Raw genomic sequence first — 288,358 nt, 5'->3', positions numbered from 1 at the left:
CCGATCTACATCGGATTTACCGTATTGGACATTAGCAAAATGATCATGTACGAATTCCACTATGACTACATGGTCGAAAGGTACATAATATAAATCTTCTAATGATCGATAACGACAGTCTGATGTTCTCGTGAACATCCCAATAGCTCACGCCCATGACTATTGTTAATTTTTTCATCGTACGGATATATATTGCCTTTCTTTTATTTTGTGAAAAAATTATTTAAAAAAAATTATGTATGTAACAATACACAATTAAGTGAAAAAAATGTATGTATTTAATATAAAATAAAGTTATTTATAGTTAAAAAAAAGGTTGTATAGTATTTCGTTTAAAAAAAATAAAATCACTTGTACGTACAATAAATTATTTTAACTGAAAAAAAATACGTATGTAATAGAAACTAAATTATTTTCATTAAATTTTCGTATTACTTTTTTAAAAACCTCTAACATAAATCTGTAATTATTTACATTACTCTGATGCATCATCGTCGAATGCGGTAGTAGTCCATCGCCTCTCCTCTACATATCATGGTGTAAATCTGTAGGTAGGTTAATGATTTACAATTGTTATTGATACGGCCAGTAAGATGACGGGGATATAAGAGTAGTGAGGTGGGTAAACAAAAAAAATCCTTTTTTTTCTTCCTGTCACTAACCAAACACAATGAGTACAATAAATAAATATCCTATTCTCACACACGAAATAGGGTCAGTACAAAAATGAACGTCAAGGCGTCAGTAGCTAGAGAGCTCTATGGTCAGGCGCGTCGAAACTGCCCCACATGACGCGTTGAATTGAAAGATTTTCAGACCTATATCAAGCTGACTATGTCGAGATGTTACCGTATGCTAAATCCAACAAAGGTTATCGTTACATACTGACGATAATAAATTGTTTTTCTAAACTGGCGATTGGGGTGGCAGTGAAAAACAAAACCGGTACGGAAATCGCCAAGGTCCTTAAACCTATATTGGATAAACATCCGTTGCGACATTTTCAAACCGATTCGGGCAAAGAGTTTTACAATTCGCCGGTGAAAACGTTATTGACTTCGTAAATATAAATCACTATTCTACACATTCGGATAAAAAAGCTTCGATCGTCGAACCCTTTACCCGAACTCTGAAAACAATGATGTGGAAAAAATTTACCGAACAGGGTACGTACAGGTGGTTGGATTTACTTCCGAAATTGATCGTTAAATATAACGGTACCCGCCATCGCACTTTCGGTATGAAAATAAAGATGTAAATAAGAGAAACGAATCCGTCGTTTTAAGACGACTCAGCACGGTACTGTATCGAAAGCCTACATTACCGAAATTTAAAGTCGGCGATCGAGTACGAATAGGCAAATTAAAAACCTTTCGCCAAAGGATACTTGCCGAATTGGACAAATGAAATATTTACCGTTCATAAAGTACACACCGAAACTCGCCCCTGTACCTATACGCTGATTAATATTAAGGGTGAGGTGGTGAGTGCTAAATTTTACGGTGAAGAGCTCACTAAACTTAACGTTAAAAGTAACGTGTATTTAGTCGAGAAAGTCTTACGAAGAAAAAACGATAAATTATTTGTAAAGTGGCAAGGGTTCGACGGAAAACAAAACAGTTGGATAAATGAGGCGGATTTGATACGGTGAACTGGTCAGTCACAAACATGAGGTTGGAACGTCAACAAGTCGGTAATATTACGCTACAAATGTTTGACGAATATACAGGAACGGGGTGTGGTGAGGGAAAAGACCGTCGTCATGGTCCTATTCTACCGAATACAATTAGATCTATTATCTGTGGACCGTTTAATTGCGGAAAAACAAATGTTTTATTCAACTTGTTGTTTTCACCCGAAGGTTTAAGGTTCAAAAATATTTACGTGTTTTTTAAATCGCTGTACCAACCAAAATATAAATTTCTAGAACAAGTGATGACTGGTATACCGGAAATCGGTTATTTTGCCTACTCTGAAAACGATCATGTGATGGCGCCCGACGAAGCGGAACCGAATTCGATAATGATTTTTGACGATGTAGCCTGTGAAAAGTAAAATAATATTCGTACTGCAATATAAGTACTGCAATGGGACGTCACAACAACATCGATAGCTTTTATCTCACACAGACATATTCCAACGCCGGCAAGCACTTCTATGGGACAACGCCAACCTTCTTCTGGTATTCAAACAGGATGATCTCAATTTACGTCACATCGATCAAGATCACGTAAATACCGATATGAAATTCGATCGGTTTAAAAGTCTGTGCGGTGTAGTCTGGAAGAAACGAAACGGATTTTGGGTTGTTGATAAGGAGAGATACATAAACACAGGACGGTATCGAGTAAGCTTCTATGTGTTTGTAAAAGAGATCAGTTGATAAACAGTGAAGATGGCAAGATTGTTTAAACCGTCTATTTTGATCAGGGTGTGACGCAATATTACCGCGAATTGTGCAATACCAATGAACGTTTCGGTTAATCGATGTTATACGTTTCTTACACAGTACCAAAAAAAGCAACTTGAAGTGTTCTTTAGATCGGTCAAACTAGGATGGTGATGTGATCGACCGTTTTCCGATCATTCGTAACCATGATGTCGAACAAGAATGAGGTCGATTCGTTGTCGTCTGCGAAGTTAGTAATGGAAATTGATAGAATACGAGATTCGATTAAAAGAAAACATCGCGCTATTACGCAAGGAATAACGGAATCGGAGATAGTTATGGAAAAGCGTTTTAAATCTAAATCTATTGACAAAACGCTTCGCGATCTTAATAAGACGTTTAAACAAAAATACGATGATATTAAAAAAGAACCAATGGAGGAGGAGGAGGCGATGGATATAAAGGAAGAGAGTAGGGTATCTTCACCAACGGTTATGAGAAGACTGTTTAGCACTCCAAAAAAAGAGATTGTCAAACCTGTAGACCCGCGGTCATCGAAATCACCGGATTTTCGTGCAAATCCTTACTTGAATTACTTGAATTTCTTGGAGATTTGAGACATCTAGAGCACTGAATTCAGTGTTCGGTGAGAGATGCAGGTTGCAGATATGCAATTTGAAGGGGATAGAGACCTTTACTGCAATAGCTGGAATGACAGTGGTTAGTTGAATTCTTGTAGTCGACACCCCATTCTTCATGAAGATAGCCACTCCACCACTCTCCCTACTGTCTACTAGGCAGTCGCATCTCTCACAGAAGTATCCTCTGAGTGTAACTGGGTCATGTTGTAGAAGGTGAGTTTCTTGGAAACACATGATTAGTGGATCATGTGCGTGCGCCAGTACTCAATATCTTCAATGCGGGACCGAATACCTCGAACATTCCACTGAATAATGTTCATAAGTGTAAAAACAAATAAATAAAATAATTAAATTTCAGAAATTATATAAAAATTAGCTTAGTACGTGATTCGGTTTTTTTTGTTGTATTTTTTATTTTAAAGAACTCTGATACCCTAGAGTCGGGTGGTTCTTCAACCATATACTTAAGTATATGAGGTGATGGTGGAGGAGATTTATTTGAATGGGATGCTGCAGTTGACATCCCAGAGGAGATAGTTATGTGGGTTCCCTTTACGGGGAGCTTATTAGGTGGCTTACTGCCAGCTGTGATAGTCGCTACTCGTGCCGGTACGACCTTGGGAACAGGAATTTTCGTATGTATCACACTGTTGGATTCACTAACTGCGACGGAGGACTTTTTATTCATTTTTGTCAGCTCTGAGATAGTAGCTGTAAGTGAAGCTACTTGATCAGAAAGCATCTGAACAAGTTTTTTTAGCTCATTGCAGGATCCGTACTGCTGATTATTAACATTTGTAGGAATTTGTTTAGATGTAGCGGTGGCAAAAGATACATCTGGTTTAACCAGGTTCCGTGAATTGTTTATCTTTTTATATTCTCTACGTGCAGCCGGGAAAGATAGTTTTTGCTCCGTACAGAGTTTGAGACTGCCTTTTCTTCTTTAAAAGTTGGGCAATCTCGGGAGCGGGCTGTATGTGGACTACTGCAGTTTGCACATTTTTCACTTTCTTCGCAGTTAGTTTCGTTGTGACCTTCTTTACCACATCGAGCACAGATCTCAGTTTTCGTGCAAGATGTTGTTGTGTGACCAAAACCTTGGCATCTGAAACATCGCCGTGGGTTGGGTATGAATGGTCGTACCCGAACCGAGAGGTAACCCACTTTAATCTTCTCTGATGGAACAGGGAGATTGAATCTTAGTATAAGAGACGGTGTCGGTTCTTCTGTTCCGTTCTGGAGTTTCATTATACGTTTCACGTCAACAACCTGTTGGTGGTAAAGCTCATCAACTATTTCAGAGATATCTATATCTAAGAGGTCTCGACAAAAATTACACCCCGGCTCGTATTTAACGTTTTGTGGCTTTCTGCACTTATATTTATACCACCCATATTACGGAGATGTAAGATAGATCGACTCTGTTCATCGTTGAATGCTTCAATCAGAATCGATCCGTCACGTAATTTCCTGATATTCTTCGGGGAGCCACTTGCACCTGGTATGGTTTTGTTTATTAAGAAAGGTGAAACCTTTTGAAGGGAGCCACCTTCCTGACTATTTATGATAACAACGAATCTAATATTTTTAGAATTCGATTCTAATAAGTTGTGGTTCTCTTCAGTAGGACTTTTATCCTCGTCAGACAAAGCTGACCGAAGTCTCTTCACAAGCCTGGATTTGGTGGTTTTTTCAGATGGACCACCAACCATCATTGTGTTTATTATTGGAACTGAAATTTTGGTCCCACGAGTACCGGCGAAAAATGGACCACTTCAGCAGAGCGCACGCGTACTGGAGCTAGAGCTAAATACAACTGGGTTTGCCCTGGTGCCCAGAGGACATCGTTCGAGACTCACTACGTAGAGCCATTCACCCATTGGCACGATTTGTTCCCACCTTGGGTTACGGTTGCGTTTCGTAAGATGTCGCAACACCACCGAGTGTAAATGTAAAAAATATCAGTGTAGGTTGTTGTTGTGTAATTGTGTAAATGTATATGTTGTAATTTATGTAGTGTCTTGGTGTAGTATATGTGTATAATGTAAAGTGTTCTGCAGCTCATTGTATAGTGGGAAGAAAAGCTGTAGAGGCTAGGCCCGTTGGGACGCCAACCCCCAAAGTTTTAAAGAATAAGACTCCCCGTCGGGCAATGATGATGTTACTACGTTAACATAATGATGATGGATTTGTAGAAGAAAAGGTGGAGGGGGTTACCCCCACCACGTCTACAATGATATAAAAAGGGGACTAAAAAAGTTATCTTTGACCTCGCATTCGCAGTTGAGCAACGGCCATGGAAGGAGTTATCGAATATCACGGCAACCCAGGTGAGTTTATAGTTAAGGTTGCTTTGTGGATCACATAGAATCATTCGCAAGAAAAAAAATAAAAACAAAAAGAAATAGGAAAAAACAATATAAAAATTAGTTCGAGTGTTTTATAGTAGGCCTATAGGGGAGAGATTTCACTCATTTAAATAATAATCTCAACGCGCCGCGGTTGCTACCTCCAGGGTGGTGTGGAAATGCAACTAGTAAATAGGTAAAGTTTCATGATGGATGTTGATATCCGCTTCGGTGTGGTTAGTTCGTAATTTCTTCTATCGTCGTATAAAGACGTTGCGACATCTGATTAAAATTGTAAACGCGGCGTTCGATAACCTTTGTTGGATTTAGCATACAGTAACATCTCGACAAGCTTCGTAGAATTACAGGATGTGCCGTTTCCGGTTACTTACGCTATTAAAAGTGCTGAGACAATACGTAGTCGTTTCTTAGATTAAACGATTAACACTGTTCAAGGTTACTCGTAAACTGACACGTGGCTTCAACGTCGGTTTGGATGTGGCACTTTAGACGGTTGTATTCCTGTGTATGTGTGTGTGTGTGACGTCAAGGTCAAACTAGTCATGTTCGTGTATGGAAGTTTTCCTGTTCATACATGTTCGAGATCACCGGATGCGTAGGCAATGTAGAAGGGGATACAAGGCCTTGTATCTGTGTTGCGAATGCGCGACTGCTTTGAATACGACGTTGTGATTGTTCGGAAGGGTATCAGTCTGTACACACACACACGCACACGCGCGCGCGCGCGCAGCTGGTACTGCGTTACTAATTCTAATGGTGGTCGCTAGGAGGGCTAGTGTCGCAGCCACAAGCTCAACCTTAGGTCATGTTCGTCAGCTGTTCTTCAGTCGCGCGCGTCACTCTTCGCACTGTCAACAACTCAGTGTCGCTACGTCACCGCACGAAAGCAAACACACATGCAGCCGCGGCCGTTGTCTCCTGATGCACGACCCACGTCCGGGTGCTGGAGTAGCTGGTGATGCCTCTCAGTTCAACGGTCACGACGACCAGGATCATCCTCAAGGTACGTCCATACTTACCTAATGGTGGTGGCAGCAGTAACGGTCTTTGTGATGCTTAGGTGCGTTCGCTTTCAATCGGACCTGGTATGTATTTATACCTCTAATTATTTTTCCGCTCTATAAAATTTAAAGAAATAATTTTTTTTCGTGCATATAAATTTGTAAGATAATTCTATTAAATATATATAAATTAAATTTTCATACAATCATTTAAATAAACTTATTAATACTGCATTAACTCACATTTGTGTGGATGTAGGTGCGTGTGTGTGTGTGTGTGTGTGTGTGTGTGTACAGCCTGATGTGACATTAAAATTCACAGCTTACATAGAACATTTTTCACTGATTACATCAGGGAGCCACTGCAGCCGATTGGTTTAAGGCGTCAGTCAGTCGCGTCCCGTCATGACCGGGTTGGTGTCCTAGCCGGCCAAGTTTTTTCCACTTCAAATATTATTTATTTATTTAATTCAAACCGATCGCTACACAACAGCTGTTCAACAGCGGTACCAAACGTTGAATTAATTATTATAAATAATATTCAAAGCGAATATATTACTCAAGTTGGTATCCCTGCGGAATTTCAAATATCCCGCTAAAGGAAAAGGGAAATTCTCGCAGGGAAAAAGGGAAATTCCAATATGGCGGTGACGGGCTACTAGCGCCAATGACGTCACAATCCAAGATGACAGACCACCACCATCTTGAATTTCTTGACGTCATTCCAAGATGGCGGACTAGTTGCCTTATTTCCACACTACTGTGTGCTATGGGAAAAGGGAATTTCCCAACAGGGAAAAAGGAAATTCCAAGATGGCGTACGGCGCCATATTTTAATCCAATGTAGCGGACTGTCCGCCGTCTTGAATTTTGGCTCGTACCCCTATTTCCGTACTACTCATATGATTGACACATTTGTGTCGTGATAGCATAACCGCATTTCCTTTTTTCCGTAACAAAGACATACAATTTTTTTTCTATGTGTGTGTATTTTGGTTTTAAGCCACGAAAAGCCCTTTTATTACCAGTGCGTTTCACCAGAATTTGTTTCTTTTTACGCCAGTTTAGAATGCATCTTTCATCTATGTCAAATTTTCTTCCTGCCGCTCGATTTCCAATTTTTTCAGCCTCTTCTATAACCCGCAGTTTTTCACTTACTGTAAAAGATCGTAGACGCTGTCCTTTTGTACTCATTTTAATGTCGTAATTAAAATAAATCACCGAATTAAACTTTACAAGATAAACAGATATAACGCACATAATCGTCCACATATACAAACAGTACAATGACTATGGCGAATAGACAAGACGACGATGGGTAACTGATACTGTAACCGTAGTGTCATTAGAAGCGGATGCAGCCTATACAGAATGAATCAGTTTTATAAAAATACCGTAACTTCGTTCCTATCGATAATATGAACAGGATGGTAATAATTAAGGATGAATTCTGTATAAGCGGCATCCGGTATTGATGAACGAAGGCCTATTTATGTGACAATATTTATGTGACTGAATTTAGGTTCTTCTAAGAAAAGTTTAATTTACATACATTATCCTGGCCAAAGGTTATGTTTCAAGTAAGCCGGGTTATTTTTTCTCTCCAATTCCAAGAAAAAAAGGTGCGGGGGGTACTCGAATAAATACGGTAGTTTCCTATCATATATCTAAAAATCATGTCATAGTACAGCTTAGTGAAATTTTAATCAATGACTGATTTAATGCATGTTCACAAATTATAAATACAGACTCGCTAAACTTATCTTTCACTCAACATACTACATGTTTTGTTGAACTTGGAGCTAAACTAATTAAGAATAGAAACAGTAATTTTATATAACATAAATATCTTCCCATAATCCATACTTCCCGAAAGTTGTGCTCAAAATTTGAGAATTTTGCACTAATTTAAGTTTGGTTTTCAATTTTGAATTTAGAGATTATTTATGTTAAGTTTCATAACTGTAATGGTTTTAGGACCCAGTGTGAATCACAAGCTACTTTTAAGAGAAGATAGTTATTTTCAAGAATAACATCTCATATAATATGTAAGTGAAGTAATTTCCTTCTGCCTTGGTCAATGAGCTCAGTACTATTGCATATCAGCATGCTAAGCCGACCAAAATACAGGTGTTATTCAAGTCTATGAGTGATACTAGCCACTCTCCTCACTACAAGGATTGGTTCTGTAACAAAAGTAGTTTTTCAGAGAAAAACTAATTGATGTATTATTTATTATCTTAGTAGTTTTATTCCTGTAAGAAATAAAAATCATAAGACCACAATAATAATACCATAAGATGAAGAGGAAAAAATGATGTAAAGCAACAAATTAATGTATACTATTCTCAATAATGGAATTATAGATCATATAAACCAAAATTATCTATTTTTTCCTTATTACAAATAACACATTTTTAATCTTAAAAAAATCTTAAGATTTTTAATCTTAATTACAAATTATTTCTGTCTAAAAGTACTAGAGAATCTAGGAAGTGGTTTTAAGGTCCACGATTTGGTAAAGAGAAAATTCACCTCCCCATGCTACAGAGAAGGGAACAATTGTTTTATTAATAACTGCTAGTGTGTTCAAGCGGCTAACGAATGAAGGGACTGAGTTACTCCTGATGTAACTCTACTGCTCTGAGAGTAGTAAACTGCCCCCCAATAGCAAAGGAACTTCTTCAGGAAGTCAACAGTATTAGAATACAGAAGCCAAAGCAAAACCATTATATTAAAGATCTTAGTAGTAATAAATTACACTATCCATATACTATGATGCTAGGAAGCTAGCTTCCTACATTAAATGTTCTGGAATTAAAGTAGTTTTTCATTTGGATCTCTGGGAGAAGCAACAAAAGAAGTTATTGGACTGATTGCATTTAGAACTTGGAATGTCAAGACTTTGTTACAGAGTAAAAAGTTAGAGAAGCTTTAGAGGGAAATGAAAATATATAAAATGGCTATATAAGGACTGAGTGAAGTAAGGTTGGAATGACAGGGTAAAATGAAAAATGTAGAAATTATTCTGGAAGAAAGAAAGGAGAAACTGGAGTGGTAATTATGAGGAATGAAATAGCACAACAGGTGGAGAAAGTGTGATATAAATATTATCGATTAATATTGTTAAAGATTGTGATGTTACCAAAAAAATTTAGTTATAATTCAAGTATGTATGCTAACATTAAATTATGAAGACGAATATATTGAAGAGATGCATGAGTATTGAAGAATAAAATGAGAAAAGGACTGCTGCAAGGTTCTAATGGAAGACTAGAAGGCGAAGATGGAAGTGTGGTAAGAAAATTTAGCTTTGAGGTAAGAAATGGAAGGGAAAACAGTTTAGTAGAATTTTGTCAAGATAACTAACTATTTATAACCAATTCTTGGTTCAAAAACCTTTAAAGGAGGAAATATCTGTGGATATCCCTTGGAAATGTGCTATCAGATAGACCATATCTTAATAGTTGAAAGATATAGAAATGCTTCTAAGAAAGTCAGTGGATTACCAAATGCAGATATCAGTAGCAATCGTGTGCTACTTATGATGGAAATGAGAATAATTTGAGAATGAGAATAAAGAAAGCAAAGAAAACGAAGGTTAAGTTAAGAAATAGAACTTAGAAAAGTTGAAGAAATTGGATGAGGAAACAGTGGGGAAAACTTAGCCAAGGCAAATAAAGAAAACAAAAAGGAAAATGAGAAAAAGTATGAGAAGATGGAAGTAATATATGAAGAACCTGTATATCATAAGCAACCTAAGGAACTAAACATAGAAAAAAGGAGTGGGAGGTAGCTGAAAAGGATAAAAAACCATTGATATTAAACTTGAACTACAAAAAGCAATTAAAGAGATGAAGAATAAAAAATCGACTGTAGTAGATGAAGTTTCCATCGATATTTTTAAATTCTTAAATGAAGGAGTGAAGAAGAAGTAGTTGAACTGAGTAAAAGTATATACAGTAGGGAAGAATGGCCTGAAGAATTTGTAAAAATGGAAATGAAACCAATTCTGAAAAAAATTGTTATCAGAAAATCTTCAGAATATTGAATAATAAATTTAATAGTTCATGCTGCTAAAATAGAGTTCTTTTTTTTTTTTTAAGGGCGAAAAACGGTTGAACGTTATCATCGCCCGGAAAATAAATAAATAGATAAATAAATAAATAAATAAAAATAATTTTAGGTTTTTAGATAAAATTAAAACTTAAAACTACTATCACAGGAACAAAATCCGGAATGGGTGTAAAAGGCCCATTCTCGGATAACAAAAACACTAATATGTAACTTAAAACTCTGGTAAAAACTATCACATTAAAAATAAATAAAACTTAAAGCTATGTTAAAAACTATCACATTAAAAATAAATAAAACTTAAAACTATGTTAAAATGTATCACATTAAAAATAAATAAAACTTAAAACTAAAAAAGGAGATAAAACTTAAAACTAATATCACAAAAATCTTACAACTAATATCACAGACGAATTTAAAAAACGAACAAAAAAAACAAAAAAAATCCGATAGGGAGTGTAAAAGGCTCCCTACTCGGATAACAAAAACAATACATAGGACAATACATACAATTATGAAAGAATACATACTTATTAAATTTTTTGCATTAACCCTATACTACGTAAAAATATAAACATCCTGTTTAAAACCTCCTTATCATCACGCAAGATACCACGGATGTTACTAGGAATTTTAAATTTACGACGCAATGCCGCATAACATATGCAGTCCACGAGTATGTGGCGCACAGTCACGCGGCAGTTGCATCTTGTGCATAGAGGTGGTTGTCCTCTTGTAAACAGGTACTCGTGTGTGACTCTCGTGTGTCCTATCCGCAATCGACAGAGAACTACTTCCTCACGCCGAAGTTTTCTGTATGAGGAGTTCCATGGTAACACAGAATCTTTAATCTGACGGAGTTTATTATCAACAGTAGCTGTCCAATCACCTTGCCACCTTGTTCTTAATAATTGTTGTACATAGTTAATGAAATCAGAAGTAGCGACTCGGGTGGTGAAAGGAGGCTGGGTACATGCTTCTTTGGCAGCGGAATCTGCATGTTCATTACCTGGAATCCCTACGTGGCTAGGGACCCAGCAAAAACTTAATTCTGTGTTGCGATTATTCAACTCAGCGATTGCGTTGTAAATTTCAATGACGATAGGATGTTTGGAATAAAAGTTCTTTAAGGCTTGGAGAGCACTACACGAGTCACTGCAAATAAGAATTTTTCTATATTTAGGGTTAATGATGTTTAGAGCCTTATTTATAGCATATAGTTCAGCGGTAAACACACTCGTAATACTGGGGAGACCAAACATATAAGTTCTCTCATTAACAACAAATGCACACCCAACTGTATCATTTTGTTTCGATCCATCAGTGTATACAACCGCGTCTGGTTGCATCTTGGAGAGAACACACTGAAACATTTGCTGAAAGACAATAGATGGTGTTGATTGTTTATTGCATGTGGTAAGGTCAAAATTAAAATTTATAAGGTTTATTCTCCACGGAGGATATGAGCAAGGATATATAGGAAAGAATGACGGTTTGTCAACATTTATATGCTGCAGCAGACGCCAGGTACGGATACCTACCGGTGCAGTACGACGTGGATGGTTCTCATACTTTCCTAGATTAGGATTTCTAAAGACAGACTCAAGAGCCGGGTGATTTGGTTGTCCTCTGAGACGAGCAAAATACGATAATAAAAGCTGGTCTCGCCTATCCCAAAGTGATGGTTCACCACAGTCTACCAGTAAGCTTGCAATAGGACTAGATCTAAACGCGCCTGTGGCAAGCCGAAGGAAAGCATGATGTACACTATCCAGCATTTTAAGCACGGTTTGACGAGCTGATGAGTAGGCCACACAACCGTAATCTAAACGGGAGCGAACAAAGGAATAGTAAAAACGTATCATACATGATCTATCGGCTCCCCAGTTAGTGTTAGTAAGGACTCGCATCATATCTAGAATTTTGGAACATTTTGTTTTCAATTCTTTTAAGTGTTTGACCCAAGTAAGACGGCTATCAAAAATTAAACCTAAAAACTTAACGTAAGTAGAGATAGTAATAGTCTCACCGTTCAGAAAAATTTGCGGAATAGGAGGGTTTCGTAGCCGAGAAAAAACTACACATTTTGTTTTTTCGGGTGAAAATGTGAAACCAGTAATCCTGGACCAAGCTTCAAGGTGATGTATAGTATTCTGCAGTAGTCTCTCTGCTGTAGGTGCCGAACGGCTTGCAATGTAGATAGCAAAGTCGTCAGCAAATAGAGAGCATGAGACAGGAGCCTGAACACATTTGGTAATATCATTTATGGCTACAGAAAATAAGGTGGCACTTAATACACTACCTTGGGGCACTCCATTCTCTAAGATGACACTATCTGAGAGCGAATCATCCACACGAACACGAGCCGTTCGGTGATTTAAGAATCCCCGGATAAAAGCAAGCATATTGCCCTTGATTCCCCATTTTTTGAGAGTGTTAAGAATACCACGTCGCCAGGCTGTGTCATACGCCTTTTTTATATCAAAGAAGATAGCGACGAGGTGTTGCCGATTGAGGAAAGCGTTTTGTATGGCTGTTTCTAGTGACACTAAATGGTCAATGGAAGATCGTCCTTGTCGAAAACCACACTGTTCTGGAGATAGAAAGCCATGTTTCTCCAAGTACCATGTAAGTCTGCGGTTTACCATTCTCTCCATTATTTTACACAAAACGCTTGTTAATGAAATAGGGCGATAGCTTGAGGGGTTCGTCTGGTCTTTACCAGGTTTTGGTACTGGTTTAATAAATGCTTCTGACCAGCCGGGTGGGAAGACTTGTTCGGAGAATAAACCGTTGAAAATATTCAAAAGTTGTTGTAGTGCCGAATTAGGAAGGTGTGAAAGCATGGAAAGGCGAATGTTGTCCGGTCCAGGGGAAGTGTCCCGTGAATTTTTAAGTGCATGTAACAATTCTTTAAATACGAATGGAGTGTTTAATTCACCAACCGAATCACCAATGTTTAACGACAACACCTCCATTTGTATTTTGTACCGTTGAAAATCGTAATTATATGATGAGGTGAGAGACACCGAGCGGAAAGATTTTGCCAGACTATTTGCCACTTCCGATGATGATGAAAGGAGTTCTCCTTCATCAATAAGACCAAGAATAGATTGTTTTGGTGATCCGAAGATTGCACGAATTTTCTTCCATACAGTAGACGTGGAGGTAGTGCGTGAGATAGTGCTCACGTATTTCGTCCATGAATTCCTCTTAGCGTCCAAGAATACTCGACGGCACACCGCTCTAGCCTTGCGGTATAAATTTAGATGTTCCGTTGTAGGCCTACGATTAAATTTACGTAGTGCCTGCCGTCGATTCTTAATAGCATTTTTGCATTCATCGTTCCACCATGGGACGAAAGGACGTCTAGGATTACCCGATGTTTGTGGGATATATCTGTTGGCATTCTTAAGTATCATGGACGTAAAAGAAGAATATTGGTCGAGGATGTTCGCTCCATCGTCATACTGAGATTGGAATGCTTTACAGTATCCGTTCCAATCTGCCTTTTCAACAATCCATCTCCGTGGCCTTCTTTTAATCTCGCAGTCTACACCGAAACTAATAATAATTGGTCTATGATCACTGCCGTGAAAGTCATCACAAATCGACCAATTAAAATGAGGGAGTACATTCGGTGAGCATATGGAAAGATCCAGGTTAGATACAGTACCAGTTGATAAGGACATGAATGTATGTGATCCATTATTCAGTAGGCAAAGGTCAAAATCTTGTCTCAATTTATTTATCGTATTTCCTCGAGTGGAGCAGAAGGTTGAGCCCCAGGAAATATGATGGGCATTAAAGTCTCCTACTATTAACGATGGAGATGGTATTTGTGTGAGGAGATTTGAGACATCTAAAGCACTGAACTCAGTGTTCGGTGAGAGATACAGATTGCAGATATGCAATTTGAAGGGAATAGAGACCTTTACTGCAATAGCAGGAATGACAGTGGTTAGTTGAATTCTTTTAGCTGACACCCCATTCTTCATGAAAATCGCTACTCCACCACTCTCCCTACTGTCTACCAGGCAGTCGTATCTCTCGCAGAAGTATCCTCTAAGTGTAATTCGGTCATGTTGTAGAAGGTGAGTTTCTTGGAAACACATGATTACTGGATCATGTGTGTGCGCTAGTACTCTGATATCTTCAATGCGGGACCGAATACCTCTAACATTCCACTGAATAATGTTCATAAGTGTAAAAAAATAAATTTCAGAAACTATATAAATATTAGTTGTACGTGATTCGGTTTTTCTTTTTTGTATTTTTTATTTTAAAGAACTCCGATGCCCTAGGGTCGGGTGGTTCTTCAATCATATCCTCCAGTATATGAGGTGATGGTGGAGGAGATTTATTTGACTGGGATGCTGTAGTTGACATCCCAGAAGAGATAGTTATGTGGGTTCCCTTTATGGGGAGCTTATTAGGTGGCTTACTGCCAGCTGTGATAGTCGCTATTCGTGGCGGTACGGCTTTGGGAATAGGAACTTTCGTATGTATCCTACTGTTTGATTCACTAGCTGCGACGGAGGACTTTTTATTCATTTTTGTCAGCTCTGAGATAGTGGCTGTGAGTGAAGCTACTTTATCAGATAGCATCTGAACAAGTTTTTTAAGCTCATTGCAGGATCCACACTGCTGATTATTAGCATTTATAGGAATTTGTTTAGTTGTAGCGGTGGCAAAAGATACGTCTGGTTTAACCAGGTTCCGTGAGTTGTTTATCTTTTTATATTCTCTACGTGCAGCCGGAAAAGATAGTTTTTGCTCCGTACAGATTTTGAGAATTGCCTTTTCTTCTTTAAAAGTTGGGCAATCTCGGGAGCGGGCTGTGTGTGGACCACTGCAGTTTGCGCATTTTTCACTTTCTTCGCAGTTAGTGTCATTGTGACCTTCTTTAGAACATCGAGCACAGATCTCTGTTTTTGTACAAGATGTTGTGGTATGACCAAAACCTTGGCATCTAAAACATCGCCGTGGGTTGGGTATGAATGGTCGTACCCGAACCGAGAGGTAACCCACTTTAATCTTCTCTGGTGGAACAGGGAGATTGAATGTTAATATAAGAGACGGTGTCGGTTCTTCTGTTCCGTTCTGCCGTTTCATTATACGTTTTACTTCAACAACATCTTGGTGGCAAAGCTCATCAGCTATTTCAGAGATATCTATATCTAGAAGGTCTCTACAAAAGATTACACCCCGGCTCGTATTTAATGTTTTGTGGCATTCTGCACTTATATTTATGCCACCCATATTACGGAGCCGTAAGATAGATCGACTCTGATCATCGTTGAATGTTTCAACCAGAATCGATCCGTCACGTAATTTCCTGATATTCTTAGGGGAGCCACTTACACCTGTTATGGTTTTGTTAATTAAGAAAGGTGAAACCTTTTGAAGGGTGCCACCTTCCTGACTATTTCTGAGTACAATGAATCTGATATTTTTATATTTTGATTTTAAGAAATTCTGTTCAGTAGGACTTTTATCCTCGTCAGACGAAGCTGATCGAGGTCTCTTCGCAAGACTTAAATTGGTGGTTTTTTCAGATGGACCACCAACCATCATAGTATTTATTATTGGAACTGAAATTTTGGTCCCACGAGTACCGGCGAAAAATGGACCACTCCAGCAGAGCGCACGCGTACTGGAGCTAGAGCTAAATACAACTGGGTTCGCCCTGGTGCCCAGAGGACATCGTTCGAGACTCACTACATAGAGCCATTCACCCATCGGCACGATTTGTTCCCACCTTGGGTTACGGTTGCGTTTCGTAAGATGTCGCAACACCACCGAGTGTAAATGGAAGAAATATCAGTGTAGGTTGTTGTTGTGTAATTGTGTATGTGTGTATGTTGTAATTTATGTAGTGTTCTTGGTGTAGTATATGTGTAAAATGTAAAGTGTTCCGCAGCTCATTGTATAGTGGGAAGAAAAGCTGCGGAGGCTAGGCCCGTGGGGACGCCAACCCCCAAAGTCTTAAAGAATAAGACTCCCCGTCGGGCAAAATAGAGTTCTAAACTGGAGGGTGGTAAGAATAATGAAAGAGAATGCAGGGGAGGAACAGTTTGGCTTCAGGAAAGGGAAAGGAACCAGAGATGCGATTGGGCTACTAAGGATGGTTGGAGAGAGTTATTTAGTGACAAGAAAAGGAAAGAGCCTGTGTTCAGATTTAGTGAAGGCATTTGATATGACGGGGGAAAATGATGGAACTTCTTAAGAGAAAAATGTAGAATGGAAAGAGAGAATGTTAATTAAGGAATATACTTGAGAAAAACAGCAGTATTAAAATTTATAAGAATATGACTGATTTACTAAGTCTAGGTTGAGTTGATACGCAAGGATGCGTCCTTTCACCGACAATATTCAAGATTTATTCTGATATGATAAAAAATTTATAAGAAGAAAGAGAAGAAGGAATAAGTGTAGGGGAACAAAAAAATAAGATGCATATGTTTTATGATACAGTAATTCTAGCTGATGGCATACATGTGCTTTAGAGATTAACAACCCTGGAGAAACAACGAAAGAGAATGAAGTGAAAATAAATATAAGAAAAATTACAGTAATGGAAGTAAACAACAAAGTGGATTTAGCAGTAAGATCAAATGAAGGAAGAATAGAAAAAGTAAACAGATATTTGAATATATTGATAACAGGAATGGAAAATTGGAATGGAAATAAAAGGAAATATAGCTAAGGCAAAGGAAGCCTTCAGGAAGAAGAGGTAATTACTATCTAGTGTGGACTTTGGAATTAAGAAAAAGGTTAGCAAAATGCTATGTTTTGGAGTCTCTTATTATATGGAAGTGAAGCATGGATGATAGGGAAGAGGGAAAGGAATTAGATAGAAGCTTTTGCGATGTGAATACGGAGAAGGATGGAGAAAGTAGGATGGGCAGAAAAAGTGAAGAATGGGAAAATAATGAACAGGATTATTTGGTTTTAGGTTTGCTTGGTATTTCTCTCGCCACCACCCCGTTCGGTTGCCTTTAAGCATAAGAACATTATGTGTTTGTTTGACTGGACCACCCTGCAGACGCACAACTCATCAGCTGCCAGGTGGAACCGAAACAAATATTGGTTTAAATTTACATGGTTGGAGAGCACTTGGACTCCTGTTGCCCTTAAAAACGAAGGAGAGGCATACCATCCCCCCCAGATCCTGTATAAATCTATACAAGGACCTTCCCTTAGTCGTACCATTCTTGCTGCCATGCTTCCATTGTGAGGCTGTAAAGCCTCCTCCGCAGACGGGAGATGGGAAACTGTTCAAAATTTAGAACTGGTGCATTGAGATCACCGTTTCGCTCTGGTACAGGTCCGGCTTGAAACCACATCCCAAATACCTCGGGCTCCCTGCTGCTTCGCAATTTCCACATGGTCACCTGAATTTTCACCACTAAATTGATTGGGAGAGCCTTTCCCAATACAGTGGTAGCCTCGTAGGAGGTTGTTTTAAAATCATTAGTGCATACAATTAAGGCTCTGCGCTGGGCACTCCTTAAATTTTGAATAAGTGCTCGATTTCTTTCCAACTTATGTGCTCAAACGGACGCCATGTAAGAGATCATACTTTTGAAGACACCTTGGTACATCATGTACAAATGACGGCCCGACAGTCTGTAATCCCCTTCTTTACACTGAAGACGTACTTCTTTCCTATATGAACAGGATTAAATAAGAAACAGCACTTATGCGCAAAGTACACAAAAGAAAATCGGTTAGGATGTGTGGTTGGAGGAAGTGGAATCTCGACAACTGCACTGGAAGGAGAAAGGAAGTAAAGAAAAAGAAGTATGATGTTAATAGATGAAGTGAAGATTGGAAACTACTATGGAATGAAGGAGAAGGCTTGGGACAGAAATGAGTAGAGACAGCGATAGCGTAAGGCGACTCTATTGTCAGGCAGGACACCTATTAGAGAGAGGTGAAATTTTGATGTAATCAAACAAACAGACATGAAGAATATTTTGTAAAAACACAATAAAATGTTATGGTAAGTTCTTATTAGTCCTCTGTGTAATACACAAGCATTTAAATTAAAAGGAAGTTTATTTCAGTTTGGTCAAGTAGGGACCAGGGAATCAAGTAGGGATAGGGAATCTTGGAGAGCTGCATCAAACCAGTCAAATGACTGAAGACAAAAAAAAAAAGGTCAAGTAAATTCTTTACTCTCATTCTTCTTAAAATTAGATGCATTCTTATGGTATCACTGAAGAAATAAATATTACGTTTATTTCAGGGTTTGGCATGCTGATTTGCAATCATACATTTGGCTCAGTAAAGAAGACAATGGGAAACCAGTTCAGTCCTTACTTTCTCTGGTAAACCTGACATGAGGGGCTTGTTATTCTTAAGAATGGTTACAACATTTTTGGAACTAATGCGTCATGTGAGGTTGAATATGACTCACACGTTAATACATACGCCAATTTCATCCATACATACATTCACTCTTGATGTTAGAGTTTGAATTACCAAGCTAGGTTATAAAGCACATTGTCAAATAACTTTTTAAATATCTACAATTTAAGTAGAACTAAACTTTTTTACTATCTTTTCTTCTAATTTCTATAATCAGTGAAATAAAAATTATAATTTACTTGTTAAACAGTTATTAATGTTTTATTTTTTGTGAATGTATTCTAGATCATGATTCCGGAAGCTCCTCGTGCAGTAGGAATGATATGTTTATTGATGCCCTTTATTTGGGAGGATACTTTAGAAACAGCTCACTATGCTTCAGCCTACTATATTTGGAAAAATATATATCCACAGTTAGAACTGCAATTATTCGGTAAATCTAAACATTAATTTAAAATTCTAAAATGGGTATTATGTTTGTTATTTAAAAAAAGTAACATAACTTTTATTCAAATTAACTGAATACATCATAAATCACACATAAATATATATATATCTGTATAAATAAATTCAAATATGTATAATTCAACTTAATCCATCCAAGTATAGATATAAGACAATTCTTATATCCTTATTTGTATATTTATAATTTTTCACAAAAGTACTTTCGTGAAAAAACTGCATCATCAGTTGTGATATTTATAAAATTACTTATTAAACGATTAAAATTGTGATCATATACAAGAGTACATGCAGTCGTGTAATAAAATATATTAAAAAACCAAAATAAAAACAAAGATTTAAATATGTATGAGGCCAACCAAATACTGCAGTACTGATTTAAATTATGAAATAATGTATATAATAATAGTGTATATAATAATAGTGTATATAATAATAATGTATATAATAATAGTGTCAGTAAATGTCTATGAAAGTGCTGCTATCTATTGCAGCTTTTATGAGTGTGTCTCCTTCAAAATCTGTATATATTAATATATACAATATTTTTCCAAAATATCTAGATTATTATTTATGTTCCCTTTTTTAATTTCTAAATTATTATTAACATGAGTAATGGAATGTTTATTGTTTATAAGGTGATCCACAACATTAGAGAAACCCAGTTTTTTATTTTTATAATGCTTAACTATTTATTGGTTTTGCTATATAAATATCCTCACAATCATTACACCTTATCTTATATATTATTAGATATATAAGAAAAATGTAATATATTTTATTACATGACTTTCTATACTCTTGCATATTATCACTATTTTAATCGTTTAATATGTACTTTTATAAATATCACGTGACTGATTGATGATGCAGGTTTTTGCAAAAGTAGTTTTGTGAAAAATTATAAATATACAAATAAGGTAGCGTTGTCTTATATCTGTACTTGGGTGGATTAAGTTGAATTATATATATTTGAATATATATTATTAGTACAGACGTGATACGAGTCTTGAAAGGATTGATTTTAGAAAAAAATATATATATATGTACATACAAGAGGTTAACTCTAAAGTAAGGACTGTTTCATTGTAAAAAATTTATTCTGAAAACTTTAGAAATATTTTTTATTTCACTTAAACTACTCTATATAATCGCCACATGAATTAAGACATTTATAGTAGCGATCACCAGCTTCACTATACCCTCGTTGTATTCTTCTGCCTCCAGTCCATTTAGCCACTGATGAACAGTATTTTTAAGTTCATCGGCACCCGCGAATTGCTTACCGCTCAAAAATTCTTTCAGTTTCCCAACCAAATGATAATCAGAAGGAGCTAAGTCCGGATTATATGGTGGTTGATCGTAAATTTCCCATTCAAATGTCAGTAAATCACGTGTCGGACCCGCAACATGAGAACGTGCATTATCGTGCAGCAGGACGACGCCGTCGGTCAGCCGCCCACATCGTCGTTATTTTTAACGGCGCGCTGTAACTTACGTAGAGTTTCGCAGTAGGCTTCTGCTTTTATAGTCGTTCCACGTGGCATGAAATCGATCAGCAGTATGCCAAACCGATCCCAAAAGACTGTGGCCATCAGTTTGCGTCCAGATGGCTGTGACTTGACCTTTGTTGGTCTGGTTGCTGATTGAGGGTGACGCCATTCACTTGACTGCCGTTTTCTCTCTCGCGTTTAATACGAAATTCAATTTCATCGCCGGTAACAATTAAATTAAGGAACTCATCATCTTTTTCTGTGTAGGGTATCAAAAATTCCAAAGCAGATCCCATTCGGATTTTTTGTAACGTTCTGTTAAGGCGTGCGGCATCCAACGTGCACAAACCTTTCTGAAGCCTAAATGGTCATGAACAATTCGACAATGAAAGTTCTTAGCGACGATCTTTTCTGGCCGCATCATCGACGCGTTTCAACAAGTCCTCGGTGATTATCGAGGGCCTGCCCGAACGTTCTTCATCATGCACATTAATTCTATTATCTCCAAACCTCTCATACGATATTCGGCCGTTTCTTTCATTCAGTACATTATCACCGTACACAGCAACCAACTGCCTATGAATTTCACATATGACTCCACGTATTTCACAGTCGGCGGCAACATCGATTTTCCTGTTCATTTTATAACGTAATAAACATGTGATCAAAAATACTTCAACGCGACAACTTACAAACAACAATACGGTGTATACATTACTACGTTGGTCATAAAATATACAGGTTCGCCAACGTTAAGGAGAGAAATTTCCCAAACTAAAATAAAGAAATTTTCTTTGCTTTAGAGATGTCTCTTGTATATTAGTAAAATATTTTTTTTCTTTATTATTGTCTACATCTCCCTCTGTATTAATTATATTAAATAAAAATTAAAGTAAAATTAAACTATCCACCATAGTACAGAATCCAGTAATGTTTCTTACCTTCTCTCGTTACTTCTTATTTGTAATCAAAAGCGCTTTCAAGGGTTACCCTCAACGTCAGTTCATCATAAAATTAAACAACTTTAAATTACACATTAAAAAATCAAGAAATTATCAACAAGTAAAATAACTATTAATGGGAGATCAAATCATCCTTGGTCACACAAAATTAATATATTTTCAAATATGTTAAATACAGCTATGGTGGATACCTGAATTTTATTTTTATTTAATATAATTTAATTTAATATATATATCACATGTAAATATAAATATTTTATTAAGTTGTTAATTTTAGTTGCTAAGATTTGCTGATTAAGTTACCATTATTTTTTATGTATTTTATGAAGGTTAAAAAAATGTATTATTATTTTTCATTTAACAGTGTAAATTTACAAGAAGAAAACATGTTATGTTTTTGATTATTTATGACTTACACATATATGTCATTTAGTATCCCATAGAACAGTGTTTCTCAACCTGGGGATTGCAGTGATATGAAAGGGGAGTAACAAAATTAGCCTACAACTATACATATAAACAATAATGAAATCACTTTATGAGAAAAAAATTGTATATTATAACATTTATAATATACAAGAACACATGTAAAGAGAATAAATTAATGAGATTGTTGTGTTTGTTTTTCATTTAAAAGTTTCTCGATATGTGGATCTATGTTTGAAATACACCAAAACAAATTGTTTTCTAGTGATAAAAGACAATTCCTATATTTAGTTTTTAATGCAACCATAGATGAAAAACCCTTTTCAGAGAGGCAAGACATGGTGAAAGGAATTAATATTTTCAATGGATCTGTGACCAAATTTCTGAATTCACATCGATGAGCAAACCAAAAATTATCTAAATCTTAGTGAAATATAGTTGTAAAATTTTATTGGCAGATATTTTGATGCGCTGGTTGTGAACGATTGGTAACTTAGCTGCTGCAAATATATTTTCACTAAATGGATTCAGTACCCATCTCTTTGAGAAATCATTCTATTATCTGGGAAATACTCCCCCAACTGAATTTTTTGCTCATACAAATGTATCTTCATGCTATCCAAACTGTTATGAATAATACTATCTTCTTCATCCAGATTTTTCTCAATATAATCAAAAGTGAGTGTAAACATATCAAAATTTTTGCTTTGAGATAAATAATCCAGATATCAAGCTTCTCAATGAAAGCGTGAAATTTGTCTGTCATTAATAAAATGTTTTTATCACGTCCTTGTAAATTCACATTCAAGTCATTTAAATGTGAAAATAGATCAGCTAAGTTAGCCAACAGCAACATATCTCATTGTTCTGTAAAATAATGAGAATGGTGTTTGTTTAACCTGAAAAAATATTATTAATTAATCTTGCAATTCCAATAACCAGGTTAATACTTTTCCCTACGATAACCAGCTGACTTTTGTATGTAAAGAAGAGATTTTTTTTCTTTTCGCCCATTTCATCGCATAGTTTAGCAAACAGCCTATTCTGTAATGGTGGACTTTTAATAAAACTAACCATTTTTACAGCTTTACAAAGAATTTGTTTGAAATTTTCCAGCATATTTTTTGTGGTAAGAGCATGATTTTGAAGGAAGCACTGCATCTGTACCTCCTTGGTATAAGATGGTTTTTTAATTTCTTTTTAGAAATTCACTTTTCTTTCCTGTTATTGCCTTTACACAATCACTACATACTGCAATACATTTTCTCCAATCTATGTTGTAGTTTTTAGTAGCTTCATAAAAAATATCAAAAAGATATTCTCCTGTTGCATGACCAGGCATTGATTTGCAAAACAACGTAGTTTCTTTGATTGATCTGCCCCTATTGCATTCATATCTCAAAACGTAAGAACTGAGAAATGTTCGCCACATCTGTTTATTCATCAGACTGAATACTAAAAAATTCACTTGAACTCACTTGCTGAATTATCTGATTGTGAACAACTGGCAGCCATGTCATCGATTCTTCATGATACTGTGTTACTAGAAAGTGGAATTTTTTTGCTTCTTCTACACCTACTAAAACACTGACCACATCATTTGCAGCTGGCCATCTGAAGTTTTTTGCGATTGTATGGGATTTGGACATCTTAGTTACTCTTAATGCTAAGAGATAAGCTTCAAGTCATACTGATAAAAATATGGGTTGATTTAAAAATAGAAGCGATGATTTCTTCGGAGAGGACTTGAAAGCAAACAACTTACTGTGGCTTTCCATCCAATGAGTTAAAACCGTAATTTAAATAACTGTCATTGTACAATTTTGTTTTTTTACCAATCTATTCGCTGGATGTAAATGGCTCATTATGTTTTTTCACAAATTTATTCATTTTTCATAAGACTCTAATTGAAAAAATAAAACACAGTTGCACCATTTGACCACACACTAAAAAACCAAAATGTTAATTATTATTATTTTCAATGAAATTACGCTTTTAAAAACTTAAATAAAGGCATCAGATGTACTCTTCACATACGAAAGTAAACTGATTCTGTAAACTCTTACGCCTCTTTTATACTCATTGAGAACACTGTATATTCAAATGTCTCAAGTGTGTTTGAACATGCCGGTTTCACAGAGAATATTATGCAAGCAGGACAAATTGCAAGAGCATGTGTACAAGAAGGTGGAACCTGTGAATTGCTCATGTTTGTACTTCATACATTCATGGTTCATAATTATCACTATCAATGCAGCGATATCATTGGGTTGTGGTTGCATGGTGGGGGGGGGGGGGTCGCAAAATATTCACTATATATTTTTTTTACTTTTTGGAGGTCTGGAGCTAAAAAGGTTGAGAATCACTGCCGTAGAATATTACTTAATAAGAAATTATTTTAAACTTATTTTCCATTTTGATGATTACATTATAAAATGATTATGTAATGAAAAATATATTCTATAAGTATCATGTTAACATTTTATTATATTGTTAATATAATTTTTTACAATTCATTTTTTTTTTTTTTTCATTAAGTTCTATTACTTAACTCTTTGTAGTTTTATATGTTTTTTTGTTACAAACACTGTAATTAATTATGCTTTTTTGTATTCTTTTTATACATTTTTTAATTAATCTTTTACACTCCTTACAGTTTTGTATTTAGTTTTATTTAATTTGTATTGTTTAAAAAATAATAAATTAATTCCATTTAATAGTTTGAAAGTTTGTTTGTTTGTTAATAAATTAAATTTTTAATTATTATTTACTTCTAATCAATTTGTTTTGTATCTCAATTTCCTAAATATAATATTTTTAAATATAATAAATAAGATTAAAAAAAAAAAACTATAAAATAAAAATATACTTGTGCCTTTTATATACAGATATCATATTTAGTAACTTATCATAAATGTCTTATATGTTCATTTTAGTGTGTGCATAAAAATAAATTAATAATATTGGGAATTAATAAAACAAAGCATGAAGAATATTAATATCTGAGTTTTAGGATGAAATGAAAATGTAAATATTCTGAAAAAAAACATTGCAATATCATATTGAAATGAAATTACATTTATTCTCAACTTATTTGATAAGAAATTTATTCAGTTAAATTTCTTCTTTTTTTATTGGTAATTTAATCCAGAATGAATATTGGCCTCTTCAAAATTGGCCACTTCATAACCTGTCTCTATTCTGAATTAATATCTTTCAGTTGTAAACATCTTTGCAAGTACATCTCTATCCAATCGAGCTGTAAATTTACATGATTAATTGTAAGAAGTTAAAGCACTCTGTATTTCAATTATTATACTTGTAAATTCTAAAACTCTGTACGCTATTTTATATCTTGAATCCAAAAATTGTATTTGACTTTCCACTACTTTTAGTGTAAAGCTGTCTCTATCCAGGTAATTTTGCACTGGTTCTGTAAAGGTTTATTTTTCACAGGGTTTGCTTGTTGGCTTTGCCTGACCCTACTAGGAGGATCAGGGTCCTTCCCCTAGCCGATGGAAAAAATTTCAGGCACCAAACACTCACTCTATCCTTAAAGTGATAGGATTTGTTATTCATAATAAAAGACTGCCATCATGCATTTGTTGCTATTCATATGTAGCGAGTATCTTGCATCAATGCTTACTCCAAGGCCTTCTCTTCTTCATAACCACAGGAGGAAACTATTATCTGCATTATATTGTACATAAATTATGCTTCTGAAATACTAACAAGTAATAAATTTACTTTAACATATCAAAATGGGTAATTGGATGTTAATGACTTAATCAGTACACAATATTTTATTATTATTTTTTTTTGTCATCGGGCATTGATTGCCAAGATCATTAGCCCTTGTCAATTCTCAAAACAAAAAGTACGAATAAACGATAGCAATCACTGAAAAGCATGAAGTAGCTAAAGAAAAAATGAAAAGTACACACACGTTGATAAAAGTTTACACACCTGAATGGGGGCGCAAAAAAAAAAGTAAAAATAAAACAAAGAAAAGGAAAATCTAACTATCCGTTAGATACAGAGTATATGACACAGAGTATATGTCGAAGACATGCCTTCGAAAATTAAATTCAAATGCAATAGAAGACTCCGGCTGTATAAAGAAAAATCAGCAAGTCTTTAATAGCAAATTCCTCATTTCTCAAAATTCTCTTTATTCCTCTTTCTATTTCGAATTGACAACGCAGACCGCGATGTACGATGCAATCCTCCAATAAGTGCTTGACTGTCAACGGTTGCTGACATCCCTCACAAACTGGTTAATTGCCGCCAGTCAACATATAAATAGACATTAGGTTCGTATGCCCTATTCGCAACCGTGTTATAACAACCTGCTCTCTACTTTTGATCGGAAGTAGAGTGGTCCACTTCCGAGGAGAGTCTTTCACGGCGTTAAGTTTTACGGTTAACCCACTCCAAACTCTGTGCCATTCACGTCTGACACAGGCAGACACGTGACACTTAATATAGTGGAATGAATATCCTTAAATATTTCCTTTAATTGCGAAGTGAAAATTGCAGGACGTCAAATCTTGTATGTATAGAAGCTGTGATACAGGTTAAAATTTTAACCCGGAGGTCCCGGGTTCGAATCCCGGTCAGGCATGGCATTTTTCACACACGCTACAAATCATTCATCTCTCATCCTCTGTACAGTAATGCTTAACTACGGCCCGGAGGTTAAAAAAAGGTTTAAAATTTTAACTTCACAATTGTCTATTTGGTTGCACGCGATATCTTTTTTTTTTTTTTTCTCTCAGCTCCCCTGGGCCGGACCGACTTGTTGGTATTACGCCGCCCAGGGGAGTGTCTTTAAACTCAAATAGGCCTCCCCACCTACCGGCTATATACCGGCAAGGCAGGTCGGCCTACCCGTTAGCTCTTTTTGAGAGTTCTTTATCAATATTGCCCCCTTGGGGACCCAAAAGGGCAATACTAATACACCACATTATTACACCATGCCAGACCCAGTTCGCCGCGATGCGGTACCGGGTCCCTTCAGTATTCAGTGTGCTGTTGCCTGACTGTTACCCGTGGAGTCCTTGGTGGCTCATCAGTGCCAACACACCGCAGCATGCTGGACCTCACCAGCAAGGCTGTCCACCCAGTCCTATTCTAGCCAACACCTTGTCTTCTCTCATCGGAGTATTTCTGTAGAACAACTTGTCTAACAAAACTAGCAAAATTATTCCAGTTTGACTCGCTTCTTAGCATGTAGTCTATTGTTGTCTCTGGAGTTATACCTGTGAGTGCCTTACTATGTCTAAGTGTGTCCCACCTATTGCACTCAAAAAAGGTGTGCTCAGCATCATCTATCTCGTTGCAGTAGTTGCAAATTGGCTCTTCTCTCTTGCCTATTTTGTGCAGGTAGTTATTGAAGGAACCATGTCCTGTAAAAAACTGCGATAGGTGATGATCAGCCTCACCAAATCTTCTCGACAATCATGGCTTGATGTTGGGGATGAGGGTTCTCGTCCATCGACCCACAGCTTCCTGCGACCATCTTTCCTGCCAGATATTATAAACGGCATCCCTGACCTCTTGTTCTGGCTTGCCTTGTGCCCTCTCCACCCTCTTTTTTGCGATTAGGTCAATAGGAGGTGTACCCGATAACACGCACAGGGCGGCATAGGACACTGTCCTGTATGCGGACACAACACCTGGGAGCACACACCTGTGCGTCCTCGCCAGTCTCTCTTTGTTGCGCCTGATGGCGATAGAGCGCCACCAGGCCGGAACGGCATACATAAGCGAAGACACGACGGTGGTCGCTAGTAAACGGCGCTTTGAGGCCCGAGGGGCATTCTGCGATGACATAATGATGTTTAGACTTTTTATCATCCTTTCTGCCTTGTTGCATACATTGACTATGTGCTCGGTGTATCTACCGTTTTTCTGAAGGATAACTCCTAAGTACTTGATGTTATTCGCTTCTTCTATAGCATGACCGTTGATGGAAATATTGAACGGTTCTAGCACTCTTCTACCCGTAAAGGCAATACACCGGCATTTTTCCGTAGACAATTGCAGACCCCTGGACCTCAACCACTCCTGTATAGTGTCGATGGCCGCATACACCCTCTCCCGCACCTCCAAGACCGTCCTTCCCTCTACGAGGACTGCAAGGTCATCTGCATAAGCCAGGAGCTGGACGCCGACAGGAAACTCCTTCTGAAGGAGTTCATCTATAATCACCAGCCACAACAACGGCCCCAGAACAGAGCCCTGCGGAACTCCACCGTGCATTTGAAAATGTACTGTTTCTTCCTGTGCTTCCACCAGACATCCTCTGTTGGACAAGTAACATTCAATTTGCCTACGCAGGTACGGGCTGAGGCCCCTACCCGCAATTGCGTCATTAATATGACCCCAACCAATAGCCCCGAACGCGTTTTTTATGTCTAGTGATAGCATCAGTGGAATTCTCCTGGTTCGCCAAGTGCCTCTCTTCACCTCGTCGGCCCATCCCGAAATTCGGCAGATAGCCTGCACGGTGGATCGCCCCCGCATAAACCCGTACTGGTTAGGAATGATTCCGGCTCCCTCTTCTAGTTCTTTGATGATGCGGCGAGCCAGCATCTTTTCTACTAGCTTCCCCATCATGTTAAGGAGGCTCAGGGGTCTATAGGTTATATCTTCCTCCGAAGAGGTGCCTTTAGGTAGGAATACCACTCTGGCCTCCTTCCAGCAGTCGGGGAAGTCTCCGTTCTCCATGCCATGGCTGGCAATCTCGAGCATCTCCCAGGGAGCCTTCTGAACCAGCCCCTTGATCACTGCCGCTGGTATCTTGTCCGGGCCAGGGCTCTTTTTGGTTGCCAAACTCCTCGCCGCAAGTTGTAGCTCTTCGATGGTGAATCTTCTATTGTCGCAAGGTATGGATCTCACGATATCAGGCACTGTATGCGGGAACAACCTGGCTACCTCCCTTGCAACACTGTTCTTATTGAGGATAGGCATACGTCTCCCGAACTTTTTGGTCACAATACGATATGCCTGGCTCCAGGGATTGCTGTCAAGCTCTTCGCAGAGCCTGATCCAGCAATCCTTTTTACGTCTGTTAATAGCCTTATTGAGCGTTCTTCTTGCCTCGAGGTATCTATTGGCTATTTCCTGGTACCCTTCTCTGTTATTTCTAAGAATACGTTGTTTCCTTCTCCTAAGGGACTGGAGTTCTTGTCTCATTGCTTCAATTTCAGCAGTCCACCAATATACGGAGCGCGTCCTTGTATTGTTAGCTGCCATTCTGTCCATTTCCTGCTTTATTATATTAGATAAAGCCTCAGGTGATTGTTGCTGTCTATCAGACAATCTACTTGCAGTCCTGTTGACGATTTGCTCTATTTGTGCTGATGAGAATCTCGGTGGGGGGAGTGCACTTCACGCCTGAAATCAACGTCTTTCAGATCTAAGATAGAGGCGCGCTGATCGCTCGCTATATCTTCTGAGAGAACCATCCACTGGTACTGATTCCTCCTCCACCTACAGTCCAGGATGGTGAGGTCAAGCACCGACCGATGACCTCTCGCTACGTACGTGGGCGTATCGTCATTAATGCAGATGCAGCCGGCAGTTTCCAGGAGATCGGCAAGGATCTGTCCCCTCCTGTTGGTGTGTCGACTGCCAGCCGCCACCATTTTGCTGTTAAAATCACCCAACACTACGATCCTCTTGGTTGAATTGGTAATCACACCTTGTAAAGTGTCGATGAAGTTAGTAAAGTCCGCGATCGCAATGTTGGGCGAAATGTACACACCCACGAATAGAGTTGTTTCGGTCTCAACAGACACCACGCCACTACCTCTTAACTTGAAATTCCATTGTATACTATGACTTACGTCCATAATGGCAACATCTCCCGACATATCAACAGTCCATCCAAGTTTAGCAGCTTCATATTTATTGGGTTCGGTGACCACAAGGAGGTCTACGTTCTTGTCTGCAACAACACGACTAATTAAATCGTGAGCGAGAATACTCCTATTGGCATTCGCTAACATAGTCCTAATCATGCAATTTTTTCTTACATTGCCATGCTCCAGTCCTATGTTCACCGCTCTTACAATCGAGGCATTGCTTAGGTTCAAGACAATCCGCTATCTTGTGACCTCTGCTACCGCAGTTGAAGCACAAATCGAGCCTATCTGGGCCCTTACATTCGTGCCTTCTATGGCCCGTGCCCCAACAACGGTAGCACCTGTCTTCATCTTCCCGGATGTACGCCCGGCAACTAATCCATCCGATTCTTATTCTTTCCTCGACCAGTTTGCATGCCGCTCTGTAAGAGGTCATGACCGTAATATTTTGTCTCGCCAAAACCTTTCCTCATGGATGTTATCTTGACTTCCTCGCTAGAACCCACGCGATTTATAATGGCAGCCATAACCTCTTGCTCTGTTGTGTCATGCTCGACATCTCGGATGTGCACAACAGTTCTCCTTCCAGCTCTGCTTTTTATATCAACGTGAAGGTCGGCAGCCTTGTCCCTCAGGATAGATGTAAATTGTTCCGCTTTCTCTGCACCCTATATCCTAACGTGGAGCTCCTCGTTACGGCCCTTTCGCAATGAGATGACGTTATTTGCCTCCTCGCTGGTGACAGCATCCTTTATGGCCGGAGGAGCTCCGCGTACGTTTTTCCTTCCGCCTTAACAATCACTGTTCGGCTTTGCTCCGCCGGTGGAGTAGCCTTCTTTATCGGGATTTGATTATTACCGATGTGCCTGGTCCCACCATCCCCTTGGAGAGTTAACACATATACAGGTGTTTCCCTTGCTCTGAAGATATAGGATATGATCTTCAAAATTTCCCATACTGCCCGAAGGCAGTATGTACGCTGAATTTGGTGACTGTATAGCTATTTTTTTGAACGCCTTCAATAAACAAGAAAGGGTTTCCTTTTCCGGGGCTCCCGAGTCATAATGTATCTTAAATTTCTTCTTCTTTTCTTCAACGGTTTGGTCTCCTATTAGAGTTATTTCGTCTTTTATGATGTCACCAGCTGCGAGTTTGTTACCCATATCCTGCTCACCTACTCTCCTTAAATCTCTAAGAGTACAAGTGTCTTTGACTTCAGGTGGAAGGTCAGTAACCAACTTTAGCTTGCCCCTAAGTGAGTTAGGCCACCTTTTAGGGAGAGCTCAATGAGTTCTTCATCACTCAAATCGCTGGTCAAAATATACTCCATGTAATCGTCACCCGCAATAGGGTCCGTTTGGGTAGCTTGGGAAGTCTTTGTGTCTGGAGAGGACAGCTCGGAAAGCGCATTCAGTCCCTCGTATACTCGCCTTAGATCCTGTTCATGGGTCGCAATGTACTTATTCAAACCTGGGCCTAAAGCTGTGATACAGGTTAAAATTTTAACCCGGAGGTCCCGGGTTCGAATCCCGGTCAGGCATGGCATTTTTCACAAAGCTGTGATACAGGTTAAAATTTTAACCCGGAGGTCCCGGGTTCGAATCCCGGTCAGGCATGGCATTTTTCACACACGCTACAAATCATTCATCTCATCCTCTGTACAGTAATGCTTAACTGCGGCCCCGGAGGTTAAAAAAAGGTTAAAATTTTAACTTCACAAGAGTCTATTTGGTTGCACGCGATATCTGTGGCCGATCATTATCACTTTGAAAAATTATCGGCACTGTATTGTACAAACACGACATGCAGAACTTCTAAGGCATTTTAGCACGAGTTTTTGAAGCACCGTAAGGAAGTGTTTCCACGTCCTCATTGGTGCTTCTCATCAGTCGTCACAGAAACTGGTCGATCACTGCCAAGTTTATAGAAATTTTTCGCTTTACCGGCTTATAATGCACAAAATTTTGTTACCTATCTACTTACAATTCTTCGATCATCATCAGTTTCATCACCATAAAAAACGGTGAACGTCACTAGCATTTTCTTTTTCCGCTGTTGAAAATTTAATCATTGCACGTTGTTTTTGATACGTTGTCAGTGTGCGTACTTGACTCCATAAAAATGGTGAATCCAGAAAATGAGAAGGTGTAGCTCATCTAGTTTTGGAATGTAACATCTAGTAAGTGAATGAAACTACAATATGGCGTGTTACCTGTCGTTTTGTGCGAAATATTGTTCTTTCGTTACTGTTCAGTGTGCTTTATACTACAGCTGCCACTAATAAAATAAGAAAAAATTAAATTTTTACAAGCTTTTTGCATAGCTAAAAATTAAAAAAGAAATATTGATCTAAACCGTTAACAGTTTTATTAAAATTAAGAAAAATTATGCCTGATCGTACCAAAACAAAATATAAAAAAATAAAATTGCATTTACCTACTTTTTATGTTAAACGATATTATTACCGAATATAAGTAAATTATAATATCTTTTCTCTACTCTTAATGTATCATTTTTATATTCCCTGCAGTGTTAAAAGAGTAATAAAGCATAATTTATGAATTACTCGTATATTATCCACTCTGTAAAAAAAGCGTTTTAGTTTAAATTAAATGATTTTCAATAAGGAGTATACATCTGGTAATATAATACCTTAGAAAATGAGTTATATATTAAAAAAAGGTAACCGATATCTAAATAAATAGTCTATTTACGTTTCTAAGCTTAGGTACGTCAAACAGCTAGGTAAGGGTTTACCTGAAATCTCTGCAAAGGGTCTAATGTAGGTAAATAAACCTTTCAAAACTCATCAGAAGTATATAAGAGTAATTTATTTTTTTTAAAGTAATCATTTTGTCATAAAGTGGTACCAGTTTAATACAAACAAGTAAATATAAACACAAGAAAAAACTATACTTACAGCCCGGCATACCAAAAGTCAGTAACTTGTTCTGCCTAGCGAGAGGTGTTATCCAAACCTGATCGAAAAAAATTATTAACATCTGGAATAAAAAAAGTTAGATTAAATAGTAAAATTTGTGAACATAGCCCATACAGTTCAAAGATTTATGAAAATTTTAATGAATTTTATTTATAAAAAATATAAATGTATAATTTACAGGAAAAATAATAATTATAAAACCCTGCAAACGGTTTATAGTAAATATTTTTCTTAAATCCCTTAATTGTTTTGTCTTCATAAGGATAAAAATGTATTGATATCTCACTAGTTTTAGAATATTGCGGCTTGATTTTCTTTACTTCCACATATCATAAATATTTTACGAACTGAAAACAACACTTCTTTTTCTGTATTTAAAATCTGTTTTTTTTTTTTTTTTAAGTGTTAATCTATTCTATTTTACCAAATGTCTTGAGAACTACAAATACCATGTAACTTTCAACCTTCCATTTAAAATTAATCTGTAACCAAAATAGTCTCATTTGTACCAATGCCTTCTCTCTGGAACCTAATTTTTTTTTTTTTGGGGGCGAAAAACGCTTTCGTGTTATCATCGCTCGGAATAAAAGCTTTCATAAGGAATTACAATGAGCGTAATATAATCAAATAAAAGTATATAAAATTCAACTAAAAATAAAACTATACAAACTCCGAGAGGGGGTGTAAAAGGGCCCCTTCTAAGATAACAGAATGACTAAGAACTATAACTAATTTAAAAAACGTATAACTAAACTAAAAGCTATAACTAACAAAAAAATATACCTAATGTAAAACTAAAATATTAAAAATGAAATAAAACTTAAAACTAATATCACAAAGGATTTATAACTAATATCACAGTCAGAATTTTAAAATAGGATAAAATTTATTTTAAAAAAATAAAACAAAAAACACAATATAATATTAATAGAAATATAGTTTTTCACAATATCCGAGAGGGCAGTAAAGGGCCCCTTTTCGGATAAGAGAATAAAAAAACAAACACGGAAAAATAAAAATAAAAAATAAAACAGACACTATACGCTTTACGAAAAACAAAATTATACACTACATTATCAAATTTTAGATATAAGAACAGCACGATACAAAAATAGAAATATCCGGTCTAAAACTTCGTTGTCATTGCCCAAAAAATGACGGATATTTCTGGGCATTTTAAATTTACTACGCAAAGCCGCATAACGAATGCAATCTACAAGAATGTGGTGCACAGTCATGCGGCAATTGCATCGTACGGATAGTGGTGCGTGACCTGCTGACATCAGGTACTCGTGTGTGACTCTAGTATGGCCTAATCACAATCGACAGAGGACCACTTCCTCGCGACGGAGTTTTCTGCATAAGGAGTCCCAAGACAATACAGAATCTTTAATGTGCCGGAGTTTGTTATCAACGGTGGCCGTCCAATAATCTTGCCACTTTGCTCGAAGAGACTGTTTTACGTAATTAATAAAATTCGAAGTAGCAACACGAGTGGTGAAGGGAGGTTGACTACAAGCCTCTTTAGCAGCGGAATCCGCACTTTCGTTACCTGGAATTCCCACGTGGTTAGGATCCCAACAGAAAGTCACTTCCGTGTTGCGATGATTCAACTCAGCGATTGCATTATAGATTTCCGTGACCAACGGATGTCTGTAAAAAGGAGTAAAAATCTTGTAAAGCTTGGAGTGCATTACACGAGTCGCTACAAATAAGGATATGATGGTATTTTGGGTTAACGATATTCAATGCCTTATTAATAGCGTACAGTTCAACAGTAAATATACCCGTAATATTAGACAGACCAAACATGTAGATTCTGCTATTAAGAGTAAATGCTCTTCCAACAGTATCATTCTGTTTTGAGCCATCTGTGTATACTATTGCGTCTGGATTTATTTTGGAGAGAATATGGTAAAACTTTGCTGAAAAACAATAGGTGGTGTTGTTTGTTTGTTATATGTGGTAAGATCAAAAATAAAATTTATTGGAAAAATAGAAGGTATGTTCACGTTTAAATGAGGTAATAACCGCCGATTGCGTACACCCATAGGCGCAGTATTACGTGGATGGTCTTCGCATCTCTGTAAACTAGGATTTGCAACAACTGCGGTAAAAGCCGGGTGATTCGGTTGCCCTTTAATACGGGCAAAGTAAGATGCTAGAAGTTGGTCATGTCTATCCCAAAGAATGGTTCACCGCACTCCACAAGTATGCTAGTGGCAGGGCTTGATCTAAAAGCACCTGTAGCATGACGGAGAAAAGCATGGTGTACAGCATCTAACATCTTCAGCGCGTTATTACGCGCTGAAGAGTAGGGGATACAACCATAATCTAAGCGGGAATGAACTAAGGAATAATAGAATCGCAACATACAAAACCTGTCAGCTCCCCAGTTGGTGTTGCTAAGAACTCGCAGCATATCTAGCAGTTTGGAACATTTCGTTTTTAATTGTTTGATGTGATTGACCCATGTAAGACGGTTGTCAAAAAGCAAACCTAAAAACTTAATACCAAGAGACATAACAATTTCCTCTTCATTCAGAAAGATTTGTGGTATAAAAGGGTCCTGCAATCGATAAAAGACTGCACATTTTGTTTTTTCAGATGAAAAGGTGAAACCGGTAACCTTAGACCAAGCTTCAAGACGAGTGCTTTTAAATTGTGAATTATAAAAATGCCACTATTTTTATAAGCATTCATTATAAATATAATAGTGATTTTGATATGTAATGAAATACATAATTCATGAAGAATTGATGATTATGTGTGGCAGTTTGTTACATTTGATACGCTGCTAGAGATGTTATAAAGAGATCTGTGTTTACATACTAATGGGGCCAGCCCAAAGCCACAGCAAACAAGCAACTTTTTGGGTGGCATGTTGATTCTGAATATGGGTTTCCATCACCATTTAATGTATGTAATATTTTATCTGAAATGTGTCTAAATAAATGACTCTGGTAACACGTAAAATAACTGTTGCAAAAATAGCCAAATAAAAGAACAAACATATTATTATCTTTATATATTATCTTTTCAAAACAATCATGCATAGGTAATTATATATTGGTCAATATAATTTTTGTCAAAAATAGATTTATAAATTATGAGTACATTATTACGAATCATAATAAATCAACCCATAAATTCACCAGATTATTAGTAGATAACATTTCAAATAATTTTAGGAAATAAACAACGATAATCATATTGACTAAGTTTTGTTATTAAAACAAGCTGCAACCAAAGTATACAGTAATGACACTTCTGTCAGAATTGATCAGTGTAGTGCTGTGCGGATTTTCCACGTTGCTACAGAACTATCACTACTGTATATAATAGTGTAGCCTTAAAATTTAGCAGTGTAGACATGCTTTTAATTGCCAAAGTGTGTTTTATGTTACACATATTGTACACTTGAATATCTTCAACACTAATTAAATATTTGTTATATACACTGTTGGTGAGTTTTTTGTGACAGTACAAAATTTATGTTCAAAAATTACAAACATTTCTGGAGCTGCTTATAAGAATCAATGAGATAATATAAAAATAATTAGGTTCTCTTGATATAATTAGTAAATATAAATGATTTCTATACAACATGAATGATGATTTCTAATAAATATAAAAAGAAATAAACAAGAGGTAGACCAAGACACAACAAAAACAAATTCTGAATGTAATGAGTCACAAATCAGCACAAAAAAATTCTGCGAAAGAGATTTTGATGGACTATAATTTTGAAGAAAAAAATAAATTTGCAAGTAAAATATAAAACATAGTCAGATCCAGGAAAATGGCAGTAATGATGACACTGGTCAACATGATTTTTGTCTCACGAGTACCAATAGGTGTACTTAATGCAGGTTTTATCCTGTTTTCAAATACATATTTGGAATTTCTTCATCACCCACAGTTTTTTCATTATTTTAATTTTTTTAAGTATTATAAAATGTTTTTTCGTCCATTAGTCCAATGTCAAGTAAAAGTTCCTAGAGCACTGTAAATATGATGGAACCAAATGAGCTGACTCAAAAGGTAACGTTGCTACTGCTGTGCAGGTTCAGACATGTATAGACATGTACAAATGTGAGCTAGTGTAGCACATGATCATCAGAATGATGCCAATTGTGAGATAGTAGTGAACCAGTAAACACGTCATTGTATGCTTTGTGAGTCTGAATTATTGTGTATTACATATTTACAACTTTGTTTCTTTTAATTAGTCGTAAGTTACAACATTCCTAGAGTTTGTTTAAATCATCTTAACAATTTTTGTTATGTATGTGGTGGTGAAGTGATGCTCAAGTCTCAAAGGTGAAACCTTACCCCATTAGTTAAAAAGTGTTATGAACTTTATTTTGGGTGTAAAGTTAGAGACCAAACAGGGCCTGGGTCCCACATATTTGTTATTTATTGTGTTCTAGGTTTCTCACTGCATGAAAAAATGCCACACACTGCATGCAATTTGCTATCCCTATGATTTGGAGGGAACCCAATGATCACTCTTCTGACTGTTATTTCTGCTTAACGAACAATAAAGGGATTACGTCAAAATCAAAACATACAGTGGTGTATTCTAACTTGTAATCTGCAATGAGACCAGACAAAGAATTGTCCAAGCCAAAGCCTCCAGAACATGTGACATTAGATGAAAAAGCTCAGAGTCTGATGAAAATAAGGAAGAAAAAGAAATAGATTCTGGTGATACAACTTTTGAACAAAGCAGTTCATCTGAGCCTCATTTACTGACTGAAGAAAATCTTAATGATCTCATACAAGATTTAAATGTTATTTAATGTTACTACATTAAATAAGTAGTTAATAATAAATATAAGTAGTTTAATGATTTATGTTAAAGCATTTAGAGAAAATAAAATTGTTTCTTTATGGCATTTTGTACAATAGAAAAACAATAATTTTCACAATAAGCTAACTTCATATTTTGACTTTAAAAAGAGTTCAAATATAAAATGATTTAAAACCATTTAATTTCAACACTATATGAATTTGTATCAACTGCTACTTATGCTTATGTACAAGTTACCAAAGTTGATTTTTATTAGAAAAATAACCTGCTTCTTTTTGTTTTGCGGTAATGCATTAAGCAAATCTTATAAACAGAAAATTATCAACCAAAATTCATTAAAAAAAAAGTAATTTTTTGGACTAAAATTAAACTTGTAGCTAAACGTTTTTGTTACACAATTATGTATTATTCAATAGTATATGAGAATGACATTGGTGTTTAAAGATTTTCTCTGTCATTAAAATATTTATCATCTATTAAATATGTCTTCATCTTTTGATTGCGACACAGCCACCAGATTATTTTACAGACTTTAAACAGCACTTCTTTTCTGTATTTCAATTATATTTCCTTTAAGGTATTACTCCAATTTACATTATGAAATGTTTTCTTGAGATCTATAAACATCATTGTGACTTGTAAAATTAATTTGAAATCAAAATGGCCTCATTTATACCCTTTTCTTTTCTTTTTCCTAGCTGCAATAATAAGCCCTCATTGAGAGCTTTTCAATTATATTTCATAAATGGTACTTTTATTTTCATTGGTTCCAGAGTTATAGCTAAATAAAATTTGAATTAATGAAATATTTGGATCTTACAAGGGGAAGGTACATTGGTTAAAATCCGACTTCATTTATTTTTTTTTTTTAATTTAAAAGTATTAATTTATTAATAATTATTTAACTCTAATTGTAAATATATATATATATATATAATATATATTAATAATTCAATAACAATAAAAGAAAAATGAAAAAAAAAAATCATAAATTATTAGTGAAATATAATTTTATCTACTTTTCAGATTTAATTCAAAATTTTTTACAGAGGTTAATGATTGTTAATAAATTAATATATTTAAATTAAAAAAAAAACTTAAAAAAGATATGTGTATGAAGTCAAATTCAAATCCAACATGTTCTCATTTACACTACATAACTACTTGAGCAACGTGAAACAAAATTAATAAATAGACTAATATTAAATGCTGATACGGACATCACAAAAAAATCTGATGCAATACACAACTGCACTGTGGTGGACACCAACCACAATGCAGTTATGTAACTGTCCAGTTTATTATAGAATTTTCTTTTCTTTTTCTGTTTAGCCTCCAGAACCATTGTAAGGTATCACTTCAGAAGATGTGAGGCTGATATGTATGAATTTAAATGAAGTGTAGTCTTGTACAATCTCAGGTCGACCGTTCCTGAGATGTGTAGTTAATTGAAAACCAACTACCAAAGAACATCGGTATCCACGATCTAGTATTCAAGAATACTTTATTAAAAGAACTATCCACTTTATTAAAGAATTGGAGGATCGTGTCTCACTTTCAAATGAAATAAGTTTAAATGAAGTGCAGCAAAAAATGTGTATATTTAATTTAATAGGCGCACAAGGAAGTCATGTAGTGTCCACATTAGATTTTTTGAAAAATGAATTTATTTAATTTTGATTAATCAACCAAATATTGAAGAGTTATGCGAAGGAAATGAATTAGAAAATAGTGTTATAGAGGAAGAAGAGGAAGTTGAGGAGGATGAAATGGGAGAAACAATACTGACATTTGAATTTAAGAGAGCATTAAAAGATTTAAATGGCAGAAAGGCTCCTGGAATAGATGGAATACCTGTAGAATTACTGTGCAGTGCAGGTGAGGAAGCGATTGATAGATTATTCAAACTGGTGTGTAATATTTATGAAAAAGGGGAATTTCCGTCAGACTTCAAAAAAAGTGTTATAGTCATGATACCAAAGAAAGCAGGGGCAGATAAATGTGAAGAATACAGAACAATTAGTTTAACTAGTCATGCATCAAAAATCTTAACTAGAATTCTATACAGAAGAATTGAGAGAAGAGTGGAAGAAGTGTTAGGAGAAGACCAATTTGGTTTCAGGAAAAGTATAGGGACAAGGGAAGCAATTATAGACGTCAGATTAATAGTAGAAGGAAGATTAAAGAAAAACAAACCGACATACTTGGTGTTTATAGACCTAGAAAAGGCATTCAATAACGTAGACTGGAATAAAATGTTCAGCATTTTAAAAAAATTAGGGTTCAAATACAGAGATAGAAGAACAATTGCTAACAAGTACAGGAACCAAACAGCAACAGTAATAATTGAAGAACATAAGAAAGAAGCCATAATAAGAAAGGGAGTCCGACAAGGATGTTCCCTATCTCCGTTACTTTTTAATCTTTACATGGAACTAGCAGTTAATGATGTTAAAGAACAATTTAGATTCGGAGTAACAGTACAAGATAGAAAGATAAAGATGCTACGATTTGCTGATGATATAGTAATTCTAGCCGAGAGTAAAAAGGATTTAGAAGAAACAATGAAACGGCATAGATGAAGTCCTACGCAAGAACTATCGCATGAAAATAAACAAGAACAAAACAAAAGTAATGAAATGTAGTAGAAATAACAAAGGTGGACCACTGAATGTGAAAATAGGAGGAGAAAAGATTACGGAGGTAGAAGAATTTTGTTATTTGGGAAGTAGAATTACTAAAGATGGACGAAGCAGGAGCGATATAAAATGCCGAATATCACAAGCGAAACGAGCCTTCAGTAAGAAATATAATTTGTTTACACCAAAAATTAATTTAAATGTCAGGAAAAGATTTTTGAAAGTATACGTTTGGAGTGTCGCTTTATATGGAAGTGAAACTTGGACGATCGGAGTATCTGAGAAGAAAAGATTAGAAGCTTTTGAAATGCGGTGCTATAGGAGAATGTTAAAAATCAGATGGGTGGATTGACAAATGAAGAGGTATTGCGGCAAATAGAAGAAGAAAGAAGCATTTGGAAAAAAATATAGTTAAAAGAAGAGACAGACTTATAGGCCACATACTAAGGCATCCTGGAATAGTCGCTTTAATATTGGAAGGACAGGTAGAAGGAAAAAAATTGTGTAGGCAGGCCACGTTTGGAATATGTAAAACAAATTGTTAGGGATGTAGGATGTAGAGGGTATATTGAAATGAAACGACTAGCACTGGAATCTTGGAGAGCTGCATCAAACCAGTCAAATGACTGAAGACAAAAAAAAAAATCAACCAAAAATAAAAATATATATATATATATATATCCCAACTAAATACACCATACAAATAAAATCGTTATTTTCTTCTTTTTCTTTTAACAATAAAATGTTAATTTTCTAATCCAAATTTAAAAAAAAGTAATTTTGTAATTATTAAGTTTTTTCAAGTAAGTTTTTTTTAGACATCTTTTAGCTTAAACAGGATCTGACACCTATATTTTCCCTCTTCCTTTCCTCTGTTGCCTTGTCTAATAATGGAGATGCACACTTCCCCCTTTGTGTAGGTTCTGTATCATTTCACACTGGAAGGATATTCTGGTCCACTGTTAGATTCTTCCTTCTTATTAGCACTTTTTGGCTGTTGCAAATAATTCTTGTCATTCATAGATTTGGTGATGAATGATTTACAACATTTTTTACCTTTCATATATCCTGTCAAAATGTGCTAATTAGGAACATACTTGTTCATAGAACAAGTAAATTAAAATTTTAAAAATCTATAAATATTGATATGTTTGATTAAGATTTTTATTATTAAATTACTAAATATGTATTTTTTCTATTATTTTCTGTAAAATTACGCTCTAAATGCCTGCAATCAGAGTATAAAGTTTCAAATTCAGTACTTCTGCAGGTTTTATTGTTTTAATAAAGTTTAATTCTGATTAAACAAATTTCAATTTGAATTTATTTTGGAGACAATCTAATTTTAACACAATTTTCCCGATACAGGTATATTCATTTACTTTCTTTTTTTTTTGTAAATTTTAAGGTCTCTTATTGGAGGGAAAACCCCAACAATTTTCTGTTTTTAATGGACATAAAAATTAAAATTAAACAAATTTTTATAAATTCTGATGAGTATTATTTAATGGAATACATTAATTGTTGTAACTGATTCATACTAAATTCTCAAATGAGGCTTTGTTAACAATGTTCAATGTTTTTTATTTTTTGTAAATCATTAATGCATTTCCTTTTTTTACATAAAATTTCTTGTAAATTTTTTTTACAAGTAATTCATTTACTAAATATCTTTCTTTACTACTGTTATTAAAAAGTTATTATTTGCCTTATAATAAATGTTTCTGTATGATTTACCAATTCTGGGAAAGTTATTCCAAATAGTAGTTTGTAATGGCTGGCTCAACTTATTATCATTGATAACCAAAATAATAAAATAGTAATAATGTTAAATATGCTAATTTAACTTGATTAAGTTGTGATGCCAAGGAGTCAATTAAACAGTGGGTTAAAGACTGGTTCAGTTTCATTTAAAAGATCTATAGAGAAGAAAACTGTTTATAGTATTGTCATTATTTGAAAATAGTATGGGGCAGTCACTGAAGCAGAGTGGCCTGGGCGTTGATGAGGCTTTGTATCTCCCTGAAGGAGATGGAAAGAAGATGTAAAAATAGAGATTTTTTATTTTTCACTTTAATATTCAGTGCTTATATCATTAACTTAACATTTTTGAAAAACTTGTTGGGTATTACTGCCCAAATGTGTTTTGTTTAAATGAATATTGGCTTAGTGAATAGGAGATTCAGATATGTGTTCTATAATTATGTATGATCTTAGTAGAATACAAGATCGTACAGTTGTTCTATTTATAGAATTACTATTTTAGTATGTGACTAAGTTCCATAAAAAATTGTGGAAGAAAGTGCTGTTCTGTTGGTAAATTTTAGTCTGATTATAGTTTCCCTTTATTGTTCTTCAATGAATGTATATGAATGATATGTATATTTAATGAATATACAGTGAATGATATTTATATCTTATTGGACAAGCTTGATGTGAGCTTGGTTTTGATAATTAGAATAAAAGATAATATTTTATTTTGTATTGACCTGAATGAGAAAATGAACAAGTATATTTCATTCAGGGAAATATGTGCAATCTTTAAATCATGTAATTTGTTTTTGGTTAGTCTACAGAATTTTCCGCAAATTTAATTAGCATCTAGCTAACTTTATTGAAGTACATAAAGCAGTTCAGGATCTCTATAACTAACTCTCAACACTCAAATATTTAAGACTTTATATTTGCTGCTCAAATAACATATTAAAAGTGTTTTTGTAACACTTTTAAAACTTTTAAAACAGCTAAAGTTGTATCTATAAAAGGAAACCTAATTAAGTCATGAATTTATTGGCCAATCAGCCTCGTTCCCATTTTTTCAAAAATCTTTGAAAGCCTAATGTTTTAAAAGATTCTTGTTTTCTTTGACAATAATGATTACTTACTAGTAATCAGTTTTACTTTTTTCCAAGAAATTAAACAGCAAAATCTATGGAATATTTAATTGTTGAAGTCTTTGAAAATAAAAATATTCAGATGTATAAATCTAATGTGATTTGACAAAGACTTTTTTTGTTGTGACTCATGGCTTGATTTTGTGTAACTTGATTGTAGTAACTCTAGTAATAATACCTTGCAGCTTTTCCGATAATATTTATTGCAAAGGAAGCAACTAGTTTGTGTGAATGGGATCAATGTATGGCTGAAAGAGGTTACTTACGGTGTTTCTCAGAAGTTCATTCTCGAACCTTTTCTTTTTCTTCTAATGATAAATGGTCTGACTTTGCTTCTGTCTGAAAACTTTATTGTACAACGATGATAGTACTATCAAGTAGTATCAAATCTGCTGCTTGATGTGAAGCAGCAGACAGAGATTTCTCTGTCTGCTAATTTTGAGGATCTTGGAAAGGATTTGTTAGCTACATTTCTTGGGGCTGAGTTGTGTTGTTTAAATGGCTTATTGACTACAGCAGTGATTCCCAAACTGTGTACCATAGTGCCCTGGGGAGCCATGGCTTCTTCACAGAGGCGCCGTGAAATATTGTAAAAGCTTCATAATTAATTGAACCAAGACATTTATAATTATTAATTTAATGTTAATAAAGTAAAAAAATAATGAAGATACACAAGTTTTATTTATTTTTATCTTTTACTTACGAGTAGTCTTACTTTTACTTAGGGTAGAGCACCATGGAAAAGTTTAATTGAAAAAGAGCGCTGCGACTTGGAAAAGTTTGGAAACCACTGGACTAGAGTAAGACCCAGTAGATAGCATATGGTTTGAAGGAAATAGAGAATGATGCTATCTCATAGGGTTTCTCTTTGAACTAATGCATAACTGGACAGCTCATAAACAACATACGAGTATATTCTCAGGTAAACACTCTTGGTTTTTTTTTTGGTGAGGAAATTAAATATGTGCATGGGAATTGAACCTCTTCATGCTGCCTTCTTTTTTGGTATATTTCAGTATCATTTAACTTATGTGACCTGTCCATATGGAGGGACCTGTTCATGTTCAGTGCATTTTACAGTGTCAGAAAAAGGGCTGAATAGATTATTCCTGGCACATATCATGCCACTATTTGTTAGGCTGAGTTTATGATCATAATATTTATATTACAATCATATATATTTATTATAGTCTGAAGTACATTAAGTTATATAAGCAACTATTACCCAAGGGAGCAAATGCATAGGCACCTTACAAGAGACAGGCAGGTTGTTCTTTGTACATGGCTAGAAAACTTTAAAAATGTTGGTACAGTAATGATACTGTTTTCTTTAATAGGCTTCGAACAGAAGTTAGAGCAGTGTCAAACAAAGTTTTTGATAAGCATGTGAATGGTTGTTAATAAATCCTTTTTTCAATAAATGAATTTCTGGAAGGAGGTATTAACATAATATTTTACATTTATCAATTAAAAAATTCTTAATTATGTGTTTTTGTGGATTTAATTAGCATTTTATTTTTAAAAGACTCCTCTTCATGTTTGCCTGTGCTGTGCTAATGTAGGTATCATGTGATGGTTATAAGATGCGACAGTTATTTTCACTAATTATAATCTTTTCTATTGTAAACTAGTTTTAGTATCATTGGTGTAGTCCATGTAATATCTGTATTTACTTAATTAATACATTTCTATTGTTACTATTATTATACATTAAATTCTTTAACTTAATTTTATCTTTGTTGTAAATTTTTGTTCATGTTTTAAATATATTTTTTTATATTCCTAGGTTTTTAATATTATTTATTTATTGTTACTACTACTTACGACCTTGTTAATTTATTTTGGGCCTGGATAAGTTGTACATTTTTATTTGGTAAACAAATCAATAAATTTACAAACCTTTGTGTTTCCTTATTGACAATTCTTTGACTTAGCCTGCATTTCCCAACAATTTCTATTGTTTTCCTTCTACTTATATTTTATGGCAGTCATTCATATTTTTCCAGCTCTCCACCTAATTTTAATCTGCTTAACAGGTTGGCATGTAAGTTTCATTATTCTTACTGGCTCAGGCCTTGAATGTAATCCCAAGAATAATATTTCACTTTCTGAACTGGTTGAATAATATTCTCTGTCAAATTTCTTGTTGATTATTTCCCTATATCTCTAATTTTACTTCAAAATTTTATAACAATTATTTTGAATTTGTTGATAAAAACTTCTGTTTATCTCCTTACATCTGTAATTTCTATTAGGTATTACACTCTAACTTATTCATTTCTTTCTTAAATTGTTTAGCACGTGGTTTCTTTTTAAATTTCTAACATCCCATGACCAACTAGAAAACTGTATAATTTCTGTACTTTCTTATATCCTCTTCTTGATAAGTTTGCACTCGAGATATAACTATGGGACTATTTTATCCAGAAGGACACCATCATATTTAATTATAAAACAGGTGGAATAAGGAAAATATGATTATAGCCTATACAATTACAATTTTCTAATTCTTTCAGCTACATACTTCTTAAAATTAAACAGAAACTAGCTTTAAATTTTTGTTATTTAAGCTTTATCAATTATGAAGGTTATCTGAAAACTTTTGAGCCTAACATAGAAAGACGTATTATTTCTGTTAAATGTAATTTTATTTTTCAACAAAGTCTCCTTTTAAGTTGATACACTTTTTTCAGCAATACTCTAACCTCTTTAACCCTTCCAAATAGTAGCTGCTATCTTGCTCCCCAAAATAGGCATTTATGAATGTGATAACCTCCTTGTCTGACAAAAATCTCTTTCCTCCAAACAAAACTTTAAGGTTAGGAAATAAGAAAAAGTTGCTTGGGGTCAGATCTGGTGAGTAGTCAACCAATTCAAAGTGCAATTCATGAATTTTAGCCATGGTGACTGTCGAAGTGTGAGCAGGCACATTGTCCTGATGGAAAAGCACTTTGTTCTTCTTCAAATGTGGTTGTTTTTTTTGCAATTTCTAGCTTCAACTTGTCAAGTAATGATGCGTAATACTGTCCCACTATTGTTTTATTTTTTTTTGAAGATAATCAATAAATAAAATTCCCAAAAAACAGTCGCCATCACCTTCCTGGCCGATGGAACCATCTTCGCCTTTTTCAGAGCAAGTTCACCCTTTGCAGTCCAATGTTTTGACTGTTGTTTGTCTCAAGAGTGTGGTGGTGGATCCGTGTTTCATGTACAGTTATGAATCAATGCAAAAAATCTGACTCGTTTATCTTAAACTGCTCCAGCAGGGCCTTGGAAATGTTCATTCGAATGCGGTTTTGGTTCAGTGAGAAAATGCGGCACCCAGTGCGTGGATAGCTTACGAATATCCAATTCTTCAGTTAATATATGACAAGCATGTCCTTTTGATATGCCTACAGCCTTTGATACCTCTCTAACTTTAATTCGTCAGTCATCCAGTGTCTTGGTGAACCTTTTCAATGATATTGATGTGGTTGCAGTTTTTGGCTGTCCCAAACGCTCATCATCAACCATGCTGGTACAACTATGTTTAAATTCAGCTGCCCATCTTTTTACGGTGGCAAATGATGGAACAGAGACCCCGTAAAGAGTGTCTTAGTTTTAATTTGTGTAGGCATATTGACTTTCAAATGCAAGTATTTAGGTATGATACGATATTCAATTTTTTCCATTTTCACAAAAACACTAACAATGACTTACTCAAATGATTATCAAACAACTGAGCGTCCAAAATGGCTGATATTTTAGTGAGTACCTTTCAATGAATGCTCGAGTACATTCCCTAATTTTTGTTGACGAGTAATTTATCTGAGGCTCAAAACCTTTCAGACAACCCTCATATTATTAACTTCAACAATTATTATATGGTTTAGCTGCCTTTTTCAGAAACCATTTTTTATCTTGCCTCTAAAAAGGTATACACCTATTATATCACTTACCATTATAATGGAGTATGTAGTCCCACTACACCCATCTCTCCCTCACCAGTAATAAAGTTTCATGATTCTTGAAAATTGTGTATTTTATCAGTTTTATTGTTAATACAGCATGTCTGCTGTTAAGAAATAAGAGATGATTCCCAACATAATTGTTAAAATAAAGTTTTTTTTGTTTGGCTGATTTTGTTATTGTCATCAATAACCTAAGTAGTGAATTTATATTTAAATTTTCAATGCAAAAACGAGGTTTGAAGGCTGGAAATTTAAATTTTATTTAAGGAAATATTTTTAAGAGTATGATGTAGTGTGTTTGCATTTGTTAATGATGTCTGTAACAACAGTTTGGTATTTGTTTGCTGAATCATGTTTAAATCTTTGCTATTCAGTTTGTTAAAATAATTTATCAACAAATAACTGAAACTATTGCAATAATTATAATGATTACTTTTTAATTAAATGTATTCACATTTTAAAGCAATTTCCTAGATAGTGCAATAAAATTTAATGAAAAATTTATTAAATTTATCTGGTTTCTATCTTTAAAAACAATTACAATAATTAATAAATCTTTAGATTTCTTTTATGATATGGTTTATGTTGTATTTATCATTACATTCAAACAAAAGATTTATTATTCAAATTAAAGAAATTAATTCTCAGTAAATAAGTTACAGAATTAGAATGTTTAATAAACAAAGCCTTAAAAAAAAGTAGAGCATATATTTGTAATATATACATACCTTGCACATTAAATGTTAAAAATTCTATACACTTTTTTGTCAGTTTTTATAATTCATTCTGTTTGATTATAAACATGTAATATAATACATTCTGTTCTATCTTTTAACTTTTAACAAAATAAGTTAAAATTTGACACTTTAATCAAACTGTTGTTTATGATCATTGAATTACATATAGTGTTGATGAATAGTAAATAAATTAGTGATTCTCCTGAACACTTAGTTTAAATTTATGATGTGAAAATGAGTAAAAAAATATTAGTTTACTTATTCATTGAAGGTTACTGCAGGTACTTAAAATGGTTGTAGTTATGATAGATGAATTTTGTAAAAATGTGAAGAATGCTTAAGTCTGATTGTTGAGAATTAATGGTAAGCTACTCTTGGCAATACTATGGCGGGAATTAGGTGGGCAGTGTTGTAACACTAAAATGCAACGCAGAATTACCTTAAAATTATTTCTGAAAGACACTAAATATAATTATAAATTTAGGAAAATTTCTGACTCACCTATAGTCAGTGATTCATATATGATGTGGCTGTGTGGCTGACTGCTACTCCATGTAGTATGGAAAAAAAAAACAAAATATTTTGAAAACTGGTAATAATTTGGAAACTTGATAAGAATATTTGGAAACTGATAAGAAGGTATGCACATAACAAACAATAGGTAAAACGAACGAAATATTTCAGAATAATTTAATTTGGTGATATTAAATATCTAATTTACTAAATGCTTGATTCAATTAGCATTTTTTCAAACTTTCACCTTTACTTTCCTTCTAAACTGTAAATTTGCGGTAGTTCATTTTTACCGGTGATTCCTATTTAAAATTACCTCTGCTTTCTTAAATTTGTTCTATTTTTTCTGAATTCGATTAGCTTGTCAAATTTTTATTATTTTGGTTAAAATTTCACTAATGGATAATCTGTTAATTATTATTCTTTAAAAGAAATTTTAAAAAGATTAGAAGTTGTTGATACTTTCATTATTGCTTAAACGATAGTTTTATTTACATTTTGTAACCTCCATGAATTACCCAAAGAGTTAAAAGCTTGATACAATATGGTGGACGCAAGGTAGTTGTACGAGGACAAAGAAGATGCGTTGATTGTGTACATTGTTTTATTTCACCTTAAAAATTGATTACTAATACAAAATGATTTGCTAAGGTACTGTTCCTAAAGTGTTTCATTTAGATAACTTTATCTTTCCTTTTTTATTTTATTTTAACTTATTTATTCGGAATTGGCCCGCTCCTAAAATTTTGGCTATTGCATTTTTTAACTGTTTGATTTTTGTTTTTTTTTTTTAATTAATAACTTCAATAGTAATAACTGGACGGAATTATTTGTGTTGTTAAAGTTTTAAGACAGTTGTTATTGATTTATAGTTACTATTTGTTTCTTAGTTTTAACTTTACTTTTGGCTCCAAACTTCATTGGTTATGATTCTTATATTTTTTCACGTATCACTGATTAAATAGACGGTTATTTTAGAATGTTGTGGTTCTGTGTATTAGATAATATTTTTGTAATTATAAGTAAAAATATATTACTTGAACATTCATTGTGCGGTTTTTTTTTGCAGTAAACACAGAGTGATAAAGTGCATTTAGATTCTATTAATGTTGTATAGTGACATAGATTTATCTGAGCGGCCTGTTTGTTTGTGATGAACTTCAAATTCTGTACATTTGAGCTGTGATTTTTGTATTTACATCAGCATTCTATTTTGTAGTGATCTAGTTTGAACACCTTCAAGTCTTTTATTGCAGTCAAAGTTCTTGTTTTCATTTATTATTTCATTGAAGAACCAGCTATTACCGATCTTGTAAGGGGAATTTAATTTATAGTTGGGAGTTGATTGCGTTACAGTGCATGCTTACTTTTGGATCTCATTAATGTTTTTGGTATTTTTTACTTTGTTGTTTACGTAAGGATTGTATTATAGACTTAATGCTTTACTTGTAAAATATTCAGGTATTTTGTAATTAGTTTTTCCTTGGCATACATTAAACTTTTTAATAGATTTTAGTATACATTAAGATTTATGGGTTTTAAATTTTGTGCTGTAACTTCATTTTATGGTTAAGCTAACATTTTATTTTGTTTGTTTTGGTTTGTAACATCAGTAACATCAGTTACTTTCAAGATTGCTCTTGGAACTGAAATTACTGTGTTAGGTGTTCTGTCACATATATCCTGACCAACAGCATTAAAATTTGTTGTATCCTTAAATTAACTAAAACATTTTGTCTTGTTTTAAGTAGTGCTTATTTTTAATATTCATACACATTTTATTTGACTGTCAAAAACCACATTGCCAAATTCATTGTTAACAATTATAATAAAAGATTTTATTAAATTAATTTAGCTTCTTTTAATTTTATTATAATCTTTACTTTTATAAAGTAAAATAGTAAGTTCTTGTGTAATAAACTGTGATTTTGCTTTATTGACTTTTAAAAACTTCTAGCTAAGGTTATGTAATATGATAAATATTTTGTATTTATCATATTACATGTAATATGATAAAATTATTATTTATCTTAAACATGTAATAAATCTAAAAATTATGATTTTTTAAATATTTGAGATCTTCTAATGTTACTGTGGTTTTGGTTTTTCTAAGGATTTTATTTTAACGTACATCATTTAGTAAGTGTGTCTTAATAAAAATACATTTGAGTCTCTTTGTTGAGGAGATTACACTTTTATTTTTCTGCATTCTGGTTTATTTCAAATGAATTATTAAACTAACAGTATGATTTAAAAATTGTAAATTTAGGAAAACACACATTTACCAATCCCAATTTAACAGTGCTAATTACAGGATCCCATTAAATAGTGAAGCTGTGAATTGTACAATTTGTTGCAAGTAACTATCCATGCAACCAGCTAAACCAGTTCAGGACTTTAGTATAAAATCAGTCTCTTTAAACATACAACCCACATTCAAGATTTTAAAAATAAAACATATGTTTATTCACATGTGCACTGCCTTAGGAAAGTTTTCAGATTATCAGTATAATGTACAGTAATATATGTATATTTACATGTACTTTTATTTTATTCAGTGCCTAGTAGTAGTAGTACTAGTAAGGGCTGTTAATTTTCTTGCAATTTATTAAAAACTTTAACAATGCAAATCATTTAATTCTTTTTTGTTAACTTGAGATTCTGTTAAGTGGGTTCTACTTTAATGAAATTAGAATTATAGATGAATAATCACCTAACTGTCTTGGCTTTTCCAAAATCTAGTAATAATCTTTAAATTTTTGAACATTGACCATATTTATGTACACAATTACCAATATGATTACGTATTAACATGCACTTAAGTGTGGGTTATATTTTCACAGAATTTACAAATTGCCTGTAAAATATCACATAATTTTTTAATTATGCTAAATTTTTAGTTTCATTTCTAATTATCCATAAGATTTTATTAGTTATTATTTATCAGCGTTGTTGTGGTTTATTTGGTTTAGTTAAGCATTTATTTTCTTCTGTAGAAAAATATTAGTAGAGTAAGAACTGATAGCTGCTCTCATTGTAAATTTTGTTTAATTTTAATAAGTTATTAATGCTGTGTTGATAAATTGCTGTAATTGTTTTTCAGATTATTTAAAATTATGTTGATATTGTATTATAATTTTATTGATCTTGCTGCATGTCATCATTCTTCCTGCTTCATTACTGTTTTCAATACCACTCTTAGGTTTAATCCAATTCCATTCTGATTGTTGAAAACAGATTGTATCTGTTAAAAAGTATAATTCAAATATAAAATAAAATAAAATTGTAGCTATTTTAAAAATTTTAAATTAACTAAAGCAAACATGAATAAAGTGAAATATTCTTATCAATATTCAAATAACATTTTAACTTGGGATAAAATGGCCTGTGATGTTCTTGATTAGAATAATTATTTTTAGTAAGTCATGATTTCTTACTTAATCATGAGAACAGTGGATTGTTAATATTCAAAATCACACTAATATATAAATCAAAAGTTTGTATGTTTGTTGTTGAATTACACAAAAACTACTGCACCAATTTTGTTGAATTTTTTTTGTAGAAAAACATATAAGCATATAAACATATAAGTAGTATCCAGAGCTGCTGAGACTGATGATCCATTAAATGAATGTCAAAGGGCTCAAGCTACATGTCAAGTACATGGATAGCCAGAAATAGAAAATATACATAGAAGAAACATAATCTTTTTTCTTCTGTCTCATTTTTATTTTAAAAAGTAGTAACAGAACTAATCAATTTTCATATTTGTTCTCCCACTGTCAACAACTTGACAAGTAGAAATTCATAAGATATGTACCAGCTGATAGAACAAACTATTTACTGCTACAATTGATATATTTTGTAGCTATTTTTCATTAAAATAACTGAATGTACAGATTTCTATTTAAAAAACAAAAATGACAGAGATAGACAGATAACACAGCATCTTTAGGCCTGTTTTTCTTATACTGGTATTAGGATTATACTTCTGAAATATTGAACAACCCTTTTTTTTATACAACCTGTTTTCTCCAATTTCAGTTCAATTTTCTTGTGAACCACCAGGGAAAGTTTACTGTGGGCTCTAAACAATTCATTAAACTCAGTGTATTTGGTAAACAGGAATGCTTGTAAATAATATATTTATATTTATATACTATATTAATATTTCATGAAGTTTCCGTCATACATTATAGGTATAATTTATCATATTAAGGTTATCAAGATGATGAAAAATGAAAAACGTTCATATAAACGCAGAGAATGCTTTGTTTTTAAATTATGGTTGGCAAAAGATTTTATCCAGATTTCTGCTCTAAGGTCTATATTCAAAACTATGCAAATTTTTGAGCAAAATTTGTTGATTTATATGTACTTTTACATTGGAAATTTACAAATGGGTCCCAGAATGTATATACAGTAGTTTCTGAGAAAAGTTTCCCAAAAGACCAAAAAATTGCTGTTGGAAAAGCTTTTTTAGGTTTGATGTAATTTTACTTAGTTAAATGTTAATAACTTAATAAAATTTTAAAATTTTATCTACAAATTTTAAATTTGTAGATAATTTAATTTTGAGAAAATTGAAATAATGTAAGTTAAAACCAAATAAATTTATTTTTAACCCATTTTTATTTGAAAAAAATGAAATCACGGTATTGTGATTTGTAATTAGCCTAAAAATGCTTATTTTCATATATTTTCAAAAAATATATGAAATGCATCAATTTTTATGATTCTTTTTTATTTTATATAGTAAGTTTGTATGATGGTTGTGTAGTAAGTCTCTTCTAGATAACACTAGGAGGAAATGTTTTTTTAATGAAAAATTGAATGGTCATGTTTAGAATTTGAAGGACATATTTAACATTCCTTAGTACTGAATTGTGTAATGATATATGGAATGATGTCATGATTTTCTCCGTCTTTTATTTTTTTGAAGAAAATTAGTTAAGAGAAAAGATGAAAAGTAATATATATATATTTCTGTATTCCAGAGATACCTTAGCATGTGCTGTCTTTTTTTATCTTTTCTCTACATACTTTTCATCCTTTTATTAAGATAACATTTTTTAAAATGTTTTAGTGTCCCTTTTTTTTTTAGTTGTTGTCATTTATTAAATTAAGGTATCAAAATATTAGCATTAGAAAAAAAATTAAATATTTAGATTGTTTAAATTTAATGTGTTAATAGTTTCACTATTAACAGTGTTTATTTTTGAATTAACATTTTTTTGTTGTTTGTTTCAGATAGATCAGTCTTGTACTCTGAACTTTTTTAACAGTAACTGTATCGACTCACTCCATGTTTGTCTGGGTAAACAGAGAAAATCAGAACTGGCTCGAGAAAACAGCCAGTACCTTCAGTCCTACCGAAAAATGGCCAATACCATATCGAATATGAAAATGACTAATCCATTAAAAGGCCTTGTGAGTAAGAGGCGAAATCGATATACAAAAGATGGATTCAATTTAGATCTCACCTGTATCCTTAAAATATGCTTGATCTGTATTTCTGTATTACATTTAGTTATTAAACAAACTATATATATGTAGTTTATTTTTTTTGAAAGTTCTGATAATTAATATATTGACCATTGTGGTAATAAAATTTAATATTAAATAAAATATAAACTACCAGAATACAATAAATATGATAAATCCTAAATTAAATAAGACAGCAGAATTGGCATATTTGTCCATAAAATATTTCAAAATTCTCAAAAAAACAGTTTCAACAAACTAACAAATTATAAATAAATATGTTTTAATATAATTACAGAATCTAACAGTTGAAGATGCAGGATTCCATGAAAATCAGTTCTTGGAATTAGTAAGGTAATTTTAAGTAATCTATTTACTGTGTTTTGATGGTTTATATTTCATTTAATATTTTATATATATATCAGTATTATGTTTTGTGTATGTAATTTATTAGTTAATTTTTGCAAATCTTTTTGTAAATAATATTTTATGATGAAAATTTTTCATACTGATCGATGGTAGAAATAAAGGGAATCTTGCGTTTATGTAGATATAGGAATCAAACAATAATGTCTTTATAGATTTCGTTGGACAGCCGATTGGCTGATCTGAGTGGATATATACATACTCTCATTGGAAAAGTACTAGCCAAGCCAACCAGTAGAATGTGCCAGTTAAGACCTTAAAATGGTGTAATATATACTGCAGTTTTTTCTTATGATTTAAAAAATTGTCTCTTTATTTAAACATTTTTTTCAAATATTGCCACTAATAAAAATTGATTAAAAAAGATGGTTAAGTTTCTGCTATGTAAAATAGAGTAAAAAAAATCCAATAGCAATTTTATCTACTTTTCGACCTTTGGGACCCATTTTCATGCATAATCAGTTTATCAAAAAACTTTAACCATTTTTTCTGCTAAAAGCTAATATTTTTTGAAACCTAAATAATATTTTACTCGCTTTTGGCAAATCAACAGATTATCTTAAAAATCAACTGATTGCTCTTACAAATAACAGATAATTGCTCTTACAAATCAACAGATTATCTTAAATTTAAGACCTTTTAATGAAAAATTAATAACAGATAAAGTGGCAAAAACAGGTAAGATGACGCCTATTAATAATGTATTAGTTTGAATATATATATTTTGTGGAAAATGCTAATAACTTTAAACTGTTACTTTGCAATTGTCCTATATCAGCATAGCCATGTGAGATAAACGAAATAATACTTGTAGATTGATATTCTTGTTGTGAGCAATGAACCATGTCCTGAGTAAGGGAATGATTTTTAAGATGGACATTTACAGATAATGGAAGTGCCAAAATAAGCTGTCGTGTAAAGGCAGCAGCAATTGATAGAATTTTGGATAGCATTGAAGTATTTATAAAATTCCATATGAGTTGATAAAGAGCCTGTGGAGTGCATTTGAGCCATCTCCTGAAAAATCTTCTTTTTTATGTTGGTTGTAGTTATAAAATGCCTTAGTATTACAATGTAAATGGAGAATTGCAACTCTGTATGTGAAAGCTGAGATCGTATAACTTTATTATAATGAATTTTACTTTTTCTTATAGTAGGAGGGATACTGTGAAAAATAGATTGGTGTAGAAAAACTAAAAAAAAGGGCAGTATTAATGTACTAACCCTAAGGGAAAAGTAGAGGAATCTGTCTGTTACATGTTAAAGAAGGACTTAACTATTTGGTTGGCAGAGTGAAATGGTAAGGGAAAAGACAGAAAAACTTAAGAAAGGGCTTAGTACTTTTTTTTTATTGTTGAAGAGACAAGGATTGGTATTTTTATAATGTGGAAAGATGTGAGGCTCTATGTTGAAGCAGAAATAAGCTGTTCAATATTATGTTCTCATAAAAGTGAAAAATAAATGGAGGGATTTCATACAAGTATATGTTCCACAATGTAGGAACCAGAAGATTAGATAAGTAATTAGAGAATGAAATTACAGATAAACCAATAATAATAATAATAATGCTTAAATTGAAAAGATAAATCAGGAGTCAAGTTTACTAATAATTGGTTTCCACATTATAGAAATAAAGAAAATGATATATAAGTGTAAAAGAAATTACTTATACATTGGTAACATCTTGTTTAGGAGAATTCGAGGAAATTACTTGATGTAGATTGCAAAAGGAGAACAAAAACAGTCATTGTGATTGAAAAACAAATAGAAAGAGTTGATGGATAACACTATTTCTGAAAAAGAATGTGGAAGGAAAATAAAAGTATGGAAATTAAAATATAGGAAAGTAAAGGATAAAAAACTATAAAATTATATTTATTATAAATTTATTTATTATAGTGGGGGTTTGTCTTAATAATTTCCCATGTCCTTAAAATGTATGAAAGTATATTGGGAAAAAATATGAAAGTGGAATATAAGTTAGAAGAAAAAAAAAAGGGCTCCAGAAAAGAAGTCCACACTTGATCCAGGTTTTGCTGTGACAGCTGATTAAGAAGAATCAGGAAAATGAGAAAGACCAGATTATATAATCTGTTTAAATATAAAGAAAAACTATGATAATGACACTCAAAAGATAGTATGCACAGCATTAAGAAGGAAAGAGGTGTTTCAGAAATTGTAGTCATAATTAAAGGAATGTACAAAAATTGTGGAAACAGTAAGGACCTTGGACAGGGACTGAAAATTTTGTAGTGGAACTGCACTAAGCTGAGGTAGTGAACTCTCACTTTTGTTAATATCATTGTTATAAATCAGATTCATAAGAAAGTGAAGAAGAAAACAAACAGAGTAGAACAGAAAGAAAAACTAGATGATAGTTATTTGTTGTTAACATTATTATCTTGGGGAAAAAGGAGGTTGTAACCCAAAATGACCTTGCTGCTTTAGTCGAAAAAATTAGCAAATGGGAGATGCAAATAAATATTGAGGAAAATAAAACACTTAGTATTGACATGGGATAGTTGAAATGGAAGATGCAGTCTAAAAACATTTTAGGTGTTAAATACTGAAGAACGGAAGATCAAGTAAGGAGGATTTTATTCCTGTTTGTGGGAAGGTTAACAAGGTTGGAAGGATAAATAAATATGTAGTGCAAACAAACAATATTCATGAATTAATAAATCCTGTTCTATATGGTCTTGGGTGACTACATTGAAAGAAGTTCGTTAAATTTAGACTACGGAGGTAAAGTTTTTGAGAAGCACAGTAATGAAGTTACAAGAAGGATCTTGTAAGAAATTCTGCAATAAAAGAAGACTTAGGATGTGGAGCACTATAGGAGAGAATTCAACAGGTAAAGATGAGTTGAGTGATTACAAAGAATGGGAGAGTAACAAAAGACATTTTTACTTTAAATAAATTATGAAGACAACGTAGAGGAAGATCAAATAATTATTAGTATGGTCAAATTATGTAAAGAAAGATTTAAAAAAAGAGAGAGAGATGAAAAAAGTTTTTGAGGGAGTATGATGACAAGACAGATTTAACCTAATTCTATGATCTTTAAACTGACCTCAGTCATAATTTTAGGGGGAAAGGAGGATGATGATATACAGTTTTAGAGAAAATTATTATGTACTAGGAAAGTGATTTCAATAACTTTATGCCAAGGTAGCTAAATTGAAAAAAATAAATCTTGCTATCTCTGAAGTTGGGTAGTTTTAGAAAAGGAAGTTAATAGTGAGGAAAACCTTCCTTTCTGTGTTTGAATAAAATTATTAAAAAACTTCAACAAAGTATTTAGGTTTGCAGTGAAGCATATTTAGTTATTTTAAGTAGTAAAATACAACATCCAAATTAAAATTAATATTGTAAACCAAATTTCATTCTACTAGTAAAAAAAATAAAAAGGTTAAAATTTGTTATTACACACACATTTGTGATGATTGTGTTTTCTGCTCAAAAATTTCTTGAATTTCAGAAGAAATGAGTGTGCTCCAGAGATAACTGGAATGTATAATGATCTAGTACTTTCTATTCAAGCTTTTGGTAATGTTCTGCCAATTTTTTTTTTTTTAATATCGTCACAAACTTTAAGCTTATACATGGGGTATAGAAATGGAATTTTGTAGCATATGAAAAATACCATGCCTGACCGGGATTCGAGCCTGGGACCTCTATATGAAAAGCTGAGACACTACTACTCCACCATGGAGATCGGCAGATGTATTATTGTTGAACACATCCTCTTATTCAAGTAACCAAGTGCATTTCTGCACATTTTGCCTTATCTAATCATTTTTATACATTTGTGGTAGATGTTGATAGATGTTGAATTTTAGCGCTATATTTTCTACAATGAAAATATTAATTGTTGATTGAACTCTACACTCACCTGAGATGACGGTCAATACAGTTAATGAAATGTTTCTGAAAAATGTCTGATGTACTGAAAAGCTTGGAGCTAATTGATAATGTCACAGACAAGACGTTCCTGACCAGGTTGCATTCAAAAGTGTCAGCTTATGCCTTTCATATATGCAAATGATGGTTACTTTAAAAATGACTTTCATTAACTTAAAGAAAAGATATTTCATAAATGATGCATAATGTGGCAGTTTGACATGATACAGTCCCAGTGAAAAGTAATTTCAGCTGCAGTTGAAAATTTGAGGAATCATGTGGTTATTATTCCCCTAGCGTGTACCACCTTGAATTGACAAGGGTTGAAATGGTGTGTGAACGTGTCCGATATTGTGACAGTTGATCAAATATCTTAGATTGAAAATTTGCACGGGCAAAAATGTATTAAATTCATATTGCTTTGCCTGAAGTTGTGATGAACAGACAGACTGTAGTTCAGTTCCCCTTGGGGAATCCTCTTTTGTAAAGTTTGTGCAAAGGCTAGACTTTGCTAGACTGAAAACATCAACAGATAAACTTCAACAAGTTTAAACTTGTATAAGTTCAAAAGTTTAAACTTTTATTAGATCATAAAGTTATGTGCCATCAAGTAATATGTAAGGAAATATCACAGTGGGGTTCCAGCAACAATAGTAATCTGAATTTTGAAAAGTGATTTGCAGGAAAGAAAAAATTCAGCCTGATCTCTCACTGCTAGATTGCTAAACGAAGAGCAGAATCATGTATACATTATAACTATTAAATCAAAGTTTGTTGTTGAGGATTATGCATTCGTGTTTCAAATTGGGTGTTAATAAAGACACTGAACTGCAGGCTAAAATCTTGCTCACAATTGTAGAAAAACATCATCTTCCCTGTAACCCAAAATATTTCATCGAGTATAAGCAGTTAATGATTCTTGCTTATGATTACATGTGTGACAGCTGTATTATCATTACTTAATGCAAAAATTGCCCAAAAACTGATTGATTTTGTTTGGGAATTTGTGATCAAGTTTCTAATAAAGTTTGACTTAGAAGTTTTACCTTATGGACCTTAAGTCCATACATGAGTTCACCCGACTTTTACTGATTTCCAGAATTCTAAATTAAAAGATTGCATGTGTGGACAGTATTTTTCCTTTGTGGAGCAATTACCCACCATATCTGAGGATTGAACAAAAGTAGTTAAAAGTACCTTAAGGAATAATAATTGTTTAAAAATATTATGGACGAATAGAAAAACTAAGGATTGCAACATGCAGTTATTTTACCTGATATAAAAATTACATGTAAATGGAAAAAGTGCATTTCTGAATGAACCTTGTATGCTATATGTCGTTACTATCTTGGATTACATTTTTAATTTTTATATTACTAAAAGTTAAGTAATTTACAGAATGTGGTCTGATACTGTTAGATTTCTCTCTGTGCTGAAATTTTGCTAATATTGTTTTCTTTACAACAGTCTATTGAGCATGATTGTATTTGTATTATTGCATGAAAACACATTAACTGAAAAAAGTGTTTCACTTGTATTCATATGAGATTTAGTTGTGGCAATGAAAACTAGTGAAACACAAATTTCCTGCTTTGAACGTACCACAACATGATATCTCTATTTATTGATTAAAGTTATCTACTTCACAAACTGTGTAATATTAAATTCACTTTTTTATACTGAAAATAAAGTAAATATAAATTGTCATAATTTATTTTATGTTTTTTGCTGTTTTATAATGATTTGAAAATCATGTATAAAGGATTTGAAAATTATATTTTGGAATATTTCAGTGAGAAGTGTATTCATTACTTTATATATTCTGTTTGAATTTTTATTTCATTCTTGGCACTTTTTAAACTCAAAATATTAAAAGTGTAAAAGGTTGTTAGAAAAGGGATCCACGTAAAAAAATCCACTTAATTCTTTCTAGTGTCTCAGAAATACTGGAAAATGTGGGCATGAAAATAAAATAATTTTTTATTTCATGAGATGGGTAAAATAATAATTAGAGAATAATTTTTACTTTAATTTTAGAAATAATATTTAAAAGAAATTAAATATTTGAGATAAAATAAGTTACTGATATATTAATGAAATGTAATTTTTTTCTGAGAAAGATTTACTTCCATTGCGTAATTTTCTAGCTTCACTTTCTCTTCCTCTCCCTCATCCCCCTCTCTCAGTAAATATGTTAATACCTGTGAACTTTCAATTTGTTCACCAAAGAAACTTGGCCGTTTAGTGAATATCAGTCACTATTGTCAAATAAAATGGATGTGAGTGGTACATCAGGTGTTTTACTGTGATCTCTGCTGTGTGAAATTATTAATAATACTTTAATAATAATTATTTAAAAAAAATCTATCCAAAACTTCAAACTGTACATACTTAGAAAATCTGTACTATTGAAAAATTGAGTGTGTGTATGCGTGTGCATAACGCTAATACAAAATTGAACAAAACAAATTTATGTTTAATAAAGGACCAAAAATGACCTGATGACATCAATTGGCACTTTGTACCAAACTTGATAGTTTTTGAAATACAAGGGATATCAGGGTATCACGCGAGAACCAACTGACCGATTACTTTCAAATTTTCAGGATACATTTGTGTTATCCCAGCTAAGGTTTTAAGCCATAGATTGAGCCTCTAGCTCCCTTTTGAGGAGTGTGAGGTGTTATCAGAGCTTCTGTATCAAGAATGAGGGAAATGTTTTCAAGCTTGAATTGTCATTTATCAGTATTATTTCTCGCAACCATGAGGATAACGACCTCAGTGGGGTCCAGGGGAGTGAGTGAACCCTGACTAGTTAGTATGTATTCAATAAAATGTTTGATAAAAAAGTAATGAAATTATTAAAGTTTATAAGTACATTTTTTCATCTCTTTAAGTAGAACATATTTGTTGTTATTTTTTCTTTGTTAAATTAAAATTATATAACTATTTATCTGTATTTTTGAATACTATTATATGAGTTTTACTGAACTATCATAAATAATAGTTTATTAAAAGTTGACAGTTTATAAAAATTACTATTTACTGTATGAATCATGTAGAATCAAGTAGAAAACATAATAAAAGCAATTTAAGTAAATTAAAATAAATATTGTTCCATAATTCGAGAGAAGAATAAAAGGTATAAAGTTTACATTTTTATAACATTATTTTTAGGTTGGTACTTAGAAACTAACCCCTGAAAGAAACTACGGAGTAAGTAATACTGGCAAGCTATAACAAAATTATAAAGGAGGAGAAAGTTGAATCCGTTCTGTCAAGGATGTTGAGTCCTTTAAAAGGAGAAAGTTTACTCCTTGTAAAAAGCACTTTTATTATTTATTTCTTTAGACTCAGAAAAGATTTAAGCTTACTACAGTTAGGCATTCTTGTTCCGTGTTGACTGCATATAAGATAGTGCTAGTAATTGAAATCCAGTGATCAAAACAATCATAAAACTATGCTAAAGATATTAATGCTGCATTAGTGTCATAAAAAAAAAAAAATGTGAAGGAAGTTTATTTTTTGTACAGAACATTTAAATTACAATGGGATGCCATTTTTTAAATGTCCAACCACCCAGACTGCTTATATCCACAGTAGCAATTAAAAAAATTAATACACTTGAAAGAATGTGAAATATTGTTCGAATAAAGCTTTGCTTCTACAGGAAATTTATTTTTATTGATTATTGTCTTTACTAGGTTGTTTAGTTGACTTTTTTGCAATTTGTATTGCTCAAAACAAATGTAAATTTATGCATGTTTTAAACTAATTATAAAATTAGCTTCTGAGCAGATTAATGGAGACACATTGATTGGTCACGCATGAACTATAATGTAACTGTATCCTGGTCCACCACAAGAAAATGTTCATGAAGGTTTGTTATTACTACAGAGTAGTTAGAGCATAAAAAAGAATGCAATTCTACATAGATTCTTTGTTTAAAACAATTACATGATCTTGCAGCACAAAAAAGAAAGTAGAGATGATAGAAATCTTTTTAAAGAAAAAATAGTGTTTTTAAAGGTGTTAAGATTTTTTAAGAAATTATTCATTTTTATAAAACAATAACTTAACTCAATTTCTATTCAGAATTTTTTTTGTAAGTTTTTTAAATTATATTTTTTTATTAAATAGTAGGATGGTAGTAAATTCATGTTTCCCACAGGCAGGAAAAGTCAATAAAAATCAGGAAATATAAACTTAGGAAAAATTGCAAAACATGTCAGAGAATTGGATTTTTGTTACTGAATTAAGATTATGTTATGAAGTATTTTTAAGTAATGCCAAAATATATTTGATATACTTTCCTGATGTGACACTTCCCAGAAAGTTGCAATGTGCTGGATGATGCAACCATGTGGTTCAAGCAGCATGTCCTGTTTTTACTTACATTCCCTAATTCTTTGATGTTAAAGGAGGAATATTCCAAATTGCAGTTAATTTTTTCACTAGTGAAATTTTTACAATAAGTTTCCATTGAAAAATTTAAAGGTTGTTAACTATTTTCTTGGAATTTTCTCAAACCACCATGAATTTTTTTGTATATTTGATAATTAATTCCAGCTTGCAGCTACTAAATGCTCTTATGTCATTAATCACAGCCTTACACTGTACTTTGATGACATTCTGCAGATATATTAGAATAATTCTGACAAAATATTTTTCAGGAAATATTAATAATGTTTGTTTTCTGTACAAAATAAGTCACCGTGATTTTAGTTTTCCTTTAAGCTGTGATATATATATATTCATTGTTAAATTGAAGTCTATATCTATATTTCTTAGCATTTTTATTCAAATCAAGTTATTAAATAATGTTTTTTGTTTACTTTGCAAAATAATATAGCCTAGTTTTTGTGAAAAAGTTTTAGCCATTTTAGGTGTGAGCCAATTATTTAAAAAAAATTGCTTTAGTTAGTTTATTTTTAATTAGTTTTTATTTCTTATCTGTGTTATTTTTAATTACCATGATGTTCATTTTTACGTAAAAAAATTATTAAATATTGTTTTTTTTATTGTATTTTGCAATGTAATGTTGTTTATTTTGTACTTTGCAGTGTAATTTACTGAAACAATTTATCACAAAAAATAGGGTAATATTAAATGTATGTTGTAAAAACAAAGTAATAAAAAAACTTTAAAAATCTATGTAATAAATAATAAAAAAAGGTGTGAGTTGGACAACTACGGGGATGGTGGAGGCTGAAAAAAAAATATATATTTTGCAAGTAAATGGCAATAGCATAACATTATGAGAGTCAGGAAATTGGCCAGGTAAAATCTGTAAAAATTAGGAAAAACCAATCTTAAAATTCAGTGGGAACCCTGAAACTTTTATTTCTTTCAGATAATTTTTGTAAATTCTGATTCTTTTATTGGCAAATTTCTTCTGATTTTTTTTTAAACATATTACTGTATTTGTGTTACTATATGGTATATATTTATGTTCTGAGTATCTTTTTAATTTTATTGAAATAAGTTTATTTTTTTATTTTATTTGATTAAGTGCGATGTCCATTAAACATTAGAATGTTATGTATCCAGTATGTATGATAAACTCGTTTTAATTTTCCAATTATTCAGATTTCTGATAATCAAGATTTGAATTGCTAAGGTCGATTTGGATAGTTAGTGTTAATCTGAAATTTACGTCATACAATGATTTGTATTTATTACTGAGAAATTTTAATGTAGCCTGCATCACAAAATGTACACAGTAAGTCAGTGATGCTCTTTATTGTTTTCTCTATTAGTTCTTATTACATTTTTATATTCCTTAAAAAAAATATGTATTAATGTAAGTATAAAAGGTTTTCTTTAACTTCAGTGGTAGATATACAGGACAACCTAATTGCTATGGGTTTTCCTGCAGAAAAATTAGAAGGAGTGTACAGAAATCATATAGATGACGTTGTTAAGTTCCTTGAATCAAAACACAGAGATCATTACAAAATATATAATCTGTAAGTATTTTTTGTTGAATATTAGTATTTCTTCAATTATGTCCAATATTCTTTGATTTATGTACCAAATTGTTTTTAGTCTAATCCTCTTACTATATTAAAATTAGTGAATTTCTTTATCAATGTTTTTCTGATTTATATGTATAAATATATATCTTTTCAAGACCCATATCACTGTTACTAATAATTATTGTATATAATTATAATTATAATTATTGTATATAATTCAACTTGATCCAACCAAGTACAGAATTAAATAAAATAACATGACACATACCTTTTTATTTTATAATGTCTGCAATAGTATTTTCGTGGGAATCCATATCATCAATTGTAATTATTCTTTATAAAATGTTTATTACCAAATTACATATTAAATTCAAAATGATACTTAAAATATGTAATATATAAAATTTAAAAATTAAAAAGTTAAAAATTTATAATTTTTAAAAATAAATATAAAAAATGTTAAAAATTAATGTTAAATTAAAATTATTGAAATTTAAAGTTGCATATATAATATGACATTATTTATGATTAAATAAAACTAAATAGGATAAAAAAAATGTACTACTTGTTTGGCCAGTCAATACTATAGCACGGTATGAATAATTAACATATTTATGTATTATAATTATCTTTATCTGAAAATGTGCTGCCATCTGTTTCTGCCCTTATAAGTGTCTCATCCTCATATTCTGCAAGTTGCTCAAGTTGAATCTCTTCTGGGCACACCTCTGCAGTTAGGCCTTCTGGGTGAGTTGCTCTGGCAGGTGGCGTCTCAGAATGGGATTATTAGGTGTCTAAAATTGATTACCTCTTATGTAAAAATTTTTTTTTTTTGAATGATGAAAATTGATATAACGAAAGTTAAATTAAAAATTTAACTCTAGAAATTGATACTAATGAATCGGGATTTTTCGCTACTGAGTGGTACATTCCAGTGCTTACTGTTTGGTTACAGTTCATTATTTTATGAAGAAAAACAATCACATAAATAAATAAAAAATATGTAAAAAGATGTTTTGAAACATTACTCTTTACATTAAATGTACTAAAAGGTAAAAAAAAGTTTTAGGATGCTATCTCAGAATGGATTTGACAACAAGCTTTGATGGTGATGTATAAGATTATGTTAAAGTCATAGCTTCAAATTAAACATTTTCATTTTTTTGCCAATTTTTTCTTATGTGTTTGCACCTCAATCTTTAGGCCATTTATCATGCATAAGAAAAAATTGGCAAAAACATGAAATTTTTGATTTGAAACTATGATTTCACATAATCTTGGATATCACCATCAAAGCTTGTTGTCAAATCCATTTTGAGATACCGCCCTAAAATTACTTTTTACACTTTAGTGCGTTTAATTTAAGGGTGGTGTTTTAAACATTTTTTTTACATATTTTTTACTTTTTAGTGAATTAATTATAAGAGTGGTTTTTAAAAAGTTTTTTAATATATATTTTTTATTCTACTTTTTAGTCTTTATGGAATGGAATGCAAAGTTGGCGGGAGTTTATTTCTCCCTACAAATCGCAGAACCTGGACAGAGTCCCTTTACTTAGTCTTTATAAGTTTATAGTTTACAGCTGCGCAAGTACTCAGATTTGAGCATATTTAGTGAAAGATCAGATCGGTACATTTTACTGTGGGTGAGTGCAGTCAAAACATAGAGCTAAACAATTTAATTTCTGGATAACCAAGATCCGGTCGATCAAGAGTGTACCTGATGCGTTAAACAGTTAGCGCTCAACCTGAAGCACTCAAATACATACACTGTTTGAATCATTAAAATCGGATGAGCGGTTTCTGAGATATTAGGGTGGCACCCCATCGCACCTCCTCCACAATTTACAATGGCACCCTGGGGGCACTTGAAAATATTATCATCCGACAGGTACTACTGGATGAGAAATCGTCAGTGGGGGTCAAAAAATCAAATCATCCTTTGTCTCACAAAATTAACATGTATACAAACGTGGTTAATAGAGCGATCATTTACACATAAAATAATACAAATAAATTAAACATAGAAATAAATAATATAAAACAAATTGCTATTCATAATGGATATAGTGTGACTTATTAATTGTTAATATACATAAAAACGAAATTTAAAAAATTAATTGTAAAACAACCTTACAGCCAATGAATAATATACAAAAAATTGGTAAGGGTGTATTTAAAATATTCATACTGATAGCATTGTTGAGAATATAACTAAAGCTTATGATAATAATAAATTTAAACCTGCACTTAAAACAAATAACCATACAATAAAATATTTAAAAAAAACAATAACCACAACTGATTCATATAATTTATACAATTTATGTGGGATTTATTAAATAAAATGTAATGATTGTGATCTCATATATGTAGGTAAAACTAATAGATCTTTTAAAGCCAGATTTCTTGAACATTTTAGACACTCATACAGTACTGTAGTATTGGCAGGCCAAACAAGTTGTTTATTTTTTTTTAATCTTATTTAATTTAATTTTATCATAATTGACGTCATATTTTTGTATATGTAATTTTTAATTTCAATAAAGATTAATTTTTAACATTGTTTATATTATTTAAAAATTAAAATTTGAAAATTTTTAATCTTAATTTAATTTTAAATCTTATTTATTAAATTTTATATATTATATATTTTAATTATCATTTTGAGTTTAATATGTAATTTGGTAATAATTATTGTATAAAGTATAATTACAACTGATAATGTGGATTGCCATGAAAGTACTATTTTAGACATTGTGAAAAAAGAATGTGAGTGTCATTTTACTTTATTTAATTCTGTACGTGGGTGGATCAAGTTGAGTTATATTCAATATATATATATATAAATTTAAATAAAACACACAATCATCTTTACCATGATTAACCTTTGTACTTGTCTTGTATGTTGGTTGTGTATGCAAAAATAACCTTATGTGTCTTTACCCCATGTGTGAAACTGTCACAGGGAAAAATTTCCCTGTTCATATTTTCTCAATTATTTGTTATTGTAGTTAAAAGATTACAGATTACATTGAAGTAATAAATTGAATTTAGTATTTCTTGAATGATTTTGTAAGAATTATAGTTAATTACTTTATGATCTTTTGCATCATATTCTGAAAAAAATATGTTGAAAATTATTCTAAAGTAATTGATATTCATATTAAACATAGTATTAAATTTAAGTGGTCTTATTTTTCCGTATAGTAAAGGGGCAAAAAGTGATGAAAACTTTATGAGGAAGAAATTCTGTATCCTATTGGCTTGCTGTTAAAATCAAAATATTTTAAGTTACAGTGTATTATTTTTAGATAAATAGTCTGTCACAACTAGTTGACAGTGTTATAGTAGATCAAATGCCAGTTTAGACTTCTTAAAAAGTCATGGAGTTCGTTAGAACTTCGCCGGTAAGAGGTGGCGAAGTCAGTGAAGTACGTTTACAGTTCTAAACATGACCTAACCAAACAGTGAAATGAAAGTGAAAATAAAAATAAGTGTGAAAACATATTTCAGTTAAATTAGATTAATACTAAAGAATACTTTCAAAGAATACCTCAAATTTTGCTAGACAATGTTTTTTCCATTTGATGAACTGCAGGACTCGAATATATCATTTTATTCATTTTTTTTTAATGTACTTTTACAAATTGCACTGCTAGATAGCAGTACTTGATAGAATTATATAGCTTACAAAAACTTGATAATGTACTTGAAATAATAAAATATAAAAGAAAATATACTACAGCTTGTTTTAATAGTAAATGAAAGTACTGAAGATGAAACAGTTTTTTTAATTCCCATCACTTCTTTAAAAAAAATAAATGTATTAGTTTACAGGAGGAGATTATACTAGTTTTATTAAAAATGGAATAAATTTGATTGGTAAAATTAAATTTAACAATAAAAATCGAGGCTTACACTTACAAAGTAATAAGTGCAATATTACATCACGGATTTTCAATTCGTAAAGGTCATTGTACTAGTTTTATTAAAAAAGGAAAAATATGGTGTGAAGTGAATGATGACTATCAACAAAAAAAATTGGCTGTGAAATTATATTTGTTCTTAGGCAATAAATTCTAATGATTAATCCATAAAATAACAATCGGTAATTCATAAAAAAAATTAAAGAATACTCTAACAAAATGCAGTGATCCAAAATAATTACATTGAAATTGTAAACCATATGGTAAGAGTCTTGCAGATATTCTTCCACTTAAAAAACAAAAATTTCTGTAATATAAGTAAAACTTTTTTAACAAATGATACTGATATCAAAAAAGGTAAGACACTATTTCTATTATCAAAATCTTTTATTAATTTAGAATTTTCTTTAAAAAAAAAAATACATGTTAAATATATGTAATGGACAATAGATATACAATAATAGATAATAAACAATGTTCCATATAATATGGAACATACAACAAGTGTTCCATATAATATGAAAAAAAAAAAAAAAAATTGTTACAAAACTCTTATCGGCCCAATTTCATTTATATGTAATACATATCACATTTACAGAAATAATACAATTCTTATGATTACTCTTTGTTTAATAAGTGAAATCAGGTAAATTGAAGAATAATTGAAATCGAAGTATTTAAATCACTCAAGCTTTTATAAATTGTAAAAATAATTGGGAAGACCTCATGATTGTGTACTGAAAGTTTTCTTAGTTTTGATTGTAAATATGAAATTCAATGATTACATCAGTTTCTTACGTGACAGTTTTATTTTTTAGCTTTGTCATTTGTCAGTCTTGGGATATACTACTTTGTCAGTGTTGATTAAAATTGAAGAACCTTTAGAAGCAATTATCATGTTGAAAGATTTTTTCAGTTACGTATTCATTTTTGTGCTTCTTGGTGTTAATTTTATTCTAGAAGGACGTTGGACCTTTTCTCCATTATATTCTGTGTTTTTAACAAAGATTAAAAACACAGAATGAAAATGATTTATTCCATAAATAAAACCTTAATATAGAAGATAAATATTGGATGAAATTAAGTTACATAAGTTTTCTATCATACAAGTAGTTACAGTAAATTTACCTGTTGCTTGTGTTATGTTAAATTGTCCCAACTGATGGAGTTCTACATGTAATTATGTAACAGACTGAACTTTCTACATTGTATTATTTAGTTATTCTCTGAAGTACTTGTGAGATTTGAGGTTATAAGCGTTAATGTTGAATTATTTAATTTTACATATTAATGTAGGATATTTCTACAAAGCATATTTGATTCTCAATACCCTTTATTTTAACTGAATTTTTATTGTTTTATTGCTGGTGGTTCACTAGAACAGTAAGATATTAAACAGTATTACATACAAGGCAAGCTTCAGTCAATTTATGTCTAGTTAGCAGTACCTTCTTTTTTTACAGAGAGCATGTAAAAACTTTGGCAGGATGTTGAATGCATTTTGTTGAAACTGTTTGGTCTAGAGTATTGCATCAGCTATTATGGTCATTAGCTACTTCTAAATGCGTTATCCTACTGGAGGAAGTGTGCACCTAGTATTATTTGACTTAAGAGATTTACGGTCATTGTTTTTATTACACATTACTTTAGTTATTATTTAATATCCTTTAGTGTTTGTGGTTGCTACTGTCTAAAGAGATGTTATTTGGAACAATGAGATTTTAAGGTATGCAGTTTCGTGTGAAGCTAGAAACAAAACAATATTTCCTTAAATTGCTTTTTAATTGTTTAAAACAAATTATTATGCACATGTATATGTACATTTGTTTTGCAGCTGCTCTGAACGCTCATATGATGTTAATAAATTCCGACAGAGAGTTGCTAATTATCCTTTTGATGATCATAACCCACCCAAAATAGAGGTTATTAGGCCGTTCTGTGATGATGTACATAAATGGTTAACAGAAGATCATCGGAATGTTGCGGCTGTTCATTGTAAAGCTGGGAAGGTAAATAGATATTGGTTTTGTACATCATTCATTATTATATTTTACTATTAATAAAAATTCACTTGAAGAAAATTTAAATGTTGAATGTGTTATGCTATGTTAAATATAATTTCCTTGCAATCACCAAAATCTATAAAATCATAATTTTGCTTAATTAATCTATTAATCTATAAAAAAATATTCAATGATTTCACCCTAATTGTAGATTAATTTGAATTAAAAAAGATCCAGAGAAGGCTTTCTTCTAGGTCATTTTGAACAGTTATTTTTCTTAGATTCACCTTTTATCAAACATTCATTATGATAGGTATGTGATGCTGTGAATATCAGATCTGAATGATTAAGGAATTGTGTATATGTATTAAGAGGATCTGGAAGCTCAGCCAAAGGATGGGCTTTTATATAGCCTTTCAGCTTGGAAACACAGCAGTCCCGTTGATATGCAAGGCTGTTATGCAAGGTCTGTCCTATCAAATCTTGTGAATACTAAGGGTCCAGTAATTCTACAGGACTACATCCTTATCACAGATCTAATGTGAATCTAACTGAATTCCATGGAAGAAGGAATCAATGATAAGTAAAAGGGAATATGTAGTTTAGAGCAGTGTTTCTCAGACCATTTTTTAGTGGGGATCAACATTTTTATGAGTCAGAACTGTACTGTTTACTACCTTACTCTTGTTTACTTCAAAAGCAAATTTATCTTTTTTTTTAGCTTAATACCAGTGTATTTTATATTTTAAAATAGAATTAATTAAAATTCAATTACTTGTATGTTAATGTTAAGTTATTTAGTTATTAGAAGAAAATTCATATTTGTTTTTTAATAATTAAGTTTACAGAGGTGGCCAAATTTATAGACTAAAGTTAAATTTTCTTTAAAATTATTTTATATAGAAAGATATATGCATTTTAAAACTTTGTGTGCATTTCCGTATTTTTAAAAAAAAAATTTCTAGTCTGATATGCATTTTCTTAGATTAATGCCCATCCTTTTGCTGTCATCGATCTCCTTATAACACACTTCAATCAGTTGCTGTATCAGCTCTACCTTGGTAGTAATCTTCTTTTTCAGTGTGGGCTGTAAGTTTTCAATGGAGTTCACGTTGTATTACCTAGCCAGGGAAGTACTTTTATGTGTTTCTCTCTCAAAGATTTTGTGAGTTTCTTTGCTTTGTGGCATGGAGCTCGATTATGTATAAAAACAAAACCCCTGCCCTCCAAACCACTTGTGTTTGCCTGAGGCATAAGTTCATATTTCAAGATTTGTATGTACTGTTCTTGCTGTAGGGTACCCTCAACAACTAGAACTTCCCTGGATCATTCACTGACCTGACTTCCCATGCCATAATTGAATTAGGATGTGTTACTGTTTGCTGCACACAGTTTTCTCTCAATTCTTCTCCTATCTTCATTGTACATATTGGCCGATTTCTTTGCTAACAGTGAAAAGAGATTAGTCACTAAACATTACCTGAAATTAAAAAAAGAAAAATGTGTACAAACAGAATAGTTAAGATCTCATATTGTAGTATGAGATCCTTACCAAACACAGAGCACTTTCAAATTTGTCATAACAATTAACAACTTAACCTCATCCATAAATTTTATTGATTAAGAACTTCAATATTGAGGAAAAACAAAAGGTTGCAGGTTTGGGGGTTTGGAAAAAACGTTTGTATTTTTCCAATACAAAGTTGTAGATCATGCAAAAATCTACAACTTTTATAGAAGTCACTTTTTAACATAACCTCAGAATTTTCAAGAAAATGCGAAAAAAAATTTTTTCGTTTTTTATTTTTCATTTCTGTAAAAATAATTTAATTTTGACAGAAGTTGGTGAAAGTATACCTTTCTGTGTCTTAAATAACCACAAATATTTTTGACTCAACTTTTGCCGGAAATCGTAGTAATACCATTTTTCAACCCTCCCCATCAACTCTCCAACACCCCCACTTATGCATTTGTTTTTTTATGTTTATTATAACCCTCTTTACCATTTCCACTTATAAAAGTCCAGGTAACAATTTTTTCCCTCTAAATGAGTTATTTTGATCGGTGTAATATATGAGTTGATCTCAGTACTTTGGTTTTATTTGAGTTAGTGATGAAAATTCTTTCTCACACAGATATGTAGAAGCAAACTGATTTATAATTCTTTATAATACCATTGTACCGTTCACTATATTTTCTTTTCACTGGTGATGATGTCTAGAAATTAACCATACCTACCACTTGGAATCTCATTTTTAGTTTGTCATATGAGAGTCAGTTAACTGTTCTCTTTCATTCAGTGAAAGTTTGTTATTTTTAATATTGTTATGAAACAGATTATGAATCCATGAAAGTTCATCATATCTATTTGGAAAATAAGTTTCAAATTGTGACCTCAGAGTTTCGAGATATGAACTTGTGTCATTGTTTAATTGTTTTTCAATAATGAAACCATTTTCAACTAAAAAAAGACCACGGCTGGAAATATGAAAAATTCTTCCGTTTTACATAACTGACTCACAAACCAAGTTTCCTCTCAAACTCCTTTATTTTCTCATGGGCATTGAGAACAGTCAAATTACATTGTTGAGAGAAATTTAATTTTAGGTTTGGGAATACATTTGAAAAAAGTGGTAATGTACTCGACCACATGTCATCGGCAAGAATTAATATAACATCTTTAATTTCAATTACAAATAACTAGACTTTTGTCAATTCAAATAACCTTGTCGGTACCTTACACCATGAAATCCAGAGAACTTCAGAGTATAGAAGAAACCTTTATTGCTTGCTACCCGTGTTACCATAAAGTAATTAAAATATTCTGCTATTCAGAGGTCTTACCTTAATAAAGTTGCTTAATGCTATCTCTCAACACTGTTTTAAATTTAGATGACATACCATTCGCTGTCTAGGCTTCTCTGTGAATGAAATAATGGATCCAGGTAACATCAGGAGCACCTCTGATTTTATCTTTAATGCCACTATGCCTAATGGTGAGCGCACAAGCTTCACCTGAACAAAAACCTACACATACTTTCCAGTCAGTTTCATTCTCTTGCATGTACTTATTAAGCGCTTCAAAAATCTATTTTTCAGTTGTACAAGTTGGTAAAGTCTTTGAAAATAACATATCTTCATGAATGTCATTGTAAAACTCGTCACATTAAAATCAATTGTGCATCATTTGAAACATCTGTTGTCTCAGCTGTCTTAAATGAATAAAATAGAGCTTTTATTATTCCGCTAATAACATCGGATTCTACGTTATTAGCCATGTCATTGATTTGGTCTGCAACTGTATCGTTTAAGAGTGGTATTAAATAATTTTTTGCTGAATATTGTTTTAACTTTTTGCAACTAGAAATATTAAAGTCTTGCTTATAGAATGAGGTGATCCACTCTTTGCGATATGAAGACTCATAATACAGGAAGTTTCTAAGGCCTTTTTAATTGCTGAACTTACGTTAGAAACAATTTTCATTTTTCTTCATAATTTTTTCAACACATTTAACAGATATTGAAAAAATTTGACAGGTTTACTCTTCATCTCTCAAGAAATAAATATTAAAAATTAAAAAACACGACTGTAAGAGCCAATTTCGCAGGTTTCATACAGTCGTTAAAAAGGTCTTTGTTACAAATAATATACTGAGGTTTTGGTTCATTCTCATTGCCCCACCAAGTAAATCCAAGTTCTAAATAACTCGTGTCGTATTTCATAAAGTATTAGTACTAGGAGAAAAAGTGAAGGATGACTGCTTTGTGTAATTTCTAAACACGGAGATTTTCAACTGTAGTATGCGCAGTTTGCTTGAATTTGTTTTCTTCTGTCTTTTTTGAAGGACTATGAGGGCAGCCCACTTATGGTTCACAAACCATAATTAGAGAAATGCTGGTTTAGAGGAAAGAATAGAGTTCATGGATAGATCCATGAATTGCTTTAAGCAACTCAGTATTCTTCACATACTGAAGACCTACCCAAGAACAGCCTCAAGAAAAACCCTTGGCCAGGCCCAGAATTAGGAAGTTTTTAGGTGAACTATAAACAGTTTACAATAACAGAGCACAATATAGTTTATTCTCTTTTGAGAAAATAGAAGAATCATATTGTGCAATCCATATAAAAAAAATATTGTTAATAAAAATCTGCTTTCTGTATACTGCTCTGTTTTATTCTTTTAATGTTTTCCTGTTTCACAATCAGAGAAACTGGGTTCTGCTATTATGTAAATTTGATATACATGCCAATATTTATATAGTGAGTCTTAATGACTTCATCTCTTTTGGCTTTAGAAAGATAAGGTGGAATAGCTTAATATATATGATGTTGACTTTGTACTGAGTTATGAGGTAATTATATTTAGTTTAGGTTCAGTTTTCTTTACATCTGGCACCGTTGGTATTATACAATTTATATAAAAATAAAGTGTCCAGTATCCACTTAACAACAATTGTTGGTAAGTGGATACTTTATTTTTATATAAACTATATTTAGCTTTTAATGTTATATATATTTTTTTTTTTAAATGCAAGTGTTATAGTGTGAGTTATGTTTTTATAACAGTATGACCATTTTCAGGGCCGCACTGGTGTAATGGTTTGCTGTTACATGCTTCATAGCAGGCAATTTGCAACTGCAGCTGAAGCTTTAAATTTTTATGGCCAGAAAAGAACAACTGACCGCAAGGTAAGGTTTATTTTCTCATTAGTTGTCTACATATAAGGATTCCAATTTACTTCAACAGCAGTCTTGATCAGTTCCTTCTCAATCTATGTTTCAATGTATACATATGGTGTGTTCATATTTACATACGTAAGTAAATGATAATTATGTATGGTATGTAAATGATATCATTTAAGATTTTATAACCAAAGTCTAAATGCTGTGAATGTTTTGAAATATAGGTTGATGAGACTGCTAATCATTGATTATGACTGCTAGTTGGAATAAATAAGAGTTATGATAAAAAATAATAATTTTTAATACTGTATGTTCTGTCCTTTTGACTGAGCTCTTCTTTTTCACACTATTGCAGCACTATGTATAATGTTTGATAGAATTGTGTACGATTTCTCTTAATTTTTTTTTATTATGGCGTACATTTTGAATTCTTACTACAAGGTTGTGTAGTAAAAAATAGTACTATGTAGCAGTTTTTCATTATATACGCTTGGCAATCTGATAAAGAGAGCACGAATTTGTGCTATCAGTACTTGGATTTTGCACCACGATAAACTCTAGCTCACTCTTAATTATTAATTTGTGATTACCTAGCCAAAAATAACACCATACTGATGTTGCAGCCTTCATATTCTCCAGATATGGCATCCTGCAACCTTTTCTTGTTCCCATTGATTAAGAAAACATTTAAAGGACCACGATTTGCAACAATAATTGAAATAAAGAGAAAATCACTTGGTGAACTTAAAGCTACATCAAAAATTGCTTTCCACAAATGTTTCAAACATTAAAAGGAATGCTAGTACAAGTGTGTCGCATCTCTCTCTAGAGGACTGCTTTGAAGGGGTTAATATCAGTATAGAACAACTAAATTCTCTTTGATAAAGATTAAAATTTTTGTTATTTTTTGATTTCTCTTTGTATAAATATTTATTTATTTACGCATATATAAAGAAGATATATGCTGAGTAATCTGTCAATTCAGTTCTGGTGAATCCAGACATTGCCCTTCGGATTTTGAGACCTGATTTGGGTTTCCATCGAAAATTAGGAAAACATCTTTCAGAAAATGTTTAATGAAACATTGGGGGGCCCTCCAGATTAATGCGAAAAATATGTATAAGAATAATACATGCCTGTTTATGCTTTTAAAGGGTCATGAGCACTGTCCATTCATGCAACTTGATAAAGAGAGATAAGTGAGAGAAGAGTGAAAGGGAGAGGTTGAGAGAGAGATAAAAATACACCTGTCTGAATTGATAGATTATTCCATTACCCATCCACTTGTTTCACTACCAATTCTGTTGGAAATATAGGAACTCTTGCATATGAATATTAAAATAAATTGTTTTTGTTCAAGTGAAGTATAGTCATTCCTCAAGAAAGAAAATGTAATTTATTAAATGTTAGATAGTTCAAAGACCTTTAGGTTTTGAGAACACATGTACATGTGATACGAGGTCTGTAAATAAAGAAATGATACTGGTTCAGAAAAACATTTTGTTTATAATCCAATTATATGTGGGCTCTATCACCTTTGAAATAGCTCTCTTGGGAAGCCATGCAATGCTTCTAACAGTTTTCCCACTCTTCATAGCAGTGTTGAAACTCAGAAACTGGAGTACCCTTCAGATGGTTAGGTACATTTTTTTAATGATTTCTACTGTACCAAAATGGTGTCCTTTGAGGTGTTTTTTTAAAGTTGGGAAAAGAAAAAAGTCAACGGGACTCAAGTCAGGTGAATAAAGTGGTTGAGGAACTACAGGAATATTTTTCTTTGGCAAACACTAATTAATTGAGAGTGCACTGTGACAATGTGTATTGTCATGGTGCAGCATCCACTTGTCTTTATTGGTTGGTCTCACGCAGGCAACTCTTTTCTGCAATCTTTCAAGAATTTCTCTGTAAACATATTGATTTACAGTCTTATCGTGTAGGCAAAAACTCCTTTTGGACAATGCCATTACTATTGAAGAAACAAATTAGCATGATTTTGATGTGCTCATTCTTGATTTTTGGGACGTGGTGAGTTTGAAGTGTGGCACTCCTTGCCCTGGAATTTTGTTTCTAGGTCGTACTCAAATATCCAAGATTCATCACCAGTAATAATATCTTTTAGAAAACCAGGATCAGTTTCAGTTCGCCCTAGAAGATAGCGGCACACTTCCAGCCTGTTGTTTTTCTGTTCAACAGTGAGGTTTTTTGGGACCAATTTTGCACAACCTTTTTTCATATCAAGTTTGTTTGTCAAACTCTGATGAACTGTGTTATGGTTCAAATTCAAATGTTCTGCAATCATTCTGACAGTTAAACACCAGTTGTAGTGTATCAAGTCTCTGATTCACGTAACATTGTCATCACTTTTTGACGTTAACGATCTTCCAGAGCATAGATCATCCGCAACTGATTCCCAGCCATTTGAAAATGCTTTAAACCACCTAAAAACTTGGGCCCGTGACCGTGTCATCTCCTTATACCCTTTTCAGTCTTGAAAAAGTTTCAGTAGCATTCTCACAGAGTTTAACACAAAACTTGATTGCACAACGTTGCTCATAATTAGTATTACTCATTTTTGTAATGCACAACAAAAACTCATTTCATGAAAATTTTGTTTATGTTTCGTATGGCACCAATAGATTAAAAATATTACTAATTATCAGCTGTTCATATAACCATAAGTTTACTATTAACTTTACAGCTTTGCACATTGGTCGCCAAAAAAAAACTAGTCTCATATTATTTACAGACCTCGTATGTTAGTAACTTTCCTTTTTTTTTTTTTTTTTTTTTTTTTTCAAGTAGCAACTATCTGCTGTTCTATATAATGTGTACCTTCTAAATGTTTAGTTTAACATTAATTATTTTTCTTTTTGAAAAAACTTTGCACAGGGAGTAACAATTCCAAGTCAGAGGCGTTATGTTGAGTACTATGCATCCATTATTCAAGATAAACTTGAATATCGACCGATCACTCTTCTCATTCAAGAAATAAGACTTGAACCACTTCCTACATTATTTAACGGGGGACAAGGAAGTAAGTGTTTTGTTCAGCCTATTCCTAAAATAATCTTAATTATAAAATATGCGTACATTAAAAATAAATAATACTATTCAAAATGTTTTAAGTTACTGTTTTCTTAATAGTAGAATTATAGAATGAAATTGATCTAAGTCCCATACTGCATAATAACCAAGGATCAACAAATTATATGTTTTACAAATGTATGTGAAGTTGTTTTAACAAGTTTTGGAATTAAAAATATATTTTGACCACAGGGTAAATTTTAAGCCATTAAACAGTCAGTAATCTTTTAAATACTGTTATTAACCATTTAAATAATTTTTAATAATGTTGATTTTAATATATTTTATATCTTGAATGTATTATATTTTTTATATAAGCACATAAATTCATTGTATCCAAGAATTATCTGAACAACATTGATATTGAGTAAATAATTTATTTTTTAAGATAGAAAAATGGGTTGTATGAATGTAGAAAAATTAAAACTGAAATTGTTTTTCCCTGTAATCAAAAAAATTTAATGTTTGCATCGTTAGTAATTCTCAAAATATCCAATCGGTAATCAATTTCATGCCATTTTTGTTGTAACATATCCACATTTACGAGTTCAAATTCATTAGCAATCCTCTCCTTAAGGTCATCAATATTCACTATATAAGTTTTGTATAAATCATCCTTGATGAAACCAAACCCCATAGGAAAAAATCACATGGAGTTATATTCGGTGATTGAGGTGGCCAAGTAGTCAGTCGACCAATCCAGCTATTTGGGAATGTGTTGTTGAGGGATTTACATATTAATAAAACCCAATGTGGCGGCATTCCCATCTTATTAGAATATGATTTTGGGTTGTAACTCTTCGAGGGTAAACAAACCCTTCTAACACGTCCAAATAGATTTTCATATTAACTGCTGTTTCGGCAAAGAAAAAAGGTCCAATCATACAATCTTGATGAAGCAGTCCTAACCAAAAGTTAATTTTTTGGCTATCTCTAATATGGTGAAGTGTAAAATGTGGGTTCTGTAATCCTGTATTTCATATGAACGCGTGAATGTTCACTTTTCCAGGTGTGTCAAATGTATCCTCGTCTGAGAACACAACTTTTTTAAGGTAACAGTTATCATTTTCAATTCTTTCAATCATTTCCACAGAAAATTCCTTTCCGGCAGTGTGATCTTGTGGTGTAATGTGATGCAATATTTGTAATTTATAAAAATGCAATTTTAATTGTTTCTTTAAAATGTGTATAGTAGATTGTGAAGATTTAACTCGCATGCTGCACTCCGAGTTAACTTCCCAGGACTGATGCATGATCGATCTCCATTTGTTCATCCAGTGTTCTAGGCCTCTCTGCACCTTTCTTGTGTTCAACACTTCCAGTTTCCTTAAATTTATCAAACCGAAAACTAATATTTGTTCCTGAGGGTGGCTCAAGTTTTACCAAGTTCTAAAATTGCATCAAACTTGTGTTTCTGATTTTGTTTAATAAAATAAATCACTGTACACATTGTACTTAACATCTTTGGATTCATGGTGATTGACGAATATGCAATTGCAGTGCTACCTAGTATTTGCCAAGGGAAACTTTACTAGTTAGCCGTTAAAGAGACCCTAACCATTTATTAATAGGACTATTACTTTTTTTCTAATATGACATCAAAGTTGTTAGATAATTCTTGTACACCTGGTATTAGACTAATATATTTCAAAGTTTTTGACTATTTAACTATTTGACTTCTGAGATTTAAAGGGTATTGCATATGGCTTAACATGTTCATTGAAAATTCTGATGTTGGGTGTTTTTGAAATATGGCTTTCAAACATCAAATTGTTTTTAAGTTTTTTTTTTCTGACTATCAGTACATGATAGGCCTTTAACTTTTTCAGTTTCTAATATCATGTCCTTTTTTCCATCTCTTTTTAGCAAATAAAGTGAATTCGTTGTTAAATTTTCACAGTAAATTGTTAAAAAAAATTTCAAAATATCATTAATAAAAAGAAATAAATGTATTCCCTTTTATTTTAAAGAAGTAATCATCTAATTAATAAATCCTACAGAGGTAACTAAGTATGGATCCATTCATCTGTTACAGTTTTACCAAGATCTGTCTTGAGAGATATTTTTTGATGCCAACTTTGTTAATCTACTTATCCTTTATTTAGCTGATAGAATCTTTCCATTGATCTTTATATTTACTGATGTTTCCTGGTTACAGTTATATTTCTACCTTCTAACTAATGTCCTCATTTCTTAACCTCTCAATTCTAGAGCATCTTTTGGCTGCATGCAAAAACATCATTTCAATTGTTTCTGTCATATGAAGTGATGTTTCTTTTTCTTTTTTAATTCTTATGGGTATAGAGAGAGAATCATGCATCAGTTTATTATTCAGTTAATCAACTTATTATAATTTGTATGAAGTTCCACTTACCAAAAATTTAAAAATATATTTCCAAGTACTTTTGAAGTTGCTACTCCATCATCTGGGATTTCTTATGAGATGTTAATTCAAATTTATATGTCATATGTATAATTATATTTAAATTAAAATTGTTATGTTCATATTAGTCAGTCGTTAAGAAATAAAAAAATATCAGTGATAGACAAAAAAAATATGTTTAATGTTTCTCTAATTGTGGTATCATTTCTTGAATTGCTTTTTTGTATACATTACAGATCTGTAAATACAATTTTTATATTCCCTTAGTTTTAAATAAATTATGCTTCCAAAAAAATTAAGGGAAAATTTAGTTGAAATTTGTAAATTTTTCATCGCCATACCTGTGTTAGGATGATTTTGCTGATCCTTTTCTTTTATAAATAGCCTCAGGCCATTCTCAATTAATGTACAACAGTAATCAGCTAGCATGTTAGTATTCCATTTTTTCCTTTATAGCAGCTTTCCATCACTGAAATGTCTTGGTGGAAACGTTCACAATGTTCATCACTTATGTATCCGAGGTTGTCCGGGAAAAAATCCAGATGTGAATGGAAGGAATGCATTTTCAAAGACATATTACATTTGATAGCTCTGTAGGAAGTAAGAAGTTGATTAACAATATCGTGGTAATTGTCGGATTTTTGATTGCCGAGAAAATCTTTTGCAAATGTCTTTAAATGAAGCCCAAGCTGCACACTCTCTACATTATTTAACATTGAGTTAAATACATTTTTGAACAAATCTTTTATTTGAGGACCAACAAATATTCCTTTTTTAATTTTCCCTTTACTTTTATTCAGAAATTTCTGCCCGATGTACAAAAATCCGAGTCCAAGGACTAAAAATACCATTTTTGGTTCAATAAAGTGCTCATGAATAATATTTTTCCCATTTGGAGTTAAGTTGTCTCATTTCTTCCACTCTATGGTAACATAATGTTTATCCCTAGCTTGGCTGTCCCATTCACAAAGAAAACACATGTACTTAGTGTAGCCTAACTGCATACCTAACAAAATAGCTATAACTTTCAAATCACCACATATGTTCCAGCTATGCTTTTTATAATTTGTTTTTTCAAGAATGTCTTTCATCACATCGTAGGTCTCTTTCAAATTAATGCTATAAGTGACTGGTATCAAGGACATTTGTTACCGATGTGTAGTAGAACCACTTTTAAACTATACTTGGACGAATCTATGAAAAGGTGCCCGTCCTCAGGTTTATGAACTTGTCCTAAGTGCAACTTAAGCTCATCAATATTTGTGCAATAATCCAAATTATTTTCATCAAAAAAATACTGAGAAGTTCTTTTTGTCGGCTTCGAGAGTCCAAAATTTTTGTATTTTTTTTAAGTAAATTCCAAACTTGCAGTTTTGATCCTAACAGTTCAGCTCGATTTTTTGATAAATTTAAATCCCTAACTAAGTTATTTAATTCACCTTGTGATATAAGATTTGACTTATTGTAAGATAATTCAAAATCAAAATCATGGTTATATTCTTCGTTGTTGGGATGAAGAAGAGACCCACCTTGTGACATACCAATTGCCACACCATCCCCTCTGTTCTGAGCCCTGAGGGGCCTTACTCGAGGTCGTCTTTAGACCATCTAACTGATAACATCTCACAGTCATTAGCCAGTCTCAGTCGGGATGCCACTGACGTAAATGCTTCGGCAGACATTTGCATCAGTAAAATACATATCAAGTTTTACCTTCACGTAGGTTGCAAACGGATATATTCACATCCAGCCTAACATGATTCCCTCAAACTAACTGACCGAAAATGTGGAAGTGCGAACCCTGCGCTTAAGTCAAGATTTGACAGTACGTTCATGACTGTGAATGCCTCAGAAAATGAACGAGTTTAAAGTTAAATCAGTGCTACACTCATATCAATCAAAATGATGTTTTATGCATTATAGAGATTCAGACCTTGTTTTTTTTTAACCACACTTGGTTAACCGGTAACTGCCTGAAAGATGTTGCCTTGGTTGACCTAATGTCACACCCATCAGCATTGTCCACCTATCGGGGTCCCTCTTGGCTCATTGAGGTATTACGACTTCCTCTTCTGGATGCCGTAGTACCCCTCCCCAAGTAAGACCTGCACCCAAATAAGTCAACCAATTTAGGTCACTTAACAAGGGGAACATAACCTCATTCCAGTCTGCGCAGGAGCTGGGGACAAATCTCGTACCCCCACCTGGTCCCATCTTGGAGTCTTGCAAGGCATTTCCAAATCACAACCAGGACTGCCACCAGCGGAATAAAGCCATGCCTCTGGTTGCACGGGTTACCATTCTTCAGCAATGTGGCCGTCCTGACTAGCGGGAGCCCCAAATCGAATCACAAACAACACCAATATAACTGTGGCATTATGATAATGTGCCTTCCTCTAACCAATCCAATGCCTAGGCCGAAACCCTTGCCACCTGGGATCCTACCATGATCAAGTACCTCGATTAAACTCCCTCTATAGACCTACACATTGCAAGGGCGCGAAGAAAACCAGCCACTATGGACCACTCCTTACGGATCATGCAGTTAATACGGAGATCCAGAAAGGAATGTATTCTCTCAAGTTCCCTAACAGCTTGTGAACGTTCAACCTCGTATCAGGGACAGATGTAGAGGACTTGATTTACTGTATCAGTCCCAAAATCTGGGCATTGACTTGAATCCACCAAACAAAACCTAGCCAAACTTGCTCGACAGGCACCATGCCCAGAGAGAAACTGTGTGATATACTGATTGGGGGAGACCCATTCAATTGCACCGAAATCAGACACTATAGGAAATATACCATGTGTGTAGCGTCTGGGGGGGGATTTGTCCCACCTGACCTGCCAAGATGCAAGGCCCTGGTCTTCAATCTCCTGCGCTTTCGTTCTGATGTCAATAGGTTATTTACTTTGGAAATGTAGTGTTTCTTATGCACATTAGCCAAGATATCTATTGGTTCGACTCCGGCTATAACACAGACTGCCTCCTGCAAGACTGTTCTATAACAGCCAGCAAGAGGAGTCGCTGGGCCTGCAGCAAATTGTCCACGCAATACCTAAAAGCCATGCGGTGAGCCCAGACAGGCGCAGCATACAGCATAATAGCTTCACTGACACCTTTGTAAAGGATAGGCATTCCATGTTACGCATGGTATGGCAATTCAACCCACAATCAGGATGAATGACTCCACGGATTCCATAAAAAGCATCAGTGGCCTTTTCTACTACATACTTTATATGTTCCTTGAATCAAAAATTGTCATCAAGGATAACACCCAATTATTTTTGAGCTGTAAAGTACCGAATGGGGAGGCCAGCCATCTGAACCTAGATTTGTTGGGAAGCAGCCAATCGGCTCTTAAGCAACATCATTGTTGCTTTTCCTTGTCGGAAACCTGAAAATCATCTTATGTTAGAGACTCCACAGTCAGAGTGTCTCACAAGCATGAGCAGCTCGGAATTGTACCTCGTTACGTGAATCCCCTTCAAACAGTTGCAGGGCATCGTCAGCATAAGCGATGACACAACAACCATATTCCAACCTTAAATGCAACATTGAATCGAATTCTATGATCCAAAGAAGGGGACTCAGAACACTGCCCTGAGGGCATCCTTTAGTTAAGGTCTTATGAACCTCCGAGCTGCCATCACACAGGGAAATGGTCCGATGGCTGAAATAACTTGAGAGCACTTCTAATTCATTTCATGTACACTTACACTTCTGCATAACAGGGCAGAGGGCCACCATAAGTTATTAAATGCCTCGGATATGTCCAGAAAAATTACTATTACATATTTGTATGAACTAGAGGAAGCTATATCCATTACCTTTATTGCGGCATCCTCAGTGTTCTTGCCCAGTCGGAAACCATACTGGTTGACCATTAGCAAATGACTCTTGGCCAATCTAACATTAATATGCAGATACAGGACTTTCTCAAAAACTTTGGCAATGACAGGCAAGAGCGTTAGTAGATGGTAAGAACTAATAGTAGGATCTTTATCACCACCTTTGAACAGCAACACCAAGTCTCTTCCAACATGCTGGTAGGTGGCTGGCGAAGTGCAACCTATTATATATTTTAGTTAGAGGACCAAGGACTACTGGAATCGCTCGGATGAGGAGCTCCACTGTGATACAATCATATCCAGGGGCCTTGTGCCGTGCCATACTATAGATCACCTGGTGCACCTCCGCCTCGGTGATCTCAGAAGATTGTAGTTCGGTCCCAAAAATCAGACTTCCCATCTGAAATGCTGGTGGTATGAAGCACCATAGTGTCATCCGGGAGCAAATCATTCAACAAAATATTAAGGACACCGTCCTTATCAATTACCATACCTTGGGTTGACAAAGCTAACAAGAGGACATCTTTCATGTGCTTGTGCCCAAGGGCTCTATACATAACGCCCCAGGGGTCTCTATTCCCTTGCTCCTGAATGATAGAGCCCCAGGAATTTGCTTGGAGGACCTAATGCTATGAAAGTATCTAGACCTCCTTCTGCCGTAATCCGCAGTTAGGGCCACATGCCAATCAGGATCACCTTCTTGTTGCCTAGTCCTGAGTTGATTCATAGACTGCTTCATTGCTATCAAATTCTTAGACCACCAAACCAGATATATGTTTCCAGCCAGTGCCTCTAGGAATGGTGGCTTCAGCTGCCGCCACCACCGCAGAAGTGACATTTTCTGCCAGGACATCTAATGGCAGGCAATCCAGGTCTCAAGAAAAAATCTCCAGTCTGGACTCCAACAAGGAGGAGAATTTCGGCCAGTTGGCTTTTGTATGCAGGAAGTGTAAACAGGAAAGTGTTCCTCATGGCCATCGAGCCAGCTCATCCGCTATTTCAAAAAGTATCAACTGATGATCGCTAGAACAGTTGTCCATCACAGAATAGTCAAGGACCCTGCCAGGAATGTCCCTACCAATGTTGATGTCAATATCTGTGCCTGAAAAGGCCCTTCGTCCGTTAACCATACTGATGTAAGTGACCAACAGGTCTGCAACAATAAAGACCTCAAAACTGTGCTGCGCAATAAAATACCAATTAAGCCACCGCCATGAACAGTGATTCCACTGTGCTAGAAAAGTGACTTCGCATTAACATAGGCACCAATTAGTATTGGACCATTACCCACAATACAAAGGATCGTATCCTTTCTCTCTAGATGTTTCTCAGTGGGATCCCTGTATTGGAAATATGAAGTAAAAACTGTATGGTTTTGTCCGTGAATGGCAAGTCTGACCACAACATGATGTGCCTCAGAAACCTGCCATATAAAGACACTATCAAGCAACTTCCTGCACAGAATAGTTGACATACAGGTATGCCCTATACAAAACTTTTTCCAGCTCTGAAAGCCTGGCAGATCACCTCTAATTGCATATGGATGCTGCAGAAGGACAACATCGAGGCTCTGTCTCTCTACAACCTCACCTAACTCAGCCTGGATTACATAAGCATCCTGGGCATTTAGTTGACCGAACCTAACCATCTAAGGAATTAAAATACAGAGTAACAAAATTAATTCATTCCTAAATTCAGTGCTTAATACAAACAAGATAGCTGAGTTTTCAGCTACATGTTTTGACCTGCTCAGATATGATTAATCTTGTCCATGAAGGCTTACTCTTCAGTATTAGATGTCATAATATGATATGATTTAATTCTTTGTATAGTATTTTTTATTTATAGCTTACAAATTAAGTTAATAAAGTTAATAAAAAATGAGCTAACAAAATTCAATATAGGAGCTTAAAATGCTAGCTATACGTTGAAAAATGAAAAAAATCTTTAATTAAAATTAAGAATTTTTCAAAAATGGTGGGTGATAAAAGATTCTGAGTTCATATTCGTTTTCAGCATCAAAAAAACAGATTAAATTCATGTCTCGCATGTTAGTAAACAAAAAGTTTGTTTATCAGTGTAATTTATATGTCAATAAGACTGTAATGTCATGTTCGTAAGATGTTTATGACTATTGTCTTACATGACGTTGCAATCTTATTGACTTATAAATTATTTTTTTATTTCTTGACAACCTACTATTATGAACATAACAATTTTAATTTAAATATAATTAATAAATAATTATTATTAAATAATAATTATAATATAATAAATAATTAATGTATGACATGAATTTTGAATTACATCTTATAAGCAATCCCTGATGATAGAATAACAACTCCGAAAGTACTTAGAAATATATTTTAAAATTGTTGGAAAGTGAGACTTTAATTTATACAATTGTATTAATACCAACTATGCCATATTCTTAGAAAATTAAATTTATTACAGTTTATTTTTCTCAATATTTATGCTCATATCCCTACCATTTATTATAAAATTTTAAGGAAACTAAGTTACTTTTTAATCATATGATATAGTCTTACTGACTTGGAATGACACTGGATTTAGAATCAGTTGAAAATCTTAATTGAACAAATTATTTACTTTGTAAATACTTGAAATATATTACTTAATAATGTAAAATATATTTTATTTGATAATTATTGTATTATATTTTTTTTTAAAGAGAAATTGCAAAAATATTCCCAAATGGTTATTTTAGGTGATTTTGACTGGCCTTACATATATTAAAACATTTTGTGAAAGCATTCACTTGTAAATTTGGATGTTAAAAAAACTGTGTTCAATTTTTGTTGAAATTCAATTTTTAACAATATAATTTATATCATTGTATCATTGGAATCATAACAATTGCTGTTATGATATGGTTTCTTTTTGTTTATTTAGATTTTGCTTTAAAATGATGTCTAAAACCCTTTTTCATTTTATTATCACACAAAGTTGTAAAGTAGGCCTCATACATACAAATAAATGAATATTTATTTATTGCACCAGAATACAATTCTTTGGCAGGAAATTAGACCTGTCTACAAAAAAATATCTGAGGTAAAAATTAAATTCAAATTAAGAAATACATAAATACAGAGAAGAATTTAATGGAACAATATTAAATCTAAAACTATTCATAATCAAAACCATTTATACCTTAAATATACTTATGATAAAGGAATTGATAAATTTCACCTGCTAATAAATATTAAAGTACATAATTATTTATTATTACTGGCTTTGACATTTTATATTTTGATATATATATATAAATAAATTGACAATTATCATTTTAGACTTATATATATTCAGTATTTGAAAAGAAAAATTGGTTGCATAGACATAAGAGTTATTGATTGTTCTTAGTTAACATTAACAAAATTTACCAGATCTACACATTATTACATTTAATCCTGGATTATTCAGAATGTTCAACTTAAAAGATTTCTAATCACTTAATCTATAAATAATAGTTTATTGGCAAACACTTACATAATAATTTACTGGTGTTGAAAATGATATCCATCCACTTATACACTTGCCAACATATTTGCCCATGTTCTTGGCTACTCTTGTTAGCTGTTTCTAGTCATTTTTCTGTATGGCATTGGTATTGTTTGTCTTTAAATTCCTACAGGGTGTTTGGATCGCTCCTATGCAAAATTTCTTTTAAGTAACCCTTTAGGAAGAAGCTGGTGTAGTCAGATCAGGGGATCTTGGTGGCCACAATCCTTTAGGAATGATTATTCCATTGAAAAAGCCTTGTAGCATCTCCGTAGTAGAGCGATGTTTATGGCAAGTGGCCATAAACCAGCAGACATGTTCATTTCTTGGTAGATGGGAGCATCCACAGTTTTTTCAAAAAGCAAGGGTGCTATTGTTATTTATTGTTTTGAAACCTTGCACTTTACACCAATTTATTTTTTGTGTAAAGATTAAAAAACAACGTTCAGGTTTCAGTACTTCAGGTCCAGTAATTCTGACTACTAACATATTCACCAAGGTAAACCACACTTCTAAGTTCTTCTACCCTTGACAGTAGAGAACCCTTTTAGCATAATCAGCATTAGTTAGCTCACAGACAATCTGCATTCGATACAGATAACATTTCAGCTTTCCTCAGTGAAGTGTGGGGTGAACCGAATGAAATGTTCTTTACCGGCTTAATCTCCATAAAAATTTATGAGAAGATCTTGTAACTGCTGCTTTAATGTCCTGTATGACCTGTGTTGTTAAAACTGACCTATGTCAGGCCCATTTCTGGTCTAACACCCAATCTGCCTCAAGAAATTATTTAACTAACTTCTGATTAACACTTTTTCACTTGTGCTTTCTTTTCAAATTTCTTTCTGAATTTTCACCAACACGCAATATGAGATTTTTTCCTGTAAATAAGTTTCCTCTTTAACAGTTAACCACTTTTTAATAAACAACAGCATATGATTACACAACCTTGTTCAAAAGCCAATCCTCAACACAGACTGACAGTACTTAAATAAGCAGGCACTAACAGCCTCCCCATTACAGCTCCAGCTATACCAACATTTTCCACATTTTACCCATCTTGCACCAGTATATTTATTTTAACAAAAATATGTAATTTTGTATTAATCATTGAATGATGCGGCCTTTTTTAAGTTGAATACCTTGTACTAGTCAAGAGTATGAGCATCAGTTACTACGTTTACTTATTGGCTGTGTGTTGACCATTGCAACTGGGTCAGTCCATTTGAAGTGACCCAAGGGTGGTTGCTTGACCAATTCAAAGAAAATTGAAACTTACCCACTTGTTTCTTATATGTCTCAGGACCATAAAACATTTTTTTTTAATTTTTTATTTAAGCAGTTTATTTGTGGCGGCCATTTTTGTTATGGTACGCACACCTGTTTTTGTGATTGTAAGGGTTTACAGAAAAATTCCTAACTAAAAAACTATTGGTCCTGGAAGGTTGAAATAAAAAACAATTTATTCATATTTTTCAAGGTAAAAGATTGGTCTAGTGGCTTATTTACCTATTTCTCTTCTTTCTATGAGAAAATTATCAATAAAGTTGAACATAAAAAATTGTGAAATTTCATTTTTGGTAATGTTTTCAAGAGGCAGGGATGGCATTCACAGTTTGAATTATTTTTTTATGTGTAAGTATATGTTAGTAGTTTTACCATAAATAATATTAATGGTGATATACTTACTCCTAAATTTTTATGAATTTTTGAAAACTAATTTTTAAAAAAAATAAAATTTTTGGCTTCATATAACTCTGGCGAGGCTGGTGATAAAAATCTCAAATTTGCACAACTTGCAGTGTTTTTGTAGATATTATTGGCAAATAAAAATGTTTCTTGTGTACTGTACTAATAAAAACATAATCTTTCAAAAATCTTGAAAAACCTTGTTAAAAGCAATACCATTTTGACTCTCTAAATAAGTGCTCCAAGGAGGTTTCTTGTCTTCTTGGCACTTTAATACTTTTATACTTATTACTATAGTTGAAATTGACTTGTTTGAACCATTCAACTGCAGTGCTCATGTTATAACTGGTGCTTGAAGTCATTTCCAGTCGTCAGGAAAATTTATGGTACAACATTCTCATTTATGCTTGTTGCATCATTTGGCTTTACATTTACAGACTGGTTAGTCTGACATTAGTCAGTGACATGTTCACATCTTTACAGTGTCTCAAATTTCATCCTGTGTTTGGAAGTGTTTATTAAATAGTTTTACTTAATAATTTTGCAAATTTTAAAATCGGTTAAATTTTTACATTATTTTTAAATAATTTCACATAAAACAATGGAAGAACAATGTTCCATAGGAACTTATGTGAATGAAGAATGTCATAAACAGTGTATAGTACATTGCCAAAAGAACTCATTAAAATTTGTAAATTTAGTGATGAAAACCAACAACTTATTTTTTTACGTGCTAATTCAGATGTCACTAGTATTTGTAAATATCATGAAAAAATGTTTTTTTTTTAAAATTCAGTCGCCTGTATGGACAGTTCTGTTGTGACCCTTTAGATTTCATAAAAAAAACAGTTAAGAAAAACTTAAGAACTCTTAAGCTCTGTGCTCTTATAGAACACATTTTTCCAAATTTAAATTTGGTTCCTGGAAAGTCTCTTTGTGTTAACAGTTTCAAAAGTATTTTTTCAAAAATGTAAAATTTTTCAGAAGTGGTAGATAGTAGCCTTGAAAATGACAATGTGCACGCTCATTTTTTTCACTCAGCTGGACTATATACATCATTTCAAAAGTCTCAACAAGACGAAGTTTGGGTACCAATCTTCAAAGTCCTGATAAAGTTGACACCACTTGAATTAACTACAGTGACTGGTCATTCTCACACAATTTCAAGAGAATTATTATAAGAGATATCACAGCTGTTGGCTAACCACACTAAATAATAAACTTTCATTGCTACAAAAACAGGCTATTTGTTTGAAGAATAATTAAAATTTTGCTGCAGTCTATTTTTTCTTTCATAGTGTACACAAAAATAAAAATGATTCTTGAAAAATGATGTAGGCTACTCATTGAAATCTCAATGTTTGGGCAAATTTTACAAGAATTTTTGAATCAAAATTGTATTAGGTTACTTGTATTGATTAAATTATCATTAAATTATGAGCTATCATTAATAATTAAGAAAAAGCTATTTTAAAAATATTGAAAACGTCAACTTCAACAACATAAGGGCTAAATATAAAAAAGTGCAAAGAAGACAAGAAACCCTCTTGGAACACTTATTTAGTGAGTCAAAATGGTATTGCTTTTCAGGTTTTTCATGATTTTTGAGAGGTTATATCTTTTTTATTAGTGCAATACTTAAGAAACTTTTTTATTTGCCATAAACATATACAAAAACACTGCTAGTTGTGCTAATTTGAGATTTTTTTACCAGCCCTGTCAGAGTTATTTAAAGCCAAAATTTGAATTAAAAAAAAATTAGTTTTCGAAAATTCATAAAACTTTAGGAGTAAGCATATCCATTTTATGCTACACCATTAATATTATTTGTGATAAAACTACTAACATATACCTACGTATAAAAAAATAATTCAAATTGTTTGTGCCATCCCTGGCTGTTGAAAAAATTACCAAAAGTGAAATTTCACAATTTTTCATGTTTAACTTTATTGTTTATTTTCTCATAGGAAGAAGAGAGATAGGTAAATAAACCACTGGACCAATCTGTTACCTTGAAAAATATGAAAAATTGCTGTTTGTTTCATCCTTCCAGGACCAATAGTTTTTTAGTTAAGATTTTTTCTGTAAACTCTTACAGTCACAAAAATAGGTGTGCGCACTGTAACAAAAGTGGCCGCTGCAGGTAAACTGCTTAAAGAAAAAAATAAAAATAAATAAAAATAGTTTTAAGGTCCTGAAACATGTAGGAAACAAGTGGGTAAGTTTCAATTTTTTTTAAATTGGTCAAGCAACTCAACCGGCTTATGTGTTTTTGGGATACTTCAAATGGATTAACCCGATTGTTAATTTTAATTACTTCTTATTTATATATTTATGTATTTTATACTTCTTTTTTTTTGAGATACTCCATTAAAAAAAGAGAAAATTTTATGTCATAAAGCATAATAATAATGTTCTAAACTTTACTGAAACTTTTAGTTTATAATGAAATATAGAAAATATTGAAATACTCTAATGTTAAAAATAATATTTGGAATTAAAAGTAATATTTGTAAATTTACTGAGTGTAAGAAACAAGTGGGACCAACTTCTTCACTTGTAGGATAAATTTTTATCAAAATAGTGTGAGGTAATTTATAGTAACTAAATAATTTATTTTATGAACATTACACTCAGGTTGGATATCTCTGAGATTGATCACCTACTTTGTCAAATTGCTGGTAATGTTGCTATTCTTTTCCTAATAGGAAAACCAAAGTGAGAGGTGGATTCGATTTGTGCAAAAGAATCTTCAGCTGCTTTGTAATTCATAAGGAGTTGTGCCTAGTGTATGGACCTACAGTAATAAGTGAAGGAAAGGTTAGACAATGGTGTCGAGACTTTAAAAATGGCCACACAAATGTGCATGATGAAGAGCAGACGGCAGGCCCAGTATTCAGACCGACGAAATCATTGAACAAGTGAACCGAAAATTGTGATGTGGCCGGCGATTGATTCTCTGGTTGATACCAAACTGTGACGTTGCGATCCAAAATCGATGATGTGGGAAACTGTCATCCAGCGTAATCCTCCTTCACGACAACGCGCGTCCTCACACCACTGCCTTAACCAAGAAGAAGATTCAAGATTTTTGTTGGAACTTTTTGACCACCCTCCATATAGTCCCGACCTTGCATCTAGCAACTACTTCCTCTTCTTTCATTTGAATAAGTGGCTTGGTGGACAACGGTTTGAAAACGACGAGGAACTCAAGACTGCCATCTTCAACTGGTTTAATTCCCAGGTGGTGAACTTCTATGCAGAGGGGAAAGAAACTGGTACAGCGTTACGAAAAGTGCTTAGAACTGATGGCGATTATGTGGAAAAGTGAAGTAGATATGTAGTAAACTAAAACTATAAGTAAAAATCTTTTCTCACAAGTTAATTTTTTTTAATTACCAAATGACCCTTATTTTTTAAATATGCCTTGCATGTATGCAAGAGATCATATTTTAAGTCTTACTGGTAATAAGAAAAAAAATTTCCATATAAAATATAACATAGTTTTAGAATTGTAATTGTAAGGAACAATTCTAATTGTGCAAATACTGTGCCTGCTGTTCAAGAATGCCCAATTATTTTTAAATCCTCAATTTTTAAACAAAAAAAGAACTTTTGTTTTACATTGAATTTGTTGTTAGTAAAACTTTTGTAGAATAATTCATTGTACTGATTCAGCATTTTTTACTTTTAATAGATATGCAGTATGTTGTGTTGGAAGGCCAGAATAAAGTACATTCATCTACATTGTTGGAGGTGAAGAAAGGTGTACCAAATTTGTGCATTCATCTAGAACAGTGTATCCCTGTACAAGGTGATGTTAAATTAGAATTTTTCACGAAACCAAAAATGATGAGGAAGGTAAGAATAAGAAAAGTGTTAGTAGGTTATTCAAATAAGTTTTCTGTTGTTGCATAATGTAACAAACTGATTCTTTATTTTCTAACTTTGAAAGTTGTGTTGAATTGGCTGGAATTTTTAAGAAAAGTTTTTTTTGTAAGAGATTATTACTAGTTTAAATTTGAACGGGTGTTATACAGTAAAATTCAGAAAGAAAAGGAAATAATTTAGGAAAATGATTCTAGAGCTTGAAATAGGGGAAAAAGTCGTTCCTGCAAACTTATGTTTAAAATCACTTTGCTTTGGGTTACAGCTAGGGGAAAACTGTGCCTGGATTTTAGTTCTCCCAGTGAAATGTCATATTAAAATTTTTAAGGTGTTACATAAGGGGAAACTTGATAGTTTTTTTATTTTTGGAGTTGAAAAAACAAATAAAACAGGTCCTACAAAGAACTGTATCACCCATAGTTTTTATGATATCAAACATAAAGCAAAGAAATTGGCGAAGAAAAACACATATCTTGAGGAACAATGACTGATAGATGCTTAAATTTTATTATTATAACTTTCAGAGAATTTAATTTTGAGATAATTGAAATTATAAATTTTATTATTTAATCTTGTAGAAAATCTAATTTTGGGATAATTGAAATTAATTTTGAGTAAATTATTTGCGTGTTTTAGTACAATACACTTAGACTTTAAAAAAATTAAAATAGTTATTTCTTTAAGAAAAAATGCTGTGGTTAATGCTATAATAATTTACAATAAATGTTCAAAAATTACACTGCTGATATTGATGCGCTTTCACTAACTCCTCTCAACTTGTTTCCTTATATTTTATGTTACTAAGCTAATATCTTCATGTTCCTTGATGAGGGCAGCAGCATTGAGAATGTGAGCAATCAGTTCATCATGTGTGTCTACGTTTTGCCTGTATACCTTTCATTTTATCCATAAACTGTAATCTAAGGGAATAAGGTCTGGTGATCTAGGTGGCCAATTTATTGGCCCTCTTCGTCCAATCCATTTACCAGTAAATTTTTATTTAAGAATTGTCTTACTTTATTTGTGAAATGTGTTGATATCCATCAAGTCGATTCTGTTGACTCATTTCTATTCATTCTGCTAATAAGAATAAATTTTCAAGCACTTAAGAAATTCATTGTTTAAAAATTCTAGATAATTTCTCCTCAAGATACAATGTTCTAGAATGAAAGGGCCTATTAATTACACCTGTTTTTAATTTTTACAACTTTTTTTTAATTTCATATTTTTTTTATTAAGTTTTGTTTTTAGTAGTCAATTTTGTTTTGTTTTTCATTTGTTTTATTACTTCAGTTTTCTCAGAATTTGATTCTGTATAAGTATTGATATAAAATATATGCATTTTAGTCATCATTTAACAAATTTATTGTACTTCAAACCTAAAAAAAGGTGTTTTTCATCACCAGATTTGCCCATTTTACATTGGGTATCATGGAAATCAGAGAGATTCAGTTCTGCAACCTGTTTTATTCAATTTCTCAGGTCAAAAAACTTTAGAAACTGTCAAGTTTACCCCTTCTGTAACTCCGTAAAGATTTCAGTATGACCTCATTTCCTGGCAAAATCTTTTGCTTGTCATAACTCGATAATAAAATGTTTTTGGACATGTTTATTGGGACATTTTTTCTTATTTCAAGCTTCAGAATCAGTTGCCAAATTATTTCCCTTTCCTCCTGAATCATTATATATTGAATTTGCATGTTGTCACAATCTGTATAAAGCTAATTGAAACTGAAAGTTTTGTCAACATATATGACAATTATTTCTTCAACAGTTGGTTAACCTTTTGTTCAGTGTGGTTGATCATTTTGCCTTCCATCATAATATGTATCTCAAGTTGTATGGGTATACACGTAATATCAATAAAAATATTATATATATCTACATACCAAATATATGTATGTATATATATTTGGTTGTATTAAAATTTCTATTACAATACTATTAAAATCAGTTGGCAGTTGAAAGTCAGCCTTTTCCTCATCTCACCAAAGCTTCTGATTCTGGTTATTCCCCTCACCAATTCGGCTACTCTTTATTATAAATAGCTCTTAATTAAGATTTATTGCTTTTTCTTGCAATTGAAAATAAATAATAATTTTAATAAATAATAAATATTTTTCTTGCAATTGGTTGCTTCATAAAAATAAATATTCTTCATAATCTGGTTGCTAATAATAAATAAATAATCAAAAACTGTTTTATTTAGAGAGTAGTGCAATTCCTACATTTTTAAGCCATAAACTTTACGACAAGATGTGATAAGCATTTCTGTGATGCAATAGATATTTTTAATGTGATAAGAATCTCCAATTTAACTTAAATAACTTGCTATAGTTGAAGTAAAATAAATGTTATGTTTATTTTTAGTAGTAAAAATAATAAAAATGATGTTATTTTTTTTGTTTCTTTGTTGGGTTTTACAACAATTTTTGCAGAAACTACTCCAAATTATAGTTTTTTTTTTTAATTTTTAATTAAGATTTCATATAAAACCAGTAATTATACTCAGTAATGTGTGTCTATACAATTTTAAGGCAATATTATTTGACTTAAAGCAGATATTTGGATAAAATCTTTTGTTATTTGTAACTCAAAAACAAAGAATTTTCAGAGCTATGTGATTTTTTTTCATTATTTTGATAGGAAAAATATGGCTTTAAAGTGTGATGGAAACTTCCTGAACACTCTGTGTGTGTATATATATGTTCTCATAAGTGCCACATCTTAGCACCATTTAGTAAGACATTGTTTTAGATATTTCACTTAACAGTTGTTTAAGCCATCCTTTAAAATCAGATTTGTTTAATTTTCTTTTATATGATGAAATTTATTATTTTTTTACTTACAGATAAACAGCAAATAAATTCTAACTTTAATGCTTTACATATTCTACTTTGTTTTATTATTTTATAAATTTATTATTCCATTTTTATTATTTTGGTTAAGTTTATTTTAATTCTTATGTATCTACTTTGTTAAATTTAATTCTTTTATTTCTGCTGTTAATATAAATTTTTATTCAGTTTTGACTTAGAAAGTCTTTTATCTCTTAAATCTAAACATTAATATATCAGTAACAAACATGTACATGTTTATTTATTTTGGGATGCAATTAATTTAAAAATACGTGCATGTAATCGTGACTAATCTCTTTGGAATATAAAATATAAAATTTTTATTAATTAGAGCAATAATGGTAAATTGTATTTAAAAGTGTGGTAAGTTACTTATTCATATTAACTACACACTATATGTATGTCATAAAAACCACTTTCCTACTTTAATTATAATGGAGAGAATATGCATTGCAATTCATGGCATCAGAAATGGTTGAGGGGAATGTCAGTATGGAAGGAGTACCTATGTATGACCTTCATCTGTCAGTTCTTTTCAAATTGGTTGTTGGTAGTGTTTCCATTGATTGAAAAATTAAAAAATATTTTGTCTTTCTTTCTGATGGTGGATTTGTTATTTGAAAAGGTTGTGAAAAAATCATTTATAATGATTTACAAGGAATTGTTTATAATATTCTTAATTGTCTTCAGATATAAATGCTATTGCATTCTTAGTATTGCTATTTTTAAGTAATGACAACTATAGAATTTCTTTGAAAATACTTATTACCTATAAAATAAAGATAAAGATGAATTAAAATTTAATTTATTTTATAATATGAATTTAAAGCTGATGTAGAAGTTATAGACACTCTTTGATCTCTTGATACTTTTCACTGAAGCATTGATACTTTTTATAAACTTAGCAGTTTATGCATTAAATCAAAATAATTAATTCTCCCTATTAATCATAGTAATTATGAAATTCTTTCAATGCTAATATTTTTAATTAATAGGAAACTAATTATTAAATATTGTTACAAAACCTTTTAATCATGAATAATTATCTTAAAACATGATAAAATATTATTTGTGTAACAGAATTTAATTTTCTAAAAAAATAAATTTAAAATGATATGATAAATGCTTGGGAATATATTGAACAAAATGTAATCAGTTGAAGTTAGCTAATATTTTATTTTTGGGAAACTTATACTTTACAGTTACAAATCGCTTTGCTTCGATTATCACATTTTTTTTCTCTGCTTAGGCACATGAGGGTTATTCAGTAAGTAAAATATCAAAGGCCAAAATATTGAACTATATATGAATATTATAAAGTGCTTTGAGAACCATAAGTAGGCATTTATTTATTTTTTATCAAAAACAGCTATTCAACCGGTATTACAGACATATCGTTATCATTCGGTAACATTGGCAAGTCTTCTTGAAAGATACATTTTCAAGAACTTCGTTCAGTGATAATATTTCTGGTTTCAGAGTGTAAAATGGTCAGAAATTTACTGCTGCATGTTGAAGCGATGTCGTACTAATTGCATTATTTGTGCAGATTTTTACTAGTGGGTTGGTCAGTTTAAAGAGGCTGAACAAGTGTTTCTGATAAGCATTGTGTAGGACATCCATTTGAGGTTGTAACTTCTCTGGAATTTTTACATTGATGAACTTATTGGTGGAGATAGGCGAGTTCCATTGAAGAAATTGCTGAAAAGTATAATGTAAGTGTTGGCACAGTTTATTCCATTATTCATAAAATGAATTACCATTAAACTTGCTCATGGGTTTCATGACTGCTTATAGTCAGGCACAAAGAAATCAAAACATCAGATATGAAAGAAACCAGAATTATCACTGGAAAACCAGGAAAATACCTGGTGGAAACCAGGCAGCAAAATACGCATCGTGGTTCTTTAGTTGATGAGAATTCAAGACCCAGCCATCAGTGTACATTGATGCTCAAGATTTGTTTATAGTAAGACCCACTTTTATGTACATTATTTGTCCTTTTTTGTTAGAATGACAAATGAAAGAAGATTGTATTTGTTTATCTGAAAATTTATCACTTACATGCTTAAAATGAAAGTAACACCTACATTACTGAAAAAAATGAGATAAAACTTCTAGGGAGGATTGGTTATTCAAGAATCCTTTTCCACATACTGCAACAGCTTTTAAATACTTTTCAGTTATAGTATCATTAATTCAATTTTTTGTTTGAGTTGTTGAAAGATTTTAAGTGGTTTTGCCATATTCCATGTTTATGTATTACCCATCAGAGTTGTTTTTTTAGTACATTGGAATTATTTTAGTCAAATTAGAGAAAAATAATGTAAAACAAAAAAGATCATATATCAACAAACTTCTTTGCTATTTGTTAAAAAAAAAATACTATCAGAATGCTGAGATAAGCTTGTACTTATTTTAGGGGATTATTTAAAAAAAAATTATATACTTTTATGATGATTGAATAAATTGTTGAAAACTGTTCTCAAAATAACTTTTTTTTATTATTGAACAGCCTTGTAATTTTTTTTAAAATGAATGTTAGAAATTTCATTTCAGGATATATATTTTAAATAAATTACCAATTACTGTCAAAAATGTTATTAAGTAGGTTATTTTATGTATATGTTACTTATACTTAAAACATTTAAGTGTATTATATAAACATTTAATTTAAGGAATACAAAACATAAATTTAGAATCAAATGTAAGGCTTTTTGAGTCATCAGAGATTTGTCCAAATTGATGCTTTTCTCTATTCCTTTTTGTTAATCTTTTTGCTAATCCTTTCCATGTTAATATTTTAACATTAACAATCATTATTATTTTAATAATTAATCCTACATTCTCATGTTCAAGTATCTTTCTTATAAATTTCAGCCTTTTTCTTCCTTTACATTTTTAACCCCATACATCATCCTTTTATTACCAAATTAATTAACTTCTGCGCTTTAATAATTCCCATAAACAATCCTAGTAACTTATTTATAAAATTTTATCATTAATTTCTATCCTCTCCTATGTTCTGTTGATTTCTACCTTATTTCATTCATCCTTTTTAATTTTATTTCCTTGATAGCAAAGTTCTATAACTTCTTCCACTTACTTTATCTAATCTTTTTAACAAAATTCTGCCACTTCTGTTATATTTTGTTCCCTTATCATAATATGTAATTCTTCATCCTTTCTGTTACATTTTATTGTTACTTATTAAAGTTTAGAAAACTCAGTCAACATGCAAGGTGGGGATGGATTGCTTGATTGGTGACTGACATCTTAACAAAGTCCTCTTATAGTACTCTTTCCCCTACTTTTTTCCTGTTTAGCCTCCGGGAATCACCGTCAGGTATTACTTCAGAGGATGAATGAGGATGATATGCATGAGTGTATAAGTGAAGTGTAGTCAGTCTTGTACAGTCTCAGGTTGATCATTTCTGAGATGTGTGGTTAATTGAAACCCAACCACCTAAGAACATCAGTATCCATGATCTAGTATTCAAATCTGTATGAAAGTAACTGCCTTTACTAGGATTTGAATGTTGAAACTCTCGACTTCAAAATCATCTGATTTGCAAAGATGCGTTCACCGCTAGACCAACCTGGTGGGTTCTATCCCCTACACTATGCATGGCTAACAGCACTTCAGACTATTACTTTATATATGCACGATACCTGCATAAGGTTCTTTGAATTGCTAACCTTTTAATGAGCAATTCCTTTGTTTTAGACATATTTATTTTTAAACCTAATTTCCGTCATAGTAAGAAAACGGTTAACTTAGAGTTTCTTCTATCTGTATTTTTATTTTACCAGAAGAATATGATCATTGACAAATAATTTTTATTTTTTCTCCTTACATGCTTGTGCCACTCAGATTTGTCTCTCATTCCTGTTTTGCTTATTTTTTGTAATCCATGTTGAAAAAGCAGTGGGGATGGCTATATCAATATTAGATATAGTATGGTGGTTCTCATCTGCTTCAGCCTTCTTGTGTGGTACCAGTTACTTTTTGTTGTAATTATATGGGTATTTTTCCAGCCCCATTAACTTCGGATGCTAATCTATTTATCCTGTAAGTCCTGCTTCTTTTGAAGTATATATATTAGTTAAGTTTATTAAAGTAATACTGTTGAGAAAATAATAGGGAACAGCATCAAATTTTGATCAAAAGAATTTTAATTTTTATGTTTCCAGAAGAGGTATTCCATTTTAATTCAACAAATTTTCAAAAATTTTATTGCATCATTATTTTTGATATATGATAATTACCCACCTTGTAGTGGCCAAAAAATATATTTTTATATTTTTAAAAATGTTTTTCCTTGAGTAATAGACTATTTTCTAACTTGCCAACAAGTAAAAACAGCCATTTTTGTCACTTTCCTTAAGCTGTAGCATTTTTATTTTACATCATACAGAGGTCAAAAAGGGCTGTTTAGAAAGAGTAAAGATGGAACTTCATCTTAGTGTACTCAAAATTCATTTTGTTATATAATAAATCTTGTAATGTTTAGTGAAGTTATGTTTACAAATTGTTGTTTTTTCAAATTTTGGGCCCAAAATAAATAATGAAGGGGTTAAGGTAACAATCCTGTTTTTTGCCTTTTATATCTTAGGTATTGTTAGTACTTATAAAAAAAAAAATTGACCCATTGTTGAAAAAAAAATGGTCACCAAATCGGAAGATTTTGAAAATGTTTCATTTTTGGGGCCCAAAAACCACATGTGGTATAGGTGGCAAAAATCTGAATTGTTTGTAGTAGTAAATACATTTTATATACTTTAAAACCATATAACATATATTTTGTTACTCAGAGGGGTTGACGAGTAATGAAGCCATCAAAACCGCCAAAAGCACTGTTCCTTCTAACCATGAACAATGTATCCAAAAAATTCACTGCATGTATTTTTTCAGATAATAATGTAGGCTTACTATACAAAATATTTTGATTTGTCTAGATATTCTTTGATATTTGATTTGTCTAGATATATATTTATATTTGATATTCTAGATAGTTTGTTACTTAAAGTATGACTCATACACACAAACTCATGTTTAAACACGAAAGTGAATAGACATGAATGTTTGTGTAATCCTGAATGTAAACATTATTCAAGGCTCAGCTACTGTTATTATTTTAGTGTGATATGTTGTATTGTTGCTAATGTTAATACTATGGTTGAGTATGTACACTTGTTTATAAAGTAATTTTATTTGCAATGAACTTCTCTTTTAAGTGATACTTTTATTTTTAATTTTATTAATTAGAGAAATTTTTATTTCAGCTGTAGAGAAACTGGGATTAGATGAAATGAGGTGTAATTGGTACTTTTATAATTTATACTAACTGTATTGTTATTGTAAGAACCCTTGCATTTTATAAAAACAGATTATGGAGTGTTCAATTGGCATTCACATTGAAACAGTATGTCACAAATTGACTTAGAATAGATCTTCAGTATTCCACGATATTTTAGAGTTTACTGAACAGCAGATAATCTTTATTCTACAAAATAAACAGATTACAAATGAAGATAAAATTATTTAGAATTATAAATTCTTAATACATAAGCTTAGTAGACATACAACCAAACAATATAAAATAGAAGTAAAATTATAAAAGTAAACAATTATTACATAATCTATTGGAACTAGAGGTACCCCCTATAGTAATAACTGTGTTGGAGGTTACCATCCATTATCTTTCAATGAGTAAAATAATAAACTAACCATTTATTGAATATTGGTCAGGTGTGGATTTCCAAGTGGATTTAAAAAATAATTACATGATACAAGTCTTGCAGTACTAAAATTTCAGCTAGTGACAAGAGAACCATAAATACAATATAAGAATACAGTGATAAAATTGAAAAATGAAATTAATCCAAGATAAAATTGAAAGAAAAATAATAACAAAAATAAAGATAATAAAAATATGAAACTTTTAAAATAACATTGATATATTTAAGAAGTGGATATACTGAAAAAAAAATTATTTACTAGGTTTTATGAAAAAACCGAGTATAAAACCTAGTATTTAAATAAATATTTTCATATAGTGGGAAAAGTTGCTCTAATCCATTTAGCTATCACACTAAACCGGTTAAGAAATCTCTTTGAGAAATATCTTTGACACTTTCAAGAAGCAATCCAAATTTAAAATTAATTCCAGGCAGAGCACTGTGTACAAAATACTTAAACAGAATACAAAAACCACAAGATGATAAAGAAAGTGAACTGGAATGTCAAGATATATTTCAGCCTCAGTGTTATAGTCTAGTCAGTGAATAAAGCTTGTTCAGCACTTGTCATTTCCCTTGTTACGGTTTAAAAATTATCGAGTAGCACAAAAGAACCAATTTAAAAAATAAAGTTACAAAAATAGCCGAGTCATAAACGATTTCTTTGATTTAAATGTTTCTACAGAAGAAACCAGTTTAGTACCACAAAATTATGCTGATTTAGGTAGGAAATATGAAGAATTAATCATTACAATAAAGGATAAAATGAAAACAGTTACATGAATGCAGGAAAAAATTAATATTTTAAGTTTATTACGAAACAGCTGGAGCATTCAGAAAATTCAAATGAGTTTAGTGTTACTCAGTATTTAAACCGTCATTCCAAACAATTAGTTAAAACAAGTGGAATTTTGCCACAAATTGTGAAAAAGAAACCCAGTCACGTAATTGATGAAAATGTTATTAAATGTGTCTAAGATCTTTACCAGAATGATGAGCACAGCTGAATGATGGCAGGCAAGAAGGATTGTGTCTCTGTAAGACAAGCTGACAGAAAGAAAATTAATATTCAAAAACGGCTTATCTTATGTAACTTTTTCTTTCTTTTTCCTTTTTAGCCTCCGGTAACTACCGTTTAGATAATTCTTCAGAGGATGAATGAGGATGATATGTATGAGTGTAAATGAAGTGTAGTCTTGTACATTCTCAGTTCGACCATTCCTGAGATGTGTGGTTAATTGAAACCCAACCACCAAAGAACACCGGTATCCACGATCTAGTATTCAAATCCGTGTAAAAATAACTGGCTTTACTAGGACTTAAACGCTGTAACTCTCGACTTCCAAATCAGCTGATTTGGGAAGATTCGTTAACCACTAGACCAACCCGGTGGTCTTATCTTATGTAACTTAAAAGAATTATACTCAACCTTCAAAGAAAAACATAATTTAAAAGTTTGTTTTTGCAAAATTTGCTGATTTAATACCTAAATTTTGTGTTTTAGCTGGTGGGTCAGGTACTCACTCTGTTTGTGTGTGTCACCTATCAGAATGTAAAACTCTTGTTATCTGCTCTAAAAATGTCCAGGCACTAATGAAGTGCTCAGATTACTGCAAGAGAGCTGGGATGATTTTGATTCTGAAATTATCTTCAAGCAGTGGGTTTCTGTTGACCCTTGTGAACTAATTATTCAAATTCGTTCATTTCAAGAGTACGTAGATAAACTTGCTGAAAATTTAAATAATTTTAAAAGGTATCATGTTGCAAAGAAACAAGCTAATTTCCTCAACATTAAAAAGGGAAACTTGTTGGAGGATGAATGTATTGTAATGGGAAGCTTCTCTCAAAATTTTCCTTTTGTGATACAGAATGAAGTCCAGTCCAGTCATATTGCTGGTTAAAAACTTATACTACAGTACATCCATTTCTCATATATTTAAAAAATAAGGAAAATTACAAAGCCAAAGCTACTGTGTGATTAGTGAGTACTTGAAGCACAATACTACATCATTCTTCTGCTTGCAAAAGCAAGTTATAAATAAAGTAAAAACACTGTTACCACAAGTTAAACAAAATTCTTTTTTTTTGCTGATAGTTCCTCAGCCCAGTATAGAAACAAAAAATTTCATTAATTTGTGCTACCATCAGGAAGATTTTGAAATCGCAGCTGAATGACATTTTTTTGCCTCATACCATGGAAAAGGACCATGTGATGGTATTGGTAGAACTGTAAAAAGGACTGTGACTAAAGCAAGCTTTCAAAGAACATTCAACAATCAAATTGTTATACCTTTTGAAATTACAATTATTGCAAAGAAAATATTAAAAATATAACATTTATTTTCTGCTCTAATAAAAATGTTCAAGAGACTGAAGGATACCTCAGTTATCGTTATCAGGCAATCACAACAGTCCCAGAAATAAGAACCTTTCACAGTTATGTTCCAAGTCAGAAATGTATTCTGAAAGTCTGGGTGACCTCTGAATCAGAAACATTTACGTTAGTACTGTTACACAAGGACATCAGTGTTTCTGATTGCCTTATAGGTTTACCAAAGCCGAAATGTACAAGTTATGTCTGCTGCGTATACGATGGCAAGTGGTGGTTAGGCGAAATCATTGAAGTCAAAGTACATGAAAATGAAAAGGAATATTGAATACACTTTTTCCATCCGCAGGGTCCTGGTACTTCATTCAAGAAATCTTTGAGGCATAATCAAACATGGGTTCAACTGAAAATATTTTAAAGATTCTCACACCTTCAGAGCTTTTTCTATCAACTACTTGAAGAGGACACAACATTACATCAAAGATGAATGAGGACTTATATAAGTTTTACCCAATAAAAAAATGGCAGGAGCACTAAGTTATGTTAGTTTAGTTTGTTTTCAAAAGTGCAAGATTTATAACTTCCATTAGCACAAGCAAAATAAGGTAAAAGTGAATTGAACAATTTATTAATGTATTTGAATTGTTTATCATTTTGTAATTATTATTTATCATTCTGTAATTGAATGTTTCTTAATTACCAATTTATTCATTGTAATGAGTTTAGTTGTAATCTTTATAATCTGGAAAAAATACATAGCAGTATTTTTGGATACGTTGTTTATGGTTAGAAAAAACAGTTTTGTTGGTTTTATTACTTGCCAACTCCTTTGAGTAATAAAATAAATTTTATATGGTTTTAAAGAATAAAAAGTGCTTATTGCTTAGGTAGTAAACATTTCAGATTTTTGCCACCTGTCCCACATGTGGTTTTTGGGGCCCAAAAATGAGTCATTTTTGAAAACGATTTGGCAGCCATTTTTTTTAAATGAAGGACACTATAACAGTCCAATTTTTTTTATAGGTATTAATAGTACTTAGGAGTTAAAAGATAAATAACAGGCCCATTATTCTAAGCCCTTCATTATTTATTTTGGGCCCAAAATTTGAAAAAAAAAAAAAAACAACACTTTGGAAATGTAACTTAAGTAAACATTACAAGATTTGGTATTGTAACAAAATGAATTTTAGTACACTAAGATGAAGTTCCATCTTTACTCTTTCCAAAAAGCTCTCTGACCGTCTGTACAATGTAAAATAAGAATACTACAGCTCATGGAAAAAGTGATGGAAATTGCTGTTTTTACCTGTTGGCGAGTTAGAAAATAGTCTATTACTTAAGAGAAATTTTTTTTAAAAATATTAAAAATATTTTTTGGCCACTACAAGGTGGGTAGTTATATATCAAAATCAAAAATAATGATGCGCTGATCATTTGTTGAATTAAAATGGAATATCCTGGAATTAAAGATTTTTATCTCTTTATAACAAAGAATATTACAATATTCCCTCATGGTTTATGGGGGAATGGCTAAAAAAAAAATTCCCCCAAAAATAAAAATTGACCAAACAATCCTAACAAAAACTGCCTTGGTTTTGCCGACAACTTGGCACTGCTAGCAAACGACATCAACAAAGCTAAAACACAAATATTAGAACTTAAAAAACATTGCAAATAAAACTGGCCTCAAAATATAATTTGAGAAGATGGAAATTATGCTCCAAAAATCAACACAATTAAAAGAAGTAAACATAAACGGTAATAAAATAATTAGAAACCCAATTTAAATATCTCTGAGAAATAATATCAAACAATCTGAATGCAAAAACCTCAATACAAACAAGAACAAACAAACAAGCTAAAGTACAAAAATTAACCTGGTATACCTCCAATAAAAAATGTCTGTCCATTAACGCAAAATAAGAGTACAACACATTTATAAAATCAGAAGCTGCAAATACAGCAGAAACATTCATACACCTGAATGAACAATCAAATACCAACAGACTTAAGAAAATCGAAAGAAGAATTGGAAGAACCTGCATCAACAAAAAGTAGCAGAAAGATGGGCAATGGTGGATCGTGCTCGACAAAGTCATGTACAAAGAGTTATAACCGATCATTGATACCATGCATAAGAGAAGACTAGGATTCTTTGGGGAGCGTCATGAAGATGCAAGATTTGAGCCTACTGGTACAGTACAATCTCAACTTGAAAAACACCAAGACAGGATGCAGATGGATCAGAGAAGTAAGAGAGAATCTGAAGGAAATTGGCCTTACACTAAAGGACACAACGGACAACATAAAGTTAAATGAAAAAATCAAGGACAAAAGCACAAAAGAAAGAAACTCACGATACCAAAATTTTTAACACCAGAAAGGGCACAGAGATCCGAACATATAAAAAAGTACTGGGAGGATCGCAAGGCCAGTCCCTTTGAAGAGACCACAGATAATGACACAGAGGCCACTCCCACAGTCCCTTTGAAGAGTCTTGGATAATGGACTGACTAAAGTGAACCTATGCAGTCATAAAAGATGAAAATAAAAGAAAAGACTATTGTTTTTAAAGATCATTGTTAATGAAGAAACTCTTCTATGGTTATGCATGTTTTACACCATTGTCTTATTTTAATACATAAATATTAAAAATAATGCAGTCTATGTAATACAATTATAATTATAGAAGTTAACAATGTCAGTGAAGTATTATTAAATTAAAACTCTTGTGTAATTTCTGTTGTATGAGAATGAAGAAAAAACATTTTTAGCAGGAAAGTGTGAAATATAAAAATTGTGTATTTCTTGTTCTCATAAACAACAGAATCTAATTACACCATTAATTTACACTTATCCTGGATGCCAGCATATGCTAATAAAACTGTCCAGATTCCTTGTATTACATTATTTCTATGATTTTTGTTATATTAATTTGTTAATGTATACAGTTTAAATTTATTGTTGTACAGTGTAAATCAGGTATTACAAAAAGTGTACTTTTCCGGCATATCATTTATTTTAATTGAATTCCTTTTATTCAAGAGTGAAATTAGGTTTACTATTATGCAGGGCTGCTTGAGTGAATGCAGGATGCTCCAATTAGACTGATGCTGGTATTTAAATGTGCCCCATGAATTGCTATCATTAGCATCCACAGTTCTTGGAGTAATGATCAGTAGATGAATTTTAAAGTTGAATCCATCAACTTATCCTAAAAATGCTCATTTGTTTTGTATATGCTCTTTACAAATGATTAATCCATGTATGGATCTGGATGCTATCATCTAGCTGAAATTTGAAGTGACCTAAGTGACAAAAGAATTGTGTATTGTTTTTACATACATGGAAATGGATTTGCAAGGATTATTTTGTACACTATTCTTACTGTTGTTTCTTCAAGGTGTTACAGTTTAAGGTTACATTATACAATGGTAAAAGGTTTTTTTTTGTTTATTAATTTTGTGCATTTTTACTTTCAAAATCATAAGAAAAAATACTTCATCAGAAATGTTATTTTTCATTTTTATTTTCTTTGTGACACAAAAAGATTTAAAGATTGCTGACATGAAATGTACAGATGTACCTTTACTACAAGTAATGTTATTCTGAAGGTCAAGCATCATTCTGCTGATTATGTTTACCAACATCTATTTTACTTACAGATTAATATTACAATCATGAATTTGAATACGGAAAACATAGCAAATGCTTTACAGGTTCTTCTTTGAACTATTTGGGTACCGAGTAATACTGCTGCTTCCAGTTGCCAAACGTTAAAACAATTCATACTTATGTGGACATTTAATTTGTTGCTCTCTCCTTTCAATTGTCATTTGTATTTTTGGAAAATGAAAAATTCTACATGGTCATGATGAAAATGTGAGAAATAGCTCTTATGGCTTCTAACTGTCGGTTTAAAAATTATGTTTTGTGAGAGATATGATGTTAATACAAGTCCAAAATATTAACATCGTTTTTAGGGGCTTTTGGTGCTATAGATAAAATATCTTGTTTTGAGCAGAAATTCATTTAAACTGGTAGTTTTACAGTGTTTAAATCTATAAAAAAAAATGAAGTTACAAAAATACATAGAAATAATGTAATTGTTGGAAGGAAATAATTTGTAGTTGAACACAGAAACTGGTTTCAACATTGGGTAAAATCCTTTTTCTGATTCAGTTAATGTGATCAAGCAGCATTTATATTCACATTATTATAGAATGAGATGTAAAAGTCTAAATGAATATTTTTATTATTGTTATATCTAAACTATTGTTACATTCATTAAAACTACTAAAAAATGAAGTTGGGATACATAATTTTGATAATTTTACAGAAAAGCTGATAATATATTCTGGCACTAGAAGTATTAATGATAAACTTAATAATGTACTAATCAATTAAGGTAATAATGAAGAATGCTAACAAAGGTAGCAATGAAGTAATGCTGTAATGATTTCTGAAAACATTTGAAGCCATGTCCAATTTTTACAAAATCATTATTTGCAAATCTAAATGACATATTTCATACCTAATTTTATTTAATATATACATTCTTCTGTATTTGCACCCTAATTTTTGCAATACTCATTGAAAAACTTTCATATTAATAAATTGTGTCTTGTTATTATTTATGTAATTAATAGTCTAATTTTAATTTATACATATTGCTGAACTTTTTTCTTCTTTTTTATTATGAGTACGATAAAATTTATTATTGATCCATTTGTTTCTATTGTGAGAAAGTTATGTACTTAGATTACTATTGATGTAATTATCTTGTTGGAAAATTATTTTGTGGTCGTTAAGAGTATTAAATCTATTTATTTATTTATTTTTAAAATTTTTGTATTGTTTATTAGTATAATTATGTTTATATAAATTAATATTAATAATATAATATAAAATACAAGTATATCTAGTATGAAATTATATTTATAGTGTATAAATAAATATAATTATGTAAAATTAATAGTAATTTAAATTCATTCTATAATTATTTATATTTCTAATTTAAATTTAAAATGAAAATCTAGGCTATAAAGATAGGCTTGCATTCTTTCTCCTTGGGATTGATTAATAATTGGAATGAAACTGGTACATCAAAACTATATTTTTTTATATCCGTTTATTTACATGTTTATATCTGTTTTTTGATTAATGCCTTTATGATTAACGGCATTGGTATTTTTCATTTTCATCACTATTTATGGAGAGAAAAAAGGAAGTTTTTTTAATTGGAAAATTATTTTCTGTATTTGGCAAATTAAATTGTGTCCTATTTTCTTTACAGGAGAAATTATTCCATTTTTGGTTTAACACATTTTTCATTAGAGAAGAAGTACCTGATACGATGGAAAATGGTACCTGTTCCAGTGTACCTGAGAGAGCCAGCCGAGCACTTAGTTATGATGAGCAGGCCCTCAACTACACACACCCACCCTTAAGTAAACCTAGGTACAATAATTTACCTGTATACATTTTCTAACTTAGTATTAAGTTAAATAATACTATTTAAAAATTTTCCTACATCTCAGTTTGTTGATCGTTACAGAAAATGTACTAATTTTTATAATTAATACTATAAAATTGAAAACCCTGTTTGTACTTGAACAGACTAAGGAAAAGGATGTTAATCACTTTCCATCTTAAAGTTTTCATTTTTTTTTTCATCAATTAAAAAAGTATTAAAAATGTTAAAATTCAATTGATCAAAGTTTTCCTACTGTTTAACTACATATAAAGCCGGTTTCAATGTAAAGATGTTTGGAAAGCAAGTATTATTTGTTGCCTTTAAAAATATATTTCATCCGCCTATCAAAGTATTTATTTACTTGGCTTACACCAGAGGCATATGTTATATAGGGCACTGGCTTTTTATTGTATTGTCATACAATGAATCAACTGGTGATCTACAAGAACATTTGGATAACATTTTTTCTGAAATCTGATATTTAGATTCTAAATGGATTATACATACCACGTAAAATATATTTAAATTATAATTACATTGTAATTAATTAATTTTTTAACATATTGTCCTTTGTCCACATTTGGGGAAACAATATTTTGTATTAACAAAATTACCTTCGATACAAGTGTATTTTCTTGCCGATTTAGTCCCTCAGTTGCCCGGCATGAAACTGCGCAAGTTTTGTCTAACTTCAGTAATCTCAAGAACATTAATCATAGAATTTCCTGGAATATTAGTCATAGTTTTTACTAGAGAAGCTAGTCTCTGTAAGAGTAATAATTGTTTGGAGGTACAACAAAATTGTTATTAATTGACAGTAAACTAAAAAGGTGCAATTTATTTAATGAACTGATGCCATCTTATTTATGTAAGGCTGACAAAAATGATTATTAATTTATAATTAGTTCAACTCTGTGATTGTTATTTTTTTGTTTTACAGGACAGGGTCTCTTGTCACTTTAGAAAACAATTCTAAGCCATTAATATTAAGGATAGGGAAGTGGGACCTGGATGATGCCCATAAAGACAAAGCAAATAAATTGTATAGTCCTGATTTCAAGGTATTGTATTTATTTAAAATTTCTGTCAATATTTTTTATATATGTTATAAGGTTGATAAAACTTAGAAAATTTCCTTTAGTTTTGTTGGATATGTATACAGTCATGTTCAAACATATATATTTACATGTACATGAGGATTAGGTATTTTTACTGCTCTTTACTAACACCTGATGTACTGTACAATTTTAGTTTTTCAGACTTACTGAGCTCTGAAGCTTTTCCGAAGCAACCGAAGTGCTACAAATTTTTTTCTTTTAATGGAAAATATGGTTCATCCCCACTTACTCCTTTTTACACTTTCATTATCTTTTAATCCAAATTAGTATTTGCTGACAAAAAAAAAGATTTCTAGTAGTTTTTATAAGTTAGAAATAAGAAAGTAACATGAAAAAGTGAAATAATATTAATTCTCTTTGAGAAAAGTATTTTCATGTATACTTTTGAATAAAATACAATGGAACTAACCAACTGTGATAAATTATTATGAAAAATAATAAATTATTTTCATGATCGGTAATGATCATGCACAGTCTCATAAAGTTACATAAGAATAAATCTAAAGCTGTACTAATAGGTAAAATTGCCATCTGTTAATTTAAAAACAATGCTCTAATATATTGTAAAGGAAGTGAGAATGGTGATTTGTACTTTATCAGTTTGATACTTCATCAGTTTGATACTTCATCAAATAACCAATTAATAATCATCAAATAGTATCAATTTGATTTTGAGTTATCAATTTGACACTTGATCAGATAATTGTTTTTAAGTGAATGGTTACAAGAAACATTTTTTGTTTAATTCTAGTAATGAGTGTTGAAAATTTTGTTCATAGTTAAAATTGCAGAAAATCCAAAATTGCCTAGAAACAAGACAAATAGTAAGAACATAGGACTTATCTAAACATTTCAATTTTTTACTTATCACCTGAATACTGCCATTCTGACCTGTTTAAGTGATTAGCCTGATTTTTTTTTATCACTCATCCTTTTTTCTTATCCTTTATCAATTCTCCATTATTGATTCTGTTTCTGCAACCCTGACTACACTTGATTTGCTGCGCTGAGGATGTTGTGACCTAAAGAGTCAGCACATCCTTGGGTTTTGGCATGGGGGCTGTTTGTGCACCAACTCGAGGATTGTTTTCTGTCCAGTGATCGTGCAGTAAGCCTAATGGCTGATGTAGCTATTGCTTGAAGGGGTCTCTTTGTCTTTCCTCTCAATAACAAGTACAGATTGGGATGGCCAGTTACTTTTTCCTTTATAAGCATTCATTGTCATCTACTGGTTGGTGTATTAGCTTGAAAAAATGTGTAAGTCAAGTAACATTACGAAAAAATTTGATAATGACGAAAGATTGTCTATATAATAAAGTTTATTACTTTATAGTACTGAAGTAACTAACTCACAACATAATCTTTCATTTACATATTGCTGCAATTGCTGTTTAATGCTATTACTAGTATGAGAAGATACTACTAATGCTATTACATAAGAGAAGAAATGTCATTATAAAACACTAAACCATTTTCTTCAGAAAAATAGTCTTTAAATTCAGAATGACGATTACGATAAGTACATCTTTGTATTCTTTTGAAGAAGATTCCATCCTTTTAATCAGGAAGCAAGCATTTCAGACTGTTTTTTGGATAACTTTAAATCTTGTATGAGATTGTTAAGGTTTTATTCAGGCAGTAAATGGGGCTCAGATGAACTGCTTTGTTCTAAAGTTGTATCACCAGAATCTGTTGCTTTTTGTTCCATATTTCCATCAAATGAGCTCTCTTTCTCTTCATCTAATGTTACATGTTCTGGAGGTTTTGATATGGCAGATATCGCAGTGGAACTGGTCTCATTGCAGATTGCATGTTAGGGTACACCACTGTATGTTTTGATTTTGACATATGTTATCCCTTTATGTTTGTTAAGCAGAAATAACAGAGTGATCTTTGGGTTCCCTTCAAATCATGGGGATAGCAAATGGTATGTGGCGTGTGCCATTTTTCCACGCAGTGAGAAGCGTAGAACATGATAAACAAAAAATATGTGGGCCCTGGCCCTTTTTTGGTTCCTGACTTTATACCCAAAATAAAGTTAATAACACTTATTTACTAATGGAATAAGGTTTCACCTTTGGGACTTCAGCTTCACTTTATCACATGCTTAACAAAAATTGTTATGATGATTTAAACAAACTCCAGACATTTTGTAACTAATGACTGATTAAAAGAAATAAAGTTGTAAATATGTAATGCATAATAATTCAGGCACACAAAGCACTCACAATGACATGTTTACTGGTTCACTACCATCTCACAACTGGGATCATTCTGATGAATGTGTGCTACACAAGATCATGTTTGTATATGTCTATACATGTCTAAACCTGCACAACAGTAGTTATGCTGCTCTGTGAGTTAGCTCATTTGGTTCAATCATATTTATAATGCTGTAGGAGCTTTTACTTGACAGTGGACAAATGAACAAGAAAATGTTTTAAAATGTTTAAAAAAATTAAAATAAAACAACTGTGGGTGATGAAGAAATTCCGAATACATATTTGAAAACAGGATACAAAACTGTGTTAAGTACTGCACCTATTGGTACTTATGAGACAAAGATCATGATTATCAATCCACTTATTTAGACGATCTAAGGTTATGTTCAGTTTTACTGATTATAGAAACTGATTAATTTACTTTGACTTCGACCTGATATTTTACCATTTTACTTCTAAAGCAGTTCCTTATTTTATTTTTAATTTAGTTGTACTCAGTATTTGATATAATATTTAATTGCTTTCATCCAATTAAGATTCTTTAGCAGACAAGATTTTAATTTGTAAATATTTCTAGTTTGTTTGTATAGTATTATTTTGATTATTAACTCTTTACCCTCAAATTATGAAATCAAGTAGTGCCATTGGGTCTCCAGTTTTTTGATCACTTATTTCCTGTCAGCTATTAATTAAATTATAGCTTGTTATATCAAAAAAAAATTATTATTTTTTTTACAAAAACCTTCATTTAATAAAAAAATAGGACTTACATGTCAATTACAATAATTTTTTTCAGGATGATTTTCTTGAAACAATTGTCTGGGTGTAAATCTCGGTTTCTGGAATGATAGGAGTAGGTCTACTATGGGGTTCAACTATTTCATAACTACCTTCAGTTTCATCATAATTGCCCAAAATAGCATTTTCTTGTCACTTTCTTCAAAATTATAATCAGGATCTTCATCACTATTATCATTTTCAATATCAGGATCAATTTTTGAATCTCTGTGCGTAGTTTAAAAATGAGCTGTCTCATTTTTAAACTAACAAAGGACAAAGGCGTGCTATCTGTGAATTTCATTGTCGAGTTGTTCTTGACGAAGGAGTGGTACTGATAAATTATGACAGTTTTTTTACAATTATTACAGTATTCGACAAAAGAGTGCAAAGGGTTAAGCTCACTTTTCATCATTTTGTTGAAACCTGTATGTATGCATTTATCTATCCATTTACCTAATAAAAATTTTTAAGAAAAATCAGACAGAAATTTAAGTTGTTTTCCGACTTATTTATAAAGAAAAAACTGCCTTTTTTAAGATTATGCAAAAAAAATTTATTTGCTTTTTAGGAATTTATACATAGTTTGTGAAAGTATTGGGCAGCCAAATCCAAAATAATAATGTCCCCTCTAAATCTAAAACACATTTCTGCCATTTTCTTTTCATAAAGTGATAGTTGAACTCGTCCAGCCTAGCTTTGAATGTTAACTTCTCTGCGAGAAGGTAAAATACCAGTTGCTTATACCACCTGAACAGGTTTTATTACACTGCATCATAAAAAGTTAATTCTGATTAATAAATTGGTAGTTTATAGTTTTCAGTACTGAATTTCTTTGAACACTTCAATTTTAAATTAATTTCTGCTAAAAAAAATAGCTTCCAATTTTTTTCTATTTCTTGTAGAATAATTGCCATCCTTAAAATATATAAATCTTTCATTTTTATTTGTAGGTGAGTCTGATATTACGAAGGGGTCCTCAAGACTTATGTTCATGGCCCATCAAAAGTTCTGTACCTCAAACACCCTCAGAATCATCTGAAGCAGATTCTACTGAAGGATCAACAGGTGAAGATGATGATGAGGAAGAAGGCTGGGATTCAGGTAAATTTATTGACTGCTGTAATATATTTTGCTATGCAAAAATACTGCATGGACGTTTTATTAAAATGAAATAATCTCATAAACTGTCACAAGTACTGTAGTTTATACAAATGGTTTATTTGAACAAAATTTTTTTCATTTCTATTTCTACCATTGTTTTTTCACTAGTTATTGAATTGTGTACTAGTAGATTTGTTTTTAAGTATGCTATTTTTTTGTGCAGAACATGTACCTAAGTGTAATGTTTAGTGAACTACATGATTTTGTATGCATTTGTAGATTACATGTTAAATATATTTATATTTTGGTATAAAAATTGATGTGAAATGTTATTCATTGTTTTTAATTGTTGTGTATTGATTCATATTTTAATAAATGAAGTTTGTAATATTGGAGAGTTTTTTGAATGGTCAGTTATTGCTGAACTTGAGTTTCCGAATTTCAACCTAAACATAAGTTATCTATTTCTGTCATTTTGTTAGTCTTATAAAATTAAAAACATTAATTTCTATTCACATAACTTTAGGGTTTACTGAAATTACTAATACTTTCATACTCAGCTTTGTAGGCTGAATTTTTCAGCAGTTTGTAAACCATGGTTAAGTAATAGGAATAGCAGTGACAATAATAAGTGATAGTTATATTAGTACAATTGACAGAATTAAAAAAAAATGTAATGTTGAATCCTAAATTTTCAAATAGGACCTCTAAAGTTTCAAATGTTTCATGTACAAAAATTACCAACTTAAAAAGTGTGAAATCTTTGATGTTCTATAGTATAACATAGGCACAACAGAAACATTGTAAAGCATGTGTTTTTTGTCCTATATTATTTACATATACAATGCCAGGAAATAAAAACAGTAGCAAAATCTACTATTTTTAGAGGATAGAGAAATTTCAAATAGCTTCTGTAAGTTTCAGAAAGTTTGTTATGTTCCAAGGTCAGCACCTTACACTATGAAGTTTCCTGTAATACTACTTTATTTAAAAGAAGATTTAAACACATTTTTAGATTTAATTTAAAGAAGATTTACTTTATTTTAAAGAGCTTTGACTCAAATCATCATGGAATATGAAAGACTATGGGTATAGGGTAGAGCTGAGTTGTTTAAAGCGAATGTTAGAGCTGTTTATTTTTTATTGAACTGCTAAGTTTTAAACTGCACCTATGGATTAAGATCCATTTTTGCAACATGCTAAGACTGATAGTCATAGCAGGCATTAAGAAATAACGTATTAAATTCATATTTTTTACTTTCATTATAATACCTATATCATTTTTAAAAAAATAATTGTTTGGGGTCAAGTAACCATCCTAGTTACATGGCTGTGCATAACAATTATGTAACAGTGAAATAGCTTTGTACATTTATTGTAATACTTTTTATACTAATTTCAAGAATACATTCTTTTACGTACTTTTAATAAAAACTGAAACAGTTTATATCTTTTGTGATTAATAATTATTTTTTAGTTAAACTCACCCCTATTAAAACTTACAGTTGTTCCTCATTGGAATTAGTAAAATCTAAAAAAAAAATTGACAAATATAACATAAAACAAAACAGTATTTGTACTTAGGTAAAGTTGTGTTGTGGTATAGTGGTTGAAATTTATTACTGATGGTAACAGCAGGAGCATTTCACAATTCTCTCTCTAAAAAGTTCAACTTCTTCATTGGATCTTTCATCTTATGTTTTATTTAAATATTATTTATACGGAATTTCTCGGTTCTTGCTTTATTATTGCATTTATTTAGAATTTCCTAATTTTCCTCTAGAGTTCTGAATTGACCCTTATAATTTAAGTTTTGAATAATTTGAATAACTACTACATTTACTTATTTATAATTTGAACAGCCACATATTTTTTAAAAATTAACAGTGGTTATATTAAAATTTATTTAAATAAATTTTTGTACAATAGTTTGTATAAAATGTATTGATATTTAGCATAATATAAATTTATTCTTTAATAACTATTGTTGACCTAAAGAACATTTTCAAATCATGAATGTACATGATAATTTGAATATTTATAATTTCTTTCTGGAACTGTTGAGTCTTTGCAAACTAGTGAATATTATAGTTTTTACTGCTAATTCATGCTGATATTATAGTTTTTACTACTGCTAATTCATGCTGATATGAGAAAATATTTTCAAATGCTGGTGTAATGATAAAAGCTGAAAATTTTACATTCCATCACCTTAATTACTATAATTTTGAAACTCTCCAATGCAGGAAAAGTTGTTCAGTATTTTTTTCCGCAGTTTTTCTTTTATGAAAAAAGCCAAGAAGCCAAAATTACATCTGCTTGAAGATAAGAAATGTATTGTCTCTCACATCACTCCTCATAACATGAAAATTGATCAGAATGTCGTTAAACTATTTTTTTATGGTAAAAAGTCATATGGAGCTTATAATCAGTCAGTGCAGAGATTTAAAAGTGAGATAGTGCACAAAATCTTCTTTTTTTTGATAGGTTGCAAAGGAAATGTTTACTGTTACATAAATAATGAATGTCAGTACAATTATCAGCTAAAATACAACTTCATGTATTTAGTCAACTTCATCACAAAGTGTTCAATGACTGGATTTTTTCACTACATGAAAAAATACAACATTTAAGAATGCTTTATACATTTTCATGATCTGTGGTATCAGAAGATTATTTTTTTTAGAACATTGATTTACAATATATCTTCGATATAATTAATCAGTAAACATTCTGGATGATTCATAAAAACTATGGAATGAAAGAATTTGATAGCTTTTGTAATATTTTCTAACATAGTGCAAAAAAGTAAAAAAAAATAGATTCTTATATTTCCCTCTGAATTTGTTTCTGCAAAGAAGAATCCTTGAAATAAGCTTTCTAATAATACCAATAATAATACGCTTATTTCTAATAAAAGCTACGTTTAAAATGTATGGGGTTGTGATTGATGTAGTCTCAATAGGAACTATTTTACCTGTCGGTTTGTATTGACTAGAATTTCTATGACTTGCTAGTTTATAAAAATCTGCTGTTTTTACAGTCAGGTATCCTGATAACTCTGATCGGAGGCAGCCTTCCCTATGTTGATCATTCCTCTTATTTTTTCCCCCTTTTCCTTGTCTTTTATTACTTTCACCCTCTGGTTGATTGTCTTGGGATCAGTTCAGCTGGTATCTTCCTTCCACTTAAGTGATTACCTTCCATCAACTGCAAAGTAGCAGCTTTTTATTAGGATTCGGCCTTCTGTGCCCAATGTTCTGTTCAAGCATGCTGTTTGCTATCTGGGAGTTGCACAAAAAGCCAGACTAGTGGCTGAGGTGCCCAGAAAACTGGCTATCCAAAACTGGTGATGAATTGCAGTGAATATGTTTGGGTTATGCTCAGAAAAATGTAAAACTCATCGGTGAAGAAATTATAAAAGAAGAATGATGGGATATTTCTTCAGAGAAAATTAAAAATTGGACCCGTTTGCTAAGAAGAATGTGAATTATTATTATGGTAAGAGGAAGTTATAATCATTATTAAGTTTCTTAATATTGGACTTGAACTTTAATGCATCACAAAGGAAATGTGAATGCAGTGTTTGATGTTTCATCCTTTAAACTGTTTTATATTTTTCTGTTTTTAGTTAATAAAAAAAAAATCTGTTATTTTTTTGTTAAAGTTTTTGTTTATTTATTAAATTTTAATTGCTAAATTATTAAATAAATGGAAATAACTTTTATATTACTAAAAAAAAGATTTATAAAAACCAGTGAAGCTGTTTTTTTCTTGATCCTAAAAAAAACTTCATTGTTAATATAATATTATCCTGGAGTTTACATCTACATTATGGCAAGTATGTACATAAAATTTTCTAGCATTATATAATAAAAATAGATTTACTGCTGTTGTTTCTGATGATGTCTCTTCTCAGACTGCTTAGCTGTCAGCAGTCAACCAGTTTTTAAGTTTGATATGGTTTAATTGCACATTGTCTGAAAAGGTTAATCAGATTGGAGTGTAGTTTGGTAGGATTAATTTTTATTTCGTCTTTTATCATTTTGTTTACTTTTTGTGTATTTATTTAAACAAATTTAAATGTTATAGAGAAAACTACAAAAAATATTTTTGCAATTCTAATTATGCAGAAACTATAACAAATCATTCATTAAATGTGTGGTTAAAATCATACATTTAATTATTATTTTTATTTGATTAAAATAACATATTATTAGGATAATTTAACATTGAAGATCTTTATGTAGTTATAGAGTGTACTTTGAATCTGTGCCAAATAGCTTTTTGTTAGCATAGATGTGTTTATTTTCTTTCTCTCATACTGCAGTCATCTCATTATTTGCTTTTATTGGCTTTTGGATTTTCTTTGGCATTGAAGAATTCTTTTTTACTTGTATTCTGTACTTATGCTAATTATTTCTCTTCTTATTACTAATTAAGTCCCAAAAATCCTTAAATGCAAATTATAGTGCATTTTATATCTATTGAATGATTTAAAGAACAAATCATAGTCTGGAAACATCTAATAATAGAGATTGTTTTTCAATAATTCTTCTGAAAAATATAAATGGTGAATTCTAAAAAACTGTTAATAATAAATGGCATTCAGCACTCTGCAGTTTGGTTTAAAATATTCTGATAACTTGTACTTGTCTATGCTTGTTTAACATTTGTTTGCCTAACAGTATTTAATTTTAGTACATAGTAAATATTTACTATGGATTTTGTTAGTAATATCAGTAATATAGTTTGGACAGGAAGTCATAGGATTGTTGATGGTCCCTTTTTCCATAATTTCTGTGATAAAGTACAATGCAGGTTTAAAAAAAATAAAGCAAGTAGGTCTTTAAAAAAAAAAAGAGAACAAAAAATCTGTTACCTTTACTTATGTATACACACTTTTATTTTATTTTTTTGTGTTATTAGTCATTACTTTCTAACCATTTCTCGAACATAACAATTAGAATAAGCTTTTATCACTCTGTACATAAAAATCTGTTGCCTGAGATTTCAGCCGGTTAAACACTGCTATTCTTCTCCTCTTCACTGTCCTTGAAACCGTTGAGAGCCAAGCCACCTTTTTAATTGAAGGAAGACATTTTAGTCACTAGTTGTGAAATGTAGGCTGAAAGTGGGTTAATCAAAAAGTTCCAATTTATATTGGTTAATCTTTTGACACTGTAGATAGCAGCAGTATGTGGGGTATGCATTATTGAAAATGAGTATAGTTCTGATTGACAACATCCTATGTCCTTTAATCTGAATTGCATGCCTTAATTTTGAAATTGATTTACACCTCTGCTGTGATTGTTGTTCCCAACCCTATGAAATCCTTTAGTAGGACACTTTTATACCAGAAAACAGTCACCATGATCTTCCAAGCCTTGAATTGTGTTACCTTTGTTGAACTTGTTTGTCACTGTATTGCTTTTTAACTTGTCATTGATCATATGTTAAAAGGTCAGTTTTAAACTTAAAATTTTTCTCTTGCATATTGGAGCCAAATCAAATTTAACCTGACTGTCTATGTAACCCATTGTCTATGTTTACTGATTTTGTTATAATTACTATCAGAGTGACTTAATGCTTCTTACTTTATTTGTTATTAGCTGTAAATAACTGATAAAGTATCACTTTCTTTTTTATTCCTTCAGAAAATTTATTTTGGTTATACAGAAATTTTCCTCAGTTTTTTACTTTTAAATGTCTTTTTAAATTTCTAATAAGTGTATAAAGATTTCTTTACAATAAAAGTTAAAATCAGTGGAGGTATGAAATTTGGGAAATGAATTATGATCTGCACTGAATGAAAAATAAATTTTAGGGCTATAAACTAGAAGGAATAATTTTCCTTGCTGCTGCTGGGTATTGTTTAAATTTCAGTGTGATCTTCATAATGACTACTCCTTTTACTTAAAACCATTTTGCTTATTGCAGTATACTTTTTTATTAAGTCATTTTTTATGTACATACCTCAGATCATTATCTATAGTAATAAAAATATTTTGTCCTATCAAAAGTTTTAACTTTGAATTTTTCTATGCATTTACAAAGTTTATTTCACAATGAATGAGAAAGTATAATTTGGTATTTATTTTTTTGAAATGTTATTTATGTAATTGTAATTAAATGTGAATTTTAGTCAATTAAAAAATTTCCATTTCATTTCAAAGCCATTAAGAGTCTTTTTAGTCGTAAGAATGGCTGAATGAAAGAGAACTTTTAATTATTAATTTAGGTATTCAACAAGAGTGCCTGTTGTCAATCACTGTTGACTACTGTTATGTAATTTATAATGTTGATAAACTGATTCATCTGTAAAGTACCTCTGGTTAGGAAGAGACGTGAATATTATTTATATACGAGGGTCCGATCGGTCACGAAATTAAAACCACAGTGAAAATAAAAAATTTTTTATTTGTAACAAGTATTTACATAGTTACACTATTTCTGTACATAGTCACCACTCCGATTTAAACATTCGTCATAGTGTGGTACCAACTTTCCAATACTCTCGTCATAGAATGGAGCTGCCTGTGTTTTCAGCCATGTTTCTACACTGGTCTGCAGCTCGATGTCTGTGCCAAAATGTTGTCCTCCTAGCCAGCATTTCATGTGAACAAAGAGGTGTAAATTGGATGGAGCCAAGTCCGGGCTGTCTGGTGGGTGATCAAACACTTCCCAACGAAAACCCTGCAGGAGCTTCTTTGTTACAGCTGCAGTGTTTGGCCAAGCATCGTCATGGAGAAAGACAATGCCTGATGACAACATTCCTCTCTGCTTATTCTGAATTGCCCTTTGTAGACGTTGAAGAGTCACGCAGTATGAGGCTGCAGTGATGGTGGTGCCACGTTCCATGAATTCCACCAAGAGAACTCCATTCCGGTCCCAGGACACAGTAGCCATATACTTTCTGTTAGAGAAGGTTCGCTTGAACTTCTTTGGTGTACTGGGAGAATGAGAATGCATCCACTGTTTGGATGCATTGTTCTTTTGTTTCTTCAGTTTCAAAATGGACCCATGTCTCATTCCCTGTGACAATTTTGTTCAAAAAATCTTCTCCTTCATTGTGGTAGCGCTGGAGAAACGTTAGAGAGGCGTCCATTCTCATTGTTTTGTGACGGTCGGACAGCATCTTGGCAACCCATCTCGCACACAGTTTGCGGTACTGAAGTCTCTCACTCACAATGGTGCAGAGAGCTGACCTTGAAATTTCAAATGAATCACTCAATACAGAAATTGTGAACAGACGATTTTCTCGAATTGCCTCATCCGCTTGCTCAACGAGATCATCGGTTGACACTCTTTTCCTTCCCTGACCGCCTGCATCATGAACATCTGTACGTCCTGCTTTAAAGTTCCTGCACCATTGTCGCTCTTTGCTGTCACTCATTGAAGTTTCACCATACACACTTATTCGTCAATGAATTTCAGCTGCATTACACCCCTCAGCCTGAAGAAATCGAATTACCGCACGCACTTCACACTTGGCGGGAGATGCTTCTGTTGTAGACATGTTTACGTGCTAGCTGCATGTTCAGAACTAAACGAAGTGACGTGGCGTGATTGAAGGCCATACTAGAGATGCTGCACAAAGGTTCATCCGATTTTTGCATGGGTTTTTATTTTGCGACTGATCGGACCTTGAAAAAAATAACCCTCGTAGATTGCTTAGTTTTGAAGAAAATATTGTCATATCAAGTTAAAATGAGGACAGTTCATAGTTCAGTTTATTTAAGTTTAATTAATTGGTTTAAGAAGTTAACATTGCTAGTTGTAAAAAGGGTAGGGGCTAACATTGTTAGTTGTTGTAAGAAAGCTTAGTTGGGCTTTTAAAAGGGAAACTATTCTTTAAAGATTATAAATTGCAGTTGGTTGTTAACTTATCAAGCAAATGAACTTTTTAAATACTTAGTTTGCTGTCTTTCTATCAGTTTGGATAAAGATATATGAAAGATTATTACTTTAGTGCAGTTAATGTAGCAGAAATACAGAATCTCATCTATACAATAAAGCTTTTAAGAAAGGTAAAATTATATAAAACAGTGACTTTGCTAACTCTTTCAGGTAGTGAGTGAGTCGTGACAGAACTAAATATGAGGGCTGCCCACAAGCTTATATAGAGTTGTAAATGAGGATGGTAGTATGCAATTGGACATTTTCTCTTTTTATGATAGAATTGCACTTTTTAGAGAAAGTTGGGTAGATAGTTTGAGAGTAACTTAGAGACAGGAGGCCCAGCAGGTTATTTTTTTTTTTGTTCATGCCGAAGTTATGACAAGGAAAAGAACTTTTGAGGAAGTGTTGGAAGAATGGAACTATATATGATGTAAGTAAAATATCAATGACTTTTTTTGAAAGTTATAGATTCAACAAAAAAGCTTTGTGATCAGGCATAATTGTTAAACATAAACATTTATAACTTTTTCTTTGTTAAAAGCGATGAAAGTTCTAGATGATGTTCAACATGTAACATAAAATTTTTCATCGAGCATTTACATAGACGCATTAACATTTCATTCCAGGCAAGACTAATATATCTGTTCTCATGTTGTTACAGGGCTGTAACGCTAACTTATGATTACATTAAGTACTTAACCAACACTAAGCCCTAAATCTGAATTAATGCAATCATAGACTCTGGTATCTCTTTTGTTTTACCACAGTCGGCTTTCAAATTTAAAGAACTGATGAAATTCTTAGGTAGATTGGAATCTGATTATGAATAAATATTCAGCTGATAATTGGATAATTTGTTCAAATAATGCAAATCACCAGTAGTATTTAAATTTTCTTTGACTATAAAAGGTTCTACAGAGATATGATGTAAGGTTTCCACTGAAGCTAGCAAGATAATTCGCAACTCAATATGGTATACGATATATATACATATATCCTATGTATTTTATTTTAAATTGCTGGATAAAATTTTTTAAGGTCTTTTTTGCTGAATTGATATATTACCTTGTGTAATAAATTCAAATAATAAAAGTCCTTTACTGTATTAAAAAAAATTTGTTGAAAGTTTTTTTAAAGTTATATCTATTGCATTGATTGTTACCTTTCAATTTTCAACCGGTACACTTTTCAACCAGAAGTAAGTAAATAGTTTCTTTAACTTACATAGCTAACTTGTTAATCTTATGACAAAACTGACATTGCCATTGATTTAACAGTTTGTGCATTTTTGCAGGATGATGAGATGAAAGTGAAACCTAATATATCACTTGAAAGATTACAAAGAAATTTTTATAACTATTTTTTTAAAAATAACTTCTTTTATAATACTACAAATTAAAAAAAAAAACAAAATATGTAGAATAGTTTCATTCTTTTAGTCAACCATGTCAAAGATAATAATGTTCAGATTATTAAAATTTCAGTGATAACAAGTTTCATGGTCAAGCTGGTACTACGGTTGCAGTTCATCAATTCAGTTTTAATGCTTAGTATTGGATAATTATTTAATGTTCCAAGTTAAATTGTCATGGTTTAGTAACAACATGAGAACAGATATATTAAAGTTCTGTTTGGAATAAAATGCTTGATGGACAATTTTATATTACATGCTTTCATATATGCACTGTATAAGAATGAGAGAATTTTAATGCAGAAAACAATCTGTTTTATTATGTAGTTCAACAGTTTAGGGGTTCATGTTAAAAAAAAGGGGGTTGTAATCAAAAACATTGCTCTATGTTAATCTTATTCGAGAGGAGGGGGTTCTCTATTACTAGATTGAAATTATATTTTTGAATCAAAGACACTTATTTTGTTTATTTCATGGAATTTGTATATATAATGATTGTCAAAAAAGAACTGAACACTTGAAATAGTTTGTTAGTTCTGCTAACAGTGCTTCATAGCGTGATGGTTTTAAAATAATACTCTTTGCTGCAGCACAAAAAAAAGAAGATTCTTGAAGATCAGTGTGTGAAAAATTTTGTTTGGAATGGTGCTAATCATTTACAGAAACTATGATGATGTTGAAAGGAGTTTATGAGGAAAAATATATGAGTCATACTCAATGTTATGATTTAAAATCAAATCTGCCAAAGGTGTTTGATCATTGTGAGTTCATGCAGCATGATGATAACATCAAAAGAGAGGTTATTGTGGAAGTAACGCGCTATTTGGAAGAGGCAGGGATAATAAAGAAGCTTGAAGTGTGAATACAAAAAGCAAAAATGGGTGCTTCCCATAGCAGAGCTCTCACACAGTCAGTGTTTATATTAAGAATTTTTGGTAAATCACACCTCTTAAATACTTGCCCTCCTATTTGCCTGATTTACATTACAGATTTCCTTGTTTCTGAAGATGAAAGCCTCTCTGAAGTTACTGTTTCCAGGCAGCAGAAGAGATTAAAAAACATTTTGCTTCAAGACTCTGTAATATGTTCCTGCAACCTGGAGGCCATTTGATAAAACATCTATCAGAGAGCATTTAAATAGTTGAAAAAATGCTGGAAGCAGTGAATTCACAGTGGAGGACATTACTTTAAAGGGGGAAAGTCTGATAAATTTGTGTAAGCCGTAATTCTTTTTGGTTTTATTAATAAGCAAATATTGTAATGTCCTTTTACATATTAATTTTGGCGTAATTTTCATTATTGGTTAATGCAATAAAAAATTAAACTAAGCACACAGTTAGGTAGAATTCTTTATGTACTCTTAACTTTCATTACTGTGAATATTTCTCACAGTTTTGTTGTGTAATATTACATCAATTTATTACAGTCTCTTAAATTTCATTTAAAAAGAAGGAAAAGGAGTTGTAAAGGTTAATTCAGTATTGTTGATAGATGTTTTGTTTGATTGTTTATGAAACCGGCGGTTTCTGCCCTTAATAACCTATTTTATAGCATTATTTGTAGTGATTTTGTATAGGCAAGGGAAAACTGCCAAAAAAAAATTGTTCATCTGTAGTTAATAAATTTACAATGTTTGGAATGTTATATCTAGGTCAGTTCATGATTCTGGATAATCATAAAGTAATTTTATCCTGAAAATAACAAAATTTAATATTTGCTCATGAAAATGATGATGTTCATTGTCTGAAATCTTTTTTTTTTTTTTAGAAACTAGATCTCACATGATTTCAGAACTTAATATACTGTAGAGTTACAGACCGTTGAAGCCTTGTACTCTAATAGGGTTAATATAAGTACCAGTAAACATGTACTATGGAACCTACCGGGTTGGTTTAGTGGTGAATGCATCTTCGCAAATCAGCTGATTTCAAAGTCGAGAGTTCCAATGTTCAAATCCTAGTAAAGGCAGTTACTTTTATACAGATTTGAATACTAGATCGTAGATACCGGTGTTCTTTGGTGGTCGGGGTTCAATTAACCATACATCTCAGAAATGGTCGACCTGAAACTGTACAAGACTACACTTCACTTACACTCATACATATCATTCTCACTTACACTCATTCATTCTCTTAAGTAATACCTGATGGTGATTCCCGGAGGCTAATCAGTAAAAAAAAAAACATGTACTATAGAACAGACTCGGCTCAATTGCCCCTGAGACATGTTAATTGAAACCCAACATTTACACTTACACTACAGCTACATCAGGCAAGTTAGTAGGGCTAATATGTCATAACCTATTTAACGACTTTGCTTGTAGAATAAAATTGACTAATTTTAGGAATTTAGAAGAGCAATATTATTACAGTATTATTTATTTCTTTTTCTTAGTTTCTCCTGCATTGAAAATAATTTGTATTGTAACATTAGTATACGATTTTTCTCTCATAGCCTAATTTAAGTAAAAATATTTCTAGTAATAATTTAAGTAATTTGTGATTGATTATATAAGTAGGTTCACCATAAACACTTGTTTTGAAAAAATAAAAACTACGGTAGAATGTTTGGAGTAACGAAAAAAATTTGGATTGTTGTATATGAAGTATAGACTTTAGTGTTTTTGATTTTTTGTTTATTTTTTTATTTCTGATTCCATCTCTCTTCAGAAATAAAAGTTCATCTAAAGAATTTCAGCTTTTATTGATACTTTTTTTTTACATGTTTCCGTTTTTAATATTAAATTTTATACACTATTTTTTAACAAATTTGAATAATAATATGTAATTACTATCATATTCTTCACCCTCCCCGATATATGTAAATTAAATAAGTGGCTATGTTTAAATTTTTTATTAAATAAGAAATTAAAAAAGATTATTTTTATCATTATCATTAGTTAATTTTTTTAATTTTATTTACATTAAAGTTCACTAACATGCATGTTTAGCTTGTGATGTGTTATTAACAGCATGATTTTGCTTTCTAGATATGGTTTTGTAATGTTAGTATTATAAATATCAATAATATGTGTCGACAAAGTTTGAATTCTGTTTATATTAATACATTATGAATTCTATATGTTTTATTACTTGTAAATTATATTAATGAACTTTTTTGCATTTAGAGACATTAGTTTACTGAATTTTTGAGATGGAATATTAGAATGTTTAGGCGACATTTTGATATAGTGAGTTTTTATCACTGCTATTGATTTTATGATATATTTAAAAAATTATTTTTAATGTTCCAATGGTAGATAGTTTTGAATTAAATCTCATGCAAATATATTTTGCAAGCTGGTTAGTTCAGTTCTACAGTTATCAGACAGTTGTTTTCAAGTATATGGAATAAAAAAGACAAACTTTAATCTTTAAAGTTTGCAGTTCTGCAGCTCAGTTAACAGGTGGATTAGTTATTTTCTTTTATATATATTTATAAAAGAACATTACTATATATATATATGTGTGTGTGTGTATTTTGATTTGTTTTTTAAATCTAGGTAGTTCTTTCAACCGTTGAAAAATTAACTAATAACACTTAAAATTACATATAAAACTAAATAGATTTTAATCTATGTAATTAAGAAATTCTTTAGAAGTAAGATAACAAATATTTTTTGCATTTCTTTGTAATACTTATGTTTATATTTGTGGTATTCATTTAGTTTATTAGAATTATTCTCTTATTTTTTTTAATTAAGTTTTGTTTGCAGTAAACAAATGTATGCAGTAAATTTCTGTGTACCGATTAAAATTAATTTTTGGTGTTCTTGATGTAGTTGTTGAATGTTAATGTAATAATTACAAAACTTATTTCTATTTGGAAATAAGGAATATTTGTTTTATTTGCTTACTATTCAGTTACACATTTTTTTATATAATATTTTTGTACTTTCTAATTGATTTATTTTTCATTTAATTTAATATACTTGAATTGAAAAAATACACTCGACTATAGAGATTTGAAATTAATATTTAAAGGATTGTTTAGCGCCATTCTGTGAAATTTTTTATCTCATTTGTTTTCAGTAGTATAGTCAAACTTTAAATTATGATGATGATAATAATAATAATTTTGTTTGTTTTTTTTTTTTTTTTGCGGTGGGAGGTGCAAATGCATTTACGCACGGGGTGTCGGGCTCTCGCTGATGGTATTATTCAATCTCTATCAGCAGACTACCGACTAAAACCACCCCCCTTTCTACCAGGACTCGACCCGGAACCGTTTAACATATTACTTCCGGTCGAGTCCTCCTGTACTAGCCTGTTAGGTGCTACCTAATTTTCAGGACCATCCAGGTCAACCTTTTTGGCCCTGAGAATGTTGCCGACGAATCGGGCTACACTTTCCCAGCTGCTCAGGTCACGGAACATCATCGCAACCACATTGTGGGGACTCAGTGCTCCGAGATCTGCCTCTAGTGTCCCTCGATCTGCCGCCCACCGATCACATTCGAAAAAGGTGTGCTCAGCGTCGTCCCGTACACCGGGGCAATACAGGCAGTCGGGGGACGGCGCTTTCCCTATGACATGGAGGTAGGCGCGGAAGTACCCGTGACCCGTTGAAAATTGTCTCCATGCCGTCGCTCCGTCCACGGTCTGACCAGAGGAATAAGCCTTGCGGTCCATCGTCCTCTGGTCTCGTGGTCCCAGGTCTCTTGCCATGCGAGGTACGTGCGAGTGCGTTCCTCGTTGGCAATGGTCACCCGGTCTTCGCCTGCCCGTCGCCTCCTGTAGATCATCTGCCGCTCCCTTGCTAAAGTAGCAATGGGTATGACGCCGGCGACCACAAGTACTGCAGGCTCGGATACCGTCCGATACGCGGAAGCGACTCGCAAGGCTGCGGTGCGTTGCACCTGCGCGAGTCGCTTCCGGTTTCTCGCAACTCTTAATGCCTGGGCCCACACTTCCGACAGGATGGAATGCACCGTGGACATCAGCAATCGCTTTCTGCTGGCCTTCGGACCGCCGACATTCGCCATTAGCCGGCTGAGAGCAGTTACGGCTCTCGCAGCTTTGTCGGCGGCTGTACGAAGCTGCTCAGTAAAGCTGAGTTTCCGGTCAATCATCATACCGAGGTACTTTCCGGCCGGCTTGGTCTCGACAACCTCTACCCCGACTCGCAGGGAGAGAAGGGGTGTCGATACCTTCTTCGTGAGAACTACGATCTCCGTTTTGCTGAGGGCTAGAGACAATCCATGATCGTCCAGCCAGACACCGACTGAGCCTCAGTTGGGCGCGGTCCACGTCGCGGTCTGCGACAAGTAGCGCAACGTCGTCAGCGTACCCAACCAAGGCAGATTCTTCAGGCATCTCCAGCCTCAGCAAGCATTTGTAGACGGCGTTCCAAAGGTCGGGGCCGAGAATTGACCCCTACGCCGCCCCTGACGTGATTGTAGTCCTACGCCAGCCTGCTGCGGTCTCGTAAATGAGACCGCGGTTCCTCAGGTATGCGTCTACCATTCTGAGAAGATATTGAGGCACATGGAACGAATGCTCCAGGGCCCGAATCATATAGCTCCACCGTGCGGAGTTGAACGCTTTTTTTACGTCCAACGTAACGAGAAGGACCATATGTCGCGAAAAATGATTGTGGTCCTCTGCTCGCCGCACTGCCTCAACAACCTCCTGAATTGCGTCTAGGGTCGACCGACCCTGCCGCAAACCGTACTGGTTAGGTGACAGGCCACCTGCCTGATTCATCGCCGCAACCAGTCTTTTCTTTAACAGCTTCTCCAATACCTTCCCAGCTGTGTCAAGCATACACAATGGGCGGTAGGAACACGGCGACTCTGGGTTTTCTTTTCCCTTGAGAATTAGCACAAGACTCGCGGTCTTCTACCTGGCGCTAAAAGACCCAGCCTTCAGACATGCATTATACATGTCTAGTAGAAGACGGGGCCTACAGCGCCCCACTAGTTTGAGTACCTCGGCCGGTATACCGTCAGGACCATGGAATTTTTTTGCCTTTCAGCGACCGTAGGACTCCTTCCAGTTGCTCCAACGAGAAGAGCGGGAAGTCGCCCATGTCGCTGAAGTCTCGCTCGGCACGGACAACATCTTAACGACGTGTTCCGCTTTAGCCTCCTCTAGTGGAGCTGGTGACCGCGAGACCCCTAATCGCCGATTTACTGTCTTGTAACCTAGCCCCCAAGGGTCTGCATCCACAGTCTCCGTCAGTTCTCTCCAGCAGCGTGGTGCCTTGCTCATGTTGATGGCTCGACGAAGCCGCATCTTTGCCGTCTTATAATTGGCTGACCTGGCGTTCGCGTCTATGCGATTCCTCGCACGTTGCGCCATCCGTCTTAGTCAAAGACACTCTTGGCATAAATAATAATAATATTTTTTAATGTTTTAATGAATTAGTTCTTTATAGAACTCTTATAGTTTTTTATAGAAGGGTTGTGTAATGAACTAAAAAATACATTTTAAAAACTAATATAACACATATGATTATGAAAATATGGAGTTTTATATAAAAAAAATTACTTTTCCAATATAAAGGAGAAAAAAGTATTGCAAAATATGATTAAAGTAAATTAAGTTGATTAAACTAACTTGAAATATACAAACATTTGTTTTTAGGGCAATGTCTGTTATGACAGATTAACTTGAAAATAATCTCCTTGTGGTTTTTACTGATAGACTAAGGATTTATTTTGTGAGAGGATTTCCATTTCGCAAAATGAAATAGAAATTTTCTTCAAAATGTTGCAGATTTTTAGTAAAAACTGACGAAAATAATTTTTTTGTAAAATTAAATTTTCCTTCAAAAAATGCTGTTAAAGATATACATGTGCCTTTATAGAATTTAAGTAATCTCATTCTTTAAATCTATTTACCTTTTGTGACTTATATTTTCTGAGTTTCTTGATGAAAAGATAATTGAAGTATGTTGACGTTTTAGGTGATTGTGTGTAAACTGACTATGTCCCGCTGTTTTAGGCTAAATTATTACTTAAATCTTATAGTATGTTTCAGCAGTAGTATTATAGAGTCCAAAAAATTGTATTGAATTGATTTCTGGATAAGTTTGATGATTTATTTTGCTGAGCTCATCTTTCTCTTAATTAAGCGTTTCTGCTTCACACGCAGTAAAATAATAAAGAAAAGTAATATATTTTCTTTATAAAATTTGAAGAAATAATTATTATTTGACCTAGGACCAGTTAGGTGATTACACTGATAAAGAATAATGCACATACATAAATTAAGATAATTTTTTTATAAAAATGGTAATATTTTTTTTTCAAATATGTAATTGTATTTATTTCCCTTTTTAAATCTATTCTTTTTATTTTTGTTATTGTATGCTGTTTGTCAGCATAAGTCATTAAATCACAAATAAGTGTATCAGGAGCCCGTCTTAAAGAATTGCATGAATGAAAAAAAGTGAAAATTTCATCTGGGTGAAGCAATGTCAAAAGTGGCATGAGAGATCCCTCATTAAAAACTGACTGTGGCTTCCTCTATTAATTTAAGTATAATTTTTATTCAGATTGATTGAATATTTTATATTTGAGTACTGTAGATACTTTAATAGAATATGTTTTTAGTTCAAAGAAGAATTTCATAAACGGAAATCTGGTTTATGATGAAATTTTTGTTTAACAAAATTTTAAACCTATCAGTCTTTCAAGAAAATTCTTTTATCATTATGCGCTTTAATAAATGTACATGCTCCTAAAAATATACATTGCTGATAAAAATTTAAGTTGTTTACATTCTTTTGTCTTGTGTCCCTATTAATAATATGTTTAATTATACTTGCCTAATTTAAATGTTATGAGGTCTTGAGCTAGAAAGGGGTTGCTAATATATGTGATCGATTTAATTATACATTATGTCAAGAGCCTATTCATAATCTGGCATTGCAGAATGGCTATCTAGAAATGGTCACTAACAACATATTAGTGAAAGTTTATTTTCCGTGTCATTAAAATAAATTATAACTGGTTTTTCATAATTTAATAAATAAATATTTTTGCATTAATGTTTGTTGGTCTCTAATATTAAAATATTTTTGCAGCTTAAACAATTAGAAGAAAACTTGTCCTTAGATTGTGTAGTATAGTCTAAGGTTTAATTCAATTGATAAATTTGAGGAAGCTAACTGGATTCTGTTTTAAATCGTTAATAAATTTGCTAACTACTCCATTTAGGATCTGCTTTGAAATCAGTTATCAACTGCTGTGTGATATATAATAAAAGACCACATCTGAATTGCTCCAATTTATTTTATTACATTTATTTATTGATACTTTTAAGTCAAAATCTGTTGCTGCAGGCCCAATAAAGTATAGATCGCAATAGAGATTTAATTGTGAACATTTTTCATCGCATCTGAATTCAAATAAATTTAAAATCCATACCTTCTTTATCTACTGATCTGCATTTAATCAGCTTTCTAGCTACTTCTATATTTTCTTGCAGTTTCTACGTCTAAATATGTGTCTTACTCAATTAAATTTTCTTTTCATTATTGGATGTAATTTATATATTTTTGTTCATTTGGCTTTTTTTTGTTCAATATTAATTATTGTTTCTAACCATTTTATTCCTTTCATCTTCCTTTGCATCCACATTTCAAAAGTATGTTTTGAATAAAAGCCTAACATAAAATGAGTGCCATCAGTGCAGATACCAGTGCACTTAGTCCACTTCAAACTGTTTTTGGATATAAAAGTATAAAGGATCTTGAACTAGTTTTAAGCCTTTGCACTGGCAGGGGTATGTTTACAGAAGAGAAGGTCTTCTGCAATGTTATTACCGTCTGTCAATCATACGTAGCAAATCAATTGAGCATCATCATTAATATCTGTGGCCTCACTCAGCTGCAAACCAAATTCCTTCCATTTAATTTCTTGACTAATCTATCATTGAGGATCTTCCATTCTGGAGCTGATGGTGTTATTGAACACTTAAAGTAGCATCCCAGCAGATTTACCAGTCATAATGTTAACCGTATCTACTGCGGCTACCTGAATGAGTTTTATGGTTGTATAAGGCTTCTGATGAGTCTCCCTGCTAGCTTGTAAGATTCTAATAAAGCATTATTTGGTATTGACGCCTGGTTCTAAAACTGCACTTTAGTTTGTTTCAGGATCCTGCTAAAATAGTCACAAGATCTCTATATACATCTCGAGAGTATACATGATTTTCACACAGTTTCACAAAATGTTCAAGTTTACCATAAACTTTGTGCTTATGTTTTAAAAAATACACCTGTCTACAATGCAAATATCCATCTGTCAATAGAAACATGTGACAAGAGCCACCTATGAGTCAGCTTCCATAGGACCAAAAACATCAGCATAGATTATGTTTCAAACTTCAGTTGAATGTGAATTACTTCCAATGAGTCACTATGTTTTCCTTGCACACAGGTTTCCTTTGCAGAACAAAGTTTCATTTTTATCTTTATATTTAACACCATTTTGATTAAAAAAACTTTTCACGTGATTAAAATTTCATGTCACTAGATAAAGATTTTTTATTAGAGTTCACTACGGCATCATTAGCCATACAACAATCATTTTGCAAAATTCTGGTAATTAATCAAAACATTATACGAAAATGTTTATTTGGGTTGTCTAGCCAGTGCACAAACTTGAGTTGTTTCCACGTAAAACAATTTGTTTCATATAAAAACCATTATCTTGCCCTGTTAAAAAAAAAATTCATCCTTAAATTAGGTACATGTAGCATATTTTTCATCCTCATATTTATGAACTTTTGTCCATTGTACGCTTAAATAAAAGTAGTACCAGTACTAATTACAGTGATTACTGCCATCACCAATTCTTACTTGTTTTGGTTCATTAAGCTATATATACTTTCTAAACAAACTTAGATCATGATACATATAAGATGCTCCACTATCAAGATACTATTGTGTATTTAAATTCACCTCAGAAACCACAATTAAGACCAGTCTTTCATTTGAATAATTTACATTTTGTTTATTTGCCTCTGACTGTTTCTTTAGATGAAACCAACAGTCTTTTAATATGTGGCCTTCTTATGACAAAAATGACACAATATCTTTATTTTTAATAGAACGTGCTTACACTGATTCTTTTTATGCCCAACCTTTCCTCAAGAAAAACATTTGAGACTAAACTTATTTACATGTTTAGCAGTTAAAGCCACAGTATTTTCACTATATTTCAAACACTCTTTAGTGAATAATCTAGCTGTTAAATTGCTTAGAGTTTTGGTGTATTCAGCCACCAATTAGGGTTTTGGTTGATTTTCAGCCACCAATTTCCAGGCAGACACAAAATGATTGTACTGATCTGGTAAAGACAATTATTTTTGTAATAACCATATTTTAGGTATTTCTTCCTTCTGCAACTGAATAGTAGCAGTTAAATTTTGAATTTTTGATAGAAAGACCATAACACTGTTTTCAAACTTCAAATTAAAAATTACTGCTGTAATAGATGAATACTCACACTGACTGATGCTCATATATTGTTTTCAATTTAGCCCACATTTCATTTGCAGTCTTGTACATTAAAACACACGACAAAGGCCCAGATTCCATGCGCATCACTAACATTTCCTATGTGCATGCATCATAAATTTCATATTTTTTCAATTCCACATCTTTCGAAGCATCTGGTTTGTCTCCATTTGTATTGTTGAAGAGATCTTTTGTTATCAATACTACTCTCACTTGGAATTTCCAAAAGTTTGAGTTATTTTCATTTAACGTCATAAACTGCTATGATTCCATATTGAAGTTATCCACATGGTCACAACTTGGAGACAACCATTCCAACAAAATTTTTATGATCTCCATTCACAGTTACATGCCTGGGCCCATAACTTGTTGCAAAGTGCAACTAGTCCCTGTTCACTGTCTTTTCTAAATTACATTTCATATTGACGCTTGTTATCGATTCTATTAATTTATGTAAACCAAAATGATATATGTTTAGTAACCTACATTTCAATTGTTGCACAGCAGTCTTCATTTTCATTTTGACAACACTTATTACTGTTTAGTGTAATTGAAACATTTTTAAAAATGCATATGAGAAAAAATAATCAACTTCACATGACTTGATCACAACAAAGTTCAATTGATACAATCTGAAAATTAATTCAACACTAAAACCATGTGAAACAAACTTTTTTTATATACAGATATTAAGTACCAGAAAATTTGAGGAACTATTTTAGCAATTGAGGGTCATGTTATCTAATAGCATTTACAGTGGCTTGCTCAAAGAATAACTAAGCAGTTTGCACTGACTCCTAGATATCATGTCCTAGGTCATTGAATTGAAAGTAGAAATAAAATTATGAAAATTATTGTGTAATATTTCAAGGCGTCCCTGTAAGAATGTTTTGGTTCTTCAGGGCATTGGATGCACACTATAAGAATCATTGATTTATACTAATTAATTTCTTTATCTTTTGTTTTCTAATAATTTTTAGACCTATATGATGCAAGTGATTGCTTTAAATGGAGAAAAATAAATAATTGCTAGGTGTATGGTCAGGAGGGATGACGAAGAGATCCCAGTGAAGTTAATTTAATTCTTTATCTGTTTTGTTACAGTGTGCAATTAAGCATTGTGCAGAAACTAAATCCTATTGGGCAGGTTTACATATATTTGTTCTGAATGTCATGTCATGAGTTTTTGCACGAATTACTCAATATTTATTTACACTACAGTACTTTGATCAAGGAATCAATAACCAATATCCCTTTGATGTCCCAAAAAACACTGACCATAATAAGCTTCCTGTTTGAATGTTATTGCTTAAACATTTTGGGCTGGAATTGAAAGCTGACTGCTTTAGTTTATGGTTTGTTGCAACATTGGTTCATGGTAACAAGGTTTTATTTCCAGTCACAGTCTGTGATTAGCAGTTTATCTCCTTCATTCTGGTAGAAATACAAAAAATGTTTGAGCTGCAGCAAGACATTTTTCTTGTATTCAACCATCATAATTTTTTTTACTCATTTTCATACAATTTTCTGAAACCTAGTTTTTCTGTAAAATTTTGCAAATCATTGGATATGAAATATTTATGAAACTGTACATTGCCAGTTTTCATAAATCTTTTTTGTTCACTTCTTCCAATAAATCATTTGTGATTAATGTAGACGACCAATAAATTAATTATTTGTCATGAACATTTGTTTGTCTTTCTCTAAATAAACAACACTATTTTCAAATTTTACCTTCACACACAAAAACAAACAAAACATTTTGAACCATAAAAATTGCAGATTTCTTTGTGGATTTCAGCAGTGGATTTATTTTTCTCCTTTAGTCACAAATTACAGCTTGAACTCCAAACATTGTTTTAGCATTTTTTTTCAGTTTGGTTAGGCATGGCATCTAACATGAATATAGCTGGACTATTATTAACAGATGAATATTGATAAATGTAAATGTGCTGTTCAAATAGGTATCTGTTTCCAAAGTATTAATTGGTAGCAGAGTTGAAATAGCTCTTATAAAATGTGTCACACAGAAAGAATAGAAAGAGGTGGATCATAATCAGTCTAATTAGATCTGGTTATTAGCCATAAAAGGCTATGTGAAATAGAAGAGGTAAGCCAATCAATAGGCTATTAAAAACCAGGTTAATCATTAAAATACCATAAAATACAGGGTGATTCAAAGAAACGGGAAATTAAATAACGTTAATGAACAATTTTTTTTTTTAAATTAATTTTATTTCATGTAATTGTACAAATGTTGACATTTTAGGATACATACATTTTAGTTTATTTTGTAAAGATGACATCTTGCAGGTGACCTCCTCTTCTACGTAAACACTCACGAAGTCTGTTCGTTAAATTGTTCATGGTTTGACGTAACATCTCAACTGGAATTTCCGCAATTGCTTCTCGGATCTTTGCCTTCAGTTCTTCCATTGTAGCAGGTCTACTGTGGAACACTTTGCTTTTAAGATGACCCCACAAAAAGTAATTGCAAGCTGAGAGATCAGGCGATCTGGAAGGCCATCTAATGTCACCATTTTGTGAAATGACACATTGTCCAAACAATCGGCATACAGCTGCCATCGATATTCGTGCAGTGATGTTGCTCTGTCTTGTTGAAACCAGGCTGTTTTAAGAATTGGTGGAAATCTCTTGTTGTTCCACAACAAAGGTGTCAATTCAAGCATGGCTACATAACGAGCTGACGTCGCTGTAATCGCAAGACCGTTGTCATCCTAAAAAAAAGGGCCTATAACACTGTAAGATGACATAGCACACCACACGGTCACTTTCTGGCTGTGCAACGGACGCTGGTGTAGCTGCGTACGATTTTCTTGTGCCCAGTATCTGAAATTTTGCTTGTTAACAAATCCACTGAGGTGGAAATGCGCTTTGTCTGACATCCACAGTTCGTGAACAAACTCTTTGTTATCATTTATCTTCTGAAGCATTACATTACAGAATTGTGCTCGCACAACTGCATTGTTCGGTTTCAGTTCCCGAACGATCTGCAACTTGTATGGATGGTATTGCAAGTCCTTCACTAACATTCTTCGAACATTTGAACTATGCAATTGTAAAGATGCTGAGAGATGACGAATTGACCGGTGTGGACTTTGTGTGACAGCACCTGGTGAAGCTTGAACATTCTGTGGTGTACGGACGGTTCGCTCACGGCCTGGAGGTTTCTTTTTCATTGCCGAACCAGTTTCCTCAAAATTAGATATCCATGTTTTAATTGCATGTGCTGATGGAACACGGTCGTGCCGTCCCAGATTAAAATGACGGCGAAATTCTCTACGCACTCCCTCCACACTGTCATTGTTTTTGTAAAAACGCTTTGATAGCTAATACATGTTGCGCACCACTCCAAGGATCCATGACAACTAAATGTCAGGTTAGGTTAGAGAGGCTGGCTCCAACTTATCAAGTGTTACCAATCGCCCACGGCTACCAACACTACTTTCAAAATTTCCTGTTTCTTTGAATAACTCTGTATTATAAACTTTTTCGTAAAATTATATATTTATTGGTAACCTTTTAAAGATTTGATTTTTTCTGTTGTCATATCAACAAGACAGTGTTGGTAAATGTATACCATAAATTAAACAATACATTTAACAGAAATTGTTTCCTTATTTAAAAGTTGATTTACAAATATGACAAAAAATAAAATCTTTAAAAAAGGTAACAGTACATAAATAATTCTATGAAAAAGTTTATAATATTTTATGGTATTTTAATGATTTATCTGTTTTTTAATAGTTTATTTCTTGTTAGCTGATCAGCTTACCTCTAATATTTCACATAGCCTTTTATAGCTAACATCATGTGTACTGAATTAATTACTTTTTCGATTCATTACTGTTGATTTTCGTTTTTACTTTTGGTTTCTTTTAATTTGCTTGGAATCATAACTGACCAAGATTGGTTGGGGGTGTGATTTGATCTGATGAGGAGGGATTTTCTCTGAAAAGTGGGAAGTCCTTTTCGATAATAGTGGCTGTGAAAGCCTAGTGGAGATGGTAATAGAAGAGACTTGCAGATCAGCTGGTAACCAGGCAAAAAGAGAACCATTGGCAGAGGGCTGTCGACTCACCGGTTCTGGCCTCTGTGGGTGGCTTGGGGCTCTTGAGAGAGATTTTCCATCCCTACCAATGAAGTTGGATGACGATGGATCGAGACCTTCGAGGACGGTGAGGAAATGCAGACTGCAGCTTTCCCTCCCAACAACGAAGAAGAAAAGATCCAGGGCCGGCAGTAGGAGTTGACTGTCCGCCTGGGAGGATGCCTCCAATCTCGAACGTGGTTCTCTCTCCCACATGGCAGAGGAGGAAGTGAAGCTGGAGGGTGGTGCAAGTGCGAACCTTCGGAAACGGAAGAAATATTTGGCATTTAACACTGGAATTTTACTCGGGTATGTCAAAGAACTGAGCTTACTTGTCTGCCAAAACGTGACCACTAAGCTGGAAATAAAGGAGTGCTCCTGCAGAATGGAAGGTATTGCCCGTATGATGGAAATTTTTAAAGACGTACTTGACGATACAACTGTGGAGCCTCAGCCAAGGCAGCATACACACCTGGACATGGTGGATGAGGCCACATGTCTTACTTCATCATCATGGATGTAGCTTCACAGGCAGCGGGCGGGGGCCTGAGGCAGAACATGGTTTGGATGGATGAGGATCTAAGGTGGGCAATTGATGATGGGGCCACAGACGCAGACCTCGAATGGCTGGTTTTGAGAGGCTGGCCTGAAGACGTCTTCCAATTTTCAGCCCTGATAGAAAATGCTACAGAATTGGAAGAAAGCGTTGGATCCCTTTGGATTATTGATGTGATGGTTGTGGTTGACAGCCCTCAAAACACTGATTTTCCAGAGGGCTCTGTGGATTCAAGACCTGGCTCATAACAGTAGACTGAGGGTGGCTCTGGTCCTTGTTAAGCAATCGACTACCTGCGATCTATCTGGCGGAGTTGATGCATGTAAGGTAGATCTTAGAAGGACAGATTACGTTTTAGTAATCGATTCGATGGTTGGGGATCATGGAATGGCCTCTATCATCTGCAGATCAGTTCCCCAAGTGCTGAATGATGAACAGAGTGGACTGGTTTGTTTCTTTGGGCTGCCTGGGTAGATTGGACAGATCTTACGGCCCACCGTTGAGTATACGTGTAGGCAGGTAGGGAAGCGGCATTTTGTCCATTTGTTGCATCTGTATTCAACATTGATGCTGCAAAACAAGAAGCAACCGGCAGGGTCACCAACCACCACAGTGGTAGTCAAGACGGAGGGGAGGTCATACACTTATCTCCTTTGCTCTGTGAAGGTTGCAGTGTAGCTGGATGAAACCTGGGGCCTTTCCAAACAGAAGGGCCAGGAAGAGGATCTTCACCTCTGGTTGTGAGTCGATGGTGGTGAGGCCGATTAGTTGAGCAGAGATATTGCCAAAAAAGTGGTGGGTGCTTCTACGGCTCTGGCTGGAAGGGGTGGTAGGAGGAGAGTCCACGTCCTTTTTAAGGACGTGGATGGTCTCGTGACACAGGATGAGTTTCTCAGGGAAATTCTTAAAATAAATGGTGAGTCGGTCACTATAGATGTTTTATCAATGCAGCCAGCTTGTGGCTTGACATAAGTAGTAAGTTAGCAGTGTTGCCCCCTCCTTGACAAACTGCTGTCTGATGGGCATGTTCGCATTGGGTAGATGGCCTGTCGGATGACAGGTGACACGGCATGCCTCCGATGAACTCAGGCGACAGGACAAAATTCTGTAATGGCGCAGATAGAAGTGGCCGTTGTTTTATGTGTGGTAAGGCCAGCCGTATACGTCAAGATTATAAGCAGGAGCCTCAATGTTCAACCTGCAAGTTGTATGGTCATGCGCCTGGAGGTCGAGGATGCAAGGCAGGTCCATCTGGTTCAATGTAATGTCATGATGTCTTTGAGGGACAGCTCCACCTGGGAGGGATGGGAGGCTTCGGTCTTCCTTCTTCAGTGATCAGATGGAGACTCCTTTGAGATGCCATTGGGGGGAATGTAAGACCATAGTCCTGATGGGGATTCCCCATTAGAGATGAGGAGTCAAGATCAGAGTCCTGGTGGGGAGTTCCCTTTTGGGAACTCCTCATTTGAGGCATGGCATGCAAAAAGACCGAGTCCCGGCTGCCTGGGTGGGGCCTTGCGTCCTTTCAAAGTAGTTTAAGGTGAAGGCATTCCTCGGGGCTGAGTTTATGCTTAATTGTGTGTCCAGTTTTGGGGGGTGGGGGGGAAACTACAGATGTATAAAAAAAAACCAGATAGTCTAAGATTACACTCGTCCATATTACACTGTTTTTGTTGCTTTACGTATATCAACAATCAGAAATAAGATTTAAATTATGCACCAAACATTGTACAAGTGGAGTTTATGTACTGTTCTTAAACAACAGCACTGTAAAAATGGTGAGCTTCATTTATTTGCTGTTTTGGTACTGAAACTCATAGATATAAAATAATAAATCATATATTTCAAATTGTTGTTGAAAAAAAAAAAATTGTAGACAATTATCTTTTTTATTTATATATATATATATATATATATATCTGCACAAAAAAAATTATATATATATATATAATTTTTTATATATATATATAGCAAAAGAAAGTAGATTATTGTTTTTTTTAGAACATTTTAGATTATTGTTTAATCTTTTCCTTTTGTAAGTCGACACCAAATTAAGGGTTGGTAGGTTATTTTCTATTTGGCACAATCTTTTAAAAGTTAACATTTAAATGAAAAGGGGATTATTTTCAAATTTATTTTATTTTACTCTGTTTCATTTTTATTTAAAATATTAATAGGCCCTCAGAAAACACTGCTCTTATGATAAAAGCTGTTACAATAGATTTAAAAGGTGAAGAATGTGTATTTTTGTTAAGATAAGGAAAGAGAAACTATGTAAAGCGATTTCTACCAAGCATAAGCTAAGATTTCTTAAGATGCGCGAATATGAATTTGTTTTTACCCTGAATTTCCAAATATTTTTTTTTTTTTAATTTTCACTTGAATGCACTTAAATACCAGAATCATGATGTCAGATTACATGGCATTATGTTATAAAATCCTCTTGTGCAGAATATTATCAACAAGAAATCTCTGAATTGCCCATTAAGAAAACATAATTTTTAATTTAAAAAATGTTCTACTTTAGACATAGATTACTTGGAAAACATATAGAAACTTCATTTACAAAATAAAGGAAATGGTCGTTGAAATTGATCTACTTGGTAATTGTTTGAACCTAAAAAATAGTAAGTTAATAAATACTGATTGAATTGAGAACCTCTCTTTTTTTCAATTTTGTTGTTAAAAAGAAAATATATGATGATTTTAATAGAGTATTTTGAAACAGGTTGAAAGGGGGTTTTTGAAAGATATGCTTTATTTCTGAATGACAGTGTTGATTCATCTTTTTGCTGTATTTAAAAAAAAATTGTTATTGTTAAAAATAATTATATTATTGTCTTATCAATAATTGTGTTATGTATATGTAGTTGCTTATAGTTTACTTGATACCTAAATCTTTCTTTATAATTATTACTTTGACACCGAAAATACTTGCTTTTTGTGACATTGCTGCATTTTTATCAATATTTGATACAATATCTAGTCATAACTCATTTTTTCTCTAAAATACCAGTCCTATTTTAAGCTTTTGGCTGTATTATTGCTGAATATGTGTAATCTGGCTTTTTATTGATATAAGGAAATGAATATATATATATATATATGCATTTTATTATTTCATTTTTAAACAGTTCGTTATTAAATACTCATTGAATTTATTAAGACTGAGTTATTTTATTGTAAATTTATATATGCATGAGAATGTGTGTGAATGAACATCTTATGATATCTCAACCCATGGTTGCTCTAATATTTGCTTTATGTTGATTTCTTATTGTGCTTAGTACATTTTTTTTTTTTGCTATATACTGAAATGTTTTGTATTTTTTAATATGTGACTTTTGCATTTATATTTGAATGTTCAGTTTCGGAAAGGAGTTGTAATATTACAATTCTTATGGCTTATGCTTTTAACGTTAAAAATATTGTTTTTGTTACTTAAAGATTACTTTTTGACTTTTGTTACTGATGTAATTATAATTTATATGGTACCTGAGGAGTATCATTAATGGGCAGTGTATTGTCAAAAAAAAAAAGTAAATAATAAGTAATTGTGTTCTAGAGCCTTTTGTTAATTTCTTTATCCAAGGGTAAGGGTTATGCTTCATCAGCAATAATAGAAATGGAATTTATTTTGTATTTAAAAAAAAAATGGTTTCTTATTAATCAAACTTCTATTATCCATTGGATTCTTTAATATATTAATTTAATTTTTGTAAAACTGTGAAAATGGGTGATATCATCTAAATATTTATTTTACAGTAAAAACTTATTAATCCAGACCTCATTAATCTGATTTTGGTTAATCCAGAAACCAGTAAGAGAAATACTTTTTGACATAATTATATCTCAGTTTTATAAGGATTATAATTTATTGGAAGTGTAATTGGTTTACAGTACTAATATAAAAAAGAGGTAAATGTTACTGAAGTAAAACACTAAAGCCAAATTCTCAAAAATATTTTACAAAAATTGTAAATATCTAGATAAACCTTTTAATTGCGAAATGATAATCATTGCTAGATTTAAAAAGCAAATTTAAATTCAAAAGCATAACATAAAAGAATAAACAAAATGTGTAAATAAATTAATAAATACAAAACAAGTGTTAGAAAGTAATAGTAAACATTTTTTAATTGTATTTATAAAATAAAACAAACTGAAAATTAGAGAAAAATAACAATCCAACTCAGAATGACAGTTAAACTAAGAATTTAAAACAAATCTTTTCATAATGTGTACGTACACTTGTAAGAACATGTATAAAAATTTTCATTAATTTATCTTGAATAGTTTTTTCTGGGTGATAATTATGAATCATTGAATAGATTTATGAATGATATTGAGTTTGACGTTCACTTTGAATAAACATCTTTTCTTTTTGTTTTTTTAGTTAAATAAGAATTACTGCATTTAAATTAAATAATTAAATTCTATATTTTGCAAAACAGTTATTTTATGTATTCTTTTATATTATTGAAACTTCAAGCATATTTCTCTCTTCTTTAGCTGTAATATATCTGTGATGCTATAAGTTTTTCATTGGAAATAAGGTCTGTTTCATTGACATTGCATTTCAAATGAGCTAACATTTATCTTCCTTAATAGTAAACATGCTGACATAGTCTTCAGTAGTTGGAAATCTGCACTTCCAGCTTTATGTAGTGTTACAGTATTGTGTATTGATGTCTGAAATGTTAATTTTTCTGCTTTTCAAAATATTTTTTTTTGAAGATTAGCTTAGAGTTTGGTAAGGCAAAATTAAATTTCAGTAAGAATCCCTACATTAAATATAAAAAAGCCACATTTGATAGAACAAAAGTTTATAAGTATCTGGGTACTGTATGTATAACAGAAAATTGATTTTTATAATCAGGGAGGGAATATTAAAATGGTCATGCATGATCTGAAGAAAATAGCTCATTAAGACTGGCGCTTTTGTTAAGTTAGCCTAAAAATGGTGTGAAATTGAGTTTTCCAAAACTATGATGACCGTTGCAGCTGCAACCTGGGCTTACAGATTGGATCAAAATAGAAGCCTTATTTTTGTCTGTGAAATGCTCAGTGCAAGCACACTAGCCCTTATTTTTTGTGTTGTGTTCGATATGATCCTTTTAGATTATTGCCATTTTAGGAAAATTTCTTCCAAAAAGCAGGTTTAATTGTGAAGTTGAAGACTGCAATGTGAAAATAGTAAAGGGAACAGGAAGTGGATGTATTCGGCAGTAACTTTGCGCTGATATACAGCCTAGGAAAAGTAGAGTTGATGCTGCTCCTGTTCCAAACTTTGTTACTTTGCCCTATGCTGCCCTAAAGATAGGGTTCAAGCCCTCACTTGAAAACATGGCAGATTGAGTGGAACATTCACTTTGGTAGGTGTGTATTTATATCAGACTCAGGAATATGTAAAATCTATAAAATAATGTTAGTTGCTCAGGTTGTTTCCAATCATGTAATTTTTACTCAGTATTTAAAGAAATTTGGGATAGCCCAAATCTTGTGAATATAAATCTTGTGCTTGTGGAGGAATGTTACAATTGCATAAACTGATTTTTTTTCTAATGCATTGCTCTTGGGCTCCTCTTGGGGGGGGCTAAAAATCATATAACCCGTGACAAGAGGGTGGGCAGAGAACCTCATTAGTAGTTTGTGCCACGTTGCCAGATTGTGTGAGTCCTCGATGATGCTGGACTTATCCAGCATGAATAAAATAAGAAACATCATTCTCCTGTGAATGTGGATTCAGTCACTTGCGAAATTTTATACAGATGACCATAATTGTATCCAGGCAGTATTGAATTAAGTCGATTATTCAGCTAAAAGAAGGTTCAGCAGTTGCAAACCAGTCTATCCACCTGATGTATGCTTATACATAAGTCATTTTGTAAGTTTCTCATATAGTTATTTTATTAACTATAAGGTTAATTTTAGTTAAGATTGATATTCAGATCCTTGAGTAGGATCTAGTGGGTTAATTCTATACTTCAACCTGTAGTTGATTTTTACTTTAATAAGTTTTAAATTTAATTTTAATAATAAATCTGCTAATTAATGTTATAATTAATAAAAATATCAAAGAAAAGACTGGGTCAATACTTTTTAAATAATCCACAGGGAAAATAGCAGATGAAATACAGTTAACCAATTAGTTATTAATAATAAAGAGATGTATGCAGCTGAATGCATTTGTTAGTTAATACATTCTGTTAAATTTCTTTCTATTGTCTGCTGTAAAGAGTGTGTTGATTGAATATTTTTCCATTCTATCACCAAAACTAATATTCATCTGAAGATTATTAATTCTAATTTTGATAATAATCAACTCAATGGAAGTTAGTAATTATGACTAAAAGTGATGTACAATAATAAATGCACATTAAGCAGTAATATATAAAAAAATATGATGGAAATATTCAACTAAAATGTTAGGTTAATGTTGTAAAAAAAAAATTATTATACTAGTCAGACAGCATAAGAAATAGTTTTGCAAAACTGTAAATCCCTATGGTAAAACTATAATTGTATAAAAGTTACAATATTAGCGAGTAAAGTATAGTGAAAGTGAAATGGTTAAAGCACAAGTTTTCAAGATTAATCTAGTGGGAAGAAAGGAAAAAGTCTCTGGTCAAAGAATGTAAAGAATGTTTTATGGTGTTGGAATTTGTAAATAAACAATAAGTATCCCCTTTTTCATGTAAACTGTCAGGTTTTTTGACAAACTAATAAAGTAGTTATTAACATTGTCAATTGGTTATTTTTTATTAGATATGAAATCAGTGTTTTTATTATATTTCAGTTAATGTGGACTGATTGATTTCACTCAGTCCAGACTAGAGGTGATAATTTAATGTATTATTTCTAAAATGGCAAATGAACTGCGAAAACCAGTCTCTTTTAATTGATAAATTTCTACTTGTAATTTTCTGAATAGACACTTTCTATGCTGAATTATGAATAGAAAATGTTAAAGTTTCAGATATGTTACTGAATACATAATTTTTTTTGTAACTGTTTATTCTTTTTCCTTGAAATTACTTGCATAAATAATTAAAATAAAAAACTGACTTGATCAAAGATTTTTTACTTGGAAATGCAGAAAATTTGACATTTACATTTGAAGGAATAATTTTTTCTGATATTATCAGTGTTTGATTCTTCATAATTCATTTATACAAAAATAATGGAGATATAAAAGAAAATCTATTTAATTGGACTTTCCTTTCCAGTTGCTGACAAGTTGTATTTACATTTGTAAATATTGTTCTCTTTAATTATTATTATTATTAGAACAATTAAAAATTATAATTGATATAACTAAAGGACAAGCAGTTAATAAACCACAATTGGAATTAATGCCTTTTAACAAGTTAAAAATATCTGTAAAAAAATAATAGTTACAGAAGGAAAATAAACTGACAAATCACTACTGTCTAATTAGTTTGCAATACTCATATTTTGCAGATTTAAAAAAAAAAAAATTGGTTAAAAAATAGTTGTAATATCTGAAAGATATTATCGTTAAATTGGTGTCTCAAGTAGATTGACAAGAAACATTTTTAATAAAAACTAGGGTTTGATTATTTTCAATTATTATTGTATATTTATTTTTATTAAAATTAATAAAAACAATAAATTTTGATTCTAAATGTTTAATTATGTTAGAAGTAAAAAATTACACATATATTGTGATTCGTTTTGGCAGTGTACGAGTAAAGTAAAATAATTATTGTAACTAATACCTATTGTACCAAATTAATGTGACTAATAATTAGTATAAAATAATTACTCATAGTTTGTAAAATAATTAAAGTAAACCTATTTAAAAAAAATAAAAATGTCTTACCACCTTAACAAAGCTGCCTTCCTTCTTTAATTAATTAACAGATTATATTTAAAGTCTGAATTGAGAACTTAGGTAATTTGTATATTTTTCATGCTGTTACAATTTAACTGAAACCTTTCTGTTAAAAACTCCAGAAACTTTCAGGCACTCTTTGTTTATTCTTTTCTGTTGCTTTCTCAAATTTGTTTCAGCTGTTATAGTTCATTTTTGCTTTCACCCAGTTTTCTACTTTTTATGTTCCTTTTTTTTTTAGACAAAAAGAACATTTTTTTAGACCTAATGAGCATTCTGCTATAGAGATGTGCTTAATTTTATGAATATTATGATATCAATTTCTCTGGTTTAGGTACTGAATTTTATTATGTAATAATTTTCTCAAATAAAAATAGATTTATAATATTTGCAATCAAGTTTTTTAATTTTTTTCAGACAATCCATAGGTTGTTATTAGTTAAAGCCTTATAAATTGCTAGAAGAGATTTTTGTTCAGCTATTGATATTTGGTGAATTGCTATTAAATGAGACATAGTAGACAAGTCACTATTGAGGACTGATTTTTGTGAGTTGTTTACTTCGTGCACAGTTATTTTTAGGTTGTAATTTAATTTAATAAATATGAATTTTTATTCCTTAATTAAGCTTTGATTGTTATCTGTATGTTGTTTTTATGTTTTAAATACTAAAGCTGTTTTTTTTTTAAATTTTAGTTTTTCAGTTTCAATTTTTTTCTATTTTACATTTGTGATGCAGGCTGTTTTTTCTTTTGATTTCAAGTAAAAAAGAATCTACATTGATTATAGTTTTTCTGAATTTTTTGTGTTTGCCTGTTTAATTAATGTTTTATTTTCATTTGATCCTTTCTTTTTCTTTGGTTTGCTTTAATTCTTATCTAAAAATATTTTTATTTATATAAAAATGTACTTGAATGAGGGGAATTGCGGTAAAAGAAATTTGACATTTTTACAATAATTTTTTGAGAATAGAATAATAATTGATGCAATAGGCTCCTGACTTAATGAGCAGTCAGGTTAAGAATGTTCAGTGTACAAACATGTCACATGAAATGTAAATATGTTACTAACCCTATGTATCCTCATATTAGTGAATCAGTTAATTTATTTATCATTCAAATTTGAGACTGTACAACTTGAAATACTAAAAGGTATAAAATCTGCCATCGGTTACTTTAACATGCTTTAGAATATAAAATACTTAGATAAAAACAGCATCAGCAAAAATCTATATTAAAAAAATTACTAATAAAGGAATTGGCAGAAATGATCCACTCTATTTCAAATTTAAAACAGTAAGAATATTTCATTTATCTTTTCCTTTACGTATTTATTTTTTTGTGGAACACGTAGTATCAGTAAGTTGAGAATCTCTTTATATAAAGTAATTCTTAAAGTTGGCTAGTTGTGAAAGTAGTTTTTTATGTTAAATTTTTAAATTTTATTTTATTCAGGAATGGTCAGAGGTCACGTTTCATTAAAAATTTTTAATTATCAATAAGTTGTATATAAATGTGTGTTATTTAAATAAGATCGTTCTCTTGTGGATAGAATTGAATTCCTTGTGTTGTTCAATGAAAATATTCTTACTTTGGTTGGCATTCTGTTTTTACATATTAAATTTTTAATTAATAAAGTTCACTAATGTGTCCAGCAGTTTGTTTTTTATGAAGTGTAAGTTAACAACTAAGATACTTATAAGTTCTTTATACTTAATTTATGATAAATTTTTATCTGTTGTTGAAATATATACAATATACTGTTGTTTACTTGATTATTTGGAAGTTATACTTTGTTAACCTATTCTGAATACAGGGTGTCTACTACTTAAAATGTTGATTTTTCTTTATTATTTGATGCTGTTTTAATATGTTGATTTTTTTATACAAGCCTTCTATTAGAATAAAGTATTTAAAATTATTTTTTAACATTTTTTATGATAATATGATATAAATTTATAGTACATTAAGTAACTTTGATTAATGTGTTACATATTGATTTTTTCATACAGGTTGTAATAATCTGACTGTAAACAAAGGGATTCTTCTTTACGTAACTGTATGCACGTCAATATATATAAATTTCTCTTTCTCTGTTATTAATTGTTGTTAGTTTTTGAATTACCACAATCATAGATAAAAAATATATTGAATATGTTTTAAAATGAAACGTAATAAATCCTTATAACAAGAAGTCAAAGATGTAAAAGTAATATAAAGATTAGTGCCTATGTATTATTTATTGTTTTATTTAACAGTTTTCCGTTGCAGGTTTTTTCATTAATAACTTAAGCATTATCAGAGAGTTATGCTTTTTAACAATGAATTTGAAAAAAATTACAAATGCGTTGTTTTTTTTAATACACACTTGCTCAGGTGCTTTTAAAACTGATCCCAAAAAACTAAATAATTTATAAAAAATTTAATTCAAATATTAATGATACTAAGGCAAGTATTTTAAGATAGAGTAAGCAGAAAAAAATAAAAATATTCTACTTATGAATGGTCAATAAAAACTTAAAAAAATCACTATCAGGAATATTATTTTCAAGGAAATAATGCGATTAGCGAAAATCTAATTAAAATGATTTCGTTTGGAAAAACATATTAAATCTTAAGTCCCTGGCACTTAAAAAAAAATTAACAGGAATAAAGTAGAATTAATGAACAATTAAAATTTGAACATTGATTGGGCTTACAGAAATATGTTTAAATTATTAAAAAATGTTTAAAAAAAATTGTTCAATGGTACCAAACTTTTGTCTCTTTATTTAATAACAGATTGCAGTAGAGCAGCCGAGTCTTTCAATTTCTTGATTGATTGAACTAATGAACGTAACCCTGTACTTTTAATTATTTTTTAAAATATATCCATTCTAAAGAAGCAAAAGTCTCAGTGAATTGCAGAACAGAGTTAGTGAAAAAAGGAGTAAATGAAAACAAACTTAGTAGAAAAGTATTTTATTCTGCTGCTTAAGTGCAATTTACAGATATAAATGTCTAATTAGCAAGTAACATGATACTATTTAAAGTTAATTTACATCTACTGCATTAGGGCTGATTCTTACTGACATACCCGAAACATAGATTTTTCACAATTATTGTACTTAATTGCTATATAACACTCCTCTTTGTTGGTTTGTTTGTCAGACTTTGGCATTAAAAAACCTTATAATTTAGTAAATATGTTCTAGTTTGTTTTACTTGAGAGGTAGACACCCTGTGATTATTAATTTAATGACAAGTAGACAAAATTCATAAATATTCTTTATTTTTAGTGGGCCCAGGCGAGCCGCGCGTGGGCAGGTACCGTCTACTCTCCGACCCTGACTTCAGGCATTCGGAAGAATTGTTTCAATCATGATAACTGTAATGTTATATAACTGTCTGTCTGTAGGTGGTAGGTAAGCAAGACAAGTCTGCTGTTCCGATTGAGTTTATTTATTTATTCAGTTTAACTATATAACAATAACAGAATACATAATTTCTTAATAAAATTTTAATGTCAGTATACATTTGTGTTATTATTTTTTGGTAGTATAGATTGTAAAACACCAGTTTCATTTAATATAACTGTCCGTGTTTGTGCAGAAAGGAACAATATATACTGATATCCATTTCCATGGATATGCATAGTTTATTGCTGTATTGCTTTAAAAGCTGTAGCATTTGTGAAATGTGTTGTAATTGTACTATTTATTATGATTTTAAATTGTGAAGATTTGTATCAAAGCAGAATTAAACCGAGCTGAAAAAAGAAACTTAAAATTATATATGTTCATGGTCATGTTGTACTTGAGGTGTATGTTTTATATGACTTAAAATATACTGGTCTTTGACTATGTTCATCTTGATGCGAGTTCACCGTATTTTTAAAACGAAGTATTACTGATCAGCTCTTAAAAAAACCAAAAATCTGGACCTGAAATTCATTAAAAAGTGAAAGCTTCTTCATTTCTAAAAAAAAGATAATTTTCATAGTTTTCTATTATGGCTCTATCAGCTGATATTGTTTGCCAGTACATACTAATTTAGTATGTAATCTAGTTTATCAAATATTCCAAATTTAAAATCAATTTTAGGAGTGGTCATTAAAAAATCATATATCATTTGAAATAAAAAGGTATGAAATAAATTTTCAATCTTTGGTTTTTACTTTGTGATTTATGCTAATATAAGCAGATGCTGTAGATTCTTGAAAAAATTAGTACAATTTTATTTTTTTTGTAACTATCTTGAAAATGGCTGATTGATGGAACTTCTTGCTTAACATTGTTGCAACTTCATTGTTATTGGTTATTTGGTTTAGTTATTTTAGATAAATCAGTTTTGTTTATTTTTAAGATGATGTTCTGAAAATACTTGTTTAATCTTAGTAAAATTTAGAAGTTTAAAAAAGTTTGGTTTTCTTTATGTTTACTTAAGTAATTTTAGTGTTAGATTATGTTTACATAAGAAAACAAATATAACAGCCAGTATTTGCTGAAGATGTTGAACATTGTTTATTTTTATAAAGTTAGTGAATATTTTCTTTTAACTTAATTTTTTAAATAATAAATGATTTTTTTCCTGTTTGTAGAATTAGTAAAATTTTAAATATTAGTAAATGTGATTAATGTATATTTACTTTTTACTTAAGCAGAAATCTTTTGATTTTTATTTATTTAAACAAAATCGTTGAATTTATGCTGGCTGCAAAAGATTGTAATCCCAACATTTTACAGTTTTTTTTTTGCGTTTTTTTAGGCTAACTACTTTTTTAGATAGTGTTGTTAATTAGTGCCAATAGTTACTGTAAATGATAAAATTTTGGTATAAAACCCAATTAAAAGTAACTATATCCTACCTAGATGTGAACTGAAGTCGTGCAAAATCACTTTAATTGAAGGAATAATAACTAATAGAGTATTATGATATGTTATATAACTGATGGGATTTAGCTTATTTTTGTTAGATACTGTATCTGAAAATTTATGCTACATTTTCATATCTTTTATTACAAATATTAACTGATAAAAAAATCCAAATCTTAACTGTTTTTAAAATAAATGTTAATTGAAGTTTATGAATTAATTTCTATGTTGCATTCTTTAGCGATTTGTTAATACTGACATGGAAAGGCTACAATGACCTTGTCATTGTTGTGGGAGTAGGATAATTATTTCTATCTGTTTGATGTTTATTATAATTATTTCTTGTACTTTCATATTTATCCTGACTACATAATATTTTTGTTGACTATCTTTATTTATTTGCTTTTAAGTCTAATAATTATTTTATTTTGATTATTCTGACTTCAGAATAATTTCCAGGATTTTAAAGCTTGAAGTATGTTTTGAGTTTATTTTAAAGCTAGCTACTTTGTACTTTGAGTATTTAAAAAAAAAAAAAGTTTACTCCTAATTTAGTCATTTTACTTATAGTATTACTGTCTTTTTATATTTTTTTAATTCTTGAAGCAATATTAGTAGTTTTGTAGCCTATTTATTGAATTTTGCAAAGTTTTGTAAACTAACTGATATTTTGTTTGTAAGCATAAATTAGTTTTATTACATTTATCATTTCAAAACTAATGTTCCGAGTTATGTAATAACTTTGTAATTGTAGTAGATATCGTGCTTGTTAGAATTGAGAAAGTTAAATGATAAGAAATCAAATATAGAAATATAAAAATGTATTTTTAGGATTGCATTGAAGAGTTTTTAAAGAAAATTGTGTTTATCGTTGATTTAGCCAACATTTCAGAATATATATATATTTAAAAATTTAATATTATTTTTTTAGTAATAAAAGAGTTTTGTGATGGCGTGATGTAAGTATCCAATGTGTAACATCTAAGTTCATTTTATTTTCCTTGAAATTTTCTTACTCCATGTGAAAGATTTTATGGCACATTTATTATTATCAGTTCATAAATTTTTACTGCTTTGTGGTAAATGAACTGAATGCATTTTGAACTATCCAACTCATAATTTGAGTAAATCACCTTTACTAACGTCTGTAAAATTGAAATTTTTATTTTCATTATTAATAGATTCACGTTATACGAATACAGTTTCCTTTCTTTTAAAGATTCATCTTATTATTAAAGATTCATTTTATTTTTAAAAATAAAAATTATGTAACTCATAAAATGCAATTTAATATTGCTCAAACACAAATAAATCGGTGTAAACAATGGAGGTGAATTTCTATATTGACAGCTGTTACTTAACATTTTCAAAACCTCAGCATGTGTATGGCACCAAAGCAGTATCAATAATTGTGTGTTCAATGAAGAATAAAAATAAGAGCAAAGAATTTGCCAAAAAAATTGATAGTTGCTAGTTCTTAGGTTTAATTTGGAATTAAATCGTAAATTAGTTGTCCTGAGGTATATAAACTTGTGAGATCATAAAAACTAAAGGTAAGTAATATGTTTAAAGATTACATACAAGATGTATATAACTATTGTAAATTGAACATCTTTTTTCTTAGAGAAGCTAAAAATGAAGCATTTTTGGATGTATATTTAATGGACATTCTTTCTTCCATTAGAGATATAGAATTGTTTTCTGAAGTTTGGCATGATCTTTTATAAACATTTGCATATATAAAATATATAAAAATAATTATTGTCTGTATGAAGTTATTTTCAAAATTATTTCCAAAGTTCATTGAAGTAATTTTCAGAATCTTCAGTCTTTTACATTTACTTAATCAAATCTAGAAGGTTTTATTTTGGTATGTTTTCAGGATTGCTGAAAGACAGAATTTTTATGAGTTATTCACTATATAATGTAAATAATTGGTAAAGTTGATATTTTTATGTCCTATCCTAATCACTTTTAAATGGCCATGTGTTTTAAAATAATGCTTGTGAACATTTTTTTATCGTATTTTACTATTTCCACTAAGAAATATTTTTATTTATCCCTTGCACAAACTGGTACTTCAATTGAAAGAGTAGCTTAAAGAGCTGCCTATAATAGGTCTGCAAGCTAAAAATTCTTTTAGTCATTAACAGAATTACTGGTAGTACCAATCATAATGTTAAGGTCAATTGCTTAAAAAAATAAAAATTAAAGTAATATAATTAATCTTCAGATATAATTGCCTTGTAAACAGAGAGATGAGCTTTAAAAGAACATAATTTTTTTATATTTAATTTTTGTAGATTGTGTCTAAGAGACCTTATAATTTCTTTGTTCATACATAGTATTGGAAAGTTGAATGAAACAAATCTAACAGGGTAAAAGTTGTTCGACTTATAGTAATCACCATACTGTTTGCTATGAGGACAATTTTCCCTGGGAATAAATGCTTTCCGTAAATATTCTTATGTCTTCATCATTCAATTTTTATCAGTTTAACCTTAATAATCCTGCTTATGAAACTTATAGTAAAATTTACTGTTACTGAATAACAACTTCAAGTTATTTTAATTCATCCACTGAAAATTCATGTTTTCAATAGACAAACGTGTAGTGCGTGCGTCATAAGCACTTAGAACTGCTAAAGTTCTGATCAAAATATTAAATAATAATAATAATGAAAGTCAGTGGGTTGTACTTTAATGTAGAGATATATGTAAGTTTTTCCCATATTTATAAAAAACTGTTGGATCTCTGATGTTAAGGTAGTTTATTCTGGTTTATATGTCATTAGTAGCGTTTTGGAAGTGTTAAAGTTTGTTACTTATAAGCAACTTTATCATCATAATTGATATTATGTTCTGTTCCTACATTTATCGAAAACTTCATTCATCAGTTGTACCCTAAGTCTTCTAACAGAGCTCTTGTAGTATTTCACCCACCTGTTTTCAAGTTTTTCAATACCTTTATTTTACCAAGCGGGTTATTTTGACTACCTGAATACAATTTTGTGATTTAGTGTAATATTTGTTTTTTAGATTCTGTTATTTGCAATGAATAGCTTTATTTAGTATTGAAATACAGTTTTTCAAATTATTAAAATTATTTAAACTGAACATAGGTGCAAAGTACAGTAAATTTTATATCATTCGTAAGAGAAATTTAATATTGGACACCTGTACAATTAAAAATGTATACATTTTGGCTGTCATTGCAGTAAACTAGTACTAGGCCTTAAAATAACAAATAACATTTTTAAACTGTTCACTCATTTTTGCACAACATGCACATCACAATAACATTTTCTTCTCTGTGTATATTACAAACAGGTTTCTTGCACATTACACAACAGAATCTTGTTTTACGATCTTTGTTTCTATTGGAATCTTGACATTGTTGTGGTGTTGGTAACTTGGAAATCAGGGGTTGGATCATTGCTGTTGGAATTTCAATACCACATACTTTCAGTGCATCTTGCACATCCTTATGAAGATCTTTTATATTTCTACCTCCTTCCTCCATGTTGCCTTTGGTGAGTCCAAATGCCACCTCGGTCAGGAAGAGTTTCTATCAGCTCCAATCATTCTCTTGCCATTCAGGAAATGTTTTCCTTACAGAATATTTGCATTCACTACTACAATATCTACCATCTCCATGAAAAGTCACCGCCTGGTTCCTCTAACACAGCTGTATTCTCCTGTCATTTTGTCTCCGTTATCTATAGCACCTTTAGTTTTGTTGTAATGGAGTATTATTTCAGGTTTGTATTCACTTTCTTCACCATTCACTTGCCTCTCATGTTGCTGAGTAGAGAGTAAGATTATCGACGTGCCCTTTTTAAAACATAGAAAACTACAGTCAAGTCATTTTTAAAACCAAACATTGAAGAATTAACTTTCTTTCTGTCTGGAAAAAATTCTTTCGGAATTTCTTATTGGCACGCATAATTAATAAAAGTGTGGTTCTCTAAATATAGTTTTTAGGACCAAAATGATTCTTACAACTATCTTTGAAAGTATTTAAATGAATTCAGAATTTCATTCTCTTGCTTTGCCCCTCCTAATATGTCAATTGCATTAGGAAAAATATACTTAATTAGTCTGTGGTTTTGTTTGTACTTTAATTATTCCAAGTTATTTCTCCATTTTTTATTACATATTTTATTCTATTTTTCTCCATATTTTATTACACAATCACTTTTTCCTTATGCATATATTTACTATAATTAAATGCTAATTTCACTTGCACAGGCATGTAAAGCACACCAAGTTTTATGATTTCATCACATTTTTCTAAAGCACTAATGTACTTTTCTGAACCTTTGTATATTCATTTTTATGCATCACACACATCAAGTTCAGTTTCAGTTATGACTTTTTGATTGTTATTATTAGAGACACTTCTTCTACATTGATGAGTTTGCTGTTGTGTGTGATGTAGGTGTTTTATAGGTCATTGCTATTAGAAAAAACACAACCATGATCAGAAAAAATGAAACGTCAAAAAAGTAAAATACATTCAGAACATCGAGTAAAGTATTAAAGTTTAGATGGCAGAAATGATAGTCAATGAATTTTTTTCATAACAATGATATTTTCATAAACTTTTATTATATTGTTGTTCTGTTAATGATTTATTTTATAAGATAATGTTGTAAGCATCTGCAAAATAAAATTTATACTATTTAAGATATTAAGAGCAAAATATTACGACAGAGCTTAAAAGTTTGAATTAAATGTGATTTGATAAAAATGAAATCAGGTGATCAAGTTTTACTGTTTCTGATAAACTTAAGTTCACTATCATCACTGATTAAACATTTTTTTTTTAGAATAAGATTAGTTTTCTTTTTGCTATTAATATTTCATAATCAAAAAATCAGGGAAAAAATTACAATAATGTTTTAAATGTATTAATACAATAAAATTTGCTTATTTACCTCGTAAAAAAAAAAAAAATACTAAATCAGTGGTGACTGATAGATCCCATGTTTTATAGATATAAGGATGTTTTTGGCAGAGGGTTAAGAACATAAACAATTTTATATTAAGCAGTTTTATATTGTTAATTTCCAAGTAGACCAAATTTCAATTTTAATATTAACAATAAAAAAACTGCTTACTTAGTGTACAATATTTTAATATATGCATTGTAAAAAGAACTAAAAACCATATCCTTTTTTTATAATGGTTTGATTTACATTGCAATCGCATATGAAACAGTAATTGTTAGTTCAATGGTTTATTTCTAATTTTTATTTGAATACTGGAAAAATAATGTATCCTGTACTTAAAATGATTTAACATTCAGCGGTAATACAATCTTTCTTCAGGGACCTGACCTGTTTTTGGACCTGAGTATGATTTCTTTGTATGTTTTTTTTTTTTGTTTTTTATTAATTCTGTTTTGATACAAAGAAAACATATTTTATTTTTAATTTTGTATCATTAAAGTATGTTATTTTATAAATAATTTGAATAATTCCTGAACTGTTTTACTATAAGAAATTGCAATTAGTGTGTTATAATATTTTATTTTTAAGAAATATGATAATATGTTTCGTTTTAACTTATTTGTGAAAATTCTGATGTACACATCATTTTTGTCTTGAAATGTTATATTACATTGTTATAAATGTATATTTATGTTATTTGTATTTATATATTAGTAAACAATTTTTTCCCCTTCTACCTACAGATTTTTATTTTTTAGTTAAAATAATTATGTAGCATGATACATGTGGCACATTGCTTGGCACATTTTAATTGATCGTATATCAAATTAATATTGTTGTTATTATTATCATCATCGTTTTTAATATAAGGCTGCTTTCACATTCTTGAAATAGGAGAGGATAATTATTTAATGTTTGTAAAAATTGCATATATATAAATCAGTTGTAATGAAATATTTTATGTGTGTATGTATTTCATTCATAGTGTTTAATAATAATAATAATAATAAAACTAATTTATTTTAATGTGAATTGTTAAATGACCAAGAGCATAATTTTTGCTCCTTTTATGATATAGTCAGACTAAAAGTATGTACACCAATTCTAATACAATGTAATGGGTAGGATCTAGAGTGGTATGTAGTTTTTGCAATTTGTACTTATTTCATGATAATTACATTGGTATTTTATTTGGTAAATGATCCTATTAATTTAAGTTGCTATTCCTTACCCTTACTTTGTATTTTGGTAGCATAAATTTATAGTTAATTCCTGATCTATTTTGATATTGTATAAAAAATTAATATATATATATGTATATATATATATAATTAATGGACCATTTATTATTATCATCTTATAATATTAATAATAATATCGGTATTTAATGTTTTTAAAATATTTTTTATACATATGTATTTATATATGTAACGACAATAAAATTAAGAAGATTTTTTATATTATTTATGTATATGCTTATATAACATATATTAATGACAAAATACATATGCCACTGTTTGCATTATACTAATGCATTTTTTTAATTTCTTCTGTTGTTTTAAGTATTTAAATAATGATATGTACTTTATTTATTTTATAATTATTTCAAAACATTTTGCAGATATTGATTTCAAGTTTTAAGTTGAATGTATAATATTACAATCATTACCTAATGTTACTTTTTATTTTATACAGTAAAGTACAATCTTTTTGCCCTACTCATTTGAGTTGTTGTGATTTTTTTGAAGTAAAGTGGGGTTTACTACAGTTTTAATGATAAACTGAAAAAAAAACAAAACTTTAAGGGATAGAGAAACAATAACAATTATTATTTTTAGTCAGAAACCAAACATGAAAAATACATTTCAGGATTTTGATCTCAAAATTTACTTAAGGTACACTTTCCTAGAATATTGAGTAGATTAATTTTTGTGAAAACCTAGATTAGCAAGTAACATTTTATAAATTCTTTTCACTTTCTTCAGTTGACAACATTATTGTTGCTCTGTAATCAATCTATTGCTCTGTATTTCTGGCTGTTTAACACTTCTGATTATTGTACATCATAAACATGATAAATATGTTGTATACTGCGTTTCATTTACCATGTCCTATAGCAGTTGCAAGACCTACATAACAATATGTTATCTTTCTAGGTTACTTCAAATTGCCATGGTAAAAATACAGATTGTAAAAGAATTAGGTATTGCCAATTTTTAACTGTCTGATTTGGGTCTGGGCAAGACAATAAACTATCGTAACAAGTTGAATATACTTTCTTGCCACCCATTTGTTTTCCTTATTTTTGATCCCTTCACCCCATTTCAGTTTTTTGAACCTGTTAGGTTCATCATGCTGAAGGTGCTGGGACCTGCAGAGCGGAACATCCTTGATATCTAGTAAGGGCAGATAGCTGTGTAATAATCATAATGGCTGATGAAATATTTTTTGGATAAAACTGGACTTCCTAATCCCTGCTCCTCAAATAACTGTGACTCTTTTATATTATGATTTATTATTATAAACATAATGAGTAGCAACAAATTTTTAAATCGATACAAGGTAGGTTTCTTCTGCATCAACTCAGATGTGTGTAGCATTTAATTAAATAATAATTTTATGAATTTTTGTTTCTGTTCTATTATAAAATTCCATTCTTGATTAGATCTGATTCAGATTTGTATCTGTTATAAAATGGAAACATTTTGTAAGTATGTTTTTTATATTATAAAAGTAGTTGTAATTATTAGAATTTATATTTAAAGATCTTATTATTTAATCAAAGATGCCTCTACATCATGATTAATAATGAAGTTTTTTCCATTTTTTATTTTTTTTTGTACAATTATATCTTGATAATCTGTGAAAGGATAATAATTTAACATACATGTGATTCGTAGAAATCTATTTTAAAAATTATTTGGGTGGTGAAAAAGAAACGTTTTTTGGGGTTGTGATATACTTTATGTTTAATCAATAATTTAAAGAATTTGGAAGAGAAATTTAACAAATTTATTTTACAGTTTGAGTTAGTCTATGAAATGTTGTCGATTGTGCTAGACTTAATAACTTGCTACTAATGAACATGGTAGCGATTAGTGTAAGGGTGGGACAGTGAACGATAAAAAGTTATTCATAATATAGTTTAACTGTTTATAAACAAAATTTCATTAAAAACGTTCTTTTTTTAAGTAAAAGTTGATTAATTTTAGAGGTAAAGCACTGTTTATTAAAATGTATAAACTATCAGTTATAAAAAAAATAATACTAGTTCTTTGTGAGAGCCAGTCAGATTTTTGTTATTTTATAAAAAAATACTTTTAACTAAATTACATGGCATTTATATATAAAATAAGTAATGTAACCAAAAAAAATATATTTGTGTTTTATTGTTTATTAATTTTAATGAATAATTTAGCAAAAGATATATCTTTCTTGATTTTAAATTTGTTTTGCAGAAAACTGTTGGGGATCTATTTATAAACTATTAATTGCTGAATGTATTTTATTTTTTGTTACTAATTCTTTATGTGAATAATTAATTGCAATATTTTAACAGTTAAACAATTCATAGGTATGTGAGAAAATGAAAACAACTGTGAATGTACATAATACTGACACTGTATGGTTTTAATTTATATATATATGATTTACTTTTTCATTACATTTCTTGGAATATATTTTCTTTGGATGAAAAACCTCTATAATCATGAGTACCATTATTATGACATTATTTTTTGCTCCTCATGAAATTTCCATTTTATAAATGTACTACCTATTTAGCAAATTATGTAATTAAAGCACATAATTTACTTTATTTATTTTTGGGGCTTCATTTTTATTCTCCCCCGCTTTTATCTTGTTCATCTATAAAAATATAAATTTTACAGCAGTTCTTGCAATGCCCTTTAATATTTTCTTACTGCCTTCTGTTATAGTAAATAAATTTTTCCAATTTTTTATTTTTATTTTTCATGTGTTTTTTCTTTAGGAGTCTTTGAACTTCATTGTTCTAATTACCGTCTGAAATATTATCTTTGATTTTTTAAAAATATTTTACAACAGAAGAATAGCTTTTAATTGATTCATTATTTCCTGAAAATGGGCAAAAGCTTTTTTAGTAACATATTTTCTAAAATAGTTGAATTAATGAGGTAGTAAGGGTTATGGTATCTTATTCATGTTACTACAGAAAGAGTGATGTAAGTTGATTGTAAATATTCTCTACATTATTTTAAAGGAATTGATAAATTTGCTAAAATACAATACTACATATTTCAGTTTGTGGAAAAGTGTCACGGTATTAAAGTCTTTCCTTTAATTTGTTTTAAGAAAATATTGAATTAGTGATGGTCGTGCTTGGATCGAGTTAAACAGCAGGTATACCAGTTAGCTTTGCCAAGAAGTAAATTCTGAGTTGAAAATGTTAAATTAATGCCTCATGTTTATCTCCTCCAAGCATTTATCATAGCAGTATTTTTCTGTGAATACAAAAAAAAACAAAACAGCTTTTTTGTTTTAGAAGACAGTTAATTCAAAATTTTAAGTATTGTGAAGATAGAATTAAACAGTATTTTCAAATTACAAGTTTTTTTTTTAAGAGAAGACCGCTATTAAATGATTATATTATGCTACTTGTATCCATGAACTTTTTATGATGGTAATCATCTTTTCTCATTTACTTACCACTTTTTATCTTAAATTATAGAAAATGTATTAATTATGATTATCGTATATTAATTATCACTACTCTTAATTTTTTGTTTAAGATTTGCTTTATAATGAAAGTATTATTTTGTTTATCAAGCAGTAATATTTTATTATTGAAAAATTATTTTGCTTTATCGCTACTCTAGATGAATTAACAGCAAGTGTTAACTAGGAACAATCTTAGTTTTTGATTTTTCTGTAGCCTTTTGTTCAGTATATTTGCTAGTTTTTAGTATAACAATGTAATTACTTTTTTTAATTGAACTCTTCTCAAATGTTAAGTTATATGGTTAAGTTGTACCTGTTATCAAAGGCCAAATTTTAATTAAAAAAAAAAAAAAATTAATGGTTTGAAATTGTACTGATCAATTTGTAAAGCATTGCATAAGTTTTTAAATTATTTAACACAAGGGCTTATCTGTTATAGTTAATTTGAAATTTACTAATCTTTATTTTATTTTTGAAATCAAAATATAAAGAATTATGATACTAAAACTGTGTACAACCGAAAACTAAAAAAATGACTCAAAATTTAGTTGTGGTTTATAAATTAAAATTACTAATATATATATAATTTTTTCAAACATTTTATCAACCACCGTATCAAATAATATAATTTAATTAATTACAATACTGAAACCATAAGATTCAGTCAGTTAAAAGTAAAAAAAAAAAAAAAAAAAAAAAAAAAAAAACTAGTGCTTTAAAAGTACTCCCTCATCAGCAGTTTTAAAATTATAAATTACACATCTATTACATCAGCATATCATGCTTAGTCATTTAAAATAAAAACTCCTTTGTATACCCTGGTATGACTGTGAGTCTTAATTCTTATTAACAGCAATTATGATAGCACTTCTACCAATTTATATAATGAACTATCGTATTGTTGGTTACATCTGAAAACATATTTCTTTTTTTATAATTATTAAAGTGTTTTGAATATCTCTTAATGAAAGATCTAGTGGTTTTATATAAACCACTGTAATGAATGTGATATACATGATCATATTCATTACATTTAATTTTATATACACACCACAAAGTTCTCTATTATTAATTTTGTTATTTTGAAAAATATACTTGATAGGTTTACCTGGTTTATAAGAAAAATTATCTTTATTTTTATGGTGTACTATTTTGATATTTAAATGTAACATTTTTTTAGGGCAGTTAGGTTTATTTTTTAAATTATTATTTTTATTTGTGTTTTTAATTGTTTTTTTCAGATATATTTTTGTTATCTATAGTTTCTATGTAATTTATCAATGAAATTATTATAACCATTTATATTTGCAATGTCCTTTATATATTCACTTTCTTCATTCATTTTTTCTCATTTTTATTTGTATGTATAAATGTTCTTTGGATCATATTTTTATAAGTCTTTGTTTTGTGAATCCAAGGTGTGTTTGAAGATTTGTAAATTGTATATAAAGTATTATTAGGTTTTCTGTAACGGTTACAATTTTGTTGTTCATTTCAATACTTAGTGCAACTGATAGCTGATAGTGCAACTTATTTCAAGTTCATGTGTAAAATTTTTAATTCTTCTTATATTTAGTTTATTTTTAATATTATGTTCATTTTGTATATTTTCATTGTATATTACTAATATATTATCATCATCATATCTTATCCGTAATAAAATATTATGTGAATGTGTAATGTCACATACTATTATTTTTTCTTAGTGTTGAATGTATATTTCCGATAAAATCACTAATAAAGGTAAACCCATGGCTTTAATAATAATGAAAGTTCAGATTCATTTATATTTTAAACCAAAAAAAAAGATTGTGTAAACTCTGTTATTACTGCAGTTTTTACATATGTATGGTACAGATATCTGCAATAGGTAATTATTATCATCAGAACTACTTTATAAAGCATTTGAAGTTGTTTAAGAATATTGTTCTAACTGCTGTTCCTTTCTATAGCCATCTACTGATATACACTGTAATTTATATATCCAGTGTTGATTTTGTTGGATAACAGCCACATTATCATTAGATACCATTTTATGATTAGTTGTATCCTTAAAATTGGCAATATTTGAAGTAATTGATGATTCAAAATTCCTAGATTTCATCTGTAGAAGAAATTTATGGTTTAATTCCTGAAGTTGTTTCTATTTTGACTGTTACTCTCTATATGACAAAATTATTCAATATCATTCTTGCAACAGTTACACTTATAATGATATAATCAATATGATTTTGATTGAAATTTCATGCAGTGGATTGCTTTCATTTATTGTTGTTTGTTCTCTTTCATGGCCTATTGTTGACTGATTTCCAGAATGCTAAGCTGATGATAGTAATGATCATTTCATAGATGTGTGCACTACTGATTATGATATTGGTGGTTTCATCAAAGATAAATGTGTCAATGGTGAGAAGTGTTACTGAAGAAGGCAGTACCTTTCTGGTAACAACATGTCATGGTGTATGAATTAATTGTGGAAGTTATGTTGGTACCAATGGATGTGGTGGCGGAGGAGACATGAGGGACAACTTTATCTGATATGATGAATACCTCAAATCACTGTCTTGTTTGATGTTTCTGTATTGATGAACACATATTTTGAAAACTGTAATATTTTGGTGACTCAATAATATAATGAGGCATTCTTTTATAATAATGTATATTCCAGGCTATCATCTTTTTGTTGATAATATCCTTTATTCTTTTTTCTGTTATATCTTGTTTTTGTGTATCTGGATTAGATTCATTGTTTAGAAATTTATCTTTATTCCTGCATCATCGTCCACAATGCTTATCAAGTATTCTAGCTATAGTTTATGTTTTCTGTGCTCATGTAAGTTCTGTCAGCATATAAAGTAACAATTTCTTAAGATTAACAGGAATACAATGTTTTATAGCCGCTATTTGAAGTTGACTGTAACTAAGACCTTCAATAAATGTATTTAGTAAGTTAATGTTATCATCACCCATTTTTATAAACAAAATCATTCACTTATAGTCAAACAACACAATCATCCTTTACTTCCACCAACTTTACAGTCTGAACTCTAGTTATTGAAAATAGTAACATTAAAAAAATCACAAATATATTTCATAAAAATAAATATAATATTTCTTATAAATCAGGTAAACAAATAAAGTATATTTTTTCAAAATAACAAAGTTAATAATAAATGTCAATGTTGTGATGTATGCAAAATTAAATACAATCGCATAATTATATATATATATATATATATATATGTGTAGGTAAAACCACCAGATTTTTCATTATGAGGTTTTAAAACACTTTAATAATTATAAAAGAGAAAATCAGATATAACTGATAACGTTATAAAAAAATTAACTTTCAGTTGTAGATATATACAGGGTCATTCACGGGAACCGGATGTTTTTAAAATAATCATAAAAAATTGAATATTTACTTTAAAAAAGTTTTATTGGTAATGAAACACTTGTTAAATCAAAGCATTTGTTACTTACTCATGAACGAAAAATTATGTCCAGCAAGTGATGTCCATTTTGGGCAATACATTGTTATAGCCTTTCACGGTAACTGGCCTCAATTCTTTGCAGCATGTCTACATCAATCTGAGTGACGTGATGATGAATTGCGATCTTTAGGTCCTCCAATGTACGCGGTTTATTGCCGTACACACGCAATTTCAGAAACCCCCACAGAAAAAAATCACAACTACTCAAGTCGGGGGACTGAGGGGGCCAAGGAATGTCGCCGAATCTGGAAACAATCCGTCCCGGAAACAAGTTACGGAGAACAGCCATCGTTGCCCTCCCTGTGTGCGCTATAGCTCCATCCTGCTGTAATAACACATTTTGAAAACCGATTCCCCGGTTTCGTAACTCAGGGATGAAAAACGTATTCAACATCGCAATGTAACGATCAGCTGTTACAGTTACAGCAGCGTCATTTTCTTCAAAAAAATATGGTCCAATAACACTAACCTCTCCTATTGCACACCAGACGGTCATCTTTGGGCTATGAAGTGGTCTCTCGTGAAGCTGATGTGGGTTTCTTTCTGCCCAATACCAGCAATTGTGTTTGTTGACGAAGCCGTTCAGATGAAAATGGGCTTCGTCACTCATTTACAATAACAAATTTCCATTTTCTTCAAAAATGGTGAGCATTTGTCGACAAAATTGTAATCGCTGCGTGAAATCTTGCTCGTTTAACTGCTGCATGACGGCTATCTTGTAAGGATAGAAATGCAGGTCTGTATGCAGAATTTGTCTTACCATACTTGTGCTCATTTGAAGCGCTGCTGAATGCCTCTGAATAGAGCGGCGTGGGCTTCTGACAATGGCTTCCCTTACTCGTTCGATGTTCTCCGGTGTGCTAGCAGTTCGTCGGGGACCCGGTGGTTTTTCTTCAATATTGAACCGCTTGTTCAAAGGTTGTTTACCCGTCGCAATATTGTGTTACGAGAAGGGACACTTGCATTACGATGGATATTAAACTGACGGCGGAAATCTCGCTGAACAGGACTTACGGATTCGTCATTTCGCACAAAACTGTCATACGCGTACAGGCATTGGTCTAGTGTCCACGGCTCCATCACAACGACTAAAATGTAAATGCCATGAACAAAAGAAACGTCAGACTCCAGCCACGTGCCCCTCCCACCTCGAATGCCCGAGTACAACCCACTTCAAAAACATCGGGTTCCTGTGAATGACTCTGTACAATAATGGAAATAAATAATAATAATAATAATAGTAGTAATAATAATGAAATTGATGTACTTAAAAAATATTATATCAGTAAATTCAAAAGTAAATATAAACTTGTGAATAAAAAAACATAGTATTATAGTTCATTATATAAATTGGTAGAAGTGCCATCATAATAAATGTTAATAAGAATTTTGACTCGCTGTCATACCAGGGTATATAAAGGAGTTTTTAATCTTAAATGACAGACAATCTTAAATGCTGGTATAGTTTGTAATTCTTTACTGTTGGTGATGAAGTGAATACTTCGAAAGCAATCCAGTAGATAAGTGTAGTTTTAATTGATTGTAACTAGCAGTTTCAATATTATAATTAATTAAATTGTTTATGTAATAATTAAATATAATATCAAAACCATCCAATACAGTCAAAAAATGGTAAGAACAATCACCTAATTGGACCACTTTCGAAGTTAAATTACATCATCCTCAACTCTTAAAATTACAATTTTGTAATTTTAACCATTTTTTACTTGTTTTTGCTATTTCTTTCACCGTATTCAGTGGTTTTGATAATTTTATATATATATTTGTAAAACGTTACTTCTTGGCAGTTTTTCTCTTCACTAGTGTGATTCATTATTGCAGAATACTTAGTTTTATTTAAATTATCCATATGGGACAAAAAATGATTGTAAATTAAACTTAAAATTAGTGGGGCACCATTGTTGAAAGCATTGTATAAGCTGGTCTGATGACTAGTTATTGCTATAAACTGCTGAAAGTTACCAAGTACTAAAAGTTCTTATAACATCTGTGATTGCTTACATTACCATAAAAAGTATAATTTATCTTTTTACAGCCTTAAAAATGTATATACTATTATAAGGAATGTGAAAATTCTGCCGATCGGTGAAAGTGGTGACTAGTAAAATATGCTAATATTGAAGTAAGACTTAGTACACCTATATGAGCAGTGGTATGAATTATTAATGTAAATGTAGTTGCGATACTAAACCAACGATTGAGAACTTATTTGATGTTTTTGGCTGTGATGAATCTTAACTTTTCTTTTGTTTTCTGATAAAAAGTGTTATTTTCGATGTTGTTTCATCAGTGGTAATTACTTGATTAAAAAATTGGAATTTCAAATTTTTTTTTAATAACTTGAATTGATATGTTTAATTTTTTTTTTATCATTGTTGTAAATTATTAGTTTCTTTGATGCCATTATTCTTTCTTTAATATATCTATTACCAAACTAAATATTATATTGGTATAATTGTTCTTATCTTATCTGTTTCAGTAGAAAAAATATATAGAACTGTTATGGGGTAGGGTTTAGATTGAAGGGTTAAGTTCTATCTGTTGATCCTATTGTATTTCAAACAATATTTAAAAAAAATATTTATCCATTACTAAATTAATCTCATGAATTACAATCGTGTATTAAATTTATAAGTTATTGTTTTACTGATGATGTTTCACCATATTTAGTGATGATAAGTTTGATCTTATCTTACTTCTTTCTTCTACTAATATAAGTTCCCCACTGATTACCAAGGAACAGTTTTTATTGATTATACATACTGCCTATTGTAATGCCTGTGTGATAAAGTAACAGCAGTGTAAATGAAAATTATTTTTCTTTACTTATTATTTTTTCTACTTTTTATTTGTTAATTATTAAATTTAAAAGTGTTATAAAATATTTTATTTTTTTGTACATGAAATTTATCTTGCAGACATAACACATCCTAATACTAATTGCTTAGTAATTGATAAGCGATTGCTTTTGCCTGGAAAGTATTAGGTACATTAGCATTTTTATTATATGTAATTGCTTCTGGCCTAGTTAATTAACATTATCATTATGATTTTAGTTGATATTTAACCTGATTGTTTTGTAGTTTCTTTATAAAATTGAATCTTAAGTAATTGAAAATTTGATCCTCTTTAATTTACAAATGTAGCAGAAAATAGTAAGAATGTGTTATGTATTGCTGATAATTTAATGGCATTATTTTAATTTTTATGATTGTTATTGTGTCTGAGTTATATCTTTATTTGTATTATTACAATTAGGAATCTTTTTTGAATGTTCTTGAAAGTCAATAAGTTGATTACATGGGATAGTAATCCGTAAATGTTAGCTGCTAGCCAATTATAACAGTTTTTTTTTGTGAAGATTTCTATATCAAACATAATTTGTTTGCTTTATGTAGTAAATAAACTTAACACAGTTCATATTATTACTATACTCTGATTTTATGGTGCTTTTCTATTATCATTATTAGATAATTAAACATTTGTAATCATTAGTTAAAAATAGTACATCAAAGGTTGATTGCTAGTGTCAGTTATTTATTCCTTCAGTTAACTGAACTTGATTACAGTTGCTGATAATAAAAAATTAATAGTATGAAAAATTCTGACAGGAAGATATAAACTGAGTCTAATTCATTGGTTTTGAATAGTTTCGTATTAAACATTTAGAAATTTTAACACATTTTATGCAGTCTATAAATTGCTATTGAATTTATTTATAAAAATACAATAAATAAGGTGAGTTAGTACCTCGTGGGTGACAACATTAAGGTATATGTGACACAGTTTATAAGTGTGAATATTGTAATAATCAAAGATAATGACATTACTTGTTACATTGCAATGTGATGTGTTATTGCCTGCTGTCTCCTCTGAGGTACATGGATGCAATTATACTTTTGAATGTTAGTCATTCTAAAAAGAATTCTCAGCTGTAGTAACGAAGACAATAAATCTTTTATCATTTAAAATTTGAAATTGTTTTAGTAATAGGTTGAGCAAGATAAAAGTAATAACTGCCCTTTTAAAAGTTCAAATAAGGTAAATAATTTTAAGTTCTGTATTATGTCAGGTAGAAAATTGAACAAGATTATATAATTAGTGTAATTTTACATGTTGATAAAAATAGATCAAATGTCTTAACTATTACATAATAGTTCTTTCAGAAATTTCCCTTTCCAGCAATTCTAGCATCATCCAACAATCGGTCACTTCTTGAAAAGGTCCCCCTCATTTAGTTGTGGGTTTGTATGACACAAGCCTTCTTCGATTACTCCTGGTCACTTATAATAACATTTATTATTTTTTTTTTATTCTTAAATATACTTTGTACAACATTTAATACAACCTTTGTATTTGAAGTAGGTAAATTTAAATTATCTTAAGGATATATAAACTAAATATTTTTGTTATCTGTTAATGTCTTTCCTTGTCTGTAGTGTTTAGAATTACAGGAGTAGAATAATGGGTTAAACTAGATCATTACGATACGGCATAAAGCGTAAAGTTACAAGATGTTATTTGGCGCATGATTAAACTATTAAACTTTTTTTTTTGTATATTGCAGTATTTTTAAGAAAATTATTCAGTTTAGTAATATTTTACATTTTTCTAGTCGCTAAATTTTTAATGTAATCCTTGAAATAATTTACACTCTTTTTAGACTTTGTTTATAAAAAATTGTTGCAAGCCTTTTATTTCTTGCAGTTTAGTGTATGTTCTAAAATAATTTTTGAGTTGGAAGTTTCGTTTATGCACTGAAATCATTTTAATTTTTTTTTTACCAATTTGACGTAACATTGTATAGTCCGTAGTTGTCTACCTTGCCTAATTTAACTGTGAAACTAATCTTCTTCTTGTAAACTATTTTTAGCTTTGGAAAATGTATAACAAGTTTTGATTAGTACAGGAAGTTCTACACTGTAAGCATAATGAAACTTCTATAAACTAGTTTTAATTTTTTGACAGAAGTTAGATTGCAGCCATGCATTGTATTTTTTATTTGTTAGGTAGCAAAAACGTTTTTATTGAGACAGTTATTGAAGATATTACATGAACTATTAAATATCTATTATTTTACTGATAAATGACATCTATAAAAACTAGTGTTTTGTTGATTATTCACTGTACTTATTATAACAACTCAACAATTCTACGAGACAATTTTTTTTACACATTTTTAGTATGGTAGTCAAGCTAAAATCTAGAAGTAGTTGTTTAATTAAAATCTTAAGATTAATTTTTTAATTTTCAGTGAAAAGTTATAGTTTTAAAATTGCTATTTTATTAGCAAAATGACTTCACTGAGAACATTCAAACTCCGTTTTCTTAAATTCTTTTTATTCTGTGTGGAATCTGGAAACCATTCTGTATACTTCCTCTCTATATAATAATTTGAACTGTGCAAAACCAGTCTTATTCGGTGATTTAGAGTAAAACAAACAGTTTAAAAATAATTAGAAGGCTTTCCAATCAAGTGATCCAATTTCTTAAGTGGTCGGCCTTTGTGTGTAAACTATTGAACATTATTAAATGCTACTAAATATTTAAGTAAAGATTATTTTCATGAATAAATCAAATCATTAATTTATTTTTACAGAGAATAAAATTGTTTTTATCCTATTACCTTTTGCATTGCAATTGCTTTATAGTTACCACTTTTACATTGACTTTTGAATTTTTCTGTAATTAAAGGAAATTTTCTCATTTTAGTATGTAAACAACATTATCTTGATGAAGTTATCAGTAAACAAACCGGGAATATTCCAACTTGAATCACGCTTTGTGAACATTCTGGTAAATATTAATCGAATCATTTTTGGATTGTGGTTTTTCAAGTGAATGATGATCCTAAAAGTGTGAAAGTTTCACTTATACCATTATAAAACTGTGGAGAAATGATGTAAAAATATTGAACTTGATAAACTTTAATTTCTATTAATCGGTATTTTACAGACTGGGTAAAAGGTGAAAAGGTTAAGGATGAATGCTAATGGTGATGATTTGCTGTGTATGGTCTTCTTTTGACTTCTCAAAAGAGGTCTTTGGACCTTTTTTTGTTTTCTTAATAGTCAAAAGAATTAAAAATCTAATTTTATCAAGTGGTTTTTTGTTTGTTTTGTGTTAAATGATTAGGCTCTTATGATCATCAATTACTAATGCTTACCCCATGCATGAAACTGCAGCCAGCATTGTTTAAAGTTTTATGATCCAGTGTAATTGTTTCATTAAATCCAATTTTGCCTATAAATATTCTTGCCCTTAATGATGTTATTTTGCAGATTTTAAATTTCCTACTTCTTGAGCTTTTTTTTATATACTTTATAGTATCAAGATGTTTATATTTTTAAATTTGTTTATTTTGTCCAGTATTTTACATATCATTTTATTCCCTACATTTCTCATTCTTCAGTTCAATCGATTTTGGGTATCTTTTATTGATTCACACCTGAAATCTTCAGTTTTTAAGCACTATTTTTGTTTCGAGATTTACACAAACATTTTTACAAACTATTATTCAAAGTGGTTTCTTAAATTTGTTTGAAAACTTCATTGAACTTAATAATTATTTAATCATTTTTATGTTAGAATTATTAATTTAACTTTTGATGTGCTGTCTCACATATAAATTGTCTATAAAAACTTTACTGTTTTGTAAATTTAAATTTATTTGATTGATATTTTTGTTTATTGTGTTTTGGTTTTCTTCAGTACAGTTCATTATATATGTAGTGTATGGTGATCTATATTACTGAAAGAGATTTTGAAGTACAAAGTGTATTAGTTATATTATTATGGTAAACTGTAATTCAGAATATGCAAACTTCTCATAAAACATTTTAGATTTAAAATATGCTTATATTAATTGGTCCTGTAAGTTTTCTTTTTACAAAAAAAGAGGAGAAAGAATTGTATATTATGTTTTTTCAGATGGAAATAAGATACTTTGGAGTTGAAGCAAGCTAGAAATAGTAGTTATGATTTGTTGACTAAACAAAAAAGAAAAGTTAATATGTATGTTTGTTACGGTAAATTAACCCTGGAGTAGTTGCGCGGTTAACAGTTACATGAATGGTCGCATGGTTGACCAGTGTCACCCACAGAATGATTTTGTTTTTGGTATCCTATAATTTAATTACTAATCTTTATGCCTTACTTTAATGTTAGAAAGGGTTTATAAATAAAAACAATCGTGAAATAACTTGAAAAATATATTGTAAAAGCAAACAAAAGGATTTTTAAGTACAAGTAAAAGTCACAAATTTACCGTAAGTAGATTCTATTATAAAAGCAAACACATTTTTAACTGTTATGAATATCATAAATTTAATACAAAATACAAATATTTTAAAAACAATTTTGGCAAACACTTTTTAAATGATCATTGCACATCCACTTTTCACATTTATCACACCATTTCCTTGTGGTTTTATCTCTTTGTCGCCCACAGTCATGGCAACGTCCTCTAGCACCTTCTCTTCCTTTTGTTGATGCTGGCTCTTGCATTGAAGTACCAAGAAGGATACATGCCCGGCGCCTTAATTCAATAGGTAGTTCCAATATTGTAGACCTATATTGAATTTGTGGTTTAACCATTTCCCATGCCAAATTTTGTAAAAATATGCTTCTGCTCACTCTATTTTTTGAATTCGATTTGTAAATACAAAGTGCATTGATCGCTGAAATATTTAAGAGATTAAAAAACACAACCGTTGGCCATCGACGAGTATTTCTTTGCACATTGTACCTCGTTATTAGTTGGTCAAGTAAATCAACCCCAATTTTAGTGTGGTTATAAAATGTTACGATTTCAGGCTTAGACAACTCACCTGTTTCCTCATCGATATAATTGTCATGATGTAATGTTGAGATTAGTAGAACTGCCCGATTCCTTTTTGGACAGTAAGAAACTAGTGTGCAGTCTTCTTGAAAACCCTTTCTTCCTCTTCATCAGATAATTCTTTGAGCCACTGCTGCCAAATTTTGGGATCTGATGAGTACTCAACTTTTCTTTTGTTAGTTTGTGACATGATCTATATAAAAATAAAAATAAAATAGGGTTTAGGCATTATTTCTATTGGAAGGAAAACAACTAAATAGATGAAAAATAACAAATTGATAAATATCTATCTCATAAAACAAATTATTAAAGAAAAACTTACTTACCGGTAAAATAACTTAAATTAAATAAGTGTGGGGGACACTTATCAACCAAACTAGTTTGAGGTGAAATACCTTTCTTAGTTGAAGGGTAAACTGAACGACGACACTGTAGATTCCAACAATAGGGTCTTCTTGAAAGATACTGGAAGGAACAGAATGGTGGGGGTTATGGAAAGGGAATAACCCTTAAATAATGGCAGGTGGGTGACAACTGTCAACCGCGCGACTACTCCAGGGTTAACAATATTTTTTAATACAAATCATTTTATGTGATAATTTGTCAAAGTACTACCTAAATATTTGTATTTAAACATTTTTACTTATTTGTATGTGTTCATGTGCATTCTTGTTTTTTTATGTGAGTTGACTGGGGATTGTGATTTATATTATTTGTGTAATAAGTTAATTTAAGTGGAGGATTATTTGATATAAATTCAAAATAGGATTATAGATTAAATATTGTCATTAAAAAAGAATGATTGATTTTACTGTTGTACCGAGTAATTTAATTTAAAATTGAAATTAAAAATAAAAAGTTGTACTTTATGAATGAAGTACCTCTTCTAGAAGCATAAAAAAAGTATCATGGTACATTTTTTTTATTTTTATGTTTCTGTTTACTTTATTGGAAACACATTTGTATTAAGAACATCATGAAACAATTTTTTTATCATATTCATTTTTATGGGATTTGATGATCATTAGTGATTTGGTAGAATTTCTGGAACATATATTTTAGTTATAATATTTGATGTTTAATATCTGTGTTGATTTATTTGCTAGATCGACTAGAGTGAATAATAGCTAATGCAAAACAGCAATCTACATAATATATAAGAATACCCTACAAATATCTCTTTTTAATAAGGCAAATGTGCTTAATTTCAATCATATACATCTGATATACTGTTGTTAAGAAACAGGTCTGTAACTGAAAGATCCCAGTTTTGTTGTTTATTTTTCAAAAATAAAATTTTCTGAATATTTATTATTCAAATCTGATCAACCGTGGCTGTTAATTCTCTTTGCTACCACTACAATTTTTAAAAGTAATCAGTCAGTATGTGAGATTCAAGATAACGTTTAGAATTATAGATGAGCATAAATTCAATTTATACATAACGAAATATAATTTATATCATACAAATTTTGTTAGAATAATTGTGTTATCTTGTTTCTACATTAGTCAGTATAATACTATTTTTTTATGAATTTATAGTGTCCTAGTATAAGGTCAGTTTATTTTTTTCCAGATATGAGATATATTTAAAAAGAAAAAAATAGATATTACCATTATTATATTAATTGCATTTTTTTTTAGAATTCCAGATCAAAGTTTTTACTTTGTGTAATTGTCATTTGAAAATTCACAAGATTGTCACTAAAATCATGAAATTATGTTTTGAAGTTTTTTAGATACTTTATATCATATTTTATAAAAAAATTAAATTAATGTATTTCAATTTTAAAAAATGTGTCAATTTATGTCTATATTAGGTGCTATTTTGTGAAATAATGTCTTTTAACAAAAGACATTCTTTATGTTTTAACAAAAGACATTCTTTATGTTTTAACAAAAGGTAAATACTTTTAACAAAAGTAATACATAGCATTTTACTAATACTTTATTAATAAAATTAATACTAGTGTTCCCTCAGAAATAGTTTACATGTTACAATGTTCATAGTGAAGTATGGTAATGCGTTTTTTAATTAAATCAGTTTTTATGCGTTGCTTTTTGTATTACTCAGAAGAGATTTTTCCTTTAAAGTTTGTTTTTCATCGTATTATTGTGAAATTTAGTAGTATAATTGATTTTCCCAAAAGTAAAAAAGGATCATAGTGTTTTTAAGAACTGTTTGAGATGTCAGGAGTATTTTTTTATATCTGTAGATTGAATCTATGGTGTGCTGCTTTTTATTTCTTCTCTGTATAAAATCACCTATTACAGATGATTGTGAACACAGCCTGATGCATTAACAAATATAATTTAATTATAAAAATGACCAGCTTTTATTGCATATGTGCACTTGTAAATGTATTTAGTGTATTAATGTTATAATACAAGTTCCTGTAAATTACTTTATTACTGTTATTATAGATAATATCTTCGGATGCCTTAAAAATGTGTCAAACATATAAGCCATACTGTATGTATTGTATAATTTAAAATGTGGTGGTTGTTTGGAAAACAAAGTATGCTAAATGGCATATGATAAGGTGTGTTGGAATGACATGGTACAAACTAGATTTAAAAAAAGGCTTGTCTGTTGTTTGTAAATTATATATATATATTGTATTAATAAAATTAATTATTAGATTAGGTAATATCTGTTTTATAAAGTATTCATTGTCTGTTGATAGCACCTGTTCTATGGTGGAATTTTCATGCTATTATACTATTCTTTTTTTACTTGTCATCACAAACAAGTTGCCTATTTTTTTTGTCTCATACATGTTTAGAACAATGCATCTCATGTATATCTAAAATATACATATATCTAAATGTAAAAGAAAATGTAAATGCATTTTAAACATTCATACATTAAAATTCTGTTTTACCTTTATGTTTTACAATTCTTTTACCTTGTTCTGTCTTCTTTAAATAATGTAATTAGTGTTATGTATGAGATAATAAATCTTAAGTTCATCAAAGTATTACTGAGAACAGCACCATCTCATTAATAACTAAACCAAATAATGGTGATCGGATTCATATCCCAAAAAAGGAAAGAACATGGTAACTACTTATTATCTTTTTAAGAGAAAGTGATTATGAAAAATTCTTGAAATTAATGACTTGTTCATAACATTTATGAATTCTTGTCTAGAATACTAGAAGTGAGTGCATAGAAGAAAAAGAAAACATTTCATAGAATTTCTGGTTTGTGTAAGGAATTATATATGATGGACATTTATACACCAGAGGAAATTAATTAATGTTTGCAGTAATTGTTATTTTGGTAAATTATAAAGAAAGAGTGTTTCACAGTCAAAAAAACAAGGGGTCTTACAGCTGAATGAAAAGAAATAAAACCAGTGTATAGCTTGGCAAACACTATTTTGTGAATAATAAATATCACTCGGTTTTTTCTTGTTAGTTAACTTTTTAAGATTGTTCACTTGTTAATTTTGTTTACTTCAAATTAATTGCTATTGCAATTTAATGAATTTTGTTAATATGAAAACTAAATAGAAAATTATAATTTTATACAGTTTTTTTTAGTTGTATTTCTAATATTTATGTAGATGTTATAATAATACTTTAATACTTTTTGATGTAAATAAATGTTTCATAATGAATTCCTATGAAATGTATTCCTATGAAATCCAAGTAATGCTCTAGAATTTCAACTGTTGAACCACAGAAACTAATATGACTGTAGAATTTTTTCATAAACTTCCACTGTGTAAAATGTATGACCTTAAGTAACTGTCTGATAATTCTTAGGCACAGTTGAACTCTACCACCTATTTATATGTTTTCAGGTTGGGTTTGAAACAAAGATTATTTAAAAAGTAAATTCTTTAAGTAAAAAGTAAAAGAGATATTATTTAAGAATAAGAAGAGAGTCAAACTAAAAAATACAGTATGTATGTTACATCCTCATGTTCTGTGACAAAAGAATTCATCCAAGATTTCATTTAAATATATTTTTATTTTTACAATATTATGCTATTTGGAAATTTTATTGAATGCTATAATGGGCTCTTTTGAAGTAAGCATCACATATTTTAGAAATTTTCTTACAATCTGTATACATAGTCTATGTTATATTTTTTCCTAATGTGTGTACATTGCAATCTCTCAATTAGTGAAAATAAGCAATCCCTTCCTGTGGCCCAATGAGATGAGGAATGATATCTTCGACACGTAAGTTAAGGTGTAATCTTGTTGACTTAAGGTCGACCATTCTAGAGATGTGCAGTTAATTGAACCCCAACCACCAAAGTACTCTGATATCCACTGTATTGTATACAAATCCATTTAAAAGCAACTAACCTTTACTAGAATTTGAACCTCAGAACCTTCAACTTTGAAAATCAGCTGTTAACTGATTTGCAACAAATTATATATTTGAGCTAATAGACCAGCCCCAATGAGCTTATGTTTTATTTGTATGTGTTTTTGTCATAGTTTCCATAATGAAAAGATTATATTTGTGAAAAGTACTTACAAAAATATTTATACACTACAATCACTTTTATTGGTTTGCTCAGTATCAGCAGGTCATGTGGTTAATGTTCTTAACTGCTGCTTAGATTTGTTTTCGTAAAATTTTATATTAAAGAGAGTACCTCAGTACTATTTTTAAACGGATTGTATTGAAAAATTTAATATTAATATTTTCAAGTAGTATTGTAGCATGCTGGTATTATTCACTTATCTCTTTGGCAAAGTAGTAGCATTTCTGCCTTTCACCCGAAAAGTTCTAAATTTGAATCCTGGTCAGGCTTGGCATTTTTCACTCACCAAAAATTTTCCTAGAAAGTGTCTATAATCAAAAGCATTAGCTTGTAATTGCTAAAAGAAAAATAAATTAATATGATTCATTAAATGTTATGAAGGTCATAACCACTCATTCAAATGATAGTTTCGGACTGCTACATTAAGGACTAATTGTTTCAATTTTTTAGGGAAGCTGAGGTTGGATTCCCTGGGTGGTGGGTAATCTACAGATGATGTAATTTGCGTTTAATTGACTGTAATTTTTGTGTTTTTTTATTTGTTTTGGGAAACTAAATGATTTGTTTAAAAAGTTACTGCAGAAGCATTTTCTTAATTACAATGCTAGCTTAGAATATTTAACAAAAGCATTTGTGCATTAGTCTATGGATCATCTGACTGAATTTACCAAATAATTGCAATATTGTAGAATTATTTGGTCAGATGACCAGTACCTAATGTTATTTTATCTATGCTATGAGTACTACATTATTAAATGTGATTTACAATTAAATTAATCTTTCACATAATTTTATTTTCAAGATTCATTAAAAAAAAAAAGACAATGTGGACAGTCGTGTATGATAACTACTGTGATCAAATTTTTACTGATAGATCCTTGCATGGGATAGAATTACTACTGGCAATTATGTTTTATCTCTGCAATTTTAAAATAATTAAAGAAATGAAGTAACTTGTGCTATGGGTATTTTGATTTACCAATCTGATAACTTCCAGTAAAAATCATAATGATTTTTTATTCCAGTTAAGTTTTTAAACAAGAAGTTATTCTTCTTTTGAATCAGGATAAAATTTGCAAAATCATGTTTTATGACAATTTTATTGATCGTTAATATCGTGATTACAATTAAAAAGCTTGTAGAGAACGTTTATTACTTTAATGCAATAAAGAGATATGTTATCTATTGAAATACTAGGATTGTATTCTACTTTAATAGAATACCTCTACTGTACTATAAATACATTGTTAAATAATTATAACAATACCTTCTTTCATGCTGTGTTAACATAGAGGAAAAAATATTTTGGCTGTTAATATGAAAAAAGCAAAATGCAGAAGAGAATAATAAGAATGATAATATGATTGTAATAAGAATGATAATATACTGCTTGGTAATTCTACATCTGAAGTGAGGCTTAGTGAGATCCATACATAATAGGCCTTTCTGTGATGTAACAAGTTATGACTGACTATATCTGCATATAAATTGCTTTTTTATTTTTTTATGAATATAAGCTTTATGATTCAATACAGTAATGGTATAAATGAGAGATTCTTAACCGTAAGATTCGTTTTTAAGTATGATGTGAACACATTTTATATTTAATTAATTTTTTAGTAGTGAAAATAAATGTATTGTAATTATATAAGTTAAAAGATACAAAGTTGAAATGTGCTTTTTATTTTTCTTATAGTGGACAGAATTTCTAAGCCTTTTTTTAGCAGTTTTGAATTGTGCCTTTTGTTACATTTCTGGATTAGTATATTACTTCCTTCATTACACAGAGTGAGCCAAAAGATATGCACTCTAAATTTGGAAACATATTGCTGAGGGAAGTTTAGTTTTTTGGCAGCAGGAGTGTGTATGTTGGCAAAGGGTGACCTCTAAAAGAAGCTTGTGATAGAAGAGTAGCCCATGATAACTAAACAATTTCCCTCCTTTTTGATGATAGTGGTGAGTAAGGTGTGAGCTGATAAATATGCGTTCATTTTAGAAAGTTACTGTAAATCGCAGTCGTTCTTAAAATTTCAGGAAGACTAGGGTAGCTTCTCCTGAATCGCTCTCTTCTCTGTTTAGCCTCCAGGACCATCATAAAGTATTACTTCAGAGGATGATGTGTATGAATAGAAGTGAAGTGTAGTCTTGTACAGTCTCAGGTTGAACATTCCTGATATATGTGGTTAATTGAAACCCAACCACTAAAGAACACTGGTATCCGTGATCTAGTATTCAAGTCCATATTTGAATCTTAGAACTCTTGACTTCAGAATCAGCTGATTTGTGATGACGAGTTTAACCACTAGATCAAACTGGTGGGTTTAGTGGAACCCACTGAATCGCAGGTGTGTAATAAATCAACGATTTTATGTGTAGTCACTCATTCTAGGGAAACCACAGTAGTGTGGATGAATGTAAACAATCCAACCCACCTATGGTTTTAAGTGATGCGTCCTTGGAAATTATCTGACTATCTTTGTTAAATTCATGTAGAAAATCGATATGAAAACTGTGTCAACAAACCGGAATGTCTTATGGGAGTGTTCACAGAGCCATAAAGAAGCTAAAACTCTGTTCATATTGCATTCACATCGTTGATGAGCTTCAAGAACCTGTTAAGGAGAAAATACTACATTACTATCAATGGTTTTTGCATTTCATTTGTAGCAGTTTTCAGGTGTTAGATTATGTTTTCTTCTCTGATGAAGCATGGTTTCACCTAATTGGCTACATAAACAGCCAGAACAACAGAGTTCAGGAAACTTTCATATTTTCCATGAGACCCTGTTAAATTTATAGAAGGTTGGAGTTTGGTATGTGATTTTGCAGAAAAAAATTGTAGGTTCAATCTTTTCCACAGAAATGATAACAGCTGAATGTTACCAGGACATCATCAGGCAATTCGTGGCACTGTTAAAGCCTGATGAACGAGACTGCTGGCTGCAGCAAGATGGTGCAGTGGGGCACACACAGCAAATAGCACAAAGATAATGTTGCGTGAGTTCTTTCAGTAACACATCATTTCCCATCACCTGTAAAGTACAGTACAGTATATTATGGTAATAAAGATTTTTTTAAAAATATTATTTATCGGGTTGCTTAACATATCTTTTTGCTCACTCTGTATATTCTTAAAAAAAAATTGTTATTGTTAAAAGGTAAACAAATTTAACTGTAACTCATAATTGATAAACTAAGTATATTTATTATACCTGTAATAAAAAGAAGCTAAATCTACAATCAGATTTTCGAAAGACAAAATTTACCACCAGAGATACAAGTAAGATTGCTGAATGATGTGCTGTAAAAGTAAGAATGATTTGATATCATTTTTATTTTTTTAACTGCTAATTATGTACTGAAGAAACAAAATATTCATGATATGAGTTTTATAAACTGTTTGCAGTCATCCATTCATCCATTCATCATGGGAAGTTTTATTTAGTACTGGAAGTCGCATTGAGTTAATTTAAAAAAATTGAGTTGATTAATTTTTTTTAATTAAATTTTATAAAAAGAACATTTTTCTTATAGTGAAAATAGAAAATAGGGAGACATATTTACTTGTGTATGATGTGAAGAGCATTGTATTGTATTATCAACAAAATAAAGCTGTTTCAGATTGATACCTTAATACTGTGTAAAGGCTTGACTAATGTTATCTCTGCGAGCAAAGATAAACATCTTGTAACCAAACTTAGAGGTAGCAATAGGTTGGAACTGATATCAGTACCTCAAGCTGTACTCAGATGATAATATTATTAATTCTTACTACTTATTTATTACTTTCATATTCATTGTTTACAGAAAAAATGTTCATGAAAAAGGTGAATAAAATTATTATTTAATTAACTTATGAGTACAAAATATATGTGTACATTCTATCTTTAACTTGTATGCAGGAACATGGTACAGAAAAATATTATTTTATAAATTGTTAAATTATTTATTTCAGGTAATAAAAATCTATATGCCATAGGAAAGTTAACAACTCTGGTTACTGGTAATTTAAAATTGAATTGATATATACAATAATATGTCGTTTTATAATAATCAGTTACTGTTTATGGTTAACTATTGTGAAATAAAGGAGATCTATAAATCCATGACATTTCAAACTGAATGTATTACAAAGTAGAAGTGTTTCATTAGAAAGTCTAGGCATTAGACAGAAATTTCATTATTTCATAGGTATTGGTTTTCATTTTACTGTTGGTTAACAGCTAGGTATGTTAAAATCAAGTGTATTGTTAATACATTAAAATTGCTGTGTTGGTATGAATTAGTTCCATAATTATTAAAATGGAACCTAGTAATAAATATTTTCGTGCATAGTTTTCTTTTTTAGTTATGGGGTAGTAGTAAAGGGAAATTAATTAATTTGCATCCTTTTATTTAGTATTGGCTCGGTATGGTTATTAAGAAGAATGCAGACAGCTGCCTGATTTTATCTATTTTTTTACTAGCAATATTTTATTAGTAACATAAATATTTAGGTATTTACTCTGCCTCAGTGTTGGAATAGTATTATCTTTCATACAGAAAGTTTGGATTCAAATCCTGTCAGGCTTGGAATTTTTTTATATGCTTATAAAATTTATTTCGCATTACTCTGTAACTAATTGGATTTGGTATTTTTACTTATTTTATTAATAACTGTGATTATTGTGACTGTACTGGCAGATTATTTTAATGTAAGTAGCCTTTAAAATTATATACAAAGTAATGATTGCTTGAAGTCATTAGGCACAACACAGTGTTTAAAAAACTGAGGGTGTTAATAATCATATGCCGTTTTGCATTTTTCAGGTAAGATTTTTTGGCTTGTAGATAGACTTGGGGTGTGGTTGTGGTTTAATCTTTTTTAAGTGTACTTATTTTACTGTAATGTAATCACTTAATAATATATATGTTGTTTTATAGTGACAGTACTCTGAATGTTACTAAACTGAATTGTTCACATACTGGTGAGAATTGAATACTAAATAATGGATCTGATATTTTTTCAGTTGAATTAACTTGTGATAATATGACCCCTACTTCAGTAGCAGCTTTAAGAAATCTGTAGTAACATTTAACATTTTAAGTTGTACTCAGTAATAAAGCTGTTGATTTTGACATATTTTGCAACCACAAGTGAGTTTGCCAATGTACTATATTTTCAGAATATAACAACATTACTTCTAATTTATATACTTACTTTATAATCTTTTGGGAGTAGTGTTAAATTAATCCAGCCTACTAAGACAAATAGTAGCAAAATAATCAAAGCAAGCATAGAAAATTGTGTAGCAATGGATTCCTAATGAAACATTATGATTGTTACTGTACAATCAGTTTTCATTTTTTCTTTTACCTAGAAATGGTATTCTGTTTACTTCATCAAATTATCAGAAATAGCATGCAGTTATATTTTTGTTAGAACTGATCAGTACAGATATGTCTGTTTCTTGTACTGTAACAAAAATAATTTCAAATGCCAAAATTATTATTTTACATATTTTGATAGCTGTTTTATTGTTATATAATGTGAAAAATTAATGGTTAGAAAGAACACAATTCTAGTGGAAAGATAGTTTAAATTCCTAAAGTGGATATTACCAAAGTTTTTTTTACCAAGTATTATTTTTATTTTTTTTTATGTTCACAGGAGAATCAACTCATCTTTGATTTGTATTACTGTAAGCAGTATCTGTGATTTCATTTTATATTTTCTGACAGCCTGCCAGTCTGCTAGATGGATAAAGGTTGTAGTGAGTTAATTTTTATTCATTCAACAGTTCTGTATCGGCCGTATGTAAATATTAATATAATTGTTACTATTATTATTATTATTAATAATAATGTTATCAAAAGTAAATTGTTCAAAAGTAATTTGTTATTATAATATTTTAATAAAATATTATAATAGGTTGTAATAAATTTAAAATGTAATACAAATATATCATTTAAGTCACCTAGAGAGTAGTTTTTTTAAATTCTATTATAACTAATTTTTTTAAAATTTTATTTATATTATTGTTATGTGACAGTATGAATAACTTTGTAAAGTTCTGGATAAACAGTACCTCTGATTTTTATTTAAACTGAAGAAATGTGCTCGTGGTTTTAAAGATTATTTTATTTATTACTGGATGTTTTTCAGTTTGAATTAACAATAAGTTGATAAAAATGATCAATTAATAAGCAGTTGTCTTGTTTTTTTTTAAATTTAGTAAGAGCAATATTTTATTACATTTTCTCCACTTTCCTCAGTTTCTTCAAATCTTATGTAATTAACTTATTTTGTACTTATTAACTTATTATGTAATTAACAAATTGTACCCAGTTACAGCTTTTTCTCCAGTTTAATTCCAACCATTTTTGAAACCTAGTCATTTTAGTTATCTAATGAAATGACCCAGAGATCTAAATACATCATTAACATAGCATTTAAATAAAGTTAAACTTAATCCTTAAGCATATGCATTTTACCGCGTTGTAATACATGTACCCAAAATTGACTGCATCTCAGTTTTGTAAAGTGACAAATTTTTTTTAGTTCTATTTTATTTTGTCACCTTTATGGTGATTTACTACATACATTTGCATTAGATATTTATGTATGTGTTTTATTTTTACTTGCATAATAAATCCATAAATTTATTTATTCTTTCAATAAAAATGTTATACGCAAGGTTATAATTTTATCATTAATAACAGCAATAGTGTTAGAGTAATTTAAAAAAATTAAATATTTATTATAACAGTTTAAATCAAGCAAAATATAAAAGTTTCTGTTTCAAATTCACTTCCAAATACAAAATTACATGAATGCCGATAAAATTCCCTGGATCTTAAAATTTAAAGTTTCAGATCAAAGTTAATACATCAGCAAACTTGTTTATGATGTATTTTAATTTTAGAGTGTCTTTTTATGTGTAAAATTCAAAAAGTATTTTGATTTCTGTTAAGAAATGTCTTAATTACCTTGAGATAGTAAAAACACTTTTTCTAAGTCAGTTTACATAAAATAGCTATCAATTAACATGATTTTACACTATAATGAATCAAAATAAGATGTTAGAGTATAAATTTTGGATTTTTTACTTCACTAGTGATTACTGGAGAAAAGTGATTTATATTATTATTATTATTATTTTGTGAATTTGTTTGAACATTTTTGTTTTTTCTTTTCCTTTGAATTGAGATCTTACCAGAAATAAATTTTCATTCTTTGATTGTATGGTGTCCATCTTGTAATTACTTTCTTCTCTGAAGTCCTCATCTGAATCAAAGCATCATTCAGTTCACATTCTAGGATGGCCGAAGGCTTTTCACTGCGATGGATTTCTTTGGATTTGCTGCAGTGCTTGTAAAAATAAATACTGAGTACAGGTTACTCAGTAATATCCAGGACATTTGGTTTTTTTGTCATTTGTTTACCAAACAAGATAAAAATTAAGAGATAGTATATGAAATAAATAATTTGACTAGATTCGTCATTAAACTTTTGTTAATGAAGATTTAACTTTTTATTTTTGCAAACCTTATGTTTAATAATTATTGGTTTTTTTAAATTTATTTATTATTATTGCAGTTCTGCATATAAACAGATTTACTTTTATTATTAAATAGACGTACTTGTTCCACTACCACTCTTGACAGATTTTTAAAAACATACGTGTTAGTAAAAGGGAAGAGACTATTTTATAGCAAATTGTATAAAAAGAACTAGAATAATGGGTTGTATATTAAGTTGTCTAGGTAACTTTAGAAGTATGGAAGGTAAAAAATATAAATTGGAATATTTATATTCCAATTTATATTTTTTATATTTTTTACCTGGTATTAAAAAAAACCCAGATAATTCAAGATGTTCAATAGAGAAAATGCATTGAGCTGGTAAGGTTAGCTTAGAATAGAAAATAATTAATTGGGGATGTTCAAGGAGTCAAATGATAACGGGGTAAATAATTAAAGGTAATATGTTCTAACTATTGTAATAAATGGTGGTCTCTTTTAGCTAAATCTGTTCTTTGTGATTATTTTAAAAAGATTGTATATCTATTTTTACAAATTTTTGTAGTATATTTATCCTATTGGGGAAAACCTATTGATTTCTGGATCATTAGAAATTTACAAATACTACTTCACCAGCTCATAAAAATTTATATGAGCAGGTTAATATTTGTCTTAATTTAAAAAAATTAACTTCTTTCCTTTTTTATCTTATTTTCTTGTCCATTTTAATTTCAGAATCATCAGAAAAAGACATAATTGTCCGACAGTTTATTTCATACACAATAAATTTTATTTTGAGGCTTTTGTTTTGAAGTTAATTTGTAAACAGAATATTTGCAGTGTGCTAGATATTATCATTAAAAAAGATTATATTTATTTAAGAAAATTAAAAGGAGTCAAATACAAATATTAAAAACTGAATCAAAGCTATTAATCTTTCGATTTATAATATTAATCATGTTTAATATAATTAAATATTGATAACAATGCCCGTATATCTGATATCAAATGAGCACAGATGATTTTAGTGTTTAAAAATAATCTTTTTTCATTGATCTGACATAGGTTAAAAAAATACACATTCACACATTTTCATATTAATTAAACTTTAATGAGTGATATGAGAACCTTGTTACATCTTTACAAATTAAATCATTTTTTTTTAGATCTTAAAAATAATTAGATTTATTTGTTTAAATTAAAAAGTAATTTCTTTTTTTTAGATTTGTGGTTCAGTACAGATCACCAGTGACATCGTTGATGTAGTGAGTAGCAGACTGTGATATATGTGGGTTGTAGTCAATCATTGACTTTATTGAGTTACATTGGCATTCAAATCTAGTTCAATTTTGTTATTGGATTAACTATGTGTTATTGAATTTGGACTAATATGGTATTAATTGTAGATAACCCTTTACTTTACACACCTAGATTTACATTAGCATTCAAATTCAGTGCGTTTGTGTTATTAGATTGATAAATCTAAGTCTTGCCACATCATGATATAAATGGTTGTCGTAATAGCTGGTTGGTGATAAATTGATCTCTTCCTCGACCTGTATTTTGGGCATTTGTGTTTGGCTTAGCAGGAGTAAAAAATTGATATTGTTATTTTTTATTATCTGCGTAGCAAAAACATTAATTCTTAATGTTTTATGTATAAAATGTAAATATCCAAGTAGTAAATAAGATTAAAAATCAAGCTTGTGAGCAGTGTACTTGTAAACATTGGTTTTCTCTCTCTGTATTTATGGTTTCCCAATCTCTGTCACCTGCAGGTAAATGTTTTAATCCCCTTCAGAATGTCTGGTGTAGAAATATTCCTTGCCAATAAACTGACAGTGTTTGGTATTGCAGTCTGGAGCAAAGATAAATGTGATGTTTAGTGTAAAGAAGATGGTTCTTTGTGATGCAAAGTAATAGAACGTCTGATCAGCTTAGAATGGTTCTTTTTAAAAGTGAACAAATAAATTCATTGAACAGAACAGACACTGTAGACTGTTGACCATTGTCTGAATATTTTAAAGCTGTAATTTTTTTCTCCATTAAATGTGATAGCATTTATATAAAAAAATAAGAAAATCATTAATTAGCATTATAGTAGAATAGGTGGCTGAAATGATAGACTTAAATTTAAGCAAGTCATTAGCTCAAATTAATGTCCTTTGAATTCCTTTTGTTTTAGTTTCCATTTGTATGCACGCAACTTATATAATTTTCTTGTAAGGACTTCTAGTGATTTTTTTTAACTTAATGTCACCTTTCATTAAAAATTGTTGTGTTAGATTATTTTTGCATAGATGAGAAATGAATTTTTAAAAATAAGTACTCTAACTCTTTTATGGTTAAAATAACAGCTTGTGAAGTAAATAATTCTTTTTATAATATGTAATATTAATGATGAGTACTGTTTTTAGATTAGTTGTGATTGATTGGAATAAAATTATGTGCATATTATGCAGGTAATAATATTATTATTAGATGAAACGAATATAATGTAATACTGCTTTTATTATCAAGTATAACTTGTTTTTAAAACTTAAGGTATTATTTTTATTATGAAATCTACTTTGTTTTCTGTTTAAGAACTAAAAATGTTGTACTATTTATTTTAAATTATTGATTTTGTGTAATTCTTGTAATTAATTTAAATAATTCTTTTTAAACCGGTTTCTTGTTTTAATTTTGATTTCTTAATTACTTTTTCAATCTTTATATAAAAAATTAACTATCTCTTTAAAAGAAAAGGATGATGATAATGAATCTAATTAGTTGTTTATACCTTCCCCTTAGGTTTAAAATTAATTTGTCATTTTTTTTTTTTTTAAAATTATAAGTGATCATGAATGAAATCGCTTAATAAACTACCTTTCTTACTGTTTATTATGATATTAATCTTAGTTCTGGCCGATAGTGCTACTATAAACAGTAGCTATTTTATGGAAATTGAAAGAATTTGTTTTGAAAATTCATAAAAAAGTTTGTAGTCACAGTTAATAATTTACATATTGAATTAATTAAATTGAAATGAATGACGTAAATACTAATAAAAAGAGTTATCTTTGTTTTTTTATTATATCAATAACTGGATTTTAAAATTACAAAAGTAAACAAAATATTTTACTTTCAGTTGAAGTGCATCATTTTTGGATTATTACTTTTCATTGTTTACAGTATTTTACTTACATTATGTTTGTTTATCATTCATAATGTAATCATCAACTTTTTTCTCTTTCATTATTTCCATCTGAAATAATATTCTTTTAGTAATCACTTTTCCCATAACAGCTTGTTTTGTTTTTCATTATTAATATGCAAGTGGAAGCAAATTTGTTTATTTATTTATTTTTTTAATTATTTTCATTTTGTTGTCTTCTTGAAATACTTTGTCAGTATTTTGTTTATATGAAATGAGATCAGAGTGTTCATCATAACTGTCTTAAAAAGGACATAATTAATTTCTTTCTTTATCTGTTTTTCAACCGTGAACATGATATATGACTAACACTCTTTGCCTGAAGAGTCTTTGTCAAGGTTGTATTGTCGTATCATAATTGCATTTACTGTATTCTTTTAATTTCTGGTTCATATCACTTTTTCTTCAGGTGCCTTAGCTATGAGAGTGAGATGAGGTGTAGTTGTAAAATGTTGTGGGTCCCGGGCAAAATTGTAAACTACCCTGATCTATCTCAACATGTACATAATTTTTTCTCGCCACCACTATTTTCTTTATTCTTGATCCCTTTAAAGCATCGGTTCTGAGGTTGTAAGTCTGACCCTACTAGATCTTTCACGCTGAATGAAGATGCTTTAAAGTTCTTGAGTTATCCTTGGAATTAAGAGCTGCCGACTGACTTGGAGGCTCTTGTATTTTCTACCCATTAGCTAAACAGTAAATCTAATGGCTGAAGTAACTGGTAAAATCCGGGTTTCAAAATTTCCCAAAAACAGATTAAAAAAAGTAAAGAGATATTAAAAATCTCACATTCATTTTTCTTCACATGTTATCAAGAGGGTTTTGCTCATACAGAGGGTTTTTTGTGGTCATTTCGCTCATATAATAGTCAATTTTTTCTTTAGTGAATTTCATTTCTGTAAGAGTTTTAGGAATATCTGTGATGATTTTTCTTGTAGTCCCAGTGACACATGGCACTATCAAATTGCTGCTTAGCCTAAGGAATTTAAATGTAATAGTTTTTTAGCTCTTACTATTGCTATTGAATCGTATAACCTTCATCCAAAATGCCACTGGTATAAGCTAAGTATTTATGCCACACATAAGAAGCACTGCTCTCTTACATTTAAATTGTGCTTTTGTGTAAGTTTATATTTTGCTTGGTTTTATAAAAACATTCAAAAGCACTTCTGAATTTGTTTAAATTTTTACTTAATGTAATTTTATACCTTATGTTTATCTCTGAATGCCTGTCGGTTTGTTACAGCATTTTTGTTTTGTATGAAAAAGGTACTTGTTTTTCTTATAGTGTTATCTCTATATTTTGAATTATTTCATATCTACTATCACTTCCATTTATAAGGCCTAGTACAAATTTTTTTCTTAAAAAGAACTGTAAATATACAATTAAAAGGTACATAGAACGCAAAAAAAATCACAAATGTAAGGATGCAGATTAGTTTTACAAAAGGCTTTTTTCATCTTTATTACCGTAACGTTGAATTTTTTCTGAATTCTTACATACATTATGTAATTTATACTTAATGATAGTTAATTATGAAGAAAAATTTAAATTTTACGGATCTGTTTTGCAGTTATACATTTTTTACAGACCTTGTTTTCATAAAAATTGTTTATTCTGTTTTCTCTTGCCAAATTGTATTTTAATTAATAACAAATATTATAAAATTATACTTTATTGCATTCAGTATTAATGTTAATACAGAATTTCATTTGTGTTTTTTCTTTTAATTATCAAAATTTACAGTTCCTTTTTCCTTTCATCTAATAAAAAAAAATGTTGATGCACCTATTTTATTTGAAAATACACTGAATTCTTGCTAGAATAATATCCGATACAACGTAATGTTAATAATAAATATAATGATGATTCTCACTATAATGATAATAAATCCCCTGGTAGAGTGATTTTCTGACAGGGGAGTTATAAGATTTAAACCACTGTGGCGATCTAGTGGTGAACTCATCATTGCAAATTATCTGATTTCAAAGTCAAGAGTTCTAAAGTTCAAACCCTAGTAACGGTAGTTTTTTATACTGATTTGAATACTAGATTGTGGATACTGGTGTTATTTGATGGTTGGGTTTCAATTAACCACACATCTCAGGAATGGTCGATCTGAGACTGTACAAGACTACACTTACATACATATCATCCTCATTCATTCTCTGAAGTAATACCTTACAGTGGTTTCAGAGGCTAAACAGGAAATAGAGGTGGGGAGTTGTAAGATACGGTCTGGTCTGATAAATCTATGAACCCTTTAGTGCTAATATAGTCAATTATGGTTTTCGGTTTTATTATAGTACGTTCTCTACTTGTACCCACGTCACTTTGTTCTGGTACTGATTCACTTGTAAGAAACAAGATGTCTGTGTTATACTTCCATTTCCCAATTATCACATTTGTATCACTGTAACATTTTCATTTTCTCCTTTTTACTTCCTTGTACAAAGTAAAGGGAGTATTGTGGTCGTGAAAAATTCTGGTTTTCAGATTTCAACGATAATATCCATTTTCACCAGTTTTGGCGTGATGTCTATACGTACATGTGTATGTATCTTGCCTAACTCAAAAACAATTAGTCGTAGGATGTTGAAATTTTGGATTCAGGACTGTTGTAATATCTAGTTGTGCACCTCCCATTTTTATTGCAATCGACTGAACCAAAAGTGTCCAAAAAAGCCCAAAATCCCCAAAAATTTGGATTTTGGACTTTTTCTTAACTGCAGTAATAAGCCCTCATTAAGAGATTTTCAATATATATATATATCATAAGTTGTATTATTTTCATTAATGAAGCATTTGGATCTTACAAGGGGAAGGCACATCAGTTCAAATCCGACTTCATCTGCTTTTTTTTCACCTTTTTTCTTAATTTAAATATACTGATTTATTAATAATTATTAACCTCTGATTGTAAAAAAAATTTACAATAAATAATAATTCAATAATAATAAAAAAAATCAGAAGTTATTAGTGAAATAAAATTCTATGTACTTTTAAAAATGTGTATATAATTTAATAGGCATTGTTACATATGTGTGTATGTAATAGATTTGGTGAAGCATCTGATTATTTAATATTAATTGAAAATTATAATTTTGAATCGTATTGTTTTTGGATTTTCTATTTAATTTCTGTTTAATTTTATCTACATTAAAGTTAATTAAGTGACTGAAAAATAGAACCTCACAAAAACAACATATACACTGAGCCATTTATGCCCGATCTTTAATAAATTGCAAAAAATTCTTATCTTTCAGTTCATTACTCCTGTGATATGTCAGACAATATTCTCCCTAAGTTGGAATTGATCATCACTTCATTTATTTGCTTTTTATTGCTAATAATTGAATGGCTCTTTGCTTTGATATAATTTTTCTGATCTTAATTTGTGTACTGTTTTCTAGTTTTCAAATCTTCTCTCTCTTTATATTCATCATCATCTCTTAATATTTTTATTCTTTCTTTGTTTTCAACATTTTCTTCCCGGTTTTTTTTCTGGTTTGTAAAATTTTCTTCCTTCTTATTCTTTCTTTGGTTTTAACATTTTCTTCCTCTTTATATTTATCATCTTGTCATTTTTGAAATATCTTTCTTCATGTTATCTTTCTTTTTCCTGTATGATTGTTTCTGTTTTATTTCTGATTATTCACCAAATAATCCAGTAATAAAAACTGAATATTTTACACTGTATGGTCGAAATTAACATTTGTAAACAGAATAATTTAATTATTATTAACTTTTATTCATACGACGCACCAGAAATATGAAACTTTTGTTAATCAGCAACTCACAAGGATATGATTAATACTGATCTAGTAATGCAAGTAATAAAGGGACTTTTACTCTATCCTAATATTTCATGTGAGATTATTGCATTAATAATTGTATAAATATTTGATGTTAATAAAAACTAATATGTCAGCAATTTTGTAACTGTCCTCTTTATTGAAGAATTAGAGAATTGTATCTCACTTTCAATTGAAATAAGTTTAAATGAACTGCAGCGAAAAATTTGTATATGTAATTAATAGGCATACAAGGAAGTCATGTAGTGCCCACATCAGATTTTTGTATTTAGCTTTGCGCCAGTTACAGAATTTGGATTATATTTCCTCTTTTTTCCAAAGAGTTCCAATGAGATGAGTTTTCTTTTTATTTAGTTCATAGGCTAGATTAATTAAATAGTAAAAATTATCAGTATACAATGACCTACCAGCTCCTAATAGTGCTGCCATTAGTTCCATCACTACATTCTCAGTTTTTTTTTTTTTTTAGGAGTGTCTCCTGCTTTTCCACCATACAATCACTGTGTGCATGAAACCATTCTAAGTACAAACTTTGTAGGCTTTTATACCTAAGCGCCCTTTAAAAGGGACAATTGATTTATCAGTGTAATTTCATTAAGTTTTGTCGATCAGATTTTGAATTTTATGCAACCTGTCTCCAAGCCTGCAAGTTTCATTATCAGTAAAATATAACATTGCCAACAGAATTTGAAATCAATTTTGCCTTATTTCACCAGATTTACTGAGATCATTTTTGTATAGAATGTTGTTGGACCATTAATCTTTTATTGCTAGTTTTTTATCAAGGACCATCCACAAAATATATGCCAAAAGAGGTAGCATTTCACCGATACATAAATCAGACCATAATACTAAATTTGAATACCGTTTGACAGTTTTTCTCTTTAAAATTTATTGCAGTATACTGCAAATTATTTGCAGTATTGCTGTGCATATAGATTGGTTTTTTATAACTATAAGTTCTAATATGTCTTGGTTTATAAATAGTAAATAGTAATCAAGGTTTACTATAATCTCATCAGGTGAGGTTTTCCCATAACCTCACAATAAAAATCTTTGTTGTATTCTCCCTGAATCAGTAGGTTTTTCACTCAAATCACAGAAACCATTGAGGTTTCCTTTTCAGTGACATCGTTAAAATTAACCTTATCATCATCTACTGTTACATTAGAAGTGATATGCCTTGTAGTTTTGAGTGTAGTACTTCTAGAAGTACTAGCTCTGTTAGTAATTATACTATTACTGGATCTAGAATTATTCTGAAAAGATCTACCTGGAGGATTGCCTAGGTGACCTTGGTTAAATTCATTTGATGTACCTGGCTGATAATTATGTGCCACTGCTGTGTTGAGCTAGTCAGAGTTATTTTGTAGTTCTATGATTATGGTCTTCTGATGTAACTGACTGAACATTATCTTCAAGAATTATACCTGACTCTATAAATGGCAGAGGTTGTAGTATTGCGACATATTTTATCATGGCTATGGTCTTCTGAAGTAACTGGCTGAAAATTATCTGTAACTGTTATGTTTGAATTGTCTAGATTAATGTAATGCAGTTTAGTACTGTAGTTTGTTTGAATAAAAGTCTAGTTTTTTGGGAACGTGTTCATTGTAGTTGCTAGAATCATCACTATCACTCAAACAAGATTCAGGTTGCTGCTTTCGTCAGTATCATCTATCTCGCTTTCATTTGCATAAATGTTGTCTTCAGTTAATTGATTTACCGTAAAAGTTATTTTGTATTTATTATGTTTTTTATACCTTTCAGCTGGATCGAACAGTTTTAAATGTAATAATTTTGTTTATTAATAAAGTCCATAAACACACAGTATTCATTAATATTTAATTGATGAATTGTTTTTAATATTTTATTCATGAATTACTTGTATAAAAGTTTTAAATCAAATGTTCATAAACAGTGAAAGTTAGTAAACATAACCTTATTTTTAACATAAACCATTTGCAAACATTACAGTGTATATTATTTTGTGTTTATAAACAACAAAAACCAATACACACAACACAAAACTAAACTTCTTTGCGAATAAAAATAAAAAATCAATGTGATCAGAATAATAAATAAAACAACGCGATCAAATATCAACCATAATCATACCAACTAAAATAACTAGAACTAAAATAACTAAATAGAAGTAACTTGATATTGAATTTTCACCCAAGCAAATTGAATAATCTCTGTTATCATATGAAATTTACTTTCTCCCTGCCATTTATATATTTTTTCTGTGGGTTTTGTTGATTTTTTATTACAAAGTTTTTATAAACTTTAATAAAAACTGTTGTAACTTCGTTACTAAATTCATCTAAAAAAACTCGAGGAGAACTAAGAAAAAAACTTTTTTACTAACTTTTTATACAGCTTATTTCATGTCCAAGTGACATAAACAAATATTTGTAAAATATTTCATATTATCAGCATAGTAACAACTACTGTTTATTCTCCTGCTCAATTGGGATTGATGTTTTAGTACATGTGTTTTTCTTATCATTAATTTTCCTAGTGATAACTTTCAGACAGTGAAATGGTAATTTTCTAAATTAATAAATTAGTTTTGTTTGACCTAGGCAAGCAAATTGGGATTATGATAATAAGAATAATAATAAATAAAAAAACAAAACAAATATACTAGTGAGCATTGTCACCACAGTAGTAATTATACTGCTTTCCAGTTGTTATGTATAGAAAAATATAAAAACTGATATAATGCAATCAATCAACAAGATTATTAAAAAAAAATTTCAGTTGTATAAGAAAAAGATTTCAACTAAATAGCAACAAATATTAACCCGTTCCATTTCTGTATTGCTCTCCCCGTATTCCTTTAGATTTAAAAAAAAATTATGTACAGAGTTTTGCAAATGACAGAAGGAAATAAAAGCCAAGTAACTACAGAATTTAAACTTGTTGTATCAAATGTATGGACAAAACTAAAATGATTATTTGGCAAAGGAATAATGGGGAGAAAAAGGTCCCATACTTAAGGCAGTTACAAACTACGATTTCTTGGAAATACCTGTTCAGTAGATGTAGTCTAGTAAATCTGAGTTAAAGTTATTGTTAAGAATTATTGTTATTTATGAAATTTTAATCTATGTTTCGTGGTTGGTAGGCAAAATCTTCTTCATAATGTAAAATACAGTGAGTTATAATGTGTGAGATAGAGGTTGAAACATTTCTCAATAAAAGAAAAATATACAGCAAAGAAGTTTTGTGTCACTGTTGCCAGTTTGTTCTTTATCCCTTGGTTTCCAAGTATTTTCTAGTATTTTCTCACTCAGTCTTCATCATCTGTATTATAAGTCTGATCTGCTTCATCTACTTCTTCCTGTACTCCATTATTTTGGGTAGCAGTTTCATCATGTAAAAGACTTAAATAAAAATCATGGTAGATGAGGTAAAGATGACATAAGGCAACAATTCTACAAGATTTTTTTATTTAGCTTGTTTTATTACTGGCTTGTTGGTGTTGACAACTAGATCTGGAAATGTTGCTATCTTGCCAGCTCGTACTGACTTCAAATCCTTGAACATCACTGGATATGGTTTTATAAAAGAGGTTAAATCTTAAGAGGATGGTTTAAAAGAGGAGAATGTTTTTTGAACTGCATCTACTGCATACTTCTGATTCCAGGGACTTTGTCCTTAAAATTTTGCTTCAGTTAGTCCAAGGTAATGAACTCTTCATCCTTTGTTACAGAGAATGAATTTTCAGTTGCTTTTGGATACTATGTTACACCAATGTTGAGGAATGTAGGTATCTCTGTATGACCGCTTTTTCTCATTTTCAATAAGACCGAAATTAGAATCACACTGCATGAAGGAATGCCCAGAATGCCTTGTGCTTGGCCTATGAAAACTGAGATTAAATTGTGTATTAAATTTCATGGTACGTACTCTTTTTTGTAGGATCAACACCTTTCTCGGTACACATTTCGTTATACAAGAAATACATCTTTTTTACATTAAAGTTTGAATTAAGGATTTTAAGTTAGGATTTTGTTGCCTTGTATAATGAAAAATGGATTTTGTTGCCTTGTCGCTAATGTAATGAAGGAATGAATTTATATGCTCTTTGACCAAATTAATTTTACACTGAGGTGCTTTGTTAGTTGGTTTTTTCTTACCCCTTTTAGTTTGAGTGGCGACACCAATGCTCAAATTTTTTTCAAGCATTTACTCATTAAAGACATAACCTCATTTTTCAAAAAAAAAAATCACTTGTACCTCTTGGCTTCTGGACCCCTCAATTAGTACTATCTATCATTAGTTCTTCAAGGAATTTTAAATTTCTACTCTTTTGAAAAACAGAAAGATAAGTGAATTTTGTTTGCTATAAGTTTTAGGTGAAATAACGTATTTTATCACTTCCTATACAATGAAAGAGATAATTATTTTCAACACGCTATTTTGTAAATTGGACTGTACATACATATATACTAGGTTTTAAATTTATGGGATATTTTTTTCTGTTTTGTTGGCAAATTAGCCTCTTTCTCAGTCATTTGCATAAGGATTCAAGTTCAGTTTGTTTTGAATTTTAAGAAGTTGACAAAAGTCTGTTGTTTTTTCATAGAAAGTAACCTTACTATTCCTGTCCACAATTACTTTCTGATGAATTGTCATAGTAATTGTCTCTTAAGTATTCATTATCCGATTCAGTATTTAATTAAATGTAATTTTCACTGTTTGCAACATCAACATTTAGAGATAAAACTAGTGTACACGTGTGATGGACACCGAATGGTTAATACAAACATCACTTATTGATGTAATACAAGGACTACAATAATATGATTCTTTTTTTCATCATTTTTACTGTTGTTAAATTTAGCATATTGATAGTAGAAATCGTTTATTTCAAAGGTGATTGAATGAAGTTCATGAGGATGAAAAATGTGATCTTGTTAGGCTATCACAATAATAGTATTGCCTTGGTAAAATTTAACAGTTATATGTGGTAGTAGACCGTATGGTTTTTTAATAATATCATGGACATGCAACACCAGCCTTTAAATTAAGTTAATACTAGTTTTTATCCTTTCCATTTATACTATTTTTAATAATTATATCACTGTAAAGTTTTCATATGATAACAGTATTGTGATATCTGTTTTCTGTAATCTGATCCTGCAAAAAAAAATTATTGAAGAAAACTATTTTAGAAATTGAATATTTTTATATAATTATATTATTCCAATATTATATTATCCCAAGATAATTTTGTTTCATTATTACTTATTTTTTTAATTTTTGTGTTCAACTTTTTTCTAATATATTTTAATGATCTTTTATCAGTAACTGTTATGAATTAATCTTCTTTATGTATTAATTTTTTCATTATTTATATGTATTAATGCTTAGTGCAAATGTTTTATAATTTTCAGCATTGGACTAAAAAAATAGATTTTGTTTTTATTTTTGCTTTAAAGTACATTATTCAGCTATTATTTTAAATTTTGCAATCTTATGACTTCTATCCTTTTATTTTGAGTAAAGAATACAATTAATATACCCGGCACTTAAAAATAAATAATGTCAGTAACTCTTTGTAAGTAGTGGTTCATTTTAAATTATTAGCAATAATTTTTGTTCCGATTTTATCAATACTCCATTTCACATTTTGTCATCATTTATAAAAGTATAAACCTACTTACTTTACTTTTACTTTAAATCTACTTTACTTCTTTATTAAACTTATTTTAATTCTGGAATCACTGTTTTTTTTCTTATTTTTAATATAAAAATAGATTTAATTTTGTCAACATATGCTTTTAGTAACTTCTCGATTAATGATTTTAATCATAAGAAGTAACCACTAGGTAGGTCTAGTGGTAAAACTTATCATCGAAAATCAGCTGATTTCAAAGTCAAGAATTCTCAGCTTCAAATCCTAATAAAGGCAGTTGGCATTTTTTCAGATTTGAGTACTAGATTGTGGATAACAGCGTTCTTTGGTGATTGGTTTCAATTAACACACATCTCAGGTATGATCAGCCTGAGTCTGTACAAGACTATACCTCACTCGCATGTCACGAATAAAGGACATGGCTACTTGTCAGCTCTGAATCCAGAAAGCTGCATGGAAAATTTGGGGACTTGTGGAATATCCATAAGATAGCTGTCATAAGAAGTAAATGAAATAGATCTGTTTAATTTGCCACTTTATTTTGTGACATTACATTATTTCTCACTTTAAAGAAAGCCAGTACTAGGCTGATCCTGTCCTCTAAATTTGTGACTCTCACCATCAAATTTATGTCCTAAAATTATGTTTGTATACTATATTTCTTGAACTCAAAAATTAATGTATAACACATTAAACCTCGTTGGTTAGCCTAAAATCCAGAATGGCACAAAAAATGATTAAAATTTGTGTTTAGTCTCGATAATCATGAAGAATTATATGTTAAATTTTAGGTTTGACTAACAAATTTTAGGTTAGCCTACTATAGTATCAGATTTCCTCTAAAAATACTTAGAACAAGATTTTTTTCAATTTCTCAAGATTGAATTTTTTTTTGTTATTAGTGTATGATTTAAACATGCGGTAATAGACCAGTTTAATTTTTTCAAAGATAGAAGCAAAGTATCTTATAAACAACATTTTAGAAAAGTAACAAAGTAATTACTAATAAATAAATATAAAAGCATAAATGACCTAACATGAGCTCAAGAAACTCATCGACTTGCAATATGGTTGTTCTACCAGGATGTTTTAATTTCGTTTTTTAACTGCACCAGATTTTCTGATGCCAATTTATAATCAGTGTATCTTATGACTCTTAAGCCAAAAATGAATGAAAACGGATTATATTAGGCACTCTTATAACTGATGGGTTTGTCTAATATGAAAACCTATTTTGATTGTACAAATTCTTTTTGCAGCATAGTGAAGTTCTAAAGAAGAAAGGTTCGTGTGAATCTAAATATGAAATTCTTAAGACAATTCTAATTACATGTTTCTTTAACTATAAAAATTTATTTACAGTTTTCTTTTTTATTCATTACCCAAATTGTAGCTGCATAACTTAAATAAACACACAGAAATCTTAGTAGGTGACACTGTTGACCATTTTGCAGATAATAAAGTAATTCAGCCATTTCTTTTTAAGTTTTCAAATTGAAATAAAGCCAAGGCGTTTTTTACTCAGGGAAAGTATATAGTAGAAGTCGGAACTTTAACTGTACATCACCAATGGTAGTAGATTTAAAAAAAATTTAGAAATTTTGTAAGAGTGTTGTTCTAAGTGGTTACAGACTTTCATCATAAATTTTACCATTTTGAAATGTAAGTTTTGCAATAGCTAAGAAAAGATTTTAAATGAGTTGCGGATAATGTACTCCACTAGTGTCTGAATATTTCACCATTACTAAGTATTTTACTTAACTTGCTTACTATGAGAGAGTTTGTTGCAACCAAATAAGATATTCACTGATTCCCACCCTATCTAGATGATAAAGATATGATGATCTTTACCTCTGATTCTACATCTTCCCCAAAATAAAAATTTCCTTGAGAGAAGACAATTTTGAGTCTATTGAAATCAAATTGCTTTAGGCTCTAAACACATCAATGCCGGGTGACTTTTAGGGGTGCTTTAAATCATAGGACATTTGCTGGAATTGTTTAACACCCAGAAGAACTACTTCAAAGAAGACTGGAAATTAGGATAGGTAAGTAATTCTTTCCCAGTAAATAAATTATTGGAACTTTATTATAGCATCTCTTAATGCATTTGGAGTGTGGAAAAACATATGATCTTGAAGAAAATTTTCAAACTGTGTAAATTTATCCACAGTCTAGAATTAGGTATATTTTTGAATAATTTATGATTGATTTTGAAATGTTGCTATTTATCTAACATTTTCAGTTAAAAGGATATCAGGTGACTAAATTTGTATGTTTACTGTTCATCTGACCGAATTTTAAATAGAATGTTTCAGATAGTGAAAAGATAAATCTACATAAACTCTCTTTTCTAAATGTAAAAAGTCATTTAACCACAGGAAAATAAAAATTCATTTACATGTCATTTCAAAATTTTCATCTTTTTGAGTTGTTACAATATCTATTCTATAATTTCATCAGCTCAGAAATGAGAGAAAAAACTATTTTTATGTTTTTAGATAAAGAATTTCAAATATTGGTTATTTTGAAGATCATCAGAATACAGTAACTGAAGGAATATGAATGAATATTTAAGTAGTCTTTACAGTGGATGTGTTGATCCCTAAATGTAATGATTGTTTCATCATGTAAATATTGTGATAATTTGAAAGGAATTTATAGAAAATTAACATTAAAAAATCATTGCAGAAAATCTATAGTCATGTCTTGTGTTGAAGAATCAAATAATTTGATAGCTTAAAGCAACACTTTGATAAATTTAATAATCCTAACAGTTGCATTTCTTACTTCATTGTAAAATGTTAATTAAGTTTTACCTCTATGTTTTTATTGTAATGTAAATCAGTTTTTCTAATTTTCTTCTGATAAGTATATTTTTGGTTGATAAAGAGTTATTACTTCAGTAAGAATACATTTCACCAGATTATAGTAATGGTATTTTGTTAGGAGAAATTTTTTTTTATAATCTAATAATGACCATACAGATTTAAAGAGTTTAATCTTTATGGTGCTGTTTCTACATTTGAAAATCAAGAAATGTAGTTTAGAAAGGGTTTCATAGTGCAAAAAATTAGTTGGCAGATAATCTCTACATTTTTTTTTTTTTTAGAAATTACATTTGCATTAAAAAATTAAGACTAAGATTTTAAATACATCAAAAAGTAATCTCATTTTCAGAAAAAAATGTCAAAATTCTAGTGTTCTTAGTGTTAAATTAAAATTTTCTAAAGCATTTTTTAATATTTACTGTTATTTTTAAAGGAACTACACTATAGAGAATTTTTTTTAAATGCTGTATAAAACAAGATCAGGATTAAGTGGAGTAGAATAGCATAGCTGGATTTTTAGATTAAAGAGAATTAAAACATATAAAGAAATATAGGTAAATAATAATACAAAATAACTTTTATAATAAATAAGTTTTTTCAATTAGGTAAAAGCTGGCGTAGTTGATACACGGCATTTAAATACAGTGTAAAATTTAACTTTTTCACTGTGTGATAAAACTTGAAAACTACCAATAAATGGACAGTTCATCATTGAATTCAATGTATATGTCTTAACACTTTTTGTCTCAAGAGTTTTTATTTCAGATTTGGATTAAACATCAGTAGAGGATTACCAAAATACATGAATAGCAACAATCGGCTGTTGAGTTTACCTCAAAATGGCTGTCAAAATTAAAATTCTGTAATAATCATTACACAATAACAGTGTAAGCTATTAAGTTTGTTCTAATGTAAGGTTTACTAAAATGCATACATTATATAAATATCAGTTATCAGTTATTTAAATCAAGTGTAAGACTGCCAAGTATATAGCATAAGTAGAAGTTAAGACAGTAAGTTAAGAAGTAGAGACAGTAACTGTTAGAAATAAATTAATAATTGAGAGAACAGTAATAATAAGAATATTAGTTTGGAAAAGTCATTTCATTGATATGATAACTGGTTTTTCTCTTGAAACTTTTGTTTTTTATTTTCATCTCTAAAGAAAAAAATATAAAACTTTTCTAGAGTGATTTGTTAGGTAGGAACTTGATAAATGCATTGATAATTTCAAAATAATGCTTTTCCACTTATTTAAAGTTTATCTTTTTGAAGTCAGCATCAAATTAAGAAAATAATTAAACTTACTAATTCTTAATGTGGCACAGACTTCAGAAAGTCAAAATTGAAAGCAGTATGGAAAAGCATTGGTTATTAATTTTCAGTGTAATTTTTAAGTCTGTTTTAGTTTCTTTAAATATTCTTTTCTATTTTATTTTTGTATCAATGTAGAAAATGGGTCTTCGTAAGATAAGACAAAGGATGGAGATACAACTTCAACACAAATAAATTTTTTATGGTTGTTAGAACTCTTACAGGTAAATTTTTATTTTTGATGTATTATAATTAAAATGGTAGCATTAAATATTAATTTAAACATTTCAGAAAAAAATTCTCAATATGGTTTATATCTTAATAAAAACTATAATTTAAAAAAAATTATTTTAAAGAGGGATGAAAGATGAATATGAGAAAAAATCTTCAAGTTAAAGTAGATGGAGTAGTAAAAATAAAGAGAAATTTATCTTAAAAGTTTCAGTTTCAGGGATGGAATACCTTACACATTTTTTTAATGGTATTTTTAAAAAATAATTATTTTATGTTGTGATAAAAAGTACCCAAGTAAATTTTCACTAACACTTTCTGATGTATACCATCCCCTATCAGTTAGACAAATGTCCTCCAAGATTATGCTGGCATATCATCATTCTTTTCCTGAAATTTCCCATCACTTTCAAACATAGGTGTGGCTCTGTTTTCACAGTCACTTGTTGAATCTCTCCCTTTAGCTCACAAATTTTTTGCGGAGAGTTTTTATAAACCTTCAGCTTCAAAAATCCCCAAAGAAATAAATCACAAGGCTACAAATTGCATGACGTCATTGGCCATGTTTGGTTGGCATGGTTTGAAATTATACAGCCTGGAGATCATGTAACAAATCGAGTCAAGCATTTCTCCTGCAGGGTGTCATTTTTAGTTTGCACAATCTTGTAGAAACCACAAGTTATTGCTGCATTTCCAACCTAATCCTCAAAATAGTATGAGCCGATAATTCCACAGACCAAAATTCACCAAATAATAACTTTCAGTGAATATAACTGAATCTCATGAAGACTTGAGTTTTCTCTGTTCCCTTAATTCCTCAATTTTGCGTGTTGACATACACATTAAGATGGAAGTATCCTTCATCACTAAAGTGTTTATAGAATCACTGTTTACTGCTAGTTGCTGCAAAACAGAATTAGTAAACTCTCGGTGCTTAAGTTGATCCTTTGACTAAGTTGTGTTAATTGTATTTTGTATGGCTGCATATGCAGATTTTTTATTAGAATTCCCTTCAAGTCATTCTGGTTATCCCAAGATGTTTTCAATGATTGTGAGTCGGTGTTCTTGGGTTTGCTGCAACACTGTTATATAATGACTCGATGTTATTAAGAGACTGGTTGGTGCAAGGGTGATCAGATTATTTTACGTCTAAAACAGCACCCATTCTTCACATTTTCTCACTAATCGCTGAACTATCAACTTGTTCGATAAGTTTTCTCAACCAAATAATATTTCCCAAAGTTTATGAATTGTATCCGCAAAACACTCATCATATTTGTAGCAAGTTTTAATAATAAATTGCAATTCTCCTTTGTACAGTCATCCATAGCTACTAATCAGAATTAATGCAGATAATATAAGCAAGATATTCAAGATTGACAACCCCTCCAAATAATAATGGTGAGCAATTTAAATCCAGCATTATTTTTACCAAAAATAACGCTGGTTGTGTACAATATGTAAATGAGGAAAAGGTGTTTGATAATGTAGAAAAAATAAGGATGTTTAAAATTTTAAGGAAAATCAGGCCAAAATTCAGAGAAAGAATTTTTTACAATTTTTCCCTTTTTCAGAGAAAAAGAGAAGATAAAAAGAAGGAAAGTTATTTTGAAGGGAATGAGAAAAATATGTATTCTGTCTCCATTATTTTCAACTTGTATACTGAAGTAGTATTGTTTTTGAAGATAATAAAACATTAACAGGAAATTCAGTAGAGGCATAAGAAATTTGACACTGAAGACTACTTAAATTTTCTTCACAATATTTTTGGTTCACTGAGATTCTTGATTTACTTCCTGTTGCTCATTTTCATATTTTTTACTTAAAGCTTTTGGTAAATTTATGGCTTGCCTAGGTTTCCTTTCCATTCCGACAGTTTGGAAACTTGGTAGATCAAGTTATCATTCTGGTTTTGAGTAGTTTTTAATCAAATTATCACAATTTTCTGTTTTTGTTCATTATCTTTGAGCAACAGTCTTTTGTGTTGGCGTTTGCATATATGTATCATTATATGTTTGCATATGTATCATCATAAGCGTTCTAATTTTTTTGTCCTACCTATCCAACTAATTTTCAACATCTTGAATGTCACATTTCAAAGGCTCTGGTTTTTCCTATTTTTCATGTTTCTTTTCCATAAAGAACTTTAATCTTCACAAGAATCTTTCTAATTCTTAAATGTATATTTTATACTAGCAGGCTTCTTTTTTGCATGAAAACTCTTCTTGCTTGTGCCAGTCTGCATTCCACTGAGCAATGTTATCAGTTAATCCTGGCATCTTTCCCTCGGTTAGTAATTCCACTCTCAAATGATTCCTTCAGTTCTTGTATTTCTTTTTTACGTTCTAGTTGAAAAGCACCTGGGACAGTATCATAATCTTATCTTACTCCTTTCTTCATCTTCTGTTTTTATAACTGCTTCTTTGATTTGATTTTTGTACTCATTGTAAATTACTCTTTTTTCTGTAAATTTTAAGATTTTATTCCACTCTGGAGTAAGCATTTTAAAATGCTTACCGTACAGCTGATTTATTCTCTTAAGCCAGCCTTCTAAAATTAAGTTAAAGGCAAGAATGTCCTGAGATGAAGCAGTTTTCATCCGATTCATCTTCTTCCACGTATTCTATTTGCCTCTAAACTATCGTAATGAGTAATTTCAGACTATTATACATTTAACTATGGTATGAAGTTAGCAAATCTATTTATTTATTCTATGATAACAATTACACTTTACAAAGGGTATTTCCCCAGTTTCATAAATTTTGTATATTAAATTAGAAAGCTTATTCAACCCTATTTCTGTAGATAGTATAATGATTAAAATTGTATATCATCAATTTCTATTGCCTTGTTTTGATTGAAATCTATCAAATTAAATCCGAGTCCCCTCATAAACCATAATTTCCTTCACCTTGTATGTCTTAAATATAAAGTTTAGCCACGTTTTATCATTCTTATCGACGAAAAATTTATGTTGCATAAAATATTTATCATTTTGTTTTGGCAGTTCTGTTTGAAGTTAATTGAAAAAAGCGATAATTGTTTGTTTTAAAAACATTTTTTTAATTAATGAAAATAAATTTATTTTAAATAAAACAAGATGCTTCATTGGGATGATGTTTTGATTAAGATGCGGCAATCGAATTGTTGACTAAAAAAAAAAAAATGTATAATCATATAACACAGCCTGGACAGTTCTAAGGCTGGAAGCAAGAAGCAGTGCTAAAGTGAAACAAGGCAAAGTCTTCAGGGAGTTGACTTAACCGAGTATTATAATTTTTTAACATCTAAACCAGTTTTATCTTATTAGATATGAGTTTTCTGATTTCATTTGGATTTAAATAAGGTTATTTTATTGCTGAAATTTTGCCCTTTTGGTATTTGATTTAAATAATTTGATCTTTAAAGATTTTGACTGAAGAGTAAATCGCTGTGATTTTTGTTATGTTCTGCAGTATTTTTCTAATCCACGATTTGTAATTTTTTTGGCACTAAAATCAGCATTGAACTTATATTTAAATGAGATTATAATTTTATGTAAATCATATATTTTGTTTTATATTTATATAAAATAATTGTTGGCTTTTTTCATGTTTAAATTATTTTGTGTATTAATTCTGTACTTAAAATAAAATATTAAGCTGCATTGAAAGGGGTTTATTTTTTATTATAAATCTTAATAAATGTATAAATAATTAAATTTAATTTATGTATAAGCTTATTGTATAAAAGTGTTACTAATTTAATCTGATTTATAAAAATAATAAGACGATGTAAAAAGTTGAATAAAGTGAAAATGAGAAAGGAGTAGTTGTAAGAAATTTAACTGTTTTTGTTTTTTTCATATTTTTTTATAAGGTAGAGAACAATAATATTAAAAAAATTCAATAGTTTTTTTCTTGGAGGGGACTTTTTCCAATGAAGAGTTTAACTGTATTTTATGTTAAATAAAGATTGTTATCAGTATTTTAATGCTAACATAATTATGCTGCTATAGATTTTATGATGTATTATTATATAGTGTAGTTATGTTATTCTAGAGTGTAGTTTTAAAAAATTGTAGTAAATTTTTACTGTTGATTACTTTTTGTAATTTTGTAAAATGAATCAAGGAAAAGTACAAAATTTTCTATTTGATCTCATGTTATTTATGGTTCGGTAAAAAATATGTACTGAGACTGTGTACATAATAATTTTTATAAAATTAAATAATTTTGTAAAAAAATAATTTAAGCTGAAATTTGTGTTATTATTTTCTCCATCTGTTTTTGTAATTCTATTAACTGTCTCTTTACCAGCTGGTAAATTAGATTTACCATATTTTTGATATTCAGAACAATAACATCCACACCACTACAACATGAAATTTGTGGTAGGGACTAATTAATTTTAGTCAACATTTTTTTATTTTCTCTCCAGTAGTAATAAGCCTATGCTCAATTACAGTTAGCCTACACCATTTTATTGGTGATAAATGAATTTATGAAAAAAATATTTATTTTTCTAAATGAATTATGTCTTTTAAACAGTTTTATTATTGATTATGTGATTTGAAAAAAGAAACTTAATTATTTAGCCTCTTTGTTAAATATCTTGATGGTCCAGTATCCCTCCTTTTTGTTATACTATGAATGTTTTTCAGATTTGTTGATATCATCATTATTCTTTAATTGTTTCATGAAGTTCACTACAATTGCATTGTGAGTTAAATTTAAAAGCTATTCAAAATTTTACAGTTTCTATTTTCATTCGCTCTTTCTTTCCTTCACATCATCTTCGTAAAGAAAATATCTTTTCCATTGCTGCTGAAGTTTTAGATGTAGAAAAGATAAAAATTAATTTCATCAAATTGATATTAATTTTCTTCAGTAGAAGATGAAAAATGTTCACCTATTCTTTGACAACTCTGTCTTTAAAATCTTTATTTAAAAAAAATGTAATTTACTAATTATTAACTTTAGAGAGTTCTAATAATTCATAAATACTGGTTTCTTTGTCCTAAAACACATTACTATTAAAAATTTACAGCTAAACTTTCAGTATCACTTCACAGTAATTTATTTCCCAAAACTTAACTATTTTTATGAAGTTAACATCAATGTAATAAATGTATATTTTCTAACCGTAACTAAATATATACGATAAGCTCTTTACTATAATATGCTTGAATCTAATTTCACCAAGATCATCAATCATTTATATAATTTATTTCTTGAAAGTTAAAATTTCTTTTAGTTATGTAATTTTATTGACTATTTCTCTGTTACAAACTTCATTTCCATCTATTTTCAGAATTACTTGCTAAAACTATAAACTGTATACATACTAATCATAAATCACACACACACCAAAAATGTGATTTTATTAAACAAAAATATTACAAATAATAAACTGGAATGTTAAAAAATATATAACATTTACAAATATAAACATAAACACCCGCTTACAAAATTTTGAAAATGATGAATTCTTTAAATTGGCGATCTGTCTTAATAGATATCTTAATTCTAACCAGTTCAGTGGATTATTACAACTGCAGTTATAATATATGTTAATGTCTGGCATTATAATGTCAAGTAGTTATATTTTTTGCCTGAAGTAGTATTTTAATAAATGTTAAATTCATTTATTCTGAATGATTTTTACACAATCAGCAAGTTTGCATTGAGCTTACTGTAAATTTAATCTTTTATGGTAAAATATTTTCAAAATCGTAGGATAGTGCTATTGTGGACGGAAATGTGATGTTAGGTCATCAAATATTTACAGCACCTTTACAAGCTTAAACATATTGTTTACTGTGTAAAAGAAGTGTTTTATATTCAACTTGAATAAAATCACAAAAGTTTTACTTTTACCATATGTATATATACATATATATATATTAAAATATTTTAAATAACTTTATTAATACCAGTTCAATTTGGTTTATAGTAGTTTATCTGGATAGCTTCACAACCTAATCCAGAAGTTCTTTTCTAAACTGAATTTGTAATTTTGTAAGTAGACAAAATAAAGGACAGCCAAGGGCAAATGAGGATAAATGGTAGTTCTTGATAAATATTAATTGATTGAACTACTAAGATGGTCTTTTCTATGGTTTCTCCCCCAAAATTTCCTTGTACATGGAATTTTTTATTAGAAGCATCTCCTTGTCCATTTTTCTACTAGACAGGTGTTTTATGCAATGTGTGTTTTAAAATTACTACGACTAAATCTGATATAAGATCAGATGCCAGCTTAAAACAGCCAATCTAATGATTGCTTATTATTATTAGTTCATAGAGTCTCTTATTAATAAAATCCTAAAAAGACCTTCACTTGTTTCAGTGACAATTTATAACTCAAAGTAAATGAGTGATCTGAAAATTTCTACTTTTATGACATACTTTTTACAATGCAAAAAGTAGGTGAGGTAAGTATAATAGATACTAATGTGACACTCATATGTGGTTAAAATATTAATCGCCAGTCATTTTTAATAAACAAATCCCTGTAGATCAAACATGTTAAAGAATGTTGAGGGTAGTTTTTTACACATTGCCATTGTTTGTTACTTGCCATTTGAAATACTTAAAAAGGTCAATGAAACGCAAACTGTTGTATAAAAATGAGTGGAAGACAGCTTCAGCTTAATGGAATCAACTTATCAGTAGAGTGAAAAAGGTTTAAAATGAACTTTGGGTTGGTTTATGTTGTATTTTATTACAGTAATTTTTCACAGATTATTTCTTCTTGATTGTTATTATTTAGTTACTTAGTTATTGGTTCATAGTGTTCCTTATTAGTAAAAGCCTATAAAGACCTTAATTTATATTACTGATATTAATATTATGATATTTTTTATTTGAATTGTTTGTCTTAATTACATACAGTCTTTTGTTTAATCAAGGATCATTTAAATCTTTGTCACAATTTTATTTAAGTTTTAAATGTTTTCTTTATAGTTTTTTAAAGTGGTTGTAATGTTTAGGATTAATGATTAAGTTATTGTAATTGTGTATTATAATTACATAAGCTAAACTAAAATCCTGTACACCAATGAAAAACTGTACTTTTTTACAATTGTGTGTACTATGCAGGTTTTTTGTTGTAACTGTTTATTTATTTTATAAAAACTATATACTATTATTAGTTATTCAATATAATTGTAAGAGCAAACATATGGGATGGCTTAAAAATAGACACTTAAAACATGGCCAGGAGGTATGAATTTCTTTCACTCTTTATTTCTATGATTTTGCACATGTAATGTGTTATAAGTGAAGATTCACTTTGTGCTGCGAGTGCTTATATAAGTTCTGATTAGAATGTGTGAAATGACCTTCTTGTTGATCATTTGTAAAAATTAAATTCGTCATTGCATCTGAATTTGTAAGCACCTAAAATCATATTTCTTGTTTTAGCTTGTTTTTGGAAACAAATGTCTTAGTGTTTGTTTCTGTTTCTAAGGCAAACATATGATGGGATAAACGTAACTAAGTGCTAGCTAATTTTGTAAAAATTAGCTTGAATATATTTTAAGATCTTTAAAAGATGAAAAGCTAAATATTTAAAGGTCTTTGATATTGTCTGCCAGGATATGCTGAATACAGTCATTGCTATTGTGTTTTGGTTGTTAGGAGTATTTTATTTTTGATAACTTTCTGACCCATGGTTCTGCAGTTAACCTTACTTTAGGTTCTTCATATTAACCTTACTTAGTTTCATACCCTACCAGGTTGGTCTAGTGGTGAACTTGTCATCGCAAATCAGCTGATTTTGAAGTCGAGAGTTCTAAGATTTAAATCCTAGTAAAGGTAATGTTTAAATGGATTTGAGTACTATATCATGGATACTGATGTTCTTTGGTGGCTGCGTTTCAATTAACCACACATCTCATGAATGGTCAACCTTAAACTGTACAAGACTACACTTTATTTACATTGATGCATATCATCCTCTGAACTAACACCTTACTGTGGTTCTGGGTGCTAAACAGAAAAACAGAGAGCTTCTTCATATTTAACTGGTGATAAGATTGGTAAGCATATTATATAGATTTAGGAAAGAAGAATTTAGTGGCTGAGGTGTATATTTATTTAAGATATTTTTCTAATGAAATTATGTGTCCATTCATTTATGATGAGTTTTATTTGAATATAAAATATATTTGTGAAGTATTGAATATAATATTATTTTTTTATGTAAGATTTCAGTTATTACATTATATTAATCAAGATATTGAATATATGTATGCATAAAGTACTATATGAAGCAACCATCTGCATACAAGTTAATTATGCTAAACAATCAAGAATTATTACTTAAAATGCAATAAAACTTAAAATATCCTCAATCACTCATGATTGTTTTAGCAATATCTAAAAGCGATGTGTTTTCATTTAATTATTGTTAATTATTTATAGAGAATAATTTTCCTTGTTTGATCAGAAGCAAAATTGAGATTGACGCAGCCTTTCCATTTAAAATTCTTAGCAGTAGATATAAATTTATATGTTGCATAATAATAATGCTGCACAGTTTAATAATAATTGATGAACAGCACTGTTTAAGGTATATGTATAAAGAAATAATAAAGGTTTTATAACAATAATTTTAATGATAATATAAATAAAAATGATAAATAATAATTACAATCATTATAATAATAATTAACCATAATCTTTGACAACACCATTAAAAAAATGACTGATCATTCTTTATTACTACTGAATAACATAATTAATCATATTTGATTTTTTGCAAAAAAAAATTATATGTAATTGTACTGAAATGTTATAATTAAAATTAAATGATAAATGAGTTGACCTTTACAGTCTGTAATAATTTTTTTATAAAATTATCCATGGTTTAATTAATTATCTATTATCTTTTAAAAGATATTGCTAAATGTTTATGTACATTAATTGTTTCTTTGCCAAAAATACATCTGAGATTCAGTCTAATATTAGGTTAATAACCATTGTCAAGGTTACGTACTTAAATCAATGTCATGGAAAATTTTTAAATGATAACGCAGTTTTTAAGAAGAAAAAAAAACAAATACAAAAAAATGTAGACACAAGTTTATAGATTCTGCCCAATTTTTATGAAATTAGATGACTGAAAAGGTCATTTTTTCTTACAGTGCTAATATCTGTATATAAAATTTATGCTTATAAATATAAAATATGTAAATTTACGCACATACCAAAATAATTTGTTAAACATATTGGTATTATTTATATATAAATATTTATTTACACTTTTACAAAATACATTTGTGCATAGATACATTCATATGATCATTCAAACAATTTCCATTCACACATTATATACAAACATACATATAACCTACTTGTAAGCTAAAAATTTACAAAATAATATACTGTACATGTCAATTCTGATTTCAAGAAAAAATAAATTAGATTTTTTATACATTTTATACAATTGTGACTGTATATTATGAACAAATTGTGATTTTTTTTAATAAAAATAAGTAATTTGTTTTTAAAGTAATTTATTTATGATCAGTCATTTCTCTCATTGTGTTTTTCTGTGCGTTACTAAAGCATCATCTTTGTCTTCTTGTGGCATATCTTTATCACCCCATCCCCAGACTTCACCTTCATGAGAGTGAGAGTATGGATGACTCCCATCACCTGTCCTCTGTACTCTCTTTTTAATCATTGCCATAGGTACTGTTTTGAGGTCATAAGCCCAACCAATTTTAGCAAAGAAATCGATAAATGCAGTTGTGAAATTTGTGCGATAGTTGCCAAGTTCTGCTGTTTTGTAATCCCATGGAAAAGTATGATGGTAATTGTGCCATCCTTCTCCTAAAGCTCCAATAGATACGCCGATGTTTTCTGAAGGATTAATGAACCTGAAATTACAAAAAAATTAAATAAATACATCATTCATATTATTGATTTAACGAGAAAATTATTTCTCAAAACCATCAATCCAGGAACCATTTTTATAATGTAAATGAGATACTTTAGGCTATTATAATTATAAGGAATACCAATCCATTATTTTTTATTAGAGAACCTATTTTGTTCCTTCCAACCAAAGTAAATATTGTTTATTGCTAGAAATTATGCTTTTTAATGATTATTTTCTCAAGAATTTAATCTTTTTATTGAAATCAATTTAACACTTAAATTTTTTATTATTCATTCAAGAGTACATAAGTATATTAAGTATATTCAAAAATAACTAATGAAATATAAAATACTGTTTTGATCATTTGTTGCGCAGTGTACCAAGTATGTCATGTATTTTCATTATTAGAAAAAACCTTCCTGACTTTTGAACGTGACAACTCTCTTTATAGTAGAGTGTGAGCTTCTTTGTCTGTTCTATATGATCCATTTTTTATGGCTGGCATGTCATCTCTGGTGTGATGAATTTGTAATGTTTTCAATTTACTGTGTCGCAGTGTGTATTTTTATAGACTGCAAAAGAATATGCTTTCCAGATGTATAAAAACTAATTAAAAAAATAATGTTAATAAGTAAATGACTGGAATTTTATTTTATTTCATAATTTGATAATGATCTACTTGTATTATAATGTGCATAGTTTTATCAGAAGACTTATTTGTTACATTTGAGTTGCAATCTGCTGTTCAAACTTATTTTGTTTTTATATTTATGTTACGGATTCAACATGAGAAAAGGGTAAAATAGGTTTCTTGTATTATCTTGGGGATAAATATTTGCTGCTGGTCTAGTGCAAATAAATGTTCTTTTATATTAGAAAAAAAAATTAAAACCATTTATTATATATACCAAGAATACAAGATTTGAAGTATAAAAATAATGAATTTTACATAAAATTTCACATTTAAGCAAAATTTATCAAAAGAATAAATCATAAACAGTTGCTTTTATAAAATTTTATGAAAATTGTTACTGTTAAGATTTACACAACATATAAGAGTGAAATTATTAGCCAAAAAAATATATTAACTACTTCTTTCTGAAATGAATAATAACTTCAAAACAGATTATATTATTTTAAAAGCTGTGTGTATAAACACAGTTATTAAAAATATTTAATATACTAATAAAGTGTAATAGATAATTTATTTAAGTTTTTAAGTACGCAATCGATTGTTGACAAATAATCATGCAGGTAGGATAATAGCAATTCACTTGCTGATTCACTTGATATAATTAAATGCTTGGAAATGTTTACCAACTGTCAATTTCAATTGTGTAACTTTTTTGCAGTTCATCCTTTCACCACTAAAGAAAATTTAATAAATTTGTCATCAGTATCCATGAAATGTAATTTTATCCGATTAAAAACTCTCTTAATGAAAAAATATATATTTAATGATTCAGTTATTTTCAGATTTATGTCCATCACTTTCTTTTTTTTACTTACTGTTATACTGTATTGGTAAAGCCAAGAAGTAAACTAGCAGTTTTGTGAACTAAACTGCTTGAGTGAATCTGGAAACACTAGTACAATAATCTGTTATGATAGACCTTATCTTTTTTTGTTATAAGTGGTCTCCATTAATACTATCCAGCTATTTTCAATTTAATCTCTGTTTTACAATATTTATGGTTAGTTACATTCTACAATCATATTCTACTGACATTCTATGTTACAATCTCTAATAAACGTAATGTGAACCTTTGTATTATTATGAAATACAAACAAGTTAAAATTTGTTAATGATCAGTCGACCTAAATAAAAATTACATCTTAATGTAGCGTATAAATTGATTATATTTAACTGATGAAGATTTTATTTGTGATAATTCTGGAAATCTGTGGTAAGGAATGTTCAAGACAAATTTAATTGTACCTTAGATAAATTGATTGTTCCTTTCTATAATTCTATCTTTTTCCATCATACGGTAAGCAAATGACTACAGCACCCTCTTTCAGATAAACATTTTGTTTTTCTAAAGTTACTTATCCTTCAGTTTCATTTGATAATAAAACTCAATTCCTTTTCATTTAACTTATCCAGTTTAATAATGTTTCCTAATAATTATATAAACTAAAATGATTTTCATATAATGAAAATTTAGACAAATATCTGTACATTATAATATAGACAAAATGTTTTCCAACAATACAGACAGACCATAAGTAAAAAAAAACTTCTTAGTATAAAATTTTGTATAGAAAGAACGTCTGTAACTAAAATAGTTAAGTTCTCAGTTTATTAGTAAAGAACTATTTCAATCACTAATAAACTCTTTCCAGTTTTTGAAAAAAAACAACATATAATTTTATGAGTTAAAATTGAATTATAGATAGAAAAATTTGTGTAACAAAAAATACATACTTGTCGTATGGACGTTGACCCCACATATGAGCAGCACTGTTAACAAGCCATGTCATGTTCAAGGTGAAAGTGTATCGGAACATAGTTGAGACAAACCATGAATTTTTCCATGTTTCTCCCCAAAGATAGACAGGAACAATAGTAGGAATGACAAAGCAAATTATTGGCATCAATAATAAATAAAATCTGGAAAAAAATAAAATTAAGAAATTTTAATAAATCCTTAAATAACTAAAAGTGTGCTTTTTATACTAAAAATATATGTTTAGTACTATTATGACCATAATAACAGGAATGGAATGATGTTTTTTCAGACAAATGCAACTGTAGATATTCTAAACAGGATGATTATTTTCTTAGAGCATAATTTCTAACCGAGAAAGACACATGAACGTACCCATCAATCATGAAAAAAAAGAAGATATTTAACAGTTAAATCTGAATTTATATGAATCTGAAATCAGTCTGACTTAACTATTTCAGATTTTTATAAAATAATTTATATGTTCTGTAAACTGAATGGGTTTGAGATTGTATTATACACTCAAAAAACTGTGATTTAACAGCAGTTAGTCATATAAATCATTGTACTAATAATTAATTATATTATAGGTAATAATTATTTAAAATAACTTTATCAGTAATTTAAAATCTTATAATTTTTGTAATGCTGTTCTGTGAATTTAATTTGCCCATATTAAATATATTGAGTAGAGGCAACAATGTATTGGTTTTTGATAGAAGAGGTTTATTAATTTGCTATTTTACACTGTCTGTCAAACTTTTTGTTATGGCTGTGATGTATATAAAGCATCCAAGGTATATCTTTCCATTCCTAGATATAATAAGACAATCATTTTCTCTCTGCTAAACAGAATAGCTTTTTTGTTTAATTAATGTGAAGGTCTAACAAACATACTAGTTTTTTAATAAATGTATTTACAAATTTTTTGTTCTACATCATTGTTAAGAACTACTGCACCAAATCTTTTTTATTCTCACACAGTTTTATATTCATTCTATATATATATATATATATATATATTCACTGCCGAAATTAATTTGAATTTTTTTTTATAATCTCTGTTTAGCACTTTCATAAAAATCATTGTGATGATTTATTCAATAATTAAGTAATAAACATCTCTTGCTGTTTCTTTTCAATTTTTTTTTTTTTTTTTTAATTAAATATTTACTTATTAATTCATTAAAAAGAATATTCTGAATAACCAGATATTTCTCAGAAAGTATTCAATGAAGATTATAAAAATCAAAAGGTACTTGAAAAATGTTTAATTGATTTTAACAAAATAATTTCATTCTGCTACTAGAACACAGTTATTTATTAGCCAAATTATTTATTATCTCTCTCATATAACTACATTTTGCATATGAAAGAGAGGGAAATAAGGACAATTTTAACAAATAAAATAGTTAAAAATCTACATAGATATATTAATTCCAGTATAAAAAGATAATTATACTCACTTTCTCTGAAACATAAGAAGCTTATCATTTTTCAAGTCGCTCATATCAATTCCTTTTCCTTTTTCAATAACATCTGGGTGTTTGCGGCAGCAAAGCCATCCCATGTGAGAAAAGAAGAAGCCTCTTTTTGCATTATGTGGATCAGCATTTGTCTCACTGTACTTGTGGTGAACTCTGTGATCCCGAGCCCATTCATATACATGATTCTGAAATTATACATAATTTTTACTCCAGTAAATGTTGCATAGGTCGTCATTTTGCTTTATACTTTCTTTTTATTTTAATATTACAACCTCAAATTTGTTATACATTTACATACACTACCACAGAGAAATATAAATAAATTAAATAAAAATTACACTAGATGGTTTAAGTTTCTTTAATTAGAAATCACACCAAACCAAATTCCAACCTAAAAGAGGTTGGTTAACTTACTTTCAGATATTTTCCACTGCTGTTATCATCAGTGCTATTGTTGCTACTGTTTTGTTTTTCCATGTTTTTTTATGAAACTGAAAGTTTCAAAAAAAAAGTTTTATTTGTCTCATTCTTTTGATATCAAAAAGATCCTTTAAGAAGATTCATATACCATGTAGATCATTCTTTCTGAAATTATTTTACTTATCAACTAATACTCAAATATACAAACTTGATTATTCACTGACAGCATTTTCTCTTTTGTCCCTGTTGAGTACTTCTGCAAAGATTTGTACTTCTTCAGAACAGTTATTTTAATATGATAAATTAATGAAAAAACATAGTCATTTGTTAAAACTGTTGAGACAGTTATTTAATATCTCAGTCACTGAAATAAAATAAACTATTTTGTGGCAATTGTAATCTACTTCTAGATAATGAGACTATTATTTTGGTATCATATGTTATTTAAATAAATTTTAAAATGTAAATCATTAATTTTGAATGATTCAAATTAAATTTATTATGCCCCTTAGTCAGTCATTATGCTCAATGTTACTAAACATTTTTTTCTCACAGATGTCTTTACTATGTGTAGTTTTTTGAGTACAAGTGATTTAAATTTTCCACAAAAAAAATTTTTTTTGAAGACAAATTTATTTCTGTGAAAGTACTTGATGAGAACAAAGAAATCAGTAAGTGAAATTTTTAATAAATTACATATTCTGCTTCTCAGAAGCAAAATGTTGAATTACTAATTAAAATTTAATAAAATTTTGTATAATTTAGTTACTTCAGCAAACTACTATCCAGTTTGTTACTGTACACTTTTTCTTTTCTGTAATTCAGTTATTAAATACTGAAAACATGCATTCATCAGATCATTTTACGACTGAATCAACATTTTAAAGCACCATATAATTAAGAAACATTCTCAATTTATAATCTATTTAAGAGCAAATTTTTTTCTCTGAGGTTAACTCAGTCAAGAATTTTAATCCAAACTTTGCTCTAAATACACACTTCTAGATAGCAATTTCTCAATTCTCTTTTAAAAAGGAAAACAGCTTCTATAAGTAATCTGAGCTAAGTAGAACTGAAGGATTTAATAGTCATTCAAATTAGGCATTGTTTTTTCCATACTTTATATCCATAGAAAAAAAACACTCATTGATTTGATATTTAAATTTCCATTTTTTTTTTCATTTAATTGTCTGCTCTAATGTAAAAAAAAGTACTCATTGATTTGATGACATTAAATTTCAGTTTTTTTCACTTGTCTGCTCTAATGTAAAACTATTTTTGTTAACAGATTTTATTGAAATCCAAGTTGGCAAACAATATTAATGTTTAAAATTACAAACTTTAGAATTTATTACAATCTTTTTAGCAACTAAAATGGTAGTTCTTTCTTTTTCTATTCGTGATTAGCCTCTGGAACCACTGTAAAGTATTAAGTCAGAGGATGATATATGTAAATGTAAATGAAGTGTGCAGTCTTGTACAGTCTCAGGTTGATCATTCCTGAGATGTGTGGTTAACTGAAATCCAACCACCAAAGAACATCATTATCCACGATCTAGTGTTCAAATCCATATAAAAGTAACTAGGATTTGAACCTTAGAAATCTGTACTTTGAAAACAGCTAATTTGTGATGACGAGTTAACCACTAGACCAATCCAGTGAGCTTAACTAAAATGATACTTCAATGGTAATCACTGAAATTTATGGTGAAAGAAAAATTAACTCAGTAATGGGATTATATTTATCTTTTGTTTCTACACAATTTCAGATTATTCAAATAAAATGAAAAATTAAAACTAACTTCATGTACAGTTATAAATATTAAGCTCACAAATTTACAGTAAGCTTCTTACTTTGTAAAACAATAATGTATTATACAAGTCTCATTCAAAAGATATGAAATATATAATACACATACATTTACATAACTAACAGAAAAAGGTTTTTTTTTTATGGTGACTTAATTCTCAATCATCTGCAAACTTGAATAACAAAATTCATTTGATCGAAAAAGAATTCCTTTTCTAAATTTTTCTTAATCTGAAATACTTAGCATCACTTGGTCAAATTAACAAAACTAAATTGAATTAAGATAATATTAAAAATTCTAACCTGATAGCAGATTATGTTTAAACTATGATACTTACAATAAAAAAGTGATTTTTTTAAAACTAATTTCCTAATTAAAAAAATATTATTTTTCATTTATTATAAATTTATGCTAGTCTTCATCATTGAAAAGTAATTAGATAATCAATAAAATAAGGAATTTTTAATAATGTTAAAAATAATACCTCAAAAGCAAGTGTATTTCCTATTACAAGAATAAGCCTTAATGGAAAATTTGCTTTATATGAACGGTGAGCCCATAACCTATGTGCACCAGCGGTGATTCCTAGTCCAGAATATTGGTATAACAAAAATGCTGAAAAAGAAAAAATAAACATTAATATGAAAGCTTTATAATTTTATTTTCTTGAATAAGCCCTACCTCAGATATTCTTTTGTATAAATTTTTACAATGAAGATGAAACAACAAATTAGAAATGAAAAACACATTGGTGATTACAGCAACTGTCAAGCCAGTTAATAATGTAATGATTTCATTGTTTATTAAGTTGTATAAAATACCAAGAAATTCTTTTACTTTAATCATTGTAGAATGGTAGCTAATTTGTTTACCTTTATATTTTCTAACAATAGATGATTTGTGCATACTTTTTTTATTAAATTATATTGAAGCCTTAAGGAAGGAGATTATATTACCTTTCTGTATATGCTTGTTGACAATATAATCATGCATATTGTCTGACATCTTTTGAATCACCAGCCAGATTTTGATGATATTTTCTGATGTGTTCTCTGTAATTTAGCGGGGAAAGAATATGATGTTTTTTTTTTTTTTTTTTTTTATAATCTTTTTATTTTAATTAAAATATAGTTGTATTGAAACAGATATGCAGACTAATTTAATTTACAATTGCTGCTGCTATATTCATCTCTGAATTATGTGTTTTTTTAGAGATATATTTATTTTTTAAACAATCCACCAGAATCCATTTCAGTAGTAATTTCTGTTTTTAAATGTCTATCATTCTATTAATTAATTTAACTGTATTGACATTTTTTTTAAAAATTGTTTTTCTTAATAAAAACTTTTTCTTTATAAGGTATTTACTTAATATCGTAACATTGATATATTATCATTATGTATGTTATTTTCATGATACAACAGTATATGGGTAGCGAGTTTATACAACATAAACAAAACCTCACTTGTGTAGAAGCATTTTTAACATTTACATGAAGCAAAGTCATACAGTGATCGTGGAATAAATAAAATATTAAACCATTAATTACTAGGTTAAATTGGAATTCAGCTGCAGACTAGTTGACTCAACTAAGAGTCGTATGCAAAAGATTACAGACTGTATTTTTTAGTTAATTATATAAAAGTACATAAAATAAGAAGGCAATTTATAGATAAAATAAGTATTCCATATAATATGAGTCCAGGGGATGCAACTGTGGTTTTTATAGTGTTAGATTTTACTGAAGGATTATATTTATTCATACGTTTTTTGAATACAGTGATCCTACCTATTTCCACACTAGCTGCGACTAACTTCTTACTAGTTATTGCAATCTACATTTAATACTATTACACAGTAAAAATATCATTTGGAGTTTAATATTTTTTAAATGAATATTAATTCTTTTTTATTTATTTTTTCTTTTTTTGAGAAGTGGAAGCTTAACCATTTATTATTTATAAGAAATAGAATTTTAATTTGTACTTAAATTATAATTTCTTTTCACAGATAATAACACATTGATAATAACTTTGCAAAATTTATTATCAATGAAGCGGTTCATTAAAATTAATTAGATTGACTTTTGTAGTATTTACATAACTAGTGAAAATAAAAAACTTCAAAGTTGCATCTTAGTAAATACAGTGTAATATTTTGAATGTATTATTCAAATTTACATACTACATTCAAATCTTTACTTTAAAACCAAAGCTTTTTTAATGCCCTTTAAAAATAAGATATTTTCTTTAATTTAGTCATTCAGCTGATTTAATTAAACAGTACTTAACATGAATTTTCCTTAAATTTTATAGTGATTATATCTTGGTAATTTTATAATACATTATGTAAATAGTTAAGCAAAACTGTTATTAAAAAACAGCGATAAAATATTATTTCAATAAAGGGAACACACAGGTGAGTCTTATAGTAATCTGTAAGTTTCCAGAATAAACAAATATTTTTATTCAGTTGGGTACATTAATATATTTTATAGACCACTTCAAGAATGGGTAGGTGTGTTACTCATTAATAAGAAAAAGGAACTGGCCTAATATTTGCTTGGATGGATCAAGGGAAACCATGATAAAATGTTGATCAAAATCTTGAAAAGGTTTGTTATTTAAAGGAAATTGTTAATAAATAATAAGGAAGTTATGGACCAAGGACATTCTTTGGCAACCACATCTTGATTGAAAATCAATATTCCATTTTTGTAAGGAAAAGAGAAAAAATACACTTTTCTTAATAAAAAATGAAATTTCAACTGCTGGTTGTGGTTGGTAAGTTGTGAATGTGACTTTAACCAGCAGTAACAGCTCTTCTGACACCATCTAAAAAACTTTTTTCAGATCTAAATCATATGCATGAAAAGGAAATTTTTTTATTATCTATTGTTTATAATACCGTATTTACTCAAAAATAAGACCCCCTTTTTTAATGCAATTATACCCAAAATTTGGGGGGAGGGTCTTATATTCAAAGCAGGTGTTACAAATGAGTATTTTGGAAAATGAAGATAGAGAGATAACTGTATTACCGAACTATGAACTTAGTATGTCTTATTAAACACTAACTGTTGTAAGTTATGCAGATAAAAAAGTTTTGTTATTTGAGGAGCCGTGCTATTTGACATCAGGGGTGAGACTTTGTTCAGGTATGTGTGAAACAGAAATGAACGACTTATGAATTTATAGTTCAAACCAATTGCTGTTATTTTAACAACAATCCAAAAAGTGCGGTATTGTGTTTTAAATACCTGGAACACAGTTGTTTACTCTGAGTCACTGCTGCTTTCATCTTCATTCTCATCTTCACCATTATCAATGTTAGTCTCTCCCTCAGTTGTGTCGTCCAAATCCTCGTATGAGGTGATCTTCTGATCCATCCAATGTGTAAGAGATTCTTCAAGAGAGCCTTCTTGAAACTCTTGATTATCATTTTCAGTGTAATTTCTTCCCAGACTTTGACAGTCTACTTGCAAAAAAGCTCTATTGAAGGTTTCTGCATTTATCCACTCTTCGTGAATGTGTGATCTCAATCTGCCATCCATTTAGTGTAAAACTTCTTAACGTGGTCCTTGAACGGCTTATTGATGCTCACGTCCAAGGGTTGCAGCACAGAAGTGAGGCCTCTAATAACTGCAGAATCTTTGTCCATTTCATTGATTCAATTGAAGAATTGAAGATTAGCCACGTTGAAGATTCTGTGAAGACAGAATCTTCAACGTGGCTATGGAAGCTATCTAAAACGAGAAGTCCTCGTTTCTTTAACATTGCTCCAGGGCAGCGATTCCAAACTACTTCTAGCCAGTTGTACATTAGTTTCGCATCCATCCACCCCATATCTTATACACATATTTGTAATTCTCTTGGTAGTTTTCCCTTCGGCAGTTTTTTTAAAAAAAAAATGACATATGAAGGCAATTTTTTCCATCTGTACAAATGACTAACATAACTGTGCATCTCATTTTTCCTGCTCCATCTGTTTTCACCAGTATACGGAATTTGCCCAATTTGTTTACAGTTGTGTTCTGTGGCAATTTAAAAAAGACAGGTGTCTCAGTAACGTTTCCAATCTGAAATATGAAGTACTGATTTTTTCCTCTTTCATGTAGTACATATAGCTGAAACTCCAAAACTTTGTCAGGATATTCTGCTGGTAGTCGTTGGCACAAAGAAGTTGACCGCCCCAAAGTGAATCCCTTTCTTCTCATTAATCGTGCTACCCACCCACAACTGGCTTTAAATTCACTTGCATTTTCATGGTGTTTTGCTACTCTGCTCCCTTTCATTTGTGTCATTTCACAGGCCACTACATAGTACTCTCTTCTCTTCCACCCATTCAATCACTGTATCATTTACTGTGGGATGGTTTTCCTTTTTAAGGCCACAAAAAGATCGAACTCCTTTTTTCGTGGCTTTAAGTTTATCTCTGATTTCTCCAGTAATGAATCATGTTTGGTTACTCTCGACCTACTGCTCATACACCATTTTTTTCAGCGAATTTCAAAATATCTAACTTAAACCCTACAATGAAACTTTTCTGTGAATTCATTTTACCAGTAACACAGACAAAATACAGGAAAAAGTGACTTTCAATAAAGTTGCTAATCTTCTAACCAAAGGTCTTGTTTTACTAGTAAAAAAGAAAAACCAGGTAGTAGAATTGAAGCTGCTACTGTGTAAAGGTCAACGTCTCATTCCCGTCCTCCCTTCATCAAGTCGCATTGTTTCGCAAATACCCGAAAAGGTAAAATTTGTCCAAGGAAATTCCTGAAGAACTATTCTTCTAGGAATTACAGCCTGTCAAACTGATGAGTCTAACATTCGCAAATATTTTTTTTTCTAAAATTTGCTCACAAAACTAGGAGGATCTTACAATTGAGAGGGTCTTATTTTTAAAAAAATACAGTTTTTTTCTACAATATGGGAAATAATTTTATCAGTAGAAAACCTTTCCTAAACCAAACCACCCTTAATGAAGGTTTGAATTTTTCAAGAAAGTTTTAGTCTACTTTGGGCAATTTTTACATAATACTTAAGAAAGTATGGATGATAATAATAAAATTGAATAAATAATTTCATAAATCAAATATAGAAACTTTCTTATACAGGGAAATTATAATAGCAACTGGGAAATATTTCATCGGTGAAATATTTGATTACTATATTTGTAAGAGGGACTGAATTTATGATTTCTTTTAAAATATTAGCAGGAATTTCATTGATATCAAATTACGAATAATTACTCTTTGTATTCAAAATACAAGTTTTAACTTCTTGGTTATCAAATGGAAATGAAAAATACTGATTCATCAACAATTCTTCAAGTTGAATGGTATTGTTTGAGACAGACTAATATTACTGTTGTTTAAATTTTTAAAGAAAACAGAAAATATTTATTAAATTGCTCTTTTAGAAGAATAGGAGTTAAAATAGTCTTTTTTCCTTTTATATTTTTGGTTAGATTGGTCAACAAATTTTAATTTTAATTCTACTTTAACTATTAATAATTTCCGGCATAAGTTTACATTCATTATTTGAAGTGACACTAAATTATCATTTCATAGTTGTTTTTCATTATTAATAACTCTTGCATAAATTCATTTGCAATTTTTTAAATAATTCTGAAAGTTAACAGATAAATTAAATTTCAGTATTTTGCAGTGTTTCTTAAACAAAGAGTTTATAATTCTAATTTTTTTAGCAAAAAACTTTCTGATTATTTTGAGAAATCCATATGTTTTAATTCTTATCCTTAAACTGCTAACTATTTATTAAAAGGAAGTTAAAAAGAAAGATCTCTGGAAAAATATTTTCCAGAGATCCAGAGGATTTTTAGTGATGACCTTTTAATATATTCTTAATATTGTCATAGATCTTTACTAGAAAATCTTTGCAAACTGACAGGTGTGGTCTCAAAGAACACAATCTGTAAAAAAAGTTCAAAAATGATCTTTTGGTAAATATTTAAAAAAAATTATCGAAATAGGTGGCAAAGATATTTGTAATTATAGTTGATTGGAAGACAAAAAAATATATATGTGTAAAACTCAGAGGTGGTAATTTGTTTGTCACCAGACTAGATTCACCTAGAGAATTAAAAAAAATTATGAAAATAAGGTCCATATATTAGAAGGCCCATATGTAGCTGCTTCGTGGTCAGTATACAATTTTTAATTAGAACAAAAAAGTATGGCTAAGAACAAAACTGATAATTTAAGATTCAACTACGTAACTAGATTCCAAACTTTTATGTAGAATATCAAGTTATCCTTTGCAATTCCCATTTTTTTAAGTAAATGTCAGATTCTTTGTAAAATTATTCAATTTTTTTTTTTATATATAGTTAAATTCATCAAATCCAAAAAATAACTACTCAAGCAAATAAAGTTTGATAAAAAGATAAAAATGCAAGAAAAAATAAATAAATTACTTTAAATAACATCATTCTTCTCTTTGAAAGTAATTATAAATTATTACAACACAAAAAAGTCTTTTTTAATGTAGTTTCAAGTAGAAAGAAGAAATAATCTTTCAAAAGTAAGACTGAAAAGTACGAGTATAATCACTATGTAACTGATTGCATTTTTTATATTAAGTAATTCTCTGCTTAAAAAGGTTACTTTATTTATATTCATTTGTTAATACAAAACTAAATTTTATTCGTAAAATACTAACATTTTGTTCCAAACATATTAAAAAAAAAGATTTTTAATTTTTTTTTGAAAGGGTAATTATACTTATTACACATGATATATAATATAAGTAATATGCAACAACAGCTTAATCGATGCCAAAATGCTTTAGAGAGCAAATGTTTAAAAGTAATTATAATCAAAACAGAGTACAAATTCTACAAAGGGTTTATGTCAAGAATATTAGTCCAGGCAATAATAAACTGAAGCAATATTACGGTTAAAATATCTGGAATCAAGAATTGCTGAGGAGCAGACAAGTTAAAAAGTTAGGTACTTTTAACGCCATCGCAGCTACAGCTTTATTTAAAAACAAAGTAGTCAATCGGATTTCGATGGAAAATGGGCCGATATAGAGTTTACATAGATTCAAAACAGTCTCTTTATTAATTTTAATAAATGGTTATTTATATTTATTTATTTTATAAATATAATTTAACCAAACTTAACCTACGCTCGCTTCGCTCGCTAACCTTGACTAATTAACACCGTAATTTTTTGAGTATTTATTTAAAAAATTCAGTAATTATTGCAATTATTTATTATTTAAATAATCAAAACACTACTGGGTACTTACGTATTAAGCCATATAAAAGCTGTAGCTGCGGTGGTGTTAATATGTAAGTACCAAAAGTTATTCAAAGTAATAAGATTTGTCAGAGTAGAATAAAAATCAGATGAGGTGGAAAACTGTCTATAGGTATTTGCAATTATGACTTCAAAGAAGTCACAGGGAAGAAGAATACCAAACCAACTATTTTTTCCAACTAGAATTAAAACAGAAGATGAAAACAGGTTACATATCAACCACTAAAATGAAAACGGGAGGATTGGAGAACCAAGGATAAGTGATGATGAATGAATAAATAGCATTAGAGATGGTTGGGGAAACACTTAACATTAAAGAAATTCATGAAATTGGTTAAATGTTTCTGGAATATTGTAAAAATTACCATATGATAAATCAAATACTAGACACAGAAGAAGGAAGGAGGTGAAGGATAAGTTCGCTAGACTGGTTGCGAAGATGATATGATTTGTCTTCAGTCATTTGACTGGTTTGATGCAGCTCTCCAAGATTCCCTATCTAGTGCTAGTCGTTTCATTTCAGTATACACAATTTTTTCCTTCTACCTGCCCTTCCAATCTTTGTTATTTCTACTAAATTTCATTACTTTTGTTTTCTTCTTGTTTATTTTCATGCGATAGTTCTTGCATAGGTCTTCATCTATGCCGTTCATTGTTTCTTCTAAATCCTTTTTACTCTCGGCTAGAATTACTATATCATCAGCAAATCGTAGCATCTTTATCTTTTCACCTTGTACTGTTACTCCGAATCTAAATTGTTCTTTAACAGATGATATGATATGAAGATGATATGATATATGATATATGATATGACATGATATGAAGATAACATAAATTCTAGGATAACTCCAGGTAAAAGAATTGGCACTTAACTACTGGGAAGACAGATCTCAAATAAAAGTGGAACATACAATCAGGAAACAAAAGAAAACAAATTGAGGTATGGAGTTTCTCGAGATTATACTAATAGTAAAATCATATTTTACAGAGCTAATCTCTATGTACATATTAATTTTTGAAACAGAATTTTGCTTATATTTCTAACATCTCTTTGTAATACATTGAAATATCCTCCCTTTGTATTACAAAGGAAATTAAGAAAAAGAAATCACTTCAGCACCGCATATGACAGAAATCTACAAAACTATGAAAATTTATAAAATTCTTTGATGACGCAAACAACCAAGTAGTGAAACACCTAGAAGACTGAAGTGAGTACCCTACATATATGTTTTACAGAATTCATCAATAGAGATTAGTGCTGTAATAAATCAATAGAGTTGTGCTGTAATAAGTGAACACGTGTTTGTGTCTCTCGTCACAGAAATGAAACCGCAAAATATTGCCTAACGGTATGCCATTTCTTTTTGCGTTAAATCGGGTGAAAACGCGACGACAACTTACGGTAAGCTTCAGAAGGCTTTTGAAGAGGAGGTTATGTCAAGAGCTCAAGTTTTTCGGTGGCATAAAATTTTTAGTGAAGGCAGAACGAATCTTGAAGATGAAGACCGCAGTGGACGACCATCAACCTCACGGACAGATGTCAACTTGACCAGGGTGCGTGAAATCGTACGATCTGATCGAAGATTATCCGTGAAAATTATTGCAGAAGAACTCAACATCGATCGAGAAACGGTTGGTCTAATATTAACTGAAGATCTTGGTACGAGAAAGATTTGTACAAAAATGGTCCCCAAAAATCTCACACAACAGCGAGAAACACGGAAAAATGTGGCAGCCGATCTGTTAGAGCAAACGGAAATCGATCCAGATTTGTTGAGCCGTGTTATCACCGGTGATAAAGGTTGGTTTTTTCAATACGATCCAGAGACAAAACGCCAAAGTTCGCAACGGTGCTCAAAGGGATCACCCAGTCCAAAAAAAGCTCGCATATCAAAGTCAAAACTGAAATGCAGGCTTGTGTGCTTCTTCGATTCCAAGGGAATTGTTCATAAAGAGCGGGTGCCTCCTGGACAAACAGTTAACCGATATTTCTACAAAGAAATTTTAGAAAGTCTTCGTAAACGAGTTCTTCGTGTCCGTGCCAACATTGCTGATAATTGGATTCTGCATCACGATAATGCGCCATCCCATACTGCTCTGTCAGTACAGCAATTTTTAACCTCAAAACAAATTTCAGTACTACCACAGCCACCTTATTCACCAGATATCCCTCCGTGCGACTTTTTTCTATTTCCAAGAGTCAAAATGGCGATCAAGGGACACCATTTTCAAACAACACAAGATGTCCAAAAAGCTGTGACGACGGACGCAAACACGTGTTCACTTATTACAGCACAACTAACGACTGAGCAGTTGCATCAATGTGCCGCTTGGACTAGAAGTAGCTTATAGAACAAGGTCAAAGATGGTGGGCCTACGCAAGTTGCAGGGTTGCCATATCTTGCAAAGAAAAATCAGTCTCATTACTTTATTGTCGCACCTAGTATGTTGGTTACGCGGTCTAATTTGACTGATGAAAATTTACTAAAACTGTGTAACTTTAACGAAACAAAAATTAAAACCATTACGTTAAAAAACTCTATCTATAAAATACATATTTTTTTTTATTTTTTATAAAACTTACCCCAAACAGCTGTGAAAAGTTTAGCAGAAGTGAACATAAGGTATGCGCCATATACGGCAGCAATGTGTAAGTAAATGAATAAAAAGACGTTACGCCAAACGATCTGTAATTTGTATGGTTTTGATTCAGATTTTTTTTCTGCGTTGTGACCGCTGAATGTTTCGACCGGTGGAATGTTATCGAGTGTATCGTCTTCGAATAATACTCCAGTGGGAGCGCTTGTGATGTTCGGTGCCATCTTTAAAGCCTGCAACAAAAAATTATAACAAAGTATAGGTATATTTGTCACGAAATTTCAGAGTTTGAGAATTAAACAGAATTTTCATTAAAATTTTATTAAAACAAAAAAGTAACCAAACGATGGATTAAAGTAAATTTTAATGTTATTTTAAGTAACATATTTAAACCTTGACCATAATTCACCAGATAACCGGTTTTTGGGTAACTTCAGGATGAGAAAAAAAATAGTTTTACAAATGTCACCGATTTTTGTACGTGAAATCTACAAAATATTCAATCGCTTTTTATTGATGAACTGATATACTTAATATAGTCGGCGTATCACCGTGTGTTCGGATATGAAACGTTAAATATCAAAATGGTACTTTAGAATATCTGTTAACACGACATGTAATTTTTTTAAATCGGATAAATAACTGAATTTTATAAAATTTTGATAAATTAAATTGTATATTTTATTAACTTTTATAACTTAATTTGTTATGTTTAAATTATTTAATCCTTTATTCTTATTCTACATAAGTTGTAAATCTGAGCAGCCCGATTTAAATTTAGCAAATAAAATCTCTCTTAACTATTCTATAGAGTAGCCATTCAAGTCGGAAGAAGATTGTAGTGAAAGAGAAAGAATATAAAGGAACAATATTACAAAAAATCTTTAAAGTTGTATACGTTTTAATCACACATAATAAAATTATTATACATCGCATGAGTTTAATTAGTAGGTTAATTTGGATTTAAAACCCTGCATAGTCGTTTTGCCAGATTTTGCAATACTTTACACCCGCACCCTTAATTTTCCCCCATAATGGGGATGTTTGCAAAAGTAATGGTGGAATATTGTGTCACCCGACCTTAACAACTACGCAAAATTTCATCAATCGGCAATGTCAGGAAGTATGTAAAATTAAGAATTTGAGGTTAAACATGAAAAAAATTGAAAAAACATAGCGAGTTAAAATAATCAAGTAAAACGAGAAAATTTAGAAAGATTAGTAAAAGAGAAAGAAGATTAGTGGTGGAAAATTAATAAATAATCTTCCACTTACAAAAAAAAAATTATAATGTTATCAATTTCATTTATGGTTGTTTTAGATAAAACAGTTTGAAAGTCGTTTTTATATTTTGAGGAAAGATTTTCATCGCTCTGATATCAACATTTGTTTTACTGTTTCAATATTAAAACCATATTATTTATTCAAATTAAACCAGGTTATACATTTTGTGGTTAATACGGTAGATTCTGAATATAGAGCAAATTTTAAAACATTCAGTATAATTATTGTTTACAATTGATATACACTTTATGTTTTTATATTCTCATCTTTTTCTATGTTTCTGGACATTGCAACTGTAGCGATGAGACGATTGCAACTCGTTCTCGGACTTTTATAGTTGGATGAATAAATTTAATACAAGTAGAAACAAACTGTTAATATTACATAGATCATAACGGAAAAAAAAGAAGCGTGCATGCTGTACATTTTCGGATTCTTAGTATTAAAATAAAGAAAAATGTTCTAAGAAAAAAATGTTTTCATTTTCTTTCATTTTGTTTTTTTTTTTTAAAATATATATATATATATATATATATAAACACGAGGTGCGACAATAAAGTAACGAGACTGATTTTTCTTTGCAAGATGTGGCAACCCTGCAGCTTGCGTAGGCACACCATCTTTGACCTTGGTCCATAAGCTACTTCTAGTCCAAGCGGCACATTCATGCGACTGCTCAGTCGTGACTTGTGCTGTAATAAGTGAACACGTGTTTGTGTCTCTCGTCACAGAAATGAAACCGCAAAATATTGCGCAACGGTATGCCATTTCCTTTTGCGTTAAATCGGGTGAAAACGCGACGACAACTTACGGTAAGCTTCAGAAGGCTTTTGGAGCGGAGGTTATGTCAAGAGCCCAAGTTTTTCGGTGGCATAAAATTTTTAGTGAAGGCAGAACGAATGTTGAAGATGAAGACCGCAATGGACGACCATCAACCTCACGGACAGATGTCAACTTGACCAGGGTGCGTGAAATCGTACGATCTGATCAAAGATTATCCGTGAAAATGATCGCAGAAGAACTCAACATCAATCGAGAAATGGTTCGTCTAATATTAACTGAAGATCTTGGTACGAGAAATATTTGTGCAAAAATGGTCCCCAAAAATCTCACACAACAACAGCGAGAAACACGGAAAAATGTGGCAGCCAATCTGTTAGTGCAAACGGAAATCGATCCAGATTTGTTGAGCCGTGTTATCACTGGTGATGAAGGTTGGTTTTTTCAATACGATCCAGAGATAAAACGCCAAAGTTCGCAATGGTGCTCAAAGGGATCACCCAGACCAAAAAAAGCTCGCATGTCAAAGTCAAAAGTGAAACGCATGCTTGTGTGCTTCTTCGATTCCAAGGAAATTGTTCATAAAGGGTGGGTGCCTTCTGGACATATAGTTAACCGATATTTCTACAAAGAAATTTTAGAAAGACTTCGTAAACGAGTTCTTCGTGTCCGTGCCAACATTGCTGATAATTGGATTCTGCATCACGATAATGCGCCATCCCATACTGCTCTGTCAGTACAGCAATTTTTAACCTCAAAATAAATTTCAGTACTACCACAGCCACCTTATTCACCAGATATCGCTCCGTGCGATTTTTTCTATTTCCAAGAGTCACCATTTTCAAACAACACAAGATGTCCAAAAAGCTGTGACGAGGGACATAAACACATGTTACTTATTACAGCACAACTCACGACTGAGCTGTTGCATCAATGTGCCGCTTGGACTAAAAGTATCTTATAGACCAAGGTCAAAGATTGTGTGCCTACGCAAGCTGCAGGGTTGCCATATCTTGCAAAGAAAAATCAGTCTCATTACTTAATTGTCGCACCTCGTATATATAAAACCATATTAAAACTATATATATATCAAGATCCGATAGAGGAATAATACCAACTATTATAATACTTTTTTTAATTATAATGTTTGCTATTTTTTTTTGCAACAAATAAAAAAAATTACGTTAAAAACAAACACGTTCACAAATTTCAAAATAACGACCGAATCAAGTTTTCAAATTTTTATAATTCGGTAATCGTTACCTGTATCAAAGTGCGTTTTATCAGATAAAATGTTTCTTTTCATTGTAAACAAAATGACAGCATATTTTCGGAAATTGAACAAACAAATGAGTCACTGGAGAAAAATTGGTGACATAATTTTTAACCGGATTTCATCTCCACCAGTAATAAAAAATTAATAAAATGAGATAAAATAATTTACGATAATGGAATAACATGTGGTTCACGCATGATCACGGCCAACGCAATTCATTATCAATGACCACCAGTACTTCGACGATTATTTCCAGAAAGGTGGATCGGCTGTGTAGGACCAATAATTTGGCCCACGATATAAACTAACCAAAACTAAGTAGATGTCTACCTTCGAGGGATACATAAAAAATAATGGTTTCAGCACACAAATGACATTGAAGATCTTTAGCAGAGATTGAGGAAGGTTTTCGAGATATCAGAGATACACCAGGAATTTTGAAAGAATGAAAGAAATCATCGGCTATTACAGTGTGCTACCACCAATGGAGGCTATTTCAAACATTTGTTCTAGGGGAAATTGAAAGTAATACTCGTACGCAACTTTTTTTATCTATTTAATATTGTTTAAATTCTGTTTAAAATCCAATAAATCTGCTGTTTACGGTAATTGCGTAGAACTTATTAAATCCTATTTTTTTCTATATTATAAATAATTTTCATTTGGTGATTGTTAAAAGCGGATCAAGTAAAACGGCGGAAAACTGTGATATTAATAATTAGTATTTTAATTTAATAAACTATTTTTAAGTAGATAATTAAGCCTCCATTTTGCAATGTAAATAATGTTTCGTTTGTTAACTTTACATAAACTTAAATTCTTACTTAACTTCTCAACGACTAATCAACAGTTTTTAACATGATGTAATTTCCTCGCGACAATTTGCCTTTAAAAGAATCTGCATTGCGTTAATACTACATTAAAAACATACTTGCTTAATAAATAAAGCAAATCCGAAGTTGCACATTTAAACATATATATTACTGACAGAAAACTATTAATTCGCCCATTACGTAACGCTAATTATTTTTAAACTAATAAAAATATAAAATAAAGAATAGAATTTAATTTAAATAGTGCACGTAAAGTTACTAAGTTAAAATGTGTAACATGTATTTTGATGCAAATACGTTCTAACCTTTCCGCCTGAGATATTTTTAATAGTTACTTAGCAATTGTGGGCGTAACGTGTATAATACTTGAAATCGATAGCCACCTCACTATGTGTGCTTCTGTGCTTCCTTGATGAAAAACTCAGAATATAATATCCTCATATAACTTCTAAAGATGTGTTAATTCTTGTCCCTAACAATATTTAATGTGCGTAAAGTATGATTAGTTTCGTAAAAAAATGAAAGAAACATATGTAACTGAGACTTCTACTTCCATTTATCTCAAAAAAAATAAATAAATAAATATCATGAGCAAATGAATGTTCAAGATTTCTTTAAAGAATAAACTAATTCTTTGAAAAATGAAAGTAGGTTGGTGATATAATACTATTTGACTAATCGATTTTTCATCATTTAAGACCAAGAATGGCAAAATAAATATTATCGATTGCAATGTAGTTTAATATGATTTTTTAATCTTTAATACAATATTAAAGAATTGTTCTTAGAAAAAAAAACCCCTTATCAAACGGTGCTAAATATTATTAAAAATTTTTCAGCCGATAAAATTTTCAAAATTACTTTCTTATTACCTCCTTATAAGAATATTTATCTATAACCACAAATAACCGTGGTATATTAGACAGATTTTATAACAATATCATCTGTTTCTTATAAACCCGATAACATTACGTTAATTTTTTGAAGAAAACTAAAAATAATTGAAAAGTGCAAGCTGTACTTTTATTCAAGTAGATTTAATTAAAGGAATGAGAAGAAGAAAGATAGTATTGAATAAGGTTTAAGATTTGACGCTTAGGTTATATTTGGTAGTAGAAGAGAAATTTAAGGATATTTCAATCGAAGATGAAAGAATGTTTGAATAACATTAAGCGATGGATAAATTATAATAAACAGGAAATACTTTCTCGATTTCCCCTTGATATATTAATTCTACTTAGCTAAAATATTGGATAATGAGAAAAAATTTCACGATTTTCCTTTAGTAGTTTCTTTTGTAGAAGTTACATAAAAGAGAATTTAAAGGGTATGTGATATTTTTATAACCGACAGATCCTATACAATAAACGCGTAAATCGTTGTTTAGTAAATATCAGATTAGTACGGAATCAATCTTTACGTATGCGTTTCTGGCCGATCATTGCTTATTTTACTCGTTCTCATCGTAGGTTTTTAGAGGGAAAAGGAACCGATCAGTATCCCGTGATAGTTTCAGTACACCTTACGTGAAGCAAAGGCATAAAACCTAAATTCTGGTAATAACGTTAGTGGAGATCAAACCATCCTATAACAAACAATACTGTTTTTATTATTAATGGAATATCGTAATTTTGAAACGTAATTAGGCTAAATGTAATTTTACAATACTTTTTTTTTGTCTTCAGTCATTTGAGTGGTTTTATGCAGCTCTCCAAGATTCCCTATCTAGTGCTACTCGTTTCATTTCAGTATACCCTCTACATCCTACATCCCTAACAATTTGTTTTACATATTCCAAACGTGGCCTGCCTACACAATTTTTCCCTTCTACCTGTCCTTCCAATATTAAAGCGACTATTCCAGGATGCCTTAGTATGTGGCCTATAAGTCTGTGTCTTCTTTTAACTATATTTTTCCAAACGCTTCTTTCTTCATCTATTTGCCGCAATACCTCTTCATTTGTCACTTTATCCACCCGTCTGATTTTTAACATTCTCCTATAGCACCGCATTTCAAAAGCTTCTAATCTTTTCTTCTCGGATACTCCGATCGTCCAAGTTTCACTTCCATATAAAGCGACACTCCAAACATATACTTTCAAAAATATTTTCCTGACATTTAAATTAATTTTTGATGTAAACAAATTATATAATTTGTTACTGAAGGCTCGTTTAGTTTGTGCTATTCGGCATTTTATATCGCTCCTGCTTCGTCCATCTTTAGTAATTCTACTTCCCAAATAACAAAATTCTTCTACCTCCATAACCTTTTCTCCTCCTATTTTCACATTCAGCGGTCCATCTTTGTTATTTCTACTACATTTCATTACTTTTGTTTTGTTCTTGTTTATTTTCATGCGATAGTTCTTGCGTAGGACTTCATCTATGCCGTTCATTGTTTCTTCTAAATCCTTTTTACTCTCGGCTAGAATTACTATATCATCAGCAATACTTATAAATAACTTAATATTCCATAAATATAAGATTATTATTAAACGGTAAGTAATTAAAAGTAATAAAACAACACTATTAATAAATCGTTGGCAGTAAATGCAGTAAGTAAACTGTTAAGTCACTGCCTCCAAACAGACTACCATGACCGTGACGTCCGTCTACAGGTGTAATGCGGTGACCCAAATGGGAAGAGTAGTTTACTTAATTGTTAAAATTCTCGAATTATTTAAAAAAAGTATCATACATTTCATATGTTCCATCGGTGAACTTCAATATATTACAAGTCAATTTTGTTATCTAATTTCATCAGTTTTATAGAAGCTTGAAAAAAGAATAACAAAGTAGTGATGTTAGGGAAAAAATTCAAAAATATGCTAATTACTATATAGCAGTATATACGTAAATCTGAAGAATTTCAATAAACCATTATTGTCATTTTAATTTTTACTTTTTAGTGTATGAAAGTATTTATTAATTTTTTGAAATGAATAGCTAAGAATGTAAAATAAATTAAAATATTTTTATTACAGTAATCGGTTAAATAACGAAAAATGCAATACACTATTACAAGAAAAATTTGTATTTAAAAATGCGGTGATAATGCACATTACGTCAGTGAAGCAATGTAATTTATTTTTACTTCCTCATCTAGGTAGCGCTATAACAGAGCGATAGCTGTAGAAGGAAAAGTATTGTAATCGGTTCAACTTGGGCACCTAAGAAAGAAGAAGTATTACAATCGGTTTTGACACCTAAGGAACTCAAAAAACCGGATATTAATTTTCCGAATGTTAATGTTCATATTTACGTGTGTGTGTGTGTTCGGCGTTGGCCTCTAAATCACCTTATATCTTACAACTACTTGACTGATTTTGACCAAACAGATTACTTCTATATATGGGGTTAAATTTTCAACTTAAAATGTCCAGAGGGTGATGGATGGTGTAGAGGAAGATTACCCTCGGCGAGATTTCGCCTAATTAAGGTTATATTTTCTTAGGCACATTTGTTAACGATTAAAAAATATAACAATATTTCTCGAAAAACGTTTTGCAAGATCGCGCACTCCCACCCCAAAAAATGCTGTTGTACTCGTCATGTTGTGACGTCACAGGTAAACAGTAGAATTAAATAAATGAATAATATTTAAAGTGTAACAAAGTAACTCGGATCTGGCCGGATCTCGAACTCGATCGCCCAATTGACTCGGTACCTGGTGCGTTAAGCCTCGTGACTACACCTGCCTGCTGACTGTACAAATGAAATTTGTTCTATATAAGTTGTGAAATTACATTATTTTAGTTAGTACCGCCACAACCGCACGAATTAAATACGGTATGCGCTCGCGCTTTAGTTAAAATCATTGAATTAAATAAATGAAAAAAAAAACATTTGAATAAAACGATAAATATTTTAAATTAAGTTATGTGTAAGCCGTGCATCAGTAATAACCCACAGTTGCAGGAAAGTCCTAAAACTGTGTTGTCAGCTTTTTCCCTTTATATTTATTCACTAGATTAAATAACAGAAGTGAAAGTCTAACTAACCAGAAATTGAATAAAAAACAACCGATTCAATTTTAACATATGCCGGTCATACTAGTTTTATTTATTGTACGCAGTAAATTTACTGAAATTTCTTGCGATTGATTCAATATATTAATGTATAATGCTTTTGTATTTTTCATACCGTTAGTTCAATTTTATAAAGAAATTTGGCTTGAAGATAAAAAAGACTAAAATAAAGATAATGAAACGTGACATCAGAGAGTAATGAAGAATTAAATGTCAAAAGTAGCGGAAAACATATCCCACAAATTGTAGAATTTTTCTATTATTAAAATTTCAAATTAAGGTAGATATTAAAAAGCAAGGAGAGAATTTGAGTAAAGAAGAATTCTACTGCTATAAAAAATACATTTATGTATAGATTTCCGTCTCAAGGACGATACATCAAAAACACAGATTTCAACATAAATTTATTCTACAGGTTTTTGTTTTGTGCTTTCTTGTGATACACGAAGAAACAGACGAAAATCGAGGTAATGGACTAGGTAATTTGCTTCAATTCCGTATGAAAGTAACAAAAGTTACAGCGAAATAACACTGAAAGAGTTACTTTCCTTTTCCTGTTTAGCCTCCGGTAACTACCGTTTAGATAATACTTCAGAGGATGAATGAGGATGATATGTATGAGTGGAAATGAAGTGTAGTCTTGTACATTCTCAGTTCAACCATTCCTGAGACGTGTGGTTAATTGAAACCCAACCACCAAAGAAGGAGTAGTATCTGCCTATAGAACTGTTTCTTACGAGGCCCTCTGTGTGCTCTCGGGAATGTTACCGATTGACCTTATCGCCAGATATAGAACCGACAGGTTTTTAGGGAGAGCAGAAAATGAAGTCAGGGAAAACATACATAGAATCTGGCAGGAGAGATGGACGGAGGTTGGAGTGGCTGGATGGACAAGAACCTTAATTCCAGAATTAACAGGATGGATAAACAGGCGGCATGGAGAAACTGACTATTGGATCACCCAGTTCCTGCCGGGACATGGGTGTTTCAATGGTTATCATCATGCAATCGTTAATGCGTTGTCATGATGCAACATCCAGTTGTCTTTGATGGCTGGTCTCACGCGGGAAACTCTTTTTCACAGTCTTTCAAGAATTTCTCGGTAAGCACATTGATTTACAGTCTGTCCTGTAAACAAAAACTCCTTATGGACGTGATGAGTTTGAAGTGTACCACTCCTTGCTCTGGCGTTTTGTTTCCGAGTTAAAATATCCAAGATCATCACCAGTAATAACATTTTTTTAGAAAATCAGAATCAGTTTAAATTTGCGCTAGAAGATCGCGGCACACTTCCACCCTGTTGTTTTTCTGTTCAACTGTGAGGTTCTTCGGAACCGATTTTGCACAAATATTTTTCACGTCCAATTCGTTTGTCAAAATTTAATGGACTGTGGTACGGTTCAAATTCAATTGTTTTGCAATCAATCTGACAGTTAATCGCCAGTCGTACCGTATCAAGTCTCTGATTTGCTCAACATTTTCGTCACTTTTTGACGTTAACGGTCTTCCAGAGCGTGGATCGTCCGCAACTCATTCCCGGCTATCTGAAAATGCTTTAAACCACCTAAAACCTTGGGCTCGTGACAGAGCGTAATCTCCATACGCCCTTTTCAATTTTGAATAAGTTTCAGTAGCATTTTCACCGAGTTTAACACAAAAATTGATCGCACAACGTTGCTCATAATCAGTACCACCCGTTTTTGTAACGCACAACAAAAAATCGTGTTTGCGAAAACACGTTCGCGAAAAGTTTGTTTACGTCTCACGTGGCAACAATAGACTAAAAATATTAATACTTAACATAAATCAGCTGTTCATATAACCATATGTTTACTAGTAACTTTACAGTGTTGCCACTTTGGCTGCCAAAAAAACCAGTCTCATTACTTTATTTACAGACCTGCTATTCTAATAGTTCAACTAATAGAAAGTAAGATCTACGTAAAAAAAAATTGCTTAAATATCTTAAAACCGGTCTAGACTAAATGACACTAAATGAATGACAGGTGTTTCATGCTTTTACCTACTAGTTTACTTGCTTTGAAGATGATTTTATGCGACTAAAGGTCGTTATAATATGTCAATAATGACTGAAAACCGGATTCGTTTATGAAATAGTGACAAACACAAAAATATTAATATAAAATAACAGATTTTGTAAACTTTGAAACTATTTAATATAGCCGATAAGTTATAGTGGTAATTGTTATTTTAATTAAAATTCACCGTTATTTTCCGAAGATTGGGTACAGCTGTTGTGGATTTACGATTAGATAAATTTATTAAGTATGTTCCTCTCATTAGAATATTATTTATTTATGATTAAATTAAGTAATAAACAATTATTTATTTATTCTCCCTTTAATGACAACAGGGCTACATACTATTACATTATCCTAACTCTTTATTTTTTGTAATGAGAAGAAATGAATTTTAAGCGTGTAAAAAATGCTCATTCTGACTAGGATTCGAACCAGAATCTAACAGTGCTCCGCCACGGTGGTTAACATCAAATTAATTGAGAAATGTTCTTTTTTCAATATCTTAAGGCCGCGATTTCCAACCTGGGAGGCGCGGCTCCCAGGGGAGGCACCAAAACGTTTTAATAAAAAATTAATGCTCATACCATAATATCTATAAATAAATAAATTTCATATCGTAACGTAACAGTACAAATTCAGTGAAGTAATGTTTATTTTTATTTTTCTTACATTTTTATATATTCATTTAATTCTTTTTAAAAAATTATCCAGGACGGAAGTTTTTAAAAATGGCGCCTTTGCAAACGCTCTGTTTCTGTAATGCAAAAGAACGACCCCTAGTTGCATGAAAAAATAACCTCAAATTTAAACGTCACTCGTACCTAAAGTGTCAACTGAAGCGTATTGGTGGGGTGTGATATAGTTTTTATTGTGATTTATTTCTAAAAATAATCGCTAGTATATTTTTATAATTATATTTAATTATTATTTATTTTAAATTATATAATTAAAATATTTTTTATACGAATGGATAAATTTTTGAGTGGTTACAAGAAAAAAGTCGACAAAAGAGGATCACAAATGCATTCCTTTGTTCAAAAATACAAAGTAAAAGCTTTCATTAAAAAGCTGAAGCTATGGAAATCAAATTTACAAAAGAATGAGCAGGATATGTTTTCACTTTCAAACGATTTCTGGACTACACCCGACATTGAAGCAAGCGAAAATCTTTTTATTGGAAACTTGGATGGTATAGTGCTGCATTTTTCAAAAAGACAAAAATATTTTAAAAAGACCTCGATTTCTTACAGCTTTTGTGGATACAGAATCCATTTATCGACAATAAAGAAGACGAATTTGAGTTGACAACCATCAAAAAAGAAAAATCGATAGAATTGTCATGCGATAGCTCACTGAAACAAAAGTTTCAAAATGAAACCGTAATTCAATTTTGAATGAATCTTAGTGGAGAGTATGAATCTTTGTATTACAAAGCAATGCAAGTGCTTCTACCGTTTGTAACTTCTTATTTATGCGAAACGGGATGCAATGAAAACCAAACATCGAACCGGGTAAATAGTCGAAAAAAGAGTTACAAATGGCACTCTCCACATTGCCCCCAAGATTTAATAAAGTTTGTACTGGTAAAAAACAACCCTCGCATAAAATTTTGATGCGTTAGATTTAATTTAATTAGTAATTTAATATAAAACCCACCGGGTTGGTCTAGTGGTTAACGCGTCTTCCCAAATCAGCTGATTTGGAAGCCGAGAGTTCCAGCGTTCAAGTACTAGTAAAACTAGCTATTTTTACACGGATTTGAATACTAGATCGTGGATACCGGTGTTCTTTGGTGGTTGGGTTTCAATTAACCACACATCTCAGGAATAGTCGAACTGAGAATGTACAAGACTACACTTCATCTACACTCATACATATCATCATCATTCATCCTCTGAAGTATTATCTAAACGGTAGTTACCGGAGGCTAAACAGGAAAAAGAAAGAAATGAAAGGGAGGAGTAATAACATAAAGGTTGGAAACCGCTGTCTTAGGGTACACATTCCTCATCCTAACGAATATAGTAATCACATTTAACATTGCAACACTTTTAGCACAGGAAATTTAAATTTTATTTCTCAGAATACTCTTTTGTCATAGCTTTTTTAAAGCGTATAGAAAAATAAAAGCATTTTACTGGATTATTGCAATTTATAAGTCTCTCGTTGAAACAAAGTTAAAAAAGTATTTACACAGGTACGTTAATCCCGTCTAAACAAAGGTATACTCTAATATTGACGTAAAAAATGAATTAAAAGGAGAAAAAGCCTAGAAAGTTTGTAATAACTTTTGTTAGATTTGTATGTAGATAAACCCGTAATCATTCTAAAAAAAAAAGCTGAGGGGAGATGTGGTTTTTCGCTGCCATCTTTACCAAGCAAAATATACCGCTGCACAGTAGAATCTCAAAACCATTAAAAATTAAGTTATATTTAGCTCTGCAAGTGATATTTTCACTCCTTTCATTGAAAGAATTACGCTTACTATAGAGCGGCGATCTCCAAACCTTTTTGATCGCGTACCCCTAAGACGCAAATAATTATAAGTTGTACCCTATATAATATAATTAATATATATATACGTGCGCGCGTAGTCAAAAATAAGATTATTTATTATTTATACTACTTATCTGGTGTACCCCAAGTATCACTTTGCGTACCCCCTGAGGTACGCGTACCCCACTTTGGAGACCACTGCTATAGAGTAAGCGTTTACCGAACGGTTAACATTAATATTACCGTATCAATTATTACATAATATTAAATAATTAATGTATAATATAATGTATCGCAATTACTATTACAGAAAGAAGCTTTAAATATTGATTTTATACCTCATGTGCTTTACACGCGATAGTGTAAAAAAAACTGGGGCAAACAGTGTAAAGCATCAATAAAGTATAGGGTAGAATGCGATATCTTTATTAAGTAAGGGTAATTTTTATATATTTTCTTATACACTGAAAAGATACCTAAACATCCCTCTAATGAAAGAATATGCTCTCGGTTTTCCCTTTTGGAGATGAATTTAAACAAAATATTTAAAGTATTAGAAGGCGAAAATGAAGGGAAGAATGAAAACCATTTCTCTAGGAATTTTTAAAAAATATTTTTAACAGGAGCTTTTTTTTAAAAGATCCCTCGTAATTTTTTTGTGATTTATTCCGTCAATTCGAACGTAAAAAATAAAAAGATCCGAGGGATTAAAATGACTGTAAATCGCATTAAAAAAATTTACTAAATTTTTTTTCAAACTTTGTCAATTTCACTTCCTTTAATAGATGCTATTGATAACTTGAAGATTATTGCAACTATTAAAAAAAAATATATATAATACAATATTACAGTTTTTTTTTAATAAGCTTCCAAATATCATTTTAATATGTAAATTATTAATTACAATAAATTCTTAGTATACGAAAACTAATATACAGATAATAAATTAATTTTAAACACATGAATACCTAATAAATAAAAAAATACCCAAAAAAAAATTAAAAATTAATTTTTTCAGTTTAATTTTTATTTTTTACATCGGCACCAAATTAAAAACAATTTCCGATTGAATTAACCACCTTTAAATCACCGATTCCAAAAAATTGAAAAAGTATATATTTTCCTCCAAAAAAATTTAAAAAAAACTTCAAAATCGGTTCGTTTGGTGAATAAGCTTAACATATGTAAGGGGGAAAAAGAAATACATCGATCGAGTTAAGAACTACTCCTGTATGAAGTCTGTTATATATAAAGTACGAGAGGTGGATCAAAAGACATGTTACATCCTTGCCGTGCTCTTGAGGTGAAACGGATATATTAATGTCTTGTGGTGGCAGCAATGGTTGTGTTTTCACTCTCCCCCTGCAGCAATTCTGTACGACATTCAGTATGTGTGTAGTGCCGCTGTCAATATGGCGTGTCCTCTAGAGGTTTCGTTCAGCGTAGAAGTGCGTTCAGTAGGCCGAATTTTGTGTAAAAATTGTAATTGTTGTGAAATTCATCGCCAAACTGTTGGAGGTATACGGTGAGAATGCAATGTCACGCTCCATGATCACAAAATGGTTCCAATGTTCAGAAACGGAAGAACAAATTTGAGTGACGAACTGCGCGCTGGGCGTCCTTCAACTGCAAACACGACGGGTAACGCGGAACGCGTGAATGAAATGATCTTGAGTAACCGGCACATTAAAATTAGACAGAATGCAAGTGAACTTAACATCAGTTATGGTAGTGTCTTTGCGATTATTCACGATCAACTTGGTTATCGTGAAGATGTGTGCACGATTGTGCCACATCTGTTGACCGGCAATCACGAATATTTTGCGTCTGCTCTTTCTTTTTATCAACGTTATTCCAGGACTGGTCCACAGTTTTTGAAACAAATCGTCTCAGGGGATGAGAGCTGGGTGCTTCATTACACTCCTGACACTAAAGGAGCATCACATGAATGGAGACAAAAATTCGCTCCAGCCAAAAAAATGAAAACATCACCGCATGTTCGAAAGGTTATGCTGACAGTCTTTTTTCGATTCTGAGGGAGTTGTTTACAGTGAATTTGTGCCCCGAGGAACAGCAATCAATGCCGAATCTTGCTGTAAGACTTTAAAAAGATTCCGAAGACTCGGAAGGTTGAGCGACGAGATCGGTTTTCCTCACGACAACGCTACTCTCATTCATCTCATGTGACAAAGGAGTAACTGCAAAAATTCAAGTGGAAAGTGTGGTCTCGTCTGCCTTACGGTCCTGATTTAGCACCCTGCGACTACCACCTGTTTCGTTCTTTCAAGGAAGACCTGGGAGGAGAGCGAATCGCTAATGACGATGAACTGAAAGAAGCGGTCCTTAGATGGTTGAAGAAAATTGGACGATTTTTTATGAGAGTGGAATTGAAAAAGTTGTCGCAAGGTATGAACAGTGTTTAGAAAAACTTGGTGATTACGTCGAAAAATAGATAAAAATATGTGGTTTTTTATTCAATAAAAAAAATTATCTTATAAATATGTGTTTGTTTCATAGATAGGACGTAACTTACTTTCTGATCGTCCCTCGAAATAAACTTCCGTTAAAATGTTTTAACGGAAATGTATTTAACTATGATTGATTATCATTTAGATTGCGGTTTCAAGATCATAGTTTAAAAGGTTTCTTTTAATTAAATTTTTATAAAAGATAAAATAACAATTATTCTAGTAAAAGTAATGCAGCAATGGAAAAATTTTATTTCAAAACAAAAATAGTTCAAATGTAAGAAAATATAATTTTCGTTCCTTTTCATAATATATTAACTAAAACGTAAATAAAAATTGTTATTTAATTTTAATTGTATATTGTTTTATTAAGTTCATTTTTCCTCCGTAAAAACGTAAGGTTGAAAAAAAACGTTCTTTTATATGGTAACAGGAAAGAATTAACATATTTATTACATGAGAAATGAATTTAATTAATATAAACTAAATTCAACGTCGGAAAGTTAATAAGCTAACGTAATATAGTAGAAACAACCGATTGTTTTGAAAGCCTGTTTTATTAAAAATGAATAAACTAACCGATTCTCTCTTTTAACCTACGCAAAGAAAAAATAAGTATTTTATTCAGGTATCATTTTGCTAAGTGTGAAGAATAAAAGAAGAAATAAAATATATTTTATCGATTACTTAATTACATATAATTTATTTATTTATAATTATTATTTAATATAAATTTAATTATTTATTATATTACAATTTAAAAAAAAATAATTTTATTTATAGTCGCATCAACAATTAAAGTCATTAGCGACTTATAAGTGTAATGTAACTGTACCGGTAAATTTGTAGTTTTGAACAAACACAGGTCGACTACTCCTGAGATGTGTGATTAATTGAAACCTAACCACCAAAGAACACCGGTATCCACGATTTAGTATTCAAATCCGAATAAAAGTAACTACATCTTTATTAGGATTTGAACTTGAGAACTCTTGACTTTGAAATCAGTTGATTTACGAAGACGTTTACCAGTACACCAACCCGATGGGTTTTATTATAATTTATTAATTAAATAAATAAAATAAAATTCTATCTATATAATATCTATCTATATAATTTTCTATCTATATAATTTTATTTATAAGAATGGGCCTACAAAAAAACAACGGTCACATGCTAAACTAATGTTGCGAGAAACGCAAAAGCTGTTAAACCAACTTCTTTATAAACTTCTTTATTTTCTTAATTTCTTTATAAAATTAAGAAAATAAACGCAGAGACAAAGATTGAGATCGAACGCGAAGTATGGTCTCTCTGGAGACAGGAATATAATTGCTTTTATTTACATGAATTTTTCAAACCGATTTAATTGAACTTTTGCGAGATATTTTTAATATCAGAATAACATTAGGCTCTAATCTTCTTTTCAAAGTATTTTTATAATTTCCGAAGAAACTAATTATTATTAACGATAAAAGAAAACAGTATAGTTATTTTTTTAATTTTAGGCTCTATTATGAAATAAAGACAGACACTATTTATTTAATAATAATTTTTGGATCTGGAATTTTATAGATCTTCATGAACGAACCAATACTTGGTTATTGAATTCAGTATGTAAGTGTGTGAATTTTTTTGCCTCGGATTTTGATTTTGATTTCGGATTCAGATTAAATATCGTTGGATTACAAAAATAGACGAATGGCCGCAATCCATCATCAAGTTCACCTCAAAATGGCCGCCAAAATTAGTTTTATAAATCAAGTGTAAAACCCCAAAAAAAGTGGAAAAACTAACCGTTTAATAATTGAAAAAAATAAAGCCTTAATATCGGCAAAACACAATATAAATAGATCATATTAACTTAGAGTATATAGAAGTTAGAGAGTTATAAATAGATTAATAATAATTAAGAGAACAGTAGTAATAATAATAAGAATGTTCGTTCGGGAAAGTCTTAGACTTTTTATTGAAAACTGGTTTTGCATGTGATTTTATAAATTCGTAATTTATAGATTAAGATATTTTATTTGAGATCATATTCAGTATTATCAAAAATACTTTTTTAAGTTACATTTTAATCTATATTTAATGGAGACTGAAAAAAATAATAAATGAAGAGAGCGATTCGGTTGTAATTTCTGTTTATCTGTTACTCGAGTATTATAAGCCGGAATCAATAAAACATTAGACGGGTTAAATTATACAAAAATTTAGAACTCAAGCTTTAATTTTTAACTAGCCTTCAATAATTATATTTTATAATTATACTCGTAATTATTCAATTTATAATTAAAAAACTGTTTTTGAAGGAATATATTTTGGTAAAACTACCAAAGTAATAGTTAACGAAGACAGAATTTACATTAATTTAATTTATTCTTTTCAAATAACGGTCGTAAAGATAGTTAATATTAAACAGTAATCTTTTTAAAAATAACATAATAACGGTAAAGCAAATTTTAAAAAACTTCGAAGCAGGAAGATGCAACTAAAATGTAAATAACAATTCTGCAAGTTATTTAAATTGTTTATTTAGCCCTCCATCAGCCGTTAAAAACGAAATAAAACTGATATTAAACATAGTGACGAAATACAGAAGCAACAAATAAATAACTAGGGCTGAACCGACTGTAATTTTATGGAATAAATAAATACAGGCTAATTTTGTACACTTGTCGGTACATATTTACAGACGGGTCGAATTATTGATGCAAACTGAATTTTCCGGCGTTTTTCCGGGTACTTTTTAACTCTTAATTATTTTCCAGAAGAGAAGAACCCGAAATGAAAATGTTTCCGGAAAAATACATTTTAATTTTTATTCGATTTAATTCTTTATTTTCTGAAATCTGTAACTATGTTTATATTCGGGATGCAAATAACAAAATTTCATCAGAGCGAATAGAAGAACTTCAGTTTAAAATCTGGGAAACTATTTCTATGGAAGTAGTCTAAAATTCAATTTACTTTACAAGTAGGAAACTAATTTTTATCAAGATACTGATCAATTTTATACACGTTTCAAAATAACATTAAAAGAACCTTTTTTTTTTTATTCTGAATCATTTTAATTTCATTCAAGTTTTTTAATTTAATTTTTGAAATAACTTACTAAAAAATATTGTTAAAACCATTTCGCTTTTCTTTTTTTTTCTAAGATATCAAAAATTAGGTAACAAAAAGGATTTTTGTTTGGGTTGGAGAAAGTAGAGTGAATGTTAAACATTTTAAACAATTTTTCCTCGGTTAATTGTTTACATTCGTACTTTATTTAATTTTATAGTTTAAATATTGTGTTAAATCGTGCCCTAAAAAACAGGCTTTCTTAGATTTACCTTTTTATAATAAATCAAAGATAATATTAAAACAACTTATCCTGGACAATATGCCAATGAAACTTTAATTAATATATATATATTAATCTATTTCATTAATTTCAAATTAAACTTTCTATAACGGTTAAAATATTATAATTCTTAGGCCTACTGGTTTCATGAAGAGGGCTGCTGAATTTTTTGACGGTGCTTAATAACTATGGCAGTTTTTCGATAAGTCATCAAAGAAGTCGAAAATTATAGCGAAAAATTACTTATTTATAATAATAAAACTAAGGCGTCGATTGAGTCGACTATCAAAATATAACTTCTTATCAAATAAATAAAGTAAATAATAAAAAAAATTAACGCTAAACATTTAACTAAAATTCTGTAAAATCAAGTGTAAATTAAATATGTATAATACTCCGTAGCAAAGCATTAAATTCGTTCAGTCGAAGGAAAGTGCAATGACCGACGTTTGCGTCCAGTCGTTAAGCTAAAAACAACAATAGCTACTACTATCGATGAATTCTTTTGAATGCTTTTTAGTTCATCAAAGGTTGTTTTTATTTTTGAAGTACCTTGAGAATGATCGATCCAAATCATTAATTCTATCGTAATAAAAATAACGTTTTCAAATAATATAAGAATAAAAAAAGTGTATAGCAAATATTATTATTTTTTTAAAAAATCGCATTAAAAAGTGAAAAAATTATAAAGTTCAATTCTTAAAACGTTCATACTTTAAGTCAACCCTAAATCGAAAACGTAAGCTGCCGCATTTCTTCGCCCGTAATTTAAAGGCAAATTAAAAAAAAAAATTATTTTAAAGGAGCACTGAATAGCCTGATATGATCTTTTAACTTTCCATTATAATTCAAAAGTCAGTTTTATTGAAAACCGTTTAGTTTTAATTTTATTTATAAGAATAGGCCTACAAACAAACAACGGTCACATGCTAAACTAATGTTGCGAGAAACGCAAAAGCTGTTAAACCAACTTCTTTATTTTCTTAATTTCTTTATAAAATTAAGAAAATAAACGCAAAGAGACAAAGATTGAGATCGAACGCGAAGTATGGTCTCTCTGGAGGCAGGAATATAATTGCTTTTATTTACATGAATTTTTTAAACCGATTTAATTGAACTTTTGCGAGATATTTTTAATATGAGAATAACATTAGGCTCTAAATTATTACGCTACAGAAATTAAATACTGAGCGATGCCGATAATGAAAGAATTTTGTTTAAAAAATCATACAATTTAGAATCTGAAAAAAACATTTTACGACGATATCAGCGGAAGGATTTCTACTACAAAAAAACAAATCGAATATTTAGTAGTAAGACTCAAACATTTCATGTAATAATAATAACCACGGTAAAACATAGTATTTTTATTATTCCTTTTTTTTTAAATCTGTAAAACATTATCGATGTATTTCACAATCATCTTTTGTTTTTTTTTATTATAAATTGTGACATTTATTTCACTACATACTAGGTTATATTGCTCTCAGTACAATTCTAATAATTTTTTAGAAGTATCTATTCCATAAAAAATTATGAAATAGATAGTATGGATCAAAATAAAACGAAATAAATATCAGATCGACATCTAATGAGAATTTATTTGTTGCGAATGTAATGCAGAAAAAATATCAACCTGACTATACTTTAACATTTATTCCTTTTTATTACATTTTTTTTTTTGTAAATAATAAAAATAAAAAAGTAAAACATATATACAAATATAGAATATATTATGTTCTATAAAATTATATTTTGTAAAGTTATAAATTATAACAATTTTTAATAGTAAAGGTGCCAAAAAATGAATATCACATTTTTTAAGGACTGTACTAATTAAAAGGGAAAATCAGTTTTATAATAAAAATAATTGTTTCCTATAACATCTGAAACGATTAACATTACATAAAATACTGCAATTCTAAAAATAAATCATACCATCATTTCTTTTAAAAAGAAAAAAAAAACTAAAGTAATATTATTTAATAATCAGTGGAAAAAATGAAGAAAGTTCCACAAAAGAAAGCCACGCACTTTTTAATTCAGTGGCGATATATTAAATTGTCATCAGAGGGAGCGAATAAGTGCTGATAAATCTAAACGTATTTAAAATTCAAGATCAAGGTCTGTAAATTAACTTTCATTAACAACCTTGAATAAAAGTATTTATCTGTTACGCATTAACTATTTATTTTAGATAATTTTATAAATGTTAAATAAATAACAATCAAAACACCAAATTTTGTAATATAAAATAATAAATTGTTACTAACCTACCTTACAAAAGATATTCCATATTGTGTTATAATTATTTTTTAATTTATTTTAAATAACGATATATAATCAACGTTATTCATTTAATAATAAAATTCGACGCACTACTATTCTCGTAAGTGATTAAGTCGAGTTCTCGTGAAAATAAATAAAATTAACCGGATAAAAATATCTGAAATATTTTCATCGGTTATTTAAAACACGTTAAACATAATTTAAGAGTCGTAAAGGCATAAACATAAATAAAACTGTTTAAAAATAATTATATTTTTAGTAAACTATTTTCCACCTTTTTCTATTTATTTTTGATTTGTTACAAAAACTTTCTCTAAGCGTTTTTTTTTTCATTATAGATTAAATAGATGCTGTATTAACGTTTTTACGTACTTATTCCGTAAACAGTAGTCGCTGTTTTCCTTAATTACTTCACGTTTCTAATATTTCGATCTCTATGCTCAACGATTTTAGTTTTTTAAATTCATACGTTAACACTTCGGCGTTTAAAAATGTTAACTATAGTAAAATTTGAAGTTATTTGTTCTTAATATTAAAACATAGCTATAAAAATCAAAATTTTAATCGACTTATTTCTTAATAAATCCGCAGAACATAGTAATGAACAAATTACGACTGATTTTTAAAAACTTTTAATATAACGGCAAGCGTATAAAAAAGTATAAGCTATATAAAAGTTAAAAGGCAGGTTTGATTTCTCAAGCTAACATCAGATGCTATTTAAAACCTTGACAGCACTAGAGAGATGAATTAAGCCAAGTGTTGCGAAGTAGTATAAAATAGCGGCTAACTTAACAAAAGAATACACTATCGTTAAATACTTGGTGTGTTTAACCAGTTAAAAGTTATATATTGGTATATTTATAGTTGTGTTAAAAACGATTGTCAGATTAATGACCGATCGGATGTAATGCAGATCATCGTATGATCTAAATTAATAAGAAAAATGTCACGATCACGTACCCATTTTTCCCTTCTCCCCAAAATTCAAATTCAACTATCTACCTATCTATGTATCGTCGACGGGTAGGAAAAAAATAATATAAATAAATAACTAGATCGTGGACACAGGTGTTCTTTGGTGGTTGGGTTTCAATTAACCACACATTTCAGAAATAGTCGACCTCTCTCGTTTTCCTGTTTAGCCTCCGGTAACTACCGTTTAATAATTCTTCAGAGGATGAATGAGGATGATATGTATGAGTGTTGTCTTGTACATTCTCAGTTCGACCGTTCCTGAGATGTGTGGTTAATTGAAACCCAACCACCAAAGAACACCGGTATCCACGATCTAGTATTCAAATCCGTGTAAAAATAACTGGCTTTACTAGGACTTGAACGCTGGAACTCTCGACTTCCAAATCAGCTGATTTGTGAAGACGCGTAAACCACTAGACCAAGCCGCCGGTGGGTCAGAAATAGTCGACCTGAGACTGTACAAGACCACGCTTCACTTACATTCATACATATCATCCTCATTCATACTCTGAAGTAATACCTGATGGTGATTCCCGGAGGCTAAACACGAAAAAAAGGTCTACCATTCTGAGACGTATGGTTAATCGAACCCCAACCATTGGTTTCCACTGTTTAGTATTCAAATCCGAAAAAAAACAACTAACTTTTAGGAAGATTTGAACATCAAAATCTTCGACTTCGAAAATTAACTGTTAAACAACTGATTTGCGATGACCGCTAAATCAGCCCGGTTGGCTAATAACAATATAAACTACAACAATGACGCATTGAAAATCTCTAAAAAGTATAAAATGAAATTCATTAAAAATATAATTGTAAGGAGTTTTGTTGACCGACTAATGGTTAAAAAGGAATAGCCAGACCAATGTTGAAAATTACTTCTGCATACGTAACTTTGGCTAAATTTTAATCGTAAATGTTAAATTAATAAAACGTTAGAAAATATTAGAAATAAAAATTACAAATTTAATCACTGAAAATTAAACGTTACTGAAAAAGGAACACAGCTTACCGATCGAAGAGTCATTAATTTCTACTGTTCATGCACGTGTGTTTTCATTCATTTTTTTTTAATTCATAAAACCGACGTCAAAATAAAAAAGTAAAAATACAAATCATTTAAATTTTTGGCTTTTTGAAGTCTGTATCGAATGAAAATTAATTACCCGCAACAAATCAGCACTTAATTTGATGATAAATCAAATAGTCAAATTTTAATGAATTAAATAATTTTTGTTCGGTGTTTTTTTTAATTATATGATTTTGTGTTTTTTCCTAAATCTATTTCACATAAAATTTAATGTTAAAATTTTAACTTTTATTTTAACTTAAAATATGGACAAGTCTCTAGATAATCGCCAGTCCTGTAAATAAAAGGCCGTTCGTAAGAAAAACCAAGACTTGATAAAAGTAATAAAAATCTGATGCGGGCACACCTGACTTCCTTGTACGCCTATTAAATTACATATACTCTCATTTAAAAAAAATGAAAAGTACATAAAATTTTATTTCATTAATAACTTCTGATATTTTTTCACATATTTGTTTTATTGTTATTGAATTATTATATATTGTAAGGTTTCTTTAAGATCAGAGAGGTTAATAATAAATCAATATATTTAAACTAAAAAAAAGTTAAAAAAAAAAAGAAGATGAAGTTCGATTCGAATCGATGTGCCTTCCCCTTGTACGATCCAAATATTTCATAAATGAAAATTTTATTTGACTATAACTCTGGAACCGATGAAAAGCTCTCGATGAGGACTTATTACTACAGTTAAGAAAAAGTCCAAAATCCAATCTTTTTGGATTTTGGGCTTTTTTAGACACTTTTGGTTCAGTCGATTGCAGTCAAAAAGGGAGGTGCACAACTAAATGTTACGGCAAAATCAAAAATTTCGACATCCTACGGGTAATCGTTTATTAGTTATACGAGAGATACGTACGTACATACATACACACATACATATGTACAGACGTCACGTTGAAACTAGTCAAAATGGATTCAGCTATGATCAAAATGGATATTTCCGTTGAAATCTGAAAACCGAAATTTTTCGCGATCACAATATTTCCTTTACTTCGTACAAGGAAGTATAAATGAAAGCAGAAAAAAGACATGAAATGTAACTAATTCTCAAATGTGAGCTAAAATTACAAGGAATGCGAGAATATGAACTACTTTATTTACCTGAGGTTCAACTATTTTTCTAAAAGCTTTGTATAAATAAATAATTTTAATATCAGAATGACTTAAGGATATATTATCATTACGTTGTAACAATTGAACGTCAAGTAATAACGGAAACAAACAGAAAATATTTTTATTTTTTTTCTGCTCACCAGTCTGGTCTAGCGGTTAACTCGTCGTCGAAAATCGGTTATATAATAGCTGATTTTCGAAGTCGAAGGTTCTGAAGTTCAAATCCCAGTAAAAGTTAATCACTTTTATACGGATCTGAATACTATACACTGGATTCCGGTGTACTTTGGTGGTTGGGGGTTCAATTAACAAACCGTCTCAGGAATGGTCGGTCTGAGTCTGTACAAGATTACACCTCATTTACATGTCATACATATCATCCTCATCTCATTGGGCTGCTTGATGTTCACTAGTTGAACAAATTACGACATACAAATTAGAGGGTAAAAAATTGTTCATGTAACAGAATCATTTTTCGTTTAAAAAAAAGACATTATAATTTACCAAGAAGAAACCTATCACGTGACCAACAGAAGGTTTTCTCTATAAAATTTCAAAAAAGGTCAACAAAATTTTTATATTTGGTCGTTGAGAAGAAAGGTTTGAACATAAAACACTTATTAAAATCGTAATAATAAATAAAAATAACGGATCGAATCGATATATTTTTTCTTTTCTTTAAGGTCAATAAAAAAAATATTAATTATATTAATGAATTAGTATTCGATTCTGGACATGAAGATTCTACTATTTTACATGTAATCCTCTTTAAAATTCATGTTATTTAATGTATTCCACATATCTGTAAACTAATTTGCAACATAATTTCATGTCACTGATTCACTGTATTAGCAATAAATGTAGATATTCAATAAAAAAAAATATACCGAAGTACATTTTTTTTCAGTAGTTCCGGAACGTATTCCCGAAACTTCAGGTAATGGTTCACAACATCAACACAGTAAAAACGTTCACATTGATTGAAGTCCTACTTTGCTTTGTTTTACTTCTGGACGCCATTTTATGATTTTCAACAAAATCATTATTTGTCAGAAACCAATAAACCTACTTTAATTAAATTTGGCAAATGTAGGACTAGTGTCTTATTCTACAAAAAAAAATTTGAAAACGTCACTTCACAAATTTCAAAATGGCAGCAATCTTAATTTTTTAATCTTCAATATCTTTGTAATTATTTGTTTGATAAAATTTTTACTAATTACAAAATTTATTAAGCATTTGTTTTGATGAAAATGACACCTCATTTGTAAAAATCATCCACAAACAACCGAGTTATTATCAAAATAGAACTTACGTCAATATCAACCTTTTTGCTCATTTTGGTGTCCTGAATCAGTACCTGAAATTCGGGGAATACATCCCGGAACACTCTATATGCAACCATAGATTACATCCTATAGTACGTTATAAATTAAAGGCGAGCAATGTTTCACCGTTAATAAAAACGTTTCCCCACCTTTAAAACTTGAGACTTGTAAGTCTCTCTTGGACTGAAGTTACAGTTTGGCTTTTTCTCCCGTTGACAATAGGTAATCATCGATGTAAAGAACATTTGTATTACACTGCTGTGCCGAAATATTGATTTTCCCATAATTTACAAAATAACCTTAAATAAATATTATGTTTTATTACGCTCATTTTTTTTATTTATACTATATTTTATATTTTACTTCCGTCCTTCCATATTTTAAACTTTTACTTAGAAAGAAGAATGTGCAAGCACGTATTCAATAAATAGGATAATATTTCATTAAACTAATAAGATGAAAGAAGTAAATATATATATATATATATAAACATGCAGGAGACGAGGAGTTAAAAATTATACAAAATTACATCGATGCAGCGAAGCTATCTTTTAATGGTCTTTTCTTCTACCGCTAAATTACAAAGAGGTCGGTTACGGTATTACATTGTTCGTGGATACAGTATTTCACAGCCTACCTAATATGTCACATACGCTAATTTTATTTCGCACTCGGAAGTGTTTTACACAGGTTATTTTCTTTCTTTTTCCTGTTTAGCCTCCGGTAACTACCGTTTAGATAATACTTCAGAGGATGATATGTATGAGTGGAAATGAAGTGTAGTCTTGTACATTCTCAGTTCGACCATACCTGAGATGTGTGGTTAATTGAATCCCAACCACCAAAGAACACCGGTATCCAGGATCTAGCATTCAAATCCGTGTAAAAATAACTGGCTTTACTAGGACTTGAACGCTGGAACTCTCGGCTTCCAAATCAGCTGATTTGGGAAGACGCGTTAACCACTAGACCAACCCGGTGGGTTACACAGGTTATCTGTCTATTTGCACATAGATCACGCTAAGAGTACACGTTTTGTACATGCACATTAATAACAAGGATTCAATCTAATTATAAGGACTAAATTACAACGATAGTAGACAAGATAGACTTCTCAAAACAGAAGAACTGGTTTTTTCATACAAAAACTGTGACTTCACCATTTAAAAAAAAAAATATCTAGTTATTTTTCACGTAACCGACCGACTTATGATTATCAATATATCACCGATGAAACTATGAAGATGTGTACTGTAATTGCGTTAATGCATATCCTAATATGAACATTATTAATAATTGTTTGGTTTAGTAAAATATTTTTATAATGATGCATGAAAAAGAAAAACAACAGAAAATCAAATACATACGCACATATCGTTTAATTGAATTTTAAAAGTATTTTTCTTGTGCTAGATAGAAGTAAATCTACATATGCGTTTATGTAAATTAAGTTTATACTCGATTAAAATACTGTGATGACAACTGAACAGAATATCAGATATAATTTATATAACTAATATTCTTCAGTTATATAGAAAAAGAACATTCGAATTTTTATGCAGCTTTTAAATAATGAATCATATTTACGTCTATTGAATAGTTGAGAGTTTATTTAATCATATTATATGCGCTGGTCTGTATTATTGTACATAAAACTGAAACTATTTTCAAAAAACAATTTTAATAAAAAAAATATATATGAAATTCTTAAATAATACCCTAATATAAATACAAGATTTTTCTTAAAACTTTCACTCTATGTAAAAGTATCCGATTACAGAATGACCTGATATAACGGTAACCAGTTACTGTATTCGCAATATTCTTTGCTATGGTGATACGTTACACACACCGTTTAGCAACATAAGATCTATCTACATATACAATAAATTCATAATAACGTTACAATTTATGTGCAGGTTTCTAATGTAAATCGTAATTATAGTACATATTAATAATAATAATAATAAAAGTATATTCTGGAAATAAAACTATTAGCTAGATTATAAAATATTTATAAACTATTAAATGATTTTATTCCGACAGTTCATCGGGATAATTTAAAAATAGTCAAACTATTGGTAACATTTTTAGTCGCACATCAAATTTAGTTAAGAATGAACAAAATAAAATAAGATTACAACAATAATTATTATCAAATAACTTAAAATAAGAAAAATTAATATAAACATTTTTATTAAAATTTTAATAGCCTGAAAGCTAATTATTACTTTTTTTATAATCTTTATATTATAGTTTTAGTTTGTGACCCTCAATAAGTTATTAATAATTCAGTGTTAATTAGTAAAAATTTGCTACAAAATATAATTTTTATATTCCACAAATAAGCTTCAAGCTTATGTGGCGAGATCATAAAAAAAAAAAAAAATAGTTCATTGTTTTGAAATCTTGTTATAAAGTAATTTACGTTTTATTTTTAACTTAATTATATTTTCCTCGTAATATAATTTGTATCCTCCCCAAACATTTACCGCTACATTCAAAAACTTCATTGATATTATGTGCAGTCATTTAAAAACATACATAGTTACATATTATAACTTTGTTAGAAAATGACGTCAAAAAGGTATAAACAAAAAAAGTATAAGTCGTATATTTCAGTGTATAAATTTATTTTCATAAATTAAAATAATGATTATTTAAAACTGAACAATTGGAAAATTGATATCCGGAACAACAAGAAATTTATTTTACTTCTGAACTTTTTTATATCAAATTGTAGCATGATATTTATACATGAGGAAAGTTCCCCCTCCACAAGTGAAGCTACATAAATTGCCGGTTATATTTTTAAGCATTAGTTTTAAGAAATGTAAATATTTAAAAATTTACGTACAGAAAGCTTTATGTATTTAATGCTTTGTTAATCACTATTTATAAAGTAAATATTATTTTGTAATCTAGTTTATCAATAAAGTGATTATTTAAATGAGCGACAGTCGATTATCTTTCTCACAAATGGAATTTTATGTTGCAGGGGACTGCACGATTTAATTTAAAATTATCGATCGAACGTAAAGTAGTACAAGATAGTCGAATAAATACATAATTAATGTACAACAGTACAATAAATAGCTTACCTCGTTAGATTATTTAATCCCGACCTATAAATAATAAAACAGTTGACGCTATCGAATAGAAGCCGGTTAATGAAAGCATTTACACACGTGGTGAAAGAAGCTACACGTGAACTAACTGATGGTTGTGCGCTGGTAACCAAGGTCTAGGATAGATACGGGAGAACGGTGTGACGTAGCTTTCTCCTATTGGACGATACGGCTCAGCCGATATGACTTGACCTAACCGAATACACGGCTCTAATATCGCGCCACTCTTTGTTATTGCGTCACGGGATTTCGTATTTTACTATCGGGTACTCGAAGAGGTGGCATGTTCAACGTACACTCGGGTTTATTGCAACCAACCTACTTTTAATTCTATCCTGCGTACGACAAAAACTAAAATCTATTCTAAAGGAGGACAAGAAACCGTTCCTCTTTATTTATACAATCTCCTTAAAATTAGTATTACGGTTAAATGATAATCTTTCAAAGATATGTAACAAATGTGTAATTTTTCTCCATTTTTACCATATTATCTCGCAGTTTATATTTTTATATTAATCACCGTATAGTCTGTACAAAAAAAAAGTATCATTTATTTACAAAATATTTTTAAGTGTTAATGAATTACAAAAAAAGGAAGTTTCCGAAATAAATTCATAAATCCTGATTCAGAATTTTATTGTAGCAGAAGTAGAAGGTTAGTTTTAAAATTTGTTCAGGGAGTACTGGAGGTTTTTTTTAGAAATTTGTTATTAAAACTTAATAATTAGAATTAAAATGTATGATTATTTTTCATCATCTGCAAACAATTTTAATATTAAACAAGTGAAGGTCCTATATCCCTACAAAACAATAATAAAAAATAAAACATCATTTAATTAACATTGAAACTTTTTATTTGACTCTTTATTTGCTGCATTAAATTTAATTCAACCCTTTCATGAAATTAGTGTATAAACTAATAATTTACTTTACAAGTTATTTTTTTAGTTATGTTCTACTGCACAAGTTTTATGTTTGAAAATATTGTTATGCATAGATAAAAAAAAAGGAAAAAACAATTTTAGGGATTAAAATTGTTAGTAACATTTATTTGTACTTCAGTCTTTGTACATTTATTAACCACACATTTCAGGAATGGTTGACCTTTTCTTTCTTTTTCCTGTTTAGCCTCCGGTAACTACCATTTAGATAATTCTTCAGAGGATGAATGAGGATGATATGTATGAGTGTAAATGAAGTGTAGTCTTGTACATTCTCAGTTTGACCATTCCTGAGATGTACGGTTAATTGAAACCCAACCACCAAAGAACACCGGTATCCACGATCTAGTATTCAAATCTGTGTAAAAATAACTGGCTTTACTAGGACTTGAACGCTGTAACTCTCGACTTCCAAATCAGCTAATTTGGGAAGACGCGTTAACCACTAGACCAACCCGGTGGGTTTCAGGAATGGTTGACCTGAGACTGTACAAGACCACTTCATTTATATTCATACATATAATCCTCATTCATCCTCTGAAGCAATTCCTTATGGTGGTTCTGGAGGCTAAACAGAAAAGAAAAGGAAATTTTTGTACATTTTAATTACAAATATAAAATTCAAAGAAATTTGTTGAAATATTTATTCTTAATTTTTTAGTTAACACATAGTTGTTACAATTTTTGACAAATACCCAAAAAACAAAAGCACACAATATTCACAACATTTTTTTGTTCATCCTCCGCAACAAAAACAATTGTTCAATACATGTAACCTATTGATACATTTCTTGTAGCTAATTTTATTTATAAAGTATTTAAAGACTTTTTTCATTCATTCAACTTGAATTTATTTTGAACTTTGTTTTAATTTTTGTATTCTTTGAAACATTAAAGATTTTAAACAGAGTGTTTTATAAGATATCTAACAACGTATCTTATCAGAATAAAGTAAAAATAGAAACCATTAAACAAAAATATAATATAATAATAAGTATGGAATAATTTTTTTTTATAAATGTGGCAAATGTATATTGATTACTTGAGAAAGAATGAACAGTGTTGAACATTGAATTGCAAATAAACCAGCAAAAATAGCATTATAAGACTACTAAGCAGTTATCGATGAATAGACTTATACTGATAATCACTGAGTAACATTTAAAAATTTTACTGCTGTTTGATTTAAGCTCATTTTTATCAACTTACTTGATTATTAATGTAGATGATTAAAGAAAATATAATAATTATATAATCTGTATTTAATGTATCATTTAAAGAAACTAAAGTAAGAAAACAGATTTGATGATTTAAACATATATATCTACAATCTCAATATCATAAAATGTAACGATATTTCATAAAGTAAACCGTAAAAGATACCTTTTTTTTACACTGTAACAATTTAAGATTGGATAATCAATATTACATTGTAAATATTCTCAAAAAGTATTGATAAACTGTCAATATTAGTGAGAACTGATATCACCAATGTTTACCATTTTACACAATCCAAATTTAATGACAGTAAATTCAATTTTTTTTAAATTCATGGTTGCTTATTAAAGGGAAAGTTTTATAGTTGTAATTATCTACATGAAAACTAAAGAAAAAACTGTATGATCTAGGTAAAAATTTATTTTAATTCTTTATTTCCTTAATTCACTTGAAAAAGGTTTCTCATGTAAAAATTTCTTTCTAAGATAATTTTAATTCAGTCTCGTTTTTAAAAAAATTCTATTAAGCTGTAATTTGCCTTTTTGTCTTAAGTTTGAGACAATTTTATTGTGAAAATATATTGTCCTCTTCATTAGAGATCATAAAAACAACAATGGAAGTTTATAATTTTGATTTTGATTTTGAATGGGTGAAAATCAGGTTGGAGGTGAATATAGAAGGAAGTTGAATCATAATATTGGTTTTATTATTAATGGCTATAATAAAATTTTACATTTAATTATTTCAATAATAAAAATTTAATCTACTAATGATATGTTGTATATATGAATATAAAGTATCGTAATGATTATATTACGCTCTATGATTTATTTTGAAGATTAATGCCACTAACTGATAGTAATGATAAATATAGTTTTTTGAACAACTGACCTCGCTTTACATTAAACATGTACCAATTAAATAAATACATCAAATTTTTCATTAACAATAAAATGCACAATAATAATATAACACATACAATATATACAATATATACATTGTATTGCAAGTACCCTATATATCTGCAATATAGCAATAACATAGTGTAGTATCATCTGTAGATCCTAACTTCTGCATCAATCCATTACTCTGTCACATAAATGAAAATATTAAAAATGTTTTTATTGAGATTTTAATCAGGTTTTATCCTTGTTCTGATTACAAACCACATTTACTACAAAGTGAGAAGAAAAGAATATATGTAAAAAAATATGGTTCTTACGTGGATCGGAATAAAAAGTATGAAATGGGACAATACATTCAACAATTTTTCTCTCTTTTTCAAAAAAAATTTAAATGTTTAAGGAGCAATCTTGGAAAGTTTAGTCAGTAGATAGATTTTTAACAGAAGTTTTAATTTAGCTCTTCAACAGAATTTCTTTTAGTGTTATCAGTAGTTATTTGACCGATAAGAGATCATCATATATATAGTATGAGCAAAAAGTTTAACGCTGAAATTACAGAAGCGACTTTATTGTTACACAATTATATGAATGAGGGAATTAATTTATATAACATTCTTATGAAAGTTTAATGAACACCAATAAACAAGTATTTTTAACATTAATCATCTGATAATCAAATTTATGACATCAGTTGATAACAGGAAGAGCTTTGAACAAGTTTAGCTTGTCTATTAATATCTGAACTGTACAATGTGCATTTATGGAATTTACAGACATTGACACTACTACTAATTCATTGGGTATAACTAGAGTTATCGTTTTATCGTAATCAATAAAATATTGATGATGATAATAATTTTATCTCAAATATTTTCTTCACAGTATTTTTCTATCGGTGAAGAAATTTACAGCAGCAGAAAATTCAACTGTTCAAAAGCTTTTCTAATGGCTTAAAACAAAAGGATTAATTATAAGATGTCTTCAACAGAATTTTTTTCTGTATTATCTATTATCTGACTGATTTGTGCTACTACATCCTACATCCCTAACAATTTGTTTTACATATTCCAAACGGGGCCTGCCTACACAATTTTTTCCTTCTACCTGTCCTTCCAATATTAAAGCGACTATTCCAGGATGCCTTAGTATGTGGCCTATAAGTCTGTCTCTTCTTTTAACTGTATTTTTCCAAATGCTTCTTTCTTCATCTATTTGCCGCAATACCTCTTCATTTGTCACTTTATCCCCACCCATTTGATTTTTAACATTCTCCTATAGCACCGCATTTCAAAAGCTTCTAATCTTTTCTTCTCAGATACTCCGATTGCCCAAGTTTCACTTCATTAAATATGTACGCGTTAACTTATTTAAAACGTTTAATAAATCTATTCGGAAATTTATTAAACCTAACTGATTTACCATTTTCTAACGTAAGTAATTTTTAATAACATTTTTGTAATAATTTTAAATTTTGTTGTGCGATATAAATAAGTTTGGTTTGTTTCGATATGAATAAGTTTTGGTTTGAATCGGCAATTAACAAATTAGCATTTCTTATCGTTAAACGTTATAAGAGATTAGCCGATACAATAACGTTATTAGCCTCTAATATTAGTCTGTATACAAAAATAATTTTACAAAATATCCGATAAACAGTCATCTGTAGAGTAGTTATTTATAAAATATTACATTATTATTTATTGCAAAATAATCTTATCGTTTATTAGTTGATATCTTAAATTTAAATCAATTAATCGCCTAAATTTTTAAGATGGAAATTTATTAAAGCTACATTCACATGACAGATCTCACGAATGACTTCAATATTTATTGTTAATTTAACATTAGAGAATACGTGATTTTATATACCATTTTAATTAGTTAGTAACAATATCCATAAAGTTATAAACGCTTAAATCATATCAGACGTGTATAATTAAAATTTAATTGTAGGTAAAAGAAACCTTACGTAACTTAATTATATGAAACAATTTAATTTCTCCGTTTGTCCGATAAAAAGAATACGCTCCGAACTATTAACCTAGTATTCGATTAAATTTTTTTTTACTAGATTAATTATTTTTCCGAGAATGTTTTTTTGTTAAATTATTTTGGATATATATTTTTTTTTTTTATTACTTTTAAGACCATAATGGATCACTTTAGTTCATTTTTTTTTTGCAAGTTCTTTCTTTTCTTGCTGATTTGTTGTTTTTCAGCTTTTCTTTTTTGCCAGTAATTTCTAAGGGTTTCAGATCTTCTTGTTCAGTGTACACCCGGCTTATTGTTTTCTTGGGTTTTGATAGGAATCTTGTTTCTTTATTTTTTAATTTCTCATAGTTTCCGGTTTTCGTTTTTAGGTTTTCACGGGTTATGGAAAGACATTCCTCCATGTCTTTCTGTACTTCGTATAACCGGTTCGGTCTGCTTTTCTTTTTCCAGAAAATCTCGATTATCCGTCTGATAAGTCTGGTGTCTTCCATTCTGAAAATATGTCCTAGAAAGGAAATTCTCTTCTTTCTAAATTTATTAGTTATCTGGATGATAGTTTTGTAAATCTCTTCGTTTGGATTAATTCTCCAAATCCCGTCTTTTTTAATGTTTTTCCCGTTGCATCGTCGTAGAATCTGTCTTTCAATATTTTCCAGTTTGTCGGTAAACCTTGTCTGGTACGGTCCAAATATGGTTTCGCATCCGTAAAGTAATTCTGGTTGGATAACTGAGTTATAATGTCTTATTTTTGTGTTTATGGACATGCATTTTTTGTTATAGATGTTTTGTGTTTTTATTGTGGCTTTGATGAGTTTATTTATTCTTTCATTCCAGTTTGGATTTTCTTGGAGGTTGTGCGTCGTGATGTTTTCCCCCAAATATTTTGGATATATATTTCAACAAAAAAAATGTTTTCGCTAAAGTTATTTTGATTATACAATTTGTAAAACTTGTGGTTATTTTATAATTATGATGGCCACTCTCCTATTAAAGTATTTTCTTTATCACCTTTTTAAACCTTTTTATAAAAGGTTTATAATTAAAATTTTAGTTATTGACAAAGCTTACAACGCAGTTTCCGGTCACGCGGTTGAAGCCTCGTTCAGGAAAGTATCGCAACTGTGGATTATTTCTGATGCACCGCTTACACGCACAACTTAATTAAAAATATTTATCGTTTTATTTAAATATAATATTTTATTCGTTTTCTTAATTCAATGATTCTAACTAAAGCGCGCGTGCATACTATACTAGTGGCGACCGTCGGCACTAACTAAACTAATGTAATTTCACGACGTCCATAGAACAAATTTCACTTGTACGGTCGGCGGACTGGTGTAGCCGCGAGGCTTAACGCTCCAGGTATTGAGTCGACCAAGCGATCGAGTTCGAGACCCAGCCAGACCGTTTTATTACGCTTTTTTATTTAATTCTACCTCTCGACTGTGATGTCACCAAAAAATACAGCAGCATTTTTTGGGATGAAGGTATGATTTTGTAAAAAATATTTTTTTGCAAATATTGTTATTTTTTAATCGTTAACAAATGTACCTGAGACAAATTTGACCTTCATCAGGCGAAATATTGAAGGTAACCTAGCTCTACAGTCTCACTCCCTTGACCTTTTAAGCTGAAAATTAAATGGCATCAATGCCCAATTTATAGAAATTAATCTGACCGAGTTTGGTCAAAATCAGTCCAGTAGTTCTGGAGATATAAGGTGATTCAGCGGCCGACACCGAACACGCACACGTACATACGAACATTAACATTCGGAAAATTTCCTTCCGGTTTTTTTTATTTTTTGGGTTCCTTAGGTGTCAAACGTCAAGATCCGATGAAAACCGCATATGCCCAAACCGGATCGATTACAATACTTTCCCTTCTAGAGTTATAGCTCTACTATATTGCTACCTAGAAAGGAAAGTAAAAAATATTTAAACTCGTAAGAGAATTTTAACCTGGGTCTGTTTCTTCCTCTTAGTGAAGTTTTTTTTTTACTTGTTGAGGATCAGTTATTAAAAAAATATTTAACGGATGAAATAAAGATTAATAAATTTGCAATAGCTTTCGTCAAGAACGTTTTGTGAAATTATTGCCTAATCAAGGGCTTCGACTTGCTTCCGGCGAGGAAGTGTTTGACATCTAACTTAATATAGAAAAATAAATAACATTTCTAACTAGGTCGTTAACAATTAAATTCAAAATCAGTTTGCTGTTAACATCCCCTTTTTGGGGGAAAATTAATATTAATAATAAAAATATTGTTACCAGTAAAAATTAGTATTTGATAATACGTGAAACAATGGGTAGTCTATTACTTTTACAATATGTATATCGATAATGTTAATGATAACAATGACAATTATATTACTAATAATTTAGCCCCTAATTATTATAATAATAATAATAATAATAATAATAATAATAATGGTGGAAAGGAAAATTTCTTACAGAATACTATATAATTTACGTATAATTTTCTTTAGAATACTATATAAATTTAATTACGTAAATTTACCTAGGACAGGATATTATTTATTTAAAAAGAAAGAAATGAAATTCATTATATTTTTAATAAATAAACATAATAATTTATAAATTAATTAATTTATAAATTATTTGAGGTCAGTAACTCTACCAAAGTATTTTTATGCAATTTTTATTTTCTTTAATAGCGGTCTTAAGATATACGAGTATAAATACGTATAAATTAATCTATAATAGAAAAATGAGGAGTTCAGCGGTTTTCCACTGCTTTTTTCACTAAGCCAAATATATTGTTGCACATCAGTGTATCGAACGCACAGAAATGCAAATGAAATGCAGCCTTACACAGGTACCTATGTCCCCTATTGGAACTGATCGTATAGTAAATTTCATTACAGTTTATATTTTTTCACAGCCTTTCATTTTTTTTAGGAACGCTCAATTAGATGGATTACTATTCGATTAAATAATATGTACGGTCGAATTCGCTATCTCGGAAATGCACTACCATATTTTTATTAAGTATCCATAAAACATCTCGCGGTTCACTTTTATCTTTGCACCGTATATAGCGATCTTATGGGTGTAAACGTTTCTTCACTTTAATTAATGGTATTTTTGGTTTTTTTAGGTATATCGGGACAAATAGCCTCTTTTTGACTGACTGATGATGACTTAATTATTTTAAATTTTGAAGCATTATTCATCATAAGCTTTTGAAATGTGGTGCTATAGGAGAATGTTAAAAATAAGATGGGTGGATAAAGTGACAAATGAAGAGCTATTGCGGCAAATAGATGAAGAAGGAAGCGTTCGGAAAAATATTGTTAAAAGAAGAGACAGACTTATAGGTCACATACTAAGGCATCCTGGAATAGTCGCTTTAATATTGGAAGGACAGGTAGAAGGAAAAAATTGTGTAGGCAGGCCACGTTTGGAATATGTAAAACAAATTGTTAGGGATATAGGATGTAGAGGGTATACTGAAATGAAACGACTAACACTAGATAGGGAATCTTGGAGAGCTGCATCAAACCAGTCAAATGACTGAAGACAAAAAAAAAATTCATCATAATGTTTCAAATGGATTTGCCAAATTTTATACTTTTCCACTTTTTGTTTTACTTATAAAAATGTGAATCTTTGCAACTTCAACTAGTAAAAATATGGAACAGAATATTATATTAGTTATGGAGTTAGAGCTATAAATTAAATAATAACAATACGTATTTTTCTTCAAAATGCTTTAAGATTTATTATTATATATGGTAGGATAGATGGGGAGAGACTCAAATGAGCTATCCTATCAGCTATGAAAGGAAATACCAAATAAATGCTTGGTTTTTATATAGTCGGCTACCAAATAATAATTTTTGACTTCAGTCAATCAACAAAATTAGATGGAAAATTTTTATATCTATATTTTATGAAAATTTGACTTTCCATTTCCGAGATATACACCTCAAACTCCACCGTAAATTATTTTAATTAATTACTAGAAAAAAAAATACACTATTGTTGTAAATGTTTGCGTCAATTCTAATTCCTTTTACCTTCAGTCGTTAATTCAGCTTACGTATTCGATAACGATTAAGATCATTATACTGAGTTAATTAAGTTATATTTATTAGTAATTAAGGAGGTAATTCTACGATGTAAGTAAATATAAATAATGTAAATTTATTTAAGTTTTCTAGAATTAATATGTGAAACTCATGTCAATTTACTGTATTAATTAATTATTATTAATAATAAAATGATTTAATTAGCGATTAAGATTAACGATTTTAAACAATTTTAAATTATTAGTTCAAGATATTCTCCCCTTACAGAAAACAGGCAGCATGTATAATTCATTGTTTCACGTCATTAATTTGTCGTCTTTTATGTTATCTAACACATTTTATTTTATGAAACATCGCACGTAAAACGTACACATATGAACTAAAAGTAGCACGTGTAAGACTCTATTTCTCTGAGAGTAATGATCCTAATTATACAGCCAAAATCTGTGGTGAACATAATGAATGGGTGTCACTTGAAGGGTTAAATATCACCTGTTTTGTAGTGGCGGTTTGAGACGGTGATGTGCAGCATTATATCCGCTTTGGCAATGGAAAACTACATTACTTATTTTATTTATTAAGCTTGGCAAAGAATAACTTTGAATAACTATAGACTTTTGGAAGTTATTTTGTACCGAGTCAAGTCGTCCTTTACCAATATATTTTTAATGAATTGTGTTTAATATAATATAAAAATTATTTTATTACGAGATACAAACCATATTATTACAAAATACATGATAATACATTATAGTAATAAGTATTTAAAACGTAGTAATTGTTTATATGTTTGGGTCATTGTTGATTAAATGCTTAAAGCAAATTTTTATTATCGAATCAAATTCTTTTATACAGACGGGTCACGTATTTAAATTTTTGTAATTGAATATTACAAAATTTGTAAAAAAATTATACATATAATATATATATATATATATACATTTTAATTAATTTTATTTTTCATTCATATTCATTTTTAATTAGAGGTCATTGTTCGATACTTTTGAACTGATGTACTAACAATAAAGAAACTTAACACCGCGTTACATCAGACAACTTAAAAGTACTCTCAGTATTGTGGAAGGGGAATCGCCTGACCCAGAGCAGACGACCTTGAATCTCGTGCAGTGAAAGTGCCAACATAGAGAACGGGAAGTAGATATAGTACCTATCTATACCGATATTACTGGTCCAGCTCGTTTTGGACAATTCGTTTCCGCTTTCACTGTCGATATAAATCCTAAGAAATTTATATCTTACTTCGGAACCACGTAAGAAATGGCCGAGTCGATCAAAACTAATACAAAATTTTCAATTATTAAAGAGAAAAATTGTACTTTTTCAAATTGATTTTTTTTATGAATAGTATTTTTATTAATTGTAATGGGACATGACAATCAACAAATATAAAAAATTTCTAAAAAAGTAAGAAAAGGAGAAAAAAACACGAATTTACCTGCTTCTTCCTGAATATTTATCAAAGATTTTTTTTTTCTAATTTAAATTGAGGTAGAATTTTGTAAGCTTCTACTTTTCGATTTCTTTCTTTCGAATGAAAAGGTTGGTATAGAAAAGGACCAATTATATTTCCACCACCGTTATCAATATGGTATAAATAATACGGGGAAACTACTAAGATATAATATACTAATATAATAATTGTAGTATTATTATATAATACTAATATACTAATATAATAATTGCTTATCTACTAAGATTAATTTTGGTACTAGGTAAACCTACAATTCAGTTAGTATCAACGAATCCGTTTTGTGCTTTAATTTTCCCTTTAGGGTTATAATTTGTTGCCGAGTTTAACTTGTAAAACTTAGAACAAAATGAGCGAGGTCTAATGTTCCTACGGCTACTAGTAAATAATATGAAAAATGATCAGTAAAAAAAAAAATAAATAAATAAAAATATATATATATACATATACATAATCACACTTAATCATAAAAAGTTGACTACTTAAATTATTGAAAAACGCTTAGCTTTATAATATTTTTTTTTTGAGGTTTAATTAAAACTGACACGAAATGATAAGATAATAATAATACAGCGTTCTATCGTAAACTGTTAGTCACATGAGATAAAGAGTTATAAGTTCACATTTTCACGTAATGTCAATTAAACCACTAAAAAGCTCTACGTACTTGAAAATAGATAAAATAAAACAATATGTAAATTCAACGACTAACATATAAAGTTGGTATCAAATTGGCAAGTGTGTTTCGTCATTTTACTAACATTAAACATTCTCTTTAAATTCAATTTTTTTTTTTTTTTTTATTATCTAAGTTTTCTTCTTTATGTTTTATCAGTGAAACCGGTATCGAAAGGTTCTCAGTTCTATTCGATATGCGTTAGAAGTCAGTGAATTTATAATTTTCTTTCTTTTCTTGACAAAATATTCGGCTAGATATTAACAAAGAAATGATTTTTTTCGTATCTAATGCTGGAATTTTCAAGACGTACTTTAATACATAAAAATTAATAATATCTAAAATGTTACAAATGAAAACTCAAGATCTAGTACCAAGCGGGTAAGATTTAATGTTTACATCTTAGCCCGATAATTGAGCGATTGAAACTTAACACGTTTTATACCTCTATCATCCAATTTACACTTCTTCAGCAGTCTTTGAATTTTTTTCAGGCTGTAAAATTTCCGTACATCCTCACGTACAAGCTTAATGTACAATTTTTTATTGGACCTTTGAATATCCTAAGATTTCAGGACGAGTGTTAAAAAATTGAAAGTGACGAAGGAAAAGGAAATATAACAAAATTATTTATCATCCTTTGGAGCACAAATTTACATTGTAAATTATACGAGGATATTGAAATTTACTTATAATTCTTTTACAATAAAGAAAATTTTAACGTTAAAAAAAACTTTGTAATATGTAATGGCGATAATTATATTAGCGTTTAAAAATAAATACAAAATTAGTTTAATCTTATAATTTCTCGAAAATTTTAAAACGAAGCGGTTATAAAATAACATTACGTTTTTATTTGTTTGGATATAAATTAAATAAATATTATCAAATATCCAATTATAATAAAAAAATTACTGAAGTAAATTTTAAATTTTATATAAATAATTATAATGTAAGAACAGGATGGTTAGCTTTTTTCTGTGAAATAACAAATAATTTTTTTGTTTTTTTAATGAAAATTTAAATATCTATTAATATGTAATAAAATTATTGTTAGCGTTCAAACATTATTTATTTACTCGTGTTTTGTACTACGGATTGCTGATTTAGTTTATGCGGATGTACGGAATGTACTTTTATATATTTACTGTTCATTGTTTTTATTGTATTCTAACTTCATGAAAGCTTTATTATTATTAAGCCGCCGTAATTTTTTAATTAATGTGTTTTTCTACATAGCTTTGTTTTGCTTCTATTTAATACCTAAATTGAAAAAAAAAAATATTTATAAAGTTAAAATACATTTAAAACAATAACAGCCTAATACAGATTTTATTATTTTAAAGATTTACAAATACATAGTAACTGTATTCATAATTCCGAGATTAAAGGTATAAGAAAGAAAGAAAAGCTATAGAAATTGAATTATTATAAATTACTAGTACGATTATATATCTATAATTAATGCAAAATAATTTAAAAATAAAAAAGAAACTGACAACACAGTTATAGGACTTCCCGTCACACGGCTTACACACGCATACACACAACTTAATTTAGCACGTCACTGCTACACTAGCGCTCATTGTGGTGACAAGGGGTACTATTGACGCAGTATAGAGAATTTTTTGGGGTGGGGGGTACGATTTTGCAAAATTTTTTTCAAATTTTATACCTTTTTATTGTTAACAAATGTGCCTTAACAAAATAAGAAGATTAATTAGGCGAAATCTCGAGATATTGAGGGTGACCATGCTGTACAGCCTTATCCCTTTGACCTTTTAAGTTGAAAATTAAATGGCATCAATACCCCATATATGGAAGTAATCTGACCAAATTTGATCAAAATCTGTCCACTAGTTCTGTAAATATAAGGTGATTTAAAGTGGGACACCGAACACGCACGTTAATACGAATATCTGGAAAATTTCCATCCGGTTTTTTTGGGTTTCTTAGGGGTATCAAAACATATGCCCGAATTGGACCGATTAAAATACTTTCCCTTCTACAGCTACAGCTCTGCTATAGTACTAGACGGAGAAGTAAAACTATTGTCACATTTAAGATGTACATATTGTTTTAATAAACAATAATAAATTTATACTGTGGAAGTGAAATTTGTAGTACACTACGCATTATTTAAAGAAATAATCAATTACTGTACAGATCCTTCATCATAAGTAAAAGAGCATCAAATTAACAAAATTTTATTTATTTGTTTCAAAAGATAGATATGTATATTCTCAAGGTTTCATTCAATTTTATTTTAAATTACTGGACAACTCTTTTCAGAAGAGTTCCGATTAGAATAAAAATCAATATTCTAAATAGTTAACTTTTCATCTAATTACGTACCTTTCATTGTGAATATCGATTTAGTTTATTAATACTGTTTGATTAATTTTCTGAAGGTAGAAATTGTAATAAGTCATTTACTCACTTATAATGGCAAATACAGCCTAATACCTATTTAAAGCCACCGTAAATTATTTTACAAAGAGAGATAAATATTCTAGTCTACTTAAATGCCAAGTTTCGGATTTGACTGAAGAAGTATTTAAATGAAAACTAGCAATATACACTGGCAACGATGTTGGTGAAGTATAATTTTTGTTATTATTGTAATAGACTAATTTATATATATAGGATCTCTTTATCGTAATTTAAAACTACAGATTTTTAATTATTGTATATTCGTAAACACTCTGAAGTTTACTTTTGTTTTAGGTTTGGAAGTTTGTTAAGGAATTACTGGCAATTTAGAATTAACATAAATTCATACTTTATACCGTATCGAGTGTGTGTACTCGAATCGAAAAAATAAGGTAGTTAAATAAATATTAATTAAGTAGATAATAAAGGTTGTTCCCTAAGAAAGGTTCGATTTATTAATAACTCGATCGATTTTAATAATAGTAAATAAAAAAAAAAGAAGTGATATGGGGACCACATAACTTCCTTATAAAAATTACATATACACAATTTTTTTTTTAAATGAAAATTACATAGAATTTTATTTCATCAATAACTTCTGATATTTTTTCAAATTTTTTTTTGTTATTATTGACTTACTATTTATCGTAATTTTTTTTTACGGTTAGAGGTTGATAATTATTTATAAATCAAAATATTTTAATTAAAAAAAATTTCAAAAAAAGGAGATGAAGTCTGATTCGAACCGATGTGCCTTCCCCTTCTAAAAACGAAGTATTAATCTTTTGGCCATAACTCTGGAAACAATGAAAATAACTACCACTTATGATATATCGTTGGAAAGCTCTCAATGATGGCTTATTACTGCAGTTAAGAAAAATTCCAAAATTCAATGTTTTTGGATTTTGAGCTTTTTTGGACACTTTTGGTTCAGTCGATTGCAATAAAAAAGGGAGGTACAAAACTAGATCTTACAACTGTCCTAAATCCAAAATTTCAACATCCTACGGCTAATTTTTTTTTGAGTTATGCGAGATACGTACGTACATACATACATATGTATGCACAGACGTCACGCCGAAACTAGTCAAAATGGATACAGCGATGGTCAAAATCGATATTTACGTTGAAATCTGAAAACCGAAATTTTTTTGCGATCACAGTACTTCCTTTACTTCGTACAAGGAAGTAAAAAAGAACAGACAACCAGGAATAGGTTATAATCGGAATATCGTATGTATCTCGCATAACTCAAAAACGATTAGTTGTAAGATGTTGAAATTTTGGATTTAGGACTGTTGTAATATCAAGTTGTGCACCTCCCTTTTTGATTGCAATCGACTGAACCAAAAGTTTCCAAAAAAGCCCAAATCCAAACAAATTGGATTTTGGAGTTTTTCTTAACTGCAGTAATAAGCCTTCATTGAGAACCTTTTAACGATATATCATAAGTGGTACTTATTTTCATTGTTTCCAGAGTTATAACCAAATGAAATTTTAATTAATGAAATATTTGGATCTTAGAAGCACATCGGTTCGAATCAGACTTCATCTCCATTTTTTAATTTTTTTAAAATTTAATTTCTTTATAGATTCAGCATTTTTGCTTTCTTTTTTCAGTCTGTGGTACTATGTCAATTATCAGTGTAGAATTTTCATAAAACTTTATGAAAATAAAACTTTTCATAAAAATTTCCTCACATCCTTACTTGGAAAAAATTCATAGAAAGTAAAATTCCTGTCATCGCTGTAAAATCAGCATTAAACATCATTGGTAATACAGCCCTGTATTTGAATAAAGCTGTCATGAAGATTAAATTATCTTTTGTATAAGTTGCAGCTGAAATTAAATGTTCTCTCTTATGCTCTCAGTTTTTATTCAAATCTATTAATGCAATACTCCCACCTAATGACCAATGTGACGTATAAGTTCCACTTAACATTTTTACAAACGTGGATGCAACAACCACACACTTTTCGTACATTTCACTTAAGAAGCTATTCGTTAAACAAAATACAGAAGAAATATTAAAAATTTTGAGAAAAAATTAATTCGTCATGAAAGGGTTAACCAAATAATTCAAAATCTTTACACTAATAATAAATTTCAATCGATAAGTAACAAATCTATAATAAAACACTTTTCAAATTTTATAACATCCCCGTTATGAAACGTGCTAAACTTTTGACGGGATTGTTATTTCTCACATAAATTCTTTTTTAGATTAATTGCTTTTAATTATATAATAAATAAAACAAATTAGTTGTTTATAATTTTTTCTGTATCAATTGTTGTTGCTGGTCAACAACAACGGCTTCATCACCACATAAGCTTGAAGCTTGTACGTGGGATATGGAAATAGAAGTCTGTAGCGTATGAAACAATGCCGGGATGGCATTTTAATCTTTTAATCTAAATTAAACTAATCTTAACTAATCTTAATCTAAAAACTAATTTTAACTAATCTTTTAATTAAATTAAAATTGTTAACTAATTAATTATTTTAAAAAAATTTGTCGATCTTATTACAAACAAGGTCTAAACATAAAACTTAAATATTATTATTAGATTTTCGCATTTCGCATTACTATTTAACAGAGTAATATGTTAATTCAATTAACGGCGTAGGACGTAAATGATAAAGACCGATAAAATTTATTTTAATTTTTTCAAAGAAATAACTATTAAAAACTAAGAAATCACGTATTTCCATCATATTTTTTATGTTTCCACAGGTCAATGACTTCTTAAAATCGTTTATTCTTTTGTGTCCATGAGACAGTTTGACCACTGTTATTTCTCCAGAGAATTCATTTTACCTGTAATGGAGTACAATTGACTCTTTTTAACACTTGGCCAATTTTTTTTTATTCTGAGTGTGAGCTTTGTTGAAAATAAGAAACCTGAGAAGGATTTCAGTTTCAAAGAAATTGCCGAAAAAATGATACGGAACTAGTAGGAGACAAATTCTACTGAATTCAGTCGACTTATAATAACAAAAACGTTAATTTTTAAGTAGATATTTAATTGCCTTTGGTTAGTTATTTTTAGAACTCACTTGCGTGCGCTTAGATTATTATTTTCTATTAATTATAAAGTCTAACGCATTTTTCAAGCATTTTTGGTCAACTGAGTGGTAGAAAAATGGTTAAAACTGTTTATTTTGTGGTTTACTGAGTAAAGACAATTGAATTTTTTTAACAGGATGGGATACATTAATCTGTTGCTTTACTTTATGTTTAGTACATTTTTTTAAGACACTATAAAGCGTCTAAAGTACCGTATGCACCGGTCAGAGTTGTTTTCGCTGAAAATAATGATGTTAACTCTGCATTCCTTCGATAAAAATAATTAATGAAACTTGTAGTATCGCCTGCATTTCGGTGGACTCAGCATGCAGATACAGTACAGAATATTCGGCTCGGAGAATATGCCGATTGGAAACCAAATTGCTACTGAATTTTCTCTAGTAAACCTGGGATAAGATTATTATTATTCATGAGAACTCATGTGACTTTTAATTTATGTCTGGTCGTCTACCGCTATTTAAGTGTGGAAAATAACAAACAGAAACAACAAACAGACCACGACAAATATTATTGTAATGTTAGTACTATAAAAGTAGAAAGACTTTACGATATGCAACGATTCATATCAGTGCTTCTAAAAACCACAACACTATCGTTCGTTCAGTTTTCTTTCTTTTAATAATGCAACCCGTAAAAAAAATTCATAGTAGTCTAAGCAATAATCAGCATTTATATTTGTTTTATATTAAATAATATATTGTTTTATTAAAATCTACGTTTTTACGTTAACGGCTTAACTTATTATAATCTATAAAGTGAAAAAAAGGAAAGCTGAATTGAGATTTACGAATTTTTTTTTTTGTCTTCAGTCATTTGAATGGTTTTATGCAGCTCTCCAAGATTCCCTATCTAGTGCTAGTCGTTTCATTTCAGTATATCCTCTACATCCTACATCCCTAACAATTTGTTTTACATATTCCAAACGTGGCCTGCCTACACAATTTTTCCCTTCTACCTGTACTTCCAATATTAAAGCGACTATTCCAGGATGCCTTAGTATGTGAATGCCTTAGTATATACGAATTAATAGAGAAAAATCATTCATATATTTTACACATATCTCTATAAATACTACTGATGAAAAAGAAATATATATAACGCGTTGCTTCTCCTCAAATTGGAATTAATTACTTTTCAGATTTACATCAGCCCTGGTTTTTATATGTTTAAAAGGCATGTAAAGGATCTTAGATACAACGAATTTCAATCAGAGAATTTCATTCTGTGAGGATAGAGCAGAGATGTTACTTTAATAAGATCTGCGTTTCAATAAACTTGGCTTAATAATGTGTAGGTGAAGGAGGCGACTTGGAATTACCATGACGGTTATACTTTTTGAGAATAGCTTTTCCGTTAACGGAAGTGATTTGCATCTCATTTTGGATTGATTATAATCGTAAGGTTACGTCACATAAAATATTTACGTACACATAAAGTATACAGGTACTCTTTACTCTAAAACATAGTGATTAATTTAAGAAAAAAAACATTGCAAAAAGTATTATTAACTTCACGGCTCAACTGGAGAGCGTGTGAAAAGAAGAACGATCAACTAGTCTTTAATTTTTTATTTAATAATAAAATATTTTTTTTACTATCACGAAGGTGTAAATAAATAATGTTTTATTTAATGTACCTCTGATATTAGTAGAAGTTAGTAATTCATACTTGTAACTTGTTTCAAACTTTATTCAAAAGAGCAGCATTAAAAAATATTTAAAAACTGTTTTAGACTTAAGACGATAAAAGAAATCTATTTATTGAACGGATCATATCAATTACTTATTGTCTGTTTTGAGAAAAAAGTCTTGAGAAATGCAGGTAAACAATCCCACTATTACACCAGTATTGATTTTTAGCTAGGAAATAACGAATTCGTGTATAAATAATCTAATTTTAGTAGCCTATATATTGAATATCATAAATTTTACCAATAACAGTATAAAAATTAAATTGATAGCGTGATATACTAGTACACAATAAACTGTAGTTCAGAAAATAGTAGCTGAGCAGAAAGTTCTTGTTTGATATTACTGTTAAATATTTCATGTCAGGGTTCATTATTGTAATGTGATGTGCTTTATGCACTTAGAAAATAATCATCGTAATGACAAATACTCGTATATATGAAAAATGAGAGAATACTGAATAATTATAGTAAATTAATATATATATATATATATATATATTAATTTCCTATTAGGGAAAATGAGCGTGTTTTTTTAAATCTATAATACTTTCTATTCGTTTGTTTATAAATCGAATTCTTACGAAAAATAAGTATTTAGTAAGTGAGGAAAATAGATGTTAGCAAAATAATTTTTTTTTATTTTTCCGACTTGTGTAGCACATATGGTGCTAATAAATCTTTTTTTTAGATTATTGTTTGATATATTAATTTTAATGTTTGTTAATTGTTAGTTAATGCTTCGTTTTTTTCAAATTATTTAAAATTATTAAGAAAATTACATTTAAATAACAGTTTTAGTTGTTTTCTTGATTTTATCAAAACATGACGTAATAAATTTTATTGAGTTGTTTACATAGATTTTTTCTTTTAGTAAATATTGTAGATTAATTCAAACATATATTACTATTATTTATCATTTTCAACAATATTTTAATAAAATAAATCTTAAGAAAATAAAATCTATTTTTAAAAAAAGATAGTGTATAATAAATTTCTAACAATTGAAGAAAGTGGTTCTCAAATCGACCCGTATGTTGAAATTTTTCTTATTTGTGTTCAAGTCTTCATTAAGCAATTAATTGAAATGAATCTTTTTTTATTTTGTAGAAGTTGTACGTCTGATTAGCCTGTTGATATTTTTGCAGAATAATTACGCTAAACGTTTCTTAAAATAAAAATCACTTCTCTACATATACTATTTGATAATATTTTTATTATTTTATCCCACAATCAGACTGAATAAAATACTTGAAAATAACATCTGATCGGAGACTAAGATGGACACCAGAAGTAATTAAAAGCCGACAATCACTTCGACAAAGGATAAAATTTTTTTTAATAATCTGTAAGTCGAAGATTTTTTTTATCGTATCTAGAAAATTTACAAATATTTTTTTTAATCCGATTTGTGTGGGAAAACCTAGCAATATTAGTTACATCTCAATGGAATTCTAAATTTCGAAAATTTATGATAACGCTCCTAATAACAACCGCGGTTATTATATGTACGAAATAATATTATTTTACTGAAATAGATATAGCAAACGTAATTGAAACAGATATCTATTTTTACTATACATTTCATTGTTAATTAGGAAGAAATGAAACTCATTCGTGAGGCAATCGCAGGCAGTACAGTTGTCTTTGTAATCTCCCTTCTTTGAATTTTGTAGACTTATTAATACACTTAACGACATTTAAACTGGAAAACAACAAAAATTTAACGCTGTAATATTATATTTTAAAACGAAATATTCTTCATAATCTTTTTTTAAACGAAGGGGCACTTCTGGGTGGTTTACTTCCTGAAGTCAGGTTTTTAAAATATGTACTTCATAATGACCCCGTTCATCGTAGTATTCCTTCACGTAGAAATAAATAAGGATTTATTAAAAAAACATTATTTTGTCGTCGTTATTAGTTTATGTTATATTGTTATAACGTAATGATACATATCCTCATCCGGACCTGGATGCTTGGCTAGATCGCTCTCATGGTGAATTAGATTACCACACAACGCAACTCATGTCGGGACATGGTGCGTTTGAACAATACCTGCATAGGTTTGGCAGGAGAGAGTCACCGTATATGTACAAGACTATATACACTTCATTTACACTCATACATATCATCCTCATTCATCCTCTGAAGAATTATCTAAACGGTAGTTACCGGAGGCTAAACAGGAAAAAGAAAGAAAGAAAGAAGGAGAGAGTCACCGGTCTGTTGTTACTGCGATGCGGTTGACGATGCCAAACACACTATTTTTGAGTGCAGACGATGGGAGGAACAAAGTATAAATGCAGGATTGATGCATACCCGACCGGAGCAACTCTCGGAGTGGCTCTTGGCTGTGTCCGGAAACCGGAATAATTTTGCAATATTTGCAAGAACAGTTATCAGAATAAAAGAAGATGAGGCAAGACGACTGTGATACTGAGGGGTGTAGTTTATAGTAGGGCTGGGCGGACAGCCCCGTTCCTGAGGGCTCACATGCCCTGGTGTGTGGGTTCCCGTGATGGAGCGGGGACTCCTGGGGTCCGTTAGGTGCGAATGAATGAAAAGACCGAGACCCGGCCGGAGGTGTGGGTTCCCGGATACGCTTTGGCCGCTTCGGCTTCTGCGCCGTCGGTTTGAGACTGGCAAAAGGAAAGACCGAGACCCGGTCTCCGGTGGGGGGGCTGGGAACGGCATAGCCCCGGACCTGGTTCTTGCGTTGGAGATTAGAGGCAGGCAATTAAAAGATCCGGAAAGGACACGTCCCCGAGCCGAGTATACTTAATTGGATGTCCGGCTCGGGGATGTAGGGCAAAAAAAAAATTTATTCTAATATACAAAGTTTCTTTCGAGAAAATTCAAGGAAAGTAGTTGAAAATTTGAGGTCGTACGAAAATAAAAGAAGTACGTATTTCCTCATTTAAGAAAGCTGTAATTAATTTTATTTGTTAGTGCGAGTAATTTCTTTACGATGTTTCTCTGCACTTCTATTCTTATATTTCCTTAAGATGCAACTTAAAAATTAAACGTTTTTTGAGAATAGCTTTTGTTTTAAATGGTCGAAGGTTTGTAGACCAATTGATATTTTAAACAAAATTGAAACTAAAAAATTTATATTTCTTAAAATTAAAAATAATGTAAACAGACTTAAAAAAAAACCCAAAAGCACTAAAAAAAAGATAAATAGGTGTTACAAAAATTCTTCTTTAAATTTAAGCTTTTTGAAGTACTAATTCTAAAATTAAATAAAAGGTAAATAAAAGAAACATTTATCAATTCTACCTTCATTGTACCGTGCTAAACCATATATTATTTGAGAAAAAATAATTTAAAGAGAATATGTTTAAAGTTTGTAAGAATTCGATTTAAGCTTTTTTTACGAGAATAGAATGATACTTTCTGTAAAATTCCCTTTTTCTTCATAAATGGTTATACAGTTAAACCTCACTAAATTAAATTATTTGAAGAGGTCATCAGTTATTAAAATTTAGAATAGTGAACAACTTAAACGATTGCGGACAAGCTAATTAGAGAGTAGGCTATTGGAGAGCGTGGTTACTTAATAGCGGAAATGAACGAGGCCGTTTTCCAAGATTATATTATAATTGTTTAAGTTTTTCTCAACTTTTTCTGTTAAAACTTTGTATTTACCATTAACACTTAATTGTTTTATACGAAGGAAAAAATTATATATATATAATTTTATAATTTTTATTGTATATATACACGAGTATATACCAAGGAATACCTGTAGTATATAAAACGCAGTTACAGTTTATGAATTTTAAAAAGTATTGAATTTGAAATTAATTTTAAGGAACAATAATTAAACAAAGTACAATAGAATGATATATCGGCATGACCCTTATACTCGAATTTATTAAAATATTTCTTATTATACGATGGAAAAATTTTGGTTATGAACACTTCTAACGTTATGGTTACGCACGGTAATCAGTCAGCAGTGTAAACAAAAATGCATTGCCATTAATATCGCATTTATTTATCAACGAACGATAATTAACTGTGAAATGATGGGTGCCTATTAAGACATAAATTATGCCATAGTAAATGTTTTAATCAAAACGAACGATTTTTCTTACTAATTTAAGTAGAATGTTTAATAATTCGGACTGGAGTAACAAAAAATAAAAAAATAAGAAGAGATGAATTTTAGTTTAAATTGAATTTTAGATTTACTATGTCAAAAATAGCTGTTGTATTCCTTGTTCGTACAAATAACTCGGTACATGTACGAGTAATTGTTTTACATCAAATGTTTTCTAGGCAGAACATACTGTTTAGAACCCGACAAAAGTTGTCGGGTCGGAGACAGAACTGAGGAGTCGATAACGTTTTAACTTTTTCTTGTAAGGTTGCATCTAGATCTATATCAACTTTCTTTAAACGTTTCTGTTTATCTTGGAAAAATAATATATTTATCGGGCTGATCCTTGCCGGTCAGAATCGTTTTATGTTTCTATAAACTATTATCAATAAATACGGTGTACTTTTATTAAAAATGTAAAAATGCGAGTAGTACTCGCACCATATCTTTCTATTTCTCTCTGTACTGTGTATCGGTATTATTTTATTATGTATTTCACATGTTTAACCGTCAGGCTGTTATTCAGTCGTGCGATACTCTTTCCGTTTTTTACATCTTTTGTTACATCATTTATTGCTGAGCAACAGTACAAATGAATATTCTCTATTGTTTATTAACGTGTAATTATATTTTAGATGATTAATTCACGATATAAACTCAAGACCTACGCAAGAGTACAATTACAAAATTAGTCTTTTAAAGTTTTTACAGTTTTAATATTTAATCGATGTTGTGATCAGAAAAAATAACTTTAAGGATAAACAAAAATTAATATTTTTTTATTATTATTACTCCTTAATTCACAATAAAACAGAAGTGAGGACCAATTAAAAAACAAAAAACGATTTTAATCTATATATAATCTTTCAATAACATTGTAATAATTACGAAGATAAAAAAATAACTTGTGTAATACAAAGCGTAAATAATTGATAGAATTAATTTCTTGTGTGAATGGTTGTAATAAAATGCGCTTCATTAAGAATAGCCTATGTGATGGTTAAAGCATAAGTAATACAATTACCCTCGTGTTTTGCTTAATACTTATCAAAGCTCAAGCTACGTTAACAATAACTTACTCGGCAAGAGAAATAAAGTCATTGATAAATTATTAATGTGAAATACATTATTTATATAGAACAGTGTTTCTCTAATTTTCATCTCGGGATAATCTATTTTTGGACTGCTATTGCAGTGCCACCCTTTACTGCGGTAAGATTAGTTTGTAATGGCATACATTTTTATAATTTTTTGTAAGTAACAAAATTAGTAAACCTTCATATCGGGAATCTTCAAAACTGTCGTTAATTTCTCGTAAAATAACTATTTTATTAAAGATAATAAAATGCTTGGTAATAGCAGACCATCTAAGAACGGTTTTCCAAAATTTTTTATACAGAGTAGAGATTGAAATTCATAATTCGCTACATCTGTGACACATTTTTCACAAAGACCTCATTTTCAGTTAAAATCGGTCAACTTTTAAAAATATTTTACATCATTTATGTATATATAAAAAAATAAACACGACAAAAATAAATTAGAAAATACAATATACTAATAAGCTACACTTATTTTAACTACACTTTCTTAACATTATATTACGAAACAAAAAATATTCAATAAGATAAATTTAAATGTTTGATTAAACATGATCAACTTTATATATATTTATTAGTAATAAAATTAGTTTAATTTTATTAAAGGAACATTCTAATCTCTTAATTTTCCGTGTTAGGGAGAGAATGTATTTCTTTTCTTGGTTATTTTTTAACTGTAGTAATGTTAGAATAATAATAATATTAGGTAGCAGTAAATCAATTAATCAGCCCTCAAGATAATGAAAATATTTAAAACAAAAAAATAAATAAAAAGTAGTACAGCACAATTTGTATAATATAAGTCTATCGGTATTCATTGTAGAGTAAATTCAAGTAAGGTTCAGAATTACCATTCGATCGGTTTTGTTATTTATATTTTACCTCTAATTTTCAGAAAAAAAGAAAAAACAAAACATGTACCATTAAAATTTCGGTTAAAAGAAGGGGATTTAAATTATTACCATTATATGATAGCGTACCAATAAAGGATCAAATCAGCTCCGAAAAAGATGGGTTACGAAGTGTAGTCGAACTAGTCGGGAATTATAAAATTAAATTATTGCAAAGTAAAGATCAAGATATTAGTATATAATTTCTATGAAAATGGTTTTTTTTTAATGTAATTTTATGAATCGTTGTTTTTATTGTTCGATTGTACTGAAAAGATCTTTTTGCGGATATTTTACGATTTAAAAAAGTGAAGAAGATTAAATAAATTTAACTGTTAAAGGGAATTAAAAAATGGAAATTATACGCTATTCCTTGCACGTCCCGAATATATTTAACTCGTAAGAAACAATTGGGATAATTTCAATCATTTTGAACAATTATTTATGATTAAGTTGTTTGTTTTCATATCGGTGTAATAGCAGGGCAAGTTAAATTATTTTCAACAATTATTAAATATTAAAAGATCTAAATTCTTAATGGACTTCAATTATTTTTTGTTAAACGAATATTGATTAACGTTGTTAACTGTTGAATAAATTAAGTATAGATTAAATTTAATACCGATAAAAATTTAAAACCTGATTAGATTTAAAGTACCGATTACAATCACGTAAACAAGTTCGACTTACTTATCTTGCAAGTTTACAGTTAAACTGAAGTAAAAGATTTTCACGTGTATGGGGAGTTAATCTTATTTGCAGTTATTAGTACTCTTTTACTTTCGAATTACAACATATTACGGAATTGTTGACATACGTTGCTTAACGTCATTTAGTAATTGACCGTGACCTCTAATTTTTTTGACTGATTAAACAATGATTAAATTATTAAATGAAAGAAAAAATCGAAACTACGTCATGTAATTAAATAAAATTTCGTTATATTTTCTTATAATCTACTTAGAATTTTTCGCTAAAAAAATGAAACAAAAAGGGTCACTGCCAAAAGTCATACGTTACAAATAAAGCATCTGACAACGGATCTTGAGCGTTAGCACAGATTACACGTCACTGAACCGTGCAGATTAATGTTTTTTTCTAATAAAAATATTTTCGTGATTCAGAGTTCTTAGCCTACAGGTACATTAGAAATAGTTTGCCGATCGATGAATTATCGCGTAAAAATCTGTAGTTTTAAAAGAATTTGACTTTAAATGTATGAAAATTTCATACAGAGATGATCGATAAGTAATGGTACAAAATCAAGTGAACGAATCCCGTAGCTGATTTTGTATCAGCTACAAAATAAGCCTCTCGGCTTATTTCACCCTCCTGTCATAAAATGAATGACACGAATATGTAATTTGTACGACGTAGAGTTGGAACGATAGAATACAAATAAACGACCATTCTAAAATATTTCAGCTATAGGATTTAACTAATTATTTTGTCCATAAAGTTATACGATTAAAAATGGGAACGATTAAACACTGCTTTATAATTTTGACTTGATGTACTTCAAAGATACTAAGATTATGAACAACATTCTACTAATATTTTTTGGAGATGTAAGATTAACTGATTCTTATATACTGAACTGATAAGTAATACATAGCGGTTTAAAATACAAGCTAAGATTTAGTGAGATGTTAAAGTTATGGAACTTATTGCGATTCCATTAGATTTGGGCTACATGTTTAAAATTAAACCCAATCGCAATGATGAACGTAAGCGGTAAGCTTTTCTAAATGTATATTAGAATTATTTCTATTCGAATTTGTTACAAATTTTAACTTTTTTTCAGCTTTTCTGAATATAATTCGCTATTTTGTGTAGATTGACGCTTACTTCTTTAACTTCAGAAAATAAAGCTAGTATATTTCTCACTGTATATCAGATTCGAAAGATTCCTTAGCATTATTTGGCCAACCCAGCGACAGCTTAAAAAAATAAATTTGAATTTATTTATTTAAATTAGTTGTAAATATCTAATGCTTTCAAATAACTGATAGTACTGAAAGCGGTAGCATAATATCTTAGTAGGGATCCATTAAAAATAGATCATTTAATAGCAATAGATTAACAATATTAATACATACATATTAATAATATATATGCGTTTAGAAATAGTTAAACATTGGTATTAAAAAAATATTTAAAAATAGTTGTCAAATCATTAAAAATCGGTAAAATATTTCTAAATATATATGCGTATAAGCGTTTATAATATGTTATTAATAATAATTGTGATTTTTCTATTTGATATTACTAAATCAAATATGACTTTTTTTTCACATTTCTCTTTGTATAAGTTTTACATAACAATTAACAAATCTACACATTCTTATTCTTACGAAAATGGACTTTTATTCTAATTAAAAATCATTTTCTGTTTTTTAAATAAAACGGTCAGATATTCATCCGGTTGTCTGGTCTGCTTTATGATTTGCACTAGAATGGCCAAATAAATTTTAAACACACTCGCAAGATATGTTATTACTGTATGAAATGTGGGACGTTTTAATTATACTTGCAGGAATTTTTATTTCCTCAAAGAAATACAATATATTCATAAATTTTATAGATATATTTTAGATTTACTCGCTCAGGATGAAATTTACAAAATCAAAAGAAAACATATCAAAATTCATAAATTTTGGGTTAAGAAAAAGAACTACCCATTCAGTTTGAATGAAACCTAAACCTTTTAAAATACTGATTACAATTTTTAAAGGATACTTATCATCTCAAAAGTAGTTTTTAATTCATTTTTTATTTCTTTTGTAAGCTTTATAAGAAAACCTAAAATAAACAAAACTTGCAATAATTTTCATTTCAATTTTTATTTATTTACTTTTTAAATTAAAGAATAAAATGTTTCCTGTAATTTTCACGCCTGTTTATTCTACCTTAATTTGCAGGAATAACAATTTTAAACATTCTCAAAACATAGTGCCATTATTACAGTGAAAATAGTTTGTAACTTTTCTAAAATCCTTCTAAATCTTTATAGAAATGACTTTTGCAATAGCTTTTGTCTAAGAAATGTTTTTTTTTTGTTGAAAAAATAAGGGAAGATATCTCTTTTACTATTTGTAAAAATATTTATTCTACGAAATATTTCCAAAGAATATTCCTCTTAAAATGTTCAACAATTCAAATGTTCCAAAGTTGTCTCAAATAATATAATAAATCTGTCAGTTCTTTACAAACAAACATTAAAACTGTCCCTCATGACTCGGTTCACGATTATATTTCGTATTAATGTAATCCACGACTCTGTAACGAGACGTGGATTACTCACAAAAAAGGTTTAATTAAAGAAAATAATAATTATCATAAAATAAGATTTTGCAATTTTTTTGTATTGCATTAGATCTAGTCAAGGGTTCAAATTCCTGTCAGGATTGACATTTTTAATTCTTATTGCAAAAGACGAGGTACGTTAAACAGTTATTGAAATAACATCGAAAATTCCGTTTCTAGTCTTAAATTCTTTATTTTAAAACAATTTTTCAGAGTTTGCTCTATTTGATTTCATATAAGTTTATAACCTTAAATAAATCCATTATCATATTTCCACGCACAAGCAACAGATGAGAAAAGTTAATAACGATGTATTTTTTACATCCTTGTACGAAGTAAAGGAAGAAGTATTGTGATAGCAAAAAATTTCGGTTTTCAGATTTTAACGGAATATCCATTTTGACCATTCCTGAATCCATTTTGATTAGTTTCGGCCTGACATCTGTACGTACGTATGTATCTCGCATAACTCAAAAACGAATAGCCGTAGGATGTTGAAATTGTTGTTTTAGGACTGTTGTAACATCTAGTTGTGTACCTCCCCTTTTGATTGTAATCGACTTGACCAAAAATGTCCAAAAACCCAAAATATTTGGATTTTGAACTTTTTCTTGACTGCAGCAATAAGCCCTCATTGAGAGCTTTTCAACTATATATTATAAGTGGTACTTATTTTCATTGGTTCCAGAGTTATAGTCAAATAAAATTTCAATTAATAATATTTTTGGATCTTACAAGGGAAGGCACATCGGTTCGAATCAAACTTCATCTCATTTTTTTTTTAACTTAAATATATTGATTTATTAATAATTATAAATATCTGATTGTAAAAACATTTTAACGATAAATAATAATTCAATAACAAAAAAAATGAAAAAAATATCAAAGTTATTCGTGAAATAAAATCCTACGTACTTTTCATTAAAAAAAAAAAAAATGTGTATATGTAATTTAATAGACGTATAAGGAAGTTATGTGATATCCGCATCAGATTTTTATAAAATATAAACAAAAATATTTGTCGTGTAATCTATCTACAACAAAAATCAAAGATATTATCACTGGATGAATATTATGTTTATTCTCTGCACGTAAAAAATAAATGTACGACTACTATAAAAATTCAAATAAATGTTTCTAGATTACTTTAAATATTCAAAGAAATTCACAAGAGAATAACTTCAAATGTAATTCAGTTGTAAACATATGTAATAAATAAATATATATAAATATAAAATCAAGCATAACGTTTTTTTTTTCATTTATTTATTAATATATGGAGATGCTGAATTAGAAATGACGATTCCATTGATTATTTTATTCTTTAATTGCAATATTATTACGAATATAAAGAGCTTAAAAATCGAAGAAACCCGTGGTAAAACAATAGTTATAGAAATTAAACTGGAGAATTCATTAAGTTTATTATTGTCGCATATATTACAATAGAGTATTATAATTTAGATTATCATTTTTATTATCTCACATATTAAAATTATTATAGGTAACAATGTTGCGTAAATATTTTTTATAGTTGTTATCCTTTTCATGGAAAAATTTAACGTTCAGATATCAGTGTTGAAATATTTTAATAACAATTCCCAAGTACTGAAATTATGAATTTTTATTTTAGTATTTCAAAATAAATGATATCCTTTTTTTGGTAGGATTTCGATTAACGAAATTAAATCCGAAAACTATGCGACCATTGGAGGAAATTAGTGCTTTATACCGGTGATGATATGAAAAATACTAAGATGAATTGGTTATCTACATAAAAAATTACTGAGCAATACGATGTTTTCATTGAATATTTTTTTAATGAAAACATAAAATTGTGTTAAAGTAATTTTTGGATAAACAAATATATCTTTTTTCTTACTGTATAGCAAATAATTTTGTAGTTGAATTCAATATGGTAATTATGTTGTCATTCATTCTATCTTAAAGTGCTGAGAACCAGCACTAGGCAATTTGTAACCAGCTCTCTTTTTAAGTAAAGAATATTTCATTAATCCATCTGGTAAGACTGTTATATGGCAAGACTGTAATACGATTATAAATATTTTTAACGATAGTTTTTGGATCCGTTACTGTATTCAGTAACGGATCCGATCTGTTACGGAGTATCTGAGAAGAAAAGATTAGAAGCTTTTGAAATGCGGTGCTATAGGAGAATGTTAAAAATCAGATGGGTGGATAAAATGACAAATGAAGAGGTATTGCGGCAAATAGATGAAGAAAGAAGCGTTTGGAAAAATATAGTTAAAAGAAGAGACAGACTTATAGGCCACATACTAAGGCATCCTGAAATAGTCGCTTTAATATTGGAAGGACAGGTAGAAGGAAAAAATTGTGTAGGCAGGCCACGTTTGGAATATGTAAAACAAATTGTTAGGGATGTAGGATGTAGTGGGTATACTGAATGAAACGACTAGCACTAGATAGGGAATCTTGGAGAGCTGCATCAAACCAGTAAAATGACTGAAGACAAAAAAAAAAACTGTGTTCAGTTTCTAGAGAAGTTGTGGAAAATTTTTTCTTCTGGCCTAGCCTAAAAACTGAGTGGCTTAGATTACATTAACCCTATTATAGCCCTGTGTATCATTTTCGTTATTGATTATTATATTTTGATCGTTAACAAGTTTAGAAGGTTTTTCAGTCCGATGTCCGTACTGGTGTTTTTTTTTTGTACGCACTTATATTAGCGCCCGAAAGCAATGATTCTACAATAAACAATTCAATTCTATAACAACATACGCTAAGTATAACGGAATATAAACTATATATCCGAATATGTGGTATCTCACTTTATATCTCGGTATTAATATCTGGTTTACATAATGCATACGTTCACATAATATTAATAAATCAATTTAAAATAAAAAAAATTATTTATTATACAAAAAAATGGGATAGTGATTTTATAAGTAGTATTTCAATGCATTTTTTTGTTTTTGAATTGAATAATGGTAGTATTAATAAATTTGGATTAAAAATGATACAAAGTTTTAATGCTCATTGTATGTAAATTTATATTTGCGTGAAAATAAATGTTGATATGCTGTCTATAATTTAATTTTATAAATATCTGTTTAGATATTTTGAAGTAGAAAATAATTAAAAAATAAATTTAATGTTTCATATACACTCCTATTTTTATATATAAAATATAATCATAAAAATAAAAACAAATAATAAAATTGTTTAACTTCTAATTTCTAAAAAAAAAAGTTAAAAAATAAAATAATTTATTAAAAAAATAAAAAAACATAATATTAAAGTAAAATTTTTATAACAGCTTATATTTATAATTTCGCTGTTTAAAGTATATAAATAAGATACTCACAGACTGATAATTACTGCTTGAACACCAACCACTAACTAACAACAAATGCGAACTACAACACAGCTACGACTATGCGGGACTGAGACAGAGACCTCTGCAAAATTCCTCTTTATAATCTGTTGATAGCTTTTGGACCGGGTTATAGTGTGATCAGCGGGCCGTCAGGGAGCGCTGCAACTCTTGATTGTCACGTGATTCGTTGCGGCTTCTGTACATCAATCCAACCCTTTTATTGTTGTGGTATTACAATTAATTCGTTATTTAATAAGATGATCCTGACTATCGCTAAATCTTTTCGACTCGTGCGTGATGTAAACTCTTTTGATATAAATATTCCTCAAAATAGATTTTTGTGTTAGAATACGAAGTTTAATTTTCAAAGTAATATTTCGTTAAATTTTTTCTTTTTCATATAACTTCAAATCGTTCGTTTTAATGAATTAATATCGGAAGATGAATACGCTTTCAATAGGTTGCGATACTTCAATCAC

The 288,358-nt window shown here is 30.2% G+C and overlaps 2 protein-coding genes across 7 annotated transcripts; one reads left to right on the top strand and one right to left on the bottom strand.

Moving 5' to 3' along the window:
* Nucleotides 1-49,082: 49,082 nt before the first annotated feature.
* On the top strand, nucleotides 49,083-187,613 carry LOC142325138 (phosphatidylinositol 3,4,5-trisphosphate 3-phosphatase and dual-specificity protein phosphatase PTEN-like). 6 transcript variants are annotated; one of them, XR_012756515.1, is made up of 12 exons: nucleotides 49,083-49,205; nucleotides 53,805-54,039; nucleotides 64,207-64,336; nucleotides 70,108-70,282; nucleotides 74,859-74,966; nucleotides 77,850-77,994; nucleotides 93,185-93,348; nucleotides 109,601-109,764; nucleotides 110,721-110,841; nucleotides 114,851-115,001; nucleotides 183,329-183,431; nucleotides 186,405-187,613. XR_012756515.1 is itself a non-coding variant. In XM_075366733.1 (12 exons), exons 2-11 carry the CDS (start codon nucleotides 53,934-53,936, stop codon nucleotides 150,669-150,671), a joined length of 1,350 nt encoding a protein of 449 aa, XP_075222848.1. In that variant the 5' UTR covers nucleotides 49,083-49,205; nucleotides 53,805-53,933; the 3' UTR covers nucleotides 150,672-150,711; nucleotides 183,329-184,351. The 6 variants fall into 6 exon arrangements, 5 of the variants coding, with proteins under 5 accessions (XP_075222848.1, XP_075223026.1, XP_075222674.1 ...); XM_075366733.1 differs by lacking the exon at nucleotides 186,405-187,613 and adding an exon at nucleotides 150,586-150,711 and having other exon boundaries at nucleotides 183,329-184,351; XM_075366911.1 differs by lacking the exon at nucleotides 186,405-187,613 and having other exon boundaries at nucleotides 183,329-184,346.
* Nucleotides 187,614-210,801: 23,188 nt separating this feature from the next.
* On the bottom strand, nucleotides 210,802-288,025 carry LOC142325069 (acyl-CoA Delta-9 desaturase-like). Its single transcript, XM_075366430.1, has 6 exons — nucleotides 287,868-288,025; nucleotides 228,134-228,380; nucleotides 218,742-218,872; nucleotides 216,006-216,211; nucleotides 214,518-214,703; nucleotides 210,802-212,087 (listed from the first exon to the last, which is right to left on the bottom strand). The coding sequence occupies exons 2-6, from the start codon at nucleotides 228,369-228,371 to the stop codon at nucleotides 211,745-211,747; spliced, it is 1,104 nt and encodes a 367-aa protein (XP_075222545.1). The 5' UTR covers nucleotides 228,372-228,380; nucleotides 287,868-288,025; the 3' UTR covers nucleotides 210,802-211,744.
* Nucleotides 288,026-288,358: the final 333 nt, after the last annotated feature.

Source organism: Lycorma delicatula, chromosome 1, assembly GCF_047948215.1.
Source record: "Lycorma delicatula isolate Av1 chromosome 1, ASM4794821v1, whole genome shotgun sequence".
Lineage (NCBI taxonomy): Eukaryota > Metazoa > Arthropoda > Insecta > Hemiptera > Fulgoridae > Lycorma > Lycorma delicatula.
Note: the sequence above shows the minus strand (reverse complement) of the source record. Positions and strands in the feature narration are given on the sequence as shown.

Excerpts from the sequence above, each read along its gene's own strand:
- LOC142325138 (XM_075366559.1), top strand. The coding sequence starts at position 53,934 with ATGGCCAATACCATATCGAATATGAAAATGACTAATCCATTAAAAGGC. Across the intron at positions 70,283-74,858 it reads TTCATTGTAAAGCTGGGAAG|GGCCGCACTGGTGTAATGGT; the intron begins GTAAATAGATAT and ends GACCATTTTCAG. Across the intron at positions 74,967-77,849 it reads AAAGAACAACTGACCGCAAG|GGAGTAACAATTCCAAGTCA; the intron begins GTAAGGTTTATT and ends AACTTTGCACAG.
- LOC142325069 (XM_075366430.1), bottom strand. The coding sequence starts at position 228,371 with ATGGCACCGAACATCACAAGCGCTCCCACTGGAGTATTATTCGAAGAC. Across the intron at positions 216,212-218,741 it reads GAAATACACTTGCTTTTGAG|AATCATGTATATGAATGGGC; the intron begins GTATTATTTTTA and ends GTATAATTTCAG. Across the intron at positions 214,704-216,005 it reads CTTCTTATGTTTCAGAGAAA|ATTTTATTTATTATTGATGC; the intron begins GTGAGTATAATT and ends ATTTTTTTCCAG.